General features: G+C 49.6%; 9 protein-coding genes and 1 pseudogene across 33 annotated transcripts; 6 read left to right on the top strand and 4 right to left on the bottom strand.

Annotated features, from left to right (window-relative positions):
- Window positions 1-34894: 34894 nt before the first annotated feature.
- On the bottom strand, window positions 34895-107026 carry LOC129015988 (ATP-binding cassette sub-family A member 17-like). 2 transcript variants are annotated; one of them, XM_063654910.1, is made up of 9 exons: window positions 106531-107026; window positions 79626-79753; window positions 78307-78469; window positions 74706-75092; window positions 59556-59729; window positions 50171-50331; window positions 49067-49210; window positions 42136-42290; window positions 34895-35594 (listed from the first exon to the last, which is right to left on the bottom strand). In XM_063654910.1, exons 1-8 carry the CDS (start codon window positions 106547-106549, stop codon window positions 42168-42170), a joined length of 1299 nt encoding a protein of 432 aa, XP_063510980.1. In that variant the 5' UTR covers window positions 106550-107026; the 3' UTR covers window positions 34895-35594; window positions 42136-42167. The 2 variants fall into 2 exon arrangements, with proteins under 2 accessions (XP_063510980.1, XP_063510981.1); XM_063654911.1 differs by lacking the exon at window positions 34895-35594 and adding an exon at window positions 46145-46274 and having other exon boundaries at window positions 42155-42290; window positions 106531-107023.
- Window positions 107027-107089: 63 nt separating this feature from the next.
- ABCA3 (ATP binding cassette subfamily A member 3) lies at window positions 107090-172556 on the top strand. Of its 5 annotated transcripts, none has more exons than XM_063654905.1 (33): window positions 107090-107290; window positions 118004-118210; window positions 119104-119408; window positions 121772-121851; window positions 121990-122254; window positions 123745-123872; window positions 124598-124763; window positions 128487-128746; window positions 131279-131395; window positions 131640-131760; window positions 140328-140501; window positions 144795-144976; window positions 148787-148930; window positions 149403-149532; window positions 150604-150758; window positions 150978-151133; window positions 151360-151570; window positions 153149-153299; window positions 156343-156441; window positions 159082-159268; window positions 160432-160714; window positions 161775-162048; window positions 163093-163297; window positions 163741-163960; window positions 164302-164460; window positions 165382-165554; window positions 166955-167083; window positions 167243-167437; window positions 169333-169520; window positions 170001-170171; window positions 170382-170572; window positions 170781-170854; window positions 171632-172556. In XM_063654905.1, the coding sequence occupies exons 4-33, from the start codon at window positions 121798-121800 to the stop codon at window positions 171761-171763; spliced, it is 5094 nt and encodes a 1697-aa protein (XP_063510975.1). In that variant the 5' UTR covers window positions 107090-107290; window positions 118004-118210; window positions 119104-119408; window positions 121772-121797; the 3' UTR covers window positions 171764-172556. The 5 variants fall into 5 exon arrangements, with proteins under 5 accessions (XP_063510975.1, XP_054310800.1, XP_063510974.1 ...); XM_054454825.2 differs by having other exon boundaries at window positions 160411-160714; XM_063654904.1 differs by lacking the exon at window positions 107090-107290 and adding an exon at window positions 107590-108196 and having other exon boundaries at window positions 160411-160714.
- Window positions 109444-117119, top strand: LOC134738598 (small ribosomal subunit protein uS9-like; annotated as a pseudogene).
- A 7578-nt stretch (window positions 172557-180134) lies between the features above and the next one.
- On the top strand, window positions 180135-195469 carry RNPS1 (RNA binding protein with serine rich domain 1). Of its 10 annotated transcripts, none has more exons than XM_054454821.2 (8): window positions 180154-180996; window positions 183799-183986; window positions 184229-184384; window positions 185277-185468; window positions 185722-185824; window positions 186132-186285; window positions 192848-192989; window positions 194530-195469. In XM_054454821.2, exons 2-8 carry the CDS (start codon window positions 183916-183918, stop codon window positions 194627-194629), a joined length of 918 nt encoding a protein of 305 aa, XP_054310796.1. In that variant the 5' UTR covers window positions 180154-180996; window positions 183799-183915; the 3' UTR covers window positions 194630-195469. The 10 variants fall into 10 exon arrangements, with proteins under 10 accessions (XP_054310798.1, XP_054310796.1, XP_063511406.1 ...); XM_054454819.2 differs by having other exon boundaries at window positions 180506-180908; XM_063655332.1 differs by having other exon boundaries at window positions 180692-180937.
- A 906-nt stretch (window positions 195470-196375) lies between these two features.
- Window positions 196376-208608, top strand: ECI1 (enoyl-CoA delta isomerase 1). The gene is made up of 7 exons (XM_054454824.2): window positions 196376-197071; window positions 197212-197325; window positions 201645-201772; window positions 203926-204072; window positions 205043-205164; window positions 205258-205436; window positions 208358-208608. The coding sequence occupies exons 1-7, from the start codon at window positions 197020-197022 to the stop codon at window positions 208522-208524; spliced, it is 909 nt and encodes a 302-aa protein (XP_054310799.1). The 5' UTR covers window positions 196376-197019; the 3' UTR covers window positions 208525-208608.
- Window positions 208609-208697: 89 nt separating this feature from the next.
- DNASE1L2 (deoxyribonuclease 1 like 2) lies at window positions 208698-212706 on the bottom strand. The gene is given in 8 exon segments (XM_054454817.2): window positions 208698-210134; window positions 210506-210757; window positions 210876-211058; window positions 211060-211171; window positions 211246-211329; window positions 211421-211509; window positions 211586-211745; window positions 211986-212706. Coding segments are annotated over 7 exon segments (921 nt in total). The 5' UTR covers window positions 211730-211745; window positions 211986-212706; the 3' UTR covers window positions 208698-210077.
- Window positions 212707-212801: 95 nt separating this feature from the next.
- E4F1 (E4F transcription factor 1) lies at window positions 212802-223782 on the bottom strand. 7 transcript variants are annotated; one of them, XM_054454813.2, is made up of 14 exons: window positions 223385-223782; window positions 220083-220234; window positions 218932-219037; window positions 216274-216467; window positions 216062-216182; window positions 215730-215882; window positions 215455-215627; window positions 214991-215200; window positions 214656-214764; window positions 214258-214475; window positions 213865-214063; window positions 213543-213685; window positions 213401-213463; window positions 212802-213328 (listed from the first exon to the last, which is right to left on the bottom strand). In XM_054454813.2, exons 1-14 carry the CDS (start codon window positions 223539-223541, stop codon window positions 212972-212974), a joined length of 2355 nt encoding a protein of 784 aa, XP_054310788.1. In that variant the 5' UTR covers window positions 223542-223782; the 3' UTR covers window positions 212802-212971. The 7 variants fall into 7 exon arrangements, with proteins under 7 accessions (XP_054310788.1, XP_054310786.1, XP_054310789.1 ...); XM_054454811.2 differs by having other exon boundaries at window positions 220083-220314; window positions 223385-223710; XM_054454814.2 differs by having other exon boundaries at window positions 214656-214761; window positions 223385-223697.
- Window positions 223783-231622: 7840 nt separating this feature from the next.
- On the top strand, window positions 231623-234399 carry PGP (phosphoglycolate phosphatase). The gene is made up of 2 exons (XM_054454808.2): window positions 231623-232318; window positions 232403-234399. The coding sequence occupies exons 1-2, from the start codon at window positions 231679-231681 to the stop codon at window positions 232726-232728; spliced, it is 966 nt and encodes a 321-aa protein (XP_054310783.1). The 5' UTR covers window positions 231623-231678; the 3' UTR covers window positions 232729-234399.
- A 1118-nt stretch (window positions 234400-235517) lies between these two features.
- On the top strand, window positions 235518-237127 carry BRICD5 (BRICHOS domain containing 5). 3 transcript variants are annotated; one of them, XM_054454806.1, is made up of 6 exons: window positions 235518-235598; window positions 235731-235856; window positions 236097-236252; window positions 236327-236428; window positions 236672-236825; window positions 236922-237127. In XM_054454806.1, exons 1-6 carry the CDS (start codon window positions 235548-235550, stop codon window positions 237014-237016), a joined length of 684 nt encoding a protein of 227 aa, XP_054310781.1. In that variant the 5' UTR covers window positions 235518-235547; the 3' UTR covers window positions 237017-237127. The 3 variants fall into 3 exon arrangements, with proteins under 3 accessions (XP_054310781.1, XP_054310779.1, XP_054310782.1); XM_054454804.1 differs by having other exon boundaries at window positions 235520-235598; window positions 236672-237127; XM_054454807.1 differs by lacking the exon at window positions 236097-236252 and having other exon boundaries at window positions 235520-235598; window positions 236672-237127.
- On the bottom strand, window positions 236981-241758 carry MLST8 (MTOR associated protein, LST8 homolog). Of its 3 annotated transcripts, none has more exons than XM_063655328.1 (10): window positions 241683-241758; window positions 240854-240946; window positions 240150-240333; window positions 239956-240007; window positions 239707-239869; window positions 239259-239334; window positions 239024-239176; window positions 238039-238163; window positions 237760-237923; window positions 236981-237613 (listed from the first exon to the last, which is right to left on the bottom strand). In XM_063655328.1, the coding sequence occupies exons 3-10, from the start codon at window positions 240276-240278 to the stop codon at window positions 237495-237497; spliced, it is 981 nt and encodes a 326-aa protein (XP_063511398.1). In that variant the 5' UTR covers window positions 240279-240333; window positions 240854-240946; window positions 241683-241758; the 3' UTR covers window positions 236981-237494. The 3 variants fall into 3 exon arrangements, with proteins under 3 accessions (XP_063511398.1, XP_054310776.1, XP_063511397.1); XM_054454801.2 differs by having other exon boundaries at window positions 240854-241213; window positions 241461-241711; XM_063655327.1 differs by having other exon boundaries at window positions 241461-241708.
- Window positions 241759-244473: the final 2715 nt, after the last annotated feature.

The following is a 244473-nucleotide window of genomic DNA, read 5'->3' as shown; positions in this document are numbered from 1 at the left end:
CATTCTGTAACATGCTTTTCTTTTTTATTTTCTTTTTTTGAGATGGAGTCTCGCTCTGTCGCCAGGCTGGAGTGCAGTGGCGTGACCTTGGCTCACTGCAACCTCCACCTCCCAGGCTCAAGCAATTCTCCTGCCTCAGCCTCCTGAGTAGCTGGGGTTACATGCGTGCACCACCACACCTGGCTAATTTTTGTATTTTTAGTAGAGACGGGGTTTCACCATGTTGGTCAGCTGGTATCAAACTCCTGGCCTCATGATGTACCTGCCTCAGCCTCCCCAAGTGGTGAGATTACAGGCATGAGCCACCGTGGCCAGCCAACATTCTTTTCTTACTCAATATTATGTCTTAAAGATATTCCTAGGTCAGTAAATACAGATCTACCCCCACTTATTTTAACTGCTTCTTAGTCATCCAGGGAAGGCTTCTAGATTTTATTTAGCTGTTTAAAAATTTCATTTGACTCATTTCCAGGTTTTTGCTTTTATTTTTTTTTTTGGGACAGAGTCTCACTCTGTTGCCCAGGCTGGAGTGCAGTGGTGTGATCTCGGCTCACTGCAACCTCTGCCTCCTGGGTTCAAGCCATTCTCCTCTCAGCCCCCTGAGTAGCGGGGGCTACAGGTGCACGCCACCATGCCCAGCTAATTTTTTGTATTTTTAGTAGAGACGGGGTTTCACCATGTTGGCCAGGCCGGTCTCAAACTCCTGACCTCAGGTTTTTGCCTTTCTAAACTTGCAGCTGACCACCCTGGTTTGCGTCCATGTTCATCTACTCCCAGGTGCCGAAAAGAGTGGGATGCCATTTTTGAGAAGTAACCACTGTTTTTCCCTCCTATTTTCTCCCCTCTTCTCCCTATTCAAACAGCTGGACAACCCTGGGCTCCACTGCCTGAGGTTGGAGGATGGGAAGGATTTTACAGAGTGCAAAACAGAAAACCACATGGAGGCTGGGCACGGTGACTCACGCCTATAATCCCAGCACTTTGGGAGGCTAGGCGGGTGGATCACTTGAAGCCAGGAGTTTGAGACCAGCCCGGCGAACATGGCACACACCTGTAATCCCAGATACTCCGGAGGCTAAGACATGAGAATTGCTTGAACCCAGGAGGCAGAGGTTACAGCAAACTGAGATCACGCCACTGCACTCCAGCCTGGGTGACAGAGGGAGACTCTAAGAAAGGAGGAAGGGGAAGGGGGAGGGGAAGGGGAAGGAAAAGAAAGAGAGAGAGAGAGAGGGAGGGAGGGAAAGAAAGGAAACCACATGGAGTGTCTGCTTAGTGAAAGAGAGGTAAAGGAGAAGGCTGTCAGCATGGAAGAATGTTACAGAGACCTCACACAACTAAGGGCCCGGCTTTGGTTCCCAGAGTGGGGCTTCCCCCTTTCCCCTTTTCCTCCTTCTTTTTATAACAGATTTATTAAGATACAATGCACATACCACATAATTCACCAATGTGTACAGTTCAGCTGCTCTTAGCACATTCAGATCCATCATCACACTCAACTTTAAACACTTCATTGTTCCCAAAAGAAACCCTGTACCCATGAGTAGTCACTCCCCGTTCCCTTTAACACCACCAGCACCTGACTACCACTAATAAGCTTCCTGCCTCCATGGCGTTGCCTATTCTGGACATTTCACATTAATGGAATCACACAGCATATGATCTGTGTCTGGTTTTCTGGTTCATCCATGTTGTGGTGTATGTCAGTGCTTCAACCCTTTTTATGGCTGAGGAATATTCCATATCATACAGCAAGACCACATGTTGTTTATCCATTCATCTGCTGATGGACATTTGGGTTGTTTCCACTTTTAGCCACTATGAGTAATGCTTCTATGAACATTCTTATACAAGTTTCTGTGTGGATGTAGGTTTTTCAGTTCTTTTGGTTATATACCTAGGAATGGAATTGCTGGGTCATATGGTAATTCTATGTTTAACCTTTTGAGTATCCTTTTTGATAATTTTAATCTTTTAAGTGGAGTCTTTGTCCACTTATATTTAATGTAAGTACCGATGTTTGGATTTAAACCTAATATATATATATAACTTTTTTTTGAGATAAGGTCTCACTCTCTTGCCCAGGCTGGAAGGCAGTGGTGTGATCATGACTCACTGCAGTTTCAACCTCCTAGGCATAAGTGATCCTCTCAGCTCCCAAGTAGCTGGGACTACAGGCACACACCACTGCACCCGGCTAATTTTTAAATTTATTGTACAGGTGGAGTTTCATTATGTTGCCCAGGCTGGTCTCGGAGTCCTAGGTTCAAGCCATCCCCCCGCCTGGGCCTCCCAAAGTACAGGGATTACAGGTGTGAGCCACCATGACTGGCCTAAATCTATCATCTTATTCAGGGCTAGCTAGCCCATATGTTCTATGTTCCTTTTTCTCAATTCTTCTATCACATTATTTTTTTCATTTTTCTATTTTTCCCTTCTATTAGCTTAAAAATATGTACTCCTTTCTCCTATTACTTGGGTTGTTCCTTTAGAGATTAAAACATCCTTGACTTAGCAATGGATATCATTAACTGTTTACCATATTCATGAGCAAGGTAGGACCTTAAAATACTTTAACTTTTTTTTTTTTTGAGACGGAGTCTCGCTCTGTCACCCAGGCTGGAGTGCAGTGGCGCGATCTCGGCTCACTCCAAGTTCCGCCTCCCAGGTTCACGCCATTCTCCTGCCTCAGCTTCCCGAGTAGCTGGGACTACAGGCGCCTGCCACCACGCCCGGCTAATTTTTTGTATTTTTAGTAGAGACGGAGTTTCACCGTGTTAGCCAGGATGGTCTTGATCTCCTGACCTCGTGATCCGCCCGCCTCGGCCTCCCAAAGTGCTGGGATTACAGGCGTGAGCCACCACGCCCGGCCACTTTAACTTCTTTTACCCGCCCCTGACTTAAAGCCATTGTTGTCATGTATTTTACTTTTATCTGTATTTTAAACCTCATAAGACATTATTATTATAGCTTTCAGTCAAAACTGATACATCTCCCTTTTTTTTTTTTTTTTTTTTTTTTTTTTTTTTGAGATGGAGTCTCGCCCTGTTGCTCAGGCTGGAGTGCAGTGGTGCACTCTTGGCTCACTGCAAGCTCCACCTCCCGAGTTCAAGCGATTCTCCTCCCTCAGCCTCCCATGTAGCTGGGACTACAGGTGTGTGCTACCACACCCAGCTAATTTTTTTGTAGTTTTAGTAGAGACGGGGTTTCACCATGTTGGCCAGGATGGTCTCTATCTCCTGATCTCGTGATCCACCTGCCTTGGCCTCCCAAAGTGCTGGGATTACAGGCGTGAGCCATCATGCCCGGCTACACATCTCCCTTTAAAAAAAAAAAAAAACCACTTGGCTGGGCACAGTGGCTCATGCCTGTAATCCCAGGACTTTGGGAGGCCAAGGTGGGCAGATCACAAGGTCAGGAGATCGAGACCATCCTGGCCAACACAGTGAAACCCATCTCTATTACAAATACAAAAATAACCCGGGCATGGTGACGCGTGCCTGTAGTCCCAGCTACTCGGGAGGCTGAGACAGGAGTATCGCTTGAACCCAGGAGGCGGAGGGTGCGGTGAGCCGAGATCACGCCACTGCACTCTAGCCTGGCGACAGAGCGAGACTCTGTCTTTAATACATAAATAAATAAATAAATAAATAAATGAATAATCACTTTTTACTCCTTTTTTCCCCCTGGGTTCCCAAAGTGCTGGGATTACAGGCATGAGCCACCCCGCCCAGCCATCCTTTCTGTATTTTTTTTTTTTTAATAGGGTCTTGCTCTGTCACCGAGGCTAGAGTGCAGTGATATGAGCATGGCTTGCCATAACTTCAAATCCTGAGCTCAAGTGATCCTCCTACTTCAGCTTCTGGAGTACATGGGCCTACAGGAGCATGCCACTACACCCAGCTAATTTGTTATTTTTTGTAGAGATGGGGGTTTCACTATGTTGCCTGGGCTGGTCTCGAACGAACTCCTGGCCTCAAGCGATCCACCTGACTTAGCTACCCAAAGTGATAGGATTACAGGTATGAGCTCTGCCACCGCACCTAGCCCTTTCTGAATCTTTGAGTTTCCATCTGGGATCATTTTCCTTCTGCCTGAAACTTACTCTTTATTATCTCCTTTTGCATACATCTGCTGGTGATAAATTCTCTCAGCTTCTATTTATCTGAAGGTCTTTTTAAAAATACCTTCTGGCCGGGCGCTGGTGGCTCACACCTGTAGTCCCAGCACTTCGGGACGCCGAGGCGGGCAGATCGCCTGAGGGTGGGAGTTTCAGACCAGCCTGGCCAGCATGGTGAAATCCCGTCTCTACTAAAAACACAAAAATTAGCTGGGTGTGGTGGCAGGCACCTGTAATCCCAGCTATTCGGGAGGCTGAGGCAGGATAATCGCTTGAACCCAGGAGGCAGAGGGTGCAGTGAGCCGAGATCACGCCACTGCACCAGCCTGGGCAACAGAGTGAGACTCCATCTCAAACAAACAAACAAAAAAACCTTCTTTCCTAAGTATAGTTTTATGGGTTACTTTACTCTAGGTAGGTTGTTTCCTCTTATATCACTTACAATGTATCGTTCTATTGTCTTCTGGCCTCTTTATTTCTGTGATGGGGCCAGCTGCCAGTGTAACTGTTGCTCTTGTGAAGGGACTCCACCTTTTATCTCTGGGTCCTTTTAAGACTTTTTCTTGTGTTTGGTTTTCAGCAGATGTACTATACTGTTCCTAGGGGCTGATTTCTTTTTGTTATCCTGCTTGGGGCTAATAGGGCTTCATTTGTGATTGATGTCTTCTATAAATTTTGAAAAGTTTTAGCCATATGGTTTCAAATGTTGCCTTGTCTCCCCTTCCTTTTGGAACTTCTGTTACACACATATTAAGCCTTCTCACTGTATCCTTCCTATGTGATTAGTCATATGTTGCTGCATAACAAATTACTCCAAAATGTGGGTGTCATTTGTTATTTCATGGTTTTTATGCATTAGATCAGGAATCTCAGAGCAGCTTAGTTGGATGGTGCTGGTCAGGGTCTCTCATGAGGTGCTGCTAACCTGTCAGTTGGGCCCGAAGTCTCCTGAAGGCTAGAGGAGCTGTTTCCAAGTGGCTGGCAGGTCTCAGATACTTTCTGACTGCTCCTCACCACACAGACCTCTCTGCAGGGCCACCTAGGTGTTTCCATGACATGGCAATGGCACTTAGCTTCCCTCAGAGTGAGTGTGCTGGTTAATTTTTTTTTTTTTTTTTTTTTTGAGACGGAGTCTCGCTCTGTCGCCCAGGCTGGAGTGCAATGGTGCAATCTCGGCTCACTGCAACCTCCGCCTCCTGGGTTCAAGGGATTCTCCTGCCTTAGCCTCCTGAGTAGCTGGGATTACAGGCACGTGCCACCATGCCTGGCTAATTTTTGTATGTTAGGTAGAGACAGGGTTTCACCATGTTGGTCAGGCTGGTCTCAAACTCCTGACCTCGTAATCTGCCTGCCTTGGCCTCCCAAAGTGCTGGGATTACAGGCGTGAGCCACCACGCCCGGCCATGCTGGTTAATTTTATGTGCCAACTTGGCTGGACTCAGGGATGCCCAGATAGCTGGTGAAACATGATTTCTGGGAATGCCTGTGAGAGTGTTTCTGGAAGCCCTCAGAACTTGAAACAGAGATGGAATAGATACCTGCCCTCAAGGATGCCGTTGGGTGTCATCCAACCCGTGGAGGGCCTGAAGAGAACACAAAGGCAGACGAAGAGTGACTCTGCTCTCTTCCTAGACTGGGACATCCATCTTCTCCTATCCTTAGACACTGGGGCCACTAACTTTTGGCCCTTCAGACTCAGACTGGGACTGACACCACTGGCACCCCAGTTCCTATGCTTTTGGGTTTGGACAGGAGATACACCACTGGTTTTACCAGGCCTCCAGCTTGCAGATGGCAGATTGTGGAACTTTTTAGCTTCCATAATTGTGTGAGCCAATGCCTCATAATAAATCTCTTTCTGTATGTCTGTTTATCTATGTATTATTTGTTCTGTTTCTCTGGCGAACCGTGATAATACAGTGAGTGCTGTGAGGGAAAGAGAGTATCCAAACCAGGGGCTGTAGTGTCTTTTATGACCTAGTCTCAGAAGTAGCACCTCATCTCTTCTTCAGAAGACTACAGTGTTTTGCTGACACATCCAACAATCCTGGTACAACATGGGGAGGGACTACTCAAGGGTGTGAATGCTGGGAGGGGCATTACTAGGGCACACCTTGGAGGCTGTATACAACAATGACTCTTATTCTCTTCTATATATTTTCTAGTCTTTTGACTCTCTGTGCTTCATTCTAATTTTTTTTTTTTTTTTTTTTAGACGGAGTCTCGCTCTGTCTCACAGGCTGGAGTACAGTGGTGCAATCTTGACTCACTGCAAGCTCCACCTCCTGGGTTCACGCCATTCTCCTGCCTCAGCCTCCCAAGTAGCTGGGACTACAGGTGCCCGCCACCACGCCCAGCTAATTTTTTTGTATTTTTAGTAGAGATGGGGTTTCACCGTGTTAGCTAGGATGGTCTTGATATCCTGACCTCGTGATTCACCTGCCTCAGCCTCCCAAAGTGCTGGGATTACAGGCATGAGCCACCGCACCGGGCTTCTCATTTTTTTTTTTTTGTAGGGCTGGGGTGTTATATTTTATCCACATGTACCTGAGTATTTTTTTTATTGTGCACCAAGCATTGCATTTGCCAAATTGTTTGTAGAAATCATTTGAGGATTAGGATGGTATCTTCTTTCCCTGGAGAAGATTTACCTTTGTGTTTTAGGTTTTTGTTTGTTTGTTTTTGAGACTGAATCTCTCACTCTGTCACCCAGGCTGGAGTACAATGGCTCGATCTCAGCTCTCTGCAACCTCCACCTCCCAGGTTCAAGCGATTCTCATGCCTCAGCCTCCACAGTAGCTGGGATTACAGGGATGTGCCACCACGTCCAGCTAATTTCTGTATTTTTAGTAGAGACAGGGTTTTACCATGTTGGGCAGCAGCCTGGTCTCAAGTTCCTGACCTCAACTTATCCACCTGCCTCAGCCTCCCAAAGTGCTGGGATTACAGGCATGCGCCACCACACTTGGCCAGTTTTTTTTTGTGTTTTTTTTTTTTGAAACGGAGTCTCGCTCAGTCATCCAGGCTGGAGTGCATTGGTGACATCTTGGCTTACTACAATCCCCACCTCCTGGGTTCAAGTGATTCTGCTGTCTCAGCCTCTCAAATAGCTGGGATCAGAGGCACACACCACCATGCCTGGCTAATTTTTGTATTTTTAGTAGAGACATGGTTTCACCACGTTGGCCAGGCTAGTCTCGAACTGCTGACTTCAATTGATCTGCCCACCTCAGCCTCCCAAAGTGCTGAGATTACAGGTGTGAGCCACTACCCTTTATTTCTGATAGATGTCTGGGAGCACTGGCAGTTTAGGGTCACATTAATTTCATGTCAAAGACTGCTATTAAGTTCAGGCTGTTGTGCAATCATTGCATAAGCTTGCATAAGCATAGCTCACCCCTATGTCTATAGTGCAGCTCTTCAGGGTCTCAACTCAAAGAAAGGATGCATTCACCAGGCATGTCCTTGCCCCAGGTAAACCCTGAATTCCAATCCCTGTCACTCAGCATAAAGAGCAACACTCAGCTCTCAGCTGTGCAGCCTTGAGTTGCTCACCTCCCTGAGCCTCTATCATCTTCTACCTCCTGGCCCAGTAAGTCTTCACTATCTTGTCAGCTTTCTGAAGCTTTCAAACATGTTTTTAACATTGGTACAGTTTTTCTAGTTATCATCAGCAGGAGAGGGGCCAGAATTTCCTCGTTTGCCATTACTAGAAGACCTTGACTACGATTTTTAAAGTAATAAAAAGTTAAAATTAATAGTAAATATTTCATGACCAAGAAGGGCTTACATTGGTTATAATTTTCCAACTAAGCTAGGTACACCGAAAGACAACATAGAGTGGCAACTGAGAGCATGGATTCTGGAACTAGACTGGGTGCGTTCTTCTGCTTTCTCTCTACATGATTAGGGCATGAACATGGAGGACAGCTTGAAAAACTTCTTGGTAACAGAGTGGCTCATGCATGTGTCTGCTGTGAAGAGTACAACTCTGATCGTGCCTCTGCAGTGTGGTCTCTCTGGGTGCCTTTCACCGCATCCCCTCTGCACCACCCCCACCTCAGCTGTGCACTTACCTCATGGCAATGGCTTGTTCATGTGCTCATGAGCCCCTTGCAAGTGAGAACCACTGGGTCTAGCACAACAGTTGGACACACGAGGCCTTCAAGAAGTGTCTCATTGAACCAGTGCCAACATTGAGATAGAGACTCCAAGAGTGGGTCAGGTTTAGGTGTAGATATTAAGTTCCAGTTTGAAACATTTGTGAAATGCCCAAGGAAGGCTGATGAGAAGGGATCAACGTGCAGGACTGAAGCACAGGGCGGGAGTGGGCTGGGGTGTGCCTACCGGGGAGGTGTCCACAGACAGATGTTAACAGGAGCCACAGCAGCGAGAGGACGACAGGCAGGACAGTGCGTGGGGAGTGAGAAAGACAGTGGCTGACGATGCAGCCCCTGAGAAATGTAAGGGGCAGATGAAGAAGACTCCTTTCTGAGAAGGATGTGTCAGTGATTGAGAAGAGCCAGAAGAGGGGAAGCTACAGAAGTTAACAGAGGAAGGCTAGAGTTTGAAAGTAGAAAAGGCCAGCATTATGAATGCTGCAGACAAGTCAACGAAAACACAGACTGAACATCAGGCGCCTCCTCAACTAGGGGGAGTGAAGGAGGACCTGGGTCCAGAGACGGTAGATTCAAGAGCCGCTGGGAGGCAGCATCCACAGACTGTGTTTGACTGGGTGTCTGGAGAGGTGCCTTGAACAGCAGGAGGATGTGTGCCACTCACTCCCCCAGGAAGCACGAGGGAAGAAGTAAGAGGAGGTTGCGGGGCTGTGGGGAGACTTAGGGCCTGTTGAATTTCAGGTGCCTGTGGGACATTCATGAGATGATGTTAAGTAAACAACTTGACATATGATCTGGAGCTCAGAGAAGCAATCTAGGATAGAGCTATGGATTTGGCAGTCACAGATGAAACAGATACATGGAATTTTCAGAAAGCAAGTCCCATTCCAGTTTCTGTTCCCCAAATCCTGTGTCACAACCCCACGTTTGTTTCCAGGGACAAAATCACCTTCCCTACATCAGAGCCGATGCTGAGGCCCTTGACAAAGGCGTCCCCAGAGGTTATGGGCTTCTGCCCAGTCAGCATTTTGAAAACGGAAGACTTCCCAGCCCCACTGATGCCAAGAAGGCCAAAGCATTCTTGTGGTTGCACAGTGAAGGACACTTTGTTCACAACCAGCAGGGGCATCTTCTTGACGTAGATCTGAGACACACAAGACAGGAGACACAGTGAGGAGGCTGCAATGCAGTCAGCAGTCCAGGAGTTGCACTGTGCTTGGTGCACACTTGCTCTGGGGTAGGTACCAGCTGCCTTCCGGCCCACGTGGACTCTCCTGTACCCAGGCTCGCACTTGCCTTCTCTCAGCTGCTACTCCCAGCAGGGTTTATTAAAGTTTTGTCTTCTCCAACTGTCTTTGCATATTGAGAACTTAATTCCCTAAGATAGGCCCTTTCCCTTCTGTCCTTGAAGCAAACAAAACCTTTTGATGTTGCCTGAGGGTTTGTTTTTGATTTTTTTTCTTTTTCCCTGGAGACAGAGTCTCCCTCTGTCCCCCAGACTGGAGTGCAGTGGCGCGGTCTCAGCTCACTGCAACTTCTGCCTCCTGGGTTCAAGCAATTCTCTGTCTCAGCCTCCCGAGTAGCTGGTACTACAGGCACCCCCCACCACACCTGGCTAATTTTTTTTGTATTTTAGTAGAGACGGGGTTTCACTGTGTTGCCTAGGCTGGTCTTGAACTCCTGAGCTCAGGCAATCCGCCCACCTTGGCCTCCCAAAGTGCTGGGATTACAGGCATGAGCCACTGCGCCCGGCCCACATCCTCGGTTCTTGACATTCATGGCTCTGGTTCCTGTCCTGTCCCAGGCCCTCCTGTCTTCCAGGGGACCACAGAAGAGACAGTGGAGGGCTGAGCTGCAAATTTCTGTCTCTGGGTACACAGATGAACTCATGTGATTAACTCTGAGGCACTTGCCAATACTCCACACCTGTAGTCAAGGCTGGGAGCCCTTCAACTTACTGATTCCTTATGCAAAGGGCCCAAAAAAGAATGTTCATGACTTTTTAAAGACAAGTCTGACTTTACCTTTGATATTTCTTTAACAACTAGTGGAGTTTTCTCACACAAATTTTCCAAATAAGTCTGGATACTTTTTGCCCCTCTTCCACATTTTGGTCTTCAGGCACTAATGCTACTTTGTGCAACACTGCCTATATTCCAAGACAAGGAGGGAAAATGTAACTGCTTTTGTGATGGTAGGAGGTAGAGATTGAAAGGACTTACACAGACTGTATCCTCTCTGGGAAGGCCTCAAAGGTGCCCAGCTGACATTGGTTCTCATAAAACCTCCCACCCCTATTCCAGAAGCAACTACGGGTATCAAAAGGGGGAGGGATAGCATTAGGAGATATAACTAATGTAAATGATGAGTTAATGGGTGCAGCACACCAACATGGCACATGTATACATATGTAACAAACCTGCACGTTGTGCACATGTACCCTAGAACTTAAAGTATAATAAAAAATATATATATATATGTAAAAAACTGAACTCACATTGCCATGACCATGATATGGTGGACATGCAAACAAAATGGCATTGACTTTTGAGGAAAACTAGAAGACTTATAACCTGGGGATGTCAAAATATAATAAAAGCCTATTTTCTACAGTTTCCTGGGGTGGTCTTGACCTCTGGAAGATACTCAGACCAAGAGCTGACTGGGCAGAACTTTCTCGTGTCTGGCTCATGGATGTCTGTGGGGAAAGAGGTGTTCTGGAAGGTGACTGTTTTTAGGAATCCTAGGTAATTATTATTATTATTTTATTTTTTTGAGACGCAGTCCTACTCTGTTGCCCAGGCTGGAGTGCAATGGCGCAATTTGGGCTCACTGCAACCTCCGCCTCCCAGGTCAAGTGATTCTCGTGCCTCAGCCTCCCGAGTAGCTGGGATTACAGGTGCCCACCACCACACCTGGCTAATTTTTGTATTTTTAGTAGAGATGGGGTTTTACCATGTTGGACAGGCTGGTCTCAAACTCCTGACCTCAGGCGATCCACCCACCTCAGCCTCCCAAAGTGCTGGGATTACAGGTGTGAGCCACCACGCCTGGACCAATCCCAGAGTATTGTTTCTATTCATTGACCAGCAGGCCTTAAAGCCCCACAGGTGGCCAGCATCATTAACAGGGCCTAGGGACTAAGCCCAAGTCTTCCTCCCTCTCTGGGAGTCCCTGGGCACAAGCTGTCACCTCTCTGCTCTGAGATGGGACCAGATGATTTGCAGGCTCCCTCTGATGCTGAGAATCAAGGCAGCTACAGACCACAGGAAGGAAGCTATGGAGCCAGGCCCTGGACCTATCCTAGAGGACTTACACGTTGACCCACTCACCAAATTTTCTTCATGCATAAGTCAGACACCCTAGTTTTCGGTTTCCAGAACATACTGGTTTCAACAAAGAAAAGCAGGATGATGTACACAGGTCCTGAAATAGCCAGAGCTGTGAGGTACTTCCCCATAACTAGTGACTCCCAGGCATAGGTTTTCTTTTGGACCACATATCCTTCTGCTAAAATAGGATAGGATAAATAGATGGTATTAAACTCTGGGTGATCTTCAAGGCTATTCTTCACCTTTACATATAGTAGGTGAATTCCTCTTACAACAAATATTATTTAAAGGAAGCATTACTGTCATCAATACTATAACCACATCCTAGCAAATGGTAAACATGAGTAATATTTTGTTTCCCTTGCTATAACCAATGTTCTATAAAAATAATGTAATAAAAGACTTCTTTCATGTTGTATACAATAAATATATTCATTTTTTCTTTGTTAACTAAAAAATGAAGGAAATAAAAGGGTTCTCCCTATCCATATCACAGCTATTTGAAATACCAAATATTTACATGTTTGAGCCAGGCACGGTGGCTCATGCCTGTAATCCCAGCACTTTGGGAGGCCAAGGCGGGTGGATCATGAGGTCAAGAGATCGAGACCAGCCTGGCCAACATGGTGAAACCCCGTCTCTACTACAAATACAAAAATTAGCTAGGTGTGGTGGCGGGCACCTGTAATCTCAGCTACTTGGGAGGCTAAGACAGGAGAATTGCTTGAACCCAGGAGGCGGAGGTTGCAGTGAGCCGAGATCGTGCCACTGCACTCCAGCCTGGGCGACAGAGGGAGACTCCATCTCAAAAAAAAAAAAAAAAAAAAAAAAAAATTTACATGTTTGGCTCTTCTATCAATCATTAATCACCCTGTAACTTCAACTGACTACTCATGTAAAAAACACTTAGGAGCCTCTATCTTCTTTTTTTCTGAGACGGATTCTTACTCTGTCACTCAGATTGGAGTGCAGTGGCGCCATCTTGGCTCACTGCAACCTCTGCCTCCCGGGTCCAAGCGATTCTCCTGCCTCAGTCTCCCGAGTAGCTGGGGTTACAGGTGCCCACCACCATGTGAGGCTAATTTTTGTATTTTTAGTAGAGATGGGGTTTTGCCATTTTGGCCAGGCTTGTCTTGAACTCTTGACCTCAGTTATCCACCCACCTCAGCCTCCCAAAGTGCTGGGATTACAGGTGTGAGCCACCACACCCAGCCCAGAATTCATGTATTTTTAAAATTATACAATATGGAAAAAAGAGACATGTAGGAATTACAAAGTATAGGTACCTCTCCACTCCCCAAAACTACTGCTACAGTTTTGTGTGTAATCCTTCCATATTTTCTAGATACTATCTTCTAAAATGAAAATGGAATGATACTATGCATTATCTTCTCCAATTTACTTGTTACATTTAATAGTATGTAATGGACATTGACTCTATCAGGATATACAGATCAAAATAATTCTTTGTTTGTTTGTTTTGAGACGGAGTCTTGCACTGTTGCCAGGCTGGGGTACAGTGACACTATCTTTGCTCACTGCAACCTCCAACTCCGGGTTCAAGCGATTCTCCTGCCTCAGCCTCCCAAGTAGCTGGGACTGCAGGCACGCACCATCACCGCCCAGCTAATTTCTGTATTTTTAGTAGAGACGGGTTTCACCATGTTGGCCAGGATGGTCTTGATCTCTTGATCTTGTGATCCGCCCACCTCGGCCTCCCAAAGTGCTGGGATTACAGGTGTGAGCCACCACGCTGGCCCAAAATAATTATTTTTGATGACTGCATCATTTTATACTCTATGTATGTATGTACCATAATTTGTTAACCAATCTCTTTTTTGTGTATGTTTATGTTATTATTTTATAAAGCAATACTAAAATAAACATATATTATATATACACACATACATACACATATACATATGTATAACTTCTGTAAGATAAATTTCTAATTTTTTGAAGATTACTGGGTCTTGCCGGGCGCGGTGGCTCACGCCTGTAATCCCAGCACTTTGGGAGGCCGAGACGGGCGAATCACGAGGTCAGGAGATCGAGACGATCCTGGCTAACACGGTGAAACCCCGTCTCTACTAAAAGTACAAAAAATTAGCCGGGCATGGCGGCAGGCGCCTGTAGTCCCAGCTACTTGGGAGGCTGAGGCAGGAGAATGGCGTGAACCCAGGAGGCGGAGCTTGCAGTGAGGAGAGCTCGCGCCACCGCACTCCAGCCTGGGCGACACAGCGAGACTCCGTCTAAAAAAAAAAAAAAAAAAAAGATTACTGGGTCATAGGGGTGCACTTTATTTATTTATTTATTTATTTTTGAGACGGAGTCCCACTCTGTAGCCCAGGCTGGAGTGCAGTGGCGTGATCTCTGCTCACTGCAAGCTCCGCCTCCCGGGTTCACGCCATTCTCCCGCCTCAGCCTCCCGCCTCAGCCTCCCGAGTAGCTGGGACTACAGACACCCGCCACCACGCCCGGCTAATTTTTTGTATTTTTAGTAGAGACGGGGTTTCACCGTGTTAGCCAGGATGGTCTCGATCTCCTGACCTTGTGATCCGCCTGCCTCAGCCTCCCAAAGTGCTGGGATTACAGGCTTGAGCCACCACTCCCGGCCAGGGGTGCACTTCTAAAATTTAATAAATAGTGCCAAATTGTCCTCCAAAAAGCTTGATCTTACCAATGGCCTATGGGGATGTCTATTTCCGATTCTGTTGATAATACTAGATATTATTTGTCTATAAATCTTTAGGTAAAATTAGGCATATTTTCATATGGTTATTAGGCACTGGATGTTTTTTCTTCTATGAATAGCCCATTTATTTCTTCAGCCCATTTTTTACTAACAAATTGCTCATATTTTCTCACTGATTTATATGATGGAGATATATATATATGTGCATATATATATATATGTATGTGTCTTTGTCCTTTATATATGTGTCAAGTATTTTTGTTATTTAACATCAGTTAATGTGTCTTTTCTTATATAGACTTGAATGTTTATGTATTTAAATATTATATACTACTTTGTGGTGTCTGGGTTTCATGGCAAGCTCTGGAGGGTCTTCCATATCATAAAGGTAGAAAACTATACTCATGAGCCAGGCACGGTGGTGTGCACCTGTAGCTCCAGCTATTCGGGAGGCTGAGGTGGGAGGACTGGTTGAGTCCAGGAGTTCTAGGCTGCAGTGAGCCATAATTGCACCACTGCACTCCAGCCTGGGCAACAGAGCAAGACCTTCTTTCTTAAAAAAAAAAAAAAAAATGAGGGGAGGGGCCCAAAGGTTGTTTGAAAGTCTGTGCTGGGCATGTGGCCACAGGAATCCTGACTGTCCCCTGGAAGGTGGTTACACTGTTCTCTACCATCCACCAGCACTGATTATCAGGGAACATGCTGCTCCAGCAGCCCCCGAAGGCACCCTCCCTTTGGACAGAGGCCAAGTCTGTTTGCTGCTCTTTTCTGGGGAATCTATAGGAGAATCACATGAGCCTAGAAGTTTGAGACCAGCCTAGGCAAAATAGCAAGACCCCCATCTCTACTAAAATACAAAAATTAGCCTGGCATGGTGGCACCTGCCTGCAGTTCCAGGGAAAGAGTGAAACCTTACCTCTAAAAAAAAGGAAAAACTATTCACCAGTCATGATGGCGTGGACCTGAAATCCCAGCTACTTGGGAGGTTGAGGCAGGAGAATTGCTTGAACCAGGAGGTGGAGGTTGCAGTGAGCTGAGATTGTGCCACTTCACTCTAGGCTGGGTGACAGAGCAAGACTCTATCTCAAAAAAAAAAAAAAGAAATTGAATTTGTAGTTAAAAATCTTCCAAAACAGAAACTTTTGTCTTTTCAACAAATGGCACTGGGACAATTACACATATATGCAAAAGAATGAATTTGGATCTCTACCTAACACCATATAAAAAATTAACTCAAAATGAATCAAAGGCCTAAATGTAAGAGCTAAAACTCGGCCGGGCGCAGTGGCTCATGCCTGTAATCCCAGCACTTTGGGAGGCCGAGGCGGGCGGATCATGAGGTCAGGAGATCGAGACCATCCTAACACGGTGAAATCCCGTCTCTACTAAGAATACAAAAACAAAATTAGCTGGGCGTGGTAGTGGGCACCTGTAGTCCCAGCTACTCAGGAGGCTGAGACAGGAGAATGGCGTGAACCTGGGAGGTGGAGCTTGCAGTGAGCCAAGATCACGCCACTGCACTCCAGCCTGGGTGACAGAGCGAGACTCCATCTCAAAAAAAAAAAAAAAAAAAGCTAAAACTCTTAGAAGAAAATGTAGAGGTAAAACTTCTCTATCTTGGATAAGGCAATAGTTTCTTAAATCAAAAACACAAAAGAGAAAAGAATAGATAAATTGGTCTTTGTCATAATTTCATAATTAAAAGCTTTTGTTCTTCAAGGGCACTATCAAGAAAGTGAAAAGACAACCTGCAATATAGGAGGAAATATTTGAAAATGATATATTTGAGAAGGTCTAGTATCCAAATTTATAAAGAATTACTGGCTGGGTGTGGTGGCTTATGCATGCAAGCATTTTGGGAGGCTGAGGTAGGAGGATTGCTTGAGGCCAGGAGTTCAAGACCAGCCTGGGCAACATAGTGAGACTACTGTCTTTACAAAAAATTAAAAAATTAGCCGGGCACAGTGGCATGCACCTGTAGTCCCAGCAACACAGGAAGCAGAGGTGGGAAGATGGTTTGAGCCCAAGAGATCGAGTCTGCAGTAAGCCATGATTATGCCACTACACTCCAGCCTGGATGACAGAGTAAGACCTGTCCAAAAAAAAAAAACCAAAAAAAAAACCTTAAGAGAGCACCACGTGGCCCAGCAGCACACGGCTTCACTACAAAGAACAACAGGCCTGTTTCATGCCCCATTTTCCTGGGCCTGGTACTTACCCAGGACCTCCAGAGGAATCTGTCCCTTAGTCATAAGCATATTTGCAAAGCGTTCTAAAAGTTGAGGATCCAGCCTGGAATTCTGAGAAATAAAGAAAGGAACAATGGTCTGACCATATGTTTTCAGAGTCAGCTCCAATGGGACATTTTCCATGCTTCTTTCTTTTAAGTTGAAGAACGTAAGGCTTAACATGGTGATCACCAGAGGGACCAGGATCTGTATTGATAACATCAACATCCAGTTGCACTAAGAATATGTGACCTTTTTCAGGAGCATGGCATAAAATTGTTGGCAGAGAAGACTGAACTACAATAAAAAAATAAAAGGGAAACACACCATTAACATGGTCACGGATAGAAGCTGGAGGCACTGAAGTGGCCCCTGGCTCATGCCCATTTGCACTCCCTGATACTACATATAACTAACTTTTCTTTCTTTCTCTTTCTTTTTTTTTTGGGAGGCGGAGTCTTGCCCTGTCGCCCAGGCTGGAGTGCTCTGTCACCCAGGCTGGAGTGCAGTGGCACAATCTTGGCTCACTGCATGCTCTGCCTCTCGGCTTCACACCATTCTCCTGCCTCAGCCTCCCAAGTAGCTGGGACTACAGGTGCGCGCCACCACGCCCAGCTAATTTTTTTAATTTTTAGTAGAGATGGGGTTTCACTGTGTTAGTTAGGATGGTCTTGATCTCCTGACCTCGTGATCCACCCGCCTCAGCCTCCCAAAGTGCTGGGATTATAGGCATGAGCCACTGCGCCCAGCCTTAATTTTTCAATTATGTGCAAAATTTGCTTCAAGTTAGAAGTCTTTTTTTTTTTTTTTTCAGATGGAGTCTCGCTCTGTCACCCAGGCTGGAGTGCAATGGTGCAGTCTTGGCTCACTGCAAGCTCCTCCTCCCAGGTTCATGCCATTCTGCCTCAGCCTCCCAAGTAGCTGGGACTACAGGCGCCCGCCACCACGCCCGGCTAATATATATATATATATATATTTGTATTTTTAGTAGAGATGGGGTTTCACCATACCAGCCAGGATTGTCTCGATCTCCTGACCTCATGATCCACCTGCCTCAGCCTCCCAAAGTGTTGGGATTACAGGCATGAGCCACCGCGTCCGGCCAGAATTCTTTGAACTTATGATTTTTGTTTTGTTTTGTTTTGTTTTGAGATAGGGTCTCACTCTGTCAACCAGGCTGGAGGGCAGTGGTGTGATCTTGGCTCACTGCAGCCTTGACCTCCTGGGCTCAAGTGATCCTTCTGCATCAGCCTCCCTAGTAGCTGGGACTAGAGGCGTGCACCACCACGCCTGGCTAATTTCTTATTTTTTGAAGAGATGGGGTCTTATTTTGCCTCCTGTATGAGACAGGTGGCTGACTTAGTTGATCCCAAGATCTTTCCCAACTTGGAGGCTTAGTGGATGACAGCTTCCTAGTAATTGTGTGATTCAAGGTTATGAAACAATAAAGTTAATCTCTTGACTAACCCACAAAAGTCAGTCTTATTTTACATTAATAATTGTGGATAGCTAAATCAAGAACACTTCATAAAATGTACCTCAATATTTCTTTTTTTTTTTTTTTTTTGAGACGGAATTTCGCTCTCATTGCCCAGGCTGGAGTGCAATGGCACAATCTCGGCTCACCGCAAACTCTGCCTCCCAGGTTCAAGCAATTCCCCTGCCTCAGCCTCCCGAGTAGCTGAGATTACAGGCATGTGCCACCACGCCCAACTAATTTTTTATTTTTAGTAGAGACGGGGTTTCTCCATGTTGGTCAGACTGGTCTCAAATTCCCGACCTCAGGTGATCTGCCTGCCTCGGCCTCCCAAAGTGCTGGAATTACAGGCATGAGCCACTGCGCCCAGCCACACACCAATATTCCCTTTTTTTTTTTTTAAGATGGAGTCTTGCTCTTGTCGCCCAGGCTGGAGCCTTGGCTCACTGTCACTGTAACCTCCGCCTCCAGGGTTCAAGCAATTCTCCTGCCTCAGCCTCCCGAGTAGCTAGGATTACAGGCACCCACCACTGTGCCAGGCTAATTTATATATATATATATATATTTTTTTTTTTTTTAGTAGAGACAGGGTATCACCATGTTGGCCAAGCTGGTCTCGAATTCCTGACCTCAGGTTATCCACTCACCTCAGCCTCCCAAAGTGCTGGGATTACAGGTGTAAGCCACCACGCCCAGCCCAATATCCTTTTTTCAACATTAAAAGAACATTACAGGTTGTCCCTATATTTCAAAAGGATGTATTTTTAAAAATTTTAAATTCCAAGTGATATAATACATGATCTGTTTCACAGTGAAAGATACATGCTTTTTGGCCAGCAGATTTAGTACTTTTAGTCTATCTTCTTCCTAGTCAGAGGAATGGCCAAGACCTCTACCATAATGTTTTATGATCCCTTCTTACACTGCGTTAATCCCATCCAGACCATCACCCTTTGCCTTTGAACTAGAGCAGAGACTGTGATAGTGCCAACACCTGGCACAGCCAATCTTTTATGCCTAAAATGTGCACATTTTTTCTTAAACCCCTGTAAAAGGCTGATGTAACTTCTTGACAGAATGACAGCATATTTCCAAGAATTAAACCAATATGTGCTTTCTTGCATATATTTGGAATATGTTACTTACCCCAGTGTTTGGTTTGACTGGCAGCCCAGTCCGTCTTGAGAAGGTCCTTGAATGAAGATGTTTAATTCTGTCAACAGGAATTCTGCTAAGCAGGGCTGGGGATGGATAGAGGGATGTTTGATGTTTGGGACAGCTGTACTGGCATCTGCCAACATACAAACCCTAAACCAAACCAAAAGCAAAAACAAATTCTCAAAATCATGGCATAGTTCATTTTGTTTGGATTTAAAGAATGAAAGTAATATGATATTTGAAAAAACTAAGTTAGGATAAGAATAATGGGCTAGGCGTGGTGGCTCACTCCTGTAATCCCAGCACTTTGGGAGGCCGAGGCGGGTGGATCACGAGGTCAGGAGATTAAGACCATCCTGGCTAACATAGTGAAACCCTGTCTCTACTAAAAATACAAAAAAATTAGCCGGGCGTGGTGGCGGGCGCCAGTAATCCCAGCTACTGAGGAGGCTGAGGCAGGAGAATGGCATGAACCCAGGAGGCGGAGCTTGCAGTGAGCCAAGATTGTGCCACTGCACTCCAGCCTGGGCCACAGAGCAAGACTCCGTCTCAAAAAAAAAAAAAAAAAAGGATAAGAATAATGAAGAAGAAAAGCTGCATCTAGATTATATATAGTGGGTAGCAAGTATATACTGGCTGTAAACAGGATAGCAAGGTCTTAATAAGTCCTAAGTATTGAGTTAACTAACCAATGGCTTTTCCAAATAACTGAGGCAACACTAGTATGAATAGATTTTGTCATTTTCCCTAAAAGATTCTACATGCAAATTAAAACAAAATGATACATTATTTAATATCTATTTCATAAGCAAAACTGAAAATTATAAAACAGAGTTCTGTTAGGACTCTAGGCCAGGAATTGGTAAACAATGGCCAGTGGGTCATATCCAGCCCAAGAGATTCTGAGTTCAGAATGAACTATGGTTGATTCTGAGCTCTATATATGTTATATTTACACTATGTAGGCTTAGCAGCATAATCAAGGATATTATGTAATTATATAACGATCTAACATAACGATTAACATTGAAACACACATATACAAATATATACGTGTGTGTATGTGTGTGTGCATATATATATATATATATATATATAGTATATACTGGCTACAAACTGGCTAGCAAAGTCTTTTTTTTTTTTTTGAGACAGAGTCTCGCTCTGTCGCCCAGGCTGGAGTGCAGTGGCGTGATCTTGGCTCACTGCAAGCTCTGCCTCCACAGTTCACGCCATTCTCCTGCCTCAGCCTCCCGAGTAGCTGGGACTACAGGCGCCTGCCACCATGCCCGGCTAATTTTTTTTTCTATTTTTTAGTGGAGACAGGGTTTCACCGTGTTAGCCAGGATGGTCTTGATCTCCTGACCTCGTGATCTGCCCGCCTTGGCCTCCTAAAGCGCTAGGATTACAGGTGTAAGCCACGGCGCCTGGCTGCAAAGTCTTAAATAAGTCCCAAGTATTGAGTTAACTAACCAATATGTGTGTGTAGGTATGTACATACACAAATATATTTAAAGTATAGGTATATATACACACACTAATATGTGTATGTAAAGTGTATATATACTATACACACACACTATATATATGTATAATGTAAAGTATATATGTACTATATAATAAAATGTAATACATACATGTAAAATATATATACTAATATGTGTATATATACACACATACTATATATATACACATACTACATGTGTATATATACACAGGTATATACAGATACTATATATACATTTATAGTGTATATATGTAAGTATATATAATCATATATATATAAATAGTATATAGTGTGTGTGTGTATGCACACACACACACTTAAAAAAATAGAGCCTGGGTCTCACTTTGTTGCCCAGGCTGGATTTCAGTGCTGATCATGGCTCATGGCCACCTCAAATTCCTGGGATCCTCTCAAGCCTCAGCCTCAGCCTCCCAAGTAGCTGGGACTGCAGGCATGGGCCACTGTATCTGGCCTGGAACTAGTTATATAATTACTCACATAATATCCTTGATTATGCTGCTAAGCCTACATAGCATAAAATAGTTACTATGTGGTCCTTTTTTTTTTTTTTAAGACATAGTCTTGCTCTGTTGCCAAGCTGGAATGAAGTGGCCCTATCTCAGCGCACTGCAACTTCTGCCTTCCAGGTTCAAGCAATTCTCCTGCCTCAGCCTCCCGAGTAGCTGGGATTACAGGTGCCCGCCACCGCACCCAGCTAATTTTTGTATTTTTAGTAGAGATGGGGTTTCCCCATGTTGGCCAGGATGGTCTCGATCTCTTGACCTCGTGATCCGCCCGCCTCAGTCTCCCAAAGTGCTAGGATTACAGGCGTGAGCTACCATGCCCGGCTGTGTGGCCCTTTAAGAAAAAGTCTGCTGAGCCCTGCTCTAGGCAAAAAGATGTGTTCGGTTAGCAGCAAAGTGTCAATGTGCCAGGAAACTATTTCTAGTCATAGGCTTTGGGCCATCATTCTACTAAGAATTTGTCACAGCAAAATAACCCAGGAAATTGACTTTTTTCCTTCAGTATGGTTCTGTAAAACATGGTGTATGTGTTATCTAATGCTGTGACACAGATTATCCCAAAAGTTAGTAGCTTAAAACAACAGTAAACATTTATTGTCTCACACAGTTTCTGGGGGTCTAGAATTCGAGAGTGGCTTAGCTAGGTGGTTCTATATTAAGATTTCTCATGAGGCTGTGGTTAAGCTATTAGCCAGGGCTGCAGTCCCTTGAAGGCTTGACTGGGGCTGAGGCACCTACTTCCATGAGCAGAAAGTTCAGAGAGTTTCCTGTATACACATCTCCTCCCACCCCAATTTCCCTTTTTTTTTTTTTTTTTTTTTTTAAGATGGAGTCTCTCTCTGTTGCCCAGGCTGGAGTGCAATGGTGCAATCTCGGCTCACTGCAACCTCCGCCTCCTGGGTTCAAGCGATTCTCCTGCCTCAGCCTCCTGAGTAGCTAGGATTACAGCCGTGAGCCACCATGCCCAGCTAATTTTTGTATTTTTAATAGAGACAGGGTTTCACCATGTTGGCCAGGATGGTCTCGATCTCTTGACCTCAGGTGATCTGCCCGCCTCGGCCTCCCAAAGTGCTGTTATTACAGGTGTGAGCCAACGGTGCCCAGCCCCATTTCCCTGTTTTTAACATCTTGCATTAGTGTGGTACATCGTTACAAATGAAACAGCATTTCCATCAGGTTCTTTTTTTTTTTTTGTAAGAAATGGACAAGTTTATTTTAAAATTTACATGATAATGTCAAGGATCTACAATACCCAAAACAATCTTCAAAAAATAGAATAAAGCTGGAAGAACTATATACTACCTGACTTTAAGACATACTACAAAGCTACAGCAATCTCAACAATGTAGTACTAGCACGGGACAGACAAACAAATCAATGAAACAGAAGAGGGAATGTAGAGACATACAGTCAACAGACTTTTGGTTAAGGCATCTGAACAACTCAATGTGGAAAAAAAAAAGTCTTTTCAACAAATAGTCTGTCCCATCTGGATACTCATGTGAAAGAAAATGAGCCTCAACCCCTGTGACATCACGCGGCGGTGGTATCATTATATCACAGAGGTCAATAAAATATGTTTTCGTTCATAGTTCCTGGCCCGTAACTCCCGTAGCTGTTATTTCTCCCCAAGGCAGGCCACAGAAACTAAAAATACAATCTTCCTGCATCTTTCTATCTTGGAGCTGGCCATAAAGAAATTCTCTGACCTATCTTGTCTGATTGTAGGTCATAAGACCCCCCATTTTAGAAGGTGTCCTATCCCATACCCTGGGGGAAAGAACGCTGCACAGAGAGGCCAGGAAGGATCTGAATGGACAGGCCTTGCTGGATTTCCCCACTCAGACTGTTAGTATTACATCATACTCTTTTTGTCCAATGTCATTTCTACACAGTTGTCCATGCTTTAGTCATGCCTATCCAATGAAGTCTCCATAGAAGGCCCAAGAGGAGCTTCCAGATAGGTGAACAATTGGAGGTCCCCGGGTCACACCCGGGGAGGCCACAGAGGCTCCATACCCTTTCCCACATACCTCACCCTTTGCATCTCTTCTTCTGTATCCTTTGTAATATCCTTATAATAAACTGGGAAATGTGTTTCCCTGAGTTCTGTGAGCCACTTTAGCAAATTAATTGAACCTAAGGAGGGGATAATAGGATAGCTAGTTTACAGCTGGTGGGTCAGAAGTACAGGTAAGTGTGTGGTAGCTAACACCTGTAATCCCAGCTACTCAGGAAGCTGAGGCAGGAGGATCACTTGAGCCCAGCCCAAGAGATAGAGACCAGCCTGAGCAACATAGTGAGGCCTTGTCTCTTAAATAAATAAATAAATAAATAAATAAAGGACAGGTAAAACAACCTGGGGCTTGTGATTGACACTGGAAGTGGGAAGTCTTGTGGAACTTAGCCCTCGATCTGTGGGATCTGATGCTATCTCCAAATAGTATCAGAATTGAATTGGAGGACACTTAGCTGGTGTCTGCTGCAGAACTGATTGCTTGCTTGCTGTTGGGGGGAAATTCCCACCCATTTTGTCATAGAAGTCTTCTATGTTGATTGCTGTGATGTGAGAGCAGAAGAAAAACAGTGTATGTTTTTCCACTTCGCCTCTTATCAAACCATACACAAGGCTGGGCACCGTGGCTCATGCCTATAATCCCAACACTTTGGGAAGCCGAGGTGGGAAGATTGCTTGAGCCCAGGAGTTAGAGACCAGCCTGGACAATATAGCAAGACCCTGTCTCTACAAAATATAAAAAACTTAGCCAGGCATGGTGGTGTGCACCTGTAGTCCCAGCTACTTGGGAGGCTGAGGTGGGATCACTTAAGCTCAGGAGCCGGGGACTGCAGTGAGCTGTGATCACACCACTGCACTCCAGCCTGGGTAACAGAGTGAGACCTTGTCTTGCGTGCACACATACACACACACACACACACAACCATACACAAAAATTAATAGAAAATGGGTCACAGACCTAATGTAAAAGCTAAAATGATAAAATTCCTAGAACAAAAAGTAGAAGCATAACTTTGTGACCTAAGGATAGGGAAATATTTTTTAGAAAGGATACAGAACACAGTAACTATAAAAAAAATTTAGGGGCCAGGCATGGTGGCTTATGCCTGTAATCCCAGCACTTTGGGAGGCCAAGGTGGGCGGATCACCTGAGGTCAGGAGTTTGAGACCAGCCTGGCCAACATGGTGAAACCCTGTCTCTACCAAAATACAAAAAGCTAGCTGGGCATGGTGGCATGCACCTGTAGTCCCAGCTACTCGGGAGGCTGAGGCAGGGGAATCCCTTGAACCTGGACAGCGGAGGTTGCAGTGAGCCAAGATCATGCCAGTGTACTCCAGCCTAGGTGACAGAGTGTGACCCTGTCTCAAAAAAAAAAAAAAGCTACCACTAAGAATATGAAGAAGCAAGCCACATACTGGAAGAAAATGTAGATAAAACACGTATCTGACAAAGATTTATATCTAGAATATACAAAAATTTCAACAACTCAAAAAACGAAAACTGAGCTACAGGTTTAATAATTGCATACCTTTTGGTATATATGTTATACTTCAATAAAAATGTAAGTATTTAAAAAACTGGCTGTGTGCAGTGGCTCATGCCTGTAATCCCAGCACTTTTGGAGGCCAAGGGGGTGGATAGCTTGAGCCTAGGAGTTCGAGACCAGCCTGGTCAACATAATGAGACCTCGTCTCCACAAAAAAGAAAATACTCTCAATACAAGTGTTTGGCTGAAGATCAGAAACATCTGCAGAGAGAATCAATGACATGGATGTAGGTCAGAAGATATTATGTAGAGTGCAGCTCAGAAAGACAAAGAGTTGGAAAATATTTAAAAAGTTAAAATTCATGTAGTAGAGTGATAAGATCTATTATGTCTAACTGGAGTTCCAAAACGCGAGGAGATATTTGAGCAGAGGCCCTGTATGAACAGATAATAATAGCTGGGGATTCTAAACTCATGGAAGATGTCCATAGCCAGACATCAATCAAGTCTCAAGTAGAATATGCATGTATCAAAATAAATATCACATGTATCCCATACATACGCACATTATGTATCAATAAAATTTGTTTAAAGACCAGGTGCAATGGCTCATGCCTGTAATCCCAGCACTTTGGGAGGCCAAGGTGGGTGGATCACTTGAGGTCAGGAGAACCAGACCAGCCTGGCCAACATGGTGAATCCCCATCTCTACCAAAAATACAAAAATTACCTGTAATCTCAGGCACTTTGGAAGGTTGAGGCAGGCAGATCACTTGAGGTCAGGAGTTTGAGACCAGCCTGGCCAACATAGTGAAACCTCATCTGTACTAAAAATACAAAAATCAGTCGGGTGTGGTGCCAGGCACCTGTAGCCCCAGCCACTCAGGAGGCTGAGGCAGGAGAATTGCTTGAACATGGGGTGCAGAGGCTGCAGTGAGCCAAAATTCAGGTATCCCTATTATTGGAAGTGCTAGTCAGAGGCTGGAAGGCCATTCAGTGAGGTTGCTACAGAAAAGATTCAAGCATCAGGCAATGTTTAGACAGATGACCTTTAATATCGCTTCCAACCCTGAGAACCTTGGAGTCTTACAGTTTTATACGTGCTTACCTTATGAAGACATCCTCCATGGTCATGACAGAGGCCCCAAAGCTGGAGATGCCCAGCTCTACCTGCCTCAGTTCCAAGTCAGTAAATAGAGATTCAAACCTGGAAGGAAAGAAATGGTTTTAGTCCTGAAAGGTGTAAGGTGAATCCCTTTCATCACTGCCCTTCGCTCTCTACTGGGGAAAAATCATGGACTTTGGAGTCAAGAACATATTTTTTAAAACACCAGCTTTGTCACTAGCTTTATAACTATGTGAATGTCAGGGGCCCTTCACAGCTTTTTTACCTATTAACTCTGTATTAAGGTCTGTGGATGCTTTCAACAGCTCTTTGAGGACAGTGCTGAGAAGTTAAGAAACTTCCCTGAGGCCACACAGCCAGAAGCAGAAGAGCCAGGACTCAAGCTCAGGCCTTTCATCTCCAGAGAGAGTGGTTTTAATTGTTATTTAAGTGAGGAAAGGAGCTAATTCTTTTAGCCTGCTAATGTTAAAACCTTTCTCAAACATGCTTTCCATTTTTTTTTAATTAAAAGAATCATGGCTTTTTTTGTGATATTAAGAAGTCCATCATAATGTTCTACAATGAAGGCTTCTATTCTCTCACAACCTAGTGTCCAACTTTTAAGAAACCAGACACACATGCCAGATGCCTATACGAGGTCTGCAGGGGCTTTTTGTGTGTCCCTGTGGGCAGACAATGGTTATAAACTAATCATGGCTGGGTTTGAGTCTAGACTCTGTCACTTACAAGTTTTGTGACTTTGAGCTAGTTATTTCACCTTTCCAAATCCTTCCTCACCTGTAAGACAGTTATTACCTAATTCAAAAAGTTGTAAGGATTGAGAAAAATGTAAAGATGCTTAGCAAAGTAGCCCCCCTGTGTTAAATACTCAGCAAATACTATTTAATGAATATGATCAACAGTCATACCCTCAGTATGTTCACTATCTTGCTCTTCATTCAGTTTCCAGTTACTGAAATTGTACTCATGCTATTGCTACTGTCTTGCCAACAAGATCAGAGGATCCCTTTTAAAATATCGAGGCAGAATTTATGTAAACTATCTTGTTCTTAAATGTATAGTTTGATGAGTTTTGACAAATGTGTAATATCACCCTAATCAAGACACCGAACATTCCATCACCCTAGAAAATGCCTCCATGTCCCCTTTGATGAGTCCCTCTCTTGCCCTCAGACAACCAAATGTCCTAAATTTTAGATTAGTTTTACTTCTACTCTTCATGTAAATGGAATCATATGGTCTTTTCATCTCTTGCTTCATCCATGTAACATGTTTTTGAGGTTAAACCATGTTGCATGCATTAGTTCATTCTCATTAATTGCAGAGCAGCATTCAACAAAAGGAATATATCTGTTCTCCTGTTGATAGACATTTGGATTGTTCTTGTGCAAGGATGCTTATGCATAAAGCAGCTATAAATGTTCTTCTATGTGTCCTGTGTCTGGACATATGTTTTCATTTATCTTGAATAACACAGTAGGTAAATGATAGCTGCAAATTCTTTGCTACTTTTCCCACTGAGAGGTGGCCTTTAATTCCCTTTTATCTGGGCTGGCCTTAGTGTCTTGCTTGACTGAGAGGATGCAATGCAAGTGATGGATGTTGGGTAGAAGAAGGCTTCAGGTATCTTGATTTCTTTGGGAGCCCCAAGCCACCAGGTAAGATGTCTCACTACCTTGAAACCAGGCTGAATCCATGCCAAGGCACAGACATGTGAACAAAGCCTCTACATAAGTCCACACCCCAACTTGTGTTTTGTTAAAGGCTTTTATGTCTATGCCCATGAGGAATATTAGTCTGTAATTTCCTGTTGTCACAGGGACTTTTCCAGGTTTTGGTATCAGGGTTGTGCTGGCCTTAAAATGAGTTGGGAAGTGTTTCCTTCTCTATTTTCTAAAAGATTGACGTTATTTTTTTCTTCAATGTTTCATAGAATCTGGAGTTCTCTTTTGGGAATACTTTTGATTGCAAATTCAATTTCATGAATAGATATATGGTTATTCAGATTTTTCTGCTTCATTTTGTAAGTTTTGGTAAGTTGCATTTTTTAAGAAATCGGTCCATTTTACCTAAAGTGTCCAATTTATTTACATGTGATATTTTATTATTATCCTTTTTGTAACTCTAGGCTCTGTAACTATAGCAGTTCTTTCCTTACTGATGCTAGTTAATTTTCTTTTTTTCTTTAATGGTCTTGGAATTAATGGCTTATCATTTAATGGTTTATCAATATAATTTATCAATTTTATTAATCTTTTAAAATAACTTTTTGCTTTTTAGCTTTTTAGCATTTTGACTTTTCTCAATTTTCTTTTTGTTTCTTATTACATTATTTTCTCCCCCTATATTTTTCATTTCTTCTCTTCCACATAATCTGGGTTTAATTTTCTCTTCTTTTCCTACCTTTTCAGTTGGAAACAGGTAAATGATTTTAAGCCCCTTTTCTTTTCAAATGTAAGTTTTTAAAAGCTATATATTTCTCTCTAAGCACTGCCTCAGTAGCATCTGAAAATTTTTGATACATTGTATCTTCATCATCATTCAGTTAAAAATATTTTCCACTTTTTTTTTCTTTTTTTTTTTTTGAGACGGAGTCTCACTCTGTTGCCAGGCTGGAGTGCAGTGGCGCAATTTTGGCTCACTGCAACCTCTGCCTCCTGGGTGCAAGCAATTCTCCTGCCTCAGCCTCCTGAGTAGGTGGGACTACAGGCACACGCCACCATGCCCAGCTAATTTTTATATTTTTAGTAGAGACGGGGTTTCACCATGGTGGCCAGGATGGTCTCAATCTCTTGACCTCGTGATCCACCCGCCTTGGCCTCCCAAAGTGCTGGGATTATAGGCGTGAGCCACCGTGCCCGGCCTCCACTTTTTCTTTGACCCTTGAGTTATTCAGAAGTATGTTGTTTAACTCTCAAATATTTGTGGATTTTCTAGATATCGCTCTCTTTTTTTTTTTTTGAGTTGGAGTCTCACTTTGTCACCCAGGCTGGAGAGCGGTGGTACGATCTCAGCTCACTGCAACCTCCGCCACCTGGGTTGAAGCGACTGTCCTGCCTCGGTCTCCTGAGTAGCTGGGATTACAGGCACCCGCCACCATGCCAGGCTAATTTTTGTATTTTTAGTAGAGATAGGGTTTTACCATGTTGGTCAGCCTGGTCTCGAACCCCTGACCTCAGGTGATCCACCCACCTAGGCCTCCCAAAGTGCTGGGATTACAGGTGTGAGCCACCACGCCCAGCCAATTTTCTAGATATCTTATTGTAATCAATTTCTAACTTAATTCCCTTGTAGTCAGAGATCATAATCCACATGATTTCAATTTTTTGAAATTTATTTGGACTTATTTCACATGAGCATACCCTCCCACTAAAACTGGACAAAAATATATGAAGCCATTTCAGATATTAAGAATTAGAAAGTCCAGGAGCACGACTGATTCTTGAGAGAAGAGAAACACTAAAGAGAGACCTATATTTGCCCCAGCTCTTTGGCTTGGGCACTTTCTAGAACATGGCCCAGAAAAGTAAACGCAAATCAGAGGGTAGCAGTGAACTTGCTGAGCTGAGAAGGTAGAGATGAGAAGTCAGAGCTTCTGAAATGTATGGACTTTGTGGGACTAGGACAAGAGAGGAGAAGCTGGTAGGGGAGGGCCCAAGTAATCCATTATGGTAAATATCCCATAGGCATTTGGAGAGAATGGGTGTTCTGCAGCTGTAGTCTGTAGTGTCTATCTACAGGAAATAAGTGTGATGACAGTATTATGAAAATATTTTATATCCTTAGTGAGTTTTTTGTCTACTTGCTCTATAAATCACCGAGGAAAGGGTGCTATAATCTCCAAAATGGTTGGGATTTTGACTTCATCTATTTTTGTCAACATTCACTTCATGTATTTTGAAGCTCTGTTATGAGGCACGTGCATGTAAACAACTGTGAGGTCTTCCTGGTGTACTGACTGTCATTATGCGCTGTCTCTATTTCTGTGACGTAGCTACTCTGAGAAGATGACCTAACAATTTCTGCCCTCCCTGATTGAGCATGGCACGTCTCCCATCAAGAAGTGGTGCTGACTTCTCCTCCCCTTTGACTGCTCTGAGCAGTAGAATGTGACAGAACTGTTGTGTTGGTATTTCTGAGCCCAGGCCTTCAGAGATGTGGCTGTCTTTGCTTCTTTTGAAACGTGCACTCTTGGGATGCTTCTTCTTGGAACCTAGCTGTCATGCTATGAGACACTCAAACCACACTGAGAAGCTACACGGAGGGGTACCGGGTGCGCCAGTCAGCAGCCCTAGTGAGCTCCCAGTTGATAGCCAGTACCATCATCCCAGACATGAGAATGAACCATCTTGGATATTCCAACCCATTCTAGGCCCCAGATATCTGTAGCCCCAGCCAACATTATTTAGAGCATAATGTCTGTCCAGCTGAGCCCAGGCAAGCTACAGAATCATGATAGGCAGTAAAATGGTTGTCATATTAAGTCAGAAAACTTGGGGATAATTTGTTATATAGTATACAACTGAAACAAAATTTGGCACCAGAAGCACTGTGACAAAAACCTACAACATCTGGCATGGATGTGAGACCAGATAGCAGGACGAAGACAAGAGGAGCCTCAAGGGAACTCTAGACAGAGGCTGGAAGAACAGTGAGGAAATTGTTATTTCCCATATTTGGTGCAGAAGGTTTGGCAACACTCTTACCTACAGTAATAAGAAAGATTGAAAGGGTATTTAATGAGCTTGTGGATAAGTTCCTATGGAGATTTCCAGTTATAATGTTGAAAGTGCCAACTGGTTTCTTATAGCTGCCTATGATTTAACCACGAGAGAAATAAATTTAAAAAGGAAATAGTCAAACGTTCAGCAGAAGTTTAGAGAGAAAAGGCCAGGCACGGTGGCTCACGCCTGTAATCCCTGCACTTGAGGAGGCCGAGGCGGGTGGGTCACTTGAGGTCCGGAGTTCAAAACCAGCTTGGCCAACATGGCGAAACTCCATCTACTAAAAATACAAAAAATTGGCTGGGCGTGGTGGCAGGTGCCTGTAATCCCAGCTACTTAGGAGGCTGAGGCAGGAGAATAGCTAGAAGCTGGGAGGCGGAGGTTGCAGTGAGCCTAAATCATGCCACTGTACTCCAGCCTGGATGACAGAGCAAGATTCTGTCTCAAAAAGAAAAAGAAAAAAAAAATATATATATATATATATATATAGAGAGAGAGAGAGAGAGAGCCCAGGACAGTATTTCCAGTTTGGAAAAGGTTCTCAAATTTCTCAGAACAAAAATGAAAGCCAAAATGATGCCAATAAAATACTTTTTCAGGATAAATATCAGATTAACTGTGCAGCTATAAGGTCCTTTGTCAAGACCTCAGAAAGGTTTAAGAGCGCACCTCTCAAATACGGTGTGCTGAAGCTGACTTATACAAGCTCTTGAGAACCAATTGTTAAATTTTCAGAAATTCTGTGAGCTGCTTGTTAAAACCATTTAAAAAATTAAGTTATATAAATTTAAAATTAACAAATCACAGTAAAGGGAAGGTATTAATTAAAACTTACTGATTTTTCATTCTTTTACTCCATTGTATTTAATACTATTATCTATGTTCTTGAGGTTATTTAACTCTACTGTGTCTTTAGGGTAGGAATATTACAGACTGTTACTGAACATTTCTTCCCAATGCCACATTCAGTAATTTCACTCTGGTAACATGAAATTGGCTGTGGTGGGAGTATTTACACCACAGACATCAGCAAAAGCTGCAAATCAGGCCTTATTAATTGTCTTGTTGGCTGTTTAGACTCAAGAAAGTGTTAGAATGTTTAAAACAATGTCATGTCTGAAGCCATTATATGATGACTAGCATTAAAAAAAAATCTGTCAAATAATAGCTGAACTTCAACCATAGTTGACTATGAATATGAGAGTTTGGCAAACATCAACATAAACGTACTGTGAGACTAAATTGGCTAAATGAAAGTTACAATAAAGAATACTGTATATTTTATCATGATTTGTAAATTGTGTGCTACACATTCTTTATATCAGTAAAATTTATAATACAATTATATACATATATATGCATGCTTTTTTTCATGGAGAATAGTTAAATATTTAGCAGCACACATACCACTGCTCACAGACTCTCATTATCTGGACAAAAGCTTTTAAAAACCATAACGGTTCTGGGCACGGTGGCTCATGCTTGTAATCCCAGCACTCTGGGAGGCCGAGGCAGGTGGATCACCTGAGGTCAGGAGTTTGAGATCAGCCTGGCCAACATGGTGAAATCCCATCTTTACTAAAAAAAGAACAAACATTTAGCTGGGTGTGGTGGTGTGCGCCCGTAATCCCAGCTACTCGGGAAGCTGAGGTGGGAGAATCACTTGAACCCAGGAGCTGGAGATTGCAGTGAGCCAAGATCACACCACTGCACTCCAGCCTGGGTGAAAGAGTGAGGCTCCATCTCAAAAAATAGAATAAAATAATTTAAAAAAATTAAAATCATAATGGTGTTGTCCCATATCACCATGGCTCTCAGCCCAAGGTAGACAGACTTGTGTTGAAGATATTGTGAGTGTGGCCATAGTCTAACAAACTGTATTTCATAATGTGATACACAGGAAACCTACAAAGTATTTAAATAAATTGTATCAGCTTACACAAAAAGGGACAGAGAGAGTTCAAAGTGAAAAGTGGCCTCTAGTCAACCTCCTACAAGCAGTAAGCAGGCAAATGAAGCTGCTCAGCTACAAATGTCAACCATCTTTCATGAAAAAAGGAAGTATTCACACTATTTAAGAGGCAGAGCTAATAGCCCAGCAGAGTCAACAGCCCAGCTGAGTCAACAGCCCAGCACAGCCAACAGCCCAGCACAGCCAACAGCCCAGCTGAGTCAACAGCCCAGCAGAGCCAGCAGCCCAGCAGAGCCAACAGCCCAGCTGAGTCAACAGCTCAGGCTCACAGTAGCTGCTCTGTGCTATGCACCATGAACTCTTAGCCTGCTCTTGTACAGCCCAGCCCTCAGCCACAGATTCAAGTGAACCCACACAGAGACTTTTGGGGCCCTCCCTCTCCTACCAGCTTTCTCCTCTCCTGCCCTAGTCCCACAAAGTCCAGACACTTCAGGAGCTCTGACCTCTCATCTCTACCTTCTCAGCTCAGCAAGTTCACTGCTACACTCTTGATTTGCCTTTACTTTTCTGGGCCATGTTCTAGAAAGTGCCCAAGCCAAAGAGCTGGGGCAAATATAGGTCTCTCTTTAGTGTTTCTCTTCTCTCAAGAATCAGACATTGTCCTGGACTTCCTAATTCTTAATATCTGAAATGGCTTCATATATTTTTGTCCAGTTTTAGTGGGAGGGTATGCTCTTTATCAGTTACTCCATCATGACTGGAAGCAGAGGTGACTTTTGTTTTTAAATTTATGATGAGATTTTGTTTGTGTGTTGAGGAGACTGGCTCATGGTTAAAAACCCATGTATGATTTTTCAGGCCCGACTATAGGTAATTACAAGGTTTTACCTGGCACGCCTCACAGGGAAAGCTGCCCTGGCTGCATCAGACTTGGGGCCAGCCAGTGCAGCACTGTGCTCTCTGAAGGGAGGTGGGGTTAAGGACTCAGGCCTCTCCTGGCTGGCCATGCTCTTATTTGCATTCCTAAGTAAATTATTATATGTGGATGAATACATGGTGATTTCTTTTTGACATATTATGGGAAATTATATTGATAAATTATAATATCAAACAATCCTTTCAATATGATATAGTAGTCTTTCAATGAACTACATGGTGCAGTATTCTTTCAGTGATCTGCTAGATTATATTAACCCATATTAGTAAAAAGGAGCAGGGAGATTTTGTTTGTTTTTGAGACAGCGTCTCACTCTTTTGCCCAGGCTGGAGTACTGTGGCATGATCACGGCTCACTGTGGCCTTGACTTCCCAGGCTCAAGCGTTCTTTCTGCCTTAGCCTCCCAAGTAGCTGGGACTACAGATGTGCACCACCAAGCCTGGCTCTTTCTTTTTTCTTTCTTCCTTCTTTCCTTCCTTTCCTTCTCTTTCTTGTTTTTGTTTTTTTTTTTTCTGTTGAGACAGGTCTTCCTGTGTTGCCCAAGCTGTTCTCAAACTCCAGGGCTCAAGTGATCCTCCTGCCTCAGCCCCACAAAGTGCTGGGATTATAAGCATGAGCCATTACTCCCAGCCTGTATTTTTTTAATGTTCTCTGGAAGAGTTTGAATAAAATCAAAATTATATTTTCTTTAAATATTTGATAAAAGTGATCAGGTTTATAAAAACTTTTTGGTATTTATTGAGTCAATTTTAATAAAATTATTTTTCTGGACAATCTACCATTATATTCAGGTTTTCTAATATATTAGTTTAAAACTGTACAAAATATTGTCTTCTAATTTTTTTGTATCTACGGGTTTTTTCCCCCAATTCTCAATTCCAATTTTACTTATTTGTGCTTATTCTCCATTCATCTTTATGAGGCTTCTTTTCTCCAGGTCTCTTTGCAAGGTCCCTCTCTGTGGAACCTCGAATTTTAAGAGTGCTTCAGGAACTGTTTGTAAGCTCCTTTGCTTCTTTCTCTATGTTTTCTTCCTACCTGACCATATCCCTTCCCACGATTTTAAATACTTCCACAAGCAGATGACTCCCATGCATTTCCAGGCTGACTCTCTCCTCAATGCCCAGCTTCATTCACATCCAACTGCCTTCTTGATGTCTCCACTAGGGTGGCTCAGGGGCCTTTCAAATGTAAAGAATTCTTAACTGACCTTTTCATAACCACCTCTCTCAAAACTGCTTGTCTCCCATTCTTTCCCACTGCGACTTGGGAGTGGCCAGACAGGTAGGAGTAAAACCCCCCAAGGAGTAAATTTTGCCAAGGAAGCCAAGAGAGAAAAGTGTTTCAAGAAGAAAGAAATGGTTAACTACGTAACTGATGTTGTGGGGTTGAGTATGGTTAGCGTAAAAAGTTATCGCTATGCCTTAGTTCTTAGGTTGCATAGAGGGTTCACTAGTGCTCATTCTGTTATTTACACTTCATAATTACACATATGAAACATATATTTATTTACAGATATAAAATATTGACCAATAATTTTTATTTTTTATTCTTTTTTCAGACAGGGTCTTTCTCTGAAGCCCAGGCTGGAGTGCCATGGCATGATCTTGGCTCACTGCAACCTCCACCTCCTGGGTTCAAGCGATTCTCCTGCCTCAGCCTCCCAAGTAGCTGAGATTACAGATGGCTGCCGCCATGCCTGGCTAATTTTTGTATTTTTAGTAGACATGAGGTTTCACCATGTTGGCCAGGCTGGTCTCAAACTCTTGACCTCAGGTGATCCACTCGCCTTGGCTTCCCAAAGTGCTAGGATTACAGGCATGAGCCACTGCACCCAGCCATTTTTTTAAAAAAGAAATAGAAAGTAGGCCAGGCGTGGTGGCTCACGCCTGTAATCCCAGCACTATGGGAGACCGAGGCGGGCAGATCACAAGGTCAGGAGATCGAGACCATCCTGGCTAACACGGTGAAATCCCATCTCTACTAAAAATACAAAAAATTAGCAGGCGTGGTGGCAGGCGCCTATAGTCCCAGGTCGAGCAGGAGGGGAGCCCACTGCCTCCAGTCCCACTGCCGCACCTTGGAGCCTGCGATGAGGGCAATGCCGATGGAGAGCTTGTGCCTCATGCCCCCACTCAGGAAGCGGCTCCGTGAGTTCCACTTGTCCTCCAGGCCGATGACATGCAGCATCTGCTTGACTTCTTCAGGGCACTTCCGGCGTGACAGGCCCTTCAGCTGCAATGACAGGGGATGCAGGGAGATGCAGGGCTCCTGGCGGGAGGCCGACCCTGGCCAGTGAACATTTTGTTGTGTGTATACATATACATAAAAACTTACACAAGAAACTCATTACCTTCAGGGAAAGGGATGGACAGAGACTTTTTCATTTGAACCATGTAAATAAACTTATGATGTTAAAAAGTAAATACAGCAGCATGTTAAAGGATTATTCATCACAACCAAGTGGGATTTATCTCAGGAACGCAAGGGAGACTGAACACATGAAAAACCAGTGTTTCAGTGTTTTATAATAAAGAACTGGCTGGCCTTTGTCCCTGGTTCCTGGAAAGAAGACTGTAAATGCTTAAAATTTCTGGAGTAATAGGAGTATCTTTGTTACTCATAGTGGATCTCCACCCCGCCATCGTTATACCTCAGTTTATGCTAAGGAGGTGACTCAGGATGTGGGATGGTCACACTAGAAAGACTAGCCATGTGATTAGAAGGTTGGGGCTTTGAGCTATGTGATGTCAGCCTGCCTCCCAGTTTCCTGGGTTGTGGAAAGAATGCTGGAGATGGAGTTCACTGATGTGGCCAATGCTTCAATCATTCATGCTTGTGTAATAAAACCCCAATAAAAACTGGATACTCAAAGCTTAGGTGAGCTACCCCAATAGACACCAATATGCTGGGAGGGTGCTACGCCCTGAGGACACAGAAGCTTTGCACATGGGACTCTCCCAGACCCCACCCATGCAGCTATTTTTTTGGCCTGTCCTGAATTGTATCCCCTAGAATAGAACTATAATCATAAGTATAGTACTTTCCTGAGTTCTGTCAATCGTTCTAGTGAATTAACAAACCTGAGAGAATAGTGGGACTTCCACATTTGCAGCCAGTTTGTCAGAAGTGCTTTGTTTGTCTGGGAAGCTCCAAGCTTGTGGGTTCCAAAGTGGGGGCAATCTTGTGGGGGATTATACCTCTAATGTGTGAAGCCTATGCTAACTCTATTGTTAAAGTCACACTTTTTTTTGGTCTTTTTTTCTCCTTTTTTCTTTGGAGAACGGGGTCTCGCTATATTGCCCAGGCAAGCCTTGAACTCCTGGGCTTAAGCTATCCTCCCGCCTCTGTCTCCCTAAGAGCAGGGATTACATGCATGAGCCACCACACCCAGCCCATTGTTAGAGTCAAACTGCACTGCAGTAATATAGCATATTAACAGAAAGAAGGGCCAAAATCACATGATAATCTCAGTAGACACAGAAAAGCATTTGACAAAATCCAACACACTTTCATGATAAAAACACTCAGCAAACTAGGAATGGAAAGGAACTTCCTCAGCATGATAAAAGGCATCTATGAAAAAAACACAGATAGCATCACACCTAATGGTGAAACTGAAAGCTTCCCCCACAAAGATCAGGAACAAGACAAGGATGTCTACTCTTGCCACTTTATTCAACATTTTACTGGAAGTTATAGCCAGGAAAATTAGCCAGAAAAAAAAAAAGTCATCCAGACTGAAAGATGTAAAACTATTGCCTCTTGGCAGATCACATAAACTTATATATAGAAAACATTAAAGAATCCACAAAAAGCCATTAGAGCTAATAAATGAGCCTAGGAAAATGTCAGGATATAAGATAAATATACAAATGGTAGTTGTATTTCTTTACACTAGCAATGAACAATCCAAAAATGAAATTACAAAAATAAATTCCATTTACATTAGTATCACAAAAGACAAAATATTTAGAAATAAATTTAACCAAGGAAGTGCAAGAAAGGCAAGTACACTGAAAACTGTAAAACATGGCTGAAAGAAATTAAAGAAGACCTAAATAAATGGAAATACCTTTTGTGTTCATAGATTGGAACACTTAATTTTGTTAATATGACATTACTATCCAAAGCAATCTAGAGGCTGGGTGCAGTGGCTTATGCCTGTAATCCCAGCACTTTGGGAGGCCGAAGTGGGTGGATCACCTGAGGTCAGGAGTTCGAGATCAGCCTGGCCAACATGGTGAAACCCTGTCTCTACTAAAAATACAAAAAAATTAGCTAGGCATGGTGGCACACACCTGTAATCCCAGCTACTCGGGAGTCAGAGGCAGGAGAATCGCTTGAACCCAGGAGGCAGTGGTTGCAGTGAGCTGAGATTGAGCCTCTCCAGCCTAGGCAACAGAGCAAGACTCCATCTCAAAAAATAAAAATAAACACAAAGCAATCTAAAGATTCAATGTAATCCCTACTAAAATTCCAATACCTTATTATTATTATTATTATTTTTGCAAAAATAGGCAAGCTGATCCTAAAAATTCATATAGCAATGTAAGGGACTCAGAATAGCCAAAACAATCTTAAAAAGAAGAACAAAGTTGGAGGACTCATATTTCCTAATTTCAAAACTTCCTAGAAAGCTACAGTCATCAAGACATTGTGGTACTGGCATAACAACAGACATATGGAAAAATGGAATAGAATTGGGAGTCTAGAAACAATCCCATATATCTATGGTAAATAGATTTTTTACAAGGGTGCTATGACCATTCAATGCAGAAAGAATAGTCTTTTCAACAAATAGTGCTGAGATAACTTAATATCTATATGAAAAAGAATAAATGTAGACCCATACCTCACACCATATACAAAAATGTACTCATAATGGACCAAAGATCTAAATGTAAGAACCAAAGCTATGAAATCTTAAAAAGAAATATAGGTGTAAATCCTAGACAATAATTTTTAAAATATAATAGCAAAAGCATAAGTAACAAATGAAAAAAAGATAAATTAGATTTCATCAAAATTTAAAACTTTTGTGTATCAAAAAATACTATCAATAAAGGGAAAAGACAACCCACAGAGTAGGAGAAAATATTTGCAAATCATATAACTAACAAGGGCCTAGGATCTAGAATATACACTTAAAAACTTTTTACAGTCTGGGTGTGGTGGCTCATGCTTATAATCTCACTTAGCACTTTGAAAGACGAAGGCGGGAGGATCATTTGAACTCAGGAGTTTGAGACCAGCCTGGGCAACATGGTAAAACCCCATCTTTACAAAAAAATACAAAAATTAGCCAGGCATATTGGCCTGTACCTGTGGTCCCAGCTACTTGGGAGGCTGAGGCAGGATGATCACTTGAGCCTGGGAGGCAGAGATTGCAGTGAGGTGAGATCCTGTCACTGCACTCCAGCCTGGGCAACAGAATGAGAGGTGAGAGGCTGTCTCAAAAAAAAAAAAAAAAAAAAAAGAGCCGGGCACAGTGGCTCACATCTGTAATCCCAGCACTTTGGGAGGCTGAGGTGGGTAGATCGCCTGAGGTCACGAGTTTGAGACCAGCCTGGCCAACATGGTGAAACCCTGTTTCTACTAAAAATACAAAAAAAAAAAAAAAAAAAAAAAAAATCAGCCAGGCATGGTGGTGCACATCTGTAATCCCAGCTGCTGAGGAGGCTGAGGCAGGAGAATCGCTTGAACCTGGGAGGCAGAGGATGCAGTGAGCCAAGATCGCACCATTGCCACTGCACTCCAGTCTGGGTGACAGAGTGAGACTTCATCTCAAAAAAAAAAAAACCTCTTCTTACAGCTCAACTACAAAAAGATAAAGAACCCAACCAAAAAAACAGGCAAAGGACTGGAATAGATATCTCTCCAAAGAAGTATACAAATAGCCAATAAGCACATGAAAAGATGCTCAACATTATTAGTCAACAGAGAAATGCAAATCAAAACCACAAGGTACTACTTCACACTAATGGCAATTTCTCAAAAAGTAAAACAAACAAAAAAAAGTTAAACATAGAGTTACCATCTGACTCATTAATTTCACTTATAGGTATTTACCCAAAATAACTGAAAATAGGTGTTCAAATAAAAACATGAACACTAATGTTCATAGCAGCACTATTCACAATAGCCAGAGGGTGAAAGCAACCCGATGTCCATCAGCTGACGAATGGGCAAACATTCAGGCGAGTAGAATGGATATTATGCAGCTATTAAAAGGAGTGAAGTATAAATATATACTAAAATATGGATAAACCTTGAAAACATTATGTTAAGTGAAATAAGCCAGACATAAAAAGCCACATATTGTATGACTCCATTTATATGAAATATCCAGGATAGGCAAACCTATAGAAACAAAAAGCAGATTAGTGGTTGCCAGGGACTAGGGGAAGGGAGCAATGGGAAGTCACTGATAATGTGTATAAGTTTATTTTGTGGGCAATGAAAATGTTCTGCAATAAGATAGTGGTGATGGTTACATGACATTGTGAGTATACAGGCTGGGCATGGTGGCTCATACCTGTAATCCTAGCACTTTGGGAGGCTGAGGTGGGTGGATCACTTGGGGTCAGGAGTTTGAGACAAGCCTGGCCAACATGGCAAAACCCCATCTCTACTAACAATATAAAAATTAGGCCAGGCCCAGCACTTTGGGAAGCTGAGGCGGGTGGATCATGAGGTCAGGAGATTCAGACCATCCTGGCCAACATGGTGAAACCCTGTCTCTACTAAAAATACAAAAATGCCGGGTGTGGTGGCATGCGCCTGTAGTCCCAGCTACTCAAGAGGCTGAGGCAGGAGAATCGCTTGAACCCGGGAGGCAGAGGTTGCAGTGAGCCAAGATCGCGCCACTGCACTCCAGCCTGGGTGACAGAGTGCGAGTGCGACTCCATCTCAAAACACACACACACGCACATACACACAGACACACACAAACACACATACACACAAATTAGCTGGGCATGGTGGCAGGTGCATGTAATCCCAGCTACTTGGGAGGCTGAGGCACGAGAATTGCTTGAACCCAGGAGGCAGAGGCTGCAGCGAGCTGAGATGGTGCTACTGCATTCCAGCCTGGGCAACAGAGTGAGACTCTGAAAAAAAAAAAACAACAAAACAACCAAACACTGTGAGTATACTAAAAACTACTGAATTGAATATTGCAAAATGAGTAAAATGAATTTCATGTTATGTGAATTTTGTCTCAATAAAAAGTAAAAAATATATAAAAATTCAAATATAGTAGTTTGTAGAAATCCTTTAACTCAGAAATCTTGACTTAAATGCCATGCCCCTTCATCCTTCCTGAATGTTTAAGGAATAGTGTCCAGAAGAGTTTTCAAGACTGTGACATAATAAAAAATATATATTTGGTCTCTGCCCTGGTTCCTGGCACTGAGCTCCTAAAGCCCTTGTAATTTCCTGAGTGACAAGGCTGGTAGAAGCATCTTTTGTTCTAATATTTGGTCTTTGATTTGATATTTGATTTGGTTTCTTACACAGAATTCCCAATTCCCTTGGAATTTCCTGAGTGAAAGGAGCATCTTTTTGTTCTAGGGAGGCAACTTTTGGTGGGCTCCTGGACAGCTTCAGGATGTGAGCTAGTCACCAGAAAGACCAAGTCATGGTTAGAAGCTTGGAAATTTCAGGCCAGGCGTGGTAGCTCATGCCTGTAATCCTAGCACCTTCAGAGGCTGAGGCGGGTGGATCTCTTGAGGTCAGGAGTTTGTGACCAGCCTGGCCAACATAGTGAAACCTCATCTCTACTAAAAATAAAATTAAAAAAATTAGCTCGGCCTGGTGGTGGGCACCTGTAATCCCAGCTACTCAGGAGGCTGAGTCAGGAGAATCGCTTGAACCTGGGAGGTGGAGGAGCCAAGATCACGCCCTTGCACTTCAGCCTGGGCAAGAGCAAGACTCCACCTCAAAAAAAGAAAAAGCTTGGAAATTTCAGCCTCACCCCCAATCCTCCAGGGAATGGGAGAGGGATTGGAGGCTGTGCTAATAATTGGTCATGACCACATGATGCAGCCTGCATAAAAATATCTAAACTATGGGCTCTGAAGAGTTACTAGGTTGGTGACCACACTGAGGTGCTGCCAAGGTGGTATACTATGACAGGGCATGGAAGTTCTGCACCCCTTTTCACATACCTTGTCCTATGTACCTCTTTATCTGGTTGTTCATGTGTATCCTTCATAATACCCTCTATAATAAAGGGTTTTGTGAGCTCTTATAACAAATTATCAAACCTAAGGAGGGGGTTGTCGGAACCCCCAAACAACAGCCAGTTGGTCAGAAGTACAGGTAACAACCTGGAACTTGCAACTGACATCTGAAGTCAGGGATGGGGGCAATCTTGTGAGACTGAGCCTTAAACCTGTGGAGTGTGCATTAACTTTAGGTAGTCAGCATTAAGAATTGAATTGTAGGACACTCAGTTGCTATCCAGAGAGTTGGAGAATTGGTTGGTGTGGGAAAACTCCATATACATTTGGTGTCAGAAGTGTTGAGAATAGAGAAACACAAGTTTTCATTTTAAAGACCCTCCCAGGAGGCTGCAGTGAGCTGAGATCACGCCACTGCACTCCAGCCTGGTGACAGAGCAAGACTCCTTCTCAAAAAAAAAAAAAAAAAAAAAAAAAAAAAAAAAAAAAAAAAAAGACCCACCCTGAGTTGAATCAGAGAGCTGCAGTCTATCTCATCATTCCCAAGAGTGGATACACAGGAAACAAATCCCTGTTATCCATCAACTCACCTGACCATAGAAAGAAAGATGTTCTGCTACTGTTAACTTATCAAATAAGACACCATGTTGGGGGCACCAGCCCAGGCTCTTCCTAATGTGAAACATCTCTTGTGGAATCTCATATCCATTGACATATGCACATCCACTTGTAGGGGGAATAAGACCTAGGACCAAGGGGAAGACAAGATACTGAAGTTATCTTCAGTCAGAGCACACAGCAGCACAAAGGCCCAATGATACTTTCTGCTTTGTTCACTTGTTCTCACACACACTGTCCTTATACTACTTCTTTGCCATAGTCAGTGAATCAGTAGCATCCAAGGAGTATGTATGTTCTATGCATGACAATGTACCAGGATGTGTGGAGAGTATTAGAGATAGGAGATATCCTCCCTACTTTTGAGAAATTCCAATGAGTTAAATGAATACAACACACATAGGCACATGAAAAAGCAAATTACATTACTGTAAGTATTAAATAATAGTTTGGATGCGTAGTAAATATGATTAAGAAAAGTTTTGTGGGAATCTAACAGTTTTGAATTGAGATCCCTGAAGGCAAGTTCTCCGACTTATCTCTGATTCTTAATAAGTATCTGTTCAATGAATGAATAAATAAATGAATGCTCTCATTGCCAAATGTATGCCAGCATAAAATTTTGCAGCCTACCTACCCGCATACTATCATTGTCTTTATTCTTATTTTCTAAGTATTTTTTCTGGTTGAAAAGGGCAATAAATTCTTATTACAACAAGGTCAAAAAAAGGTATAACAAAGAAAACAAGTTATACAAATCCTATCATTAAAAGATAACTTCATTTCACTTTTGGAGGCCAAGGCGAGTGGATCACAAGGTCCGGAGATCGAGACCATCCTGGCTAACACAGTGAAACCCCGTCTCTACTAAAAATACAAAAAATTAGCTGGGCATGGTGGCGGGGGCCTGTAGTCCCAGCTCCTCTGGAGGCTGAGGCAGGAGAATGGTGTGAACCCAGGAGGCAGAGCTTGCAGTGAGCTGAGATCATGCCACTGCACTCCAGCCTGGGCGACAGAGTGAGAGTCCATCCCAAAAACAACAACAACAACAAAAAAAAAACTTCTGTTAACATTTTGCTATATAGCCTTAGGTATTTTTTATGTAAAAAATAAATGTACTCAAAAATTTATTTTAATTATTAATTAATGTACTCATACATTTATTTTTTAACACAAATGAGAATATAAGTATAAATTCTAGTTTTCTAACTGGTTTTTTTCTTTTGAGACAGGGTCTGGCTCTGTTGCCCAGGCTAAAGTGCAGCAGCATGATCTCAGCTCACTGCAGCCTCTATCTTCCTAGTTCAAGTGATTCTCTTGCCTCAGCCTCCTGAGTAGCTGAGATTACAGGTGTGTGCCACCATGCCCAGCTAATTTTTGTATTTTTAGTAGAGATGAGGTTTCAGCATGTTGGCCAGACTGGTCTAACTGGCTTCTTCATTTAACAATGTATTGAGGCCATTTGTCCACATCAACAAAATCTTTTTCTTCTTTTTTTTTTTTTTGAGACTGGCTCGTGCTCTATTGCCCAGGCTCGGGGCGGTAGTGTGATCACGACTCACTGCAGCCTCAACCTCCTGGGTTCAAGCGATCTTCTCACCTCAGTAGCTGGGACTACTGGTGTGCGTCATTTTTTTGTATATTTTTCATAGAGATGAGGTTTTGTCATGTTGCCCAGCCTGGTCTCAAACTCCTGGGCTCAAGTGATCTACCTGCCTCTGCTAAGTAGGTAAGTGCTAAGATTACAGGCATGAGCCACAGCACCCAGCCCTATATCATTTTTAAGGCCTAAAAAGATTTTATTGTTATGAACATACCGTATTTCTTGATTCAGTCCAGACTAATGGATGCTTACGTTATTTGCAATTTTTCACAAGTATAAACCTGTGATATAACTTTGCCTGCTTCCCAATTATTTCCTTATTCTAAATCAATATAAGTAGATTTGGCAGGTCAAAGATGGGACAAGACTTGAAAGGATTTTGATACTTTTTGCCAAATCACCCTCCGGTTGTTAGATCTTCCATTTTGGCTGTGAATAAGAAAGCATCCATGATTGTTTGGGGGTTGGGGGGAAGGGGAGAAGGTAATACTATTATAGAGTAAATGTAACAAGTCTTTTAATGTAAAGTTATAATAACAAAAGAACTAAATAGAACTCAAAAAACAACCAAAAAACCACAGAACTTTACTGGGCATGGCGTTTAAGATACAAAACATGCCTGTTGCCAAGTTTTGGGCCTTTCTACCACCAATTACGATACAGAAGCCCTTTGCTGTCCAATGTCCTAGGCAATCAGCCAGATTTTTTTCCTTCCCTGCTTAGCATCTTCAAGCTACTGAATCCCATTATGTATCCTTTAGTGATGCCACTTTCCCCAGGGCAGTGTTAGCTTTTTTTTTTTTTTTTTTTTTTTTTGTGACGGAGTCTTGCTCTGTCGCCCAGGCTGGAGTGCAGTGGTGCGATCTCAGCTTACTGCAAGCTCTGCCTCCCAGGTTCACGCCATTCTCCTGCCTCAGCTTCCCAAGTAGCTGGGACTACAGGCACCTACCACCATGCCTGGCTAATTTTTTGTATTTTTAGTAGAGACGGGGTTTCACTGTGTTGGCCAGGATAGTCTTGATCTCCTGACCTCGTGATCCTCCCGCCTCGGCCTCCCAAAGTGCTGGGATTACAGGCATGAGCCACCGCGCCCGGCCAGTGTTAGCTTTTTTTATGCCATGTCACCACTGGTAGAAATCCATGGCAGAGCTCTGATACATCATTCCCAGTCTGCATTTTGGCAGTATTTGCAATTATATTAATTAATTCCGTCATTCATTCAATGATATTATGGAATGCCTATTCTGTGCCAAGTACTATTCAGACACTGTGGATCCAGAAGTAAACAGAACAGGCTGTCTGGAGAGAGGGATGAGGGGGAGGCAGAAAAATAACTCACACACATACCTGACTTGCCTCCTTGATCTCTTAGGCTAGGGGTGTAGCTGGATACCCTTTAGGCAGTAAGAACCTCACAGGCCTATATAGGGGGAGAGGCCTTCCCTAAATGGTCAACATTGTCAGGAACAACAGTGTCTATATCTGAGAGAGGACGATCCTTTCAGAACCACTGCTGTGCCCCAGTCCTGATGCACGCAGAGCCTGCCCAGTAAGTGCCTGCTGGGCTGAGATTTGGTTTTTAAAGTCCTGATACCAGAGGGGTGGCCAAAGGCACCTCTGACACAGCTTCACTATTTTGCTGCTCCTCAAATGCCTTCAGTGGAAAGAGCATCAGCCACGTATGAGGAGCATCAGGGCAGCCTAACTTTGAGGTGCAATAGCTTCCTAGCAGTTTAATGTTCTGTGTGCAACGAGGGGGAACTGGTTAGCTTTTAGAGTTCCTTGTGGGTTGAAAGCGCATCTTGCTAGCATTGTACGGAGCTTTACAAATGTTAAGCCTTCAATAAATATACATTTCTTAAATAAAGGCATTTCTAAATTTCACAAATTATTTTAGTTGATGGGATATGAAACAGTTATTTTAGCATAAAAATTACTCTGAAACACAAATCATTTTAGAATAATTCACCAGGTATTATTCTAAAAGTGCCTCTGGCAATCAGAAGCAAATGGAAAGATTATGTTGTTGAGAGATTAGTGGTGCTGCACTGTAACAGGAAGGTTAAATCTAGAAAGAAATGCTAAGCACTGTTCATAGTTTCTCTTTTTTTTCATCAGTTTCTTCAGGTTGAATGTTCATAGCTTCTTGATAGTGAATGGAATGAAATTTTGCAGACTGACAGAAAGCCAAAGACTTCCTTTTCCTGATACAGGGTAACTGAACAACCAGAGAGTTGATATTTTAATATTAAGCAACAAACAATGCTTAATATTAAAATATCAGTGAAATCTAATGAAAGGAGGGGAAGCCAAAAATCTAGATCTGTTCAATGATTTTTTTCAACACTTCCTCAGGATGGCTGACCCCACACATGTACCTGTGAGCATGAAGCAGGTAGTAGTTTTTCCTGCTCCATTGTGTCCCAGAAGAACAGTGATCTGCCCTCTCTACATGTTCATGGTCAGACATTTGACTGCTATGTGCTTAGTCCTTCCTCTGTGATACACCTGTGGAAAAATCAAGGTTGACTGACAATGTAACCTGGACACAAAAATGACATTTCTAAAGAACCTATGAAAGGTTGCACACGTACATCAACTTCTCTTGAAAGCTCAGCAGTGGGAATCCAAGTGATAATCTAAAAAGTGACCCCCTTCTTTTAGCATTTAACTCCCTGAAGCTGCTGAGGAAGCTGAGCAGGAGTAATCCCCATGGGGATCTTCTTCCTGATCCCTGGAACCTGGTGTAGAGAACCTGACCAGAGGGCCAGGAGCTCCCAGATGCAATGTGGCAGCATGAAAGGCACTCCTCTCTGCTTCTGGAGCCAGACTCTGCTCTGCATCGCCCAGCTGAGCCCTGAGAAAGACACCTTGCCTCTTTTGCAGGAGGGGTTGATGTGAAGAGGGAATCTCAGACAGAGTAGCCTGTTTTCCAAGTCAAATATCTCCAGTATTTTAAATACCATTGATATTCCTATTATGCAAATAATTCATACGTTGAGTATAAAGAACATAAAAATCCTCATGACACCCCAGAGACAGCATCACATTTTAGTATATGCTTTAGATTATTTGTGTCCTGTCTGATGGCATTGGGGCTAGGTTTGGAGTCCAGAAACTGTAGTTGGATGGTATTTAGATGTCACTTCTTCCACAATCCATCTGCGGTCGTTCCTCGGCATCTGTGGGGGACTGCTTCCAGGATTTCTGCATATAACAAAATCCATGCGTACTCAAATTTGGTCCTGGAAGCAGTCCCCTGCAGCCCTAGGACCATGCCGACCCAAAAAGTTGCTTGACCCTCCATATTCGCGGGTTTCAAATTCCCATAAATATTGTATTTTTAATCTGTGTTTGGTTGAAACAAGTCAACATATAAGTGGATATTTTTAATCCGTGTTTGGTTGAAACAAATCAACATATAAGTGGACCTGTGCAGTTTAAACCATGTTGTTTAAGGGTCAACTGTACTTATGTTTGGGAGCAGGGAGCTGCGGAAAGGCATTTGGCAAGCTCCCCCTCCCTACTCTTACATTTTTTCTCGGTTGTTCTTTTTTTTTTTTTTTTTTTTTTGAGATGAAGTCTTGCTCTGTCTTCCAGGCTGGAGTGCAGTGGCTTGATCTCGGCTCACTGCAGCCTCCGCCTCCCAGGTTCAAGTGATTCTCCTGCCTCAGCCTCCCAAGTAGCTGGGATTACAGGCACGCACCACCATGCTCGGCTAATTTTGTATTTTTTTTTTCAGTAGAGATGGGGTTTCACCATGTTGGTCAGGCTGGTCTCGAACTCCCAACCTTTGGTGATCTTCCCGCCTCAGTCTCCCAAAGTGCTGGGATTAGAGGTGTGAGCCACCATGCCTGGCTAATTTTTATATTTTTTTTTAGTAGAGAGGGGGTTTCACCAGGTTGGCCAGGCTGGTCTTGAACTCCTGACCTTAGGTGATGCACCCACCTCGGCCTCCCAAAGTTCTGGGATTACAGGCATGAGCCACCATGCCCAGCCTTTTCTCGGTTGTTCTAAATCAAGCATGACAGTTCTGTTCCCTGACTTCTCAGTCACCCTTGCAGTAGAGGTGAGCATGTGGCAGAATTCTGAGCAATAAGAGAAAGGGGGACTTTATTATATTAAAGGGAATGAAGGAAGGAAGGGCAGCAGGAAAGACAGAAGGAAGGAGGGAGGGAAACATGTTGCCAGAAGAAAGCATTTGAAGCCTTATATCTCCTTCCAGGAGAGGCGAGCGGCCATCTTACAGCCATGAAATGATAAGCACACAGGCGAAAGCTAACAGGCCACCAATGACCCAGGGAAAACCAATCAATCAATCAATCAGTCAGAAGGTGCTGTGGTCTGGAATGCCTTTGTGGAGTAGCCGAAATCATGCCAGAATCATCTGCCTGCAGACCACTAGTTATGTGAAGAAAGAAAATAACATCCCCACAGTAAATTGGGTGAAGAGTGAAGTATTCCTAACTACTACCGTAGTACACAGAGGAGCTGGAATTATCACCCGTTTCCAGAATCCCCTGGGCTAGGATGGTATCCACTGGATCCCCCAGCGGAGGGAGGCAACGCAAATGCTGAGCTGGGGCATCCAGTGCGAAAGTGTGGCAGCAGCAATGGCACAGAGTGTCCTGCATAGTTGAAGAATGGAAGATTTCAAAGAAAATCTCTGTGGGACCCTCCAGGGCATATAGCTTACATCCAGCCATCCTGTTATAGGAGTCCTTAGTCAACCTAGAGCTCTGCATGTAACAAGTGCTCAGCAGACACTTTTGAAAGAACAAATGCCTCCACTTCTACATCCAGAAGTCAACAGTGATATCTGGTTTAAAATGTGATTTGGGTATATAAAAATGCTGGTGGATAAAAGTTATCCATCAAATGGCTGAATTACAGTGTGTACCCAACAAGGGGTATTAGGCAGTGGGAGGATGAGAGGAGACTGTTTGCAAGAGACAGATCATCTAGGCTGGACACAGTGGCTCACATCTGTAATCCCTTTGGGAGGCCAAGGCAGGAGGATATCTTGAGCCCAGAAGTTCAAGACCAGCCTAGGAAACATAGTGAGACTACATCTGTAAAAAAAAAATGAAAAAAAGATCATCTAGACCTTTCATCCAGTCATTTAACTTTATGACAGGGAACAGGACATTTCAGGCTATATTTCTAATTTTTAGGACAGCATGACAGAGGGAATTAAAATTCTCAGTCACAAAATACACCTTGTAATCCCTGTTAGAATAAAACAGAAGCTTATATGCATAATTTCTTAAGTTCTTGGAAGGAGGTTTGTGAGCTGATACCTTATATAGATGCTGAATTTCAATTCCTTTGATCAAATCTGTAGGCTCTTTCTCAATGAACTTGCTGTTTGGAGTTTTTACAGGAACCCTCATGTCCAGCAATGATTGGGTAACAGGTACAGGCTTTCCATGCCAGTAGGAGGGCTAGAGAAGAAGTCAATTTAAGCATTAATCATTTAGGCAAAGTGACTTCCTTTTCTGGAAGATATTTTGGTATATTAGAACACCCCCACCCCCTGCCCAGAGAAGTTAAGCAACTTCTTCATGGACTCATTACTAATCAACTGCATTTCAACCTACAACCCATGGTCTTGAGGACGGAGCTGCAAAAGCTGCCTCTTATCCAGGCTCCCGATGTGCCAGGGAAGCCTTCATGTCAGCAGTCAGAGTCCTTGTGGGCAGAGGCCTGGAGAAATACTGGAGTTAACAATCTACTCATTTCGCCACACTCCAAGATGGGTAAGCGTGGCAGCCTTTGTAGAGGTCCTAATGAGTACTTGTGCAGAGACAGGATCAGCAGGCAAGCCCGTGGGCAGGGCCACCAGATGCTATTGTAGGAGGACTGAATCAGGCATGAGGAGCTTGGCTTTGGAAGAAAAACTTGACTATCATGGGAGATAAATGATTCTGAAAACTTCTTGGGGTTGTTAACAAATGCTCTGTCCCCTACCAGTGCACTGGTGGTCACAGAGGTCTTGAAGAGCTTCAGGGCCATCCCAACAGTGCAGCTCAATGAGGAAAAAGAGGCACCATGAGGACTCTAATATGTTGGGTGTTATGTCCCGTGGGAGAATCTGGGGCCTGATGTTTGAGCAGACATATGTCAGATATCCATAGACACTCCTGGGGGAACTGTGCATGGGACAGATGCTGCCACTCCCAGCCCAGTGCATCAGCAGGGGGGCAAAAGTCAGCAACACTGAGGCTTACCATTAGTTATGCTCCACTGGCAACCACAGCTGATAGGTTTGGGATGAACCCAGGATAGAGATTTCCTGGAGTTTGACATTTTAATCAGGACATCACCAAGAGGAGTAGGGATATTGATGACAAACAAAAAAAAAGTCTAATGTCAACCTACAAAGCAGCAGCATCAGTACTCACCACAGCAAAGAAGTACCAAGGCTTGGGTGTACCATACTTCCCTGGGAAGATGGACTCCACATACCAGGCTATTAAGTAGTACAAGAAAGAGTCCAGCAGCACCTGAGTGAAGTTAAATTCTCCACATACACTGCCCATATTCCTCCATTGGATGCCTGTGCCTGTTACAAAGGAAGAAAATCAGTCATCACATCAAAGACAGAGAAGAAGCTGGGTGTGGTGGCACACACTTATAGTCTACTTGGGAGGCTGAGGTGGGAGGACAGCTTGAGCTCAGGAGGTCAAGGCTGTAGTATGCAATGAACATGCCTGTCAATAGCCACTGCATTCCAGCCCGGGCAACATAGACCCAGTTTCAAAAACAAACAAACAAACAAAAAAACCCAAAAAAACAGTGAAGAGTTACCAGAACTTTACAGTTAGTCAGAGAACAGGCCAATGACAGGACTGGACTATTTGTGTCTGAGGCATTGTGGGACCAATGCTAGCCACAAGAAAAGGAAAATCTAGAGAAGTTTCTCCTATAAGATAAAACATTTTTATTATGGTCAAAAGGTGGTAGTACTTTCACTGGCACCAAGAAGTAAGAAATCGGGCCATCCAAAACACATGTCCACACATCTGCACCTGCTACTGGAGAGTTTTCCCAAAGCTCCCCAGCTTCTTTCCTTGGCTAATTCTTATTTCAAAGATCAGCACAGATAGCTCCTTACCCAAGAAGCACGTGTGCCCATGCTTCTTGTCCTCAAACTTTAACGTGTTTCCTAATTGCTGGGGATCTTGTTAACACACAGATTCTGATGAAGTCTGTTTGGGTGGAGACCTGGGATTCTGCATTTCTAACAAGATCTCTAGGAGTGCTGATGCTGCTGGTCTGCAGGTCACACTGTGAGGAGCAGGGCCAGGTGACCTCTAAGGCCCTTCCAGTGATAAGATTCTGATTTGCGTCTGTCTGCGCGTCCACCAGGAACTTGGTCTTTTACTCTATCTTTGGGTTATAAACACATCTTGCACACCTCAGGATTCCAAAGCTGTAGCCTAGTGTTCACGAAGGTCAGGTACTTCCTCATCCAATACAAAGTCTGCAGTGTCCAAATAGAATAAATAGACAAAGTTCCTTCCCACCTCAGTAGACATTTGATTATCAGTTTATTTTTATTTATTGTGAATACACATATAGAAAAGTGCATAATTTAACAATTATAAATAAAAAACCTATGAAAAATTATTATCCAAATCAATCACCCCCAAACTCCAAATGTGCACACCCCCATCCCTATATTGATTTTTTGTTGTTGTTGTTGTTTTGAGACGGAGTCTTGCTCTGTCACTCAGGCTGGAGTGCAGTGGTGCAATCTCGGCTCATTGCAACCTCCACCGCCTAGGTTCAAGCGATTCTCCTGTCTCAGCTGGGATTACAGGCATGCATCACCATGTCCGGCTAACTTTTGCATTTTTAGTAGAGACCAGGTTTCTTCATGTTGGCCAGGCTGGCCTCAAACTCCTGACCTCAAGTGATCCACCCGCCTCGGCCTCCCAACATGCTGGGATTACAGTCATGACCCACTGCACTCAGCCTACTGATGTTTAAAAGGCAGCATACAGTTGGGTTTTGCCTTTTTAATCCAACCTGTTTTTAATTGGTATGTTTAGATCATTCACATTTAATATGATTATTGATTGTCTGGATTAAAATATATCATCTTGCCAGCACTTTTATATTTGTTCCAAACTGTTCTTTGTTTTTTTTTTTCCTTTTTTTCTGCCTTTTCTTGCATTAATGGAGAATTTTTTGGATTTCATTTTATCTCTTCTATTGACTTATTATTCAAACTTTAAAAAAATTTAGTGTAGGACAGGCATGGTGCCTCATGCCTGTAATCCCAGCCCTTTGGGTGACCGAAGCAGGCGGACCATGAGGTCAGGAGATCAAGACCATCCTGGCCAACATGGTGAAACCTCGTCTCTACTAAAAATACAAAAATCAGCTGGGCATGGTGGTGCACGCTTGTAATCCCAGCTACTCGGGAGGCTGAGGCGGGAGAATCGCTTGAGCTCCAGAGGCAGAGGTTGCAGTGAGCAGAGATTGTGCCACCACACTCCAGCCTGGGCAACAGAGCAAGACTCCATCTCAAAAAATAAAAATAAAAATAAAAAAATTTGGTGTTGCATTAAGGTTTAAAATACACACCTTTAATTAGTCAGAGTCTATCTTAAAATAATATTTAGACTCCTTCATGTATAGCGTAAGGACTTCACAACAATACATTCCCAATTCTTACCTCCCAAACTTTATGCTATGATTGTCAGACATTTTACTTTTACATAAGCTATAAACACAATTCATTGCTACCATTTTTGCTTTAGACAGGTCTCTTTTAAAGCAAAAGAAAAAAGAAATTGTTTTCCATTTTCAGTGCTCTTAATTTGTTTGTGTAGATCCAAGTTTCTGTCTGGTCTGATTCTTTTTGCCTGAAGAGCTCATGTTTCCTAGCACTTAATTCTCTCAGTTTTTGCTTATGTGAGAGAGTCTTTATTTCTCTATAATTTTCGAGGTATTTTCACTGGGTGTAGAATTCTGAGTTGACAAGGTTTTTCTTTCAGCACTTTAAAGACGTCACTTCATTTTCTTCCAGTTTTGTTTCTTTCAGCACTTTATGTATTTATTTATTGTTTATTTCTTAATTTTTTTGAGATAGAGTCTTGCTCTGTCACCCAGGCTGGAGTGCAATGGTGTAGTCTCAGCTCACTGCAACCTCCACCTCCCAGGTTCAAGCGATTCTCCTGCCTCAGCCTCCTGAGTAGCTGAGATTACAAGCAAACACCACCACGCCCAACTAATTTTTGTATTTTTAGTAGAGACGGGGTTTCACCATGTTGGCCAGGCTGGTCTCCAACTCCTGACCTCAGCCTCCCAAAGCGTTGGGATTACAGGTGTGAGCCACTGCACCCAGCCTCTTTTATATATTTAATTGGCCATGTGGATATTGTTTTCCCACTTTGCCCACTCAAGTCTTTTCGCTTTTTTTTGTTTTGTTTTGTTTTTTGAGACAGGGTCTCACTCTGTCACCCAGGTTGGAGTGCAGTGATGCAGTCTCGGTTCACTGCAGCCTCTGCCTCTGAGGCTCAAGCAATCCTCCCATCTCAGCCTCCCAAGTAGCTGGGACCACAGGCACGCACCACCTTGCCTGGCTATTATTTTGCATTTTTAGTGGAGATGGAGTCTTGCCATGTTGCCCAGGCTGGCCTTAAACTTCTAAGCTCAAGCAGTCTGTCCGCCTTGGCCTCCCAAAGTGCTGTGATTACAGGTGTGAGCCACTGAACCCAGCCTTTTTGCCCATTTTTTAAACCACAAGATCAGATTTCTAATGGATCTATATGAGATCTTTAAATATTCTGAATATAAGACTTTTGTCAGTTCAATGTTTTGCCAGTATCTTCTCCCACTCTAGCTTGTCTTTTCCTTCTCTTTGTGAAATCTTAATTTTATTATCAAATTTTTCACTCTTTTCCTTTATGATTATTTTTGTGTCTTGTTTAAGCAATCCTTCCTACTTCAAGGACTTGAGTATATTCTTCTATATCATCTCCAAAAAGCTTCATAGTTTTTTGAAATTAGAATTGACTTCTGTATGGTGTGAATTAGGAGTCCAATTTCATTTTTCTCCATAAAGTTATGCAATGGCCACAGGACCATTTATTGAATCCCCATTGCTCTGTAGTATCATCTCTAACATGTAACAATGCACTTGTCTGGCCTTTTTTTTTTTCTATTCCTTTATACCTCTATATAAATTTTAGTATCAAATCAAGTTCCATTAAAAAATAAACCGCTAAAGTCTGGATTGAATAGAGAAGTTAGACATTTCTTCTTTTCACAGCATATCTAATTATGTTTCAGAGCAGGGAGCTGCTGAAAGGAATTTGGCAAACTTGCCCTGGCCCTACATCTGTTTGATCTTGTTTGTTCTGAATCAAGTATGACAATCCTGTTCCCTGATTTCTGTTTCCTTTGGAGTAGAGATGGCCATGTGACATAATTCCTCTCCATTCCCTATTCCCCACCTTCTTTTTGACTCAACTAATCTATTGGTTATTACATTTTCTCTCCATTAGTTTGAAAGTTATGCACTATGTCTAACCTGTTGATGGTTGGCTTACGGTAACGAATTATACCATGTATACTTTACTTAGCAAAGTCTAAAGTTAATCAGTATCTTTACTATCCTCCCAGAAAGTATTTATTCCCTTTTGATTTCTGACTTTATCCCCTCAAAAACCCCTCTTGTGTATTTTAATTCTACCTCTTTAAAAAAAAAACCCAAAGACATCTTTATTATTATCATTATTATTTTATACAGTCAAGGTAAAATACCACCATTTTCAGGCTCCCACTATTGATCCTTTTTTTTTTTTGAGATGAAGTTACACTCTTGTTGCCCAGGCTGGAGTGCAATGGCGCAATCTCGGCTCACTGCCACCTCCGCCTCCCAGGTTCAAGTGATTCTCCTGTCTCAGCCTCCCGAGTAGCTGGGATTACAGGCGCCCACCACCATGCCCAGCTAATTTTTGTATCTTTTTAGTAGAGACAGGGTTTCACCATGTTGGTCAGGCTGGTCTCAAACTCCTGACCTCAGGTGATCCATCCACCTCGGCCTCCCAAAGTGCTGGGATTACAGGCGTGAGCCACTGCGCCCGGCCACTATTGCTACTTTGAAAAACAATTTGTCATTTTTTCTTGGGCTACTTTTAAGATGTTTTTGCAACGTCTGGTGTGCTCAGTTTTACATGCATATGCCTAGTGTAAATTTCTTTTCATTAAGCTTGTTTGAGATTTGCTGGGCTTCCTGAAATCTAGTTTTGGAACAGATTTGGCCTACCTCTTTCAACACATTCCCTGTGCCCCATTCTCTTTCTCTTTCTACTGGAGCTCTGATTAAGTACATGTGAGTACTTCCTACTCTTTTCTGAATGTCTCTTTCAAACTCTCTTCCATACTTTATATCTTTTTAATAATCTGTGCCACCTTCTAGATTATTTCTTCTAACTTATTTCTAATTTACTAATTCTCTTTTCAGCTGTTTCAGATCTACTGTTAACCTATCCACTAAGTCTTAAATCTGGTTATTGCATCTTGCATTTCTAGAAGTATTTATTATTTCCACCTTTTTCACTTTCTAGGTCACTTTTAATAGTTCCTATTCCTGTTCCTCTAGATATTTTTCAAGCTTGCCTTTCTAAAAAGCTTATAAGCATTGTTATAATCTCTGTTCCGATAATTTAAAAAATTGAGGCCTTTGTGAATCTGTTTCTACTTTATTCTGTTTCTGTTGGTTCTCATTATGGTAGTTTATTTCCTCATGCCTTTAATTATTTTTTACTGTGTTGCTTACTGACCTTTTAAAACTATTTGTGAGGATTTATCATGGTATAGGATGAAAATGTCTTCCTCCAGAAAGGATGCAGTTGCTTCTGCCAGGTACCTAGTTGGGTGCTCTATCATTCCAGGACAATCTTAGTTCACTGCTTAAAGTTACCTGGCCTACTCCTGCAATATGAACCTGGACTGCAATACCTCCAAAGAACTAGCTTGTAACAATTTCTCAGGGGAAATTTTTTCTTTGTTTTTCTTTCATGATATGGTCAGGGCCATGACAACCTTCCCTGAGGTCCTCTAGGTTAGGAAGAGATGGTATATGGATATGGAGATGTATTTCCATGATTCTGTTGGGAGTGCTATGGCAGAGGGCTTTTAGCTGCCAGCCCCTTTGGGATGTCTCAGTTGCACAGCTGCCAAGCCCTAAGTCATGTCCTTTCTTGGGTGGCTGATATCCAGTGACTGATGCAGGTGTAAAGGCCTGGTCATTTCAACCCAATGCAGGACACAGGTGAGCCATTTTAGCTCTATAACTAACTCCTCAGGGCTGTCAAGACCACACTGCAGCTCAACTTTTCCCTCTACATATCTTTCTTCTTCCCCTTCCCTTATTCTTCTCCACAGGTGTTATCCGAAGGGCACTCCCTAATAAACATTTGCATAGTCTACATCACAAAGAACCTAACCTGTGACAATTGGATTTATTTCTGGGTTATATTTATCCTCATGGTGTGGCAGCCCTTTGTGTTCCAGATTAATGTGGAGAGGGTCTCCTAGTATGCTCTCCACCTGGGCTAAATCCTGGGCCTTGATGTCTGATTCCCTTGCCCTGAAAGGCCATCTAAAGGGAAGCCCCAAGTTTTCCTTTTAGTGAGTGACCTCTGAGCAAAACTGGCTTGAGTGTTCTGTTCACCTTTTAGAGTTACCAGTTTGCCTGAGGTTTTGGCCTGGTGGTTCTTTACTATCTTGTGTTACCTCTTTGATTCTCTTGAGGGATGCTTTTAAGGAACTAAACATTTATCCCATATTTTAAATTATTTTCAATAGGTATGATGATCTGAGTAATCTAGACACAAGATAACTCTCGTAATAGCTCTTGAGAAAGCACTCACAGCTTCTCATTCTCAGTAGTCTTGACTTCCTGCCAGAAGGCTGAAGGGTTCATTCATTCATTTAACAAATACATATTGAGTGTCTACAATCTACCAGACCCTAGTCTAGACATTGCGGATACAGAGTGGTAAACAAAATAGACAAGATCCCTGATCTCACAGTTTACTGTCACTCTTCCCTACCGCTCTGTTTTCCATATGAAGGGATTTTTCTCTAAACCTACTGGCCTTTTGCCCCACAGGTTACTCTCCCTACAAAAGTGTAATATCTTGTTGGCAAGCAACCAGGTCCACATTTGCCAGGTAGGTCTAGCTAATTTGCCAAAAGGCCTCAACCAGAGGAATGGTGAAATTTCATTTCTTTCTTTGTCTTTCCATTCTAGAACAATGAAAAGCAGATAAATGGGTAGGCATCTCTGGTCTGCTGGCCTAAATTTTGTCTCAGATTAATTGTTCCAAGGTAGAAACTGGCAGGCAAGGAGTCCATCTGGCTCTCATGCTAGGCTACATCATCCACATTAGTCTTTATGGGTTATAAAAAGGATACGTTGGCATTTATATGATGATATCTTTGTTTTATTTCTCAATGGGTTCAGAAATTCAGGAGGGAAGAAGGGTGCTATTTATTGAATCTCAAAAACTAAAAACAGTATAGCAGGCTGGGTATAGTGGCTCATACCTGCAATCCCAGCACTTTGGAAGGCCGAGGCAGGTGGATCACTTGAGGTCAGGAGTTCAAGACCACCCTGGTCAACATGATGAAACCCCATCTCTACCAAAAAATACAAAAGTTAGCTGGGCGTGGTGGTGCATGCCTGTAGTCCCAGCTACTCAGGAGGCTGAAGCAGGAGAATTGCTTGAACCTGGGAGGTGGAGGTTGCAGTGAGCCGAGATCGCGCCACTGTACTCCAGCCTGCATGAAAGAGCGAGACTCCATTTCAAAAATAAATAAATAAATAAATAACAACAGTATAGCAAATAATTAATAAATTAATCAATAAATGAGATCCTTGAGGGACAAACCCAGCTGCTCTCCAAACAAGCAGATCCTGATTATAAGAAGAGGCCAGAATACTCCTGCCGTATAACCAGAGTGAGCCCACTAACCCCCAACTGAGAGCTCTGAAACATTTTGTATATAGTGATTTTTGCTCAAGATTACAACTGAAAGCTCTGCCCTGGACTTACTGAGATAATTTACAAAGGACTCTCATCAGTTCACTCACTGATTATAAGGTCTGCTGTTGATTTGAGCAGATAGCTCAGATGCATAGAAAAATCCAATCCAGTGAAGTTATGAGGATTCTAAATAAGAAATAGTGTCCTTGGACTTCTGTTTCATTAATCATACCCCCAGAGATTTCTTCCTGCTCGTGATCATATGCACCTGCGTTCCTTCAGCTATAACAGGAGACACAGCATTTGTGGGCCACCCTGTGCCTTTCAGGAGGGACACTGATCACAAGCTCGACAAGGGCAGGGTGATTTCAAACCAAGAGAACCCTAGCATGGGAGCAAATCTAAGCGTTCATTCATCACAACCTCTCACCTAAATTCTTTCAACTTTCAACAGATAGGCCCCACAAATTACTCACTAACTTATAAGGAATCAGAGATACCATTTTAAATCTATTTTTTCCTATGAGCACTTGTAAATTGTGGTTTCACCATTGCTTTGTTAAAGGAAACCACTTGCTTTCAATAAATTCTGGCCAACTTAACATCCTTTATTATATTTTAGGCAGCTTTAAGCCCAGGGCCCATTTGGACCATCCCAACTTAAAGAATTCATTAGTAGGTGATGCCTCTAACCAGGTCACTGGGGATATCCCAACCATAGGAAGGTGATCCACTAACTAGATCCAATTTAAAACTCCTATTCCTGCTATCTGCTGCTAAATGAAGCTGTAACATTTGGAACCAGGATTCTGGTGAGAATAGCTAACACTGAGTAATGAAGGCGCTTGCTAGAGTGTTCACAGTATATCATCTTAGTGTACCACTGAAGTGGAAATAGTAACAACTAAAACCCCACAGGGATCAGTGGGTCCTACAATTTGATTGATATTTGGGCTGTAATCTTTTGCAACGAATTGTAGGTGTTCTGAGGAATTCTTCAAACTTGAAAAACATAAGACAAATGAAAACTTGGGACTGCACTCAAACTGTGGAAGTTATAAGGGAGCTAGAACACCTCTCACGGAAGGTACCCTAGGCCAACCTGTGAAAGAAGATACCCCAGGCCAGGGATGGTGGCTCACACCTGTAGTCCCAGCACTTTGGGAGGCCGAGGCAGAAGGGCTGCTTGAGCCCAGGAGTTCGAGCGAGACCAGACTGGGCAACATAGTAAAACCCTGTCTCTATAAAAAAAAATTTTTTTTTAATGAGCTCCCACTTGTGGTCCCAGCCACTTGGGAGGGTGAAGTGGGAGGATTGCTTGAGTCCCAGAGTTCAAGGCTGCAGTGAACTATGATTACGCCACTGCACTTCAGCCTGGGTGACAGAGTGAGACTGTCTCAAAGAAAAAAAAAAAGAGACTCCAAAGGCTATGATATATGTAAAAAATATGACATGATTTGCAAAGTTCTAAAATATTATCTCAAATGCTAATCATAAATCAATATTTTATACCTATATAATTATATAGGTATATAATTTCCTAATTCTTTAATATGCTTTAGTTTTTCTCCCCAATTACAAAGTAAGCTGCCTGGAGTGAACCATATTCTACTTTTCTTTAGTGCCCCACACAATACTCACCACCGTCGTGAGTATATTCTAAATGCTCAGAGCACTGACTGGAACATGCCAGTTACGTTTATTTGGAAACAAAGTTCAGTCTTGATGGGGCAAAGCATCAAGGCAGCTTAGAGAGTTTGGGAAAGATAAGGCTCACCTTTTGCCTCAAACATAGTGATGAATCGGACTCCCAGTGCCATGGCAACATTTGAGAAGAGGCAACAGGCAATCTTTTGGAAGTAGCTTCTCTGGATGTAGCTGAACATGAGGTATGGGTATGGGAGGTAGGTGAAGGAGAAGATGATGTCTCCTACAGCAGTTCCAGCATGGGCTGCAAATTCAGAAGAAAGAAATGGAGAAAGTTTCATCAAAGAACTATCTATGCACAAAGAAATACAGCCCAGACTGTTTTTCCCTGCCGTGGCAAGGCAAGTATCTCTGCATGTGTCTAGGCATTTCAGAAGGGAAGCAATCTTTTCAGAAATTTTGTTAGAAACCTTTTATAGTTGCACTCTCACTAATGAAGAATGAAAAACATTTGCAGCACTTAAAAAAAAATGAGTGAATCCTTACATAAGGGCACAAATATCTAACTGCCTAAAACTTCCTCTCTCTAAAACTGTATTAGTGTCTCCTACAATAAAAATCCTCTTCAAAGATGAGTAGTGGTAAGCACCACCTGGCACTATGGTAACCACTTTAAAGATGTAGTCTTTTTTTTTTTTTTTTTTTTTTTTTTTTTTTTTGAGACAGAGTCTCGCTCTGTCACCCAGGCCGAAGTGCAGTGGCGTGATCTCCACTCACTGCAAGCTCCGCCTCCCGGGTTCACGCCATTCTCCTGCCTCAGCCTCCCGAGGAGCTGGGACTACAGGCACCTGCCACCATGCTCAGCTAATTTTTTGTATTGTTAGTAGAGACGGGGTTTCACCATGTTGGCCAGGATGGTCTTGATCTCCTGACCTTATGGTCTGCCCGCCTTGGCCTCCCAAAGTGCTGGGATTACAGGCATGAGCCACCACTCCTGGCCTAAAGATGTAATCTTATTTAATCTTTGTAACCTCCCTATTTTGCAGAGGAGGAAACTGATATATGTAAATAAATGCTACATGATCTTAGCCACATTAAATAAATTTGCTCAGTGTCATGGAGCTAGTAAATTATGGTCATGGATTCAAGGTTTCCCAGGCTCTAAACACAGTGGCTCCAGATCTGGAGATAAGGCTAATCTAACCAAAGCCTGGGAGCCGAACTCAAGTTAAATGCAACATTTGACTTGTAAGAAGTTAAGTGAATAAGGATTTAAAACGGAGTTTTATATGTAAAAGGAAGAGTTAAAATTAAGGCACGAGGCAGCCCTTGGCTGAATCTGGTCACATGAACTAGTAGCTGATCATCTATAACTTCTCCAAATCCCAGTTTCTTCTTTTGTAAAAGGTGGTAATAATTGCTAACTTAACATTTACTAAGCTCTTACAATATGGCAACTACTGTTCTCAGCATTTCATGTGCAATGTCACATTTAGCCCTCACAACTAAGCACATAACTTTTATTTTCACAATTTCAAAGAAGGGGAAATGGATGCATAGATTCTAGTGACTTGCTCAAGCTCAGGGTCCACACTAAGATGCAAGCAGCATTCAGAAGCCAGAGCAAGACCTTTTGACCTCAGTGAGAAAAGGGCAACGGCCACTGTCCATTTAGCCCTCACAACTAAGCACATAACTTTTATTTTCACAATTTCAAAGAAGGGGAAATGGATGCATAGATTCTAGTGACCTGCTCAAGCTCAGGGTCCACACTAAGATGCAAGCAGCATTCAGAAGCCAGAGCAAGACCTTTTGACCTCAGCGAGAAAAGGGCAAAGGCCACTGTCCATTTGAGGAGTCAGAAAAGGTTTGAAATAACTGTCTGAGAGAGATGTGGAACAAACAGATGAGGGAATGTGGTTGGATTGCAAGTCAGCGCTTAGGGCCTTCATTTGAGAATTGGGGATCTAAATGAAAAGACCAGTCAGTAGCACAATGGTGAGTTTTTCTCCAGCCAAGTTTTTTTTTTTTTTTTTTTTTTTTTTTTGAGATGGAGTCTTGCTGTCGCCTAGGCTGGAATGCAGTGGCTCCATCTCAGCTCACCACAGCCTCCACCTCTGGGATTCAAGTGATTCTCCTGCCTCAGCCTCCTGGGTAGCTAGGATTACAGGCGCCTGCCACCATGCCTGGCTAATTTTTGTATTTTTAGAAGAGCCAGGGTTTCACCATGTTGACCAGGCTGGTCTCAAACTCCTGACTTCAGGTGATCTGCTCACCTCGGCCTCCCAAAGTGCTGGGATTACAGGCATGAGCCACTGCACCTGGCCTTTCCAGCCAAGTTCTGCTGCTCAGATGCGGGTGCAGAGTAGGCAGGGAGCAGGGTTTCACCAGGGTTGAGACTTTGTGGTGAAAGTTCCATGGATGGCTGATGGGTGTAAGTTAAAGGAGTTATAGCAATGGATCATGGGATCTGAGCTGGGTAAAGTAAACAAGTAAAGCAAGTTACAGGAGTCACCGACAGTGAGAATATGGAAGGGCCAATGGATCAGAGATCTTAATGAGGGTCATACAATTACTGGATGGGACAGGTACAAGAGAAATGGTGCTACCAGGAAAGGCTGTGGAATTCAAGAATGGGATATTGGGAACTGAGATTCTGAAGGTTCAGTTACTGGTAAGACCAAGGTTTAGGGGATGGCCATGGGAAGCATGGGATTACTACCATGGAGTGGAGGAAAACATTGGAATGACCAGGTGTGAAAGGTAACAAGTTGAGCCACTGAAAATGGTCACAGCAGTAGTTAGAGGAGCCAGCCACTAAAATTCTTTGATGAATGAGAAGTAATCAGGAAAAATAGGTGACTTTCAACAAAAGGTGGCACTTAGTCTGATGACACACACTTCAAAGAAGCTGAGATTTTTAGGCAAAAAGGGAGGGGAAATGATCTGGAAGTAGCAATCAGGAGGAGTACACCTTCCTAACCTCAGTCCTCGTGGTGGTGCAGAAGTGTAATGGGTAGTTTCCCTAGCAATCTTCAGTGATGATCAATGAGGCATTTTATTGTATTATATAAAGCATGAGTTTTTACATATTAACATTTTACATGTATCAATCCATTGCAATTATTACTTTTTTTGATGCTCAAAATATCCTATCCTAGTTGAGCGATACATCTTCAGGTTAACTCTTTTATCCATCAGACATTATCCCAAGGAAGCAAGAGCTTCCTTGCCATGGTAAAAAATGCCCAATGTTTATGTCATACATTTGCTATCTTGAATCAGCTATTTCTCTAAGAGGCTTTGGTTTCTTTTAAAGATATTCAGAGACTGGCAGGGCGTGGTGGCTCACGCCTGTAATCCCAGCACTTTGGGAGGCCGAGGTGGGTGGATCACGAGGTCAGGAGATTGAGACCATCCTGGCTAACACGGTGAAACCCCATCTCTACAAAAAATACAAAAAATTAGCCGAGCGTGGTGGCGGATGCTTGTAGTCCCAGCTACTCAGGAGGCTGACGCAGGAGAATGGCGTGAACCTGGCAGGCGGGGCTTGCAGTGAGCCGAGATCGTGCCACTGCACTCCAGCCTGGGCGACAGAGCGAGACTCTGTCTCAAAAAAAAAAAAAAAAAAGAAGATACTCAGAGACCACAGTCTGGAGACTAGGTGCCTACTGCTGTTGGGTTGTCATTGCTTCCAGGTCTTTACAATGGACATGGTAAGGAAATACATTAAAACATCTTATTTATTTATTTATTTGAGACGAAGTCTCGCTCTGTCGCTCAGGCTGGAGTGCAGTGGCGCGATCTCAGCTCACTGCAAGCTCCACCTCCCGGGTTCACGCCATTCTCCCGCCTCAGCCTCCAGAGTAGCTGGGACTACAGGCGCCCGCCACCACGCCCGGCTAATTTCTTGTATTTTTAGTAGATATGGGGTTTCACCATTCACAAGATGGTCTCGATCTCCTGACCTTGTGATTCGCCGGCCTCGGCCTCCCAAAGTGCTGGGATTACAGGCGTGAGCTACTGCGCCCAGCCAGCATTAATACATCTTAAAAAAAAAAAAAAAAAAGAGTTTATACTGATAATTCTAGTTAAGGTTTATGATTATAGGGTTTTACCTTAACTTCTTTGGTGTTTCATTTGTATCTCTTTTCTTCTTTCTTTCTTTCTTGCTTTCTATTTTTTTTCTGAGACAGTGTCTCACTCTGTCACCCAGGCTGAAGTGTGGAGTACAGAGGCAGGATCTCGGCTTATTGCAGCCTTGACCTCCCAGGCTCAAGTGATCCTCCAACCTCAGCCTCCCAAGTAGCTGGGATTACAGGCACCTGCCACCATGTCCAGCTAATCTTTGTATTTTTTGTAGAGATGGGGTCTTGCCATGTTGCTCAGGTTGGTCTCAAACTCCTGGCTTCAAGTGATCAGCTCACCTCGGCCTCCCAAAGTGCTGGGATTACAAGCCTAATTCTTTTTGTGTGTAGGAATAAGCCCTCCAACTTGAAAATATTCATTTATTGGCTTTTAATTTTTAGAAATTGCTTTTACAATTTCCTTTTGTATTTAAAAAATTCCAATGGTTTATATGGTATGAAAGGAAAAATAAAGGTTTCCAGAGATGTCCACATCCTACTCCCTGAAATCTGTAAATATATTCCTTTACATAAGAAAATGGGCTCTGCAGATGTGATTAAATCAAGAATTCCGAGATGGGGAGATTAGTCTAGATTATCTGGATGGGCTCAATGTAGTCACAAGAGTCCTTAGAAGAAGAAGGCAGAAGTGAGAAATGGACATAAGATAGAAGCACAGGTCAGAGAGAGAGAGATTCGAAAGTGATCTGCTGCTGGCCTTGAAGATGGAGGAAGGGGCCATGAGCCAAGGAATGCAGGTGTCTTCTACAAGCTGAAAAACGGAAAGGATTCATTCTCCCCTACTGTCTCCAGAAAGAACACAGCCCAGCAAGGTGAAGACACGTTGATTTTAGCCCAGCAAAATGCATTTCAGATCTTGGCTATAAGACAGTAGATGTATGTTGTTTTAAGCCACTAAGCATGTAACTGATTGTTACAGCAGCAATAGGAAACTGACATACAAGGTTTAAAAGGCAACTGTATAGTAATTAACATCTTAAACTTATAACAACTAAATCTGAATAATACCAACTTGGTTTCAACGCATACAAACACTCTGCTCATATACATCTCTGCCCCTCCCTTTCTATTGTTATTGTGACAGATTGTATCTTTATACATTGTGTGTCCATTAACATAGACATCCACATTAATACATATGCACTTGCCTTTTAAATCATATAGAAAAAAAAGGAAGTGTTATGGACCAAAAGTACAATAATACTGGCTTTAGTTACCTTTAACAGAGGCGTTTATTTCTTCTAATGGCTTAGGGTTACATCTAATGTCTTTTTATTTCAGCCTGAAGGACTCCCTTTAGCATTTCTTGTAGGGCAGGACTACTGGTAGTGAACTCCCTCAGCTTTTAGCTAGGAATATATTAATTTCTAGATAGTTTTGCTGGATATAAGTTCTTGATTGCAGGGGTTTTTTTCCTTTAAAAGTTTAAAATATGGCCGGGCACGGTGGCTCACGCCTGTAATCCCAGCACTTTGGGAGGCCAAAGCGGGTGGATCACGAGGTCAGGAGATCGAGACTCATCCTGGCTAACACGGTGAAACCCCATCTCTACTAAAAATACAAAAAATTAGCCAGGCGTGGTGGCGGGCGCCTGTAGTCCCAGCTCCTCGGGAGGCTGAGGCAGGAGAATGGCGTGAACCTGGGAGGCGGAGCTTGCAGTGAGCCGAGATCGCACCACTGCACTCCAGCCTGGACAAAAGAGCAAGACTCCATCTCAAAAAAAAAAAAAAAAAGTTTAAAATATGTCATACCACTGTCGTCTGAATCCCATGGTTTCTGTAGAGAAATCAGCTGTTAATTTTATTGAGGATCTCTTGTATGTGAAAAGTTTCTTCTCTCTTGCTGCTGTCTTTTTTTTTTTTTTTGAGATGGAGTCTCACTCCGTCACCAGGTTGGAGTGCAGTGGCATGATCTCGGCTCACTGCAACCTCTGCCTCCTGGGTTCAAGTGATTCTCCTGCCTCAGCCTCCCAAGTAGCTGGGACTACAGGCACATGCCACCACACCCGGCTAATGTTTGCATTTTTAGTAGAGATGGAGTTTCACCATGTTGGCCAGGATGGTCTCGATCTCTTGACCTGGTGATCTGTCCACCTCGGCCTCCCAAAATGCTGGGATTACAGGCGTGAGCCACCGCACCTGGCCTCTTGCTGCTTTCAAAATTCTGTCTTTAGATTTTGACAATTTCACTATATTTCTTGTTGTAGATTTCTGAGTTATCTTGCCTGGAGTTCCTTGTGCTTTGGGGGTTTGTAAATTCATATCTTTGATCAAATTTGCAGAGCTTTCAGCCATTATTTCTTCAATTTTTTTTTCCTGCCTCTTTTCTCTCTCTCTTCTCCTTTGGGGCTCCTATGACATATAGGTTGGTATGCCTAATAGTGTCCCACAGGTCCCTCAGGCTCTTTCCAACAAAGAAAGCCCAGGACCAGAAGGCGTCACTGGTGAATTCCACCAAACATTTAAAGACAAATTAACCACTTTGGAAAGCCGAGGTGGGTGGATCATGAGGTCAGGAGTCCAAGGCCAGCCTGGCCAACGTGGTGAAACCCCACCTCTACTAAAAATACAAAAATTAGCCGGGCATGGTGGCGTGCATCTGTAATCCCAGCTACTTGGGAAGCTGAGGCAGGAGAATTGCTCGAACCCAGGAGGCAGAGGTTGCAGTGAGCTGAGATAGCACCATTGCACTCCAGCCTGGGCAACAAGAGCAAGACTCAGACTCGGCCCAGTGCGGTTGCTCACACCTGTAATCCCAGCACTTTGGGAGGCCGAGGCGGGCAGATCACGAGGTCAGGAGATGAAGACCATCCTGGCTAACATGGTGAAACCCCGCCTCTACTAAAAATACAAAAAATTAGCTGGGCATGGTGGCGGGCGCCTGTAGTCCCAGCTCCTCAGGAGGCTGAGGCAGGAGAATGCCGTAAGTAAACCTGGGAGGTGACAAATTAACACCAATCTTTCTCAAACTCTAGCTTTAAAGATCAATGGAATATAACAGAAATAAATCTTTACATGTATAATCAGTTGTTTCCTGGAAGGGTCAAGACTATTCAATGGGGAAAAGGACAGTGAGTCCTTTTTTTTTTTTTTTTCTGAGACAGAGTCTCACTCTGTCGCCCAGGCTTCAGTGCAGTGGCGTGATCTCGGCTCACTGCAACCTCTGCCTCCCAGGTTAAAGCGATTCTTCTGCCTCAGCCTCCTGAGTAGCTGGGATTACAGGTGCCCGCCACCATGCCTGGCTAATTTTTGCATTTTTACTAGAAACGGGGTTGCACCATGTTAGTCAGGCTGGTCTCAAACTCCTGACCTTGTGATCCACCCGCCTCAGCATCCCAAAGTGCTGGGATTACAGGTGTGAGCCACTATGCCCAGCCGTCTTTTCACTTTCTTGATGATGTCCTTTGATACACAAAAGTTTTAAATTTTGATGAAGTCCAATTTATTTTTTTCTTTTATTGCTCCTGTTTTTAATGTTAAATCTAAGAATTTATGGCCAAATATGAGGTCATGAAGTTTACCCCTGTTTCTTTACTTTGAGTTACATGGAGTGAAGTAAAAGTTCAACTTCATTCTTTTCTTCTTTTTAGAGACGGAGTCTCACACTGTCACCCAGGTTGGAGTACAGTGGCACGATCTCAGCTCACTGCAACCTCCGCCTCCTGGGTTCAAGCGATTGTCGTACCTCAGCCTCCCGAGTAGCTGGGATTACAGGTGCCCGCCACCATGCCTGGCTAATTTTTTTTTTTTTTGTATTTTTAGTAGAGACGTGGTTTCACCATGTTGGCCAAGCTGGTCTCGAACTCCTGACCTCAGGTGATCCGCCTGCCTCAACTTCCCAAAGTGCTGGGATTACAGGCGTGAGCCATCATGCCCGGCCCAACTTCATTTTTTTATGAATGGTTATCCAAGTTTCCCAGCACCAGTTGTTGAAGAGACTATTCTTACCTTCGTAGAACGGTCATGACATCCCTGTCAAAAGTCAGTTGTGCCAGGTGTGGCACGTGCCTGTATTCTGGCTCAGAATTGTAATCCTAGCACTTTGGGAGGTGAAGGTGGGAGGAGCGCTTGAGCTGAGGAGTTTGAGACCAGCCTGGGTAACACAGGGAGACCCCATCTCTAGAAAAAGATTAAAAAGTCTGGGCACGGTGGCTCATGCCTGTCATCCTAACACTTTGGGAAGCTGAGGAGGGTGGATCACCTGAGGTCAAGAGTTTGGGACCAGCCTCGCCAACATGGTTAAACCCCATCTCTACTGAAAATACAAAAATTGGCCAGGCGTGGTGGCGGGTGCCTGTAATCCTAGCTACTCAGGAGGCTGAGGCAGGAGAATCACTTGAACCCAGGCGGGTGGAGGTTGCAGTGAGCCAAGGTCGTGCCACTTCACTCCAGCCTGGGCAAAAGAGCAAAACTCTGTCTCTAAATAAATAAATAAATAAAAAGAAAAAAGAAAAAGATAAAAAATAAAAAATCAGTCAGGCATGGTGGCATGCGCTTGTGGTCCCAGCTACTGAGGAGGCTAAGGTGGGAGGATTGCTTGAGCCTAGGAAGTAGAGGCTGCAGTGAGCTGTTACTGTGCCACTACACTTCAGCCTGAGTGAAGAGGGAGAAGAAAGCCAAAAATCAATTGGCCACAGATGTATAGGTTTATTTCTGGACTCTTAATTCTATTCCATTGGTCTACATGTCTGTCCTTCTTTTTTTTTTTTTTTTTTTTTTTAATTTTTTGTATTTTTAGTGGAGATGGGGTTTCACTGTGTTAGCCAGGATGGTCTCTATCTCCTGACCTCATGATCCACCCGCCTCGGCCTGGGATTACAGGTGTGAGCCACTGCACCTAGCCCATGCCCAGCTAATTTTTTTTGTATTTTCAGTAGAGACAGGGTTTCACCATGTTGGCCAGGCTGGTCTCAAACTCCTGACCTCGGGTGATCCACTCACCTCGGCCTCCCAAAGTGCTGGGATTACAGGCGTGAGCCAACGCGGCCGGCCCTTTCATGTCTTTTTTTTTTTTATTATTAAGTATTTATTGATCATTCTTGGGTGTTTCTCGGAGAGGGGGTACATGTCTGTCCTTCTGTCCAAACCATTCTGTTTTGGCCAGGCGCGGTGGCTCATGCCTGTAATCCTAGCACTTTGGGAGGCTGAGGCAGTGGTTCACTTGAGTCCGGGAGTTCAAGATCAGCCTGCTAACATGGTGAAACCCTGTCTCTATTAAAAATACAAAAATTAGCCAGGCGTGGTGGCACACACTTATAATCCCAGCTACTCGGGAAGCTGAGGCACAAGAATCGCTTGAACTTAGGAGGCAGAAGTTACAGCGAGCAGAGACTGCGCCACTGCACTCCAGCCTGGGCGACAGCGAGACTCCATCTCAAAAGGAAAAAAAAAAAATTCTGTTTTGATCCCTGTAGCTTTGTAGTAAGTTTGAAATCAGAAAATGTGAGTCTTCCGACTTTGTTCTTCTTTTAAAATACTGGTTTTTGAGGACCCTCACAATTCCACATGAATTTTAGGATTGACTTGTGCATTGCTGGAAAAAATAAAGGGCCTCTGGAATTTTTCTTTTTTTTGAGTTGGAGTCTTGCTCTGTCACCAGGCTGGAGCGCAGTGGCACGATCTCAGCTCACTGCAACTTCCGCTTCCCAGGTTCAAGTGATTCTCCTGCCTCAGCCTCCCGAGTAGCTGGGACTACTGGCATGCGCTACCACGCCCAGCTAATTTTTGTATTTTTAGTAGAGACAGGGTTTCACCATGTTGGCCAGGATGGTCTTGATCTGTTGACCTCGTGATCCGCCCGCCTCAGCCTCCCAAAGTGTGGGATTCACGCCTGGCCTCGAATTTTATTAGAGATTGCATTGAATCTGTATCAATTTGGGGAATATTGCCATCTAAGAATATTAAGCCTTCCACTCCATGAGAATGGCATGGTTTTCGATTAAGTTTTTGATCTCTTTCAGCGTTATTTCATAGTTTTCAGTGTAAAAGTCTTCTACTTCTTTGGTTAAATTTATTCCTAGGTATCTTATTTTGGATGCTATTCTAAGTGGAATTGTTTCCTTAATTTCCTGTTCAGAATGTTCATTGCTACTCTATAGAAACACAACTGATTTTTGAAAATTGGCTGAATTCATTTATTACTCTAGTAGCTTTTTTGTGTGGATCCTTTAGGATTTCTCTATGTAAGATCATATCATCTTTGAATAGAGACAGTTTTACTTCTTCCTTTCCAATTAGATGCATTTTATTCTTTTTATTTCCTAATTACTCTGGCTAGAACTTCCAGTATACTGTTGAAGTGGTGAAAATAGGCATCCTTGTAACTGATCATAGGGGGAAGGCTTTCAATATTTCAGCATTGAATATAATGCTAACTAACTGTGGGGTTTTCATAAATGCCCCTTTATCAAGTTGACGAAGTTCCTTTATATCCTGGTTTGTTTTTATCATGAGGAAGTATTGGATTTTCTCAAATCCTTTTTTGACATCAGTTGAGATGATCACGTGTTTATTTTTTTCCTTCATTCTATTAAGTGCTGTATTATACTTTTTGCTTTTCATGTGTTGAGTCACTCTTCCATTCCTGGGATAAATCCCACTTGGCATGGTATATGATCCTTTTAATATGCTGTTTGATTTGGTTTGCCAGTATTTTATTGAGGCTCTCCCCATCTATATTCATGTGGATATTGGTCTGTAGTTTTACTATGATGTCCTTTCCAGTTTTTTTTAATCAAGGCAATGCTGGCCTTATAGAATGAGTCAGGAATATTCATGTTTTTATTTTTGAGTTATTTTATTTATTCCAGATACAAGTTTCTTATGATATATATAATCTGAAAATGTTTTCTCACAGTCCCAGGGTTGTCTTTTTTTATTTTTTTAATTTAAAGTTTTTTTTAAAATAAAGAACAATGATTGGTCCTAAAATGCAATATTCCATGGAGAATTTCACAATTTTTGTCAACAAACAAACTTTAGCACATTTTAAAAATATATTCCTTTTTGAAAACTAAAAATTTCTAGATTTGCTTCCCTGAGTTTTAATTTTTAATAGATACATAATAGTTGTACACATTTATGGGGTACATGTGAAATTCTGATACAAACATACAGTGTGTAATGATCAAATCAGGGTAATTGGGATATCCATCACCTCAAGAATTTATCATTTCTTTGTGTTAGGAACATTCCAATTTGTCTTTTTACTTTCTTGATGGTACCTTTGAAGCAAAAAAGTTTTTAACTTTGATGAAGTCAACTTAACAACTTTCTCTTTTATCAGTTGTGCTTTTGGTGTCCTATCTAAGAAAGTATTAACTCAAGATCACAAAGATTTTTCTCCTGCATTTTCTTTTAAGAGTTTTATAGTTTTAGTTCTTACATTTAGGTTTATAAACAATTTTGAGTTAATTTTTGTGTATGATGTGATGTAGGCCTCCACGTTCTTTTTTTTTTTTCCGAGACAGGGTCTCATTCTGTTGCCCAGGCTGGAGTGCAGATCATGGCTCACTGTAGCCTTGACCTCCTGGCTTCAACTGATTTTCCTACCTCGACCTCCAGAGTAGCTGGGATGACAGGGGTGTGCCACCATGCTTGGCTATTTGTTTTTTTTTTTTTTTTTGAGACGGAATTTCACTCTTGTTGCCAAGGCTAGAGTGCAATGGCACGCAGTCTTGGCTCACTGTGACCTCCGCCTCTGGGTTCAAGTGATTCTCCTGACTCAGCCTCCTGAGTAGCTGGGATTACAGGCACTCGCCACCATGCCCAGCTAAATTTTGTATTTTTAGTGGAGGTGGGGGTTTCGGCATATTGGCCAGGCTGGTCTCAAACTCCTGGGCTCAAGCAATCTTCCTGCCTCAGCCTAACAAAGTGTTGGGATTACAGGTGTGAGCCACTGCACCTGGTCATGTTCATTCTTTTGAATGTGAATATTCAGTTATTCCATTACCAGTTGTTGAAAAGACTATTCATTCCTCAATGAATTTTCTTGGCCCCTCTATTGAAAATCAACTGATCATAAATGTTGGGTTGTATAGTATATACACTCCAAGACTTGGTACTTTTCCTGTCTATTTATTTCCCCTCTGGTCCTGATTTGTTGTGCTTCTGACCTCATTGGTATTTTTCTTTTATTTCTAGTCTTCTGCATATTTCTTGTACTTGATATGCATTTTTTTCTTTCTTTCTTTTTTTTTTTTTTTTTGAGACAGAGTCTCGCTCTTGTTGCCCAGGCTGGAGTACAACGGCGCAATCTCAGCTCACTGCAACCTCTGCCTCCTGGTTTCAAGCAATTCTCCTGCCTCAGCCTCCTGAGTAGCTGGGAATACAGGCATGCACCACCATGCCTGGCTAATTTTTGTTTTAGTAGAGTTGGGGTTTCACCATGTTGGCCAGGCTAGTCTTGAACTCCTGACCTCAGGTGATCTACCCGCCTAAGCCTCCCAAAGTGCTGGGATTACAGGCATGAGCCACCATGCCTGGCCTGTACTTGATAAAAGTTTAATTTTTTAGGTGTCAACTTTTAGCACCTTAAGCCTTAGGTTGTGGACATCCTTTGACATTTATGCTCCAAGCTCCCCACACAGCTCTGTTACTTGACCATCACCCCTGCCATGCTTACCCTAAAGCTATGGAGGCAGATGTGGGAAATTAGATACAGAGTTTGAATCAGGAGATAGTGTTCCGGCCCATTTGACCTCTTTAAGAATCCATCCTTATCTTGGTAGAGTCACAATTTGTCAGGGCCCACATATTGGAACATACTATTTGATGCAAAAAATTCACAAATGTAAATGATAAGCTGTTTGGCTTCATTTATACTACACTTTGATTTTTTGTCACAGTTCTCTTGAACTCCATTTTTATTTTTACTTATAGCATATAAATGTACAATTTGTGTTGGTATTCTGATGTCAGAACACAAACTCTTCTCTTGAAGTGTGGGCCTGCTCACTGGAGCAATGTGAGCCCCACCCATAAAGCAAAGATCACAGCCTTGAAAGTGCACTGAGGACGTGAATACAGGCATGAAGCATTGTAGTACAGACTCTGCCCAGGTTTTTATATTTTTTTCTCATATTTTACAGAAGTTTCACCCACATGAAACTTATTTTTTATCATTTTCATTTTTTAGAGATAGGGTCTCACTCTGTTGTCCATGCTGGCGTGTAATGGTACGATCATAGCTCACTGTAGCCTTGAACTCCTGGGTTCAAGCAATCCTCCCACCTCAGCCTCTCAAATAGCTAGGACTACATATGTGAGTCATTGCGCCTGGCCTCACACGAACTTTATTAGCATTTTTTTTTTAGATATCTGCCTTACTGAATCTTTCCAAAGCATTCAACTAAATTTTGAAAGGTAACTCCAGTCCACTCCACCTATTTACATAATATTTAATTAAATTACAAATTATAAGAACAAGTACAGGTATAAAGAGATTTAGGAACAAACCTTAATAAGCATACAACTCAGCAGGTAAAAGATAAACCCAAATTCGCTAGCGAGAAGCCTACCAGCTGCAGTGTGTTGGGAGCTTCAATCTGAGAGTTTTACAGAGGGGATAGAATGTCAGTTAATTTGGACAACTGATTACATGGAGATCAGTTAAGAGGTGGAAACAACAAACTATAGGAAGATGGGATGAAAGACTGATGAGATTTAGAAAGACTTCTTGAAAGAAGTGAACTGCAATATAAATTTTGAAGAAGAGCGGCCAAACAATGAGGCCTGCCTATAGGAGGAGCAGAATACCTAATACCTATTTAGGGAACAGAAAAGGAACATGGTCAACAAGAGCAAAGGGACTATGCTGAGAGGGTGAGGGGAATAGGAGGGATGGAGTGATATGGGTCATTCCTAAATTAAGGACAGTGTGTTTTAATTCTCCTTAATCCATCTACATAGTCATACTAAATAAACATGAGGGAGTTTAGGAAGAAAGAGTTCTATTAGTTGTATTCAGTGTTCAAAGAAGGAAATGACATTAGTGCCCCATTCCCCATATCCCACCTTGGTCCTAGGGCCAGACACTGTCAGGGCATTCTCCCTCCTGGAATATTTCCCATAGTAACGACTCCTCCTGGAATACAACTTGCCTACTCCTGGGTCCTTGCCAAGGAAGAGTTGAAAGTTTGGGTTGGGTCTTAGGGCATCACCTGAATAGAACGGAAGAGCTGACAACATCGATCCTATCAGTGTCCTGGGCTAAATGCTATTCTAGAACTCCCCAACAGACTATCTTTTCCTGACTCTGCACCAAGCAGAAATGGAACACATTCCTCTCTGGCATATTTCATTTAAGATTCCACTCAGAGTAGCTAAAGCTTAATTACTGGAAAACTGTTTTACTCTTTATCTGGGAATGAAAACTGTATTTATGGCTAGGTTGTACTGTTCCATATAAAATTATCTGGAAATTTTTAACCTCTCTATGTCTCAAGTTACTTCCTCTACTAAATAAGAATAATAGCGGTAGTTATCTCATATAATTGTGTATCATTCAGGATCCCTAAAGGAAACAACTGCTATATTCAAATTACAGTAATTCAAAGAGGGTTTGTTTATAACAGGCACATGTGTGCACAGGGACAGAAAACCCTACAGGATAGTGCAGAAACCTAGGGCTAGCAGCAAAAGCATGAATACCTTCCTTGGATCCAAATGGATGAGAAGAAAGAGAGGCTACCAGAATCCAGAATGGGAGAGTCTTGTAGAGCAAGACATCTTGAGAGAACAGTGACTTTCAGTTAAGGAACAAGCTGAGCCCAAAATGACCTGTAGAGATCTCTCCCTGCTGGCCTGAGGTCAACACAGGGACCTCATCCTCCTACTTCTTCCCTCTGAGGTCCCGCCAGATTCCTTGTGGGAGCATGTGCTGGGATCCCTGCAGGTCAGCCTTCAGGGCATCAAGCAAGGTGGTGAATAGTGAAGGGTAGATCTCTTATCATGAGTCATTCCACAAGCATTTTTCAAACACCTACCTAGTGGGAGGCAGTGTGCTGGCCAACCAGGAATGACCAGGCTGGACATTCTCAGACTAAAGGCAAGGATTCATGTAATAACAGAGACGGGGTCACCTAGATTGCAAGCAAGTTAAAATTGTGAACAACCTTCCAAGTTCCAACTCACCTTGGAAGTTGCTTGGACACCTAAGCAACCTCCTTTTGGCTTCATTCCTATTCTGGTCATTTTTCATTAGCAGCTTCCCCACATTCCTGTCCCAGGAGAGGCATACACCTGAAGTAGCTGGGGTTACCTTCAGTCTTTTCTCTTTCTCCAGTACAATGGAATTGATGATGATGAGCTCAATGCACATGAAGCTGAGTATGAAGAACAGAGAAAACTCATTCTGAAGGACTAGGAAGAACCTGTCCTCAATATAGGGTCCATATGGGAATCTCTTCACAAGTACATTGAGATTCTCAAACATGTTGGTAATTGCACTGTGAGCATGGTACCACATGATGGCTTTATCCACAGCATACTGTATGGCCAGGAAGCCTTCTTTGTTGTATCCTATGAGAAAATAGTGAATATCAAGAAATTAAGGTCAGGAGTTCGAGACCAGCCTGGCCAATATGGTGAAACCCCATCTCTACTAAGAATACAAAAATCAGCTGGGTGTGGTGGTGCATGCCTAAAAGTCCCAGCTACTTGGGAGGCTGAGGCAGAAGAATTGCTTGAACCTGGTGGGAGGCAGAGGTTGCAGTGAGCCAAGATTGCACCACTGCATTCCAGCCTGGGCAACAGAGGGAGATTCTGTCTCAAAAAAAAAAAAAAAGAAAAGAAAAAAGAAAGAAAGTATAAAGATGCAACAACTGGTATTTCAGACGGATCATGGCTAGGCATTCATAGAGACAGACAGTGGTAGGAAAGGTATCCCTAGAGTCCTCATTACAGTGTGGAAGAAAGAGGAAAGTCACAAGGGAGACCCCTGGAGCTGAGGGTATGATCCGAAATCATATGATCCGAAACATATGATCCGAAAATGAGGTAAAGGAGCCTGGGCAGGCAAAATAAAAGATGTCCAATACAAGAATCTTTTGAGGTGGGACCACATCTCCTCCCCTTAGTATTCGGACTTCAGGGAAAGAGCACCTCTTCTGCAGTTTCGATCACACAGCATGTATGAGATGGTTAAACTCAAAGCACTTGTATGAGATGCTTAAACTCAAAGCACTTGAAAGACACAGCCTCTCTAACCTGTTGTGACCTACTTCTGAGTTGTTACTGCTGTTGGGTTTATGGTCAGTGAATTTTGCTACTAAGTCTCAAAAACAGTCCTTATCACAAGCAACACTCATTTCAACACAGCATAGTTGGCATGATGGGGTCAGTTTTCAGGAAAAATAGACTGAAAGGCAAAGATCCCTGGTTCTGGGGTCCTCTAAGAGATAACAGCCCCACCTCCAAGCAATGGTTACCAGGCTCCAACATGAGCAAAGCCAAGGTGGGGTACCTCAGCCCCCTCCCAGGAGTAGAGGTGGCTATGGTCTTCAGATGGCCTAGACCTAGGCAGACTCTCAGATCTGTCCAGGAAAAAGAAGGAACAAATTGTTGGTAATAAATTCTCAGAATGCTTACATATTCTTGATTGTGTGTAGGAGTATTTTCACTGCAGAACTGCTGGATCTTTTCTAGAATTATGCAAAACTGTAAGTACTCGGACTTAGACTCTCAGTGTGCACAAAGGCCCAAGGCTTCAAGCCAATATTTGAGCTATTCTGCAACAGATGTGGATTATCAGCTTAATTTTCTAAGAAAAGTGAGTTGCCTAGAGGATGTTCACCCTAAACACCTCACAAAGAGGAAGACCAAAAAATCTAAAGTGAATTGGAGAGCATGAGTCTTTCAAGAGCGGATTGGCCCATGGGCCTTCAGTCGGGAATGTGATGCTTATTGTGAAGGACAGAGGATACGCAGGCATCAGTGTTGCCCCAGTACTTCTCTAGGAACCTGGGGTTGCCAGAAGCGACAGTTGGGCAATGCAGGCAGATCCAGGGAGTACTGGGTGCCAAGTTTTAGGTGTTTGCTCTGTCAGGTGCAGTTAGACCCCTTTGCATGGGAGAGAGCAAGCAGATGCAAAGCAGCCACTCAGCAAGGCTCTCTCCTTCGTTCTCAACAGAGGGTGACGGAGCAGAAAATCAGCATGGCTCCCCAAGAAGAGAGGACTATGGCAGCCAGGAGTCAGGACCTGGCTTTGGGACCACATGCCAGCCCTTGGGACAAATAGGAACTCCTGGAAAAACTCCAACCTTCTGGCATTAATTTTCTGTCCTCTTATCCTAAATGACAGAGAGGGAGAAGGAGCTTTTCCCAGACTAGAAATGCAGATAGGGAGATTCATGACAGGGAAAGAGAGAGGGCCAGCCAAGACCATGAGGCCTGAAGAACAGGAACTGGGATTCTGCACCAGTGGTGCAGATGGGGCAGGGAGGACAGAATAAGAATCAAGGCAAGATCTAAAAGCATCAGTCAGAGTGAATAAAATCAAAGCGAAGCACCAGCCAATGAACAGGCCAGAAAGAGTTCAGGGATTCCCCCAAAGCAGGAACAGACTCTACGGAGCTGCACAGGCATGCAGGGAGTCCCAAGAGTGTGGATGATTATCTTCTGTTTCTTCTTCATTAAATTAAATGAAATGGATGAAATGCAAAGGATACGGTCAGTGGAGATCATAATGGAGGGATGTTAGACATAGATCATACAATGTGACATGTGTGTTGAACAGGACATGTGTTTAAAAAGATAGAATAGGCCAAGAGTGGTGGCTCATGCCTGTAATCCCAGCATTTTGGGAGGCCGAGGTGGGCGGATCACCTGAGGTCAGGAGTTCAAGACCAGCCCGGCCAACATGGTGAAACCCTATCTCTACTAAAAACACAAAAAATTAGCCAGGTGTGATGGTGGGCACTTGTAATCCCAGCTACTCAGGAGGCTGAGACAGGAGAATCGCTTGAACCTGGGAGGCAGAGGTTGCAGTGAGCCAAGATCGTGCCATTGCACTCCAGCCTGGACAACACGAATGAAACTCCATCTCAAAATAAAATAAAATAAAATAACCAAATAGGAGTGGTATTTGCAGGTGGAAAAGGGAGGCCAAGAAAATCTTAAACATGCATAAAGCACAGATCATGTTTCCTCCATGATGACAAATGTCACTGCTAAATTGGCCACCCACTGGTCCCTGCACTCCCTGTTCCAGTAAAATGTTTCCATCCTTCCTCCAAACAATTCAATATTGTTACAATCAAATCTATAACTACTGTTTTTACTTGCTCTAGAATGTAAGCATTTTACTGAATGTCACATTTCTAAATGTAACTCCTTCAACCTCTTCTGAAATGTTAGTTTATGTGCTGGCAGCAAAACAAAACAACAAAAGTGGCATGCTCTTTTTTTTTTTTTTTTGAGACAGTTTCACTCTTGTTGCCCAGGCTGGAGTGCAATGGCCTGGTCTCAGTGCACCGCAACCTCCGCCTCCCAGGTTCATGCAATTCTCCTGCCTCAGCTTCCTGAGTAGCTGGGATTACAGGCACGAGCCACCACGCCCAGCTAATTTTGTATTTTTTGTAGAGATGGGGTTTCTCCATGTTGGTCAGGTCTCGAACTCCCTACTTCAGGTGATCCACCTGCCTCAGCCTCTCTAAGTGCTGAGATTACAGGCATGAGCCACCACGCCCAGCCGCGGCCATGCTCTTAACACACACAGGCTTCGGGGCTTTCTCACCAGGACTTCCCCCATCAGCAAATGGAAATTCACGGGGTTCTTGGCATGGATTGAGAGGGTAAAGAAAGGATGTGCACCAGCCTTCTATGTCATCTTGGAAAAATATATTCTTCCCCGGTATAAAATTCTTCTGAAAGTAACTGAAGCGCAATTGATACTTAACCTATGAAGAACAAAGAGAAAACAAATTCGGTTATGAACTCCTGAAACTCAGCAAAGGCACAAGACAGAACAAATCTGTGCTTGATGTCAGCTGTAACAGGATGAAGGATGCCCACACTGGCAGGTGTCCCCTGGGGAAGCATGCTGCAACAGTGGTCTTCCCTGTGTACTCTGGAAATTCTCCGTGGTGCAAGCCTGGGAAACACACAGCTGCTCCTGAGCCCCCTTCAGGAATGGTGTGCTGCAGAACAGTTCAGAGCAAGGGCTCTGGAACCAGACCACCCAGATTCTAACCCCAAATCTCCTATTGAATAGCCTTGTCACCTTGGGCAAATTACGTAAACTTCATTCCTCAGTTTCCTCACGAGTAAAATGCGGATGATATTAACAACATCTACCTTATAGGCTACAGTAGGATTGAGCCAGATGGTATCTGTGTTGGCTAGCATTAATAAATGCTTGAAAAACATTGTTGGTTATTTTATTAACATGTCTCTCTCCATCTACCAATAGCCCATGCAACTTCCAACAATTAATCATCAGATACACTGTACAACACAAAAGCTATACATGAGTGGTTTTCCCATCCCAGAACATAAACCAAATATTCCCATGTTTACAACATGAACTTTTCCTTAAACAAACTCACACTCATACCATATCTGAAGTCCCTAAGATTATTAGTAATGACAACAATAACTAATCCTTCTGGAAAGTTATTTTGTTCCAGGCTTTGTTCTAAGCACTTTATAGGCATAAAACTCTTTTAGCCCTCACAACAATAAGGACACTGAGGCCCAGAAATGTTTTCCCAAGGTTACACAGCTAGTGAGTTGCAGGGCTGGAACTCAAGTCTGTGGAGCCTGCTCTTGTAGTCTGCGTCCATCATCAGGCAGTTTAATATACGCCATCCTGTACCCTCAGGATAAAGGCTTGCTCAGAACAAGTCTTCTAAAGAATTTGAAAACTGGAAGGGACCTCAAAGTCTAGGTTGTAAGACATGAAACACAGGAGCCCTTGCTTATCTCCTCTGGAAATAAGATGACAAAGCTGCCACAGAGAAAAGGCGGGGGCAGGTCAGCCAACAAGACTGCGGGAGGAACACATGCTCAAGTCTCGGTAGCACAGTACAATTGTTAGAGAAAGGATGTTCTTACCACAAGTGGCAAAGATCCATTGCTGTCATTGACGTTATGGTCAAAAACAATTCCTGCCAATATGCAGAAAGCTTTGGGATCATCAATTATATAATGTTCAAACAAAGACACTGAAGGATAGCCTAAAACTACAGAGAGAAAAATCCCATCAGTGAGTGGCTGGTGTGAAGGCAAAGGCTGCCCAGCTGCCTGCTTTCCACCTAAGGAGACTTAAGATCCACAGCTGACTGCTCCATTAACTCCAGCATTCGTTCTGCAAATACATGAGCAGAGACAGACAGAAAATAAGGGAGGTAAGTTAAGGGACATGAATCTCATTATTTCAAGTCATAACTTTTAACCGGGAAGTCTATAGTCCCAAGAACTGCTAGCAACTATCTTGGGGCATCAAGAAAGTAATGCTACGAAGGAAGAGAGAATTTAAGTGCTGATCACATGATTTGAGACCTGGATCAAGCCTTGTGGTTTTTCATTAAAGAATGAGTTTTGTTCTTGTAGGAAGTTTAAGTTCAGTTTCATCCTTTCAAGGCTCATTTCTAGTATGAGTTTTACATGTTATTTTATTTTTCATTTCTAGAAGTTCTAGTTCCTTTTTTCCCCCCAAATTTGCTAGGTGACTATAATGACATGCTACCTATAAATCCTTTTATGTTGTCTTTTATTTCTTCAAACCAGCTAAACATAGTGATTTTATAACACAAGACTAATAATTCCATTATCTGGAATCTTTCCAGGTCTGTTTTTGCTGTCTGTTGTTATACTGATAACCATCCTTGGTGTCCTGTTTCCTAGTATGTTTGCTCACTGACCTTGATACTCTTGTGGTGAGTCTTGAGATACAGAATGAGGGTACATTATTCCAGGAAAAATATATATTTGCATCTGTCAATCTGAGTCCCACTGTCCCACTTCACAGTTTGAGGGGTTTTCTTTTCTTCTTTCCTTCCTTCCTTTCATTCCTTCCTTTCCTTTCTTCCCTTCCCTCTGCCCTTCCTTCTTTCCTTCCTTCCTCCCTCCCTCCCCTCCTTCTTCCCTTCCTTCTTTCTTCCCTTCCCCTCCCTCCCTCCCTTCCTTCTTTCTTTCTTTCCTCCCTCCCTCCCTCCCTCCCTCCCCTCCTTCTTTCTTCCTTTCTTTTTTTTGACAACCAAGTGATGTGAATTTGAGCTACAAATCTCAGGGCTAGGACCCTCCCTGCTGTGCTGAGTTCCAAGGCAACATTCAGGCAGTCGGAGGCATGTTTATATCCAGCACAACCTTACATTAAGTACTACCAGTACAATATAAGCATTTGGGGTCCCAGATTTAAGGGGAGATAGTCTCATGATATACACCCCACCTTGAATGGGACTTAACTTTTTCTTCTTTCCCTCTGTGACTTACAAGTCTATGAAAACGAGCATTCAATTTCCCCTAGTATGATGAATGTTTGATCAAAAGCAGTTTAGGGCCTCCACTGATCTCTTTGGGTTCTTTTCTTCATCTAGATTTTTTTTCTTTTTTTTTTGAAATGGAGTCTTGTTCTATCTGATCTCGGCTCACTGCAACCTCCACCTCCAGAGTTCAAGTGATTCTCATGCCTGAGCCTCCCATGTAGCTGGGATTACAAGTGGCACCACCACACCCGGCTAATTTTTTGCATTTTTAGTAGAGACAGGGTTTTGCCATGTTGCCCAGGCTGGTCTTGAGCTCCTGAGCTCAGGGAATCCGCCTGCCTCAGCTTCCCAAAGTGCTAGGATTACGGGTGCCACTGCACTTCAGCCTGGGCAACAGACCGAGATTCTGTCTCAAAAAAAAAAAAAAAAAAAAAAAGAAAGAAAGAAATTTCATAATCTCATATGTATAAGGTAACTGAATTAGAATACATAGTATTTTAGGTTACCAGACAAGCAAGAAGCACAACTTTCTTTTTTTTTTTTTTTGAGATGGAGTCCTACCCTGTCACCCAGGCTGAAGTGGAATGGCATGATCTCAGTTCACTGCAATCTCCACGTCCTAGGTTCAAGCCACTCTCCTGCCTCAGCCTCCCAGGTAGCGGGGACTACAGGCAGCCACCACGCCCGGCTAATTTTTTTGTATTTTTAGTAGAGATGGGATTTCACCATGCTGGCCACGCTGGTCACAAACTCTTGACCTCAAGTGATCCGCCCGCCTCGGCCTCCCAAAGTGCTGGGATTACAGACGTGAGCTACTGCACCCAGCTGAAGCACAACTTTCAAAACAGTGATTCCCCCACATTTTACCATTGAGGGCCTTTATTTTTATTTTTTATTTTTTTAGAGACAGGGTCTCGTTCTGTTGCCCAAGCTGGAGTGCAGTGGTGCAATCATAGCTCACTGTAACCTCTAAGTTGTAGGCTCAAGAGATCCTCCCACCTCAGCATCCCAAGTAGCTGAGTCTATAAGCATCAACTACCATACCTGGTTAATTTTTTATTTTTTGTAGAGACAGGGTTTCACTATGTTGCCCAGGCTGGTCTCAAACTCCTGGAACTGAAAGCTTTTAAAAGAATTATCCCCACTGAGGCCGGGTACAGTGGCTCATGCCTATAATCCCAGCACTTTGGGAGGCCAAGATGGGCGGATGACCTGAGGTCAGGAGTTTGAGACCAGCCTGGCCAATATGGTGAAACCCCATCTCTACTAAAAATAGAAAAATTAGCCAGGCGTGGTGGCGGGTGCCTGTAATCCCAGCTACTCAGGAGGCTGAGGCAGGAGAATTGCTTGAACCCGGGAGACGGAGGTTGCAGTGAGCCTAGATCTCACCATTGCACTCCAGCCTGGGCAACAAGAGCGAAAGTCCATCTTAAAAAAAAAAAAAAAGAAAAGAAAAAAAAAAAAGAATTATCCCCATTGAGTGGCACTGAAGCTTGGAGAGAAAAATCTCTATTCACTTTATGCCCTATATATTATTAGAATACTTTTACAATAGCATGTAGAGCAATTATAGTAATTTTGAAAAATTTCTCCCATAAACTACATATTTTGAAGAATTTTATCTACCTAACTACATTAATTTATTCAATAAATATTTATTGAGCACCTACTATGTGCTAGGTACTAGAACAGGCACAGTGATGAACAAAACAGACATGGTTCCTATGCCCTCATGGAGGTGGAGTCTAGTGGAGAAAGGCAGACAATACACAGAAGCAAGAAAGTGAATATGTATGTAAACATTTATTAAAATTCCCTTTTTGATAGAAAGTATAAAACAGGGTTCTGTGACAGAGAATAAGGCAGAGGTGAGAAACCTAAAATCGATTTAGCTGCTTTCCTAGGCGTCAGTTCAGCTGAAACCTGAAGACTAAGAGGGAGCAATGCCCAGGGAAGGCTGAGGGCAAAGCACTGTCAGAAGGAACACCTGGTGCAAAAGCCCTGTCAGGAGAAAACCTCATGTAGCTGCTTTCTAGGAAGTAAAAGACCAACATGACCAGTGTGTGGGAGCACAATAAAGAGCCAAACTAGATAAGAATGGGAAAAAAGCAGGGTCAGAACCTGGAGAAGAGCTGGTTTTCTTTCAGGGCAATGGGAAGTCACCAAAGGGGTTTAAGCTGGAGACTAGCTGGATCCTATTGAGCTTTTGAAGATCTTTCTGCCTCCACATGGAGACTGGATTAGAATGGGACAAGAGGAGAAGCAGAGACCAGTTAAAAAGTTAGAAGCTATTTCAGACCCTCTGATCCTCTGAATGCCTTCCATTTTTTATTAGAGACATATAATTGCCAATCATACCTCTGGATTAATACGAGATCATAGGTGTCATGACAGTGAGTTAAAAACAAATACTTAACATTTAACATTTTAATTAGCGTTGAAGCCTTCTGACATATATAGACAAGACTCCATATGTTGTTTGAAATAATAAAAATATCTCATGGACAGCTTCCCCCCAACTACCACCTCATAGGCTCTTTAGAATTTGGAGACACTAGATTTAGAATCACCACTGTAAGAACTCTAGGGGAAAAATTTCAAACTATACTTTATAAAAATGTCCTCCCAATCCTTACCCATCTTTATGTCTAACCTTCAAACTCAACATCAAAAATATGTTCCACCATTTCGGTGATAGCCTTAAAAGTTTCACTTTTAGAAGGGATATAAACTAGTTGAAATCTATTTTTCAGGAAAATTGTAGAAGTCTGGCAACGAACTGATATCAATTGCATGGCAGTTAGTGGCAGGTCTTTTTATTGGAGCACTACTAAAATGAAGATACAATACAATGCAGAAAATAGCAATGGCATCAAGATTTCAAGGATTGCTACCAGAGTCTTCCGTTTCTAAAATAAAAACAAAAGCTAAATGTCAACCCAAAACAGAACACATGTGGTGAATGCTCTTCCATTTAGAACACTTTAATTTCTTCCAGTCTCCCTGCACAACACATGAAAAAGAAAAACACAGAATAAGAATTAGCTTGAAACATCTCCTTTTAGCCTTTCTGTAACTCCAATGGCCAGAAATCAGTAACAATTATGTCATCTTTAATAATTACATGACTCGTTTACAGAAAAGGGCCCCTTTCCATGTAAAGTTCTTAAGTGTTCTTTAACCCGTTATTAGGAACCAATTTAACTTAAACATTCAATCCCTCCCAAGGACTTATATCTTCCCACAGATAACCATACCACCTTTAAGATGAAATCCTTCCAGAGAAGAAGTTTTAACTTTCTGAACACCGTCATTTTCCTAGCTGAAGAGGAGGGCTCATCAATAGTCAGGAAGCAAATGATTAATTTTTATATATTAAAAATATATAAAATTATGAACATGTATATAAAAAACTGAAAGGTTAAATACCAAAATATCAACAGTATTTAATTCTATACAGGATTATTGTTGACTTCTCTCTCTCTCTTTCACAGCTCAAATCCAGTTAGTCAGCAAATCCTGTTGGCTCTACCCCTGAAATAGACCTAGAATTCAATCCCTTTCACCACCCCTATTCTTATCGTCCCTTGCCGGGATTCAATCCCTTTCACCACCCCTATTCTTATCGTCCCTTGCTGGGATTTCTGCAATACCTTCTTTGGTGGTATCAGTACATCTGCCCTTGCCACCTTGCAATCCATTGTCCATGCAGCAGTAAGAGTGGACCCTGTTTGAGTCAGATTATGCTTCCTCCTCTGCTCAAAACTCTCTACTGGCTCTTATTTCACTCCAAGCAAAAGCCTTGCCTTACAATGAACTACACAGTTCTACGTGGAAATAGTTCCTGTTCACTTTCTCATCTCATTCTGTCTCCTAGTTTACTTCTCTCCTTCTCCCTGCTCCTGTGTCACAGGCATAGCTGCTATTCCTAAAACACACCAAACACACTTTTGCCTCAAAACTCATCCCTCTGTCAAGTACACACTTCCCTCGTGTATCAACACTGCTAGCTCCCCTACTCCTTTCAGATATTTCCTCAAATGTCACTTTCTCAATGAGGCCTTTTTGATCATTCTATATAAAATTTCAACATCCCTACAGATGTCATATCAACTTTCCATGTTTATTTTTCTTCTTAGCACTTTTAAATGATTTACATGCTATTTATTTGCTTATTTAATCTGACATCCCTACTCAAATTTATGTTCTGTGAAAGCAGGAATCTTTTGTTCTGATTTTTTTTTCCAACACTGAATCCCAAGACACAAGAACAGAGGCGGCACATGGTAGGAACTCAGTAAATATTTGATGAATGAATGAATTAATTAAAAGGTATGCAGTCTTTGTAGGCATGTGACTGAAGCAAAAATGACTGCGAGAAAGAAAAATACCTCGGATAGCAGAAAGTTCCTTCTCTTCTCAATCTTTTTGTTTCCCAAGTGTAATACATGCTTTAATTTTTTAGATACTATTATTATAACAAAAATGAGATTTTTCATTTACAGAAAGCATTTTTCCAGTGGGGAAAGAAAGGGGAATATATTTTTTCTCAGGTGAAAGCATCTCTAACTTTGCACAAAAGAAAGAAACAAGACTCATATAAATATGGAGAAAATATGACTATTGTTCCTAGAAAGTCCTCCTTCTTGGATGTGTTGTGTCTCTTGTCTCTTACTGTACTTCCTGTAATGCTACTTCCTTAAATACAGAGACAGTGTTTCCTTCTCCTGAACACAAGAATTTTAGAAGCAGCATCTTCAATAGTGAATGCAGGCCAGGCGCGGTGGCTCACACCTGTAATCCCAGCATTTTGGGAGGCCGAAGAGGGCGGATCACCTGGGGTCAGGAGTTCAACACCAGCCTAGCCAACATGGCAAAACCCCACCTCTACTAAAAAAAAAAAAAAATTAGCTGGGCATGGTGGCACATGCCTGTAATCCCAGCTACTCGGGATGCTGAGGCAGGAGAATCACTTGAACCTGGGAGGCGAAGGTTGCAGTGAGCCGAGATCATGCCATTGCACTCCAACCTCGGCAACAAGAGTGAAATTCCATCAAAAAAAAAAAAAAAAAAAAAAGGCCAGGCGCGGTGGCTCATGCCTATAATCCCAGCACTTTGGGAGGCTGAGGCAGGTGGATTACCTGAGGTCGGGAGTTTGAGACCAGCCTGACTAACATGGAGAAACCCCATCTCTACTAAAAATACAAAAATTAGCTGGGCATGGTGGTGCATGCCTATAAACTCAGCTACTCGGGAGGCTGAGGCAGGAGAATCGCTTGAACTCAGGAGGCGGAGATTGCAGTGAGCCGAGATCACGCTATTGCACCCCAGCCTGGGCAACAAGGGCGAAACTCTGTCTCAAAAAAAAAAAAAAATCTTTCAAGTCACTGGCTGAATGCAGAGATAATGAAACAGAGACTTCAGTACTCGCACACAACAAGAAACATAGTCTTTTTAGCAAAGTCACTAAACAAATGGACAACTGCAGCTTTCAACAAGTATCAACAGCAATTTCTGGGGAGAGATGAGAATCTGATTTCCAGAGCTACCAACTACAGTATTCAAAATGTACAGCTATCAGTAAAAAATTACAAACCATACAAAGACATAGGAAAGTATGACCCATTCACAGCAAAAAAGGAAGCTGCCACCAACCATCCCTGAGGAAGCCCAGACATAGGACTTACTAGGCAAAACTTTTAAATGGACTATCTTAAATATTCGCAGAGCTGAAGATCATGGACAAAGAACTAAAGGAAATCCAAAGAATGAAGTGTGTACAAGCAGAAAATTTCAATAAACAGAAAAATTTTAAAGAAACCAAATAGAAATTCTGGAGCTGAAAAGCATAATAGCTGAAACAAAATAATTCACTAGAAGGATTCAAAGAAGATTTGAGCAAGCAGAAGAAAGAATCAGCAAACCTGAAGATAGGGCAGTTAAAATTACCAAGTCTAAAGAGCAGGAAAAAAAATGAAGAAAAATGAACAGAGCCTAAGGGACCTATGGGACACCATCAAGTGTACCAAATACACATTGTGGAAGTTTCAGGAGAAGAAAGAGATATAAACATGTTTGAAGAAATAATGAAACAATAACTTCTCAAATTTGATCAATACATGAATCTACAGATCCAAAAAGCTCAACAAGCTCCAAGTACAAGAAACTTAAAAAGACCCACAAAGAGAGTTATTATAATGAAACCGTCGAATGCTAAAGATAAGGAGATAATTTTTTTTTTTTTTTTTTTGAGACAGGGTCTGGTTCTGTGGCATGATCATAGTTCACTGCAGCCTTGACCAGCCAGGTTCTAGTAAGCCTCCTTCCTCACCCTCCCAAGTAGCTGGGATTATAGGCATATAGGCATATGCCACTATGTCCAGCTAACTTTTTTATTTTTTGTAGAGATTGGGTCTGCTTTGTTGCCTAGGCTGGTCTTTAACTCCTGGCCTCAAGCGATCCTCCCACCTCTGTTGCCCAAAGTGCTGGGATTACAGGTGTGAGCCACCATTCCCAGCCCAAGGAGAGAAACTTGAAAGCAGTAGGACAGAAGAAACTTGTACAAGGGAACTTCAGTAAGATTAACAGCTAATTTCTCATCAGAAACCAGGGAGGCAAAAAAGCAGTGGGATGATATATATAAAATGCTTAAAAAAAAAAAAAAACTGTCAAGAATCTATACCCAGCGAAACTATCTTTCAAAAATGAAGGAGAAATTAAGACTTTTTTAGGTAAATAAGAGCTAAAGAAATTTGTCACTAGTAGACCTGCCCAAAAAAGCATGCCAAAGGAAGTCCCTCAGGCTGAAACAAAAGAATGCTAGATGTAACTTGAAGCCATATGAATAAATAATTATCAGTAAAGGTAACTTTTTAGGTAACTATAAAAACTAGTATTGGCCGGGTGCGGTGACTCACACCTGTAATCCCAGCACTTTGGGAGGCCAAGGCAGGTGGATCACCTGAAATCAGGAGTTCGAGACCAGCCTGGCCAACATGGTGAAACCCCATCTCTACTAAAAATACAAAATTTAGCCAGGCATGGTGGCACACGCCTGTAATCCCAGCTACTCAGGAGGCTGAGGCTGGAGAATCGCTTGAACCCGGGAGGTGGAGGTTGTAATAAGCCGAGATTGCACCATTGCACTCCAACCTGGGCAACCAAGAGCAAAAGTCCATCTCAAAAACAAACAAACAAAAAAAAACAACTAGTATTATTGTACTTTTGGTATGTAACACCTCTGTTTCCCACATGATTTAAAAAATAGAGCCAGATAGCCACTGCTCATGCCTATAATCCCAGTGACTCAGAGGTTAAGACAAGAGGATCACATGAGGCCAGGAGTTCAAGACCTGCCTGGGAAACATAGTGAGATGTTCATCACTCAAATTTTTTTTAATTAGCCAAGTATGGAGGCACACACCTGCAGTCCCAGCTACTCGAGAGGCTGAGGCAGAAGGACCACTTAAGCCCAGGAGTTCAAGGCTGCAGTGAGCTATGATCATACCAGTGTACTCCAGTCTGGGTGACAGAGCAAGACCCTGTCTCTAAAATTTTTTTAAAAAACAAGCTTATGCACACCCATGCACTATTCATGAAAACAGAGTATGTATAGGCCATAAAGAAAATTTCAAATTCTAAGAGGTTGAATGATACCACATTTCTAGATCACACTACACTAAAAGCATCAACAATAAAATAAAAACACCAAAACCAAAAAAGCAAATTTTTTAAAATGAAAAACTCTCTCCTAAACTGCAAAATATTCTATCAATCAAGAAAATGAGAAGACAAGCCATAGACTGAAAGAAAATATTTGTAAAAGACATATCTGATAAAGTACTATTATCTGAAATATACAAGGAACTGTTAACAATAAGAAAACAAACAATCTGATTTAAAAATGGGCAAAAAACCTAAACAGTTACTTCACTAAAGAAATATACACATGGCAAGCCTGTAATTCCAGCACTTTGGGAGGCCGAGGTGGGCGGATCACGAGGTCAGGAGATCGAGACCATCCTGGCTAACACGGTGAAACCCCGTCTCTACTAAAAATACAAAAAATTAGCCAGGTGTGGTGGCAGGCACCTGTAGTCCCAGCTACTCGGGTGGCTGAGGCAGAAGAATGGTGTGGACCCAGGAGGCGGAGCTTGCAGTGAGCCGAGACTGGGCCACTGCACTCCAGCCTGGGTGACAGAGACTCCGTCTCAAACAAACAAACAAAAAAAGAAATATACACATGGCAAATAAGCATATGAAAAGATGCTCAACCTTATACATCATTAGGGAATTGCAAATTAAAACAATGAGATACCACTACACACCTTGATATGGTTTGAATTTGTGTCCCTTCCCAAATCTGATGTTGAATTTGTAATCCCCAATGTTGGTGGTGGCACCTGGTGGGAGGTGATTGGATCATGGGGATGGTTTCTCATGAATGGTATAGTGCCATCCCCCTAGTGCTGTTCTCATGGTAGAATTGTGTAGCATTTTCCCCACTCTCTTCCTCCTGCTCCAGCCAGGGGAAGTGGTGGCACTCACTTTGTCTTAGGCCATGATTATAAGTTTCCTGAGGCCTCCCCAGAAGCTGATGGCAACATGCTTCCTGTACAGCCTGCAGAACCATAAACCAATTAAACCTTTCTTATGAATTACAGAGTCTCAGGTATTCCTTTACAGCAGTGCAAACAGACTAATATACACCTATAAAAACGTCCAAATCAATGGATATGCCAAGGGTGTGTGGAGCAACAGGAACTTTTGTTCATTGGTGGTGGAAATGCAAAATGGTACAGCCACTTAGGAAGATAAGCGGTTTCTCACAAGAGTAAATAACCCCTTACCACATGATCCTGCAATTATGCTCCTTGGTATTTATCAAATGAGTTGAAAACCTATGTTCATACAAAAACCTGCACATGGATGTCTATAGTACTTTACTCATAATTGCCAAAACTTGTAAGCAACCAAAATGTCCTGCTGTAAGTGGATGGATAAACAAATTGTGGTACATCCAGACAATGAAATATTACTCAGCATTAAAAAGAAATGAGCTAGGCCAGGCACGGTGGCTCACGCCTGTAATCCCAGCACTCTGGGATGCCGAGGTGGGCGGATCACCTGAAGTCAGGAGTTCGAGACCAGCCTGGCCAATATGGCAAAACCCTGTCTCTACTAAAAATACAAAAAATTAGCTGGGCATGGTGGTGGGCGCCTGTAATCCCGGCTACTCAGGAGGCTGAGGCAGGAGAATCACTTAAACCTGGGAGGTAGAGGTTGCAGTGAGCCGAGCTCACGCCATTGTACTCCAGCCTGGGCAATAAGAATGAAACTCTGCCTCAAAAAAAAACCAAAAACAAACAAAAAGAAATGAGCTAGTAAATCATGAAGAGACATGGAGGAACTCTAAATGCATATTACTAAGTGAAAGAGGCCAATCTAAAAAGGCTACTTACTATATAATTCTAACTATTTAACATTCCAGAAAAGGCAAAACTATATATATATATATATATATCAGGGCCAGGAGCAGTGGCTCACACCTGTAATCCCAGCACTTTGGGAGGCCCAGGTGGGCAGATCACCTGAGGTAAGGAGTCTGAGACCAGCCTGGCCAACATGTTGTAACCCCATCTCTACTAAAAATATAAAAATTAGATGGGCGTGATGGCAGGCACCTGTAAACCCAGCTACTTTGGAGGCTGAAGTGGGAGAATCGCTTGAACATAGAAGGCAGAGGTTGCAGTGTACTGAGATTGTACCATTGCATTCTAGCCTGGGCAATGAGAGTGAGACTCCATCTCAAATAAATAAAATACAAAAATTAGCTGGGCATGGTGGTGCACACCTGTAATCCCAGCTACTCAGGAGGCTGAGGCACAAGAATCACTTGAGCCTGGGAGGCAGAGATTGAAGTGAGCTGAGATTGTGCCACTGCACTCTAGCCTGGGCAATACAGTGAGACTCTGTCTCAGAAAAAACAAATCAGTGCTTGCTGGGCAGGGTGGCTCAAGCCTGTAATCCCAGCACTTTAGGAGGCCAAGCCAGGAGGATCTCTTGAGCCTGGGAGTTTAAGACCAGCCTGGGCAACATAGCAAGACTCCCATCTCTACCAAAAAAAAAAAAAAACTCAAAACCACAAACCAAAATTAGACAGGCATACTATAGTCCTAGTTGCTTAGGAGGCTGAGGCAGGAGGATTGCTTGAGCCCAGGACTTCGAGGCTGCAGTGAGCAATGATTGCACCACTGTACTCTAGCCTGGATGACCAAGAGAAAACCTGTCTCAAAAAAAAAAAAGAACGAAAGAAAGAAAAAAGGATTGACAGGGAAATTAAACTCCTAAAATAAATAATCCACTAGCACATCCAGTCAATACAAAAAAAGGAACCAACAAACTGTCAGACATATTAATGAAGAATGAAAAGGAAAAAATACCCAATGTTGCACAGAAAATTAAATATTTTTTGTAACACTATGCCAATAAATTTGTCAATCTGTCTGGGATGGGTTGATTAGGAAAATAGAAGTAACTACCATAATCCAGTAAGAGACTTTTTTTAAAACCTAAATATTTATTCACATAAACTGTTCAAGAAATTGAGAAATTTGTCAGAGTCTTCCAAGCAGTGGAAGTGCAAAAACTCAAATGGGTAAGTTATTTTTAACTACAAGCAATAGGTAATTCTAATGCTATTCAAACTAATCCATAAGCAGAGAGAGGGTAAACTTCCACTAAAAAAAAATCAGGTTAGCTAATGATGATATCAAAATCTGACAATGATAATATTTTTATTAAAAAAAACTAAAGCCCATTCTTAGTAAAGAGAAGATGTAAAAATCCTTGCTAGCACATAGAATCTAGAAGTGCATTAAAAGAATAATATACCATGAACAAATGGAAAATTTATTCCAGAAATATAGGAATGATTCACTATTTTCACCATTATGATTTCTATTAGTTTAACTCATTATATCAATTGCTCAAAGGAATAAAAACATAATGTCAATAAATTCCCAAAGCATTTGATAAAATTTTCCATCTATTCTTTGATACTTTTTTAAAAAATTCTTAGAAACAAACTAATCTATAATGTGCTAAAAACACATTTCTCAAATCAAAAGCAAAGATATTTTCTGGTGACCACAGAAGCATTCACAATTAAGACAAAACCAAGATTAAAATGCCAGTGGCAACATTATTTTCTAGCATTATTCTGGAAACAGTAGCCCAGAGCCATTGTGTCCAATTATGAGGCCTGTTTTCATACCAGGGCACCTGGCTCAGAGGATGAGAAGCAGGGCTGAGATCCACTCTATGCTCCACTCGCCCTGGCCTAAGGGTGGATCTGCTGGCTGAAAGTTCCACTCAGGGGTACCTTTATCTAATTGGTTTGTGCAGTTGGGTGCCTTTAACTAATTGGTCCACTCAGAAGAGCTGCCTTTATCTAATAGGTGGGGAGGCAGGGATCACCTCTTGGCAATTCCTCACCAGGCACGGTACCCTATATAAGCTCCTGGTGCCCCTATACTACTACAGTTAAATGATAAGATGAATCAAGAGGCATAAATATAGGTAAAGAGGGAACTAGATTATGATTGTTTGCATGTTATTAAGTTGTATACATAGAAAACCCAAGAGAACAACTGAAAAACTATAAGAAACAGTAAAAGGTAAGGTAAGATAGCCAGTTACAAAAGTAGTATATAAAAAAATCAATAGTTTTCCTATCAAAAACCAGGTAGGACAATGTATTTCAGGAAAAGATCCCTTTCACAACAGCAACAGCAGAAGAAAACATTTAGGAATAAATATAGTAAGAAATATGCAAGATCTCTGGGATGGAAACTGTAAAACTCTATCAATAAACATAAAATTAAGGCTTGAATAAGCCAGGCTCAGTGACTCAGTGCTGGTCACAGTTATTCAGGAGGCAGGAGGATTGCTTGAGCCCAGGAGTTCATGATTATCCTGGGCAACATAGCGAGACCCTGTCTCTAAAAAGAATAAATTAAAAGCTTGAGTAAATGGAGCAACATATCCCATCCTTGCACAGAAATAGTCAACATTTTTAAGGTATTAATTTTTCTAAGTACATCTACAAATGTTCTGTAACCCAATAAAAATTTTAATGAGATTAAGAAATTTGATTCTGAAGTTCACATGAAAGATAAAGCTGTGAGACTAGCCAAGAAAATTCTGAAACAGCTATTGACCAGAGATGATCCAAATATTAAAATATGTTGTTAAATAACTTCATTAATGAAAAGAACATTATACTAGTATAGTAACAGATAGCCCCCAAAAACAACTTATATATAGAACCACATATATATATATATGGAAATTAGTATATTATAAACATAGCCTTTCAAATAAATCACATAAATATTAAAACAGTATTAATACCTACTTGTTTAACAACTAGATGAAACAGACCAATTCCATGAAAGACATAAACTACCTAAATTCACTCAAGAAATAAGTAACCTGAATAGTCCTAATATCTACTAAAGAATTTGTATTTGTAGTTATAATCCTTCCAAAAAAACAAAATCCAGATGGTTTCACTGGCAAATTCTAACAAACATTTAAAGAAACAATAACACTAATTCTGTACAATCTTTCCCAGAAAATAGAAGAGGGACAACTTCCCAACTCATTTTATGAGGTCAACATTACTGTGATTCAAAGCCAGATAAAAACATCACGAAAAGACATAGTATAAAAAACACAATGCAACTCGTAATATTACGAGGCTTAAGAATAAACCACTTAATCATCTCAGTGGATGTAGATAAGTACATCTGACAAAAGTCAACATTCATTCATGGTAAAATCTCCCAGCAAACTAGAAATAGAAGAAAATGAAAATTTCTTCAACCCAATAAATAGCAGCTACAAAAACCTACAGTTAACATGATACTTAATGGTCAAAGACTCAGTACTTTCCCCCTAAGATTAGAGAACAAGCCAAGGATGACTACTCTCACTGCTATTCAACATCATCCTAGCCAGTGCAATAACGCGAGAAATAAGAGACATACATTGTACTGAATACTACAGGCAATTAAAAAGAAAAAAGAGACATAACAGATTGAAAAGGAAGAAATAAAAGCATCTCTATTCTCAGATAACATGACTTTCTATGTAGAAAATCCCAAAAAATTCAAAACAAAGTATGCTACAACTAATAAACGAGTTTAGCAAGGTCACGAGAGACAAGATCAATATATAAAAATAAATTGGCTGGGTACAGTGGTTCACGTCTGTGATACCAACACTTTGGGAGGAGAAGGCAGGAAGATCATTTGAGGCCAGGAGTTCAAGGCCAGACTGGGCAACAAGCAAGATCCCATCTCTTTTAAAATTTTAATTATTTAAAAAAATAAAAATAAATCATATTTCTATGTAACAGTAAAGAACAAGTGGAAATTTTTATGTGTCATTTGCAGTAACATTGAAAGAAGGAAATACTTTGGTATAAATTTAATAAAATATGTGCAGAATCCAAATGCTGACGAAACAACACTGATAAAAGTTTTTTTAAATATTAAATGTTTTTGGCCAGGCACTGTGGCTCACGCCTGTAATCCCAGCACTTTGGGAGGCTGAGGCGGGAGGATCATGAGGTCAGGAGATCCAGACAATCCTGGCTAACACGGTGAAACCCCATCTCTACTAAAAATACAAAAAATTAGCCAGGCGTGGTGGTGGGCACCTGTAGTCCCAGCTACTCGGGAGGCTGGGGCAGGAGAATGGTGTGAACCCAGGAGGCGGAGCTTGCAGTGAGCAGAGATCACGCCACTGCACTCCAACCTGGGCGACAGAGCGAGACTCCATCTCAAAATAAATAAATAAATAAAGGTTTTTTTCTTTTCTTTCTAGCATGTTCCTCTAAATACAATTAAATATTAAATAAATAGAAAGGTATACCATAATTACAGATTGAACAAGCCAGTATTGTTGAGATGTCAATTCTCCTCAAACTGATTTATAGATTCAATGCAATTCCAATAAAAATCTCAGCAGTATCTTTTCCAGGTATCAACAAGCCTACTCTCAAAATTATATAAAAAGCCAAAGGGACCAGAATAGTAAAAATAATTTTGAAAGAGGAACAAAATTGGAGGACTCATACCAATACCTGGTTCCAAGAGCTACTATAAAACTATGCTAATCAAACCACTGCAGTATTACCTGAAACACAAGTAGGTAAACTATGGGCCATGTGACCTGTTTTTCTATAGCGTACAAACTAAGAATAATTTTGATACTTTTTTCTTTTCTTTTTTTTTTGAGACGCAGTTTCACTCTTGTTGCCCAGGCTGGAAAGCAATGGTGCCATCTCAGCTCACTGAAACCTCCACCTCCCAGGTTCAAGCAATTCTCCTGCCTCAGCCTCCCAAGTAGCTGGGATTGCAGGCATGTGCCACCACGCCTGGCTAATTTTGCATTTTTAGTAGAGATGGGGTTTTACCATGTTGATCAAGCTGGTTTCGAACTCCTGACCTCAAGGGTTCTGCCCACCTTGGCCTCCCAAAGTGCTGGGATTAAAGGCATGAGCCACTACGCCTGGCCAATACTTTTTAATAGTTGGAAAAATTGTCCTCAACCAGAGTTACCAAATACAAATATCTCTGAATTTAGTCTTTCAATATCGTGTGTTGAAACTTATATTGTGGTACAGTATATTTATTCATGTATTTATTTTTAGACAGGATCTCACTCGGTCGCCCAGCCTGGAGTGCAGTTGCAGTGACCCAAACTTGGCTCAATGCAACCTCCGCCTCCTAGGCTCAAGGGCTCTTTCCACCTCAACTTCCCTAGTAGCTGGGACTATAGGCACCCAGCTAATTTCTATATTTTTTTGTAGAGACGGGGTATTGCTATGTTGTCCAGACTAGCTCAAACTCCTGGGCTCAAGTGATTAGCCCACCTCAGCCTCCCAAAGTGCTGGGATGACAGGTGTGAGCCACTGCGCCTGGGCAGCACAGCCATTTTTATAACAACGAATGCTGCTTGAATCACAAGTAATGGCAAGCTACTTTAAGCATTCCTGTCCTGGTCCATTTTGTGCTGCTATAACAGAATAACACAGATGGGTAATTTATAAACAATAGAAGATTATTTGGCTCATAGTTTTAGATGCTGGGAGGTCCAAGATTGAGGGGCTGCATCAGGTAAGGGCATTATTGCTGTGTTATAACATGGTGAAAGGCATCGTGGCAAGAGAGGGCAAGAGGGGGCTGAACTCACTTTTTTTTTTTTTTGAGACAGAATCTCGCTCTGTTACTGGGCTGGAGTGCAGTGGCACAATCTCAGCTCACTGCAACCTTCGCCTCCTGGGTTCAAGCGATTCTCCTGCCTCAGCCTCCCAAGTAGCTGGGACTACAGGGGCACGCCACCATGCCCAGCTAATTTTTTGTATTTTTAGTAGAGATAGGGTTTCATCATGTTGGCCAGGATGGTCTCAGTCTCTTGACCTCATGATCCGCCTGCCTTGGCTTCCCAAAGTGCTGGGATTACAGGCGTGATGAACTCACTTTTATAACAAACCTACTCCTGTGATGATGACATTAATCCATGTATGAGAGCAAAGTCCCACCTCCAACACTATTGCATTGGGGATTAGGTTTCCAACACTTGAACTTTGGGGAACATATTCAAACCACAGCACTTCCCATGCTGGTGAAATTTCAAACGAGAAGTAAAATCTCCATTCCCACACAAATTTCTAGCAGATATAACTTTTTTTTTTTTTTTGAGACAATGTCTCACTCTGTTCCCCAGGCTGGAGTGCAGTGGCATGATCACGGCTCACTGCAGGCTTGATCTCCTGGACTCAGGTGATTCTCCCATCTCAGCCTCCTAGGTAGCTGAGACTACAGGTGTGTGCCACCATGCCCAGCTAATTTTTTGTAGAGATGGGGTTTCACCATGTTGCCCAGGCTGGTCTTGAACTCCTGTGCTCTAACTCCTGGGCTCATGCCATCCACGCATCTCAGCCTCCCAAAGTGCTGGAATTACGGGAATGAGCCACCACACCTGGCCAGCAGATATGTCTTCCAAGTTTAAACTACAGTTCCAACATCATTTGTTCCAGATCTCTATGCAAGTGCAAAGGAACTTTCCACATTTCAAAATCCATTTAACTGTGTAACTCAGGAGCTTCCACCTAACCTCCAATTGGAAATGATTAATGTGCAATGTAATGACATGTCTAAAGACAAATATCAAGAGAAGAATCTCATATATCAATGTCTTTCAAGTCATATGCTCAACTGAAATCATATGTTCATGGCAAAAAATGTAAAATCTCATTACAGATCAGCATTAACAAATGAATATGTACAAATGATTCTTGATGGTAGGGAACACTAACTTTGGATCCCAGTTAAGTAATATATTATCCCATAAAAAAATCCCATTCCCAGCCAGGCATGGTGGCTCATGCCTGTAATCCCAGCACTTTGGGAGGCTGAGGCGGGCGGATCACAAGGTCAGGAGATCGAGACCACCCTGGCTAACACGGTGAAACCCCATCTCTACTAAAAATACAAAAAAATAATTAGCTGGGCATGGTGGCGGGCGCCCGTAGTCCCAGCTACTCAGGATGCTGAGGTGGGAGAATGGCATGGAGGCGGGAGAATGGTGTGAACCCGGGAGGTGGAGCTTGCAGTGAGCCGAGATTGTGCCACTGCACTCCAGCCTGGGCGACAGAGCGAGACTCCTTCTCAAAAAAATAATAATAATAATTAATTAATTTTAAAAAATCTCATTCCCATTACTAGGTCTGTATTATTTTAAAAATTATATTCAATTATCATATTGAATTTCATTAATAAAAAATGTTGTGGAAACTTGCTTTGTCTCGTTATATAAGTAATTTATTCAATTTTGCCTATTGGCATGCAAAGCCTAAAAAAATTTGCTATCTGGCCCTTTACAGAAGACATACAGCTCAATGGAATAGAATAGGGAGTCCAGAAATAAACCCACATATATGGTCAATTAATTTTTGACAAAAGTGCAATTCAATGGAAGAAGAATAGTCTTTTTAACAAATGTGCTGGAACAATGGACATCCACATATAGAAATAAAATTTTGACCCATACCTCAACTCATTATACAAAATTAATTCAAAATAAATCATAGACTTAAATATAAAATCTAAACCATAAAACTTCTAGAAGAAAACACAGGAGAACATCTCTGTGACCTCACGTTAAGCAAAGATTTCTTAGATATGACACCAAAACCATAGAAAATTGGACTTCATCAAAATTAAAAACCTTTGTTCTCGGCCAGATGCAGTGGCTCACACTTGTAATTCCAGCACTTTGAGAGGCTGAAGCAAGTGGATCACTTGAGGACAGGAGTTTGAGACCAGTAAGGTCTCTACTAAAAACACAAAAATTAGCCAGGCGTAGTGGTGGATGCTTGTAATCCCAGCAACTTAGGAGGCTGAGGCAGGAGAGTCACTGAATCGTGGGAGATGGAGGTTGAAGTGAGCTGAGACTGTATCACTGCACTCCAGCCTGGATGACAGAGCAAGTCTCTGTCTCCAAAAAAAAAAAAAAAAGAAAGAAAAGAAACACTTACTAGAAGTCTTTGTTCTCTAAAAGACACTCTTAATAGACCGGACATGGTGGCTCATGGCGGCCAAGCATGATGGCTCATGCCCAGCACTTTGGGAGGATGAGGTGGGTGGATCATGAGGTCAGGAATTAGAGACCAGCCTGACCAACGTAGCGAAACCCCATGTCTACTAAAAATACAAAAATTAGTCGGGCATGGTGGCAGGTGCCTATAATTCCAGCTACTGAGGAGGCTGAGGCAGGAGAATCACTTGAACCTGGGAGGCAGAGGTTGCAGTGAACCGAGATCATGTCACTGCATTCCAGCCTGGGCAACAGAGCGAGACTCTTCCTCAAAAAAAAAAAAAAAAAAAAAAAAAAGCACACTCTTAATAGAATACAAAGACCATCCACTGAGTGGGAGAAAACATCTGCGAATTGTTGTATACAAAGTTGTATACAAAATATATAAAGAAGGCCGGGCACGGTGGCTCACACCTATAATCTCAGGATTTTGAGAGGCCGAGGTGGGTGGATCACCTGAGGTCAGGAGTTCGAGACCAGCCTGGCCAACATGGTGAAACCCTATCTCTACTAAAAATACAAAAATTACCAAGGCGTGGTGGGGTGCACCTGTAATCCCAGCTACTCGGAAGGCTGAGGCAGAAGAATCACTTGAACCCAGGAGGCAGAGGTTGCAGTGAGCTGAGATCGCACCACTGTACTGCATCCAGCCTGGGCCACAGAGCAGGACTCCGTCTCAAAAAAGAATAAAAAATAGGCCAGGTGCCGTGGCTCACACCTGTAATCCCAACACTTTGGGAGGCCAAGGCGGGAGGATCGCAAGGTCAAGAGATCAAGACTATCCTGGCCAATATAGTGAAACCCTGTCTCTCTAAAAATACAAAAATTAGCTGGGTGTGGTGGCACACGCCTGTAGTCCTAGCTACTCAGGAGGCTGAGGCAGAAGAATCGCTTGAACACAGGAGGTGGAGGTTGCAGTGAGTCAAGATCGTGCCACTGCACTCCAGCCTGGCGACAGAGTGAGACTCCATCTCAAAATAAAATAAAATAAAATAAATAAATAAATAAATAAAATAAAGAACTTTCAAAACTCAACCATAAGAAAACTAACAGCCCACGTTTTTTTAATGGGCAAAAGATTTGAAGATGCTTCACCAAAAAGAGCTGGACACGGTGGCTCACGCGTGTAATCCTAGCACTTTGGGAGGCTGAGGCAGGTGGATCACCTGAGGTCACAGGTTTGGGACTAGCCTGGCCAACACGGTGAAACCCTGTCTCCACTAAAAATAATAAAAAAAAAAAATCAGCCTGGTGCTGTGGCTCACGCCTGTAATCCCAGCACTTTGGGAGGCTGAGGCAAGCGGATCACAAAGTCCATCCTGGCTAACAGGGTAAAACCCCATCTCTACTAAAAATACAAAAACAAAATTAGCCGGGCGTGGTGGCAGGTGCCTGTAGTCCCAGCTGAGGCGGGAAAATGGCATGAACCCAGGAGGCGGAGCTTGCAGTGAGCTGAGATCGCGCCACTGCACTCCAGTGTGGGCAACAGAGCAAGGCTCCGTCTCATAAAAAAAAAAAAAAAAATTAGCTGGATGTGGTGGTGCGCACCTGTAATGCCAGCTATTCGGGAGGCGGAGGCAGGAGAATCACTGGAACCTGGGAGGCAGAGGTTACAGTGAGCTGAGATCATGCCACTGTACTCCAGCCTGGGTGACAGAGCAAGACTTTATCTCAAAAAAAAAAAGAAAAAAAGAATGTATGCCTGACAAATAACCCCATGAAGAGATAGATGCTCAACATCATCAGTCATTAGGGAAATACAAATTTAAACCACAATGAAATACTACTACAAATTGATAAGAATGGCTAATATATATATATATTTTTTAGGCCAGGCACAGTGGCTCATGCCTGTAATCCCAGCACTTTGGGAGGCCGAGGTGGGCGGATCACCTAAGGTCAGGAGTTCGAGACCAACCTAGTCAACATGGTGAAACCCCATCTCTACTAAAAATACAAAAATTAGCAGGGTGTGGTGACATGCGCCTGTAATCCCAGCTACTGAGGAGGCTGAGGCAGAAGAATCGCTTGAACCTGGGAGGCAGAGGTTGAATGGTGAGCCAAGATCGTGCCATCGCGCTCTAGCCTAGGCGACAAGAGCGAGACTCTGTCTCAGAAAAAATAAATAAATAAAATATATATATTTTAAGTGTTGGAGAAGGTACAGAGCAACTGGAACACTTACATATTGCCAGTGGGAATGCAAAGTGCTACAACCATTATGGAAAACATTTTGGAAGTTTCTTATAAAGCTAAACATATACTATACAACCCAACAATCCCATTCATAAATTTTTACCCAACAGAAATGAAAACTTGAACACAAATGATTATAGAAGGCTTTACTCATAATCTCCAAAACTGGAAATAAACCAAATGTTCTCAATTAATGAATGGATCAACAAACTGTGGTATATTCATTCGGTGGAATTCTATTCAGCTATAAGAATGAACTATTGATATACCTGACATGCACAAATCTCCAATACATTAAGTGAAAGAAGTAAGACTCAGACTATATACACTCTATGATTTCATTTATATGACATTGTGGAAAAGACAAAAATAGGAATAGCAAACTAAAATCAGTGCTTACCAGCAGGAGGGTAAGAAGAATTAACTACAAAAGGGACATCATGAGGAAATTTAGGGGAATGATATCTGAATTTGGTTGTGGTAGTAATTACACAACTGTACATTTGTCAAAATTCATAGAATTATGGGTGGGCACAATGGCTCACACTTGTAATCTCACCACTTTGGGAGGTGGAGACAGGTGGATCACATAAGGCCAGGAGTTCAAGACCAACCTGGTCAACATGGTGAAAACCCGTCTCTACTAAAAATACAAAAATTAGCCAGGCCTGGTGGCACGCACCTGAAGTCTCACCTACTTGTGAGGCTGAGGCACAGGAATCGCTGGAATCCGGGAGGCGAAGGTTGCAGTGAGCCAAGATCCCGATACCGCACTCCAGCCTGGGCAACAGAGCGAGACTCCGTCTCCAAACAACGACAAAGATTCATAGAATTATAACCAGAAGGAGTGAATTTTACTATATGTAAAGTGAAATTTTAATGATTAATGTTTTAAGTGTTGAGAAAATTGGCTAGCTCACTCCAGCAAAATAAGCCCCAGATGGATAAAGGTTTAAACATATAAAATTTCATTATAAAAGCACTTTTATATTCTTAGAGTGGGGACTTTTTAAAAAAAATAAGCATGACCTGGCCGGGCGCGGTGGCTCACGCCTGTAATCCTAACACTCTGGGAGGCCGAGGCGGGCAGATCACAAGGTCAGGAGATTGAGACCATCCTGGCTAACACGGTGAAACCCGTCTCTACTAAAAATACAAAAAATTAGTCAGGCGTGGCAGCGTGCGCCTGTAGTCCCAGCTACACAGGAGGCTGAGGCAGGAAGATGGTGTAAACCCGGGAGGCGGAGCTTGCAGTGAGCTGAGATCTCGCCACTGTACTCCAGGCTGGGAGACAAAGCCAGACTCTGTCTCAAAAAAATAAAAAAATAAATAAAATAAAATAAGTATTACCTATAACCTGGAAACTATAAAGAAACAGACTAATAAATCTGATTACATTAAAAAAAACTTTTCTTTGAAAAAAAGGTAAAAAGCTGACAGACAACCTGGGGAAAACATCTGTAATACATTCGCAAAAGCACCTGTTCCATTGAGCCTAGACCCCACTTTCCACCATTGTATCACATTCATGGAGAGTTTTCCAAACACAGGAGAGAGGTTCAAATGTCAAATGTCCAGTTTTCATTTCTGAAAAGAAAACTGAAGAATCATGCCCATAGAATATCATTTATGGAAAAATCATAAATGATGCTACACATGTATAGGCTAATCTATATATGTGTGCAAATACATTTAAAAAACATTAAGAAGTGTATTTACCAAACCTATGACCATGGAGAGGAAATCAGGGAAGGGGATGGTGGTTACAAAGAACTTTGGTTTGCCTATTAGTTTGAATTTCTCAGCAAGAATATATTCACGTAACACTTGTTAAATTTAAAATTTATTTGAGAGCATGCAAATCGTCCAAAAAAATCATCTCCTCAAAATTTCTAAATGTTTAAAAGCTAAGCAAAATAACTATTTCAAAGCAAGTGATTTGGTTTAGACAAATATAGTTAGGAAACAGCTTACTTATAGTTTCTGTACTACTTAATAGTACAAAGGAAATCCCTGAATAATTGAGATATTCCATGTATTAATGCCCATTCTGTGCAACTCATAGTCTGTATTGTCTTCAATTGCTGTATCTTTCCTTCTAACAACATATTGTTGGGCACTCTGAATTCTATTAAAGTATAGATGGTGGCTTATTCACATTTTTATTTCAAGTTTCATCTGGCACATAGTAAGCACACTATGTTTTTTGATTTGAAAACTAAATCAAACTAAGCAACTCTGTTTTGTGAGATCCTGCAAAACACATAAATTTCATTCATTGGGCCGGGTGCAGTGGTTCATACCTGTAATCCCAGCACTTTGGGAGGCCGAGGGGGTGGATCACCTGAGGTCGGGAGTTCGAGACCAGCCTGATCAACACGGAGAAACCCCGTCTCTATTAAAAATACAAAATTAGCCAGGCATGGCGGCGCATGCCTATAATCCCACCTACTCGGGAGGCTGAGGCAGGAGAATCGCCTGACCCCGGGAGGCGGAGGCTGCAGTGAGCCGAGATCGTGCCATTGCACTCCAGCCTGGGCAACAAGAGTGAAACTCCATCTCAAAAAAAAAAAAAAAAAAAAAAATTTCATGCGTTTGTTTCCAAAGCATACAGTATAATGCTTAGATCACTTATTGAGCCCTTGCTGAATGCCAAGGACTTTTCTAAGTCCCGTACTCTACATGTTTTAATGCATCTAATCCTCACAACAATTCCATGAGGAATTGTTACATGATCCTCATTTTATACTAGGAAACTAAGGCACAGAAAGGTTCAGTAATTTGCCTAAAGACATTAAGAGCTGGAATTTAATCTGAGGCAGTGTAGCCAGAGTTCAGTTTTAGCCATTACAATATAATGCTTCCCAATCACTGAATGAAGGAATATGTGTACAGCCCTTGGTCTACAATGTATCTCTGAATTATAACATCATTCCCAGGGAAACAATCAAAGGAGCCCTATTCTAAGATACTGCATTGAATATCAGCAATTTGGGTACTGCTGTACGATAGATTAGATAGATAGATAGATAGATAGGGTACTGCTGTACGACAGATTAGATAGATAGATAGGGTACTGTTGTATGATAGATTAGATAGATAGGTAGACAGACAGACAGATAGATAGATAGATAGATAGATAGATAGATAGAATATAGTATTTGTACCCCTTCAAATAATTCGGAGCTTATTGGTTTAATTATATTTAGCCAACTAGTATAATGGCTAGGTTTACTGCCTTTTGTGAAGCTGTAAGACTTGTTTATGAGTGTCACCATCCACTATAATGTTTACCATCAATCTTGAGAGAAAAGAAATGTCTGAACCACGGTAACTTCAAGGAGTGTATCCTTCAATTTCTCAGCATGTATTCATGGTATATGGATGTGAGTGTTTCCATATAAGAGAGGGGTAGAGTCCAGGAGCCTGAACACAGAGGTTGTCATCTCAGCTCTACTGGGTGACTTTGAAGAAATTACGACCTATCTGGGCCTCCATCTGGAGAGAAATGACTAGGTGGAGCATCTAGGTTTGTTTTATTTTTTCAGTAGTGGGCCTTGAGCACAATGTGATGAATTATCTATCCAGTGATTGTTGAAGGGCATCAAAAGGGTCCAGCTCACTGGGGGCAACTATTTTTAAACAGTTCAGAGCCTGAAATTTTTGTGTGTAAGACACTTTTCCCAGTGGCCTTCACACCCTCCCACCTCATGATTGTGATTATAGTAATTAACAATTAACCTGACAGGGTTAAGAAAAAAAGATATAAAATTAGTACCCTGCAATTGTCTGTCTTGATCTGTAAGGTCATCCTTCTTCCAAAATTCCTACCCTATCTTCCATCTAAGGTAAATTCTGAGTCAGCCAGTTCTGGTACTGGATTTGGTTACAGAGAATTGGGATCCGGTTTTGAAAAGACCGGAAAAACGGGCAAGGTCTGACAAATTCAATTTGGAAATGGCAAGGACTGGTTTTGGAAAGAAAAATGACTGAGGATATGGCTGGGTGAAGAGAGGGCCAAGCAGTCAAGTTCACATCATTTTCTGGGAGGAAGTAGAGAATGGGGAAGACATTTTGGTTGGGGTGTTGCGGTCTGTGAAGATTGATGGGGAAAGGGGGTTTTTAGGATGTTTGCAGCGCATTAATAATCTACTCCCCCACCCATCCTGTAACTGCATTCAATTGTTTGTTTGTTTGTTTTTTTCCTGTATGCTCATTACGGAGACTAGGCTATGTAAATCCCTAGCCATACTCACATTATATACTACCATTTATTTGGCATTTATGTGTCAGGTATTGTAGTAAGCACTTAAACATGCATTTTCTCATTTGACCCAAAAAAGAAAAGAATACATCACCAAAAAACTTTTGAGTTTGCTATTATTATTAATTACTATTATTATAATTTCAATTTTAGGGATAGGAAATTGAGATTCAGAAAAACGAAATGACACGTCTACATTAATTGGTGGGCCAAGATCTGAAGCCAGGTCTCTGTAATTCCACTGAACAAATTATTTAGCACGAGCCTCCTCCCTCCCACGCACTCTAGGACCATGGATCTAGCCATGAACCTGACGATGTCCCTTTGCTCGTGGAATGGGCTATCCAAAACATCATCAGAGTAAAAGGTGCTACGTACACAGTAAAATGGGGAACGAGCCGCTCAAACCCTACTCCATCAGGAGTCTTGGGGGTGGGAGATTTCCGCCCCCGGCCCGGGGCGTTACATTAGGTCGGGGCCATCCGGTCGTGGTGCCGGCGGCTGGGCGCGGGGCTGGCGGTGCGGGTCGCAGGCGGCTCCCAGCGGCAGGACCGGCAGCAGCCCTCCCTCACCCGGGACGCCGGGACCACGGACGCACCTCACTGTGGTCCGGCCGTGGCGGCGCTCGGGGACCCATTGGCCCTGGCCCGCGGCAACTATCGGCCCCGCTCGGCGCCCGCCCTCATGCTCGAGCCCGGGAGTCCTTCACTCCACCTCTCTCTGCCACGCCAAGGGCGCCCGCCCCTCCCAGGCTCTCCTGCCTGGGGCGACCCAGTCCCATGACCCGGTCCGGCCCAGGGACACCCCGACCCACCTCCCCACTCCCCTCCCGTTAGACCGCGACCCGTCCCTGGGACCGCCTAATGTGACACGCCCGGGACCCTCCCTGCAGGCGACTCGCCCCCGCCCTGGACACTCCCTCCAGGTGACCCCGTTCCGCCCGCTCCGTGAGGTGACCCCGACCCTCCCCGGACCATCCCCTCGGGTGACCCCGACCCTCTCCGGACATTCCCCGACCCGACCCTCAGGTGATCCCGACCCTCCCCGGACCATTCCCTCGGGTGACCCCAACCCTCTCCGGACATTCCCCGACCCGACCCTCAGGTGACCCTGACCCTCCCTGGACCATCCCCTCGGGTGACCCCAACCCTCCTCGAACCCCCCCACCCTCCCCTCAGGTGACCCTGACCCTCCCTGGACCATCCCCTCGGGTGACCCCAACCCTCCCCGAACCCCCCCACCCTCCCCTCAGGTGACCCCGACCCTCTCTGGACCCTCCTCACAGGCGGCCCCGCCCCACCCCGGGACCCTCCCGCCAGGTGACCCCGACAAGGCCGGTCCCTCCTGCCTGAGGTGACTACTACCCAGCTGGGGACCCCCGAGGCCTCCCTCGCTCCTTAACTGAGGGCGACTCCGCTCATCCCGGGACACCGCGCCTTCTCCTGTAAACTCGACGCCTGCCCCGACGGCCGAATTCCAGAAGGTTCCTCGCCGCCGCCTCGCCTTCGGTCGCGCCCCAGCGCCCGGCCAGAGGCGGGGAAGCGCTTCCCCCGGTGCCAGGAGTGACGAGGGTCCAAGGAAAGACAGTGCGTAAGGAGAAATGGAGAAACGGCCAAAGTCGAATTTCCGGGTGTGAGGACTTCCACTGCTGTGAAACGCACGTGCTCAGAGCCATTCCTGTCAGAGGCCACCGCGCCCTCGCTCGGCTACCGCCGCTGCGCGCCCCCTGCGGGACATAGGCGCGGGCACAGAGCAGTGCGCAGGCACGGGCTTCCGCGCGGCCGGGTACGAACCGCGTACTCGCAGGGTGGCAGACTGCGCACGCGCAAAGCAGAGCGCCCTCTGCCGGGCATGGGCGACATGCACGGGGCACTGCGCAGGCGCGGGGTTGGGCTGGCCGGAGCGGCAGAGGCCGCCGGGGGTGGACCGGGCACCTGCAGGGGCGGCCGACTGCGCACGCGCGAGCCGCCGCGCCCCCTGCAGGAGCCGGAGCGGCCGCTGCGTCCGCCAGTAGCGGGTTGCAGGCGCACCCTCCCCTCCAGGGCGGCCACGCAGCTGTCAGTGCCGCCACTGCGAGGCTGGAGTGGAGCCCGGGTGCCCGAGGGAGGGGACCCCGCGAGAGGGCCGCGCGCCGGCCGCCGCCGCCCCGGCGCCCAGGCTCGGTGAGTGCCGCCGGGACCCGCCGCTCGCGCGCTCGTTCCCGGGGCTTGCGGTCCCCACCCGGGTCCACCCTTCCCACCCTCGCCGGCCAGCTCGGGCCTCGGGCCGCCCCCAGCTCCGGCCTGGCCTGCGGGCCCCTCCCGCGACCCCGCATCCCCGCCGGCCGCGCCTGCGCCCGCGCCCGCCCCTCCCGCCGCGGCCCCGGTTCCGGGCGCTCCCTGAAGGTGCCGCTCCCTCAGCGTCGGTTCCCATCCGAGCCTTGGGCGTGTCCCGCACTGCGGGCAGTGCCTGAGCCCGCGCCGCGCGGGGAAGCTCAACCCTGCCGGAGCTGCCGGGCCCTCTGTGTGCGCCCAAAAGGTGGATGTGTAGCGCCCGACAGCCCCAGGCCCGAGGGATGCAGGCGTCCGCCGCGCACCTGCGGAGATGGCGCCGCTTCCCGGCCGCAAGGACGCGCGGTGGCAAAGCCGCCCTGGTTGGATTCCGCCTGCTCCCACCCCCTCGTTCCGAGGAGCCTCCAAATCCGAATCCAAGGCCCACAGTCCGCGGCGGGCGTTTGCTGCGCCCTCCACTGTGTGGGAGCGGGAAAGGGGAGCCGCTAGTCCAGGCGGAGGGGCTTGTGGCAGTCGCCGGGGCCGCGTTCTCGGCGCCCTCCGTCAGGACGCCTGTGTGCATCGCGTCCGTGTGCCTTGGCTCTGTTCCAAGCCGGCTACACGCTTCAGAAAGGCCGGGACGGCCTTATGGTCAGGGGCGTGGGGAAGGCGCTTGGTGTCTGTCGCACGGATGAAGCATTGTCCTCGGGGTAATTGTCGCTTGTTCTTCGAGTTACGTCCTGGACTGTGCACTCCGGGAAGGCATCGATTGGATCTTGTTGGGGTTTGTGTTCCTGGAACTCCAGAAATGCCCGCTGAGTGAGTAGCCGAGACCCCGCGACAGCATGGAGCCCAGGCAGGGAGCATGTGGGAGAGGTTCACTCTTCTCCCGGGCATCCTGTCATTTTATTCAGATAGTCTGGGTGCTGCCTTTTGTGAACTTGAAAAGACTATGACTGTTTTAGAAAGTTTGCCTCATGGGAAATGTAAGAGAAAGGGAAAAATAGATAAAAATGGATGTCATGGGAATCTCCCCACACTTTCATTTTTAACTTCTTAGATAATTTTTCTTTTAAATTGAACCTTTGCTAACTCTACCTGACAAACTGGATGACGTCTCTCCCTTGCTAAGGTGACTTACCACCATTCTGACCAGACAGCCTTTTGGAAAAGGAGAGGGTAGCGCGAGTTGTTTCTAAAAAGATGTTAGCCTTCCATCTGCATAAGCCAGGCAGTCTCATGGGAGCCCATTTTGACTTAGTCTCAACTGGGAAGGCCCAGGTAGGATCCCTAGTTTGCCATTTCTTCCCCAGCCCTGCTCCGGAGACTGTGGAATCTATTGAGGGGAAGCATTCTGGAACTCTGGGGACGGCTCTGACGGGGAAGGCCTTGTGCACAATGGAAAGATGAATTGGAGGCCGGGCTCAATGGCTCACACCTGTCATCCCAGCACTTTGGGAGGCAGAGACGGGCATTATCACTTGAGGTCAGGAGTTCAAGACCAGCCTGGCCAACATGGCGAAACCCCATCTTTACCAGAAATATAAAAAATTAGCCGGGCATGGTGGCACGTGCCTGTAATCCCAGCTACTCAGGAGGCTGAGCCAGAAGAATCGCTTGAACATAGGAGGCGGAGGTTACAGTGAGCTGAGATGGCACCACTGCCCTCCAGCCTGGGCGACAGAGCAAGACTCTGTCTCAAACAACAAAAAAAAGATGAATTGGACACAGTCCCTGCTCTTGGAGGGGTCTTAGGATAGAGCTAAAGAGATGCTTTATTCACAAGTAACTGTGACATAAGACAGAACAAGATGAGTACCACATGACACATCCAGAAAAGGTGCAACAGGTGACCAGAGGTGGAGGAGGGGTGGCTCCATCAAGAGCAGAAGGTCTCCACCCAGGCTTCCCGTTACAATCACTTGGGAAGCCAGCCTGGGCCCAAAACAGCTCAGAATCTCCAGGGGTGGGCCTCAGATGTCAGTTTCTGTCTTAAAGTGCCTCGGAAAATTCCACTGTGTAGGCATCCAAGACAAAGAGCCCCTGAAACAAGCTTCACAGAGGCCATGGCACTAGAAGTGGGCTGGGAAGTGATGGGTAGGTGTCGGCAGGTGGAGAAAGGTATGCCAGGTGATATTCTAGGCGGACAAAACACTGAAGGTCCACATCTTGTGGGGAAGAGTGAGGCATGTCAGGCCCTGTCCTGGGAGAGTTTTGCAGACCCCGTTCCCCTGAATGGCTCAGAGTGTTTGTGGTGTTGGAGAGGTTTGGAGTCCACGGGTAGACAGGTGCCTTTGCCGGAGCCGTGTAACGAGGTCCTTGCTACCTTGCTTGTTGCAGAACATCCATGGTTACCTCTCTCTGGGGACTTTCCATTGCCTCATTACCTCGTTTCCTGCACCTAGGGAGGCAGAACAGCTAACTGGACTGAGAACGGGACTGAAGCCACAGCAAGGGTTAGGGAAACAGGCAGCAGCAGAGATTTTGTGGAAGTCTCTCCCAATAGCTCCCTTTGGAACCACATCTCTGGCTTAAAAATACACCCTATGAACCCCTGCCAGAGCTTCAGTGTAAACGCAGAGCCTGTGATCCTAGGGAGGTAGCCGCCTCCAACTCCAGGCAGCGCCTGTGGTGCTGAGTATGAGCGCCAGCAAGCTAGGGCTCCGCCAGGGCCTGCAATGCCAGTGCCACAGCCTCAGATCAGCCTCCGCAGCTCTCAGCCAATGGCTGTGGCTTGTGCATTTGTTCCTACCTCATCCCCACAAGGGCCACTGAGTTTATAAGTTGGCCTTGGCCAGTGCAAGTGATTCACATCTGTAATCTCGGCACTTTGGGAGGCCAAGGCGGGAGGATCACTTGAAGCCACAAGTTGGAAGAACAGCCTGGGCAACATGGCAAGATCCCATCTCTAAAAAAAAAAAATCAAACAATTAGTCGGGTATGGTGGTGCACACCCATGGTCCCAGCTATTTGGGAGACTGAGGTGGGAGGATCACTTGAGCCAGGGGGTCAAGGCTGCAGTGAGCCATGATCACACCACTGTACTACTCCAGCCTAGGCAAAAGAGTGAGACCCTGCATCAAAAAAAAAAAAAAAAAAAAAAGGCCTCAGACTTTTCTTTTCATGTGTACTGTTATGTGTAAAAGAATGAATGTAAACATGCAGCCCGATATATATTATGTGTTATAAATTACAATTACTGTCCTGATGTATTATGGACATAGAAATATATACAAATTTAGATCTTTTAAAGGGACGAAGGCCAGACATGGTGGCTCACACCTGTAAACCCAGCACTTTGGGAGGCTGAGATGAGAGGATCCTTTAAGGCCAAGAGTTTGAGAACAGTCTGGGCAACATAGTGAGACCCTGTCTCTACTAAAAAAAAAAAAAAAATAGCCAGGTATGGTGGCATGCACTTCAAGTCCCAGCTACTCTGGAGGCTGAGGAGGGAGGATCGCTTGAGCCTGGGAATTCAAGAATGCAGTGAGCTATAATGATGCCATTGCTCCAGCCTGGGAAACAGAGCAAGACCCTGTCTCTAAAAGAGAAAAAAAAAAAAAAAGATGAGAGGTGAAATAAACATGATTAAATTTATCCAACATATGAATGCTACAAAAACTATTGTATAAACATGCTTTTTAAAGATGAAAGTCATGTGTCCACATCCCATTTATAAACTCTCATTGAATCCCAAGTCCCAGCATTTAAGATCAATTGTAAGTTCTGTTTATTGGTCAGGCAAGGTGGCTCACACCTGTAATCCTAGTACTTTGGGAGGCCAAGGTGGGTGGATCACTTGAGGTCAGGAGTTCCAGACCAGCCTGGTCAACATGGTGAAATGCCATCTCTACCGAAAAAAAAAAAATTAGCTGGGCGTGGTGGCGGGCACCTGTAATTCCAGCTACTCAGGAGGCGGAGGCAGGAGAATCACTTGAACCTGAGAGGCAGAGGTTGCAGTGAGCTGAGATTGCACCATTGCACTCCAGCCTGGGCAACAAGAGTGAAACTCTGTCTCAAAAAAAAAAAAAAATCTATATATTTCAGGCCCTAGTTATTAACAGCATTTACACATAAACACGATACAGAGAAAGGCACAGACCCTGTGCTTACCAGGCAGGGTACTTGTTTTTCAATTTCGTTTACCCATCATCTGAGGGCCGTTGATGAATTTGGGCTGGGTATGTTCAGGGGCTATCAGGGTAGGCGGAGATTCTGGTGTTGAAGATGTTTTGATGTGCGGGTGTAAATGTTCATGTAGACAGTACGCTTGTAGCATCATTGGGAACGCAGTCACATAATTGTGGAAACCTCTTCAAACGTCTGTTTTCACAAATGCTCTATTCTTGGTACAGATTCTTTTTGAAAAGCTATAACTCTCATATACTGTCACTTTGAAGGGACAGATTGCGTTGTGTCTATTTAAAAGAAAAAAGGTAGATGACACACTGCTGCAGTCATTTGTCATTAAAAACAAAAAAAAAATGTCTCCAGATTTGGAACTTTTCACAAAAGAAAATCTGTACCTTCTCCTTAAATTCTCTGACTCTTTGAAGTACTAAGTCATGAAATGACCAGTAAACCTCCAAGTCACACAAAAGATATTCATGGTCATTTTCCACATCACTGCGAAGCATTGTAAAGCTTTCGCTGTTTAAGGGTCTTGAGTTTTTGTGTTTTGTGTGTTTGTTTGTTTGTTTTAATTGACCACAACTGGAATGCCCTGAAACTTGTAAACTCCAACACGCCTAAGATGCTTAAAGTAGACTTGTGGTGAGGGCCCACCATCACCCCCCACATCACAGGGCGCCTCCTCCTCAGTCAGGATGCCACGGCTGCTGACATACAAGCCAGCGTGAACACCAGGGTCTGTCCAAGTATTAAATATCAGTAAAGCTGGCAGGGTGTGGTAGCTCATGCCAGTAGTCCCAGCACTCTGGGAGGCTGAGGCAAGAGGATCATTTGAGCCCAGCAGTTTGAGACCAGCCTGGGCAACATAGTGAGACTCGTCTCTACAAAAAAAAAGCCAGGTGTGGTGGTACATGCCTGTAGTCCCAGCTACTTAGGAGGCTGAGGCAGGAGGATCACACCACTGCATTCCAGCCAGGATAACAGTGTGTGACTGAGATCCTGTCCCTACAGGAAATAAACAAACAAAAAAATCAGTGAAGCCATTTTTTTCACATTTTTAAAGAAAAATACCTACAAGTAGATTTTCTCATCACTTTTTCACTGCTGCAGGTTGTCTAGCCCACCCCATTTGGAGACCACTGGGAAGGGGTGAGGACCATACTCTATAAATGTGCCTGCTTTTTTTATATATTAATAATATTTAGGGCCGGGCACAGTGGCTTACACCTGTAATCCCAGCACTTTGGGAGGCAGAGGCGGGCATATCACTTGAGGTCAGGAGTTCAAGACCAGCCTGGCCAACATGGTGAAACCCCGTCTCTACTAAAAATACAAAAATTAGCTGGGCATGGTTGCGGGTGCCTATAATTCCAGCTACTCAGGAGGCTGAGGCAGGAGAATCGCTTGAACTCAGGAGGCGGATGTTGCAGCGAGCCGAGATCACACCATTGCACTCCAGCCTGGGCAACAAGAGTGACACTCCGTCTCAAAAAAAAAAAAGTAATATTTAAGTCAGGCACGGTGGCTCACACCTGTGATCCTAGCACTTCAGGAGGCTGAGGCAGGTGGATCACCTGAGGTCAGGGGTTCAAGACCAGCCTGGCCAACATGGCAAAACTCCATCTCTACTAAAAATACGAAAAATTAGCTGGGTGTGGTGGCGGGCATCTGTACTCCTCAGCTACTTGGGAGGCTGAGGCAGGAGAATCACTTGAACCTGGGGGCCGGAGGTTGCAGTGAGCCAAGATCAGGCCGCACTCCAGCCTGAGTGATAGAGTGAGACTCTGTCTCAAAAAAAAAAAAAAAAAAAAAAAAAATTTACTGGTGTTTGGGCATTTCATCCACAGGATCCTTTGAATTAGGCATTTTCAAATATTTATTGTGCACCCCTCCCTCAAAAAAGATCATGTCCTAGATAAAGGATTAAACAAACCCAGTCAGCCTCACCCAGCGTCACTGCCCATTGGGACACACCCCGAGCTCCCTTCTTGGTGCAGCGTCCGGTGCCTTGATGACGTGGGCCCAGGGTCTGCTGCCTTTCCTGGCTCATTCTCTGCACTGCCACACAGAATGACTCGCTGCTCCCCATACACAGTCTGTCTCCAGGATCCTGTAATGTCCTTCCTGTTCCAACTAATGAGTCATTCAAGACCGGCTTCCCATGTCACCTCCCCCCATCACCCTCCCGGGCCATCTCCCTGTCTTGCTCGCTGTCTCACACACGCAATTAATTCCTGTCTTCTCCTGAATCTTGCCATACTTTATTTAGCATCAGTCACAGCAATTACAGTGCATGCAAGTGTTCGGGGACTGTGAACTCCTTGGATTAAGAAGTGTTATTATCGGCCAGGCGTGGTGGGTCATGCCTATAATCCCAGCATGCACTTTCGGAGGCTGAGGCGGGTGGATCACAAGGTCAACAGTTTGAGACCAGCCTGGCCAGCATGGTGAAACCCTGTCTCTACTAAAAATACAAAAAGTTGGCAAGGCATGGTGGCGCACGCCTGTAATCCCAGCTACTTGGGAGGCTTAAGCAGGAGAATCGCTTGAACCTAGGAGGCGGAGGTTGCAGTGAGCTGAGATCACACCACTGCACTCCAGCCTGGGCAACAGAGCGAGACTCTGTCTCAAAAAAAAAAAGAATGTTATTTTCATTTCCAAATCCTTAGTACCTTGTACAAGTGCCCATCAGACAGCAAAAACTTGGCAATTGTTGAATGAACAAATGCTTTTTTGTCTTGTATACCCTAAAAGACCATGGATTCTACCAGCCTCCATTAATTGACTGTCCTCCGTGCCTCAGTGTGCATACACACGGACCTTTGATGCTAACTGGCTGTTGCAGACTCCTGGTGTCAATATTGGGATGTTGGGTCCTCCCCCGAAGGAAAAGCACCAAATGTGACCAGCACCACCCACAAGGGTGTCACAGTGCTGCACACCTGTGGCAAAGTGAGCAGAGCCATGGTTGGCGGCTCTCTTTGTGCATCTTGGGGTGGTCCACCTGTGGCTTTATCAAGGCCCCCTTCTTTCCATGAGTGGATTTCTCTGTGCCTTTGTGGACAGGCTTTCATGGAGGGAGGTGTACTCGAGCTCAGAATACAACAGGAACACATGGCGTAATGGGTCTTGTGCCCCTCACTCTGGCCTGTCCCTTCTGTTCGTGGGTCTCAAGACCAGCCACCCCCAGGGACCTCTGCTCCATATATGCAGATATAAAAACTTCTTTTGAAAGGGCTCGTAAGGGCCAGGCAGCGTGGCTCATACCTATAGTCCCAGTACTTTGGGAAGCCAAGATGGGAAGAAGATTGTTTCAGGCCAGGAGTTCCAGACCAGCTTGGGCAACATAGCAAGACTCCATCTCTGCAAAAAATATAATAAGTAGCCAGGTATGGTGGCATGTGCCTGTGGTCCCAGCTGCTCAGGGGGCTGAGGCAAGACGATCACTTGAGCCCAGGAGCACCAGGCTGCAATGAGCCCTGCTCACGCAACGGCACTCCAGCCTGGGTGACAAAGCAAGACTGTGTCTGAAAAAAAAAAGGGCACATAGGAATTGGATGGCAAATTCAAGCCTATGGTGCACACAAAAATACCTGCAAACCACAAATAAAGAAATGGAGGAGGCAGTCGGTGCAGGTCTTCGGACACAAGAAGACAGTCACAGCTGTGGCGCACTGCAAACGCAGCAATGGTCTCATCAAGGTGAACGGGCGGCCCCTGGAGATGATTGAGCCGCCCACGCTACAGTACAAGCTGCTGAAGCCAGTTCTGCTTCTCAGCAAGGAGCGATTTGCTGGTGTGGACATCCGTGTCCGTGTGAAGGGTGGTGGTCATGTGGCCCAGATTTATGCTACCCGTCAGTCCATCTCCAAAGCCCTGGGGGCCTATTACTAGAAATATGTGGATGAGGCTTCCAAGAAGGAGAGCAAAGACATCCTCATCCAGTATGACCGGACCCTGCTGGTAGCTGAACCCCGTCACTGTGAGTCCAAAAAGTTTAGAGGCCCTGGTGCCTGTGCTCACTACCAGAAATCCTACCGATAAGCCCATCATGACTATCAAAATTCACCTGTATAATAAACAGATTTTGAGGGATTTTAAAGTTTCAAGAAAAAAAAGAAAAAATAAATGGAGGAGTTTGGGATTTCTCCAATTTGCTGCTGAGCAGTGGCGGCCTGAAGAGCCACAGTGCTTGTTAACTGGCACAGCCGATGGCTCTTGAGCTGACAACAGTTACTGGAAAGACCATTTGTAGAAGAATTTGTGCCATCAAGAGAGTTCTCAGAAATGAGCAGCCTGCAGTATGCGCTCACTCTGCACTGAGTCAGTTGCTCACCTAAAAAACAAACATTGAGATACTCAATGATGTGTGTGATGTTTAATATTTTAACAGTAAGCAAACCTTTTATAGAGAGGGGAAAAGGTTTGCCTTCCCCTTCCTGACTATGTCCCAGGACTAGTGAAGAGATACTCTTCAAAGGGAAGTTCTTGAAGCTCTACTCTTGTCCTCTTGCTGGGCAGAGGCGGCAGCTTTAGGAGTGGCTGGAGTCCTGAGTGTTTAACTTAAGAGTAGCTGATGGGGGCCCAGCCGGGTCCTGGGCCTCAGTCATCAGCACTTCTGGAGACTCTGCCAACTCGGCGTCAAGTGCAGAAGGAACATTAACTTCTTTCTCTTGTGTACATTTGCTTTTGTAACAAAAAACTTTCCAGATTTTGTAATTCTAGGATCTCTTCCTTTAAATTCCTTTTGCTGAAACAGAACAGATGCAAGCGTAGTGTTCAGTGAGACTAGGTAAAGCCTCGCACGTATCAGGCAACAAGCTGGGTGCTGTGGGGGCACAGAGATAAAACCTCGGCAGTGCACGGTGGCTCATGCCTGTAATCCCCGCACTTTGGGAGGCCGAGGTGGGCGGATCACTTGAGGTCAGGAGTTTGAGACCAGCCTAGCCAACATGGCGAAACTCCGTCTCTATTAAAAATACAAGAATTAGCCGGGTGTGGTGGCATGTGCCTGTAGCTACTTGGGAGGCTGAGACGGGAGGATCACTTGAACCTGGGAGGTGGAGGTTGTAGTGAGCCGAGATCGTGCCCAGCGTGGGCGACAGAGCGGGACTCTGTCTCAGGAAAAGAAAAAAAAAGAAAGAAAAGAAAACTTCTATTAAGGTGGTGGGGCTTAGGGATCTTTTTTACCTTTCAGTTTCTGATGTTATGTTCTAGGAGTGATATGCAAAACTTGTATGAAGTTGGAAGTTGTTCTGTGTTATTAGGACCCACAGGATGTGGTAGTGTAGTAGTTAGAAGACAGACTGGGAAGTTAAAACAAGCCAAGGTTGAAATCCTGACTTTGCAGCTTCTTGCTGTGTGATTTTGGGCCAGGCATTTCCTCCTTGTTTCTTCGTCTGCAAAAGGGTGATGTTCGAAGTCAGGAGATAGAGACCATCCCGGCTAGCACAGTGAAACCCTGTCTCTACTGAAAAATACAAAAAAAATTAGCCGGGTGCTGTGGTGGGTGCCTGTAGTCCCAGCTACTCGGGAGGCTGGGGCAGGAGAATGGCGGGAACCCGGGAGGCGGAGTTTGCAGTGAGCAGAGATCGCGCCACTGTACTCCAGCCTGGGAGACAGAGCGAGACTCCATCTCAAAAAAAAAAAAGGACGATGTTGCCAGAAGCCAGGAGAGGATGAGGAGGTTGTAGAAGCAGAGTGCTTACAAGCAGGAAAGCAGAGTTTCAGCCGGGTGCGGTGGCTCACGCCTGTCATCCCAACACTGTGAGAGGCCAAGGTCGGCGGATCACTTGAGGTCAGAAGTTTGAGACCAGCCTGGCCAACATGGTGAAACCCCATCTCTACTAAAAATACAAAAGTTAGCTGGATGTAGTGGTGGGTGCTTGTAATCCCAGCTACTTGGGAGGCTGAGGTAGGAGAATCGCTTGAACCTGGGAGGTGGAGGTTGCAGTGAGCTGAGATGGCACCACTGCGCTCCAGCCTGGGCAACAAGAGTGAAACTCTGTCTCAAAAAAAAAAAAAAAAAAAGTAGAGCTTATGTTCTTTTTTTTTTTTTTGAGACAGAGTCATCTCGGAGTTGATGACTCTGAGTTAGCACCATCTCGGCTCACTGCAGCCTCCACCTCCTGGGTTCAAGCAGTCCTCCCACCTCAGCCTCCCGAGTAGATGGGACAGGCGCACTTCACCACACCTGGCTAATTTTTGTATTTTTAGTAGAGACAGGGTTTTGCCATGTTGGCTGGGTTGGTCTCAAACTCCTGACCTCAGGTGATCCGCCCAGCTCAGTCTTCCAAAGTGCTGGAATTGTTCAGGTATGAGCCACCGTGCCTGGCCAGGTGTTTATTTTCTAAATCCAAAATTTTTTTTATCAGATCTGCTCAGTTTTAAGTAACGTCCTCAAAATCTATTTTGCTCATCTATTTTCTAACTTGGTAAGAGGTGTTTTATAATTATTTTCCAAATTACACTCAAACACCCTCCATCTGTCCAAAGGTGCCGGAGAGTCATGCCCGTGAGCCCTGGGCACCTCCTGATGTCCTGCGAGGCCACGGTGTTCCCAAACCTCAGGATTGCCCTGCCCCACTCCAGAGGCTCTCAGGCCCCACCCCGGAGCCCTCTGTGTGGAGCCGCCTCCTCCTGGCCAGTTCACCTGTAGTCCTGAAGGGAGACCTGCTGTGTGGAACCTCTTCTGGGACCCAGGTCAGTTCCCTGGTACTGCCCTGCAGCCTGTGTGGGAAGGTGGGTGGTCTGTCTTTCTGACTTTCTCTCCCAGCCCTGGGACTGGAAAGGGACAAGATTAAGCATGGGCATGTTTCCTTTCTTGGCCAGACTTCCAGTAAGGGAAGTTGTCTGTTCCTCTAACCAGAAGACTTCTTTGAACTGTGACTGTTTTATATTCCTCTCTTGGTAGAGGCAGAACGTTCATCTCAGCCAACCCCACGCCCATCTGGAGTGTACTTACCCGAGATGATGGCCCCAAACGGAGGCGCTGGCCTCCTCTTTTTGCCTAAACCACTTCTAGAAACCTTTTATAAACCACAGGCCTTAATGTGTATCTTTAAGTCACTGCTGTTTTATTCATCATCAGTAACTGACTTTGAGACAGGTCTTCTACCTTATTAATTTTAAAAGAATTGGGAAAATTTATTAAGTTGCCACTTAATAGCACTTCATACTATTTTAGCTTTAATTTCTTCACTTTTTAACAATATGATTCAATAAAAGTCATATTTTAAATTAATTCTTAACTGTTTGCAGTTGTGTTTCATGTAAATATTTGACTACCCTTTAAAGCATAAATCTTGAATATTATTAGATATCAACAGCCACATCCTTAAAAAAAAAAAAAGCAAGAGTTTCAATTTAAAGAGAGCCTTAATAGAAATGATTTTCAATGGACTGAAACCAAACCAAAAGTAAAATGGGTCATTTAAAAAAAAAACAACAAAAAACCCTTCCCCGCGCGCTGGAGTCTCCCGGGTCATTGTCGGGGAGCGCTAGCTCATGGTGATCTAGGAATGACTCGCTAATTGTTTGCCTTTCTATCCCGTGAATCTTAACCTGGCTGATGGATGATGTTGGGTTCGGAGCAGCCATGAGTGTGGAGCTGAGCAGCTGAACCTGAAACTCTTCCACTGTGAGTGAAGGAGGCTTTTCCGCACATGAAGGACGCTGAGCAGGAAGGACTCCTCTCTGCCTGCAGTTGTAGCAAGTGGACCAGCACCAGGGGCTCTCTAGACTGCCCCTCCTCCGTCGCCTTCCCGGCCTCTCCAGGACAGAGCAGCCACGTCTGCACACCTCGCCCTCTTTACACTCAGTTTTCAGAGCACGTTTCTCCTATTTCCTGCGTGTTGCAGCGCCTACCTGAACTTACTCAGACCACCTACTTCTCTAGCAGGTTAGCATCTCATGAACTCATAAGTTCACGAGATGAACTTAACTCTGGGTTCAGTGTCTGTGTTCCTTTTTTTTTTAATTTAATTTAGTTTTATTTTATTTGTATAGAGACAGGGTCTTGCTATGTTGTCCAGGCTGGTCTCGAACTCCTGGGCTTAAGGGATCCTCCTGCCTCGGCCTCCCAAAGTGCTGGGATTACAAGCATGAGCCACCACACCCAGCCTCTGTTTCTGATGTTTGAAAGTTAGTAAGACAGATTTTACCTAAATTGAGGGAGTACCTTTACAGATCTAAGCTCTCATTTCTGCTGTCACCTGTATTTGATCATCTTTTGGCAGATTTTTTTCCCCATTATATGTGCCAGATTTAAATATCATGTTCCTATATAATATAGGATAGATTATTTTTTGGATGAATTTTAGTTGGACAGGTGGTAAAGATGAAAATGGCAGCTGGGCACAGTGGCTCACGCCTATAATCCCAGCACTTTGGGAGGCTGAGGCGGGCGGATCATTTAAGGTCAGGAGTTCAAGACCAGCCTGGCCAACATGGTGAAACCCCATCTCTACTAAAAATATAAAAATGAGTCAGGCGTGGTGGCAGGCACCTGTAATCCCAGTTACTCGGGAGGCTGGAGCAGGAGAATCGCTTGAAACCAGGAGGCGGAAGTTCCAGTGAGCCAAGATCGCGCCACTGCGCTCCAGCCTGGGTGACAGAGCAAGACTCTGTCTCAAAAAAAAAAAGAAAAAAGAAAAAGAAAATGGCTAGTCTTTTGCTGCAAGGCTCTGATGCCAGTACCTATAATAACAACAGGAAAAAACGGTCTTTAGGGCCAAGGAGAGGGTGTGACTGATGGTCCCACCAGCATGTCTGCCTACCCGGGCCTGCTCTGGGGCAGCAAGGCCAATGGGGGCTGGAATTCCAAGCCCCTCCTTTCCCCTTCCCTCCACAGCTCTCTCCAAGCCTTAGAAATCACCCAGGACAAGTCTTTGCTATTGTGAATAGTGCCGCAATAAACATACGTGTGCATGTGTGTTTATAGCATACGTGTGCATGTGTGTGTTATAGCAGCATGATTTATAGTCCTTTGGGTATATACTCAGTAATGGGATTGCTGGGTCAAATGGTATTTCTAGTTCTAGATCCCTGGAGGTGGGAGGGATAGCTTTAGGAGATATATGTAATGCTAAATGATAAGTTAATGGGTGCAGCACACCAGCATGGCACATATATACATATGTAACTAACCTGCACATTGTGCACATGTACCCTAAAACTTAAAATATAATAATAATAAAATAAAAATAAAAAAAAAGAAGTCACCCAGGACACTATGTTAAGTTTTCTTTTATGGGTTCAGTGTTGGTTAAGAATAAAGCTGGTCAGTCAGTAAGTGGAATTTCATAAACCTGAATATTTTGCTAATAAATAGCAAATCCATGTTAATCACCAAGAACATCCTACTAGCATTTATCAAATGGTAAATAGCACTACAAGGATGAAGCTGGAGGATTGCTTGAGGCCAGGAGTTCGAGACCAGCTTGGGAAATAGAGCAAGACTTGGTCTCTACTAAAAATTAAAAACATTAGCCGGGTGTGGTGGCATGCACCTGTAGTTCCATCTACTCGGGAGGCTGAGGTGAGAGGATCACGAGCCCGGGAGTTTGAGGCTGCAGTGAGCTGTGATCGTACCACGGCACTCCAGCCTGGGCAACAGTGCAGGACCCTGTCTCAAAAGAAACAAAAAAATTTTTAAAAACCACTACAGAAGTCACAGTGCACATAAAAAGCATGTCATTGATCTTACATTCACCAAGGAACAAGTCGGGCTCCAAAAAGACTATGCTCTTTGGTTTTTTTTGGTGTTTGTTTGTTTGTGACAGAGTCTTACTCTGTTGCCCCCAGGCTGGAGTGCAGTGGCACGATCTTGGCTCACTGCAACCTCCGCCTCCCGGGTTCAAGCGATTCTCCTGCCTCAGCTTCTCAAGTAGCTGGGATTACAGGCTCCTGCCACCATGCCCGGCTAATTTTTGTATTTTCAGTAGAGACGGGGTTTCACCATGTTGGCCAGGCTGGGCTCGAACTCCTGATTTCAAGTGATCCACCTGCCTCGGCCTCCCAAAGTGTTGGGATTACAGGCATGAGCCACTGCACCTGGCCAAAAAGACTATGCTCTTTGGTTGTGCAGGGTAGAGGATTGAGGGTGGTCATGGCACAGACCTTGTTTGGAGGGGTGTTTGGAGTTAAAGTGGCACAAAAGAAGGTGAAAGACATGGAGGAAAAGGGTCTGTGGCTTTTCCCCAAATCTCCACTCTGCGTGTTTCTATTGCGCACCCACGCTCTCTGTCTTTGGTCTGTAACTAGCACTGGGCGTCCCTTCCAGCAAGACGATGGCTGTGCTCAGGCAGCTGGCGCTCCTCCTCTGGAAGAACTACACCCTGCAGGTACGTCTAGACCCTGGAGGGAGGTCAGCTGCGTGCCCAGCCCAGAGGCTCCTGGGGACGCCCTTGAGGGAGGAGCTGTCTGCATGCCCCTGCTTCTGCCTTGCAGCCCATCAGCGTGCCCTATTGTATCTCTTCCAGAAGCGGAAAGTCCTGGTGACGGTCCTGGAACTCTTCCTGCCATTGCTGTTTTCTGGGATCCTGATCTGGCTTCGCTTGAAGATTCAGTCGGAAAATGTGCCCAACGCCACCATCTACCCGGGCCAGTCCATCCAGGAGCTGCCTCTGTTCTTCACCTTCCCTCCGCCAGGAGACACCTGGGAGCTCGCCTATATCCCTTCTCACAGTGACGCTGCCAAGACCGTCACCGAGACAGTGCGCAGGGCACTTGTGATCAACATGCGGGGTGAGACATGCCGGGGCTCTCGGTGCCGGACCTAGTGGTGCCTCCGCGGGGCTGGGCAGGCAGGGGTCGAGCCCAGGATGTGCGAAGCAGCTGGGTGAGAAGCTCACCCTGTCCAGACTTGGCCTCCGCTTCCTCCCGCATCACTACTTCAACCTGTAAAAGGCACTGCTTTTCCTTAAACCTCTGCCTGTCTGCGAGTAAATAGCAGTCTCTCCTTTGGGTCCGATAGCACCACCGCAGTCCCCACCAAAGGGACCCTGGTGACATTTTAACCCATGGGGCAGAACAGGTTAGAAAATGCTCCTGCCTGCAGTTGCCCCAGGCTCCTTTCTGTTCCCTCATTTTATGAAAGACATTACTTCATTTTATGAAAGACATTTCCAGGCCTCTGTGAACAGAGTCCAATAAGATAGATAAGGAAAGTAGCAGATATTTGGGACTTAAATACGACCTGGCAGAAAAAGGGAAAAAAGAAAGTGAGGTTTTTGCTTGCCTGATGGCACTAAGACTAGGAAGCCATCAAGCCCATCTAGCATCAAGTCTCCTGTCGGTGGCTGAGCCACCCAAGGAATCCCCCAGCTTCTCTGTGGCCGTGCCTCGTTGTACAGTGGGACCAGCGCTGGCCGCCCACCTGTGCAGAGCTGTGAGGGCCCCCTGGAGCAGCAGGTGCAGCAGCCTTAGCAGTACCGGGCCCTGGAACTGCATCTGATGGTCAGTAGGGTGGACAGGACTTTACAGGAATGCCTGGGTAGACTTGAGCCAGGGAAAGCCCTTTTGTGACAAGGGCAGGGCACGGTTTGGCCGTGTGGTGCCAAAAACCTTTTCTGGGACACGGTTTTGGGTGGGCAGCTCTGAAAACAGTGATGAGAAAGCCTGAGAAGGGAACTCCCACTGTGAGTGCTGCTCACTGTTCCTAAACACCATTCGGGATGAAAGCTGTCCTCCATTTTCCCCTCCTCATTTGGGCATTTACCTCCCAGGCTTTAATTCCTTGTAGCAAACACTCAGAGGAAGTGCCTTGGTCCCTCACAAAATGATGACAGTAAAACCCTTTCTGAATTGTTAAAGAGTGTCCGGATGATAGAAAAAGCCTTTGAGACACTCTGAGTTAGTGTCCACTCCATTTCTAAAAACACACCATTCTGGTTTTGAGAAAGAGAAGCCACCCTGGGCTGCAGAGCCCAGTGCAGGGTGGGTGGTGGGTTTGCTCCCCTGGGCCTTGCTGCAGGCGCTGCCTGGAGCCTCCAGCTCTGCTCCAAAAAACCCACACCGGGATAACTCACTGCCTGGGGCTCTGACCCTGCCATTCGGCCCTCCTTGATGGCAGCCTGTGTCTCTGCCAAAGATGAAAGCTGCCTTGAGTCTCAGGAAGGGTTTACAAAGCCCTGGAGGATTTGCTGTCTTTCATCTGCCAGTGACCTGAAGCACCCAGATTTTTCAAGGAGGAGGGCAGATTGGGCAACCACAGCTCCCGTGCTCTCTCTCTGCAGTGCGCGGCTTTCGCTCCGAGAAGGACTTTGAGGACTACATTAGGTACGACAACCGGTCGTCCAGCGTGCTGGCCGCCGTGGTCTTCGAGCACCCCTTCAACCACAGCAAGGAGCCCCTGCCGCTGGCGGTGAGACGTGCGGCCGGGCCGAGCAGTCACAGCCCATCAGCAAGGCCTCCGCTTCCTCCCGCATCACTAGTTCAACCTGTAAAAGGCACTGCTTTCCCTTAAACCTCTGCCTGCCTGCGAGTAAATAGCAGTCACTCCTTTGGGTCTGATAGTATCGTCACAGTCCCCCCGCCAAAGGGACCTTGGTGACATTTTAACCCATGGGGCAGAACAGGTTAGAAAATGCACCTGCCTGTGGCCGCCCCAAGCTCCTTTCTGTTCCCTCATTTTATGAAAGATATTACTGGTCTCCAGGACAGAGTCTAATAAGATAGATAAGGAAAGTAGCAGGTATTTAGGACTTAAATATGATCTGGCAGAAAAAAGGAAAGAAAGAAAGTGAGGTTTTTGCTTGCCTGATGGCATGAAAATTAGGAAGCCATCAAGTCCATCTAGCATTGTGGTTGGCGGCCCTCCAGGGATCCTGAACACTTGGTGGCACTTCACATTGGGATTAGGAATGGCCAAGAACCACCCACCAAAAGGGGCCCCTGTGTGGCTCCCTGCTCCTGCCGGGACAGGGACCACTCAGTGTGACATTCCGGGGTCTGCTGGAGATTCTCAGAGGCAGGGGAGTGGTGAGTTCTCGGCTGTGACAGCCCCCCAAGCGCTCTCCCACTCCACCCTGTTGTTTGCCCCTCTGTCTGGATCTCTCGGAACAGCTGGTTTTCTCTTTGTTTCCACAGGTGAAATATCACCTACGGTTCAGTTACACACGAAGAAATTACATGTGGACCCAAACAGGCTCCTTTTTCCTGAAAGAGACAGAAGGCTGGCACACTACTTCCCTTTTCCCGCTTTTCCCAAACCCAGGACCAAGGGAACCTACATCCCCTGATGGCGGAGAACCTGGTGAGAAGCTCGGTTAGGGTTCATGTTACCAGCCCGGGCTGTTGACTAGTGATAGTTATATGGGGGCAGCCCCACTTTGCAAAAGTATTTCTTGAAGAAATACTTTTCAGGACATTTGGCTTGGTTCCAAGTCTTTGCTATTGTGAATAGTGCCACAATAAACATACGTGTGCATGTGTCTTTATAGCAGCATGATTTATAATTCTTTGGGTATATACCCAGTAATGGGATGGCTGGGTCAAATGGTATTTCTAGTTCTAGATTCCTGAGGAATCACCACACTGACTTCCACAATGGTTGAACTAGTTTACAGTCCCACCAACAGTGTAAAAGTGTTCCTATTTCTCCACATCCTCTCCAGCACCTATTGTTTCCTGACTTTTTAATGATCGCCATTCTAACTGGTGTGAGATGGTATCTCATTGTGGTTTTGATTTGCATTTCTCTGACGGCCAGTGATGGTGAGCATTTTTTCATGTGTTTTTTGGCTGCATAAATGTCTTCTTTTGAGAAGTGTCTGTTCATATCCTTTGCCCACTTTTTGATGGGGTTGTTTGTTTTTTCTTGTAAATTTGTTGGAGTTCATTGTAGATTCTGGATATTAGCCCTTTGTCAGATGAGTAGATTGCAAAAATTTTCTCCCATTCTGTAGGTTGCCTGTTCACTCTGATGGTAGTTTCCTTTGCTGTGCAGAAGCTCTTTAGTTTAATTAGATCCCATTTGTCAGTTTTGGCTTTTGTTGCCATTGCTTTTGCTGTTTTAGACATGAAGTCTTTGCCCATGCCTATGTCCTGAATGGTAATGCCTAGGTTTTCTTCTAAGGTTTTTATGGTTTCAGGCCTAACATTTAAGTCTTTAATCCATCTTGAATTAATTTTTGTATAAGGTATATGGAAGGGATCCGGTTTCAGCTTTCTCCATATGGCTGGCCAGTTTTCCCAGCACCATTTATTATGGACACAGGCAGGGGAACATCACACACGGGGGCCTGTTGTGGGGTGGGGAGAGAGGGGAGGGATAGCATTAGGAGATATACCTAATGTTAAATGATGAATTAATGGGTGCAGCACACCAACATGACACATGTATACATATGTAACTAACCTGCACGTTGTGCACACGTACCCTAAAACTTAAAGTATAATTGAAAAAAAAAATACTTTTCAGGAATATTTACTCTTGTTTATAGGAAAAGCAAAACATGTAGTATAACTGGTTTCTGAAAGACTAAAATAATCCTTGAAGATAGCAAAGGCCCTTTCTCTAGATCCTAGAAGACGTGCTCTTGAATGAAACATTTGTATTTCAGCTTTTCAGCTTTTTTTTTTTTTTTTTTTTCAGACAGAATCTTGCTCTGTCGCCAGGCTGGAGTGCAGTGGCGTGACCTCGGCTCACTGCAACCTCTGTGTCCCAGGTTCAAGCAATTCTCCTGCCTCAACCTCCCAAGTAGCTGGGATTACAGGCGCACACCACCACACCCAGCTAATTTTTGTATTTTTAGTAGAGACAGGGTTTCACCACATTGGCCAGGATGGTCTCGATCTCTTGACCTCATGATCCACCCGCCTTGGCCTCCCAAAGTTCTGGGATTACAGGCGTGAGCCACTGCGCTCGGCTGTACGTCAGCTTTTAAAAGTTCCCGTTTGAGTCCTTGGGGCTTGGTTTACGTTTTCCTTTTCTTCCGGGCCTTCTCTGTGTACAGACTTACTGGAATTTTTAGCTCCGTGGTCCTTGTGCACCTGATCCATGGTTTGACGGAATCAGTGTGGTGTTCATGGAAGCCAGATCTTGGTTACTCTGATGCCCCATCAGTGTGTGTCTTCTTGTGGACGTGGGCAGGTGATTGGCATGTGTGCCTCCTCTGAAGCATGGTCTTGTCTTGGAACTGAGCTAGGGACAGCCAAGAAGTGACTCGGACCCAGGACTAGGCTTAGCTGTCAGGCCAAGAAAGACCCCACTGCAGGTTCTGGGTGGAAGTCCAGGGTGTTCTGGAGAACATCGTATTTCACGGGTCTGGCAGGAGACAGAACTCATGGAAGTTTGCCATGGAAGTCACAGCAACGTCCCATCCCTCCATGAGGCATGACTCTGAGACACAAGCGCCAGGCAGGCAGGAGGCAGCATGCATGCAGCCAGCGCTTAGTGATGTCCCTTACTGGTGCCAGGGCTGCCACCAGGCTAATGCTCTAGGGCAAGATTTTACATCTAGAAAAGGAACTAAGATGAACAAGGCCTGGTGTGGGGTGTGTGAGGCCCCAGAGCGATGCCCTTGACAGGTCACCCAGCCTGGGGCTCAGGAAAAGCTATGTCCAGCTGTCACACAGGATGCTTGCTGCCGGCAGCAGGGGACTGCAGTAGGGGACACTGGTTGCTGAGACTGGGGGCCGGGCAGGAGCTCCTCAGCTCCCTCCTGTTTTGGGGGAACAATTCCCTAAGCTTGGAAGCAAGAGAAAACCAATCTCAAAGGAAAAGACTGACAGATTTCAGCATGTACAAACTGGAAATTTGCCAGACACGAAAAGGCCTAATGGTGATTTAAAAAAAAAAAAAAAAAGCACATAGCAGACTGGGGAAAATCTTTGTGGCAAATGACACAGAGCAAATATCTTTTGTTAGAAAAAGAAAGTTTTGTTATTAAGAATAGTCGGTTAGTCCTCAGCAAGACAGAGAACCTGAGGGGGAAGAAAAGTTGGCTGGAAAAACCAGCTCCTAGGAAAGCCCCAGGAGATAGAATGTGTGTGAGACTGGCATGGCGCAGGGACTGGTCAATTCTAGCCTCAGTTTTGCCTCCAGATGTCCATGCCTTAGACCCACTAATATGTCTGATGAGAATTCAGCCCTCAGGCTGGGCACAGTGGCTCACACCTGTCTTCCCAGCATTGGGAAGCTGAGGCAGGCAGATCACCTGAGGTCAGGAGTTTGGGACCAGCCTGGCCAACATAGTGAAAACCCATCTCTACTAAAAATACAAAAAAAAAAAAAAAATTAGCTGGGTGTGGTGGTGTGCACCTGTAATCTCAGCTACTCGGGAGGCTGAGGCAGGAGAATTGCTTGGGGGCCCAGGTGGCAGACATTGCAGTGAGCCGAGATCGCGCCACTGCACTCCAGCCTGAGTGAGAGAGCAAGACTGTCTCAAAAAAAAAAAAAAAAAAAAAGGTCAAAGGTCAGGCGTGGTGGCTCACGCCTATAATCCCAGCACTTTGGGAGGCCGAGGCAGGTGGATCATGAGGTCAGGAGATCCAGACCATCCTGGCTAACACGGTGAAACCCCATCTCTACTACAAATACAAAAAATTAGCTGGGCGTGGTGGCGTGCGCCTGTAGTCTCGGCTACTCAGGAGGCTGAGGCAGTAGAATCACTTGAACCTGGGAGGTGGAGGTTGCAGTGAGCCAAGATCACGCCACTGCACTCCAGCCTGGGCGACAGAGCGAGATTCCGTCTCAAAAAAAAAAAAAAAAAGTGATCATGTGTGTGATTTTTTTTGTGTGTTGTGTTAGTTACAAAGTGGAAGTGACAATCACATCACTCTTCTCATTTGCTGTCAGTGTGTGGTGCGTTTCCTTCCTTCTCCCGTGGGACCACTGAGCGGCCACAGGGGTCCTGAGCTGAAGTCACTCTGTTGCCCCAAGCATCTCTTCCCCCATGGACCCCATGCACATGGCCCTCTGCCCTCGAGAGCAGCTCCTCGAGGTGGCCGGGCCATCCTCTGCTCCCGTACCCAGGGTACATCCGGGAAGGCTTCCTGGCCGTGCAGCATGCCGTGGACCGGGCCATCATGCAGTACCATGCCAATGCCGCCACACGCCAGCTGTTCCAGAGACTCACGGTGACCATCAAGAGGTTCCCGTACCCGCCGTTCATCGCAGACCCCTTCCTCGTGGCCATCCAGTACCAGCTGCCCCTGCTGCTGCTGCTCAGCTTCACCTACACCGCGCTCACCATTGCCCGTGCTGTCGTGCAGGAGAAGGAAAGGAGGCTGAAGGTGACTGCCCGCTTTGGCTTCCCAACGCTCTAGAAATTTCTTTTTTTTTTTTTGAGATGGAGTCTCGCTCTGTCGCCCAGGCTGGAGTGCAGTGGTGCAATCTCAGCTCACTGCAAGCTCCGCCTCCCGGGTTCACGCCATTCTCCTGCCTCAGCCTCCCGAGTAGCTGGGACTATAGGTGCCTGCCACCACGCCCGGCTAATTTTTTGTATTTTTAGTAGAGACGTGGTTTCACCGTGTTAGCCAGGATGGTCTCGATCTCCTGACCTCGTGATCCGCCCGCCTTGGCCTCCCGAAGTGCTAGGATTACAGGCGTGAGCCACGCGCCCAGCGTAGTATTATTTTTTCTTAGAGACAGGGTCTTGCTCTGCCACCCAGGCTGGAGTGCAGGGGTGCAAACACTGCTCACTGCAGCCTCATTCTCCCCTTGCTCAAGTGATCTTCCCACCTCCACCCGCCAAGTAGCTGGGACTGCAGGTGCGCACCACCACACCCATCTAATTTTTTTTGTTGCAGAGATGGAGGTCTTTCTTTCTTTTTTTTTTTTTTTTTTTTTTTAAGACGGAGTCTCGCTCTTTCACCCAAGCTGGAGTGCAGTGGCGTGATCTCGGCTCACTGCAAGCTCCACCTCCCAGGTTCACGCCATTCACCTGCCTCAGTGTCCCGAGTAGCTGGGACTACAGGCGCCCGCCACCACGCCTGGCTAATTTATTTTTTGTATTTTTGGTAGAGACAGGGTTTCACCGTGTTAGCCAGGATGGTCTCGATCTCCTGAGCTTGTGGTCCGCCCGCCTCGGCCTCCAAAAGTGCTGGGATTACAGGCGTGAGCCACCGCACCCGGCTGGAGGTCTTTCTATATTGCCAAGGCTGGTCTCAAACTCTTGGCCTCAAGAAATTCTCCCATCTCAGCCTCCTATGTCATTCTCCCATAGTGCTGGGATTACAGGCATGAGCCATCACACCTGTCCAGTGGCTCGTTTTGAGGCTGCCCAGTTGTTCATCTGCTTGGTGCCATAAATAACTTTCATAAAACTATGCAGCATTGAGGGAGTGAGTCAGCAGTGGGCTATAAAATGATTCTGAAAAAAAAAAAAACCGTGTGCACATATACAGATACACAGATCAAACAAATAGGGCAAAACGTGCAACGGTTACTGAACCTAAGCGGTGGGAATGTGAGAGACCATCGTGCTCCTCTTCCCGCTGTTCTGTAGGTCAGAAATTATGCATAAGAAAGGGGTAGCCCTGGGCACTGGCTCACGCCTGTAATCCCAGCACTTTGGGAGGTCGAGGTGGGCGGATCACTTGAGGTCAGGAGTTCAAGACCAGCCTGGACAACATGGTGAAACCCCGTCTCTACTAAAAATACAAAAATTACCCAGGCGTGGTAGCGTGCACCTGTAATCCCAGCTGCGTGGGAGGCTGAGGCACAAGAATCACTTGAACCCGGGAGGCGGAGGTTGCAGTGAGCCGTGATCGCACCACTGCACTCCAGCCTGGGCAGCAGAGCAAGACTCCATCTTAAAAAAAAAAAAAAAGAAAAAGAAATGAGGAGCTGAATTTTTAACTTTATTTTTAATTAACTTCCGTTGAAACAGCCACACCTGGCTGCTGGCTGCCATATTGGTCAGTGTGACCGCCCCAGGACTCCCCAGGCACTTTTGGTCAGTGAAGGAACTGGGTTTCCTCATCACCACTCCTGACTCCTTGGTGGAGCAGGTGGGGAAGGAAGGTGTGGTCAGAGCCGCCCCATCACTGCGCCTCGTCCTTCACTGCAGAGGTTCTGGGCCCCTCCTTTCAGAGTAGGGGAGGATGAGGGAATGAATGGCTGTGGCATTCACAGCTATGGTCTGATCTGTGGTCACATCTCACAGCCAAGGAGGCTGGTGTTGGTGTGGTTGGGAACTGGCGGGGTTTTCGGCCCACGCCCAGAAGGGCTGGGCTCCTGCCGCCTGACATAGGATCTGAGCTGCACCGCACAGCTTCGGGGGACGAACTCAAGTACCAAGAAAGACTGGGGAGCATGCACTGGGAGTGTGGACTCGCTCCACAGAATGGAGGGCTGGCCGGGTGCAGTGGCTCATGCCTGTAATCCCAGCACTTTGGGAGGCTGAGGCAGACAGATCACTTGAGCCCAGGAGTTTGAGCAAGATGAGCCTGGCCGACATAGTAAGACCCTGTCTCTACAAACAAATTTTTAAAAGGAACCGGGCATGGTGGCACCCATCTGTAGTCCCAGCTACTCAGGAGGGTGAGACAGGAGGCTCGCTTGAGTCCAGGAGTTCAAGGCTGCAGTGAGCTATGCCTGTGCCACTGCACTGCAGCCTAGGTAACACAGCGAGACCCTATCTCAAAAAAAAAAAGGGGGGGAAAGGTAGGAGGGGGCAGTTTCGTTTTCCACTCAAAGTTAAACATTGTCGAATGCAGGGCTGCTGGGACAGTCGGACTCAGGCCTGCTGCCGTCCAGTCTGGCACATGCCATCCTGGCGGGCAGTGGCGGGCCCCCAGCAGCGTGACGGCTTCTCTCCCCAGGAGTACATGCGCATGATGGGGCTCAGCAGCTGGCTGCACTGGAGTGCCTGGTTCCTCTTGTTCTTCCTCTTCCTCCTCATCACCACCTCCTTCATGACTCTGCTCTTCTGTGTCAAGGTTAGTGTGGCGTTGGTGGGGCTCTGGTGAGGACAGGGAGAGCCAGGGCACCCCAGGAGGGCCCTCTTGGGAAGAACTCTGTGGTCAGAGACTTCAGAGAGAGTCTGTCCCTCATGGGGGAGAGGAGCTGTCGATGTCCCACTCCTCTCGGTGGAGCCGCGTCCCTATGACCAGGGATGGTCAGGAGTCCTCCTGGTCCACCTCCGCCAGCCCACCACGCCCGACTCCTGCCTGTGCCCTGCAGGTGAAGCCGGATGTAGCCGTGCTGTCCCGCAGCGACCCCTCTCTGGTGCTGGCCTTCCTGCTGTGCTTCGCCATCTCTACCATCTCCTTCAGCTTCATGGTCAGCACCTTCTTCAGCAAAGGTGAGCCCCAGTCATGGGGCAGAGTGGGGTTGCCAAGGGGCCAAAGGCCATCTGCATGGAAATAACCCAGAGGCTGTGATCAGAAGGGAGAGGGGCCTGGTGGAGCTGCCCAGGGAGGAGCTGACCAGGGGAAGATTGGACTGGGAGGAGGAAAGTCAGCGTAATTTAGGGAGAAGGAGAATTCAGAGAAGGCAGGCGTGTGGCTGGCCATGCTGAGCGCTGTCCAACAGCCCAAAGGGAAGGCGAGCCAGAAGTGAGGACAGTTGAGCCCGGCCGTGTGCAGAGCCTCACGCTGACAGTTACGTTGAAGGTCATTTCTCCTGTCTGAATTTTGTGTGTCACTTTGTTATCATTCTCTTTTGCTTCTTTGTTTTCCTTTCCTGCCTTCTGTTGGGCTGATAAAGTCTCCTCTAGTGCTTTTTACCTCGGATGGTTCAGAGGCTATAAGTTGTGTTTCTCTTTTTTTAGTGATTACCTTTAATGTTTCACTTAATTACTTACCTCTAAAATTCCAAAAAGTGAAGTTATTCAGTATGCCCAGCCTCCTCCCAGATAAAACTCCAACCTCACCACCAGTCTAAGTACTTTTAGAGGTTCCCAGTTTTTTGGGGTTTTTTTTCGAGCAGTCTTGCTCTGTTGCTCAGTCTGGAGTGCAGTAGTGCGATCTTGGCTCACTGCAATCTCTGCCTCTGGGGTTCAAGTGATTCTTGTGCCTCAGCCTCCTGAGTAGCTGGGATTACAGGTGTGTGCCACCATGCCTGGCTAATTTTTTTTTTTTTTTTTTTTGCATTTTTAGTAGAGACGGGGTTTCGCCATGTTGTCCAGGCTGATCTTGAACTCCTGACCTCAAGTGATCCACAGTGCTTGGCCTCCCAAAGTGCTGGGATTACAGGTGTGAGCCACTGTGCTTGGCCTTTTTTTTTTTTCTTTTCTTTTTTTCTTTTTTTTTTTGAGACTGCCTCTTGTTCTGTTGCCCAGGCTGGAGTGCAGTGGCACAGACACAGCTCACTGCAGCCTTGAACTGCTGGGCTCAAAGCTGTCTTCCAGCCTCAGCCTCCTGAGTAGCTCAGACCACCGTACCTGCCACCACACCTAGCTTTTTTTTTTTTCTCACCATGTTTCCCAGACTGGTCTCAAACTCCTGATCTCAAGTGATCCTCCTACCTCAGCCTCCCAAAGCATTGGGATTACGAGTGTGAGCCACCATGCCTGACCTAACTTTTATTGTTGTCTAGTTTGTTTTATCATTAAAGAAAACCTAAGTGACCAGGCATGGTATCTCACACCTGTAATCCCAGCACTTTAGGAGGCCAAGGCAGGAGGATCACTTGAGCCCAGGAGTTTAAGACCAGCCTAGGCAACATGGCAAGACCCTGTCTCTACAAAAAAAAAAAAAAAAGTTTAAAAATTAGCCAGGTGTAGTGGCATGCCCCTGTGGTCCTAGCTACTTGGGAGGCTGAGGTGGGAGCATTGCTTAAGCCCAGGAGGCAGATGTTGCAGTGAGCTGAGTTTGTACCACTGCATTCCAGCCTGGATAACAAGAGGGACCCTGTCTCAAAAAAAGAAAAAAAATCATAAGCAGTTATTTCCTCTGTGACATTCCTGTGCTTTGCCAGCATATCTGATGTGCACGTGATTTTCATGTACCCGGCGTTTTAGAGTCACTCTTCTCTGTGTTGAAGCACATCTTTGAGTAGTTCTTCTAGTGGGCGTTGGTAAGTGGTCAATGCTTTAGACTTTGTATGTCCAAAGGTGTCTTTATTTTGCCCTCACTCCTGTATACTATTTTAGCTGCCTGTGAAATTCTCCACAGATAGGTATTCTCGCTTGGCAATTTTATAATGTTACCTTATTGCCATCTGATACTCATTGTTGGTGGGAGTCTGCCAAAAGTCTAGGTGTGATTTTTCTTTATGAACATTTCGATCTGAGGGCTCATGTGTCTTCGGTTAGAATTTCAATGAGATTTCTGGTAATATCTCATCAGACTTTACTCTGTGTGTGTGTGTGTGTGTGTGTGTGTGTGTGTGTGTGTAAAATACATACAACTATTTATGACCGGGCACCATGGCTCACGCCTGTAATCCTAGCAATTTGGGAGGCCGAGGCAGGCGGATCGTGAGGTCAGGAGATCGAGACCATCCTGGGCAACACAGTGAAACCTCGTCTCTACTAAAAAAAAAAAAAATACAAAAATTAGCCGAGTGTGGTGGCAGGTGCCTGTAGTCCCAGCTACTTGGGAGGCTGAGGCAGGAGAATCGCTTGAACCCAGGAGGCGGAGGTTGCGGTGAGCCGAGATTGTGCCACTGCACTCCAGCCTGGCAACAGGGCACGATGGCTCACGCCTGTAATCCCACTTTGGGAGGCCAAGGCTGGCAGATCATCTGAGGTTGGGAGTTTGAGACCAGGCTGACTAACATGGAGAAACCCCATCTCTACTAAAAATACAAAATTAGCCAGGTGTGGTGGCACATGCCTGTAATCCCAGCTTCTTGGGAGGCTGAGGCAGGAGAATCGCTTGAACCCAGGAGGCAGAAGTTGCAGTGAGCTGAGATCACGGCACTGCACTCCAGCCTGGGCAACAAGAGCGAAACTTGGTCTCAAAAAAAAAAAAAAAATTACCATTGTGGCCGCTTTAAGCATTCACATCGTTGTGCAGCCACCCCCATGTCCACCTCCAGAATGGTTTTCATGTTTCCCAACTGAAACTCAGTCCCTGTGAAACACTGACTCCCCCACCCCCGTTCCCTGGAAACCAGCATCCTACTTCCTGTTCCTATGAGTTTGATGACCCTGGGGACTTCATGTAAGAGGAATCATACAGTGTTTATGTGCTGTGCCTGGCTTATTTCACTGAGCATAGCATCCCCAAGGTTCATCTGTGTTGTAGCTTGAATTCCCCTCCTTTTCAAGGCTAGATGATATTTCATAATGTAGATGGGCCACATTTTGTTTACTTGTTCATCCATCAACGGACTCTTGGGTGCCCCTATGTTGTGGCTGTCATGAGTGTGCTGTGCTGGACATGGATCCCTGCTTTTCATTCTTTGGGCGTATACTGAGAAGTGAAGTTGCTGAATCCTATGGCAATTCCGTGTTTAACTTTTGAGAGAGACTGCCAGACTGTCTTTCCCGCAGTGTCTGCACCGCTGCGCATTCCCACCGGCAGCGCACAGGTTGCCAGTCTCCTGCATCCTCATGAACGCCTGTTGTTTTCTGATTGATTGTTTTTTATAGTCGCCATCCTAATGGGTGTGAGGGGGTATCTCTCAGTCTTTCACATCTCTTAATTACTGTTTTGTTTTGTTTTGTTTTGTTTTTTGAGATGGAGTCTCGCTCTGTCACCCAGGCTAAGTGTAGTGGCACAACTGGCTCACTGCAACCTCTGCCTCCCGGGTTCAAGCGATTCTCCCGCCTCAGCCTCCCAAGTAGCTGGGATTACAGGTGCCCGCCACCATACCCAGCTATTTTTGTAGAAACTGGGTTTTGCCATGTTGTCCAGGCTGGTCTCAAACTCCTGACCTCAAGTGATCCTCCCGCCTCCGTCTCCCAGAGTGCTGGGATTACAGGCTTGAGCCACCACGCCCGGCCTCTTAATTTCTTTTTTTTTTTTTAAACTATACTTTTACAACCCCCTTTCTTCTTCTTCTTTTTTTTTTTTTTTTTTTTTTGTGACAGAGTCTCACTCTGTCGCCCAGGCTGGAATGTAGTGGCACAATCTTGGCTCACTGCAAACTCTGCTGCCTGAGTTCAAGCAATTCTCCTGCCTCAGCCTCCGAGTACCTGGGACTACAGGCGCATGCCACTATGCCCAGCTAATTTTGTATTTTTAGTAGAAATGGGGTTTCACCATGTTGGCCAGGCTGGTCTTGAACTTCTGACCTCAGGTGATCCACCAGCCTCAGCCTCCCAAAGTGCTGGGATTATAGGCGTGAGCTACCACACCTGGCCCCAGATGGTCTTATAGTGACACCCAGATGCTGCTTGCCTTTTCCACCATGCTGATGTTTGTAGTGACGGTGCAAAAACAATGATGAGCAAAACCACCAGACCCTAAGCATAAATCAAGACACCAAGCCATACTTATCATCATTGTGTTCTCCACTGCCGCATACTCACAACAAGCAAACAAACAAACAATGCCAACTTTTTTTTTAATTTTTTTTGTTTTGAGACATGGTCTCGTGCTGTTGCCCAGGCTGGAGTGCAGTGGCGTGATCTCGACTCACTGCAGCCTCTGTCTCCCAGGGCTCGAGTGATCCTCCCACTTAAGCCTCCCTCCCAAGCATCTGGGGCCACAGGTGTGCAACACCATACCCGGCTAATTTTTGTAGTTTTTGTAGAGCTAGGGTTTCACCATGTTGCTCAGGCTGAAAAAAAAAATGCAATTTTGACCGGGCGTGGTGGCTCACACCTGTAATCCTAGCACTTTGGGAGGCCGAGGGGGGCAGATCACCTGAGGTCAGGAGTTCGAGACCAGCGTGGTTAACATGTGAAACCCCGTCTCTACTAAAAATACAAAAAAAATTTGCCAGGCGTGGTCGTGGGCACCTGTAATCCCAGCTACTCAGGAGGCTGAGGCAGGAGAATCACTTAAACCTGGGAGGCGGAGGTTGCAGTGGGCCAAGATTGTGCCATTGCACTCCAGCCTGGGCAACAAGAGTGAAACTTCATCTCAAAAAAAAAAAAAAAAGAAAAAAAATGCCAGTTTCACTCATGAATGTCCTTGACAAAGCAGTAAAAAAAACTTTATTAAATCTCGACTCTCAAATATACTTCATTTAGTATTCTGTGTGACGAAATGGGATGTACACATAAAGTACTTGTACTGAACCATGGATTATCTTGAGGAAAAGTACATGTACAGTTGCTTGAGTTGTCAGCAAAACTAGCCACATTTTTCATGGGGCACCATTTTTGCTTGAAGGAGCAACCACTAGACTATAGTTATTCCCCCTCAGGTATTTGGTAGGCATTTTCTCCAGTATGAGCCTGTCTTTTTAAGGAAAACAACTGGTAGTTTCTGACATCAATACTGCAGTTCAGGCTTTCAGGCAAAAAATAGAATTTTGCAAACTCAAATCTGTGACTTCCTAGTACTTAAAGAACTTTTTATGGAGCCAGTGATAACATTAACAAATCTAATTTTTTTAATATTGTATGATAAAATATGCCAATGTTTGGAACATCTGTGTAACTCAGAAAGCAGTATTTTCCAAATGAACTAATGCATCATGTTATAAAATCATACAAGAGTAAAAATCCGAAGTGTGGCCAGGCGCAGTGGCTCATGCTTGTAATCCCAGCATTTTGGGAGACTGAGGTGGGTGGATTGCCTGAACTCAGGAGTTCAAGACCAGCCTGGACAACACGGTGAAACCCTATCTCTACTAAAAATACAAAAACTTGGCCGGGCACAGTGGGTCACGCCTCTAATCCCAGCACTTTGGGAGGCCGAGTTGGGTGGATCACGAGGTCAGGAGTTCAAGAGCAGCCTGGCCAAGATGGTGAAACCCCGCCTCTACTAAAAATACAAAAATTAGTCGGGCATGGTGGCGGGCGCCTGTAATCCCATCTACTCCGGAGGCTGAGGCAGGGAATTGCTTGAACCTGGGAGGCGGAAGTTGCATTGAGCCAAGATCGTGCCACTGCACTCCAGTCTGGGCGACAGAGCGAGACTCTCTCACCAAAAATTAAAAAATCCAAACTGCAGGATAAACCAATGGATGTTAATGTAACAGAGCGCAAAAAGTTCGTTGGTTACTTCATGGCAACTAACCTTTCGGAAATTACTGCTTGTTCAGTGGCGCTTGAATGGTATAGTGTCAAAGAAGAATATCCACAGATATCTGTAAAAACCATTACAATACCCTTTACTTTTCCAACTATATATCTGTGTGAAGCCAGATTTTCTTTATATACATCAACCAAACAACATAAAAGGGTAAATAGGGCCGGGCGCGGTGGCTCACGCCTGTAATCCCAGCACTTTGGGAGGCCGAGGCAGGTGGATCACGAGGTCAAGAGATCAAGACCACCCTGGCCAACATGGTGAAACCCCGTCTCTACTAAAAATACAAAAATTAGCTGGGTGTGGTGGCGCGTGCCTGTAGTCCCAGCGACTCGGGAGGCTGAGGCAGGAGAATTGCTTGAACCCAGGAGGTAGAGGTTTCAGTGAGCCAAGGTCGTGCTACTGTACTCCAGCCTGGCGACAGAGCGAGACTCCGTCTCAAAAAAAAAAAAAAAAAGAAAAGGGTAAATAGGCAGATATGAGGACGGAGCTGTAATCTGTTAAGTCAGACATGATGGAGGTTTACAAAAATGTGAAACTTTGTTCCTGATTGAAGCACCAGAGGTGGGGAAAAAGACCAATAAAGAAAAAGAAAAATCAGCCGGTCACAGTGACTCATATCTGTAATCCCAGCACTTTGGGAGGCCAAGGTGGGCAGATTGCTTGTGCCCAGGAGTTCAAGCCCAGCCTGGGCAACATGACGAAAACTTGTCTTTACTTAAAAATACAAAAAAAAATTAGCCAGGCCCGGTGGTGCGTACCTGCAGTCCCAGCTACTCAGGAGGCTGAGGTGGGAGAATCACTTGAGCCCGGGAGGCAGAGGTTGCAGTGAGCTGAAATCACACCACTGCACTCCATCCTGGGCAACAGAATGAGACCCTGTCTCAGAAAAAAAATAAAAAAGAAAAAGAAAAAAGTTGGAAAAACCACTGCTGCTCTTCTCAATAAATTGTGGAAAGTGTGTGGGGGGGTGTTTTTTTGTTTGTTTGTTTGTTTGTTTTGAGACAGAGTCTCGCTCTGTCACTAGGATGGAGTGCAGTGACCCGATCTCGGCTCACTGCAACCTCTGCCTCCCAGGTTCAAGCGATTCTTCTGCCTCAGCCTCCTGAGTAGCTGCGACTACAGGCATGCGCCACCACCCATGCCCAGCTAATTTTTGTATTTTTAGTAGAGGTGGGGTTTCACCATGTTGGCCAGGATGGTCTTGATCTCTTGACCTTGTGATCTGCCCGCCTCAGCCTCCCAAAGTGCTGGGATTACAGGCGTGAGCCACCACACCCAGCCGGGGTTTTTTTCATAAATGTATGCTAACTTGTAGTGGATTTATTACTGTTATTCTTAAATTTAACAGAATTTTTAAATGTTCTTAGTATTAATTTCTTACAGAATAAATATGGATATATATATATATAACCCACATTTAAAAAGCCCTTTGGTGTCCTTAATAATTTTTAAGGATAGAAAAGGGTCTTAAGACCAAAGATTTTGATGGCTGGGCATGGTGGCTCAGACCTGTAATCCCAACACTTTGGGAGGCCAAGGCGGGAGGATCCCTTGAGCCTAGGAGCTTTAGACTAGCCCTGACAAAATAGGGAAACCCATCTCTACAAAAAAATTTAAAAATTAGCTAGGCGTGGTACTGCGTGCCTGTGGTCCCAGCTACTCTCCCTAGCCGGAGGTGGGAGGACTTCTTAGGCCTGGGAGGTGGAGGCTGCAGTGAGCCATGATGGCACCACTGTACTCCAGCCTAGGTGACAGAGGGGGACTCGATCTCAAAAGGAAAAAAAGAAAAGAAAACCAAACAGTTTGAGCACTGCCGGCGTGGACAGAAAACATGCCCATCTCTCCACTCTCCGTAATCCACTCTCTCACCTCTTCCAGCTCCTTCTCACATGTCACCTCCTCGAAGCCTTCCCGGCCGTTGGGAGCCTCTTCTCCCATCCTGCACCTCCTTGCTGCATCCAGCATGTGTCTCCATCCAGCACACCTTGCTCTCTGTCTCCCTGCTACGTTCCAGGCCTGGGAGGGGAGGGATTTTCTCTGTTTTGTGTGGGGCTACCTCCCTGGTGCCTAGAACAGAGTAGGTACTCAGTGCGTATCTGACGAATGAATGAATGAACGAATGAGAGAGATCGGGCAACCCAGGCAGAAGTGGGGCTTAGGCAGGCCGGGCACGGTGGTTCACGCCTGTAATCCCAGCACTTTGCCAAGGCCAGTGGATCACGAGGTCAGGAGATCGAGACCATCCTGGCTAACACGGTGAAACCCCATCTCTACTAAAAATACAAAAAATTAGCCGGGCGTGGTGGCGGGCACCTGTAGTCCCAGCTACTCGGGAGGCTGGGGCAGGAGAATGGCGTGAACCCAGGAGGCGGAGCTTGCAGTGAGCCGAGATCGCGCCACTGCACTCCAGCATGGGAGACAGAGCGAGACTCCTTCTCAAAAAAAAAAAGAAGTGGGGCTTAGGCGGGAATCGGGTTTGGGATCAGCCACGTGAGGTGTGCTGTGTCAGGGAGGCAGCTGGATGGGAGGTGGAGGAGGGGCTGGAGGTATTGGTGTGGGGGTCCCTGGGATGGGGGCACCACTTGGAGAAGAGGCTGCCGGCCACGCCTGGTGTCCCCCCCTGCTGGGGCTTGTGTCTCGTATAGATGGCAGGTGCCAGGAGCAGGTTGGGTGGCTCAGCCCCAGGAGGAGGGAGTTCCCTGTACCTTGGGGAGCCCAAGCCCCTTCTGAAGGCACTGACGCTCACGCCCCCCGGGTCTTCCAACACCTGCAGCCAACATGGCAGCAGCCTTCGGCGGCTTCCTCTACTTCTTCACCTACATCCCCTACTTCTTCGTGGCCCCTCGGTACAACTGGATGACTCTGAGCCAGAAGCTCTGCTCCTGCCTCCTGTCCAACGTCGCCATGGCAATGGGAGCCCAGCTCATTGGGAAATTTGAGGCGAAAGGTGAGTGTTTGCCTTGTCCAGCCTGTTCTTTCCAAATCAGTAAGCTTCGAGAGCACCCAGCCACAAGAGCCGCCAGCAGCAAGGCTCCACCTGGGACGGTTGGCAGGCAGTTGGGACCGCTGAAGCCAGCAGCATCCGCATACGGCGCTGAGTGTGGGCTGGATAGCTGGGCACGGCCCCGGGCGAGGGAAGCTCAGCTCCACGGCACAGCAGGAGGTGATGGGAGCCACAGGGCAGTGGGCCGAAGAAGCCCAAAGCTCGGAGGACAAGAAGGTTGAAGCATCCAGCAGCGTTGGCACCACATACGCATCTGACTGATGGTGGGATCTAAGTTGGTGACCTGAGTCTCTTTCAGCTTTCATTTTTTTTATTTTAAATATTTTATAGAGATGGGGTCTCACTGTGTTGCCCAGTGTGGTCTCAAACTCTTGACCTCAAGCAATCCTCCTGCCTCAGCCTCCTGAATAGCCAGGATTACAGGCGTGAGCCACCACATCTGGCCTCTTCCAGCTTCCTGAGACATTCAAAATTATTACATCAGAGAGGCTGGGCGCGGTGGCTCACGCCTATAATCCTAGCACTTTGGGAGGCCGCGGCCGGTGGATCACGAGGTCAGGAGATTGAGACCATCCTGGCTAACAAGGTGAAACCCTGTCTCTACTAAAAACACAAAAAATTAGCCGGGCGTGGTGGCGGGTGCCTGTAGTCCCAGCTACTCGAGAGGCTGAGGCAGGAGAATGGCGTGAACCCGGGAGGCGGAGCTTGCAGTGAGCCGAGATCGCGCCACTGCAATCCAGCCTGGGCAACAAGATTCCGTCTCAAAAAAATAAATAAAATTATTACATCAGAGATCTCAAAGTCTAGGGTTTTGAGGACTTTTTTTTTTTTTTTTTTTTGAGATAGAGTCTCGTTCTGTTTCCCAGGTTTGAGTGCAGTGGTGCGATCTTGGCTCATCTCAACCTCTGCCTCTGGGCTCAAGTGATCCTCTCACCTCAGCCTCCCGAGTACCTGGGATCACAGGCATGCACCACCATGCCCATCTAATTTTTTTGTATTTTTAGTAGAGAGGGGGTTTTGCCATGTTGGCCTGGCTGGTCTCGAACTCCTGACCTCAAGTGATCTGCCCTCAGCCTCCCAAAGTGCTAGGATTACAGGAGTGAGCCACTGAGGCTGGCTGGGTTTCGAGGACTTTTGATCAACCACTGCTCGTGGTAAAGGGTAGGATTAGCATCTTGCCAGTGCCTCCTGCATTGATTGGTGATGGCAGCAGAGACGCCTAAGAGAGAAACAAGTGATAAACTACAGCATTTTTTTTTTCTTTTCTTTTTTGTTTTTTGAGACAGGGTCTCACTGTGTCACCCAGCCTGGAGTGCAATGGCACCATCACAACTCACTTTTTTTCTTTTCTTTTTTTTTTTTGAGACGGAGTCTCTCGCTCTGTCGCCCAGGCTGGAGTGCAGTGGCGCGATCTCGGCTCACTGCAAGCTCCGCCTCCCGGGTTCACACCATTCTCCTGCCTCAGCCTCCTGAGTAGCTGGGACTACAGGCGCCCGCCATTGTACCCGGCTAATTTTTTGTATTTTTAGTAGAGACAGGGTTTCACTGTGTTAGCCAGGATGGTCTCGAGCTCCTGACCTCGTGATCCGCCCGCCTCAGCCTCCCAAAGTGCTGGGATTACAGGCGTGAGCCACCGCGCCCGGCCCACTTTTTTTCTTAATTTTTATGAAATTAAATTGAGTAAAACACTTCCTTGGTCGGCCTTTGGCCTGTGGGCTCTCATTCTGCAAGGCCTGCTGTGGGCACCAAACCTGGTCTGAGCCCCTCCAGTTAGGCCTCCTCCCGACATTGCTGCATTGGGGGTCAAGTCTCCAACACATGAATTTGGGGGGCCCAGTCAAACCATGGCACCATGCAGTTCCTAGCTGCAGCTTGCAAAGGTCTGGGTATGTGGAAGGAGGTGGGAGTGTCCAGCGTTGCTTTGTCTTTCATTAGAACGGTTCTCTGCAGTTGGCAGTGTCTTCTGACCCTTTAGCTTGTACATATCTGTGTTTCCATGTTTACTCGTGTGTTGATAAAATGTAGACTTTGTTCTTTTGCTTTCTTTTTAACAATTTTTTTTTAGAGACAGAGTCTTACTCCATTGCCCAGGCTGGAGTGCAGTAGCATGATAATAGCTCACTGTAGCCTCGGCCTCCCAGGCTCAAGTGATCCTCCCACCTCAGCCTCCTGAGTAGCTGGACTACAGGCACGTGCCACGACACCCAGATAATTTGTCTATGTTGCCTAGGCAGGTCTCAAACTCCTGGCCTCAAGCAATCCTCCTGTGTCAGCCTCCCAAAGTGCTGGGTGAGCCACCACGCCCAGCTGGAGTGAATGTTATTAAAACAGACAAATCTCTGGTTGTTTGAAAGTGCAAATTCACCAAGGCTGGAGAGCATTATTTCCATCGGGGTCCTCGGCCAAACAGAGGGTGTTTGGACACACAGAGCCCCAGCACTGTCAGGACTGCAATGTTGGCCAACCAGAGAGAAGATGAGAAACATGAGCTCCATTAAAGAGAGCTTTACACGTGTTTGAAATATTTCTGTGATTAAAAAAAACTTATGGCCGAGGCAGGAGGAAGGCTTCAGGCAGGAATTTGAGGCCAGCCTGGGCAACATAGCAAGACCCCCGTCACTACAAAATTCAGATGTAAAAAAATAGTTATACTAGGCTGGATGGGGTGGCTCACACCTATAATCCCAGCACTTTGGGAGGCCAGGGCGGGTGGATTACTCAAGGTCAGGAGTTCAAGACCAGCCTGGCCAACATGGCGAAACCCTGTCGCCAACTAAAAATACAAAAATTGGCGGGGCATGGTGGCTTACGCCTGTAATCTCAGCACTTTGGGAGGCTGAGGTAGGTGGATCATGGGGTCAAGAGATCGAGACCATCCTGGCCAATATGGTGAAACTCCGTCTCTACTAAAAATACAAAAATCAGCTGGGCGTGGTGGCGCACACCTGTAGTCCCAGCTACTCGGGAGGCTGAGGCAGGAGAACTGCTTGAACCTGGGAGGTGGAGGCTGCAGCGAGCCAAGATTGTGCCACTGCACTCCAGCCTGGCAACAGAGTGAGACTCCATCTAAAAAAAAAAAAAAAAAATACAAAAATTAGCCTGGTGTGGTGACATGCTCCCGTAATCCCAGCTACTCCGAAGGCTGAGGCAGAAGAATCATTCGAACCCCAGAGGCAGAGGTTGCAGTGGGCCAAAATCGCACCACTGCACTCCAGCCTAGGTGACAGAGCAAGACTCTATCTCAAAAAAATAAAAAATAATAAATAAATAAAGACTTATACTGGCTGGGTGCAGTGGCTCACACCTGTGATCCTAGCACTTTGGGAGGCCAAGGCGGGTGGGTTGCCTGAGCTCAGGAGTTCGAGACCATCCTGGGCAACATGGTGAAACCCCATCTCTACTAAAATACAAAAAATTAGGGCCGGGTGCGGTGACTCACGCCTGTAATCCCAGCACTTTGGGAGGCCGAGGCAGGCGGATCACGAGGTGAAGAGATCGAGACCATCCTGGCTAACACGGTGAAACCCAGTCTCTACTAAAAATACAAAAAAATTAGCCAGGCGTGGTGGCGGGCGCCTGTAGTCCCAGCTACTCGGGAGGCTGAGGCAGGAGAATGGCGCGAATCCGGGAGGTGGAGCTTGCAGTGAGCCGAGATCGCGCCACTGCATTCCAGCCTGGGCAACAGAGCGAGACTCCATCTCAAAAAAAAAAAAAAAAAAAATTAGCCAGGCATGGCGGCATGTGCCTGTAATCCCAACTACTTGGAAGGCTGAGACAGGAGAATCGCTTGAACCTGGGAGGCAGAGGTTGCAGTGAGCCGAGATTGCAGCACTGCACTCCAGCATGGGAGACAGAGCAAGACTCCATCTCCAAAAAAAAAAAAAAAGACTTATGCTAAATGCACATTGACCCACATTGGCCTTACCGAAATCATAGATGTGGGTGCATATGTATGTGTGTACATATGTGCATATATGTCACAGATTAAATGCAAGCCCGTCTAGTCAGTGAATGAGCTGTTGCTGGTCTGTGACTTAATGATTTTGTAACCTGCGTTTATCTTCCAGACTTGAAGAGAGCTGTCCAACTTGTTATAAAACCGGGAAGGGAAAAGGCATGCCGACCAAGCAGTGGCCATGCAAGGTCAAACGTGCACACGTGTGCCATCAGGGGCTTCGGGTCCCCAGGCCCCCCAGCCTGCTGGCTTTCAGGCCACTTTCCTGGTGTGTCTTCCAGGCATGGGCATCCAGTGGCGAGACCTGCTGAGTCCCGTCAACGTGGACGACGACTTCTGCTTCGGGCAGGTGCTGGGGATGCTGCTGCTGGACTCTGTGCTCTATGGCCTGGTGACCTGGTACATGGAGGCCGTCTTCCCAGGGCAGTTCGGCGTGCCTCAGCCCTGGTACTTCTTCATCATGGTGAGTTCTGATGCCCTGCTCTTGAGCCGCCGCCTCTGTGAGTGCAGAGGTGTCCCCATTACCTGCTCAGGGACCCCTCCGAGTCCCCAGCATGCAGCGCCTGCGTGGGGCTGGCACACAGAACCCTGCCCTGTGCACAGGGAGTGGTGTGTACCCGAGGGTCCTTGGGACTGGTTCAGAGAGAGAGAAAGACCCTCCATGCCCAAGAGAAATCCTTCCGCTCCAGAGCCTGAGACAGAGGGGTGCAGAGAACGGGCTGCTCTGGCCCCCTCTCTGCAAGACCCACGCACACAGCCTCTGCTGCCCACCTGCCTCCTCAATCCTGCCTCTTTTCTTGTAAAAAGTATCTTACTGGGTTTTCTGCCTATAAAATCTAGCTTCGTATAAAAATGTTCACATTCGGCCAGGCGCGGTGGCTCACACCTGTAATCCCAGCACTTTGGGAGGCCAAGGTGGGCGGATCACGAGGTCAGGAGATCAAGACCATCCTGGCTAACAAGGTGAAACCCCATCTCCACTAAAAATAAAAAATAAAAAATAATTAGCCAGGCATGGTGGCGGGCGCCTGTAGTCCCAGCTACTCGGGAGGCTGAGGCAGGAGAATGGCATGAACCTGGGAGGCGGAGCTTGCAGTGAGCCGAGATCGTGCCATTGCACTCCAGCCTGGGCAACAGAGCGAGAGTCTGTCTCAAAAAAAAAAAAAAAAAAGTTCAGATTCCTGAAATCTATAGTTCAGTCCCACTGGTGAGATGAACACTGTTGACATTTGGTATGTACTTTGCTGAGTTTCCTTCTCTACACTTACTGTCATAGAGCACACATGGATGGACATATGGCATAGTTTCATAAAAATGTGATTGGAGGCCGGGTGTGGTGGCTCACCCCTGTAATCCCAGCACTTTGGGAGGCCAAGACGGGTGGATCACCCGAGGTCAGAAGTTTGAGACCAGCCTGGCCAACATGATGAAACCCTGTTTCTAATAAAGAAATACAAAAAAAAATTAGCTGGGTGTGGTGGCAGGCGCCTCTAATCCCAGCTACTCGGGAGGCTGATGCAGGGAGAATTGCTTGAACCCGGGAGGCGGAGGCTGCAGTGAGCTGAGACTGTGCCATTGCACTCCAACCTGGGCGACAGAGCGAGACTCCATCTCAAAAAAATAAAAAATAAAAAATAAAAAAATGGGATCGGGGTGGACACAGTCGCTTATCCTCGTAATCCCAGCACTTTGGAGGCTGAGGTGGAAGGATGACTTGAGGCCAGGAGTTAGAGACCAGCCTGGGCAACATAGTGAAACCCCATCTCTACAAAATAAATAAAAAATTTAAAAAATTAGCCAGGCGGCACATGCTTGTGGTCCCAGCTACTTGAGAGGCTGAGGCAGAAGAATCACTTGAGCCCAGGAGATTGAGGCTGCAGTGAGCCATGTTCACACCACCACACTCCAACTTTGGTGAAAAAATGAGACCCTGTCTCACAAAAAAAAAAAAAAAAGAATCATATTGTAAAAAATGCTTAAAAGTTGCTTTTCTTAACCTAACAGTACAACTCAGATATCCTAAATACATATGTGTTTGTCTATTTATAAATATAGTTTTAAACTATTATCTAAAACATATTGATAAATATTGTTATATTTATCAATATATTTCTATCTAAGTATTACCTTTTTAAGAATCACTGCCGAGACCAGCTCAGTAGGGGAGACCTTAACCCAGCGGCACTAGAGGAATTAAAGACACACACACAGAAATATAGAGGTGTGAAGTGGGAAATCAGGGGTCTCACAGCCTTCAAGCTGAGAGCCCCAAACAGAGATTTACCCACATATTTATTAACAGCAAACCAGTCATTAGCATTGTTTCTACAGACATTAAATTAACTAAAAGTATCCCATAAGGGAAATGAACGGATGGGCCGAATTACTTGCAGCAGGAACACGCCCTTAAGACACAGATCGCTCAGGCTTTTCTTTGCAGCTTAAGAATGCCTTTAAGCAGTTTTCCGCCCTGGGCGGGCCAGGTGTTCCTTGCCGACAACCTTCCAGCTTGGGCGTTACGGCCATTACGGACATGTTACATTGCTACAGAGATTTTATTTATGGCCAGTTTTGGGGCCAGTTTATGGCCAGACTTTGGGGGGCTTGCTCCCAACAAACCACTTTCATTTATAGTGACACACAGTATTCCATCCTGTGGGCCCATCACCATATACTTAACTGATTCCCTACCGATGGCTAGTTAAGGTCATTTCTTTTTTTTTTTTTTTCTTTGATTGGGAGTCTAGCTCTGTTGCCCAGGCTGGAGTCCAGTGGCGTGATCTCAGCTCACTGCACCCTTCACCTCCCAGGTTCAAGCGATTCTCCTGCCTCAGCCTCCTGAGTAGCTGGGATTACAGGCGTGCACCACCACACGCAGCTAATTTTTTTTGTATTTTTATTAGAGATGGGGTTTCACCATGTTGGCCAGGCTGGTCTTGAACTCCTGACCTCAGGTGATCCACCCGCCTCAGCCTCCCAAAGTGCTGGAATTACAGACGTGGGCCACCACCTCCAGCCAAGGCCATTTCTGTTTTCATTCTTTGATTCCACAAGTATTTATCAAGTGTCCACTATTGTAATTCATCAACTGTAAGATGACACTGATCGTTAGAGGTAATGGTTACTTTGTCTATCACTAAGAAAGAAAAATGCCACAGTTACACTATGGCATTTTATAATTCAAGATGCATTCTGATTTTTTTTTTTTTTTTTTTTTTTGAGACGGAGTCTCTCTCTGTCGCCCAGGCTGGAGTGCAGTGGCGCAATCTCGGCTCACTGCAAGCTCCGCCTTCTGGGTTCACGCCATTCTCCTGCCTCAGCCTCCCGAGTAGCTGGGACTACAGGCGCCCGCCACCACGCCCGGCTAATCTTTTTGTATTTTTAGTAGAGACGTTCTTGATCTCCTGACCTCGTGATTCGCCCGCCTCGGCCTCCCAAAGTACTGGGATTACAGGCGTGAGCCACCACGCCCAGCCAAGATGCATTCTGATTTTAAAGTAACTTTACATATGAGAGCTATGTCCCTGAGAACCAGTGGAGTGCAGTGTGTGCCAGGCGCCGTTCCGGTTGCTGGAAGTGCACTGGGCATGAAGCTGCGGGTGAACGAGTCCCCACCCCGCAGCTGCCCCGGTGCTGATCCTGCCAAGGCACTGCTTCCACCTTCCCTGGTGCTCTGCCCGCACCACTGTGTCGACTGCATCCATGTAGGCACCAGGCTGTCCTCGAGGGCAGTGTGTGAGGTGTGTGGCTGTTCTTACCCCATGCCCTGAGCTATCTCTGTGATGTCCACAGAGAAGATGGGAAGAGGCTTCCTCGTAGAGGGAGGCATGGCGCCTTCAGCTTCTCTTGCTTACAGTCATGAGCTCATGTGGGGCTTGAGCAAAGAAACAGCCGGGTGGCATGGGGACACAGCTTCCTTTCCATTTTGGCCCCAACATCCCTCTGAACTGGAGCGTTAGATAACTTCTCTCTGTATGAAATTTCATAGCTGACAAACTCCCTTTCCCCTGTATCGGATCTGAGTTCATCTTCACAAGCCTGTATGTAACCGTTACACCCACTTACCAGGTTAGGAAACTGAGTCTTAGAGCCTTCACAGGGATGAAACAAGTCGGGGCGCTCTGGGGCTTTCCCTGAGCAGTGCCTTCTCCACAGCAGTGCCTCGAAGGCCTGGGACAGAGGCTGCGTGGCTGTGTGCATCTAGTGTGTCTGCTGGTTGTTGCTTTGCTCGTCACAGACGAAACAAACTGACCGCTGTCTGCTTCCCTCCCAGCCCTCCTATTGGTGTGGGAAGCCAAGGGCGGTTGCAAGGAAGGAGGAAGAGGACAGTGACCCCGAGAAAGCGCTCAGAAATGAGTATTTTGAAGCCGAGCCAGAGGACCTGGTGGCGGGGATCAAGATCAAGCACCTGTCCAAGGTGCCGCCTCCTGTGGGGACAGGGAGGGCCGGGGCTGCCAGGACCATGGGAAGACTTACCAGCACGGCGGTGAGACCTCGTGGCCCGCCAGGTGCTCCCTCCGAGCCTTGCTCCCTCCTGCCCTGAAGGAGGGCAGGAACCCTCCGCTGCCCTCTAACCGGTTCCCCAGGGCACAGACCACATCTCCAGCTTCTCAGGAAATGCCAGACTCAGCCGTCCAGCAGTGCCTCGGTCTCATGGGCTTCCCAGGGTTGCAGAGACACTGAGGGTGTCTGGGACGTGTTGGGGCTGGGGGAGACCGGAGGGGAGCAGCCAGGAGCAGCATCTGCCCGAAACGTCCCTCCCCTCTGCACACTGATGGTGACGCTAGGCTTGGTTCCTTCTGAGACGGTCGGGCGGGGGAGCAGGAGAGGCCCTGGCCGTGGGCCTCGGGGCTGTGGGTGGCCCAGGGCAGCCTCTGCCTTTCCTGCAGGTGTTCAGGGTGGGGAATAAGGACAGGGCAGCCGTCAGAGACCTGAACCTGAACCTGTACGAGGGGCAGATCACCGTCCTGCTGGGCCACAATGGCGCTGGGAAGACCACCACCCTTTCCATGCTCACAGGTGAGGGCCGGACGGCCTCACGTCCCCTGCCACCGGCAGGCCCCCCTTTAACATCATCTCAGCACCAGCCCCGCCTCACTCCCTCAATGGGGCTTTTGGGCCTTCCCCAACCACAGCGGCAAGAGATGCAACTTAGCCCTGCGGGCCCAGGGGACATGCAGGGACTGCCCTCCTCACCGCCTCTGTCCGTGAATGCAGGGGGACCCCCAGGGACCCCTGCCCTCCTCACCGCCTCTGTCTGTGAATGCAGGGGGACCCCCAGGGACCCCTGCCCTCCTCAGCGCCTCTGTCCGTGAATACCCAAGCTTGACAGGGTCAGTAAAAACAGAGGCCACACAGGAGCAGCTCAACCCCCTGCTAATTCTGTCACCAAACCCCTCTCTGAGAGCTCTTCCCTGTGCACCACACCCTCCGCTGGCATTTCACTCTGTCTTCCCCAAGCACCAAAGTGTCTGGCAGTGGTACAGGCTGGGGCCCGGGGCGGGTGTGTGTGTGTGTGTGTGTGTGTGTGTGTGTGTGTGTGTGTGTGTGTGTGTGTGTGTGTGTGTGTGTGTGTGTGTGTTACAGGCTGGGGCCCGGGGCGGGTGTGTGTGTGTGTGTGTGTGTGTGTGTGTGTGTGTGTGTGTGTGTGTGTTACAGGCTGGGGCCCGGGGCGGGTGTGTGTGTGTGTGTGTGTGTGTGGGGTACAGGCTGGGGCCCGGGGCGGGGGTGTGTGTGTGTGTGGGTGGGTGTGTGGGTGTGTGTGTGGGTGTGTGGTGTGGGTGTGGTGTGTGTGTGTGGGGGGGGTGTGTGTGTGGGGTGTGTGTGTGTGTGTGTGTGTGTGTGTGTGTGTGCCATGGGTTTCTCCTCCCTGACCAGCTGTGCATCCTGGTGGCAGGGCTGTTTCCATGCCGCTTGTTTTCCTACTGGCCCAGCCAAAGCCCACCCCGGTGGGAGCGGGGTTCCAGGCCCTCTCATGGGCAGGGTCCTCAGAGGAAATTAGGGGAGACAGACAGGGGGTGGGGGTCATTACCCCGGGTGCTGACGAACAGGATCTTCATGCTGAATGTGGGGTCTCCTCCTGGGCCCCAGGTCTCTTTCCCCCCACCAGTGGACGGGCATACATCAGCGGGTATGAAATTTCCCAGGACATGGTTCAGATCCGGAAGAGCCTGGGCCTGTGCCCGCAGCACGACATCCTGTTTGACAACTTGACAGTCGCAGAGCACCTTTATTTCTATGCCCAGGTGAGTTGGGGGCCAGGGGTGTGCAGGGGTGTTTTCACTGATGTGCTTGAGTTTCCGGGGCAGTCTTCCGAGGAGCTAAACTGGAGGAAGGGAGCCAGGAGGGCAGGAGCCAGGGAGTCCAGCTACGTCATGGAGAGGTTCCTCTCACCAGAAACTCGCTGGCCAGGGTCAGCCTCCCGCCAGGAGCCCTGCATCTCCCTGTGTCCCCTGTCGTTGCAGCTGAAGGGCCTGTCACGCCAGAAGTGCCCTGAAGAAGTCAAGCAGATGCTGCATGTCATCGGCCTGGAGGACAAGTGGAACTCACGGAGCCGCTTCCTGAGCGGGGGCATGAGGCGCAAGCTCTCCATCGGCATCGCCCTCATCGCAGGCTCCAAGGTGCGGCGGTGGGACTGGAGGCAGTGGGCTCCCCTCCTGCTCAACCTGGGCTGGCCCTTCCGCCATGGCCCAGGCACCTTGGCCCTTGACACCCCAGACAAGGCCATCACTGTCCTTGGAGGACTCAAGCTGGCTCCACAAACCCCTTGATGGGGCCTACTGCAAGGCCAGCCTGGGCCTGGGGTGTGGCTCTACCAGCATCACGAGACTGTCTCTCTCCCTCCAGGTGCTGATACTGGACGAGCCCACCTCGGGCATGGACACCATCTCCAGGAGGGCCATCTGGGATCTTCTTCAGCGACAGAAAAGTGACCACACCATCGTGCTAACCACCCACTTCATGGATGAGGCTGACCTGCTGGGAGACCGCATCGCCATCATGGCCAAGGGGGAGCTGCAGTGCTGCGGGTCCTCGCTGTTCCTCAAGCAGAAATATGGTGAACGGTGGGGCCAGCCCGCGACAGGGTCGGTGTCCTGGCTGCCGTGCTGAGGGAATGGCTGCTACCTTCATGAAGGGCCCTCAGATCAGGCAGGGGTGGCCGTTTCTAGACCTGTCTGTTGCCTCTGGGTGGACAGCCCAACCAGGCAGGGGGGCTTGTGAGAGGGAAGAGGCAGGAAATGGAGCTGAAAGTCTCAGTTTGGTTAGGATGTGGTTCAGTCATGACCAGAAGAACAGAGGCCAAGCCCAGTGCCACTAGGAGCAGCACTGCCCTTGGAGAGGCCAACACACGCACCAACGTGGCAGCTCCCATGTGACAGCAGCTCACAGCATGGCCAGGGCCAGCAGGGGCTCACAGGATCTGGGCCCAGACCTCTGACTATGCTGTGCAACTACGGCTTCCCTCTCAAGGTCACCTCCTGGTCCAGCACGATCTGGGTGTGCCAACGTCCCCCACATTCCAACAGGGGGTGGAGCAAAGACATAGGAGCCCTCCTCCCCTCAGGACACCCACCAAGTTCACGTCCCACCTCTGCCCCCTAGTGACTGAGTGGCAACCCAGTGTGGTCAGCAGCAGGCAGGAGGGGATGGCCTTTGTCCTGGGCAGCCACATGCTCAGCCAAGATACCAGGGTTTTCTTACCAAGAGGGAGGAGAACAGGCCTTAGGAGATAAGGAACCATCCACCACGGCCTCTGAGAGTGTCACTGGCCACTTCCTGCCCCACTGCCCAGTTGGCAGAGCCATTGTTCTTCCTGGGTCTGGCATCCTTGTCTCTAAAGAGGACATGGGGCCAGGCGTGGTGGCTCACCACCTGTAATCCCAGCACTTTGGGAGGCCAAGGTAGGCAGATCACTTGAGGTCAGGAATTCAAGACCAGCCTGGCCCACATGGTAAAACTCTGTCTCTACTAAAATACAAAAAATTAGCCAGGTATGTTGGTGCATGCCTGTAATCCCAGCTACTTGGGGAGGCTGAGGCAGGAGAATAACTACTTGAACCAAGGAGGGAGAAGTTACAGTGAGCCAAGATTGTGCGGCTGTACTCCAGCCTGGGCGACAGAGCGAGACTCTTGTCTCAAAAAAAAAAAAGGACATGGAATTCCATCTCCTGCACAGTGACGTTGGGAGAGAGGTGAGATGCATCTCTGATAGTGCCGTGCAGTGTGGTCTTGCAGCCGGTAGCTCTCGCTTCTGCTCCTGCTGACAGTCCCTTCCTAGAACCACACCATAACCATCAGTGTTAACCCCACAAGACAGAAGCCTTCACACGTGGTCCGTCGCTGCTGCTGATATCCTTCCCTGGTGCTTGTACAGTTGGGGGGAGACCCCACCTTCCAGCAGGTGCCCCTGACAGTGCTCAGCACCCTAGATCCCCAGCAGCTCTTCCCAGCAGGAGCGGGAGGCAAGACCCTCAGGACAGCACAGGGAGCTCCAAGACACATTCATTCTGCTTCAGCTGCCCACCTCCGGTTCTCTGGCCTCCTTCCCACCAGCTTGCCTGGTGTGAGCCCTAGAGACCCCAGGGTGTGCATGAAGACATCAGCCAAAGATCTCACACGTGGCCCTGTGTTCCAGGTGCCGGCTATCACATGACGCTGGTGAAGGAACCGCACTGCAACCCCGAAGACATCTCCCAGCTGGTCCACCACCACGTGCCCAACGCCACACTGGAGAGCAGCGCTGGGGCCGAGCTGTCTTTCATCCTTCCCAGAGAGAGCACACACAGGTACGCCTCCCAGGGAGGGCATGCACAGGTATAGATCCAAGATGGGGTCCCCATGGGCCATGAGGGCTTGGTGCTCAGAGGCACCTGCTCTGCCCCTCTCTGGCCTGGCCAGTCGGCACTCTTAGACCCTCAGCCTGGGCACCATCAGCCCAGATGAATCTGCTTGGCTGGGTCCTAGGTGCCAGGCCTCCTAGCAAGGAGAAACATAATTAGGACCTGAAAAGGAGAAGCACATATCTGACTCACCAAAAGGGCGCTCAGTGCTGACGCAGGGCTCACACTCCCTCTTCTGACACCAGGCTCAACACATGCTGCAGCTGCACTCAGAACTATTCGTGAAACTGAGTCTGTATTTGTACACAGGTGGTGAATTTGTCTCAGTGTCAGAGCTGGAGATGTTAGCACCTGCTCATCACTGTCTCATACACACAGCAGAACCAGCAAGGGGAGGGAAGCCAGTTTTCTATGACAGTATCAGTCTGAATATTATCTGGATAATATCAGTTTGTTGCACTTTTCTCCAGTTTGTTGTTTGATTTTGTCAGATTTTTTTCCATTTTATATTTATTTATTTTATTTGTTATTTATTTATTATTTGTTTTGAGATGGAGCCTCACTCTGCTGGCCAGTCCAGAGTGCAGTGGCACAATCTCAGCTCACTGCAACCTCCGCCTCCCAGGTTCAAGCGATTGTCCTGCCTCAGCCTGCCAAGTAGCTGGGATTACAGGCTCCCGCCACCACACCCAGCTAATTTTTGTATCTTAGTAGAGACGGGGTTTCATCATGTTGGCCAGGCTGGTCTCAAACTCCTGACCTCAGGTGATCCACCCACCTCGGCCTCCCAAAGTTCTGAGATATCAGGCATGAGCCACCGTGCCTGGCCACATTTATTTATTTTAAAGATAAGGTCTTGCTCTGTCACCCAGGCTGGAGTGCAGTGGTGCAATCATAACTCACTGCAGCCTTGAATTCCTGGGCTCAAGTGATCCGTCCACCTCAGCCTCCCGAGTAGCTGGGACTACAGGTGTGTATCAACATGTCCGGCTACTTTTTTTATTTCTCTGTAGAGATGGGGTCTTGTTATGTTGCCCAAGCTGGTCTTGAACTCCTGGGCTTAAGAGATCCTTCCGCCTCAGCTTCCCAAAATTCTGGGATTACAGGTGTAATCCAGGAGCAGAGGTTGCAGTGAGCTGAGATCACACCCCTGCACCCCTGCACCCCTGCACTCCAGCCTGGGTGACAGAGGGAGACTCCATCTCAAAAAAGAAAAAAAGAAAAAAAGAAAACCAGGGAATCAAACCATATGAACCTCACTTTTAGCCAGGCATGGTTGCTCATGCCTGTAATCCCAACACTTTCAGAAGCCAAGGCAGAAGGAGAAGGAGACGAGCTTGGGCGACATAGTGAGACCCCATCTCTACAAAAAGAATTAAAAATTAGCCACGTGGCCGGGCATGGTGGCTCATGCCTGTAATCCCAGCACTTGGAGGCCGAGGCGGGTGGATCATGAGGTCAGGAGATCGAGACCATCCTGGCTAACAGGGTGAAACCCGTCTGTACTAAAAACACAAAAGCAAAATTAGACAGGCGTGGTGGCGGGCGCCTGTAGTCCCAGCTACTCGGGAGGCTGAGGCGAGAGAATGGCGTGAACCTGGGAGGCGGAGCGTGCAGTGAGCCGTCCGTGATCGCGCCACCGCACTCCAGCCTGGGCGACAGAGCAAGACTGCGTCTCAAAAAAAAAAAAAAAAAAAATTAGCCACGTGTGGTTGTGCACACCTGTAGCCCCAGATACTTGGGAGGCTGAGGTGAGAGGATCGCTTGAGCCCAGGAGGTCAAGGCTTCAGTGAGCCGAGATTACACCACTACACTCCAGCCTGAGTGACAGACCAAGACCCTGTCTCCAAAAAAAAAAAAAAAAAGGCATTTTGGCCAGGCGCGGTGGCTCACGCCTGTAATCCCAGCACTTTGGGAGGCCGAGGCAGGTGGATCACGAGGTCAGGAGATTAAGACCATCCTGGCTAACACGGTGAAACCCCATCTCTACTAAAAATACAAAAAATTAGCTGGGTGTGGTGGTGGGTACCTGTGCTCCCAGCTACTCTGGAGGCTGAGGCAGGAGAATGGTGTGAACCTAGGAGGCGGAGCTTGCAGTGAGCTGAGATCGTGCCACTGCACTCCAGCCTGGGCGACAGAGCAAAATTCCGTCTCAAGAAAAAAAGAAAAAAAAAGGTATTTCAAGGAGTTAACCTCCTGTGGCCCCTCCCCCATTCTACAGGGGGGTTGGGAGGTGATTCATTTTAGTTTAGTTTAGTTTAGTTTTTGGAGAGGGAGTCTTGCTCTGTTGCCCAGGCTGGAGTCCAGTGGTGCAATCTCAGCTCACCACAACCTCTGCCTCCTGGGTTCAAGCAATTCTCCTGCCTCAGCCTCCCAAGTAGCTGGGATTACAGGCACAAGCCGCCATGACTGAGTAGTTTTGTTGTTGTTGTTGTTTTGTTTTGTTTTGTTTTATTTATTTTAGTAGAGATAGAGTTTCACCGTGTTGCTCAGGCTGGTCTCGAACTCCTGAGCTCAGGCAGTTCGCCCACCTTGGCCTCCCAAAGTGCTAGGATTACAGGTGTGAGATACTGCACCTGGCCTCTTTATTTTTTTAATTTTATTTATTTATTTATTTATTTTATGTTTTTTTTGAGACAGAGTTTCACTCTGCCGCCCAGGCTGGAGTGCAGTAGCGCAATCTCAGCTCACTGCAGCCTCCACCTGCTGGGTTCAAGTGTTCTGCCTCTGCCTTCTGAGTAGCTGGGACTACAGGCACCTGCCACCACACATGGCTAATTTTTTGTGTTTTTAGTAGAGCCAGGTTTCACCATGTTGACTAGACTGGTATCAAACTCCTGACCTCAAGTGATCCGCCCGCCTTGGCGTCCCAAAGTGCTGGGGTTACAGGCGTGAGGCACTGCGCCTGGCCGAGGAGGGTGATGCTTTAGGAACAAATTATCTAGAAAGTCACTGAGAAGTGACTCATCATGCTGGGTCTGTTTTTCAGGTTTGAAGGTCTCTTTGCTAAACTGGAGAAGAAGCAGAAGGAGCTGGGCATTGCCAGCTTTGGGGCATCCATCACCACCATGGAGGAAGTCTTCCTTCGGTCAGTAAATGTGCGTTTCTGTCCACCTAGGACTGGGCTCAGTGCTGCAGAGGACTTTTTTTTTTTGAGATGGAGTTTCGCTCTTGTTGCCCAGGCTGGAGTGCAGTGGTGCGATCTCAGCTCACTGCAACCTCCGCCTCCTGGTTTCAAGAGATTCTCCTGCCTCAGCCTCCCGAGTAGCTGGGATTACAGGCATGCACCACCACGCCCGGCTAATTTTGTATTTTTAGTAGAGATGGGTTTTCTCCATGTTGGTCAGGTTGGTCTCAAACTCCCAACCTCAGCTGATCTGCCTGCCTTGGCCTCCCAAAGTGCTGAGATTACAGGCGTGAGCCACCGTGCTCAGCTGAGGACTTTTAAAAAGTGCAGTGATAAACAGTCACCTCAGTTATGATCTCGAATGCCCACGTGAGGCTGGAGGAACAGCCCGGGGTGGGGCAGGGCAGTGGCCGCCGTCAGAGCCCTAAGTACATATTGTGACTGTCAGCAGCACTGGTGTACGTGGGAAACAGCCGCACACGTGAGGGGCCTGCACTGCCTCGGGGTCCCTTCCAGACCCGCCATCTAGCACACGGCGTCAGAGGCGTGCCCAGCTCTTCTTGGGCTTAGATTATTCTTGGGGGATACCTGTATCCTTAATGAAGATGGGAACTATCTCATCCAGACCCTCAGAACTGCATGGGGGCTGGGCGTGGTGGCTCACGCCTGTCATCCCAGCACTTTGGGAGGCCGTGGCAGGTGATCACTTGAGCCAAGGAGTTTGAGACCAGCCTGGTCAACATGGTGAAATCCCATCACTTTTTTTTTTGAGACAGAGTCTCGCTGTGTCACCCAGGCTGGAGTGCAGTGGTGCAATCTCAGCTCACTGCAACCTCCGCCTCCCAGATTCAAGCGATTCTCCTGCCTCAGCCTCAGTAGCTGGGACTGCAGGCGCATGTCATTATGCCCAGCTAGTTTTTTGTATTTTTAACAGAGATGGGGTTTCGCCATGCTGGTCTGGAACTTCTGACCTCAGGTGACCCACCTGAAGATCTGTGCTGGGATTACAGGCGTGAGCCACCACACCCAGCCACCATCTCTACTAAAACTACAAAAATTAGCTGGGTGTGGTGGCACACACCTGTAATCTCAGCTACTTGGGAGGCTGAGGCAGGAGAATCAATTGAACCTGGGAAGTGGAGGTTGCAGTGAGCTGAGATTGTGCCACTGCACTCCAGCCTGGGGGACACAGCAAAACCCTGTGTCAAAAGAAGAAGAAAAAAACGTGAGATCGGTTTTCCTCCTTGGGGAGCCCACAGCCTAGAGGAGGCGACAGAATAGGTGATCATACATGCAGGACATGGTGGTGCGTGCTCTGGGGACACCTGTCCAGGGGACCATGTGTCCAGGAACAGACGCAGGGAAAAAGGCCAGGCGAGGCGGCGGAGGGAGGGAGGGACTGCCCACTGACCTGTGTCCCACACAGGACCGAACACTGACTGACTTTCTGTGAATCCTGGTTGAAGGAAGGAAGGAAGCGTGAACATATGAAAAAGAAACCATGGGCTGGCCTGGAGTCAGCTGGCTCTGAGGGTAGAACCCGGGTTGCTCCTGCTGCATCTCAGCAGCCACAGGGGCTCTTGTCTCTCAAGGTCTCAGGCTTCTCTGGCCGCATCTCATACTCGCCACATGGCCCACCTATGATTCAGCTCCAGACCCCACACCTGACCCTGGCCTCTCTGAGCTCCCGGTCTCAAGAGAAAAATAATCAGAAGCTTTTCCTGGTTTGTCTAGGACCTGGGGAGAGCTAGCCAGGCTGGTAGCACCCACCGGAGCTCAGACCGTGGGCAGGAAGGTTTTTAATCAGAGGGAATACTGACGAGATGGCAACACTTGGTGTCTCTGACCAGATCATGAAAGATGAGTGGGACTGGGAGAACCCAGTGAGGGAGAAGGGGTCTGGGAAGGGCCAGAGGAGCAGGTACCTAGGCCTCACGGCAGCCTGCACACAGGAGCAAGAAGCAGGCAGACAGGGCTCACACGGGCTCCAAGGGTGGCCTGACAAGGTTGCTAAGCCAGCCGCGGGGTGCCTCCTGCCTGCTGCAGCCTCAGTTGTCTTTCCTAATCAGCGGGGAGCTCTAGGAAGGGGTGTGTGTGTGTGTGTGTGTGTGTGTGTGTGTGTGTGTGACGTAATTCACATATTAAAAAATCACCTCCTCTGCCAGGTGTGGGGGGGTGTGTGTGTGTGTGTGTGTGAGTGACGTAATTCACATATTAAAAAATCACCTCCTCTGCCAGGTGTGTGTGTGTGTGTGTGTGCGTGACGTAATTCACATATTAAAAAATCACCTCCTCTGCCAGGCGTAGTGGTTCATGCCTGTAATCCCAGCACTTTGAGAGGCCGAGGTGGGAGGATCACTTGAGGTCAGGAGTTCGAGACCAGCCTGGCCAACATGGTGAAACCCCATCTCTACTAAAAATACAAAAATTAGCTGTGCATGGTGGCCGGAGACACTGATGAGTGAGGGAACGCATAAGCAGATGCATGAGCAAGCCAAGGACTGCGGCAACACTGCTCCCCTCAGTGCCTCTAACCACAGTCCCTCCCTCCACCCACCCGGGGAGCTGGGTCCTGACCGGTCCCTGTGTGTATCGGCACAGGGTCGGGAAGCTGGTGGACAGCAGCATGGACATCCAGGCCATCCAGCTCCCTGCCCTGCAGTACCAGCACGAGAGGCGCGCTAGCGACTGGGCTGTGGACAGCAACCTCTGTGGGGCCATGGACCCCTCTGACGGCATTGGAGCCCTCATCGAGGAGGAGCGCACCGCTGTCAAGCTCAACACTGGGGTGAGTGCCCAGGTGGGTGGGCGGGTGGCGGGGGAAGGGCGAGCAGCCCCCAAACACCTCATGTGAGCCAATGCAGAGGAGAGTCTGCGAGGGCGCAAACAGGGTCCAGGAGAGTCAGCACACCGGGCAGAGGGCGGGCAGCGGCTCACACCGCATGGGTCGGCAGGGAGAAGCGTTTGAATGGAGCAACTGGAATTTCTCACACTCTAACTCAGGCACAGCACCCTGCTCAACAGGAGCTTGTCGGGTGCCCAGCTCTGTGTTGATGTCTCCAGCAGCCAACGACAGGGAGGGGGGTTGCTGCACCCAGTTCACAGATGGGAAACCGAGGCCTGGGCCAAAGTCAGATATGACAGAGTGACAGAGCTCAGTCTGATCCCTGGTCAGCCTGATCTCAAAGCCCTGACGCTCTCTGTCTTGAAGGACCAGGAAGGAAAGAAGCTGGAGAACGAGGCAGTCAGGCTGGTTGGGAGGCTCGGCCATCTGTTTCCTGTGACCTGTGGGGTGGTGTCTCCTTGTGGCAGGGGGAGGGCAGGGGATGGCAGCTGGTCCTCTACTCTCCTGAGACATTGAAACAATGTCTGGGCCGGGTGTGGTGGCTCATGCCTGTAATCCCAGTACATTGGGAGGCCAAGGCAGGCAGATCACTTGAGGTCAGGAGTTGAAGACCAGCCTAGGCCAACATGACAAAACCCTATCTCTACTAAAAATACAAAAATTAGTTGGGCGTGGTGCTGTGCGCCTGTAATCCCAGCTACCTGGGAGGCTGAGGTAGGAACCCAGCAGGTGGAGGTTGCAGTGAGCTGAGATCACACCACTGCACTCCACCCCCGGTGACAGAGTGACCCTGTCTCAAAAAAATAAAATAAATAGTGTCCGCCTTGCCTCCATGGCCACTGTGAGGCTCCCAGTACCAACGTGCAGGGCCCCATGGAGACCTGCAGAGTCTGCACAGGTGACCCTGCCATGTGGTGCACTGAGCTCCTCCCACGGCCATTTCAACGCTCCAGGGGTCTCCGGTGCAACCTCAGCTCCAGGCCCCCAGGCTGGCATCACACAGGACAGCACCTGCCGCAGGTGGGTGGGGGTCAGGCGCTGGCCCCCAAGCGGTGCCGGTGTCACCTGCGTCCCCTCTGCCGCAGCTTGCCCTACACTGCCAGCAGTTCTGGGCCATGTTCCTGAAGAAGGCCGCATACAGCTGGCGCGAGTGGAAAATGGTGGCGGCACAGGTCCTGGTGCCTCTGACCTGCGTCACCCTGGCCCTCCTGGCCATCAACTACTCCTCGGAGCTCTTCGACGACCCCATGCTGAGGCTGACCCTGGGCGAGTACGGCAGAACTGTCGTGCCCTTCTCAGTTCCCGGGACCTCCCAGCTGGGTCAGCAGCTGTCAGAGCATCTGAAAGACGCACTGCAGGCTGAGGGACAGGAGCCCCGCGAGGTGCTCGGTAAGGGGCATCCCGGGGGCGGGACGGGGGGATCAGGGGCCAGTCGTGCAGCCACAGTTCGCCTTCCTCACTGCAGCAGGGTGGACATCTGGGGAGGGTGGTTCTTGGCTGTTCCGAATGTACTGAGGGAAGTTCAGCAGCATCCCTGACCTTGCCTCACCCCATGATGACCATCAAACATGCCTGGAAACATTGCAGATGTCCCCTGGGTGGCACATCACGGCACTGAGTCAGGGGAAGTGCCCTGGGGGTGCCAGAGACACTGCCATCCTGGGGCCAGGCTTTGTCAGGCGTCTCTTTACTGAAGCTGTGTCTTTCAGGATCATTCATGGGCAAAATGCAGAAGCATAGTGACTTCAGGTTACCTTTGCTCTGTGATGATGCCGGCCACAGTGTGCCTTCGTGTGACAGGGTGTTTTCTTTCAACATCTTAAAACTCACAATTCTTGGCCAGGCACAGTGGCTCACACCTGTCATCCCACTACTTAGGGAGGCTGAGGCAGGTGGATCACTTGAGGTCAGGAGTTCGAGACCAGCCTGGCCAACATGGCAAAACTCTGTCTCTACTAAACACAAAAATTAGCTAGGCATGGTGGTGGGTACCTGTAATCCCAGCTACTCTGGAGGCTGAGGCAGGAGAATGGCTTGAACCTGGGCGGTGGAGGCTGCAGTGAGCCGAGATCGCACCATTGCACTCCAGCCTGGGCGATAGTGCAAGACTGTCTCAAAAAAAAAAAAAAAAAGAGTCTTGGTAGTCACAGTTGGATGCTGCCCCAGGCTCAGAACAGGGACTGTGCTCTGGTTAATGGAACCTACTGGAAGGTTTTCTTATTTTGCAGCTCCTTTCCCAGTTCCTGACTAGCATTCAAAGTTCCACATACTGAATGATGACAAAACCTTGGCAGAAATTAGGCTCTCCTTAGGAGGAGGGTGACGGGGCGGGCAGCTCAGAGGATGCTGGCACCACTCTATTGGGTCCCTGATTAGCCATGCTCAGATGGCAGGGGGTGCCCAGGTGTCACCTCTTCCTGTGTCCCCTGACTCTGCCATTGCTCCGCAGGTGACCTGGAGGAGTTCTTGATCTTCAGGGCCTCTGTGGAGGGGGGCGGCTTTAATGAGCGGTGCCTTGTGGCAGCATCCTTCAGAGATGTGGGAGAGCGCACGGTCGTCACCGCCTTGTTCAACAACCAGGCGTACCACTCTCCAGCCACTGCCCTGGCCGTCGTGGACAACCTTCTGTTCAAGCTGCTGTGCGGGCCTCACGCCTCCATTGTGGTCTCCAACTTCCCCCAGCCCCGGAGTGCCCTGCAGGCTGCCAAGGACCAGTTCAATGAGTATGTGCGCTGCCTGTCCCTGTCTGCGCTGGCCAGAGCCCCCAGGACTGACTGCCCTGGGCACTGCCACGGGCCCATAGATAGAGCATTGTGTCTGCCCTCCCAAAGCCCCTGGGTCTGGTGGGAAATGCCTGCCACGTCCTCCTCCACCATCCACAGCCCCAGCTCCCTGTGACAGCAGATCAGCTGTGGGCCGTCCCATGCACTGCCGTCCTCACGGGGACCCATGAAGGCTCGGCAGGCAGCCTTGCCTTCTCCCCCTAAATGTACCTGGCTCCTGTCAGCCACTGTCCTCGCTCTGCACTGCTCTCTCCAGCAGTGTGACCCGCTGGGCCCATGAGCTGAGGTGATGGAGGGTGAGCAGAGCAGGACTCGGCAAGAACTGCCGTCCCTGTCCCTCAGATGGCCGCACGTCGGGAGCCTGCCATGCCATTGTGTGGGCAGGGCTACCTCCTGTCCCAGCCACAGAGCCCCTGAGCTCGGGGGACCACCCAGAGGAGGCCAAAAATTCTGTTAATTTCAGAATAGCCACTCCTCCTCAGGGCAGTGTCGTCTCCACCCACATTCCAGGCTAGGCCTAGGCCTGGCAATGGCTGCGTCCCAGCTTCTGGCTCCATCCCTGCCCCAAGAGCAGAAAAGCAGTGGCCCTCGATCTGCTCTCCTTGCCATCAACTCAGGATCCTAGACTGACGCACAGAGGCCGGGAGGGGCTTTCCCTTTGCCACACTCCAGGAGGAGGCGGGGCTCGGGACCTCCACAAGTGGGCAAGGTCGCCGGCACCCGTGGGGCTGAGGGCTGGGAGGGGGGTGATGAGGGAGAGTGACGCTGCCATCGTCACGTGGTCAGCATAGGAAGTCCAGAGGAGCCGTTCTCTGGTGGGGGCAGATGTTCCCGGTGTGGAACTGTGCGCTCATGCTCTCCCATAGCCCCTTTAGTGGTTGGGCTGCTGCCCTGCATGCCTTGGGTGGTCATAACCGAGAACCTGACCTTTCCTGCCACCCAGACGTGCTATGCTCCGTCCCTGACCTTCTCTGTCCCCCGCAGGGGCCGGAAGGGATTCGACATTGCCCTCAACCTGCTCTTCGCCATGGCATTCTTGGCCAGCACGTTCTCCATCCTGGCGGTCAGCGAGAGGGCTGCACAGGCCAAGCACGTGCAGTTTGTGAGCGGAGTCCACGTGGCCAGTTTCTGGCTCTCTGCTCTGCTGTGGGACCTCATCTCCTTCCTCATCCCCAGTCTGCTGCTGCTGGTGAGTGCCGGAGGGTGCTGGATCTGTTCCCCTGCAGACCGCAGGGGGCTTGCCCTGGGACCCCTGGGCAGAACCAGAACCAGCTGGGCAGCCCCTTGGCCGGCAGCTCGGCCCAACTCAGGGAGGACGGCTGGAATCCCCTGGCAGCTGCCCCCTCGCCTCCTCCCTGCACCCTCAGCCTTTGCCCTCCATGCGTGGGCAGCGCCCGGAGCAGCCACCTTGGTTACAGCTCCGGGTGCAAGGGGACGAGGGGAAACTGGGACAGAGAGGGTCCTGGGGCTGAAAGCCACCGCAGGGGCCAGACATGGCCTGTGGGGCTGATGGGCATGGGCCAGCTGACCGGGAGGGGTCTGAGGACCACCAAATGCTCCTCTCACCCCTTCCCCACCCGTGAGCTGCTCTCAGCTTGGCGTGCACAGCAGCGCCTCCCTGTGCCGCTGCAGGTGGTGTTCAAGGCCTTCGACGTGCATGCCTTCACGCGGGACGGCCACGTGGCCGACACCCTGCTGCTGCTCCTGCTCTACGGCTGGGCCATCATCCCCCTCATGTACCTGATGAACTTCTTCTTCTCGGGGGCGGCCACCGCCTACACGAGGCTGACCATCTTCAACATCCTGTCAGGCATCGCCACCTTCCTGATGGTCACCATCATGCGCATCCCAGGTGGGCGCCTAGAGACCACCCGCAGCCCCCATGGCCATCCACGGAGCCACTCCGCCCAGACAGGGAGGCACCAGCCACAGCCAAGGCAGAACTCAGGCAATGGGCCCAGTTCATGCTCACCAGCCCCTCTGCCCCAGCTGGCCCTGCCCGGCTAACCATGACTGATGGGCAGGCGTCTGCGGCGTCCTTGCCCTGTGCAGAGCCGGCAGGGGCGTCCCTGGGAGGTGTCCCCTCACTCCACACAGCACGGACAAGGCCCTGTGCCCGCCCTGACCAGGCCTGTCCTGGAGGTGGGTGTGGTGTGCCCTCCAGCGCAGACTGATCTTACCTCCCCAATGCAGCTGTAAAACTGGAAGAACTTTCCAAAACCCTGGATCGCGTGTTCCTGGTGCTGCCCAACCACTGTCTGGGGATGGCAGTCAGCAGTTTCTACGAGAACTACGAGACGCGGAGGTACTGCACCTCCTCCGAGGTCGCCGCCCACTACTGCAAGAAATATAGTGAGTGTCCCAGCCCCAACCCCGGGCAGCACCCCTGCGTCCTCAGGACGTGGCCACTGCAGAGGGGCCTCCCAGGGCAGGGGCTCCTCTGCGTCTGAGTGGCCTGGGGCTGGTGCGTTCCTCTGTACCGCCTCGCCCCACCTCCCACAGCAGCCCCCTCGTGCCCACTCGCTCCCAGGCCCTGTACCTGAGCTCCTGCTCTCCCACCTGCCTCGGTGTCTGGGCATCTGTAACAAGGAACCACAGAGCAGCACTTAGCACGAGGAGTGAACCCCCCACGGCTCGGGGGGGACCCTTCCTGCTTCTCCCATCTCCTGGTGGTTCCAGGCATCCCGGGCTCCTGGCTGCGCCCGCTCACCACCACCGCCTCCATCCTCGCATGGCAGCTCCTGTCTCCTGTCTCAAATCTCCTTCTGGCTTTCTCTGATAAGGACACTTGCTGTTGGGTTTCAGGCCCACACTAATCCAGTGTCTCCCCTTAAGATCCTTACTAATCACATATTCAAAGACTCTGTTTCTAAGCAAGATCACAACCCCCCAGGTCAAGGGGGACAGAACTTGGACCTGTCCTGTGGGGTCTCCTCAGCCTCCCACACACCCCTCTGTGCTTGTAATGGTCTCTGTCCCGGCCAGGAGGCAGCCTGGGATTCACGCAGAGCCTGTGCGTCTCAGGCGGGCTGTCGCTGCCCTGGGTCTGCCACGTCGCTCATGGGACTGCATTGGATTGTTACGTGCCTGGCCCCTCTCTGAGCCGTGGTACCTCGAGAGGCAGCCGTGACCTACTGGCCTTCACATCTCCCCATGGAGGGGACACTGTTACAGGCGCCTTGAGCAGCCTGGGGAGAGGAGTGGGGGCCGGGAACCTGGGAGGGGAAGAGGGCGCCCCAGGCCTCGGGGCACAGTGACTCCCTCACCCCACAGACATCCAGTACCAGGAGAACTTCTATGCCTGGAGCGCCCCGGGGGTCGGCCGGTTCGTGGCCTCCATGGCTGCCTCAGGGTGCGCCTACCTCATCCTGCTCTTCCTCATCGAGACCAACCTGCTTCAGAGACTCAGGGGCATCCTCTGCGCCCTCCAGAGGAGGCGGACACTGGTGAGTGGCTCCGGGAGCCCCGGACACTGGCGGGATGCTCCCCACGCCTCTGCTTGGGCCCAGCACAACCTGCGGCGGCCTCCACCTCCTTCTCCACCAGGCAGCTCCTGCACCAGATAGCCTCCCACTATACGGCCTCAGCACCAGCCAGCACTTATAGCCAGGGCGGGGCACAGCCCTTGCCACTCACAAGGGCTGTCGAGTTGTGAGCCCCTGCCGAGGAGTCAGCCTGGGGGTCCAGGGCCATCCTGCTGAGCAGAGGTGGTGCCCAGGGACACCCAGTGCCCAGATGAGGGGATGTGGGGCTGAGGGGTGCTCGTGTTTATAGAAAACGTTCATTTTCTCAGGTCTCCATCCCCTCTCTCAAACAAACAAAAGCAAATGTGTTGACACTGCATTGCACATACAGCTTAGCCGAGAGGGAATTCACTTCTTTAAAATAGTCAGACTTCTCTAAAAAGGGAACTGTCTCCACGTGTTAAAATCTTTGGTCAGGCATGGTGGCTCACACCTGTAATCCCAGCACTTTAGAAAGCAGAGGTAGGTGGATCACCTGAAGCCAGGAGTTCAAGACCAGTCTGGGCAACATAGACCCTATCTCTTCTAAAAAGTTTTAAAAATTAGCCAGGCATGATGGTACACACCTGTAATCCTAGCTATTAGGGAGGCTGAGACAGGAGGCTTAAGCTTGGGAGGTCCGGGCTGCAGTGAGCTATGATTGCACCATTGCATTCCAGGCTGGGTGACCGAGCAAGACCCCATCTCTAAATTTGAAAACAAAAATCTTACTTTCAGGCCAGGCATGGTGGCTAATGCCTGTAATCCCAGCACTTTGGGAGGCCAAGGTGGACGGATCTCCAAAGGTCAGGAGTTCTAGACCAGCCTGACCAACATGGAGAAACTCTCTCTCTACTAAAAATACAAAACTAGCTGGGCGTGGTGGCACGCGCCTATAATCCCAGCTACTCGGGAGGCTGAAGCAGGAGAATCACTTGAACCTGGGAGGCAGAGTTTGCAGTGAGCTGAGATCGCGCCACTGCATTCCAGCCTGGGCAACAGAGTGAGACTCTGTCTCAAAAAAATAATAATAATAAATTAAAATTGTTTAAAAATCTTATTTTATATTCCCCAGCAGAGATTTATGATTTTTCTCCATGAGTCCCACACAGTTCTTTTTCCTCAGATAGTTTATGTCTCCTGGATGCTAGTTTAGCCCCGTAAGACCACTGTGTCTTCTAGTAAAAGGTCTGAGTCGCGCCTGTGGGGCCTGAGATTGGGACGAGAAGCCTTGAAGGCCTTAGTCCCACCAGACCTCCCACATCCACCCCCGCCCCTCCCTTCTCCACGGAAGCCGCCCTGCGGCTGGGTTCATGGATGCGGTCTTTGTCCTGGTCAATCAGACAGAATTATACACCCGGATGCCTGTGCTTCCTGAGGACCAAGATGTAGCGGACGAGAGGACCCGCATCCTGGCCCCCAGCCCAGACTCCCTGCTCCACACACCTCTGATTATCAAGGAGCTCTCCAAGGTACCCTTGCAATTTGGGGTGGAGTCCTTCCTGCCAGCTGGCTTCCTGGCTGTCCCCAGGGTCCGACCCCATCCCTGGAAGCTTGTGGCGCTGAGGCTGAGGCTGCTCCGCTTTGCGTCCAGGCCTCCGCATTCTGTGTTTTCCGTCGGGTGCCTGCAGGTATACGAGCAGCAGGTGCCCCTCCTGGCCGTGGACAGGATCTCCCTCGCGGTGCAGAAAGGGGAGTGCTTCGGCCTGCTGGGCTTCAATGGAGCTGGGAAGACCACGACTTTCAAAATGCTGACCGGGGAGGAGAGCCTCACTTCTGGGGATGCCTTTGTCGGGGGTCACAGGATCAGCTCTGATGTCGGAAAGGTGGGTGCAGCCAGGGAGGCCCCGAAGGGGTGAGACAGGCATGGCTGGAGGGGGCACCCTGGAGGCAGGGACAGAGGGACGCTGTCCCCAAACAGCTGCTCCATCTGTGGCTTGAAATGGGCCCAGCACATGCCTCTGGACAGCGAGACAAGGTAATGAGCTAAAGCTAAGCTTCGCCAGAACTAGCAGGCGATGGGAGGGGAGAGAGATGGGAGCCAACATCCGTGAGCCCAGAGAGGTGCATTCAGCACTGACAGCCACCTCTGTGCAGAGGCCATTCTGTGTCAGGCAGCTCAGGTGTGGGGTTAGAGGCCTTGCTGAGTGAAGGGACGGAAGGCCCTGGGCCCGCCCAGTTTTCCCATGTTGAGCTGAGCCCCACCAGCTCCCTGGCAGAAGGACCAGAGGCAGCCCTCCTGCACCTCTGCCCGGGGCCTGCATGGGAATTCGAGTGTGCCAAGCAGAGCAGGGGAAATGGTAGGCAGGTCCTGGGCCGGAGAAGTGGCCGCGGAGTCCTCTCCTGAGCTCACGCCAGGGGTGCCTGGACAGCAGAGGCCCTGGGCCAGAGCACATGCAGGCCCTCTCGGGAGGAAAGCCTCATCCTAGGCTGCAGACTCCCCCATAGAGTGTTCCAGGGCTTACAGGCAATGCACAGCAAACAAACAGGAGACGGTACCATGGCTGGAAGCAACAGACACAGGCCCCATGGGGGGACAAGCACATAGGCGTTAGATCTGCATCATCAGGCCAGATTATAAAAGATTATAAACTCACTGTGTCTACAGAAATAAATGATGCAATTGAAAATCTATGCAGGGGAGAGAAAACCGTATGTGATCTAGCAATGGAGGAGAGGGTGAGAAGTCCCCAGTACATGTAATCTGAGTTCCAGGAGGAAAAGAGAGAGAGAGTGGCAGGGGGTAGCAGCCAAAAAGGTATTGGCTACGACTTTCCCCAAACTGATTAAAAACAGATTCTGGGCTGGGAGCGTGGCTCACCCCTATAATCCCAGCTTTGGAAGGCCAAGGCAGGCAAATCACTTGAGGTCTAGAGTTCGACACCAGCCTGGCCAACATGGCAAAATGCTGTCTCTACCAAAGAAAAATACAAAAATTAGCAGGGCATGGTGGCAGGTGCCTATAATCCTAGCTACTCGGGAGCCTGAGGCATGAGAATCACTTGAGCCTGGGAGGCGGAGGTTGTAGTAAGCCGAGATCATGCCACTGCACTCTAGCAGTGTAAGGGAGACAGAGTAAGACTCTGTCTCAAAAAAAAAAAAAAAAAAAGATTTTGGAAGCTTGAGAACCCCAAAGAAGGAAGGTAAAGAAAAAGAAATCCAGTCTCTGGAATCCACAGAACCCAGGCACTCTTGCCCCTGACCAGCTGCCAAAGGTAGCTAAGCAGATAGCAGCAGGCACGTCTTAATTCAGCTGGACATGGTCACTTGTGCAGAAAACAGCTGCTGCACCATCTGACCAAGCAATACTCACCCCAAAGGTGGTGCCCACAAATCTTTCTTCTTAGAGGGAGAAGAAAGAGTCCTAGCACATTAGATGTCCCAGGTGTGAATGAGTGGATAGCCAGCTCTGAGTCTGCTTCTATGTAAAGGCCATTCTTGCACCACCTAACCCCATGGCTGCCTGTCCTGGACCAGGCTCTGAGAGCAGCTCTGGAAGCCTCCCTGCACCAGGCACATCCTTCCTGTGTCCAATCCAAGAGCTTCCCCTGTGGGCAGCCACCACGGCCTGTGCATAGCTCCAGCGCCCCCGTGTACACACACTGGCAGGAACCACAGACAGGCGCAGGGGTGGGCACCTCAAGGGTAGTCCCCGTGGTCCTCTGGAGGTAGGAGGCTTCCCTCCAACCCACCTCCCTCCCTGGCTATGCTCTGACCCCAGGTGCGGCAGCGGATCGGCTACTGCCCGCAGTTTGACGCCTTGCTGGACCACATGACAGGCCGGGAGATGCTGGTCATGTACGCTCGGCTCCGGGGCATCCCTGAGCGCCACATCGGGGCCTGCGTGGAGAACACTCTGCGGGGCCTGCTGCTGGAGCCACACGCCAACAAGCTGGTCAGGACGTACAGGTGCACCTCCCGAGCCCTGGCCCTTCCCAGAGTGGAGTCAGAATCAGGGTCCCCACAGCATAGGGCTGGGAGTGATCGCTCAGGTCAGCAGGCAGAGCTCCCGCTTGTGGCTCCAGGATGGAGCTGGGATTTGGTGGTGTGACCCACGTAGCTTCAGGTAGGAGAGGGACTGCCCTGACAGTGCCTGCCACCTAGGGACAAAGCCAGCAGCGAGAGATGTCAGGGCCCCTGGCAGGTCCCCCTTAGGTGCAGGCAGATGTGTTCCCATGTGAGTGCATGCACCGGGCCCCTGGGAATAGCCTTCTCTGGGGCCTCCAGCTCTATGCGGTGGGCTCTCCAGGTGCACACACAGCTCCTTCCTCTTCACCAGGGCTGTTCTGCAATTGCTGGGTGTGGGCCTCTGCTGGGACACGGGCCTCCACTGGGAGCCAATGCTAACTCTCAGCCTTATTCCCCCACCTGGCACCCTCCTGCCTCTAGTGGTGGTAACAAGCGGAAGCTGAGCACCGGCATCGCCCTGATCGGAGAGCCTGCTGTCATCTTCCTGGACGAGCCGTCCACTGGCATGGACCCCGTGGCCCGGCGCCTGCTTTGGGACACCGTGGCACGAGCCCGAGAGTCCGGCAAGGCCATCGTCATCACCTCCCACAGGTAGAGTCACTGGAAGTTTCAGCACCGGGTGGGCCATGGAGGAGCCAGGTGGCCAGGAGACCCGTCAGCATCTGGTGCAGAGTCTGCACGTGAGCCACACTCTGAGCATGGGTATCAGGAACAGCCTGATCGGAGGGCCAATGCCTTCCTGTCTGTCTGCACAAGCCTTTGGCACCCCAAGCCCTATCTGAGGTCCCGCCCTCTCCCCAGCATGGAGGAGTGTGAGGCCCTGTGCACCCGGCTGGCCATCATGGTGCAGGGGCAGTTCAAGTGCCTGGGCAGCCCCCAGCACCTCAAGAGCAAGTTCGGCAGTGGCTACTCCCTGCGGGCCAAGGTGCAGAGCGAAGGGCAGCAGGAGGCGCTGGAGGAGTTCAAGGCCTTCGTGGACCTGACCTTTCCAGGTGTGTGCCGGCCCCGGCAGCCCCCACTGGGTGGGCCCTGGGCCCCTACCTAGGCCTCTCCCATCTGCTGTGTGGAGCGTCTGTGCCTTGCCCCGCCAAGTCCCATCTCCCCAATCCCTGGGACAAGGACTCCAATGCTGAGCACTCAAGCACCCTCCCCAATCCTCCAGCCTGGCCCTCACAGCAACGCCGTCTCTCCTTTGTGCAGGCAGCGTCCTGGAAGACGAGCACCAAGGCATGGTCCATTACCACCTGCCGGGCCGCGACCTCAGCTGGGCGAAGGTGAGGCAGTCCCTGGGGCCCCGCTGGGTACTCATGGGGCAGGGGGAGGTCCCTCCAGGGGTCTCTCCCTCTGTGGTGACTGCAGGCTCTTTCCACAGAGGAGTCACTTTCTATTTCTCCCCTAACACTCAGCCTAATACGTGCTGGTTTGGGGGTTTTATATCCAAAATTATCAGTGGTAAAAGGAATTCAGTGTAAAACAGGAAAGGGGTCAGGGATGGTGGCTCACACCATAATCCCAGCACTTTGGGAGGCTGAGGAGGGAGGACTGCTTAAGCCTGGGAGTTCTAGACCAGCCTGGGCAACGTAGACCCCATCTCTACAAAAAATTTAAAAATTAGCCAGGTATCATGGTGCATACCTGTAGTCCCAGCCACTTGGGAGGCTGAGGTGGGAGGATCGCTTGAGCCTGGGAGTTTGAGACTGCAGTGAGCTATGATTATGCCACTGCACTCCAGCCTGGGCTACAGAGCAAGACTCTCTCTAAAAAAATATGGGGGAAAAAAAGAACTGGCTCAGAAAGGGAACATCACTGGCTCAAGGTTGTAATCTGAGCTGGGAACAGCGCAAGGAGGCGGCTGGGCCCCGTCCCCGCTGGCTCCTGCTTAACCAGCGTCCTCTACCTGGGAGCACGTTGCCATCGCAAGGCTGACCTCTCTGGGGCTCTGGGCAGGGGTAGGATTGTGGGGGCCTCATCAGCCCCTATTGCCAGAGGACTCCCAGGTCCCACAGAGGAGCCCTGTTGTCTCCTACCAGTGACTTTTCTGCTTCCCAAAGGTTTTCGGTATTCTGGAGAAAGCCAAGGAAAAGTACGGCGTGGACGACTACTCTGTGAGCCAGATCTCGCTGGAACAGGTCTTCCTGAGCTTCGCCCACCTGCAGCCGCCCACCGCAGAGGAGGGGCGATGAGGGGTGCGGCTGTCTCGCCACCAGGCAGGGACGGGACGGGCAAGCAGGGCCCAGCTTACATCCTCTCTCTCCAAGTTTATCTCATCCTTTATTTTTAATCACTTTTTTCTACGATGGATATGAAAAATTCAAGGCAGTATGCACAGAACGGACGAGTGCAGCCCAGCCCTCATGCCCAGGATCAGCATGCGCGTCTCCACGTCTGCACACTCTGGAGTTCACTTTCCCAGAGCTGGAGCAGGCTGGGCAGTCTGCGGGCAAGCTCCAGGGTCTCTGAGTGGAGAGCTAACCCAGGAAGGGCTGCAGCTGAGCTGGGGGGTTGAATTTCTCCAGGCACTTCCTGGAGAGAGGACCCAGTGACTTGTCCACATTTACACATGACACTAATCTCCCCTGGGGAGGAAGCGGGAAGCCAGCCAGGTTGAACTGTAGCGAGGCCCCCAGGCCGGCAGGAATGGACCATGCAGATCACTGTCGGTGGAGGGAAGCTGCTGACTGTGATTAAGTGCTGGGGTCTTAGCGTCCAGCGCAGCCCGGGGGCCTCCTGGAGGCTCTGCTCCTTAGGGCATGGTAGCCACCACGAAGCCGGGCACCGTCCCACAGCATTTCCTAGAAGCAGCCGGCACAGGAGGGAAAGTGGCCAGGCTCAAAGCAGTCTCTGTTCCCAGCACTACACCCTCAGGAAGTCGCCCGCCCCAGGACACGCAGGGACCACCCTAAGGGCTGGGTGGCTGTCTCGAGGACACACTGAATACGTTGTGACCATCCAGAAAATAAATGCTGAGGGGACACAGTCACAGTCTGTGGCACAGGCGCAAGGGGTCACAGGGCTCAATCGCTCGCCCACAATCTAGACATGAGGCTCTCCTTTCACATTTCAATCACACAAACACGGGACGTTGCTTTTCCCAGAAGGGAGCACACGCAGAGAATACACTGAGGTGAAGGAACAGGCCCATAACACAAAGGAAAAAGCCGGTCAGATAAACGCCCAGTGACGGGCTTTTAGTCTAAAGACAAGAGAAGAGCAGGTGGGGCTGTGTGGGAAGCACAGGTCTGGTGAGAGAGAAGCTGCTGGCATCAGGGTCACCCGTGGGCATTTGCCATTTCCCAGAAATAACTCTTCATCAGCTCCCTTTTTAGTTATTTATGGAGTCTTGCTTTGTTGCCCAGGCTGGAGTGCAGTGGCGCAATCTTGGCTCACTGCAACTTCTGCCTCCCAGGTTCAAGTGATTCTCCTGCCTCTGCCTCCCGAGTAGCTGGTACAACAGGCAGCCGCCACCACACCTAGCTAATTTTTGTATTTTTAGTAGAGACGGGGTTTCACCATCTTGGCCAGCCTGGTCTCGAACTCCTGACCTGAAGTGATCCACCCACCTCAGACTCCCAAAGTACTGGGATTACAGCCATAAGCCACCATGCCTGGCCCCTTTTTATGCACTGTTTTGTTTTTTGCAGACAGTGTCTTGCTCTGCTGCCCATTGTGGAGTGCAGTGGTGTTATCACAGCTCACTGCAGCCTCAAACACCTGGACTCGTGCAATCCTCCCACCCCAGCCTCCGGAGTGGCTGGGACTAAGGGCATGCGCCACCATGCATGGCTAAATTTTTTTATTTGTAGTATAGACGAGGTCTCATGTTGGCCAGGCTGCTGCCAAACCCCTGACCTCAAGTGATCCACCCACCTCGGCCTCCCAAAGTGCTGGGATCACAGGCGTGAGCCACCACGCCCGGCGAATGCACTATTATTTCTTATGGTTTTCTAAACCCGATTTGAACTTCTGCATTTTACATTCCCTTAAAATTCAGAGTTTTAGAAAAGACTTGTTTTCATCACTTTGGCTCATTTGGGACAATTTCAAGTCTGTGTTTTTATCAGTCTCTGGAAATTTATGAAAGCTGCAAATCATCTCCAGTAGCTCTTTTATTCCCTTATAAACTTCTGCCATCTAGTTCCATGTTATAAAAAATATAACGTGTTTGGGCAGTGTTTAGGCCACCGCCACCCATGTGTAGGGGTGGCGGTGGCCTAAACACTGCCCATGAGAAAAGGTCTGAAGGGGGCCCTTCTGGCCCCACAGCCTGTCCACAGGGGCTGTGGCCTCTAGGTCGGGCCTGGGGCTAGCAAGAGGGAAAGGTCAGTGCATGAGGCCACCCAGCTCCATGTCCATGCCCACGGCCCTTCTGCAGGGCGTCCTCAGACTTGTTTTCAAGCCCATGTGTTAGAGATTTAGGAATGTGTCATTTTTCTCCTGTGACACCCTACAAGGGGGTTGGGGAGAGCGTATAGGACTGAGGGCACAGCCCGCATGAGGCACACATGTGTGAGGCCAGCGTACATAGACAGGACATGCACAGGAGACACCATCCTTCCTGGCAGCATGCTGCCAGCACCAGCAGGGGTCTTTAAGTAAGGACTGGCACAAGTAGAATGCCTTCTTAGGAAAGGCTCAGCTCAGGAGGCTGCTGCATGGGGACCGGGAGGGGCAGGTACATTCAGGGCATCTGTGGCAGGGGCCCAAGGCTGCACCCAAGCCTGGAGCTTGGATGACCCCAGGAGCAGCAGGAAGGGCCCATCTGGCATCCCAGGGACATCCTCAAGGCCTCTGGAAACTCAGTGCTGGAGCTGGGTCACCAGGGGCGCCCTAAGGAGCCTGGGACTGAAGCCTCAGGACCTCGCCCTGGCTGATTTTTGTCTGAGCTGTGGCAGCTCCCAGCCCATGGGAGGGCAGGGGAAAAGAGCCATGGGCCAGGGATAGGAGTGACCAGCCCATCCACGCTCCACCCTAGACCACGGAGGGGGGCCACACATTCTCTACGGACACTGTCCCCAAACAACTGTGGCATCTGACAGAGCCGACTCCTGCCCTGGTCCCAGTTCACCTTAGACCTGGGAAACGACGTTTTGACTTCACTGCTCTGCGTGGCCTGGTGCAGGGCTCCCGTGAGCAGACGGCCCATGGGCCACGAGCCAGGTATGTGGAAGAGCCTGCGCCTTCTGTCCTCCAGGCCGGCCCAGTCCAACAGCATGGCTCAACTGAAACCACACCCAGAACTCGGAGAGGGGAAGACCTCGCAGTGGGGCAGGCCAAGGCCAAGCCCCTCCACTGCCATCACAGGTTTACAGCGGAGCAGAGGGGCAGGCTGGATACAGGCAGCCCAGGCCACAGGTCAGGGGACCCACACCAGGCCACAGGAACAGGCTTGCTGAGGGTATCAGAAAACCCCAGGTCACAGTGGTTTGAAAAAGAAGTTTATTTCTCAGCCATGTAGGCAGGAGGAGGCAGTCCAGGGCTCGGTCACCTGAGGTCTCAGGGAGGCAGGCTCCATCTGCTGCCCCGTCATCCTGGTTCACACCTCCCTCCTCATGGTCACCTCTGTGTTCAAGGAAGTGCTTGGCCGGGCATGGTGGCTCACGCCTGTAATCCCAGCACTTTGGGAGGCCGAGGCAGGCAGATCATGAAGTCAAAAGATCGAGACCATCCTGGCTAACACGGTGAAACCCCGTCTCTACTAAAAATACAAAAAAAATTAGCCGGACATGGTGGCGGGCACCTGTAGTCCCAGCTACTCAGGAGGCTGAGGCAGGAGAATGGTGTGAACCTGGGAGGCGGAGCTTGCAGTGAGCCGAGATCACGCCACTGCACTCCAGTCTGGGCGACAGAGCGAGACTCTGTCTGAAAAAAAAAAAAAAAAAAGGAAGTGCTCAAGTTCAGGCTGGGGTAGGGTGTGTGCAGTGGCCTCCGTGAAGCATGTGTCACCCCCAGGCAGCTCCCTGCTGCACCTGGACCCACCTGTGCCCTTGGCTCACTCCATCTTGCTGGGTTTCCCATCTCTGTCTTGCTGGCTGCTTTCAGAGACCAGGCCCAGAGTCCCCAGGACTCAGGTGACCTTGGCTACCCCGGAATCCTGGACTAAAGATCTGCAATAGAAATGTGTCCAGCAGGGAACCTAATGTGTCCAGCAGGGAACCATCCTGTTTGCTTTGCTTTTCTGAGTTCCTACGACCAACCGGCCAGGGCGCACTGTGGGGCACAGGGATGCAGGCCTTGGAGTATGGCCACTTCTGCCTGGGGGTGTCCGGGGGGTTTCCTGAGTGAGGTGGGGTCTCACCAGCTCCAGGAGACACCACTGCCATGCACAAGGTAGGGGTGGGGGTGGAGGATCACCTCCGTGAGGACCCAGACCCCACCCACTGTGGCTGTGGTGGAGACTGCAGGTCTGTCTCAAGACCCCAGGCCTGACACCATGGTGGAGCTCCCGTCGAGCCACCTGTCTGCAGGGGGCTCTGGCCATTAGTGCAGCCAGGCAGAGTCTGGACAGCACAGGCAGCACCAGCCTCCATGCAGACCAGTCTGTGTGGGAGTGGGGGTCTCAGAGGGCCCAGCCAGCCTATGCCATGAGCATGGTGCTGGCCCAGAGGAGAGCTGAACAGCAGCTGGGTTCAGCAGAGGGTTGCAGAACACCAGGTTCTGCAAGAGCAGAACCTGGAGGTGACGGAGAGGGGATTCCACCAGGCCAGCCTGGGGCTTGAACCCCAGCCAGGGCAGCTGCTGTCTGCTGCCCCACCAGGTAACGCACCAACCCAGCTGCTGTTCAGCTCCCCTCTGGGCCAGCACCATGCTCATGGCATAGGCTGGCTGGGCCCTCTGAGACCCCCACTCCCACACAGACTGGTCTGCATGGAGGCTGGTGCTGCCTGTGCTGTCCAGACTCTGCCTGGCTGCACTAATGGCCAGAGCCCCCTGCAGACAGGTGGCTCGACGGGAGCTCCTCCATGCGGGAGATGGCCCAGCACTGCAGTCACTTAGGCTGCTCACCCCTCCCTGAACTGAGATGTCCCTCCCTCCAGATGCCTCCCCCGAACCCCAGCATGCTGGGCATGCTCTGGCCATCCCACACAGGGGGATCAGGGTGGGAGGGCTGGAGGCTGCCTGTAAGGGGCAAGGCTTCCTCCAGGAGGTAGGATGGGGTGGGGCAGGCGGGGTCCCCTCCTCACCTGATGGGCCCTCGAAGCCAGGCTGTAGGCAGGCAGGAGGGGGCTGAAGCAGTGGGGTCAGGCCCGGGGAGCGGGGGCCCTGCCTTCCTTCCTCAACACACGGGGCTGCCCAGGCCCCGCTCCTGGGGCCGGGCCCACACCCCACAGACACTGGTGTCGGAAGTTCGGCTTGAAGGAGCTCCACATGGACCAGCCGCAGCTGCCCCTGGGTCCGCCTGGCCCAGGCAATACCACAGAATCACCAAGGCTCATCTAGCCATGGGCCCAGCCCCAAGGCCCTGAGAGGCATCCCAGGTGCCTCAGTCACAGTCCCAGGCAGCTCAGGTCCCAAGCGGCTCACAGTCACCATCCTTGACTTCATGGTAGCAGAAATGGAGTGCTTTGAGCTTGTGATGAGCATAGGCTCCCAACCCTGGGAGGGTCCAGATGTGCCCACTGGAGAGGCCCCAGGCCCTGATGATACCCACTCCTCAGACATGCAAACCTGGAGCCAGGGAGGCCTCAATGAACTGCATACTCTCCCAACAGACTAAGCTCACCCCACACCAGCGCAAGGCCCTTTCAGACCCAGCCTGGCCACCCCAATGGACCTGGCCAGCACCTCCCCCAGCCCCACCCTCGCCAGACAGGCGCCAGGCTGTGGTGACCCGCCTCTCAGCAGCTCCTCCTCTGATGCCTCCCTGGGGTCGAGTCGTTACCCCCTCGTCCACCCGACTGGGCTGCGCATGGCCTCAGAGCAGAGCCAGGTTTTAGTAGTGGGTAAAAGGGCTCCCTTGCTGTGCTTTACCAGAGAATGCAACACCCCCAAAGCTCCTTCGTGACGCACTGTGACCTGCAGCACCACCAAGCCCATCCCCAACCCTGTGTCCCAGGCCACCAGCCTCTGAGGGCAGGCACTGCAGGAGCCACCGGGCCACAGAGGATGGAGGCAGGGAGGACATCCTGCCTTCATGAGGACATGCTCTCAAAGACAGAGCCGCCCCAAACTGTCAGCAGGTGACCGTCAGCTCTGGGAAGGCAAGGGGAGGAGCTCAGGGCCGTGGCCAGAGCCCACGAGAAGCCCATGCCCAGCACTGCAGGGCTCTGGCCACTGCCTAATGCCCTCCACAAAGCCCTGCCTGCCCCTCTAGCAAACCAGGGCCCCTGAGGCTCCAGAAACCCCAGCTCCACTGCCCTCAGCCTCCATGGCTTTAGCAGCCTGGCTCTGGGGCTGAGCTCCTGGAAGGGCAGGGTGCGGGTAGGCTCCTGAGTTTTATTTTCTCACATTTCTTCCAGACATGCTTCTGCTGATCCTCAAAATGGCAAAAGCCAGGATGCTCAATTCTCAAAGCTCGACAGCTGATGGCACATTTGATAACAAAAATCATAATATTTAGAAACAAATTTGATTAAATTCGTAAGTGCCTGAATAAATCATACTCGTAGATTTAATATAAAATGTGTGAAAGCTTATTTGCAGGCCAAATGACATTACTGCAGAGCATTAAAAACCAGCAGGGGGAGGGCTGTCGGCCGAGCTGGTGCTGCGTCATGCCCACCCACATCATGTGGGGTCACCAGGCTGCCCCTGCCCACCAAGTGTCAGTGGGGCCCTGGGCACGGTCTCTAGGTTTGAGGCCCTTTAGCACCTCTGACCACTGGACTCCAATGCCACCTCAGAGAATTCCGCCTGTGCCTGCCTGGACCACCGAGGCTGCCCCCTCCCCTAGCGCCGACTCTGGGGCCTCTTCAGCAGGGGGGCGGCCCCTCTGTTCCACTTAACCTTCCATGCCTGGGCACAGCAGGTGTGACAGTAATGCAGACAATCTAACTCACTTTACATGTCATCAAACTCAAATCCAACGGGGGTACCCAAACCAGACTGATGGGCCTGCCAGCCTCCACCCACAGGAACACACTGGTGACTTACTGCAGCAGACTCGGGAGGTAGCTCCTCCTCCTAGCTGCCTTTGTCCCTAACTCCTTGGACATCCCTTAGCCCAGGGTGAAGGGTCAAGGACACACCTGACGCCCTCAGACAGGGCCAGAGGGAGTGGGTCTGGGCAGGAAGTCACCAAGAGCTGGCTTCCCACACAGGGAAGAGGGCAGTGATTGCAGACCACATCCCCACTATCTATCCATCCATTCACCCACCCACCCACTCCGGGTCACCAAGTTGCACCCTGTCCTTTGACATCTAAAGTCTCCAAGTCATGCTGGTTCTCTCCTCCCAAAGATCGGCTTGAATCTGTTCCCTTCTCCCTTCCTTGCTGCCACGAAGCTGTTCAGACAAAGTCTGAAGCTCAGCGCACCATCAATCCCTCCACAAATAACCACAGGGCAACGACTGCCTGACAGGCACAGCAGAGAACAAAACCCGCCCTCGGCCGGGGGCGGTGGCTCACGCCTGTAATCCCAGCACTTTGGGACGCCTGGAGCGAGCACTTTGGGAGGCCAAGGCGAACCTAGGAGAGGATCACGAGGTCAGGAGTTCGCGACCAGTCTGGCCAACATAGTGAAACCCCGTCTCTACCATAAAAATACAAAAAAGTTAGCAGGGTGTAGTAGTGTGCGCCTGTAATCCCAGCTACTCGAAAGGCTGAGGCAGGAGAATCGCCTGAACCCGGGAGGCGTAGGTTGCAGTGAGCCCAGATCGCGCCGCTGCACTCCAGCCTGGGCAACAGTGCGAGACTCTGTCAAAAAAAAAAAAAAAAAAAAAAAAAAATCCGCCCTGTCAGTGTGGGGCGTTGACGCGGAGCCTCCTGCTTGGACCCCTACAGCGTCACCCCCCTCCTCTGTCCCTGCCAGAGGCGCCACCTTTGGACTCTCCCAGGGTCGGACCCTGGTCGACAGTGCTCCCTGCCCGGACCCTGCACCGGCCGATGGATGAAGCCTCGGCGCTGCGCCGTTCACACGCTCCGTGCCGCTGCCGCAAAGCTCGCGCGGGCCTGCGAGGCGGTACCCGGGCCTCCCTTCTCTGCTTCCAGCGAACCTCGGCGCCTGCTGTTCCCCCGCTGGTCGCGCCCTTCTATTCGGGTCTCAGCGGCAGTGTCACCTCCCCGGAGAGGCCCGCCGTTGCACCCCATCTCCCATTCTCAAGCTCGTTGCTCTTCCTGCCCGCACAGCCCGCCTGCCGCGCCCACCCGGTGGAGGTCCGCCTGCCCGGAGGCCGCGTCCACGGGAGCACCCCAAACGCCACCAGTGGATTTTCACCGCACGAACGCACGCCCTGCCCCAGCCCGTCTCTCCGAGCTACTTCCGCCCTGCGGGCCCCCACGCCCCGCCACGCAAGGCCGCAGAGCCTGCGAACCCCTCCTCTGCGACCACCCCGCCGCCCTCAGCATAGCCCGGCCCAGAGCCCCGCCTCCACCGCCGGCGTCAGGGGCCGGAGTCCGCCCGGGCGGGCCCAGTGCGCCCCCGCAAGGAAATGGGCAGGGCAGGGCGCGTTAACACCCTCCGCGCCGAAGGACGAGCCTCGGTCATCGCGCGGCCCTCCCAGGCTCAGCAGACTACCCATGTGCCCGCTCCAGCAAGCGTGCAACCAGCCCGGTCAGTCCCAGGGACTTTACAGGCTAGAAGACACCTCGAACGTCCCAACGCGACTCCCACAAACTGCCTTGACTCTTTAATGCTTCCCCGCTGGCGCCCATTGGGCCAGGCGTTTACGTCATCGCTGCGCGCCGGGCAGCGGCGACTTCCCGCTCCTTGACTCTGACGTCAGAGCGGCGCCGGCCTCGGCGGCTGAGGAAAGCAGGAGGTGGTGGCGGCGGGAAGATGTAAGTTGGGGCGGAATCCGACCGCATCCGTGTTTCGGGGGCTGCCCGTCAGGCCCGGCAGGACGCATCGTGAAGCCGGTCCACTCCTCAGCCCCGCAGTGCGGCGGTGGCCTGGCAGCGCGGTGCGGGCTCCGAGAAGAAAGAGTGTGGCCCGGGGCGGGCGGAGTGGGAGGTGTCGAGGCCGTGGCCCGGAAGTGGTCGGGGCCGCTGCGGACGGAAGGGCGCCTCTGCTTCGTCCGCTCGGCGGTGGCCCAGCCAGGCCCGCGGGACTCAGACCAGTGGGGAGCGCGGACTCCGCCCTTGGGGCCCTCCCGCCGGGCCGGAGACCCAAGCCCCCAACGCCAGGCCCTGCCCTGGAAGCGCTCGCGGCCCGGCGCCTGGACGGGGGAGTTGTGAGTGAACGCGGACGGAGAGCGGCGAGGTCGGCGTGTCGGGCCGGTGTCGGCGGGCGCGGAGTTTCTTTGTGGGATGCGGTGGAAGGTCGGCCGATCCCCACTTCGGAGTCATTAATTCAAACGTGTACTCCGCGAACGTTTCCCGGAGTCCTGTGTGCAATTATCGGCGCTAGGCCGTGGGGATACGGCCCACTATGGACCGAGCACGGTGGCCGAGCTCAGTTTGATGGGTTACCCCAGAGGGGGGGATACGGGAAGGTTAAGGTTGTTGGAGGAAAAACGTGGAGTAGGCTTTTTGTCTTGATTCCGCATGAACTGTGCCTGAAATGTACTTTTAAATGGGGAAGGTGCTCTGAAGATTTGTGCCGAAACGCCCTCGTCGAGATTTAACTAATTGTTCTCTCCTCTCTCTGGCTGTTGGACGCACACCTTTCCGGAGGATGGGGGAGGTAACCGAGGTCCTGAGCCGGTACCTGAACTTGGGTGAACAGAGAACCTCAACTTTTGCTTTCTAGCACTCGACCGCACCCAGCAAGGCGTCCGCTTACTGAGTGGTTCTTAGTGTTTGGAGTGCTTAAGAATAACTGGTGGTGGTTGATTTCACAAAGTACATTCGGGCAGATCTTTAGTTCTGGGGTGGTGGGGCTGGAATCTGCGGGTGTGACCTCCACTCTAGGTCTGTGCTGTCCAGCAAAGTAGCCATTGGCCACATGTGGCTACTAAGCATGTGAAATACAGCTAATCAAAACTGAAATGTTAAAACACATACCAGTTTTAGAAGACTATGAAAAAAGTAAACCTTTATTAGATTTTTATGTTGATTATATGTTAGAAAGATAATATTTTGGATGTGTCAAATGTTAAAAATTAATTTCACCCATTTTTGTGACGTGGCTACTAAGGAATTTCAGGTGATGCTTGTGGCTCCTCACACTGTTTCTACTGGACAGTGCTGCTGCGGGTGATCCTAAGGCGGGTGGGTGCAGGAACCCTGCTGAGAGTTCAGAAATTACGTGTAACTTTGGAGACAAGTGTCTGTGGGGGAAGGAGCCTCCGAATGTGGAGATACAACTCTTGTTCCTAACATTTATCGAGTCTTTAATTAATGCCCTGGGTAACTATAAGGTTGGAACTGTAATTGTCACCATATTGATGATGAGAAACTTGAGAAAGGATAATAACTTGTCTAAAATTACACAGTAAAACCTCAAGTCAAACCCAGGCCCTCTGGCTCCAGACTCTAAATTATACTCCGAATGATACTCACTGATTGTCCGAGGACACCAACAGTGCTGAGGCACTATCTCTGGGTGTCTGCAGAACCTTACTGTTCTAAAGCAAAACATTTTACCCCTGGACAAGAGCAGCAAAGGTGGTGTTCGGCCCTCCTTGGCTCTCATTTGACTGTTCAAAGCCAGGTGCTTTTCTTTCTTGGGTCAGAACATGTTTTCACCAGCATTTTGAAGCACCCCTGGCATGCACTGCACAGGGAAACCAGGACCACATTGGTGTGCTGTGTCCTTACCAACTGGCTCTTGGAGAAGGTGAGACAGAAGTAGCTGAGACTCAATTCCTGAGAGCTTCACTTAACAACTCCTGCAGCTTGTGCAGAGCCTTACTGGAAATACTGAAGGCAGAGGTCCCTGGAAAATAGGGCCCATAACTAATTAGTAATTTGTTTTTGAGTAATTTGTTACCGTTATTTGAGCACATTCTGCAGTCCAGGCATTTGGCTAAACTCTTACATGGTAGGCAGTTTCTCACGCAATTTCAATGCCTACTTTTTTTCTCCATCTTATTTTTGAAAAATGTTAAAAAACACAGGAAGGTCGAATTATGCAGTTAATACTCACATAAAGACCACTTAACGGCCAGGTCTAGTGGCTCATGCCTGTACTTTGGGAGGCCGAGGTTGGCGGATCACGAGGTCAGAAGTTGGAGACCAGCCTGGTCAATATGGTGAAACCCTGTCTCTACTGAAAATACAAAAATTAGGTAGGCGTGGTGGCATGCACCTGTAGTCTCAGCTACTCAGGAGGCTGACGCAGAAGAAACGCTTGAACCCAGGAGGCGGAGGTTGCAGTGAGCCAAGATCGCGCCACTGCACTCCAGCCTGGGTGACAGAGCAAGACTCCATCTCAAAAAAAAAAAAAAAAAAATCAGAGGTTAAGAGTCTATAAGTTACGTTTCTGCTCTATTTGCTGTATGGTGTATCTAGCCACCCATCAATCTTATTTTTTCTTTAAAAGTAAATTGCAGACTTGCATGCGTCTTCCCCTGCACTCAATATGCATATTATTAAAGTACAGTGCAATAACTGCTTTTTAAAATGATTCTTCTACTGCTTTTTAGATGTTCATATGGTACATTTCATCTGCTTGCTTTTGGGTATTAAGTGTTTTGATGCTGGTACCAGTCACTTTTGAAATGATTTTTGCTTCCAGTCACATCCAGTGTATCCTAAGGGGAAATTGCAATAAAACAGGAGATCTAATCCTATCTGGAGACCACCCTTGAGTTAGGTTTTTCTCTGTTCTGCATGTGAATGTGGTACTGTGGCATTTTGAAAGGACCGCAGGAGCTCATCAAACTTGTGGGTGAAAACCGAATTGTTCAGCCTGTAAAATAACAGTGATGGTCTCCATCATCTCCATTTTTTTAAGGAAAAAGATAAGCTGGGGCGACAGTTGTGCCTGTGCCTCCTGTGTGGGGTAGAGACGCCTCCATGAGCACATGGGGACTGTCCCTATGTGTTCCTGACTGTGTGGACACTCATTGTTTACCGTGCTCCCTTGCTGCCTTTTTGTGTGCTCAGCTTTTGACTGCAAAGTAGACTTATTGCCTTGCCAATCCGTTCACTCTTTAAACCCTTTTATCTTGTTATTAGGCTGCTCTTTGGCGTAAATTGCAATCGATTAGGGATCGTTTCTCAGAACCAAGTTAGAAGTGAGAGTTCAGATAAGTGAGGCCGCCATTGCTGCTTTGAACACCTCAGAAGGGGAGAATGGATTTATCAGGAGTGAAAAAGAAGAGCTTGCTAGGAGTCAAAGAAAATAATAAAAAGTCCAGCACTAGGTAATCCTTCCGTAAGATTTTTCCAGTGCTACTTGGGGGTGCTTACTGCTAGGTACCCGCAGAAAGGGGAAAGTTGAGAATGTTCTGCATTCTACAGTGAGTGTTCTGGAGCCACAGACCACATTGCTCTGTGGTCACCTCGGGTCTCTGTGGCCCTGCTGATGCTGATCCCCTGTTTTGGGTTGTGCTGTTTGGGTTTGGTCAGAGGAGCACGCAGTCTCACACTCTTCCTCACCATCCAGGGCTCCTTCACCTACCAAACGCAAAGACCGCTCAGATGAGAAGTCCAAGGATCGCTCAAAAGATAAAGGGGCCACCAAGGAGTCGAGTGAGAAGGATCGCGGCAGGGACAAAACCCGAAAGAGGCGCAGCGCTTCCAGTGGTAGCAGCAGTACCAGGTGGGGCGGGCTGGCCTGGAGCCTGGAGAGGACCTGTGCCACAGCCACACCCCCACTCCCCACAGATGGCTCGGTTTTCTTGATTATTTACAAAGAAAACACATCCTCTGATTGTTAGTAGAGACCCTAATTTATGGCAGACTGGCCAGGTGCAGTGGTGGCTCATGCCTGTAATCCCAGCACTTTGGGAGGCCGAGGCAGGAGGATTGCTTGAGGCCTGGAGTTCAAGACCAGCATGGGCAACAAAACAAGAGCTCGTCTCTACAAAAAAAAAAAAAAAAAAAGGAGTAATTTGTAAAATTAGCTGAGCATGGTGGCATGCATCTGTAGTCCCAGCTACTTGGGAGGGCTGAGGCAAGAGGATGGCTTGAGCCCAGGAGTTTGAGGAAAATAAACAAAACTAGCCGGGTGTGGTGGTACACGCCTGTATTCCCAGCTACTCGGGAGGCTGAGTCAGGAGGATGGCTTGATTCCAGGGGGTTGAAGCTGCAGTGTGCGGAGATCATGCCACTGCGCTCCAGCTTGGGTGGCAGACCCTGTCTCAAAAGAAAAAATCAACCTAGCCTGGGTCAGCATCAGCCAGCAGCTGCCTTCCCAGCCTGAGTTGGCAGTTCTGACTTTTGCCAGAGTCCTTTGCCTCCCAGCAGGAAAGGCTTCTGTATGGGTAGAAGGCAGCCCGTCACCTCTGTCCTGTCCCACACACAATGTAACACCTAGGGCTCTGACTTGCTGGGGGATTGGGGGATGATGTTTTCCCCACTGGGGAAAGCAGTGAGGCCTGGAGGCACCCGAACAGCAGCTTTCTCCTGGGGGGAGCGCAACAGAATTGGAGGAGGCGTCTGTACTGTGAGACTTGGTGTGTGGTGGTTGTAACCCCTCATCTTGCCCTCAGGTCTCGGTCCAGCTCGACTTCCAGCTCAGGCTCCAGCACCAGCACTGGCTCAAGCAGTGGCTCCAGCTCTTCCTCAGCGTCCAGCCGCTCAGGAAGCTCCAGCACCTCCCGCAGCTCCAGCTCTAGCAGCTCTTCTGGCTCTCCAAGTCCTTCTCGGCGCAGACACGACAACAGGAGGCGTTCCCGCTCCAAGTGAGTGCCCTGTGCATGGGAGCTAAAGTTTACAAGCTCGGGGCTACAGATTTACCACTGAGGTTATAAAAGGGACCCAAAAGGAGTCTTTCTGTGTTAATAGGATTTCTGAGACAGGAATGATGTACGTGAACTAGCAGGAAAGTCTTCCTTATGAAAATTGTCACACAAGCAGATGAGAGCTTACTCGAAAGGCGTCTAGTACATTTTGACTTGACAGAAATTGTTTCTGGTGTTTTGTTTTCTCAATCAGATCCAAACCACCTAAAAGAGATGAAAAGGAGAGGAAAAGGCGGAGCCCATCTCCTAAGCCCACCAAAGTGCACATTGGGAGACTCACCAGGAATGTGACAAAGGTGAGGATCATGGCTCTCTCCTGCGGGCAGTGGGGTGTGGACAAGCAGGCCTGTGCCTGCAGGTGAACTTAGAATGTAGCCTTTTGGAGGACTAGGGTGGTGGCACATGGTTTGAGTAGAGCATTGATTAGTTCCTCTTGGTGAACCATTAATACATGTGTCTAGGTGATTTATCCCAGAACAACACTGGTACTCATCAGATGGAATGTTTTACCCTGCCAAGGTTTTAGTCATGATGTGGTGAATTCTTTGCGTCTGACATGACTGACTGGTAGCTGGCATTCGAGTGACCCTTCTTTCCCTCTAGGATCACATCATGGAGATATTTTCCACCTATGGGAAAATTAAAATGATTGACATGCCCGTGGAAAGGATGCATCCCCATCTGTCCAAAGGCTATGCATACGTAGAGTTTGAGAATCCAGATGAAGCTGAGAAGGCGCTGAAGCACATGGATGGAGGTGGGTGACCCTGCCACACACCCCTGACCTCTCAGAGACCTGCTGCCGCTAGGGGCTTTCAAACTGATTTCCAACTGGGCTGCACTTCTTTTTGTTTGTTTGAGATGGAGTTTCACACTTGTTGCCCAGGCGAGGTTTGGGCTGCTATTTCTCCTGGCCCAATAACAAGATGCACATTAACTGAGTAGGTGGAGTTTTTATTTCTGCAACCAGTTGCAGGGAAAAGGCCTGGAAATTATTGCCAGACCAACTTAAAATTACAAAGTTTTTCAGAGCTTATATACTTTTTAAGCTATATGTCTCTACATATGTGTACATTTATCTAAAGACATAAGTTATTGACTTTTAATCTATTAACTAAGGATTGAGTCTTAAAGACCTTCCTCTGGAGCCTCAGTAAATTTACTTAATTTAAATGGCTGTAAGTGCTGGGGTAATTACCCTTACTGTGCCTTCTGCTAAATCACAGAGGTTTGGGGAGTTTTCTTCCCAATAAAACTGGCTTAATCCTAAATGGGTCCTGACGTATTCTTCGTTATTTTGTTATGTTTTAAGGCCCAGGAAAGGCCTAAGCTAAACTCTTAATGGGCTTTTCTTATATCCCAGCCTTTGTATAAGGGCCTTGGCTTTTAATATTTAACTACTCAGACAGTACTAAAACACTTGTTACAGAGGCCTGCGTTAGTGAGACCTGGCCTGCCAGTATCCCCACTGTCAATTTGCTCATGCTTTTTATCATGCATGTATATTTATTTATTAATCACGAGAATCGTAGGGAGATGGAGCATTGTAATCTTTCTGGCTGCTTCCTGCTGAGAGAGGGTTGTCGTCATGGGGCACCGAACACAGCACTGGAATGGAAGAGGTCGATTTGTTCCCGGTAGCACTTTCTGTTTTGGGGGCTTAGAGGCAGCACCTGCTGAAACGTAATAGTATGCAACAGCAACACATATAAATAGGTTGCTGCTGTTTTCTTCCAAAGTTTAGTCTTCAATTTACAGGGCTTGAGGAAAGCACAGCTTAGATTTCAGTGATTTCCAATTAGGAAAAAGGAAACGAAAAAGGAAAAAATTGAAAACAGTGTTTGGGTGTAGTATAGTTTTTGAAACAATTTTTTTTTTTTTTTTTGAGACGGAGTCTCTCTCTGTCGCCCAGGCTGGAGTGCAGTACCACCATCTCGGCCCACTGCAAGCTCTGCCTACCAGGTTCACGCCATTCTCCTGCCCCAGCCTCCCGAGTAGCTGGGACTACAGGTGCCCACCACCACGCCCGGCTAATTTTTTGTATTTTTAGTAGACACGGGGTTTCACCGTGTTAGCCAGGATGGTCTGGATCTCTTGACCTTGTGATCCACCCGCCTCGGCCTCCCAAAGTGCTAAGATTACAGGCGTGAGCCACCATGCCCGGCCAACAATTTTGTTTTTTAGCTTCCCATTTTTATTAAAAGACAAATAGGACTGGTATTTACTAAAAGACAAGTAGGACTGGTTTGCTTTATTATACTTGGCTTAATTATTTGTATACAGTGGAGCAAGAATCATAATTTTTTCTATAGGCCTTTTATCTGAGATAATACCTTTTTAAACCCAAGCCCAGCCATGGATATGTACAGTTAAATACCTATGAGTTGGGTGAAATCCTCTCCTCTTGAGGTTCCAAGATAACTTGAGGTTTTTGTCTGTTAGAAAGTGACATGTTTTACTTCCCACAGATTAGAAACCCTGTACAGGGACTGTGTACACAAAATAGGCCAGTTTTTTATTTGTGTTATGTTACAAAAGAAAACAGATTTTTATTGCACTTATGCAAATAACTATATTGCGATAAATTAAGAATACGTACAAATAGACTGGGCAAGATGGATCACCTGAGGTCAGGAGTTTGAGCCCAGCGTGGCCAACATGGTGAAACCCCGTCTCTAATAAAAATACAAAAATTAGCCGGACATGGTGGCACACACCTGTGGTCCCAGCTACTCAGGAGGCTGAGGCAGGAGAATTGCTTGAACCTAAGAGGCAGGGATTGCAGTGAGCCAAGATTACACCACTGCACTCCAGCCTGGGCAACAAAGTGAGACTAGGTCTCAAAAAAAAAAAAAAAAGAATGTGCACGCACACACAAATAGTTTCCAAATTCTGAAGAAATTAGGTAGAGAGAAACAAATATGTTCCAAGTTTTGTTCCTAGGAGTATACTTAATTGTTGAAAGCTCTTAATAGCTTAAAACTTTTTTTTGACTTTGAAAAATAAAAGGATTAGGAATATTTTAAGCAAAAAGTTAAAAAGATTACTTCAGTGTTCTGTTAGTTCAGTTTATGCAGTTAATTTCTGCCCTGCTTGATATTAATGAACACTTTACCTCTCTCTCTCTTTTTTTTTTTTTTTTTTTTTTTTTTTTTGAGACAGAGTCTCGCTCTGTCGCCGGGGCTAGAGTGCAGTGGCGCAATCTCGGCTCACTGCAAGCTCCACCTCCCGGGTTCATGCTATTCTCCTGACTCAGCCTCTCGAGTAGCTGGGACTACAGGCGCCCGCCACCACGCCCAGCTAATTTTTTGTATTTTTAGTAGAGATGGAGTTTCACCCCGTTAGCCAGGATGGTCTGGATCTGCTGACCTCGTGATCCGCCCGCCTCAGCCTCCCAAAGTGCTGGGATTACAGGCGTGAGCCACCGCGCCTGGCCTTATTTTAGCTCTTTAAGAGTCCTGAATGTTTTTCCTTCATTCTTATGTCACAATCTGCAAAGTTATTAGAAACCTGTATTTAAGAGCACCTGTTAGAACTCTATAGCTGATTGTAAAACCACCTTCTAAAAAGGATTAAAACAAGACAACAATTGTTTATGGATGACAAAAAGGTTTTAGGGCAGCCATAGTTAAAGACACAACTGACGAGAAAATGTGTTAGCTCTGTGGCACACGATAATTTAACATAACAATTATAATTATTACTGATAATGTACACTAGGATACAGTGCAATTGTAGGAGTTTTACGTGATTTTGGGACACATATCAATAACATTTATACAAAACAGCCCAAACAAAGCCAAACCCCATTTTATATTTGGCAGTGCTTCCTGTATGATTTTTGGTACTAAATAAGCCAGGTTTCACCTTTACATCAGTGTGCTGTTAATGTGAAAACCCAATCCCTTTTTTTTTTTTTTTTGAGACTGTTTTTTCTGCTCTTGTTGCCCAGGCTGGAGTACAATGGTGCAATCTTGGCTCACTGCAACCTCCACCTCCTGGGTTCAAGTAATTCTCCTGCCTTAGCCTCCCGAGTAGCTGGGATTACAGGCACCCTCCACTATATCCAGCTAATTTTTGTATTTTTAGTAGAGACATGGTTTCACCATGTTGGCCAGGTTGGTCTTGAACTCCTGACCTCAGGTGATCCACCCGCCTTGGCCTCCCAAAGTAGCTGGGATTACAGGCATGAGCCACCGCGCCCGGCCTAAACGTAATTTTAATGCTTAATTTACAGAATTTACAGAACTTCAGCCAGCATGTTTACATACAGAATTTTCTTTACAATCAACCTCCCACACCTTTTTTTGAGATAGAGTCTTGCTCTGTCGCCCACGCTGGAGTGCAGTGGCATGATTTTGGCTCACTGCAACTTCCACCTCCTGGGTTCAAGCAATTCTTCTGCCTCAGCCTCCCCAAGTAGCTGGGATTACAGGCTCCCGCCACCACACCTGGCTAATTTTTGTGTTTTTAGTAGAGATGGGGTTTCACCATGTTGGCCAAGCCTGTCTCAAACTGCTGACCTCAGGTGATCCTCCCGCCTCAACCTCCCAAAGTGCTGGGATTACAGGCGTGAGCCAACGCGCCTGGCATAGATTCCAGTTCTTAGTGGGTGTGTGATTACCGAAAAGATGTTTTAGGAACACCTTTTTTTTGTAGCTCCAGTTTAAAGGAACACTATTCTTGGGGGAAAAAAAATTAGCAAATACACGTAGATTAACATTTTAGGGAGTTTCCAATCTGTTAAAAGCTTAAGGATCAAATTCAGGTTTCTTACATAGAATACATTTGGCTTTTTATATGGGAATATTTCCTTTAATCATTTTTGAGAACCAGAAGTTTCCCAGTATTTCAGCATTTTTAGTTTATTTTGCTGAGTGAGTGGATTTACTGAATTTATACAGTTTATTTCTCAAACACTTGTATCTCATAACCATTCATGACGTTTATAGCTATTTCTATCTGGCAGAATGGTTTTAAAAGCACATGGACTGTTGTGAATAGTTTTGGGTGGCATTTTGTCCTCAAGTCAGCATTTTGAGGAATGTGGAGTCGTCTCTGCTCCACTCCCTGCTGCTGTGACTGAGGCGGCTGGTGCTGAGAACACGGCCCACAGTGCTGTCTGGGCTGCCAGGACTGATGGGGAGTGGAGTGTGCGTGCCCCAGAACTTTCCGTCTTCTGAGGCCCTGTTACAAACTGTATAAGTAGCTTAACTGGTTTTTTTCAATAATTGCCCTTCAGACATTAGGAAAGTTTCCTTGATATTTGGCTAACTTTTCTTTCAAGTTACTTAAGTCCTGAAATGGATTAGGAGCTCTGTGCCCTCACATCAGCTGTTGGCCTTGTAAGTCACACCTTTGCTTTGGAGTCTGCTGATTATCTGCTATTTGACAGTCTGAGCGCTTTCTGAGCTAAAACCCAGGTACCTCCTGGGTGGGCGTGATTATAGATATTCCAACTTTTCTTAAGATTCTGGCAGGATTTTTTTTGTGTGTCCCCCCTACTGTCTTTGAATGGAATGAGTCCATGCTGTCTCCAGAGGAGATGAGAAGAGGTTGGCCTTTACTGGCAGCTACACAGAAGATGGATTTTTCTTCATTATTGTAGAGTCAGTGCTGTGAAATCCCTAATTTGGGCTAACTTAGGCTGAGTTTACTGAAGTTAAACCTCTTAAGTATGTTCTGAATACATAGCCACATGCCGGAGTTAGTCCCCATGTGCCTTGAAGGTAGGAGTTGAGAAAACAAAAGAGCCCTTTACCCATTAGGGCACAGAAGGAGCTGTGCTGGGCCTCCCGGTAGCCCCAGCTACCAGACAATTCTTGAGGTCGGGGTGCCTGCTCCCCTGGGGTTCCTGGGTTTGCACCTCTATTTCCTTTCCTCTCTCCCTGGAGCCCACATCCCACACTGCCTCTCCTCGCTTCATGCACATGGCCTGTGTTTCAATGCCATCCACATGCAGAGCCACCTCTCTGAGACTGCTTGTTTCCAAACACAAAGTCCTTGGCATCTCCTAAAACTTCCCTTCATGTGGCTTCCCACCGGAGCCCCACCTCTCCGTCAGTGGAAGCTCATACCTCACCACCCCCATCCCATCCATCACCAAGCTCTGGCAATTTTACTTCCCAGCTGTTCCCTGAATCCTGCCGTTTCCCTGCCAAATCATTTGATGTTGATTCGGGCCCCTCTCAGTGCTGCAGAGCCCTCCTAAGAGAACTTCTCCTACTTCTCTTAGCCCCACACCCAGCCTGCCTTGGTTGGAGGAGAAGGAAGCGCAAACGCAGATACTACCTGCATGGTCCTGCCAGGAGGCCCCACCCTGGCCCTGGGGCCTTCTGTTTGCCTGTCACTCGCTGTCGATGCTACCTTCTCTCACCAGTGCTTTGGGTCCTTCCCCGCACAGGGCCCAGCATAGCCCTTCTCTTCCACCTAGCAGATTCCAGCACATTCTTTTCTTTTTTTTTTTTTTTTTTGTCTTGAGACGGAGTCTCAGTTGTTGCCCATGTTAGAGTGCCGTGGCATGATGTCAGCTCACTGCAACCTCCTCCTTCTGGGTCCAAGAGATTGTTTTGCCTCAGCCTCCCGAGTAGCTGCGATTACAGGCACACGCCACCATGCCTGGCTAATTTTTGTATTTTTAGTAGAGATGGGGTTTCACCATGTTAGCCAGGCTGGTCTCGAACTCCTGACATTGTGATCCACCTGCCTGGCTTCCCAAAGCACTGGGATTACAGGCATGAGCCTCCGCATCTGGCCTCCAGCACATTCTTTAGCTCTTGACTTGGATGACTCTTGACCTGGGAGGCTGCCTCGACACGTGGAGATTGGTGTCTCCTGTTAGTTTCTATGCCTCTTTTCCTCATGAAACATTAGTCATGATGGTATTTCTGTGATTTTTTTTTTTTTTTTTTTTTTTTTGAGATGGAGTTTCCCTCTTGTTACCCAGGCTGCTGTGCAGTGGCACGATCTCCGCTCACTGCAGCCTCTGCCTCCCGGGTTCACACCATTCTCCTGCCTCAGCCTCCCGAGTAGCTGGGACTGCAGGCACCTGCCACCTCGCCCAGCTGATTTATTGTCTTTTTAGTAGAGACAGTTTCACCATGTTAGCCAGGATAGTCTCAATCTCCTGACCTCGTGATCCGCCCGCCTCAGCTTCCCAAAGTGCTGGGATTACAGGAGTGAGCCACCATCCCCGGCCCTGTTTCTGTGATTATCTTACATTGTCATTGTCCCCCCAGGCCTGTCTCTTTCACTGTGGCATGCATTGTCTAGGGTAGATGCTTGTTAGATATTTTATGACTTGCTCTCTTTTTCAACAGGACAAATTGATGGCCAGGAGATCACTGCCACCGCCGTGCTGGCCCCCTGGCCTAGGCCACCCCCCAGGAGATTCAGCCCTCCCAGGAGAATGTTGCCACCACCGCCTATGTGGCGCAGGTCTCCCCCACGGATGAGGAGAAGGTAAACAGTTTGTAGTTTCAGTGGACTGATCAGGCCACAGACCTCATGTGACCGCAGTGACTATCAGGCCCTTTATTCAGCCCTGCCTGCCTTCCACTGCTGTGTGGGCTGGCAGAGAGCAGGAGCCCTTCAGAGCTCATGGAGAGAGCAGGAGGGCCACAGCTGCAGTAAGCCACAGGCAGGGGACGCCCTAGAGTTGCACCAACACAGCTTTGTGAGTCTGGGCAGTGGCGTGGTGTGGCCTCCCCAGGAGACCACTAGACCTGTGAGCCCAGGTGCAGGCCCACTTTTTCTGAGCTAACAAGAAGAGCTAGGAGAGGGAGAAGTTGAGGGTCAGAAGAGTTGTGGGGCGGGGGTGGTAATCCCTCGGCAGAGGCCACAGTTCGGCCTTCCCTTGCCAGTGGTGAGCTGTGCTTTCAGCCTTTGGGGAAGAGGAGGAAAGCCTGGGCTTCTGCCTTGGGTCTCACAAGCACCCGTTCCCAAGAGCTCAGGGCAGGCCCATCAGGTGGGACCTGTCTCAACTTCTAGTATTAAAAAGTAAAACTTCTGCCGGGCACGGTGGCTCAAGCCTATAATCACTTTGGGAGGCCGAGGCGGGCAGATCACGAGGTCAGGAGATCGAGACCACCCTGGCTAACACAGTGAAACCCTGTCTCTACTAAAAATACAAAAAAATTAGCTGGGCGTGGTGGTGGGTGCCTGTAGTCCCAGCTACTCGAGAGGCTGAGGCAGGAGAATGGCGTGAACCCGGGAGGCGGAGCTTGCAGTGAGCAAAGATCACGCCACTGCACTCCAGCCTGGGCAACAGAGCGAGACTCCGTCTCAAAAAAAAGTAAAATTTTGTCACGTGTGGTAGCAATCGCCTGTAATCCCAGCACTTTAGGAGGCCAAGGTGGGTGGATCACAAGATCAGGAGGTCGAGACCATCCTCGCCAACATGGTGAAACCCCATGCATACAAAAAATATAAAAATTAGGCCGAGCACGGTGGCTCATGCCTGTAATCCCAGCACTTTGGGAGGCCGAGGTGGGCGGATCACGAGGTCAGGAGATCGAGACCATCCTGGCTAACATGGTGAAACCCCGTCTCTACTAAAAAAAAAAAAAAAAATTAGCTGTGCATGGTGGTGTGTGCCTGTAGTCCCAGTTACTTGGGAGGCTGAGGCAGGAGAATGGCATGAACCCAGGAGGCAGAGCTTGCAGTGAGTCAAAATCACACCTCTGCACTCAGCCTGGGCAACAGAGTGAGACCCCATCTCAAAATAAATAAATACGCACGCACGCACGGGTGCACACACGCGCGTGCTGGGCGTGGTGGTGCACGCCTGTAGTCCCAGTTGCTTGGGAGGCTGAGGCAGGAGAATCGCTTGAACCCGGGAGGCAGAGGTTGCAGTGAGCTGAGATCGTGCCACTGCACTCTGTCCTGGAGACAGAGTGATATTCCGTCTCAAAAAAGTAAAACTATGGGGAATTGCCCAGAAAGAAGGTAGCTTCCCCCTACAGCCTGAGCTACTCTGATGTGGTTTCTCCTCCTCCTGCAGGTCCCGCTCCCCGAGGCGCAGGTCCCCCGTGCGCCGGAGATCACGGTCCCCGGGCCGCCGCCGCCACAGGAGTCGCTCCAGCTCCAACTCCTCCCGATAAACAGGCCACTGAAGTTCTCGCCCCTGTAACTTATACCCCACCCAACTCAGTTTTGTCACTTTTCTAGCCAAAGGAAGATCAGTAGGAAAGCAAACCCTTTACTCTGACAGGATTTGCAGGCAGCAGTCAGCACCCCTCTGCCAGCCGGGCTTTGGCTGCAGAAGTGCTGTTGGTTTGGATGCTGTGTGCCTGTCAAGATTCCCTCTGGTTTTCTGGCTAGAAAGCTCACCCGTTTCCAGTTTCTAAGAGTCAGTTCAGTGGCAGAGCCACCAGGGACAAGTGAGGCTCTTGGGGGTGGTTTGACCCTGCTTACCTGGGAGCACACTTTTCCCTTCCCTGATGATCTGAGATGGTGGCCAGGCCAGGCCATGCCATTGCTGTCGCTGGGCAGTGTCCTTTTGGAAAGGGAGCCGCCCCAGGTAGCTGCCAACCCTGTTAGGCCCAGCCTCTCGAGGCCTCTTGTGACTTCAAGGGACACACACCCCCAAAGATCCTCTCACCCATGGTAGTTGCGCATGGTTCTGTCTGTCCGTGCACCCATGCACACACCCCACCCCACCACTCTACTCTGAAATTGGTTTGGTGAGTGAGTTGAGAGCCAGCTCTACGGGGTCATCACGCAGCCATGGTTGTGCCTGCCCTTCATGGTGGTCTTTCAGGTTATCTTGGCAACATGTACATTGCTTTTATTTTTTTTCTTTTTTGCTTTTATTGTACAGTCAGTACTATAAAATTTCTCTTTGAGTTTTATACCTTTGTAGCATTTTAGATGACATTGTGTTTGTACTTTGTTGTGTAGAGTGAAAGAATTGTGTTGAATAAACCCAAGATTGGAATGCATGTATAGTACTGGGTTCACTGCCTTCTCACTGGTCCCCTCGCCCCTAGTAACTTTCTGTTCCTCACCATCCACAGTGGCACCTCCGACGCTTTCAGCCAGGAGAACCTAGGGTTTGTGTGCTGTGGGTACCAGGTTGCTCCTATGGTGGACAAATAGAAGGAGATGGTTTTATCACCACCTCGGAATGTGTGTATGTTTTCAGACAGACTCTCCCTGTCACCCAGGCTGGAGTATGTACCATGGTGCGATCATAGCTCACTACAGCCTCCAACTCCTGCTTCAGTGTCCAGAGTAGCAGGGGCTAATTTTTTTTAATTTTTTAATTTTTTTTTTTGAGACAGAGTCTCTGTTGCCTGGGTTGGAGTGCAGTGGCATGATACCGGCTCACTACAACCTCTGCCTCCTGGGTTCAAGTGATTTTCCTGCCTCAGCCTCCTGAGTAGCTGGAATTATAGGCACCTGCCACCATGCCCAGCTAATTTTTTGTATTTCTAGTAGAGACGGGGTTTCACCATATTGGCCCGGCTGGTCTCAAACTCCTGACCTGATTTGCCCACCTCGGCCCCCTAGTGTTGGGATTACAGGCATGAGCCACGGCGCCCAGCAGCAGGGGCTAATTTTTAAAAATTTTTTGTAGCAACAAGGTGTTGCTATGTTGCCCAGCTGGTCCTGAGTCGTGGGTTACAGGTGTGTGTCACCATGCCAGGCTTGCTTCCTCCTCCGTTAAGTGGCCATTTTTCCACCTCAAAAATTGGTTTGGGACACAAGGAAGAATTGGAAATGCTTAAGATGAGAACAAAAGTTGAGACCACCCAACACTGCTGGGACCTTACTGCCCAGTGCTCCCAGTGGTCGGACCAAGACCCCACACCAGACAGTACAAAGGCCCACTCCCGAGCTGCCGCTTACGGCCCAGCGGGAACAGACTGTATTCTCCTTCCGCATTACTCTGCAAATAAAAAGGTGCCATTGCGGTTCCGCGTTTGTGCACTTGTCCTCGGGCTGAGCAAGGCGGGTGGCCTGTTCTTACCGCTGGGCTCTGCTGCCCCCACCCCCATTTCGGTGACTAAACCTGCAGCTCTGATCCTGTTCCCAAAGGAGCAGGAGGCTGGGCTCACCCCAGGCAGCCCCTGGCCTCCCTGACGGCCCCCCCCGGTGGGGCTCAGTGCTTTGATCGCCTTTCCAGCGCCGATACTGCAGTAGCTGGGCCGGGCCTAGAGCTCGCGGTGACGAACACCGGCAGCCTCCTGCCTACAGTGTTCCGCGCTGTAGAAGAGCCTGCCTTGGCGCTGAGCTGGTCGTGGCTGCTTCAGCAGTGGGCCTGCGCCTCCCGGTAGGCCAGCCCTGTCCCAGATCCAGGTGCCTGCCCCGGAAGCGCGCGGCTGCCCGGAATGAACCCGGAGGGCGACGGGCGGCTGCTTCGGCCGGTAGGTGGAGGCGTTGACCAGCCTCTGGGAACGGGGCGGGGCCTAGTGCTGGGGGGGGACTCCGCCACGTCCCCAGGAGGCGAGGTCACCCGGCGACCTTTACCCGGCGCGTTCCCGTTAAGATGGCGCTGGTGGCTGCTGTGCGAGTCCCGGCGCGCGTTCTGTTCCGCTCGGGTGCGAGACCCGGGGCGGACAGGGATCGGGGCCGAGGGCCGGGGGCCCGGGGGCCCGGGGCCCGGGGGCGGGGGGGCGGGGGGCCGGGGGCCGGGGGCCGGGGCCGGGGACTAACGGGCTCCCCCGCGCTGCCTTCGCAGGGGCCCGGCTCCCAGGCGCTGCCCTCGGGCGGACGGAGCGGGCGGCCGGCGGCGGAGACGGCGCGCGGCGCTTCGGGAGCCAGCGGGTGCTGGTGGAGCCGGACGCGGGCGCCGGTGAGCGGGCGGTGCCGAGGGAGGGCGGGCGTGGGGCCAGGACCTGCGGGGGGTCCGCGCTCGCGGGGCGCTGTCGGAGAACCACGTCTGTCGACGCTCGGTTTATGTTTAGAACCCAAGTTTCCAAACAACCTTGCCGCTCTACCTGGGTTCGTTCGTCATGAGATAAAAGTTTCTGTTTTTAAAGTTGGTGGAGGCGGGGCGCGGTGGCTCACGCCTGTGATCCTAGCACTTTGAGAGGCTGAGGCGGGCGGATCACCTGAGGTCAGGAGTTCGAGATCAGCCTGGCCAACAGGATGAAACCCTATCTGTACTAAAAAATACAAAAGAAAAAAATCAGCTGGGCGTGGTGGTGGGTGCCTGTAATCCCAGCTGCCTGGGAGGCTGAGGCAGAAGAATCGCTGGAATCTGGGAGGTGGAGGCTGCAGTGAGCCGAGATTGTGCCACTGCACTCCAGCTTGGGCCACAGAGCAAGACTCTGTCTCAAAACAAATAAATAAATAAATAAAAATAAAGTTGGCAGGGATATGAGCTGTTATCTAAGTTATTCAATTGGAAGTGGAAAAGAATTGGAATCTTTTGGAATAAAATTATGTTTGTTAACACTCCCATGTGGCACAGAACCTCGTACCCACCTGCGCGTCAGAACCCTTGGTAAAACCCACTGGAAAAGATAGAAAAAGTACTTTTGGAGGAGAAGCCTGTGTGCTCCCTCCAGACAGGAGGCCGAGCTGAGGGCACCGAGAGGGCACACCTAGGCGCCAGCAGTTCTGCTTCCAGGGCATGCTGACCTGGACCTCCCAGTGCAGGCCTCGGTCCCTGCTGTGGCTCCTGAGAGGAGGCCCTCCCCCTCCGCAAGTAAGTCACAGCCCCTGCCCTTCCCAACCCCCCCAGACTCAGGGCAGTGCCCACACTTTGCACAGCTTCAGGACACCGGGCTCCTGGTGCCTCTGAACTTGGTTCCATCCTCTCTGTCTGGGCTGAGGGAGCTGCCTGGGCTCTCTCTACAAACTGAGAGGGACAAACTAAGACCAACTTCAAACTGACTTTTTTTTTTTTTTTTTGGAGATGGAGTCTTGCTCTCCAGTCGCCAGACTGGAGTGCAGTGGTGCAATCTCGGCTCACTGCAACCTGTGCCTCCTGGGTTCAAGCGATTCTCCCTCCTCAGCCTCCCAAGTAGCTGGGATTACAGGGACCCACCACTACGCCCACTAATTTTTGTAAAAACTGAGTTTCTGAAGGGAACATTTCTGTAGCATGTTTGAATATATCTCAACAAAATGCAAAAAAAAAAATTTTTTTTTTTTTTTTTTTTGAGACAAGAGTTTCCCTCTGTTGCCCAGGCTGGAGTGCAATGGCGCGGTCCCGGCTCACTGCAATCTCAGTCAGGCCTGACTTTCTGACTCCAAACTCTACTTTGTCTTTTTTCTTTTTTTTTTTTTTGTTTGAGACGGAGTCTTGCTCTGTCGCCAGGCTGGAGTGCAGTGGCGCATCTCCGCTCACTGCAAGCTCCGCCTCCCGGGTTCACACCATTCTCCTGCCTCAGCCGCTGGGACTACAGGCACCCGCCACCACACCCGGCTAATTTTTTTTTGTATTTTTAGTAGAGACGGGGTTTCACCATGTTAGCCAGGATGGTCTTGATCTCCTGACATCGTGATCCACCCGCCTCGGCCTCCCAAAGCGCTGGGATTACAGGCGTGAGCCGCCGCGCCCGGCTTACGTTGTCTTTTTATATGGTAAAGTGGGGAGGCACTAGGGTAAAAAATTGTCATTGTACCAAAACTTTTCCTTTTTTACCGGAGGTGATGTGTGTGTGTGTGTGTGTACATAAAAATCTTTAAAATGTACCTAACATTTACCATTCTAGCCATTTTGCAGTGTACAACCCAGTGGCTGTAAGTATATTGACAATGTGTAGTCCACACCACCCATTCCAATACCTTAAGATACATGTTTTTGAGTCCGGGCGCGGTGGCTCCTGCCTGTAATCCCAGCACTTTGGGAGGCCAAGGTGAGCGGATCACGAGGTCAGGAGATCGAGACCATCCTGGCTAACACGGTGAAACCCCATCTCTACTAAAAATACAAAAAAAAATTAACTGGGCATGGTGGCGGGCACCTGTAGTCCCAGCTACTTGGGAGGCTGAGGCAGGAGAATGATGTGAACCCCGGAGGTGGAGTTTGCAGTGAGCCGAGATCGCGCCACTGTACTCCAGCCTGGGCAACAGAGCAAGAATCTGTCTCAAAAAAAAAGAATAAATTAAATAAATAAATAAATAAATAAATAGCAATGACAACCACATGGATGAACCTTGAACACATGATACTAAGTGGACAAAGCCGACCACAAAGCCTGGCAGTATCCCGGTGATAGGGAATATGGCCGGAGCAGGAAAACCGCAGACACAGAACGCAGATTGGCGGCTTCCAGCGGCTGGTGGTGGGATGGGGAGCAACTGCTCATGGGGACAGGGATTCCTTTTGGGGCAATGAAAAGGTTCTGGAACTAGGCAGCGGCGATAGTTGCACAACACGGTCAATATACTGAATTGTGTAAGTGCCTGACTTGTTTACTTAAAAATGGCTAATTTAGGCTGGGCACAGTGTCTCATGCCTATAATCCCATCACTTTGGGAAGCCGAGGCAGGAGAATCACCTGAGGTCAGAAGTTCATGACCAGCCTGGCCAACCTGGTGAAACCCCGTCTCTACTAAAAATGCAAAAATTAGCCAGGCATGGTGGTGTGTCCTGTAATCCCAGCTTCTCAGGAGGCTGAGGCAGAAGAATGGCTTGAACCCAGGAGGCAGAGGTTGCAGTGAGCCGAGATAGCGCTGCTGCACTCCAGCCTGGGCAACAGAGTGAGACTCTTGTCTCAAAAAAAATAAAGATAGAAAATGGTTAATTTGGCCGGGCACGATGGCTCACGCCTGTAATCCCAGCACTTTGGGAGGCTGAGGCGAGGGGTTCACAAGGTCAAGAGATCGAGACCATCCTGGCCAACCAACATGGTGAAACCCCGTCTCTACTAAAAATACAAAATTAGCTGGGCGTAGTGGTGCACACCTGTAGTCCCAGCTACTCAAGAGGCTGAGGCAGGAGAATCGCTTGAACCCGGGAGGCAGAGCTTGCAGTGAGCCAAGATCGCGCCATTGCACTCCAGCCTGGGTGACAGAGCAAGACTCTGTCTCAAAAAAAATGATAGAGAAAGAGAGAATGGTTAATTTAAAAAGCATGCAGTTTATATAGAATAAATAAAATTGTTAATTTATGTTATATCGATCTTACTTCAGTTTAAAAAACCATGGGCTCACTCCTGTAATCTAGCACTTTGGGAGCCTGAGGCAGAAGGACCACTTGAGCTCAGGAGTTCAAGACCAGCCTGGGCAACAAAATAAGACCTCGTCTGTACTAAAAAATAAAAAAAATTAACTGGGCGTGGTGGCGCTTGCCTATAATCCCAGCTACTCAGCAGGCTGAGTTGGGAGGATCGCTGGAGCCCAGGAGGTCAAAGCTGCAGTGAGGGGAGATCACACCCCTGCACTCCTAGGTGATAGAGCGAGACCCTGTCTCAAAAATAATAATAATTAATAAAAAATAACCCCCAGGCCGGACACTGTGGCTCACACCTGTAATCCTGGCACTTTGGGAGGCCGAGGCGAGGGGATCACCTGAGGTTAGGAGTTCAAGACCAGCCTGACCAACATGGAGAAAACCCTGTCCCTACTAAAAATACAAAATTAGCTGGATGTAGCGGCACGCACCTGTACTCCTAGCTACTCAGGAGGCTGAGGCAGTCGAATCGCTTGAACCCAGGAGGCGGAGGTTGCGGTGAGCCGAGATCGCTCCATTGCACTTGAACCTGAGCAACAAGAGCAAAACTCCATTTCAAAAAAATAAATAAAAATAGGACCGGGCGCGGGGGCTCACGCCTGTAATCCCAGCACTTTGGGAGGCCAAGGCGGGCAGATCACGAGGTCAGGAGATCGAGACCATCCTGGCTAACACGGTGAAACCCTGTCTCTACTTAAAATGCAAAAAATTAGCCGGGCGTGGTGGTGGGCACCTGTAGTCCCAGCTACTCAGGAGGCTGAGGCAGGAGAATGGTGTGAACCTGGGAGGCAGAGCTTATAGTGAGCCGAGATCGCGCCACTGCACTCCAGCCTGGGGGACAGAGCAAGACTCTGTCTCTAAATAAATAAATTAATAAATAAAATCCCGAAAATGCACAGCTACCATGGCTTGGTTGAGGGTGCAGGCTGGTCAGGGTGATTTTCCAGTGCCAGGTGTGAGCTTTCTCTTCTCATTCTTTAAATTAGGGGTCGCTGTCATGAAATTCAAGAACCCCCCAGTGAACAGCCTGAGCCTGGAGTTTCTGACAGAGCTGGTCATCAGCATGGAGAAGCTGGAGAATGACAAGAGCTTCCGCAGTGTCATTCTGACCTCGGTAGGTGCCAGTTCAGCTCCCTACCCCAGCCCAAGTTCTTGGCCCGAGTTCTCTGATGTGAGCCCAGGCCTGTTGCACATGGAGGAGGCGGAGCCTGCCAACATGTGGCGCAGGCCAGCCAGCAGCCCCCCTACCCTGGACTCCAGGAGCCTTCACGGGAGGCTTCCAGGAGCGTGGTCTGGGTGTGCCCCAGCAGGGACCCAAACTGCCATGGGCCTCAAGCAGATCATTCCCAAAGGTGAAGGTGGACCAGTCTTGGAGACAGCCTTCCCAGGAGACAGCTTTCCCAAGAGATGCCCTTCCCGGGAGACAGCCTTCCCAAGAGACAGCCCTCCTGGGAGACGCCCTTCCTGGGAGACAGCCTTCCCGGGAGACAGCCTTCCCTGCCCGGGCCGTCGTCCAGGCAGACACTGGGGAGAGCTGTGGGCAGCGAATGAGGGAGAGCCATGCGTCTATGGGGTCACCTTGGACCCTAAGCACACCTGGTGGTGGGTTCCTGGGGTGCTCCCCACTAGGATCACTTGGGTGCCCTGAGCCAGTCCTGCGAACAATACCCGTGCTGTCTGATCCTCTGCGGGCCAGTCTTCAGGGTGAGTTCTCAGAGGGTGAGCCTCTTTGGTCTGAGTTCTTGTGCAGGGGACTCCAAGTGTTGCCTGAGTGCTGGTGAACGCTAGGCGTGGCATCTGTGGGAACGGTGTCATTACCAACGTCGCGGAGGGGCAGTAAGCAGTGTCAGGCCCAGGAGGATGGGACCCCTGAGGGGAAGCGGGCCATGGCTGAGGTGAGGGGAGTGAGGGGTCCTCGGAGGCTGGTGTGGCTTTACAGGGCCTGGCCTAGAAGTCCTGACCTCAAGTGATCCGCCCACCTCGGCCTCCCAAAGTGCTGGCCACGTCCAGCCTTATATATTTATTGAGACAGAATCTCCCTCTCTTGCCCAGGCTGGAGTACAGTGACATGATCTTGGCTTACTACAACCTCCGCCTCCAGGGTTCAAGCGATTCTTGAATCTTGAAAATTTTTAAAATTTTTGGTAGAGACAGTGTCTTTATTGCCCACGTTGGTCTTGAACTCCTGGGCTCAAGCAGTCCTCCCACCTGGGCTTCCCAATGTGCTGGGATTACAGGTGTGAGCCATTGCACCTGGTTAGTTTTTTTGCTTAATTTTTACTTTTTTGTACAGGCGGGGTCTTGCTATGTTGCCCAGGCTGGTCTTGAACTCCTGGCCTCAAGCAGTCCTCCAATCTTGGCCTCCCAAAGCTCTGGGATTACAGGCATGAGCCACCACACCAGGCCTGGGTCTTGAGTAACAGAAGTAGAAGCCGTTTTGTAGAAACAAAGGACCGGCCTACCCATTTTGTGCGGCACCAGCCCAGCTCTGCTTGTGAGAGTCAGGGTGAGCTGGGTTCAGCTGCAGGAACAAGTTCACCCACAGCCTTGGGGGATCCGGCCCTCGGGAGGAAAACGTGCCGTGTTGTGCAGAGGGGAAGGCACCCTTGTCATTTGCTCAGGGGGCTGTGACCATGCAGGGTCCCCAGGGTGGGTTTTCCACTCCTCCCTGAGCCCGCCTCCCTGGCCGGCAGCCCTGACTGGGCATCTGAGGCTCCTGTGCTGGCGCCTGCTACTCTAGCCGCGGGAGGGTCCCTTCCACCTGTGCTCGCCCCTCGCCCTTCCTTGGTAGCTGCTGAGAAACCCACACATTCCAGATCATTCTCCCACCCTAGCACTTCCTGGTCCACACGCGGGTCCCTGGCTTGCTTGGCCCTTTTTGGGCAAATGATTCAGGACGTGCAACTCATCTGGACTCTCAGGAGTCTTCACCACACCTCTGGGTTCCTCTGCCCGAGCCGGGCGTGCAGAGCCAGAGGGCCGGCGCACTGGTGTCCCTGGGAGGTGCCTGGCCCTGCCTGTCCTCTCCTATCCAGTTTGAAGCGGGAAAGGGAAGAATGTTCTGGGAAGTACAGGGAAGCCAGGTCCAGGAGAAGCCTTGGCTGAGTCCCTGGAGTGCCTAGTCCTGGCTCCGCAGGGACAGCACCCACACCCTGAGCGTGACCTGGCCCTGCTGTGCCTCGGGCACCTGGGCTCCCCAGCCCTCGTGCTGTGATGCCAGCTGGGAGGTGGACTCTGATGGGCATGTGGCCCCGGCCCCCGCTGCAGGACTGCCCGGGTGTCTTCTCGGCCGGCCTGGACCTGACAGAGATGTGTGGGAAGAGCCCCGCGCACTATGCGGAGTACTGGAAGGCTGTGCAGGAGATGTGGCTGCGGTTGTACCAGTCCAACCTGGTGCTGGTCTCCGCCATCAACGTGAGTGTCCCCACTCCCAGGTGGCCTCGCTGGCTGTTCTGGGCCAGCACCGGGGGGTGGGGCAGACACTGTCCTGCCCTTGGAATCTCTCACAGGGGAAGGGGACGGTTGGAGAGACCCTGAGATGTGCACAGGTGAGCGCCATTGCAGACCGCGGGGCGTGTTGAAAAAGGTGGGCCTCAGGTGAGGACCCTGGCCTGGGTCAATCAGACAAGACCCAGAAAAGAGCCAGTGGGTAGGAACCAGGGCCTGGGGTTGATGCCAGCCTGGGCGGAGGCTGTGTGGGTGAGTGGGTGATCGGACCCACATTTTGGAAACATCACTCCAACCCTTCCGGGGGAAGGCCAGGGAAGTCGAGAACAACACGGGGGCTTAACCTCGGGAACCAGGGTGTCCTGCGGGGTGGCTGTGACAAGCCGGGCGTGGGCCGGAGCCTGGTGGAGGGGAGGGCTGGTGTGAGAGGAAGCCTCAAGGGTGCATGGCCATGCAGACAGGAGGGTCCTGCGCGGGGCAGTGGGTACCTGCAGTGACCACAGGGTGAGTGTGGGGTTCCCAGGACATCCTGGTTGCGCTAGCTGCTGGGGTGGTATCGGGGCCCCCATGGGGCATGACAGTTGTGACTAAATGCTTGTGTGGTATTTTAGCATTGACTAAAAGCTCTGAGAGGACAAGCAACTTGCTCCCCTAACTGAATGGTTTTAAAAAGTGATTTATCTGTTGCCGAAGAACTAATGACCCTCGGCTGAGGACGAGCCTCAGACCCTCCTTGCCGAGCACTAGGGGGCCAGTTCCTTCCCCATCCGTTTCCCAGTGCACACCCAGCCCAGCCCAGACCACTGTGGGTGTTGAACCCTGGGGGGGTCAGGGTGCGCCGAGGGCACAGGCCTTCCTTGGCATCCTTGGACCTGGCCCTCTGGAATGCAGTTGGGACCAGCAGCACCTAAGAGCCCTGTCTGGCCTCTCCCTGCAGGGAGCCTGCCCCGCTGGAGGCTGCCTGATGGCCCTGACCTGTGACTACCGCATCCTGGCGGACAACCCCAGGTACTGCATAGGACTCAACGAGACCCAGCTGGGCATCGTTGCCCCTTTCTGGTAAGGCCCTGGGCTGCAGCCACGCTCCATGCTTGTTGTGGATGGAACAGACCCGCCTGGGGCCACGTGGTGAGTGAGTGTCTGCATTTCCAGGTTCAAAGACACCCTGGAGAACGCCATCGGGCACCGGGAGGCGGAGCGTGCCCTGCAGCTGGGGCTGCTCTTCCCACCGGCGGAGGCCCTGCAGGTGGGCATAGTGGACCAGGTGGTCCCGGAGGAGCAGGTGCAGAGCACTGCGCTGTCAACGATAGCCCAGTGGATGGCCATTCCAGGTGAGGCACAGGGCATGGCGGGCGCCTGATGATGCTGGGGAGACCAGAAGGTTCTCCACCCAAAGGTTCTCTATGGATATTGTGACTTCGGGAGACTGTTGATAATCACAGCCATGTGGGTGTCAGGAGGCTGCTGTAACAACGCAGCACAGACCAGGTGGCCCAGACCACAGAAGCTCATCTCACGGTGTTGGAGACCAGAGGTGCAAAATCAAGGTGTGGGCAGGGTGGGCAGGGCTGCACTTCCTCCCTTCCTCCCTGCGCTCCAGGGAGGCTCCTTCCTGCCCCTGCTCACTTCTGCTGGCTCCAGGCCTCCCTGGGCTTGTGGGCGCCTCGCTCTAATCTCTGCCTCCATCCTTATGCAGCTTTCTCCCCTGTGTTTCTATGGGTCTCAGGTCTCTCTCTCCCTTCTCAGGACACCTGCCGTGTGATTTAGGACCTACCCTAAATCCAAGATGATCCCAACTTAATTACATCTGCAGACTCTTTCCAAATAAGGTCACACTTCCAAGTTCCAGAGCAGTGGTTAGGGCTTCGACCTATCTTTTGGGGCACACTTTTCAACCTACTACAAAGACAATTGTCCACTTCATAGAAAAAGAGCTGGTCATATCAGCGACGGTATAGACCAGTGCCCAGCAAATTGTGTCTCTAAAAGGCCAGGTGGCTTGTGGGCTCTGTAGCTAAGACCTTTGTAGCAGAAAGCAGCCACGAAGGAGACGTAAACTGACAGGTGTAGCTGTGTTCCGGCAAAGCTTTATGGACACTGGGCCAGGTGCTGTGGCTCACGCCTGTAATCTCAGCACTTTGGGAGGCTGAGGCAGGCAGATCACTTGAGATCAGGAATTCAAGACCAACCTGGCCAACATAGGGAAACCCCATCTCTACTAAAAATACAGAAATGGGCCAGGTGTGGTGGCTCACACCTGTAATCCCAACATTTTAAGAGGCCGAGGCGGGCGGATCATGAGGTCAGGAGATCGAGACCATCCTGGCCAACACAGTGAAACCCCGTCTCTACTAAAAATACAAAAATTAGCCAGGTGTGGTGGCAGGTGCCTGTAGTCCCAGCTACTCAAGAGGCTGAGGCAGGAGGATGGCGTGAACCCGGGAGGCGGAGCTTGCAGTGAGCCGAGATCGCACTACTGTACTCCAGTCTGGGCGACAGAGAGCGAGACTCTGTCTCAAAAAAAAAAAAAAAAAAAAAAATGAGCTGGGCATGGTGGCACATACCTGTAATTCCAGCTACTCGGGAGGTTGAGGCAGGAGAATCGCTTGAACTTGGGAGGCAGAGGTTGCAGTGAGCCAAGATCATGCCACTGTACCCCAGCCTGGGTGACAGAGCGAGACTATCTCAAAAACAAAAAAAAAAATTTTATGGACACTGAAATTTGAGTTTCACATAATTTTCAAATGTCACAAAATACTAACCTTCTTTTGATTTTCAACTATTCAAAAATGTAAAAACCAGCCCGGCACAGTGGCTGAAGCCTGTAATCCCAGCACTTTGAGAGGCCGATGCGGGCAGATCACCTGAGGTCAGGAGTTTGAGACCAGCCTGGCCAACATGACAAAACCCCGTCTCTACTAAAAATACAAAAATTAGCTGGGTGTGGGGGCAGGTACCTGTAATCCCAGCTACTCGGGAAGGCTGAGGCCGGAGAATCACTTGAACCTGGGAGGCGGAGGTTGCAGTGAGCCAAGATCATGCCACTGCACTCCAGCCTGGGCGACAGAGTGAGACTCGTCTCAAAAAAAGTAAAAACCATTCATAGCTTCAGGGCCTTGAGAAGCCAGATTTGCCAACCCTGATACAAATGACTGAAGGCTGTGCTGCCATTTCCCATGCTGTAAGAGAGTATTTAGTGCCATGGAAATATTTTTATTTTTATTTTATTAATTTTTTTTTTTTGAGATGGAGTCTCCCTCTGTCACTCAGGCTGGAGTGCAGTGGCGCGATCTCAGCTCACTGCAACCTCCACCTCCTGGGTTCATGCCATTCTTCTGCCTCAGCCTCCTGCGTTGTGGAAATATTCTTCATAATATAGTTGAGTGAAAATGACATGCTAAGTGGTTGGGCGCGGGGGCTCAAGCCTGTAATCCCGGCACTTTGGGAGGCCAAGGAGGGTGGATCACCTGAGGTCAGGAGTTCGAGATCAGCCTGACCAACATGGTGAAACCCCTTCTCTACTAAAAATAACAAAAATTAGCCGGGCATGGTAACGCTCCTGTAATCCCAGCTACTCAGGAGGCTGAGGCAGGAGAATTGCTTGAACTTGGGAGGCGGAGGTTGCAGTGAGCCAAGGTCACGCCACTGTAGTCCAGCCTGGGTGACAGAGACAGACTCCATCTCAAAAATAAATAAATAAATAATACAAAATTAGCCAGGAGGTGTGGTGCACGCCTGTAGTCCCAGCTACTCAGGAGGCTGAGGTGAGAGGATCACCTGAGCCCAGGAATTCGAGGCTGCAGTGAGTCGTGATCACACTAGTGCACTCCAGTATGGGCGACAGAGAAGATCCTGTCTCTTTAAAAAAAAAAAAAAAAAAAAAAAAAAAATTAGGGCCGGGCGTGGTGGCTCATGCCTGTAATCCCAGCACTTGGGGAGGCCGAGATGGGCGGATCACCTGAGGTCAGGAGTTTGGGACCAGCCTGGCCAACATGGGGAAACCCCATCTCTACTAGAAATACAAAATTAGCTGGGTGTGGTGGCGCACACTTGTAATCCCAGCTACTCAAGAGGCTGAGGCAGGAGAATCACTTGAACCCAGGAGGCGGAGGTTGCAGTGAGCCACGATCCCACCACTGCACTCCAGCCTGGGCGACAGAGCAAGACTCCATCTCAAAAAAAAATAAAAAATAAGTTGGGAATCACCCCACTGCCACTGGGGTGGGATTTCAGTGTGTCCCATTCTCTTTAGACCATGCTCGACAGCTGACCAAGGCCATGATGCGGAAGGCCACGGCCAGCCGCCTCATCATGCAGCGTGATGCGGACGTGCAGAACTTTGTCAGCTTCATCTCCAAAGACTCCATCCAGAAGTCCCTGCAGATGTACTTAGAGAGGCTCAAAGAAAAGAAAGGCTAATGACTGGGCTGCCACAGGCTTACAGCCACACGTGCCCCTGTGGGTCCCAGGGAGGTCTTAAACAAGGTATTTTTCAACTTAAAAGTACTGCCAGCGTTTCATTTTGCTGATGTTACATAGAAGTTCCTGTTCCTCATAGCCCAGTGGCCCAAGGCCCAACCACACACAAACACACACGGGTGCCTGTGCCCATCAGGCAAGGGGAGTTGGAGGGCAGCCTTTTGACTTGGGATTGTGACTGGCAGGGGGGTGCCATTCTGGAGCTGGTGAGGTCTCCACGGAGTGTCTCCGTTCCCAAGGCAGAATCGTAAATCAAGTCCCTGGTCGTCCATTCTGGCCTTTGGACTGCCTGCTCTTAGGTGTAAGGCCAGGTGGTCTTGGCCCCCATGACCCACACAGAACTCCCCAGAGAAAAGCCCTTTGGTCACTGCCCTTACTCATCAGGATGAAGGGAGTGCAGTGAATCAGAGCATCTGGGGGATCCTGAGCCAGCGGGAGTGGGACTCTGGAGGCAGCTGTGCTGCCAGGGACCCAAATGTCCCTTAAGAAGGATTTTACAAGAACCAAACTCATCCAAACCCTTGAATCAAAGGTTTTTCCTCCCATGCGATTCAGACCAAGTTCCCACATCTTGCTAAGATGTGATGTTTCAAAAACCAGAAACCTCATCGGGTCCCAGTCAGTGACCCAGTGGACCCATGGGCCTGCCTGTTCCCTATCCTAATGTGGTGGGCTTGCCCAGGCACAGGGCAGCAACCTTGAAGGGCTGAGCCACGGCGAGCTGTGCAGTTCTTTGCACAGGACCTTAGTCCCAAGCCACCTGCCTGGGCAGGGAGGAGTCCAGCCCGCCCACTGTTCTCAGGCTCCCCAAAAGCTCCAGGGGTGCTAACTGGGGCCAGCCTCCCCTTGCAGTGCTGGGTAAGACCCGGCTCCTGAGACAGACAAGTGCCTGGGGGCCCCTGCAGGGCCCTGGAATAGGGGCTGCGGGGGTGGGCCTGGGAGAGCTGTTCTGAGACCCCCGAGGGCCCAGGAGGCTGGTGTGTTGGCACCATCCCTGTCCCAGCTGTGCTCACAGTACAGGCTCCTGGGAGCATTTGTAGTTTCCACAGAGGATGAGCAAGGAGCGTCCCTGAGCTGCCTTCCGGGGCCAACAGGCTGTGGGGGCAGCCAGGTCCCACCAGGACACAGGGTGGGCAGCCCAGGCCATGGCTACCCCTAAGGAGCTGAGGCTGGGTCCTAAGGAAGGACAGAGGCCTGGGAGCCAAGCTGTGGGGCCGGACCGGGAGCGGCTCATTTATTGAGCAGACATCTGCCGGGCAGTGCTCCCTGCACCCCTCATGGGGCTCACAGCTCCCCATGAGGTCACTGGATGCAGCCCGTCTCACAGATGGGGAATGGAGGTACAGAGCAGCACATCACGTGTCCACTCTGAGAGACCAGCCGACTCTGCCTTGGGGCCTCACTGAAGGGTGGCTGCCACCCTGAAGGGGCCACTGTTGGGCCATTCCTCAGACCCAGGGTCTGCAGGTGGCATGCCCCAGCCAGGCCTCGAGTCATCGGTGGGACTTGAGGGTCACCTCCACTGGAAAGTGGTCGCTGATGGCAAGAGCCTGGGGGAGAGAGTGAGCCTCAGGGGAAAAGTGCACCCCACCCACTGGGATGGGCCCACTGGGTGTCCACAAGCCACCACCTCTGCCGGAGGGGCCGGTGAGGCCTGGGTACCCACCCCTGCTGCTGCCTGCGGTGGGGCAGGGGCTGGGGCAGAGGGTGTCACCATTGGCCCTGTGACGCAAAGGCAAGGTACCCTGCCTGCCCAGAGCTCCACATGGGGTGGGCCGGGCTTTCCAGGGTCCTTGGAAATGAGCCCTGGTGCAGGGAGGGAGCTGAGGTGGCCCTGCCTTGGGCGCTGGACCCTCCCTGCTGCCTGCGTGCACCCGGGCGGTGGGGACCCAAGACCAGCACCTCCCCACGGCCCACTCGCCTGAGTCTGATCCAGGGCGAATTCCTCCTGGAAGTCGTGCACGGTGGCCGACTGGGGCTTCAGGCTCCGGCGCAGGCGGGCGCCACAGGCCACAATGCGGTCGTAGGCGCAGTCTGAGTTGCCCACCGTGGTGTCGGCGCTGTCAGGGATGAGCCACTTGAAGACCTCACTGCTCCTCAGACGGATGGCGGCCCAGTCCTGCTCCCGCACATAGCTGCAGTCGGCGTTGAAGTCGCCCAGGAACAGCATGTCCTGCGGGCGCCGCGGAGCCGTGTCTGAGCTGCCGGCAGGAGCCGTCGAGGTCCCGCCTTCATGGACCAGACCCCCGGGGCGCGCCTGCAGGGACCCCGGGACCGAGGGGTGGGCTTACGTCGGTGCCCCACTTGTCTATCACGTCCAGGTACACGTCGTAGAGCGCGTCGATCTCCGCCACGGCTTGATGCGGCGCCGCGTGCAGCGGGACCAGCACCAGCTTCTGTGCTGCTGCGGGAAGGGGTGGGGGCGTCAGAGCTCGGCGGGAGGGGAGGGGCGGGCCGGCGGAAGAGGAGGGGCGGGGCCCGCTCACCGGAGCCGAGGGCCGAGAACTTGACCACGAAGGGCTCGCGGCTGAAGACGTCCTCGGGGTCCGGGTACAGGTAGGTGTCCACGACCGACACCGCGTCTTTCCTAGGAGATGGGGAGGACCCGCTGAGCCCCCCACCTGCGGCCCCGCGCGCCCCTCCCTGCGGCCCGCCCCTCACCTGTACACGAACAGGTACATCTCCTTGTACTGGTCCCGGCCCAGGGGCTGGCTGCTCACAAAGCTGTACTCGTGCTCGGACACGCTGCGGAGACAGGGGCCCGCTCAGGGTCAGGGCGCCACGCCGGGGCGAGATCCCGGCCGGGGGTCGCGACGAGGGGCCCTGCCCACCACACCTGTTGATCTGCTCCATGAGCGCGGACACGGCGCTGAGGTCTGGGTCTCGCACCTCCTGCACCAGCGCGAGGTCATAGCCAGCCAGGATCTGGGGAGGAGCGGCGGGTGCGGGGTCAGCGCGGTCAGCACCCCTAAACGCCGCCCCGCCCCGGCCTGGGCCCCACCTTCGCGATGATGCTGCCGCAAGCCGGGTCCGACACTTTGCTGTCACCGAAGCTCTGAATGTTGAAGGCTCCGATGCGAAGCGCGGCGGTCCCGGCGGCTTCCAGCGCCCAGAGAGCGGCCAGCAGAGCCCGGGGCCCGCCCATGGCGCGGAGCGAGAGGCTGGGAGGGACAGACGCTGCCGCTTACACAGACCCGCTGTCAGACCCACCGACCCACCCGTTTCCTCCGCGGCCGCCCCGTGACGGCTAGTGCGACGCGGAATCCGCCCCTGCGTTCTGCAGGCTCCCAGGGCACTGCTGGGCTCTCGGGGACTGCTGCCTTCTCACTGCGCGGGAAGCTGCAGCCGGAATAGAGGGTCCGGCCCATCCAGCCCCAGCTCAGTGCAGCCGAGAGACTCACCTGGGATGTGGGTGCGGAGGCCCGAGGCTCAGAGATCCTAGGGGAATGGGGATCCCGGGTCCAGGCTGCGGGCGTGTCCGACACAGGACTGCCCTGACTCCCTCTGGCAGCAGCTCTGGCACCAGGGCAGGGGCCGGTATTTGAGGTCCTGGTCCAGGGAGGGGCCGGGCTGCGCTGGGTCCCGCCCCCTCGACTGAGCTGGGTGCCTGATGAACTCCTGGCTTTCATTCCCATGGAGACCCCCAGGATAAGGGGTGGGAGACCTGCCTGAGCCGGTTCTGGTGCCCCAGACCTGTCCCAAAACCGTCCCAGAAGCCCCTGCCAGCCCCCTAGGAGGGAGGTAGACGGTCAGCCACATCCCGGTGTGGCTGTGTTCTTGTCCTCGCCCCTAGAAATTAGGTCGCCTAGACTCTGCCTCCCTGAGCAGAATCCCTTCAGGGAAAGGAAGGCAGTGCAGGAAGGACCAGCCACACTCCCTGCCCAGCATCTCCTGCTGCTGCTCCACCTGCTCACCCTGCGGTGGAGGCCGAGGCTCCCAGATCTCCGTCCCCATCCCTGGTCCTCCCACCCACCCACAGGCCTCAGGCAGCGCAGCTGGGGGCACAGCTCCAGCTGGGCAGGGCAGGAGTCTGTTGGTCAACATGCCAATGACACCCACGCGCCACCAAGGCGCCGCCAGGGCTGGCGGGAGCCCCTGGGCGGGGCGGCCAGGCACGTGAGTCTAGGAGTGGCCTGGGAGGCAGGTGCTGCTGCGGGGGCCTGGGCAAAGGCGGTGGCACCAGCCGCGGAGGCTGCCACTGCCGCAACATCACAAGCTGCAGGTTCTCATGTTTTATTGTAAAGCAACAAGAAACTCTTATGTACACTGTCCGTCTTGGGGCACCTCCATTCTGTGCCATCTTCTCTACCAGGCCAGGCAGACATGGGCGGGGTGCTCAGAGTCCTCTGCCCTGTCCCTGCCCGGCCAGGACCCCGCAGACCTCATGCTAGACGATGACCGTCTGCACCTCCAGCTGGCCCTCCGGCGAGGCGATGACCAGCTCGCCTGCATGCTCCAAGATCTCGATGTCCTCTGATGACACCATGGTCACAGTGGCCTGTTCAGTGCCACTTGTCCCTGCCCGGGTGGCAAGCACAGTGCCCTCGCTGATGGCCGAGGCCAGCGTCATGGCCACCTGCTCTGTCAGGCTCTCGGGGGTGGCGATGGTGATGGTGTCGGCGGCAGCCGCCTCTGGGCCCAGCGCCGTCTCCTCGTCCATGGTGACGTTCTGCACGATGATCTGGTGGCCGGCGCTAGCCTGGTGCACGATCTGCTGCACCACCTTCATGATGTGGCTGTCCACCTGCGGGGCCACGGCTCAGCAAGAGCGGCTGTGCCAGGGAGCCTCCCCGCCCCCGCCTGCCCCACCCCTCACCTCCGTCTGGGTGCCCTCGATGATCTCCGTAGCCTCACTGGTCTCGGCATCGTCCGCAGTGGCCTGGGCAGATGGGCAGAAGGACAGAGGTCAGCCTTGGCTGCCCCCGGGTCCCAACACGGCCCCAGGGCCCCACACCCACCTCGATGATATACTCCTGGGTGTCAGCTACCACGGACGAGAATTCCACCAACACTGTGTGCGGGTCCTCCGCGAGGACAGTGGTGGCTGCCGTGGGGCTCTCCTCAGACACCAGCAACTCCTCCACCTCCAGCAGGCAGCCCCCTGTGAGTGGGGACTCGGTCAGGGCTTGGCGAGCCCCAGCCCCCTCCCCTCCTCTCCCCCTCCCCCCTCCCCTCCCCTCCCCCTCCTCCCCTCCCCCTCCCCTCCCCTCCCCCCTCCCCTCCTCCCCTCCCCCCTCCCCTCCCCCCTCCCCTCCCCCTCCCCCCTCCACCAGCCCAGACCTTTGGTGCGCAGGTGCCGGTTCAGCGTGCCATGCTCAGCGAAGCCACGGCCGCACTTGTAGCACTTGAACGGCTTCTCGCCTGTGTGGTGTCGCACGTGCCGCACCAGTGAGCCCTTCTCTCGGAAGCCACGGCTGCAGAACTGGCACACGTGCGGCTTCTCCTCCAGGTGTGTCCTGAAGTGCACTTGCTGTGCGTTCTGTGGAGACACCTGTCAGTGCCAGCCTGGCCTTGGCCACAACAGACTACAGCTCTCCCCTCCCGCTTCTGGCCCAAGGGAGGGGCTAGGTCAAGACTGAGCACGGTAGAGGCCAGGAAGGGGGTGCACCTGGGCCACGGCCAGGGAGCAGGATTGGGGGATCAGGCGCCAGGGTCCTGCGGCCAGAGACCCACCTTAGTCTTATAGCGCTTGCCACACTCGGGACAAGGGTAGGGCCGCTCATCTGAGTGGACGCGCCGGTGGCCGCGCACGTGGGCGATGGTCTTGTAGAGCTTCCCGCAGTCACCACAGCGGAAGCGGCGCTCACGCACGTGCACCTCCTGGTGCTTCTTGAGCAGGTAGGCCTTGGGGAAGGCCTTGCCACACTGCGCGCAGGCGAACGGCCTCGGCCCTGCAGCCACACATAGCATCAGGCCAGGCCCATCACCCGCGGGCCCGCCAGGCCACCTGCCACCTGCCCACAGATCCCCTGGCTCCCTGCTGTCTATGGACCCACCTTGGACACTCAGAGGCACCCCAGCCACCTATAGCCCATCCACTGCCATGGGCCACACACCCACCCATCACCTACCGGTGTGGCCCCTCTTGTGGGCCTCCAGGGTGGCTGCTGTCGGGAAGGTCTCACTGCACTGAGGACATGGGTGGGTCCTGGGCACCGCTGAGGCCTCGCTGGCCACCTGCTGGGGAACCACAGGAAGGTCTCCAGCACCCGGGGCAGGCTGTGCCCTGGCAGTGCAAGAACACAACCATGGGCCCCACCCTGGCAGGCTCCCTCGTGGCCCCAGGGAAGGCAGTAAACAGATCAATAGGCAAAGTCACTGCAGAAAGCCACTTTAGGGAGTGCGAAGGCCAGCGTGGGGACACCCCTGGGATCCAGCCCTGGGAGGAGCCCGTGCCGGCACCTACTGTCTCCAGCGGCTGCACTTCCAGTACCGGCAGCTGCGGGGCTGCCTCTGCCAGGGGCTGGGGACTGGACCCGGCAGCAGGGGCTGGCTCCAGGGAACCCTCCTCCCCAGCACCGCGCTCAAGGACGATGCCGGAGTTCTGCATGGCTTGGTGCAGCAGGTTCTCACGGCTGCCCTCGCTGGAGCAGGGGAGCTCCTGGGAGACGGGGGGCTGCAGAGGAGGCAGAGAGAGGAGGCTGGCCAGGCAGCCTGGCATCCAGCACCCACCCCATGGGGCAGACGCATGCCAGGAGCCTTGTGCAAACCCTCAGACCCCCATGGCGCTCCCACTGGCCCTGCTCTCCCTGTGGGAAGCCCAGCCCTCGCCTGCCTGGCCCAGACCCCTGGAGCCAGTGCCCAGAACAAAGACTGGCACTGAGCAGGCAGAAGACAGAGCAGCCCTCCGGGGCCCCCCGTCGCCCCCACCTCCGGGGCCAGGGCTTTCATGCCCAGGGGCAGCTCCTGCATCTGGACGTGGACTTCGTGGATGACGGTGCCCTTGGCATCTGTCACCAGGTGAATCACGGGTGAAGTCTCTATGGGCTCGCCTGTCACCGATGATGTGACTGTCCCCAAGCCGGCAGCTCCAGCTCCAGACCCTTCAAGGTAGAGTGAGGGAGTGAAGATCCCTCACACACCCTAGTGGCGGCTGCGTCCACAGCCAGCCCCCAGGACCAAGCAGCTGCCCGCACCATGCTGACCTGCAGGTGCGTCCTCTTTGCTGACGACCACGTCCTTGCTCACGCTGAAGCGGATTTTCTCTGTGCAGGGGGTGAGAGACTTGAGGTGCCGGGTCAGTGCACCCGACTCCCGGAAGCTCTTCCCACACTTGGAGCACTTGTAGGGGCGCTCATCTGCAGAGAGAACCTAGTCAGCCCTGGGCAGCCCCAGCAGGCTGGCGACAAGGTGACAAGGCGAAGGCAGGCAGGGGCCCCCGCCTCATCCCCTAAAGCTGGGGAATGCAAGGCTGGGGCACCCCAGGGCCAACCATCGGGGTGCTACCGGGCTCCAGCCCGAGGTGCGGCCAGCTCACCCGTGTGCCGCCGGTGGTGCCGGATGAGTGAGCCCTTGGTGCGGAAGGAGGCCCCACAGAGCTTGCACTCGTGGTCCTTGCGGCTGCTGTGAGTGACCATGTGGGCCTTGAGGATGCTGCCCTGTGGGGGAGGGCGTGGCAGCTCAGGGCCCTCCTGGGGGAACAGGAGGGGGCCTGCCACCCACACACTGGCTCCCCGCATGCCGGCTCACCGTCTTGAAGGTCTTGTGGCACAGCGCACACACATAGCGGCCATCCTTGTTCACCAGTAGCTTCACCTGGGCCTGCTCGCCCTCCCCTGCGAGCGCCAGCCCCTGCTGGCAGGGGCTGCCTGGGGCCTCGGCCATCTCACTGTCCCCCGGCTCCGCCTCAGCAGCCACGATGACCTCTTTGATGTGCCCACCACCTAGGAGAGACACCTGGGCCTAAGTCCCAGGACCTGCCCCTGCTCAGAGACCCCAGAAACTGCTGGCTCCAGGGAAGGGGACCTGCTGCTCTGAGCCACAGCCTGGACCCAGCCTGCACTGAGCTCTTAGCACACAGGCCCGAGCAGCAGCCAAGGCCCCGCTCACCTCTCCACGTCACAGTGAGAGGTGGACAGACACCTCCCGGCTCTGTCAGGCTGCCCAGAGATGCTCCAGGGCCCCCAAATGTGTCCACAGGGAGACCCACCATGGAGCACAGATGCCCCATCCCCAAAGCCAGGAGGACATGCGAATCCTGGTGACAAGGTCCCTGGGTGAAGAGACAGCCGCCTGTCCTGCTCGCTGCCACTGCTCCTGCCACTGCTCCCACCAACATAGGGAGGATGTGCGTCCGGGGCCACTCTTCCATCGGAGGAGATGGGCTGGGCCACTGCAGCGGGGCAGGCAGGCCTGGCCAGAGCCCCGTCCCAAGGCAGGCTTGGCCTGGGAGAGTGAACGCTCTCCAGACACCCGGGACAGCCTGAGGCGAGGAAGCTGGGCTTTTGCACTTCTGGAGGATGCCGGGAAAAATCTGACAATGTGCAAAGCTAGGTTGTAAACACAGTTCAGGTTTTCTGCTCATAAAGATGACAAGTGGGAAACAGCTGTGAAGCTATTGCTTAGAAACCACCTCAGTCCAGCTGGCGTCTTGTTTTGACAAGCTGTTCTCTTGAAACACAACAAAAGTGCGGTGACTCAGAAACAATTAAGAGCCTCTCCTGCCTGAGCCCTTACACGCTCGATGCCCCAGGAGTGATCTTCCAAAGGACAGAGGCCTCTGATGGGGAGGACCTGGGGGAACATGGCTGCTGCGAGGCCAGAGGAGACACGAATTTTTTCCTCGAAGACGCAGGAGGGCCTGGAGGTGGGTTCCAACTGCCCACACAGCTGACCGCACCCCTGCACCCGCAAAGACAGGACCTGGCATGCCCCAGCCCTTGGCCACCAGCAGGCAGGACCCTGTGCCATCTCCACTGGAGGCCAACAGGAGAGCTAGCAGCCCTGGACTAAGCCCACCGGGCCTGCTGACTGGCCAAAGGCACACTCAGGGTACCCAGGATGCCTGCAAAGGGGAAATTCCCAGGGGTGCCAGAGTGGCAGGGGTGCCGAGAGGGGCTGCTGAAGCACAGGGAGGGGTGCTGAGCCTAGGGCTGGGGGCTGCTAGAGTTTAGGTGGGTGGAAAGGGGCCTGGCTGGCCAGAGACCCAGCCCAGAGACCCCGCCAGAACCTAAGGAGTTCATGCTCCCAGGTGACGCCACCATCCCAGAAACCAAACGCCAGGTCAAGGCCAGAGCCCGCCCCACCTCCCACATGAACATTCCGAGCTCTGCGTGGCACTGATGAGTGTCTTGGTCACAGGAATGCCAGGGAAAGGCAGCACGGAGGTGAGACAGGTGCCCTGGCTGCCTCCTGGAGAGCGGCCTGCTCACAGGTGCCCTTCCCAGGCCCCGGGCTGGCCTCCGCCACGGCTCCTCCACCCCCTCTTCCTGCTGCAGCCAGTCCCCAGGGCTGCCCAAGGCCAGGTTCCGCCTGGTGCCCAAACCTACTTCCTGTCCAGCTGCCCACTCCCCGCCTGCCTCGGCCCCGGTCCAGCAGGCTCCCCAGGCAGCAGCCATGCCCCACCCCACCTCCCACAGCATCAGGTCCCCAGACAGCTCCTTCCCTCACGTCTGCACACCTAGCCACTCGCCCCTGCCGCACCCGCAACCCCAGCAGCCCCTGGTTCCCTCAACCTGCCCAGGCCCTGGCTGCCTCTGAATGTCCCCCCTGCACAAGCATCTGTCCCCGATGAGAGCCTGCCCATCCAGACCTCGCAACAGCCCCTCCCACAGCACATCAGGGAAAGAGACATCTTCACTTAAAAAGTAGCCATCAAAGAGGCCTGGCATTGCACACTCATAAAAGCCCCATGAGGACCAGTGTAGCAATCACCACTCCCACACCGGAGGGAGCACTGGGGAGGGCAGGCCACGGCCAGCAGCAAGTCCGAGCCCAGCTAGAGAGGCGGGAGAGTCCCGTCCACCCTGCATCCACCCTCCAGAGCCGGTGCTGGGCGAGTAGGCCATTCTGGTGGGTGCCCGGTGGATGTTGCTGCCTACGGGCAGGGAGCAGGAACCAGGGGGTGGCAGGGAAGTGGGGAAGATTCTGGGAGGGACACGGCAGAGACCACCCGGGAAGCTGGTGCCTGGGTGTGCCCCCAGCCACTGTGGGCACCTGAGGAAGGCCCAGTGCCCAACGCTTCCTCCCCCTACAGGCTGTGCCCGCAGAAAGGCTCCCACGAGGCCGTGGCCCCTCCCAGCCAGGCCCTGGTCTCGGGAGAGACGAGCATACAGGCAGCAGAGGCCCCATCCTCTGGCCCCAACCACGAAGGTCTATCAGGCCAGCGATCCATGGAAGTCGGCTTACCAACGAGGTCAGATGCGTGGCTGATGTCTGCTGCCAGGGAGGCCGCCTCCACCACGATGTGGGCCACAGTGATGGGCTCCTCTGGGCCTGGTGCTGCCGGCACCACCTGCCAAAGGAAGAAGAAAACAGGGGACTCGTCTGTATGCTCCAGAGTTAGTTCTCAGATAAGAGGCCTGGGCTCTGCCAGTGTAAAGCTGAGGAGGTGTGACTTGTGGTGCTCAGGCCTGGGTCCACGTCCTTGGGACGGCTGGGGTGGGGGCTCTCCTCTTCCCCAACAGGACCACCGGTCCCAGTCCAACCCCTTCACCCCAGGGCCAGGGTCAGCGCCGTCACTCTCACACCTCTGGCCACGTGGGCTGGACCTGGAGCACAGGGCACCCGCAGGGAGGGACCAGCAACTCTGGCAGGAAGCTGGGCCAGCCTGCAGGAACAATGGCACAGTCCCAGCCCGCCATATCCGGCAGACCGGTGTGAGGAGAGGGCCCTGGGGGTGTGAGCCAGAGGCCTTCCTGGAGGAGGGGGCACCTCTGAGAGGAGCAGGTAAAGAGCACAGGCTCAGAGTGGGGTAACCAGGGTCCAGCATCATCTGGGCCACGCCCCGCTGGTGGACAGAGACCACTGACCACTCTCTGAGCCTGCTCTCCTGACTGTGCAATGCAGACGACAAGCGCCCACTGCGGCGTGTGCGGGGTTCACAGGCCTGTGCATCCAGCCCAAGCTGGGCATGGGGCTCAGCAAAGGTGGACATTTGATGATGAGATGGCGGGACCCCCAGGGCTACACCTCACTTGTGAAGTCCCTAGGGACTGTGTGCACAAGACAGAAGATAAGCCAAAGAGACAGAAGCTGCCATGGCACCCCAGAGCCAAAGGAGACCCTCAAGCTCCAAGAAAGAAGAGATCCCGGCCCCCAACAGCATGGGCTTTGGCCAGAGGCTGCCAAGAAGGCTGGGCCACCGCAGGCCCTCCAGGATGCCCCAGAGCACCACAGGCTCACACACCCGGACCCTCCTGTACCGCAGCCAGGTGCCTGCTCTCTGCCCGCCCACGTGGCCCCCGGAACCGGCTGCACAGGTCCATCCTGAAGTGCGGCCACCTCCCCCACCTGTCAGGTGAACCCAGGAGGGGATGGGGGAGTGGGTGGGGGCTCACCTCCTGGCCCAGCAACGCTGTGGTGGCAGGGGTGGCAGGCAGGGCCTCCTGAGGCGCCCGCTGGCAGGCCTTCTGAATCTTGTGCTGAACAAAATCCTCCAAGGCGGTGAACTCCGCCTGGCAGCGGCCGCATCTGTGCACATCGTCCTCATCTGCAACGAGCCTGCTGTCAGCAGGGCCTGGGAAGGCGGAGGCTGGGCAGCCAGGGCCCCGTCTGGCTTTTCCTCCAGCCCTAGAACAGATTCCCCCAGGAGGCCATCAGAAGCAGAGCTACTCCCCCAGGCTTCTGAGAACACACTCGGGCCCAAAACAAGGTCATCCCAGGGTACAGCCCCCATCCTCTGCAGGTCTGCAGGGGCCAGACCCACCCTCAGGAGGTCAGCACCCAGCAGAGGGTGGCCTGACAGCACGCTTAGGCTGCAGGGATCTGCTAAGGCTGCCATGCCCAAAACCCCCACCTCAGCGATTTGACAGGCGAGAGGCTCAGAGAGGGGCTGGGAGGCAGAGGGAGTCCTCCATGCTAGTTTGGGGACAGTAAAGGACCAGGATTTAAGACTGTTGGGGCCGGGCATGGTGGCTCACACCTGTAATCCCAACACTTTGGGAGGCTGAGACAGGTGTATCACCTGAGGTCAGGAGTTTGAGACCAGCCTGACCAACATGGTGAAACCCCATCTCTACTAAAAATACAAAATTAGGGCAGTGGCTCACGCCTGTAATCCCAGCACTTTGGGAGGCTGAGGCGAGCAGATCATGAGGTCAGGAGATTGAGACCATCCTGGCTAACACCCTGAAACCCCATCTCTACTAAAAATACAAAAATATTAGCCAGGCACGGTGGCGGGCGCCTGTAGTCCCAGCTACTCAGGAGCCTGAGGCAGGAGAATGGCGTGAACCCGGGAGGCAGAGCTTGCAGTAAGCCGAGATCACACCACTGCACTCTAGCCTGGGCAAAAGAGCGAGACTCCGTTTCAAAAAAAAAAAAAAAAAAAAATTAGCCAGGCTTGGTGGCGCATGCCTGTAATCCCAGCTACTCGAGAGGCTGAGGCAGGAGAATCACTTCAACCCGGGAGGCGAAGGTTGCCGTAAGCCAAGATCTCCCCATTGCACTCCAGCTGGGGCAACAGAGCGAGACTCCGTCTCAAAAAATAAAACCAAAAACACAAACATTTAGCCAAGCGTGGAAGTGTGGCGGCATGCACCTGTAGTCCCAGCTATTCGGGAGGATTGCTTGAGCCCGGGGGTGGAGGCTGCAGTAAGCCATGATCACACCACTGCACTTCAGCCAGGGCAACAGGGCAAGCCCCTGCCTTAAAAGAAACAAAAACAAAACAAACAAAAACTGCGGGAGTTTGAGTGTGCCCTGGAGCATGTGAGTGGCCATCTCCTCATCTGCAAAATGGGCTGGGGCCCAGGAGGCTGATGCCCACTGGCTCTGGCTCAGAGGCAAACGCAGGGAGCTGACCCACAACCACTCTGCTCACTGACTTGGGACTTTACTGGTTCCCAAGGTTGAGCCCGTCACCATCGCTGTGCCGGACCCCAGTCCTGCAGAAGAGACCACCCCTCACTGTGTGCCAAGCACCTCACTGGGGACGTCACCAAATCTTGCCAGCACCCTGTGGAGATGGAGAGAACTGTTCCCACCCTAGGAAAATGACCGCAAGTTCAAGGTCACCAAACGGCTGGGTGTCAGGACAGTGCCTGTTTACACAAAGGGATAGGAGCTGTTTCTTCTGCTTCCATAAAAGCCTGCCAGCTCTGACCATTCACATTCAGTCCCTCGGCAAGATCAAACCCAGGCCTGATGCCCGAAGGAGCTGGGCAAATGTTTACTGTTGAATTCGAGGGCAGAGAAAGGGCCAAACCACAGCTATGACTCGCCTGCAGGGGCCACCCAACAGAGAGTCGTCCTCTCCTGATGGCTCCCAGTCATAAACCAAGCTCTGAGGCAATCGCACCACCCTCTTCCCCTTCCCACCCGACTCCTGTGTCTCACTCGGCTCCAGGGCATTGCCACTGAAGAACCCCCTACCCCAGAAGGGGACACACGCAGCCCATTTCACACCAGACAAGGCCACAAGCAGGCCCAGCAGGGCGCAGCCCCCTAAAGGGACCCCTCGCCATGAGGGCACTGCCCTTCTCCAAGCTGGAACGAGAAGGGGCAAGGAAAAAAGGCAGAGACTATGAATCCTATGGGGACAAAGACAAAACAACCCTCAACCCAATCATTAACAACCTCCCTTCCTGTCTGACCCAATCTGCATCTTTTTTTTTTTTCTTTTGAGGCGGAGTCTCGCTCTGTTGCCCAGGCTGGAGTGCAGTGGGGCGATCTCAGCTCACTGCAAGCTCTGCCTCCCAGGTTCACGCCATTCTTCTGCCTCAGCCTCCCGAGTAGCTGTGACTACAGACGCCTGTCACCACGGCCAGCTAATTTTTTGTATTTTTAGTAAGATGGGGTTTCACCGTGTTAGCCAGGGTGGTCTCGATCTCCTGACCTCGGGATCCGCCCGTCTCAGCCTCCCAAAGTGCTGGGATTACAGGCGTGAGCCACCGCGCGCAGCCCCCCCGGTCACTTTCAGGTCTGCAACCTTCGATTTTCCTCATCCCCAAAATGAGAATAACAATAACATCCACCTGTCAGGACTGGTTTGAGAATGAAAAAACCTAACGCAGGATAAGGGCTTGTTACATTACTGGCAGAAGCCGCCGCCCCATTCTGTAGGGGAAATAGAGGTTCACAGAAGTAGGATCACCTGCCCAGGATCAAAGAGCTAGAAAGCGGCAAGTGTGGGACTGGACGGGGCCACAGGCTGGCTGCAGTGCACCAGCCCTCTTGCACTAGGCTCTGCTGCCTCCCTACGGACAGGCCCAGAGCCCAGATCCTGGAGAAACCGAGGCCCCACCTTTTGGAACCACCAACAGGACCCTAGACGCCCATCAGGTGCAGGGGGAAGGGGCCCAGAGGAGGGGAGGGCCAGGCTCAGGCATCGGAGGCAGAGAAGGGCCGGGACCCCGGCGTCTGCGAATGTCTACACCGGGCGCCCGGGGGCTCAGCAACCCGCGAGCACTTGTGGACGCACACCGGAGCGAGGGGGGTGACAGGCGCCCCGCAGGAGAGGCCCGTGACGGTCTCAGCAAACCTGGGGGTTTCGTGGAGGGCTGTGAGGGCCCCGCGAGATCCGAGAGATGTCTGGGTCTGGGAGAGCCGGTCGAGCCCGCAGCTCGGGCCATCTGGGCCTCTGCCAGCCCGGGATGAACTGTCCGCACCCCGGCCGCACCCTCCGGGTCGGCCCGGTTACCTTCTTCGCTGAAGGGCGCCGGGAGGCCGAGGAAGCCGCTGGGGGCCAAGGCCGCCGCCACCGCCGCAACCGCACCCTCGCCCGCTTCCCGCCCGGCTTCGGCCGGGGCTTCTGCCGTATGAGCGGCCGTCACCCGCACTGCCATCGCGCCCTCCATGTCGCAACGCGCCGCAGGAAGATGGCGGATTTACGACCATGTCGTCATAACAACGGGCCGCGCCGAGGCCGGCGTGAGGGAACGGCAGGAGGAGGGCGGGGCGGAACCGGAGCGGATTGACGGACAGGCGGGGAGCCGGGCCTGGATAGCGGTGTGGCCTTAAAGGGAAGAGGCGAGGCCGGGCACGCTGAGAGCGAAGATGGGGCGGGACTGTGGGGAGGGCGTGGTTACGGTGGAGCAGATTGACAGGCAGGGGGCGGGGCGGCAGAAGGACCTGTGTTCGAGGCTGCACTCGGATTTGAGAGCCCGAGAATGCGAGGGGCGAGCGGACTGGCGGGTGCTAGGCAGCCGCGCCCCAGCGCTTCTGTACCTAAGGACAGGTCGCCCCGCCCGCGGCTGCTGCTGGGAAGCCGCCACAGCTCCAACCAGGGGTGTGGTGCCTGCTGCCCACTGACCGCTTCGGGTGTTAGAGCCTCCCAAGATGATTTTCCGGGTCACGGGAGAAGAACACGGGTCGGGGATGGCTCATGGGTAGCTTTCCGAAGCTGTTTTATTCTTTTATATACTTTTTAAATTTTTTTCTTTCTTTTTTTTTTTTTTTTGAGACGGAGTCTCGTTCTATCGCCCAGGCTGGAGTGCAGTGGCGCGATCTCGGCTCACTGCAAGCTCTGTCTCCTGGGTTCACGCCATTCTCCTGCCTCAGCCTCCTGAGTAGCTGGGACTGCAGGTGTCCGCCACCACGCCCGGCTAATTTTTTCTATTTTTAGTAGAGACGGGGTTTCACCGTGTTAGCCAGGATGGTCTCGATCTCCTGACCTCGTGATCCGCCCGCCTCGGCCTCCCAAAGTGCTGGGATTACAGGCGTGAGCCACCGTGCCAGCCACTTTTTAAATTTTTAAAAATTTATTTATATTATATATTTTAAATAGAGATGGGGTCTTGCTGTTTTGACTAGGCTGGTCTCAAACTCTTAGCCTCAAACCATTTTCCCATTTTGGCCTCCCAAAGTGCTAGGATGACAGGCGTGAGCCACGACTCCCAGCCACGTTGAATTTTTGGTTTTGGAGACGGGGGTTGTTTTTGGTTTTTGTTTGTTTGTTTGGGGTGTTTGTTTTTGAGACAGAGTCTCACTCTGTCACCTAGGCTGGAGTGCAATGGCGCAATCTCACTGCAATCTCCGCCTCCTGGGTTCAAATGATTCTCCTGCCTCAGCCTCCAGAGTAGCTGGGACTACAGGAGTGCACCACCATGCCCAGCTAGTTTATGTATTTTTAGTAGAGACAGGGTTTCACCATGTTGGCCTAGATGGTCTCGAGCTCTTGACCTCATGATCTGCCCACCTCGGCCTCCCAAAGTGCTGGGATTACAAGCGTGAGCCACCACACCCGGCCTGTTTTTGTTTTTTGAGATGGAGTCTCGCTCTGTCACCTAGGCTGGAGTGCAATGGCACGATCTTGGCTCACTGCGACCTCCGCCTCCCAGGTTCAAGCGATTCTCCTGCCTCAGCCTCCTGAGTAGCTGGAACTACAGGCAACTGCCACCACACCTGGCTAATTTTTTCATATTTTTAGGAGAGACAGAGTTTCACCATGTTGGCCATGCTGGTTTTGAACTCCTGACCTCAGGTGATCCGTCCCCCTTGGCCTCCCAAAGTGCTGGGATGACAGGCATGAGCCACTGAGCCTGGCCAGATTTTGTTTTTTTTTGAGACAGCACCTTGCTCTGTCGCCCAGGCTGGAGTGCAGTGCCGTGGTCTCAGCTCACTGCAGCCTCTACCTCAGCCACCCAAGTAGCTGGGACTACAGGTGCCCATCACTAGCTAATTTTTGTATATTTTGTAGAGATGGGTTTTTGCCATGTTGCCTAGGCTGCTATAGAACTGCTGAGTTCAAGCGATCTGCCCGCCTCAGCCCTCTTACATACTTTTAAAAAATTGTGGGCCAGGCGCAGTGGCTCACTCATGTAATCCCAGCACTTTGGGAGGCTGAGGTGGGTGGATCACCTGAGGTTAGGAGTTCAAGACCAGCCAGGTCAACATGGCAAAATTACGTCTCTACTAAAAATACAAAAATTATCTGGGTGTGGTGGTGCATGCCTGTAATCCTAGCTACTCAGGAGGCTGAGGTAGGAGAATCGTTTGAACCTAGGAGGCAGAGGTTTCAGTGAGCCGAGATCGTGCCACTGTACTCCGGCCTGGGCAACAGAGCAAGATTCCGCCTCAAAAAAAATTGTGGTAAGTAGACATAAAATTTACTATTAGTGACATTCACAGTGTTGTGCAACAATCACAACTATGTGGATCCAGAACCTTTTCAGCACCTTGAAAGGAAACCTGTACCTTTGAAGCAGTGATTCCCCATCCGCCCCTCCCTGCCAGCCCTGGGTAGACACCAGTGTACCTTCTGCCTCCAGGATAAATTTACCTATTGTGAACATGTCCTACAATATGTGACTTTCTTTGTTTGTTTTTTGAGGAGTCTCGCTCTGTCGTCCAGGCTGGAGTACAGTGGCGCGATCTCAGCCCACTGCCAGCTCCGCCTCCCGGGTTCACACCATTCTCCTGCCTCAGCCTCCCGAGTAGCTGGGACGACAGATGCCCGCCACCATGCCTGGCTAATTTTTTTTGTATTTTTAGTAGAGACATGGTTTCACCATGTTAGCCAGGATGGTCTTGATCTCTTGACCTCGTGATACGTCCGCCTCGGCTTCCCAAAGTGCTGGGATTACAGGCGTGAACCACTGCGCCTGGTCCTGTTTGTTTGCTTTGAGATAGGGCCTCACTCTGTCACCCAGGCTGGAGTGCATTGGTGTGATCCTAGCAGCCTCCACCTCCAGCCTCAGGTAAGGTCATCAGCAGTCAGGTTGGGGTAACAATGGGCCCGCTTTCTGCGAGTAGGTTGCTCACCACTGCAAGGTTTTGAGCAGAGGGAATGATGGTGGGTGTTTCAGAAACATCCCTCCAACCGCTGCACAGGAAAAGGGACTTTAGGCCGGGCCCAGTGGCTCACACCTGTAATCCCAACACTTTGGGAGGCCGAGGCGGGCAGATCACCTGAGGTCAGGAGTTCAAGACAGCCTGACCAATATGGTGAAACCCCATCTCTGGTAAAAATACAAAAATTAGCCAGGTGTGGTGGTAGGTGCCTGTAGTCCCAGCTACTCAGGAGGCTGAGACAGGAGAATTGCTTGAATCCGGGAAGCAGAGGTTGCAGTGAGCCGAGATCTCGCCACTGCACTCCAGCCTGGGCAACAGATCGAGACTCTGTCTTAAAAAAAAAAGAGGGATTTTAGGGCCTAAGCAGAAGCAGGAGGGGGCTCAGAAAGCCACTGAGAGCCAGAATGGGTGGTCTCTGAGTGGGGCAAACAGAATGAAGAGCAGGTTGGAGCTTTTGGAGCTTGAGGGTTCTGGGGAGCTGCTGGGGAGGAGGACCAGGAGACAGGTGGGTGAGGTGAAGCCATGGACGAGGTGAGCGCAGAGTCCCAAAACACCTTCATTCATGGTATGCTGGGGAGTAACTGAGAAGCCGGTATCCAGGGGATTTAGGGGTATGGATGGGATGTTTGTCCCCTCTAAACTCATGCTGAAACTTTATCCCCAATGTAACAGCATTAAGAGGTGAGGCCTTTAAGAGGCAAAGGGCCGGGAGCGGTGGCTCACGCCTGTAATCCCAGCACTCTGGGAGGCCGAGGCAGGCGGATCATCTGAGGTCAGAAGTTTGAGACCAGCCTGGCCGACACAGCAGAAACCCCCATCTCTATTAAAAATACAAAAGTTGGGCCAGGCGCGGTGACTCATGCCTATAATCCCAGCACTTTGGGAGGCCGAGGCGGGGGGATTATGAGGTCAGGAGTTCAAGACCATCCTGACCAACACGGTGAAACTCCATCTCTACTAAAAATACAAAAATTAGCCAGGCCTGGTGGCATGTGCCTGTAATCCCAGCTACTCAGGAGGCTGAGGCAGGAGAATCGCTTGAACCTAGGAGGTGGAGGTTGCAGTGAGTCGAGATCACGCCATTGCACTCCAGCCTGGGCAACAGAGCGAGACGCCGTCTCAAAAAAAAAAAAAAAAAACAAAAGTTGCCAGGCGCGGTGGCTCACACCTGTACTCCCAGCACTTTGGGAGGCCAAGGAGGGCGGATCATGAGGTCAGGAGATCAAGACCATCCTGACTAACATGGTGAAACCCTGTCTCTACTAAAAATAAAAAAATAAAAAAATCAGCCAGGTGTGGTGGCACGCGCCTGTAGTCCCAGCTACTCGGGAGGGCGAGACAGGAGAATCGCTTCAACCCGGAGGCGAAGGTTGCAGTGAGCCGAGATTGCGCCACTGCACTCCAGCTTGGGTGACAGAGCGAGACTCGGTCTCAAAACAAACAAAAAATACAAAAGTTAGCCAGGTGTGGTAGCACACACCTATAATCCCAGCTACTAGGGAGGCTGAGGAAGGAGAATTGCTTGAACCTGGGGGGGCGGAGGTTGCAGTGAGCTGAGATGGCACCACTGCCCACCAGCCTGGGTAACAAAGTGAGACCCTGTCTCAAAAAGAAAAGGGCATCCTGATCAGGTGACTTCAGGCCCTGCTTTGCCTAGAGCCCAGGCCACTGGCAGGCACGGGAGCAGACAGGCCCCTGGAAGGCAGAGAAGCCAGGCACAGGCAGCAAGACTAGAGCCTCCCTTTCTCCAGACGGCCTCCTTTCCCAGAATAATGCCTGTGGACATTCCACGGCCAGACCCAAACAGGAACTACAAAATCCTTTTTTTTTTTTTTTTTTGAGATGGAGTCTCACTCTGTCGCCCAGGCTGGAGAGTGCAGTGGTGCAACCTTGGCTCACTGCAACCTCTGCCTCCTGAGTTCAAGCAATTCTGACTCAGCCTCCCAAGCGTGTGCCACCACACCCGGCTAATTTTGTATTTTTAGTAGAGATGGGGCTTCTCCATGTTAGTAAGGCTGGTCTCAAACTCCTGACCTCAGGTTATCCACCCGCCTCGGCCTCCCAAAGTGCTGGGATTACACCGCGCCTAGCGGGCTACTTATATTTTCTATTGCAATGTAAATTGATGCAACTCTGTTAAGGTGAAATAGTGTCTGTTCTTGTGCCACTGAAAGCCGTCCCCGGTCGGCTTGCAGTACAAGATCCTTACTTGGGGAGACACTGGGGACATCCCCTCACAGATAGAGACTGAATGCCTCCTGTGTGGGGGGCACCCAAAGGGGTCCTCTACCCCCAGATGCAGGGCCATGTCACCCTGTTCCCAAAGTCAATCCTCTCCCATAAAGTGCACTTTCCTCCCAGCCTCCGCCAGGACCTTCCCCACAAGTGACCTCCCCTCCTACCTGCTGAGGACGTTAAGCCGAGCAGATGCGGCAGAGCTCAGCTTTGGGGTTGACTGAGTTTAATCCCAACTCAACCTTGTCCAGCCGGTGACTCTCCGTGGCTCAGTTTGGCCATCTATAAATGGAGATGTGAATAATCCCTGCCTCTCAGGCCTGTTCTGTGACTCTAAGGAGGTAATGCAGGTAAGGAGCGGTGCCACGGCCTAGATGCTCACAGAGTGCCCAGTAAGCCAAGGCAGCTGGGCGAGTGTGGGAGAAGATGGCCCGTGGCTGGGCATCATCAACAGTTCCCATTCCAGCCGTTGTCTCAAATCAACTACCTGTTGCTCTGTGGTAAAAGCAGCAGAGTGTGATTTTTGTCAAATCCAGTTCTGCTCAAGGTCAAAGTCATCTTTTTTTTTTTTTTTTTTTTTTTGATACGGAGTCTTGCTCTGTTGCCCAGGCTGGAGTGCAGTGGTGCAATCTCGGCTCACTGCAAGCTCCGCCTCCCAGGTTCAAGCGATTCTCCTGCCTCAGCCTCTCAAGTAGCTAAGATTACAGGCATGTGCCACCACATACAGCTGATTTTTGTACTTTTGGTAGAGACGGGGTTTCACCATATTGGCCAGGCTGGTCTCCAACTTCTGACCTCAGGTGATCTGCCCGCCTTAGCCTCCCAAAGGGCTGGGATTATAGGTGTGAGCCACAGCACCCAGCCAGAAGGATGAATTTCACAAACATTATGTTAAACCGTAGAAGCAAGAGCCAGAAGCACATACCATATAATCCCAGGTATAAAGCAGTCCAGAGGCTTGGTTGTGACTCTATGGTGATAGGAGTCAGAAAAGTAGTCGGCAATGTGCTATCTGCTATTGACTGGATAGGAACAAGAGGGAACTTCCTGGGGTGTTGGAAATACTTTATACTTTGGTCTGGGTTATGTTTACACAAGCATATACATATGTAAAAAAATTTGCTGGGTGCGGTAGCTCACGCCTGTAATCCCAGCCCTTTGGGAGGCCAAGACAGGAGGATTACTGGAGGCCAGGAGTTGGAGACCAGCCTGGCCGACACAGTGAGACTCCGTCTCTAGAAAAAATTTAAATTAAAAAAAAATTTAGGCATAGTGGCACACACCTCTGGTCCCAACTACTTTGGAGGCTTAGGTAGCAGCATCCCATGAGCCTAGGAGATCAAGGATACAGTGAGCTGTGATAAGGCTACAGTGAGCTGTGATCAGGCTACAGTGAGCTGTGATCCGGCCACTCCACTCCAACCTGGGAGACAGAGCAAGACCCTGTCGCAAAATATATATATACATGTGAAAATGTAAAACTTCCGGCCAGGCACCGTGGTTCACGCCTGTAATCCCAGCACTTTGGGAAACCAAAGTGGGCGGATCACGAGGTCAAGAGATCAAGACCATCCTGGCTAACACGGTGAAACCCCGTCTGTACTAAAAAATACAAAAAAATTAGCCAGGTGTGGTGGCCGGCGCCTGTAGTCCCAGCTACTGGGGAGGCTGAGGCAGGAGAATGGCGTGAACCCGGCAGGCAGAGCTTGCAGTGAGTCGAGATCGCGCCACTGCACTCCAGCCTGGGCAACAGAGAAAGAGACTCCGTCTCAAAAAATAATAATTAAAAAAAAGAAGGCCAGGCGCGGTGGCTCACGCCTGTAATCCAAGCACTTTGGGAGGCCGAGGCGGGCGGATCACGAGGTCAGGAGATCGATACCATCCTGGCTAACACGGTGAAACCCCGTCTCTACTAAAAATACAAAAAATTAGCTGGGCTTGGCGCCATGCGCCTGTAGTCCCAGCTACTCGGGAGGCTGAGGCAGGAGAACGGCGTGAACCTGGGAGGCGGAGCTGGCAGTGAGCCGAGATCGCGCCACTGCACTCCAGCCTGGGCGACAGAGCGAGACTCCGTCTCAAAAAGTAAATAAATAAGTAAACAAAATAATAATAATAAATGTAAAACTTGCATCGAGCTGCACAGTTTTCATGCCCTTTACTGTAATGTTTTGCCTCAATTAAATACCTAATAATTGATGACGATGACAGCGAGCAATCACTGAGTACCAGGTTCTAGACAGTGTCCTTAACACCCTAACCCCACAGCCTGGTAATGGCTGGTTCGTGTTACCTCCAAGGCACCGGCAACGCGTTTTTGCAAAGGACTGAGGCAAGTACTCAGGCCTGCCGGGGAAGGAGCCCCGGGCTGGCTCGCGGGACTGGCCGGTAAGAGACCCACGTGGTGGCCCCGTGTCCCGAGCGCGTCCACGGCACAGAGGCACGGGCACGGCCGGCGGAGGTGCCTCGGCCCCGGCGGCCCCAGCCCCCTCCCGCGGCGCTCCTGCGGGAGCCCCGCCTGTGCCCGCGGGAGAGACCGGCCAATGGGCAGCCGGCCTGGCCCGGGTCACTCCGTGAAGGGCCTCGTCACCTAGGCTGACCACTCGCTTCCAATCGGTGAGCGGCCCCGCAGCAGCCCGGGAGCAGCGGCCTTGCGCCTGCGCTGTTCTCTCCTCTGCCGCATTTCCGCAGCGAGCGCTTCACTCCGAATGCCGGTTGGCGCCCTGCCAGCCAATCACCGGGGCGCCCCGAGGCCGGTAGCCAATTATCGCCCGTCTCCCCGCGCCGGGCCTCGCCGATTGGCGCTGAGCTCCCGCAGCCCGCGGGAGGCGGGGGCGGATTGGCGAAGGTGCAGGCCAATGCACGGCGGGCGCGAGGCGCTGGGCCAATGAGCGCGCCGGGGGCGGGGAGGGCGCCGCGGCGGGCGGCTGCGAGGAGCGGCCGGCGGGCGGCGGCGGCCGGCGGGCGGCGATGGCGGCGGCGGAGGCCGGTGGCGACGACGCCCGCTGCGTGCGGCTGAACGCCGAGCGGGCACAGGCGCTGCTGGCCGACGTGGACACGCTGCTGTTCGACTGCGACGGCGTGCTGTGGCGCGGGGAGACGGCCGTGCCTGGCGCGCCCGAGGCCCTGCGGGCTCTGCGAGCCCGCGGCAAGCGCCTGGGCTTCATCACCAACAACAGCAGCAAGACCCGCGCTGCCTACGCCGAGAAGCTGCGGCGCCTGGGCTTCGGCGGCCCCACGGGGCCCGGCGCCAGCCTGGAGGTCTTCGGCACGGCCTACTGCACCGCCCTCTACCTGCGCCAGCGCCTGGCCGGCGCCCCCGCGCCCAAGGCCTACGTGCTGGGCAGCCCAGCCCTGGCCGCGGAGCTGGAGGCCGTGGGCGTCGCCAGCGTGGGCGTGGGGCCCGAGCCACTGCAGGGCGAGGGTCCCGGCGACTGGCTGCACGCGCCGCTGGAGCCCGACGTGCGCGCGGTTGTGGTGGGCTTTGACCCGCACTTCAGCTACATGAAGCTCACCAAGGCCCTGCGCTACCTGCAGCAGCCCGGCTGCCTGCTCGTGGGCACCAACATGGACAACCGGCTTCCGCTGGAGAACGGCCGCTTCATTGCGGGTCCGTGCGCCCTGGGGCGGGAGGCTGGGGGGCGGGCGGTGGGCTCCCTCCCCGCCCTTTGACCCGGTCCCCTGTGCCCCGCAGGTACCGGGTGTCTGGTCCGAGCCGTGGAGATGGCCGCCCAGCGCCAGGCCGACATCATCGGGAAGCCCAGCCGCTTCATCTTCGACTGCGTGTCCCAGGAATACGGCATCAACCCCGAGCGCACCGTCATGGTGGGAGACCGCCTGGACACAGACATCCTCCTAGGCGTCACCTGTGGCCTGAAGACCATCCTGACCCTCACCGGAGTCTCCACTCTAGGGGATGTGAAGAATAATCAGGAAAGTGACTGCGTGTCTAAGAAGAAAATGGTTCCTGACTTCTATGTTGACAGCATAGCCGACCTTTTGCCTGCCCTTCAAGGTTAAAGATTGAGTGTCTTTAATCTCCAGAATAAAAAAAAAAAATTGAAAACCAGTTACCCAAATTAATAGGTGGGGCTTAAGCATCTGCTCGGCTAAGTGGCTTCAAAGAGTGTAATTGGAGTTAAGCAAAGGCATTCATTGTTAACCTTGTAAGTACACGTTTGGGGGACGATTCTGTTTACAGATGCTTGTAATAGAAGATGCACTTTTATGCTTGGAAAAGCATTGTGGGCTGGGTTCTGGGCCTTGGGTGGGGTTGGCGGGGGCAAGCTCAGCACCTGTCCGGGATTCAGGTAACCGGCGCCTGCCGATGGGACTGAGGCGGGTCTAGGGGTGTGTGTCCTGTATTTTATGGAAAAACTCATTCAGGGATCCAGCCCCTCAGGGGGCAGAGGGACTGATTCTTCTGACTGTTGGGAGAGGCTTGCATGGACCAGAGCCCCATCAGTATGACTGAAAGTCCGGCGGAGCCTTCTGTGTCCCGGTGCCTCCCAGCAGTGTGGGAGTGGAGGAGGCGGCTGCTCCCAGGTGGCATCTCCCTGCCCTTGGGTGCAAAGTGCTGCCCTCACCACTCTCCCACCTCCCCTACTTCCTTGAAAACCACTCTGATGTCACAACTGAGTGTTCCGTTTCAGATACCCAGGGCTGCTGCCCAGTTCTGTAAACGCAGCCCAGCTAAACCTCTGCTGTCTCAAGTGTGCATTTAAACCCAGGTGATTTGGACGGAGCAGCCGCGATGGCGTGGATGCCTTCGCTGAACTCCGGGCTGCAGTGCAGGGAGCTCAGAGCAGTGCTGCTACCAAACAGTTTTTAACTTTTGAAGAACTGTGTCAGGCAATGGATTTGAATCTTAAGTGTGTTAATAGCTGTGCTCTGTGTCGTAGGCAAAATCCCACTGAAGGAGCCTCTGTGCCCTGCAGCCAGCAGCGCGGCTCAAGCATGTGTTGGCCAAGGAATGCCTGTCAGTCATCCAGGGCTCTGGGAGGGGAGGAGAGTTGTGTCCCCAAGAACAGGAAGTCCTTCACAAAGCATCCAGTCTCTTCCTGTCCTCCCATTCCCTAGGTTGGGGTAGGGGTTAGAGGCTGGTGGCCCAGGAGGTCACCTGCCTTGCCCTGGATTCCCTCTTCAGTGGCCAGCAGGACTTGGCAGGGCCACCAGCTCGCCAAGGTTCTGGGCGGGGCTCCGGCCTCTCCTGCCTGCTCCTTGGCTCTGCTGACCTTTCACAGGCCTGACAGCAGACTCAGCAGGGCCATCCCAGGACGCTGCACCTTCTGGCTAGCTCCCTACCAGCGCCTTTCCCTGTACCTGGCAGCTTCTCTCTTGGCCCCACAGTCACAGCACTCCACTTGGTCACAAAGACTTCAGAGCAATAAGGGGCGTCCTGAGCCTTCAGCACCTCCCAGGCCTGAGATATCAGGTTCAGAGGGTGCTACAGAGCAGCATGAGGGCTGCTGCGCCCATGAGGCTGGTGGCACTGACGCTGGCTTGGCTAGGCTGGCTCAAGCCGGGTCTGGCCTGGCAGGGTGCAGTCACACCAGGAGCGCATGGCAGATGCAGCCTCGGCGATGCCTCTCTTGCCGGGTAGGGGCTGGGAGTCCGGGTGCACCCTGTCTCTGGCCCACGAGGGGCTGCGGCACTGTGTGTGCCAGAGCACAGATTAAACTCTCAAACCCACACTGGCTCAGGTGTCCTTCCTCTCGCCTTGCATTGGCCTGGGCGATGCCGTCTCACCGCGGGTGGGAGGACTCAAAGTAGATGGGGAACTGGGGTTCAACCCCAGAGCTGGAATGCCAACTGCCCACTCCCAGCCTGGTTCAGAAGAAGATGTTTTGGAGAATGAGGGAAAGCCAGGCACAAAGGGCAACCAGGGAAGGAAAGGGCCTTGGAGTGAAGCTGGTGGGCTGCCGTGTCAGAGAGCCCAGGGCAGGGAGCAGAGCTCAGAAATAATGCTGGCCCGGGTGTGGTGGCTCACACCTGTAATCCCAACGCTTTGGAAAGCTGAGGCAGGTGGATTACTTGAGATCAGGGGTTCAAGACCAGCCTGGCCAAAATGATGAAAACCCATCTCTACTAAAAATAGAAAAATTAGCGGGACTTGGTGGCATGCATCTGTAATCCTAGCTACTCAGGAGGCTGAGGCATGAGAATTGTGTGAACCCGGGAGGCAGAGGTTGCAGTAAGCCGAGATCACGCCACTGCACTCCAGCCTGGGGGACACAGCGAGACTCCATCTCAAAAAAAAAATTGTGCTAGGTGGGCCCGTGAGGCTGGCCTGACTGTCCCGGGGCACAGGCTCCAGCAGGCTGTCTGTCTGTGGTCCAGGCTTCAGGAAACCCCTGGTCTTGGGTGTGCGGGGGCTGGGAAGTGGCTGGGGGTGCACAGTCCCACACCTGTCATTCACTGAACAGGTATTTACTGACAGCCTGTGGTGTGTCAGGCCCGGTGCCCAGCTCTAGGAGTCAAGGGTAACCTGACTCAGGCCACTTTAGGAAAACGAAATCCACCCCAACCACACTTAGCGAGTCGCCCTGGCCAGGCCTGGGCTCCAGTCGGTCAGCTGGACTGGATTTCCACGCAGCCGAGCCCTACGCCTCCCAGACCGTGATCTCGTCTGCACAGGCCAGGTGTCTGGAGCTGGGCCTGGTGACAGGCATCCCCCAGGTGGGAGGAGGGGTTGTCCTGGCTCTGACCTGGATATCAGATCCAGAGCCGAGGGGGAGGCGCAGGGTCAGGAGGGGAGGCGTTCTGTTCTGAGTTTCCCCTGGCCGAGGCTGCAGACAAGGGTTGCAGACAATCGGCACATTGTGAGCAGGGGCTGCAGGATGGAACCAGCAAGCGGCTGCGCTGAGCGCCCCACACCTGGGCCTACAGGGGTGAGTGCCTCCCATCACTCCTGCAGCAAGGACCCAGGGGGTGCCCCGGGCCACCCAGCCCCTCCCTTCCCCAGCGCACTTGCTCCCTGATGTCTAACCCTCGTGACCCTTCTGACCCTGATGCACGCCCAGGTGAAGACCAAGCCCTCCTGCGGGGGCTGGAGAGCCGCGGGCCTGCTCCTGCTGCTGCTGCTGCTGCTGGCCGCTGTGGGGGTTGTGGCTGGAGGGCTTCTTGGCTTTGCTCAGGGCCTTCCCAAGGTGAGCCCCTCCTCAGGACCAGGGACGTGGACAGTGGAAAGGGGGAAGGGAAACTGGCACATCCCAGCCTCCAGCAGAGCAAGGGTGCAGAGCAAGCAGTGACACCACCTAGGAGCAGATAGCCAGAGGACCAAGGGGTGGAAGGGTCCACTCAGGGATGTCACGAGTCCTGCAGCCCAGAGCTGGGGGCTGTGCTGGGGTTGCCCAGCTGCCCGGCTGAACTCCAACTCCCACTGCCAGCCAAGGCTGCAGACGCTGCGAATGACCCTCCCGAGCCCCCACATGCCCCGGCCCAACCAAACCATCCTGGTGGACGTGGCCCAGAATGCGGCAACCATCACAGTGACCCCAACTCAGAGTAACCACAGCTGGGCGGTGCTGTTCGACGGGCAGAGCGTGAGTGGGCAGGGAGGGGTCACCCTCGCAGGTGTCAGTCAGGGGGGCCCCGCCTAACCCCCCTGCCTCCCCAGGGCTGCATCTGTTACCGCCCTGAGGAGCACCAGGCCTGCTTCCTCCGCCTGATGGAGGACAGTGATCGGGAGACCCTGCAGCTGCTGGTGGATACCTCCAAGGTAAGCCGTCCTGCTGGGCGCAGCCCCGGGCCAGGGGCTAGACAAAGGGTCCTGTGTGCAGCCCAGCACAGGACAGGCTGGAGCTCTGGTTTCAGGGAACAGGAAGCTCTCTCCGCCCTGGGCCCAGGCTGCTGACAAGAGCTGAGGGTGGGGACATCACTGGGAGTTGGAGGGTACCCAGCCCCGCCAAGCCAGGAGCAGGGAGCAGCCCTGTCCCATGGCCCACCAGAGCCTTCTCAACAGGTCCAAGAAGCTTGGGTCCCTACCCAGGACACCCACCACACCCAGGAGCTGCTGGCAGTGCAGGGGAGCCTTGAGGTGGACCCCGCCGAGGTGGGGGCTTTGGTGCAGCGCCTGTGCAAGAGGACCCCCATCTACTGGGCTCGGCGAGCAGAGGGTGAGTCAGGACCACTGTGGGGGAAGGCCAAGCCCTCGGGATGGTTTGAGGAGCTGGGGGCAGAGCCCTTGGAGATTCACGGCGCCCTCGCCACAGGGCCCCAGAGACAGCGGCTGATTTATCTCTGCATCGACATCTGCTTCCCGAGCAACATCTGCGTGTCTGTCTGCTTTTATTATCTCCCAGACTGAGCCCCCAACCTGGCCCAGCCCGGCCCCTGTCCCCAATCCAGTGGGCTGGCCAGGCCACCTGCACCAGGGAGGACAGCTGCCGGCAGGGACTAATAAACCCTTCCACCTGGCCATGGTATTCTCTATGGACTGAGGCCCTGAAACGTGGGCAGGGAGGGGCAGAGAACTCGCTAGCTTGGGGGCGGGCATCAGCCTCAGACCCCTTAGCAGCTTTGGGCCCTCGGCCAACTTTCCCAGGCAGTGCAGGCTAGCCCAGTCCAGGAGTGTACAGCCTGGCTTGGGTCAAGCTCTGTCACATCTAGATAAGCAACTGGGGGCTGAAAGTCCCAGGGCGGCCTGGCCCAGCAGGTCAAGGCGCCACAGGGGGCCATCAGGTCCAGCTGGCGCAGGCCGGCAGGGGGGCCTGCTCTGACCTGGGTGCTGCATGGGTCCCTCCAGCTGCCACCACCTGCACCAGGCAGTCCCGAGGGGTCACAGGCTAGCCCAGCACACTGTCGTTGAAGGCCAGGCAGACAACAGCCTTCTGGTGGCCGCCATACTCTCTCTTGATTTCTCCAGTCTCTACACACCAGAGCCGGGCCAGGTTGTCCGAGGAAGCTGGAGGGGGAGATCGGGCAGGGCTCAGAGCACAGGTGCAGGCCAAGCAGGCGGCCCTAGCAGAGGGGAAGCTGCAGCCGAGGTGGGCTGGCTCTGGAGGCCAGCGCTGGGAGGCCAGGGACTGGGGAGGCCAGGGCGGGGCTCACCGGTGACGATGTACTGGGAGTCCCCCGAGAAGGCGCAGCCCCACATCCAGCCGCGAGAGGACTCCCCGGGGTTGCCGCTCTTGATGCTCAGCTCCGTCATCAAGGAGAAGTTGGACGTCCTCCAGATCTTGCAGGTCTGATCAGCCGAGCAGGTGGCGAGGAGCCTAGGGGGTGGGCATGGGTCGTGTCCAGCAGCAGCTACTCCATCCACCAGCCCTTCCCCTCTCCAGCCCCCAGCCCAGGCAGGTCCCCTCCTGGGCCAGGAGGCCCTGCACGCACGTGGAGTCGGGGCTGAAGCGACACTGCAGGGCGTAGCGCGTGTGGGCAGGGATCTTGGTCTTGGGGATGAGCTGGGTCACCTCGTCACCAATGCCCCCCGTCAGATTCCAGACATAGCAGTTTCCCTAGAGATCAGGAGGACCGTCACGGGGGGCCCGAGGCCTCAGGTCTGAGACACAGGGAAGGATGCCCTGGGGGCCAACACTGGGGGCCAACTGTCCATGGGGACCCCGGGTCAGGGGCAGGCAGTCCCCTCTGGTCCTGCCTGCAGAAGGCACCTGGGAAGCCTGGCCCCAACCAAGGGCCACACCTGGCAAGCCAAGAACAGGAGGCCACGCCTGGCCAAGGACTCAAATTCACCTTCCTGGAGGATGCCGATGGCCAACGGAAATACACAGGAGACAGGCACCAGCTAGAGGGACAGCATGACAAAGGCCAGGAGAAGGGAAATCCGGGGGCAAGAGGTACAAGTGATGAGCCGGGATTAAATGAAGTTAACAGAAAAAAATGAGGCTGGAGAGAAAAGCAGGGGCCACACCACAGCAGCCTACGGGCGAGGCCAGCAGCCCTGGGTCTCCCCAGGGGAATGACGCCACGTGGCTGGTACTGACCAGGCACCACTAGAAGCATCCAAGAAAGAATGCGTCAGGGGCCGGGGGAGGTCAGGGAGGGGGAAAGGAAGCCTCAGAGAGTGTGTCAGCTGTCACGGGAAACGAGGGTGACTGAGACCAGAACGCAACAGAGAAGAGGGAAGTGGACCGACTTGGGAGAGACTCCAGAAAGTGGAGTGACCGACCTGCAGACAGGACTAAGCCATCGGGAGCGACACTCAGGCTTCTGGCTTTGCTGGCAAGGTGGGTGTTAGTGCCCGGGATGGGGGAAGCAGGAGGGGGCCGCTAAAGGACATCCAGGAATAAGCCCACCTGTAGAGGCTGAGGGCTGAGTGCCAAGCTGCCCGCACCCAGCACCTGCCACCAGGACTCACAGTGCTATTGACAGCTGCCATGTAGCTGGCGTCGGGGTCGATGTGGGCAGACGTGATGGAGACCTCAGGCTCAGGGATCAGCTGCTCGTTGTGGTCTGTTTTCAAGTCCCAGATGTGGATAGCCCCGCTCTGGTCACCCACGATGAGCTCTGCCTGGGGTGCAGGGGTGGTGAGGCAGGGCCCAAGCCCAGCCCTCCAAAGTCCCAGGGTGCCTGGCCCCATGAGCACCCCTCACCTGGTTGGGGTGCAGGCACACGCAGTTAATGGGTGCGTTCACCTGGAAGATCCGCTGGCACTGCAGGTTCCGGGACCTGCGGGCCGGGCCGGGGCACATGCTGTCCATCTGGGCTTGTTGGTGCCCTACCCAGATGGCCTCGGCCTGGCCATTCTTCCCCTCCCTCTGCTAAAGGACCTGCCTCTTGGGAAATACTCGGGACGCAGGGCCCTCTGCTCCAGCAGGGAGCCTAAGCCAGTGGCTGGTGGAAGGGGAATAACACGCTGGCTCTGGGCTCAAGGCAGGACTCGCGCTTTGATGCAATTCACTCTCCTCCTGTCCTCACTTCTCAGTAAGTTGCCCACAGGAAGCTCCCTGTCTCAGCCTCTGCTTGAAGAGAACCCAACGTAAAACGGTCTCCCAGAGCAGCTCACCCCAGCCCCAGGCAGCAGGCCCCTCCCCACTGCACCTGAGGTCCCAGATCCTGGCTGTGCAGTCCTCGCCGCCCGTGTACATCCAGCGGCCGTCTTCGTGGAAGCCCACAGACGCGATGTTCTTGTTGACGCCGTCGTAACTGATGATGGGGTTAGGGTTATTGGAGTTGAGATCATACATGCGGATATGCTGGTAACCTAGGGATACAGGCTGAACTGAAGCTTGGCTGTGCTGAGGTCGACCCACCAGAGGTCAGGGGTTAGAGGGCAAGGGTCACAGATACCTGCAGCAGCAATCATGCTGCGGTCTGGTGTGATCTCCAAGGCATTCACTTGCTGGGACTGTTAAGGAGGATGACGGGAAGGTAGCCCTAAGGCCAGGGGCCCCCAGGCCTCCACCATCTGGCCTTCACCCAGGCTGTGGTCCCCACACGAGGCATCCCCCCAGCACCGCCTGCCCGCCCCGGGTGGAGGATACGGAGTCCTGGTGCTGCACAGTCCGGGTGCAGATGCCGCTGTGGGCCTGCCAGAAGCGCACGGTGTGGTCGTAGCCTGCAGTGGCCAGGATGACCGGGTCACTGCCCACCGTGCCTGGGGAGGTGTTCATGGTGTGGCCTGCACGGGCCCTAGAGCTGAACGGCAGGGGTCAAAGATCAGAGCATCTGCAGAGAAGGACGTGAAGTATTTAGAGGGCACTCTCTGTGCTAAGTAGATTATAGACCCACGGGGCGCTGCCGAATGGCGCTTATCATTCCCATTTTAGAGTTGGGACAACAAGCGCAGGTAGGTTCAGGGACACGCGTCACACGCGTGACACCTGGCTCCGGGCGGCTCCGGGGCTCCAGGGCGCGTGCTCCATCCCCGCCCCACGCACGAGGCGGGGGCGCCGTCCCCCCCGCAGCCAGCAGGGGGCAGTCACGCGCGGGCGCCACTCTGCCGCAGGGGCGGGCTGCGCGTGCGCGCGGCGGCGGATGGGCCGGGGAAAGCCGAGCGCTGAAGCTGCGCATGCGTAGCAGGCCAGCGGCAGGCCGTGATGGGAAAGGGCGCAGTCTGGCTGGACCCCCGAGCTCCCCTGTCCTCCGGTGACCGCCCTTGCTCCGTCCTGCTGGCCGGCTTCCCCTGGCCGTGCTCTCCCAGCCACCCAGCAGCCGGTTCCCGGCCCCTGGCTCGCGGCCTCCGTACCTTACGGGCGGCTCTGCACTCCGCCGTGTCCAGGACGGCGAGGGGAGCCGGATCGAGTCGATCGAGGCCGAGCGTAGAGTTATCGATGGCGCCCTAGGGCGAGACCATGGCGCGGGCGGGGGTGGGTGGGACGAGACCAAAGTTCTGGGGCGGGGGGTTCTCGCCGGGAGGAACCCGGAGCGGTCCCCGTGCACGGCCGCGGGCCCGGCGCGAGGTGAAAGTAAGCTGCGGCTTTCTCTCCGGCCTCCTGCCCACTGGCACCTGCCCTTCTGACACGGCTGTCCGTTTCCCAGGCTGTCGGGTCGCTCTGTTCCCGTGCCCCCCCTGACCCACTACTGCGCCACGCTGGGCTAGGATTGGCTGAAAATTACAGGACTTGAATTCAGACAAGTAACGAATAATTTTTTTTTTAGTGTAAGTATATCCAGGACATTGCATGGGAAATACTTATGCTAAAAAAATTTTACTGGGCATCCTGTAGTTTTACTTGCTAGATCTGGCACCCCAGCCCCAGCCTGACCCTCGGGACATCCCACTGAGCCCAGGGTCCCCCTCAAAACCACAGGCCCTCATTCCAGCTCTGTGAGCTCCACGCCGGTGCCCTCACCCTTGAGACAGGCTGTCGCATGGGTTTGTCCTGCTGCTCTTACAGACGTGGCTGCACCCCTTCCTCTGGCCGCAGAGGGGGTGCATCTTGTCCCTTGACCAGGCTATAGTTCCCAGGAGCCTTCCTTCCTGTACCTTCACCTCCTCTCCTTCCTGTTCCTTAGCCTTTAAAAAAACACCATAAAACAATCCCAAATTATCTTCTTCAAAGAGCCGTCCTCACCATTTTTCTCGTTCCACGTCCTCACCTCCCACTCATTCCGCAACCCCAGTCATCTGCCTTTTACCCCCAGTTCTCTAGCTCTCCAGTGGAAATTCCTCAAGGTCACTCACAATCTCACTTTGCTAAATCCAGTGGATACTTTTCCTTCCTCCCACCTTTTTTTTTTTTCCGAGACGGAGTCTCGCTTTCTCGCCCAGGCTAGAGTGCAGTGGTGCAATCTCGATTCACTGCAAAACCTCTGCCTCCCAGGTTCAAGCGATTTTCCTGCCTCAGCTTCCCGAGTAGCTGGGATTACAGGCTCGTGCCACCACACCTGGCTGATTTTTGTATTTTTAGTAGAGACAGGATTTCACTATGTTGGCCAGGCTGGTCTCAAACTCCTGACCTCAAGTGATCCACCCACCTCAGCCTCCCAAAGTGCTGAGATTACAGGCGTGAGCCACTGCACCCGGCCTCTTCCCACTTCTTTTTTTTTTTTTTTTTTTAGACGGAGTCTCGCTTTGTTGCCAGGCTGGAGTGCAGTGGTGCGATCTCGGCTCTCCACAATCTCCACCTCCCGGGTTCAAGTTATTCTCCTGCCTCAGCCTCCCAGGTAGCTGGGATTACAGGTGCATGCCACCACACCCAGTTAATTTTTGTATTTTTAGTAGAGACAGGGTTTTTACCATGTTGGCCAGGATGGTGGATGGTCTTGATATCCTGACCTCGTGATCCGCCCCCCTCAGCCTCCCAAAGTGCTGGGATTACAGGTGTGAGCCTCTGTGCCCGGCCCCTCCCACTTCTTGACACGTCTGCGCCATGGTTGATGGCACCATGCCTGAAAGGCTGCCTTCTCCTAGCTCCTTTCCCCGGCATTTAGTCTCTTTCCCTGCCTCCCCGCAAGGACTCAGGCCCTCCAGCATTCACTCTGTGCACCCACGAGTTACCAGGGGGCTGGTGACTGCTAGCTCTGGAGCGTCCAATGCTGTCCCTGTGCTGGGCCCCTTCCACCCTGTCTCCAGCTCTGATGGCCTCAGCTCCCTGTTAGACACTGTCCCTTGAATGTCCCGCAGGGTCCACCACATTCCATGGCCGAGACAACCCATCTCTGAGTAGCTCCCCTTCTGTGGGCAGTGCCCACCTTGTATTACAGTTGGGCAAGATCCGACACCTCCCCTCCCTCACCCTTCCCTTCCCTTCAGCCACCAATTTTACCTGTGATGTACCTTCCTGTCCTTTCCACTGCCCTGACTCTAGCTCGCCAGCCCCATCCCCCGTAAAAGCCTCCTTCCTTGCCCCAGCCACTCTGGCCCCCTTCCAAACTGTCCTCCACAGTGCAGAATGGCCTTTTATTTATTTATTTATTTATTTTTGAGACAGATTTTCGCTCTTGTTGCCCAGGCTGGAGTGCAATGGCGCGATCTCGACTCGCCACAACCTCCACCTTCCAGGTTCCTCAGTCTCCCGAGTAGCTGCGATTACAGGCATGCACCACCACCCCGGCTAATTTTGTATTTTTAGTAGAGACGGAGTTTCTCCATGTTGGTCAGGCTGGTCTTGAACTCCCAACCTCAAGTGACCCACCAGCCTCAGCCTCTCAAAGTGCTAGGTTTACAGGCGTGAGCCACCGCACCCGGCCAGAATGGCCTTTTAAAAACCTCAGTCTGAGCCCAGCACAGTAATTCATGCCTGTAATCCCAGCACTTTGGAAGGCTGAGGCAGGAGGATCACTTGAGCCCAGAAGTTCAAGACCATCCTGAACAATACGGTGATACCCCATCTCTACAAAAAATTTAAAAATTAGCCAGGAATGGTGGTGCGTGCCTGTGGTCCCAGCTACTTGGGAGGCTGAGGTGGAAGGATCACTGGAGGCCAGGAACTCGAGGCTGCAGTAAGCTGTGGTTGTGCCACTGCACTCCAGGCTGGGTGACAGAGCAGGACCTTTTCTCAAAACAAAACAAAAACCCCCAACAAAACCTAGGAATGACTTGATCACCCCATTCCAAGCCCTCAGGGGTCCCCGTCCCTCTCCAGACTCCTGGGCCTGGCCCTGGCCTGGGCCCACCCTGTGGCGTCCATCTCCTCTCCATGTGATACCGTTAGGCTTTGTGTCCCCACCCAAATCTCATCTTGAATGGTAATCCCCATAATTGCCACGTGCCAAAGGAGAGACCGGGTGGAGGTAACTGAATCATGAGGGCAGGTTCCCCCATGCCGTTCTCATGATAGTGAGTGAGTTCTCAAGAGATCTGATGGTTTTATAAGGGGTTCCTCCTCCTTTGCTCCACTTCTCCTTCCTGCCACCATGCGGAGCAGGTGCCTTGCTTCCCCTTCGCCTTCTGCCATGATTGTAACTTTCCTGAGGCCTCCCCAGACATGCTGAACTGTGAGTCAACTAAACTTCTTTCCTTTATAAATTATCCAGTCTCAGGTGTTCCTTATTGCAGTATGAAAATGGACTAATACTCCATGGGTCCTGTACTCTGGCCAGAGGAGACATGTTCTCCTCTTTTTTTTTTGTTTTGCTTTGTTTTGTTTTTCAGACGGAATCTCACACTGCCGACGGGGATGGAGTGCAATGGCGCAATCTCGGCTCACTGCAACCTCTGCCTCCTGGGTTCAAGCAATTCTCCTGCCCCAGACTCCTCCCAAGTAACTGAGATTACAGGCACCCCCCTCCACGCCTGGCTAACTTTTTGTATTTTTAGGAGAGACGGGGTTTCACCATATTGGCTAGGCTGGTCTCGAACTCCTGACCTCGAGATCTGCTGCCTTGGCCTCCCAAAGTGCTGGGATTACAGGCGTGAGCCAC

The sequence above is a fragment of the Pongo pygmaeus genome, chromosome 18 (assembly GCF_028885625.2).
Source record: "Pongo pygmaeus isolate AG05252 chromosome 18, NHGRI_mPonPyg2-v2.0_pri, whole genome shotgun sequence".
Classification (NCBI taxonomy): domain Eukaryota; kingdom Metazoa; phylum Chordata; class Mammalia; order Primates; family Hominidae; genus Pongo; species Pongo pygmaeus.
The sequence above is the reverse complement of the archived record's forward strand: the minus strand, read 5'-3'. Positions and strand labels throughout refer to the sequence as shown.

What these genes read in the sequence shown, in the direction of transcription:
- LOC129015988 (XM_063654910.1), bottom strand. An exon ending in CTTGGTACTTCTTTGCTGTG is followed by an intron (nt 49,211 to 50,170) that starts GTGAGTACTGAT and finishes CTTCTTCTCTAG; the next exon opens with CCCTCCTACTGGCATGGAAA. An exon ending in AAATTCAGCATCTATATAAG is followed by an intron (nt 42,291 to 49,066) that starts GTATCAGCTCAC and finishes CCTTGGTCCTAG; the next exon opens with GTCTTATTCCCCCTACAAGT.
- ABCA3 (XM_054454825.2), top strand. Translation starts at nt 121,798, where the DNA reads ATGGCTGTGCTCAGGCAGCTGGCGCTCCTCCTCTGGAAGAACTACACC. An exon ending in ACTTGTGATCAACATGCGGG is followed by an intron (nt 122,255 to 123,744) that starts GTGAGACATGCC and finishes CTCTCTCTGCAG; the next exon opens with TGCGCGGCTTTCGCTCCGAG. An exon ending in GTTCCTCAAGCAGAAATATG is followed by an intron (nt 151,571 to 153,148) that starts GTGAACGGTGGG and finishes CCTGTGTTCCAG; the next exon opens with GTGCCGGCTATCACATGACG.
- RNPS1 (XM_054454821.2), top strand. Translation starts at nt 183,916, where the DNA reads ATGGATTTATCAGGAGTGAAAAAGAAGAGCTTGCTAGGAGTCAAAGAA. An exon ending in AGTGGTAGCAGCAGTACCAG is followed by an intron (nt 184,385 to 185,276) that starts GTGGGGCGGGCT and finishes TCTTGCCCTCAG; the next exon opens with GTCTCGGTCCAGCTCGACTT. An exon ending in CCCCCACGGATGAGGAGAAG is followed by an intron (nt 192,990 to 194,529) that starts GTAAACAGTTTG and finishes CTCCTCCTGCAG; the next exon opens with GTCCCGCTCCCCGAGGCGCA.
- ECI1 (XM_054454824.2), top strand. Translation starts at nt 197,020, where the DNA reads ATGGCGCTGGTGGCTGCTGTGCGAGTCCCGGCGCGCGTTCTGTTCCGC. An exon ending in GCAGTGTCATTCTGACCTCG is followed by an intron (nt 201,773 to 203,925) that starts GTAGGTGCCAGT and finishes CCCCCGCTGCAG; the next exon opens with GACTGCCCGGGTGTCTTCTC. An exon ending in CCAGTGGATGGCCATTCCAG is followed by an intron (nt 205,437 to 208,357) that starts GTGAGGCACAGG and finishes CATTCTCTTTAG; the next exon opens with ACCATGCTCGACAGCTGACC.
- E4F1 (XM_054454811.2), bottom strand. Translation starts at nt 223,581, where the DNA reads ATGGTCGTAAATCCGCCATCTTCCTGCGGCGCGTTGCGACATGGAGGG. An exon ending in CCACGCATCTGACCTCGTTG is followed by an intron (nt 216,468 to 218,931) that starts GTAAGCCGACTT and finishes TGTCTCTCCTAG; the next exon opens with GTGGTGGGCACATCAAAGAG. An exon ending in CCCAGGAGTATATCATCGAG is followed by an intron (nt 213,464 to 213,542) that starts GTGGGTGTGGGG and finishes CCATCTGCCCAG; the next exon opens with GCCACTGCGGACGATGCCGA.
- PGP (XM_054454808.2), top strand. Translation starts at nt 231,679, where the DNA reads ATGGCGGCGGCGGAGGCCGGTGGCGACGACGCCCGCTGCGTGCGGCTG. An exon ending in GAACGGCCGCTTCATTGCGG is followed by an intron (nt 232,319 to 232,402) that starts GTCCGTGCGCCC and finishes TGTGCCCCGCAG; the next exon opens with GTACCGGGTGTCTGGTCCGA.
- BRICD5 (XM_054454804.1), top strand. Translation starts at nt 235,548, where the DNA reads ATGGAACCAGCAAGCGGCTGCGCTGAGCGCCCCACACCTGGGCCTACA. An exon ending in TTGCTCAGGGCCTTCCCAAG is followed by an intron (nt 235,857 to 236,096) that starts GTGAGCCCCTCC and finishes TCCCACTGCCAG; the next exon opens with CCAAGGCTGCAGACGCTGCG. An exon ending in TGCTGGTGGATACCTCCAAG is followed by an intron (nt 236,429 to 236,671) that starts GTAAGCCGTCCT and finishes CCTTCTCAACAG; the next exon opens with GTCCAAGAAGCTTGGGTCCC.
- MLST8 (XM_063655328.1), bottom strand. Translation starts at nt 240,278, where the DNA reads ATGAACACCTCCCCAGGCACGGTGGGCAGTGACCCGGTCATCCTGGCC. An exon ending in CTGTGCAGCACCAGGACTCC is followed by an intron (nt 240,008 to 240,149) that starts GTATCCTCCACC and finishes TAACAGTCCCAG; the next exon opens with CAAGTGAATGCCTTGGAGAT. An exon ending in TGGCAGCTGTCAATAGCACT is followed by an intron (nt 238,164 to 239,023) that starts GTGAGTCCTGGT and finishes CCTGATCTCTAG; the next exon opens with GGAAACTGCTATGTCTGGAA.